The sequence below is a fragment of the Triplophysa rosa genome, linkage group LG21 (assembly GCF_024868665.1).
Source record: "Triplophysa rosa linkage group LG21, Trosa_1v2, whole genome shotgun sequence".
NCBI classification, from domain to species: Eukaryota; Metazoa; Chordata; class Actinopteri; order Cypriniformes; family Nemacheilidae; genus Triplophysa; species Triplophysa rosa.
The window spans coordinates 14,209,201-14,497,558 of NC_079910.1; the positions used below are offsets into that span (position 1 = coordinate 14,209,201).

The 288,358-nt window shown below is 38.9% G+C and overlaps 10 protein-coding genes, 1 long non-coding RNA gene and 1 other non-coding gene across 19 annotated transcripts; 7 read left to right on the forward strand and 5 right to left on the reverse strand.

Moving 5' to 3' along the window:
* Positions 1-14,891: 14,891 nt before the first annotated feature.
* On the forward strand, positions 14,892-127,418 carry nol4lb (nucleolar protein 4-like b). The gene is made up of 11 exons (XM_057363141.1): positions 14,892-16,113; positions 39,040-39,195; positions 41,705-41,816; positions 44,931-45,040; positions 76,182-76,329; positions 117,783-118,135; positions 119,373-119,552; positions 119,844-120,032; positions 120,380-120,499; positions 120,595-120,793; positions 120,978-127,418. The coding sequence occupies exons 1-11, from the start codon at positions 15,778-15,780 to the stop codon at positions 121,193-121,195; spliced, it is 2,121 nt and encodes a 706-aa protein (XP_057219124.1). The 5' UTR covers positions 14,892-15,777; the 3' UTR covers positions 121,196-127,418.
* A 926-nt stretch (positions 127,419-128,344) lies between these two features.
* Positions 128,345-139,888, forward strand: srms (src-related kinase lacking C-terminal regulatory tyrosine and N-terminal myristylation sites). The gene is made up of 8 exons (XM_057363150.1): positions 128,345-129,312; positions 130,776-130,897; positions 131,325-131,491; positions 133,148-133,295; positions 134,438-134,596; positions 135,945-136,126; positions 137,954-138,110; positions 138,545-139,888. Exons 1-8 carry the CDS (start codon positions 128,966-128,968, stop codon positions 138,742-138,744), a joined length of 1,482 nt encoding a protein of 493 aa, XP_057219133.1. The 5' UTR covers positions 128,345-128,965; the 3' UTR covers positions 138,745-139,888.
* Positions 139,889-140,285: 397 nt separating this feature from the next.
* ptk6b (PTK6 protein tyrosine kinase 6b) lies at positions 140,286-148,844 on the forward strand. Its single transcript, XM_057319786.1, has 8 exons — positions 140,286-140,818; positions 141,427-141,548; positions 141,707-141,894; positions 142,292-142,460; positions 144,512-144,670; positions 145,204-145,385; positions 146,380-146,533; positions 146,651-148,844. The coding sequence occupies exons 1-8, from the start codon at positions 140,286-140,288 to the stop codon at positions 146,839-146,841; spliced, it is 1,698 nt and encodes a 565-aa protein (XP_057175769.1). The 3' UTR covers positions 146,842-148,844.
* Positions 148,845-150,322: 1,478 nt separating this feature from the next.
* Positions 150,323-157,138, forward strand: LOC130571895 (uncharacterized). Its single transcript, XR_008965133.1, has 4 exons — positions 150,323-150,466; positions 154,065-154,179; positions 155,071-155,178; positions 155,690-157,138. It is a non-coding gene; the product is annotated as an uncharacterized LOC130571895 (long non-coding RNA).
* A 75-nt stretch (positions 157,139-157,213) lies between these two features.
* ppdpfb (pancreatic progenitor cell differentiation and proliferation factor b) lies at positions 157,214-158,902 on the reverse strand. Its single transcript, XM_057363196.1, has 5 exons — positions 158,763-158,902; positions 158,331-158,415; positions 158,143-158,220; positions 157,699-157,798; positions 157,214-157,603 (listed from the first exon to the last, which is right to left on the reverse strand). Exons 2-5 carry the CDS (start codon positions 158,383-158,385, stop codon positions 157,480-157,482), a joined length of 357 nt encoding a protein of 118 aa, XP_057219179.1. The 5' UTR covers positions 158,386-158,415; positions 158,763-158,902; the 3' UTR covers positions 157,214-157,479.
* Positions 158,903-159,180: 278 nt separating this feature from the next.
* On the forward strand, positions 159,181-159,252 carry trnae-cuc (transfer RNA glutamic acid (anticodon CUC)). The gene has a single exon. It is a non-coding gene; the product is annotated as a tRNA-Glu (tRNA).
* Positions 159,253-159,633: 381 nt separating this feature from the next.
* tpd52l2b (tpd52 like 2b) lies at positions 159,634-169,392 on the reverse strand. 6 transcript variants are annotated; one of them, XM_057363188.1, is made up of 9 exons: positions 169,148-169,392; positions 166,751-166,902; positions 166,461-166,609; positions 164,029-164,076; positions 163,090-163,191; positions 161,989-162,015; positions 161,563-161,604; positions 161,269-161,317; positions 159,634-161,179 (listed from the first exon to the last, which is right to left on the reverse strand). In XM_057363188.1, the coding sequence occupies exons 1-9, from the start codon at positions 169,164-169,166 to the stop codon at positions 161,093-161,095; spliced, it is 675 nt and encodes a 224-aa protein (XP_057219171.1). In that variant the 5' UTR covers positions 169,167-169,392; the 3' UTR covers positions 159,634-161,092. The 6 variants fall into 6 exon arrangements, with proteins under 6 accessions (XP_057219171.1, XP_057219169.1, XP_057219173.1 ...); XM_057363186.1 differs by having other exon boundaries at positions 161,563-161,607; XM_057363190.1 differs by lacking the exon at positions 164,029-164,076 and having other exon boundaries at positions 169,148-169,391.
* A 1,164-nt stretch (positions 169,393-170,556) lies between these two features.
* Positions 170,557-177,036, reverse strand: trim101 (tripartite motif containing 101). The gene is made up of 10 exons (XM_057363161.1): positions 176,487-177,036; positions 174,809-174,954; positions 174,400-174,574; positions 173,641-173,736; positions 172,929-173,162; positions 172,808-172,830; positions 172,500-172,624; positions 172,168-172,397; positions 171,765-171,877; positions 170,557-171,371 (listed from the first exon to the last, which is right to left on the reverse strand). Exons 1-9 carry the CDS (start codon positions 176,646-176,648, stop codon positions 171,791-171,793), a joined length of 1,278 nt encoding a protein of 425 aa, XP_057219144.1. The 5' UTR covers positions 176,649-177,036; the 3' UTR covers positions 170,557-171,371; positions 171,765-171,790.
* Positions 177,037-178,247: 1,211 nt separating this feature from the next.
* dnajc5ab (DnaJ (Hsp40) homolog, subfamily C, member 5ab) lies at positions 178,248-195,633 on the reverse strand. The gene is made up of 5 exons (XM_057363194.1): positions 195,488-195,633; positions 183,073-183,254; positions 182,310-182,523; positions 182,052-182,223; positions 178,248-181,927 (listed from the first exon to the last, which is right to left on the reverse strand). Exons 2-5 carry the CDS (start codon positions 183,180-183,182, stop codon positions 181,824-181,826), a joined length of 600 nt encoding a protein of 199 aa, XP_057219177.1. The 5' UTR covers positions 183,183-183,254; positions 195,488-195,633; the 3' UTR covers positions 178,248-181,823.
* Positions 195,634-195,711: 78 nt separating this feature from the next.
* On the forward strand, positions 195,712-198,154 carry gid8b (GID complex subunit 8 homolog b (S. cerevisiae)). Of its 2 annotated transcripts, none has more exons than XM_057363184.1 (5): positions 195,712-195,792; positions 196,646-196,774; positions 196,853-197,049; positions 197,356-197,553; positions 197,867-198,154. In XM_057363184.1, exons 2-5 carry the CDS (start codon positions 196,654-196,656, stop codon positions 198,038-198,040), a joined length of 690 nt encoding a protein of 229 aa, XP_057219167.1. In that variant the 5' UTR covers positions 195,712-195,792; positions 196,646-196,653; the 3' UTR covers positions 198,041-198,154. The 2 variants fall into 2 exon arrangements, with proteins under 2 accessions (XP_057219167.1, XP_057219166.1); XM_057363183.1 differs by lacking the exon at positions 195,712-195,792 and adding an exon at positions 195,999-196,077.
* Positions 198,155-199,475: 1,321 nt separating this feature from the next.
* On the forward strand, positions 199,476-210,060 carry slc17a9b (solute carrier family 17 member 9b). 2 transcript variants are annotated; one of them, XM_057363157.1, is made up of 13 exons: positions 199,477-199,927; positions 200,370-200,567; positions 201,876-202,015; positions 203,701-203,800; positions 203,880-204,010; positions 204,514-204,610; positions 205,039-205,135; positions 205,695-205,782; positions 206,074-206,108; positions 206,397-206,512; positions 206,606-206,661; positions 206,866-206,895; positions 207,882-210,060. In XM_057363157.1, exons 1-13 carry the CDS (start codon positions 199,797-199,799, stop codon positions 208,058-208,060), a joined length of 1,398 nt encoding a protein of 465 aa, XP_057219140.1. In that variant the 5' UTR covers positions 199,477-199,796; the 3' UTR covers positions 208,061-210,060. The 2 variants fall into 2 exon arrangements, with proteins under 2 accessions (XP_057219141.1, XP_057219140.1); XM_057363158.1 differs by lacking the exon at positions 206,866-206,895 and having other exon boundaries at positions 199,476-199,927.
* Positions 210,061-241,449: 31,389 nt separating this feature from the next.
* On the reverse strand, positions 241,450-243,837 carry bhlhe23 (basic helix-loop-helix family, member e23). The gene has a single exon (XM_057363185.1). It carries the CDS (start codon positions 243,517-243,519, stop codon positions 242,836-242,838), a length of 684 nt encoding a protein of 227 aa, XP_057219168.1. The 5' UTR covers positions 243,520-243,837; the 3' UTR covers positions 241,450-242,835.
* Between the last annotated feature and the right edge of the window lie 44,521 nt (positions 243,838-288,358).

A 288,358-nucleotide genomic window follows, 5' to 3' on the forward strand; every position in this document is an offset into this window, starting at 1 on the left:
TGGTATGCAAGTCTTTGACCTGTTGGAAGATAAGTTGTAAAACACTGAAATCTTCCGACTAAAAACACATGATGTAGAGATCAGGAGGGGTTTTCATGTGTGAATCTGGGGATTTTTTAACATTTCTGACTACACTGCAACATACTGTGTTATTTTTAGAATCAGATGCTATTCACGTTATGGTGAGATAAATACGCTCCGTATGGCTTTGGAGAAATGAATTTAAACTGTATTATTATGCATTAAATAATATACATTAAAACAAGATCTGTATTTACATTAAGACTATATATTAACATTTTGGACTACTCTTATTTTACTACTATTATTCTGTGACCCATATGAAAAAAATGTGACCTTATATCTCATCACCATTTGGACTACAACACATTCCTGGTATATTGGTTTTGATAAGGATATCAATTTTTACTTGGCATCCTGCAATAAAAGTAACCACATCTCATTAATCTTCGTTCCATGTCTAGTGTGGATTATATTTTGCACACACAAAAGCCTATTATTGCCCAAGGGCCGTGAAAAATGTTTTGGAATATTCCACACATTTCCACTGGTTTAATATTTAAACGTAATACTCCTGGGAAGCCCAAAAATATAGAGAAAGACATACTGTAAGGGATTTTCCTTATCATGGAGATCAGCAGTAAAAATGAAAGGTTCAGTGTGTAGCATTGTGGGATACAGTTGGGTTTACAATAACGCACATAAAGTGCACAACACACTACACAGAAACAGTAGTAGCCTATTCTGGGAGCTGTGAATTGAATTTCTTTCCTCCCCCCTTTTACTGTGTAACATAGTTTTGACAGATGCTAAAGAAGACAGATGTTCTTGGCTGTGTTGTGACATCATAGCTCTGTTGAGCTCAGGTTCAACAAGTTGGTGCTTGCTGTGTGTCTGTGGAGTCTTTAATCATGAATGTTGAGAACGATTCCTGCTCCCACACCCCAATTACCACTGAAAATAAAAATCTGAGTTGAAAATGAATAGATGGTTTTTATCAGACGCACGTGCCTGGACCGAAGTTAACTTCCGGTCTGTGTTTGTTTATCGGTCTGGCTAGTGTTGACATGGAATCACCCGCACCTGCAGCTCATCATCAGCCTCATCAACCACAGCATAAAACACTCCTCATTTTCGATGTCTGGTCTCGAAAGTGAATGGACTCTCATATAGTACTCACCTGAGTTAAGTCGACACGTCACTCCACGTCACAACCCGGAAGTTCAGTCAGTCATCCACGATCTCCTTCAACAGAAGGACTTTATTAGTAACAGTTTCCTTCCATGTATTCATGTATACTTACCTGTTTACCTGCCTGTTAATAAACCTTGTTTCTCACTTTACATTTCGTCTGCCTTGTGGTTCTGTGACAGAAGACCAGACCACCATCATGAGTGCACCGGACCTGTTTCAAGAGTTTGTGGATTGCACTCAAGAGGGCTTTGTCTACTCCCCATGAAACCACATCACAGTCTTCCCTCCACACCATCAACATCCGTGCTTCACCTACAGTGTCCGCCAGTCCCATGGTCGCACCAGCTCCCTTCTCTGGCCTGGCGGAGGAATGCAATGGCTTCATTCTCCAGTGTACCCTCTATCTCCAGCATAATTCCCATTGCTACCCCTTCGAAGCAGCAAAGATGTCCTTCATCATCTCTCTTCCCACTGCTAAAGCTCTGCAGTGGGCATAGTCTCTGTATACTCAAGCCGGACCTCCGGTACAGTCACTATACGGGTTTCTGCAACATCTACATGAGGTTTTTGGGCAGTACATTGGTGACCAATCAGTAAGGGCTCAACTGTATTCACTTCGTCAAGGAACTCAATCTGCCTGTGATTATGCCATCAGGTTTTGCATGTTTGCCGCTACGAGTGGGTGGCATGAGCCAGCACTGATAACCGCTGATTGCCATGGATTAAATCACCAGTTGCAAGTACATCTAGCCAGCTGCGATGATTCCATTGTCCTGTAGAAGTTCATCCGGATATCCATCCAACTCACTGAACAGCTACAGATGTGTGCTCAGTATCGTCCCAATGTACTCCGCCAGCCAGAGACTCCCCCATGGTCTGCTCTCCATACTCTGGACGAACCCATGGAACTCTGAGGTTCCCGTTTACCATTCGCTGAGCGGCAGAGGAGGCTGACCCAGGGTCTGTGCCTGTACTGCAGTGCGTCTGGGCACTTTCGATCAACATGCCCCATTCGTGCAGCACGCACTGTGGTGAGTAACATCAAGTATGCATCTGTTTCACAAGATCCCTTACATATTGAAGTATACCTGTCTCGTCTGATTCTGTTCTCACCCTTACAGCCCTCATCGACTCTGGGTCGGCCGGTAACTTCATCTCCGGCGCCCTCTGTCGCCAGCTCAACCTCCTTAAAGAGGACATCCTAGTCCATTACCAAGTCCAGTCCATTTTAGGACATCCCCTTAGCAAACGGAGTGTTTAATTACAAACCGGCCCAGTGAAACTCCAAGTTGGTAAATGTTGCTAAATGACTAAATGTAAATGTAAGTTGGGGTATGCCCCGAGGAGGAGATCCATCTTCTTGTCCTGAAGCAGCAGGGCCGGATTAACTCATGGGCCTACTTGGCACGCCGCTGTCATGATCCTGTTTTTCTTGTCAGGAGTTTTCCAGTTCTTTGGACAGGGTTGTGTAACATTTGTTTATGTTGTTGCTTTGAAACCGTCTATACAAACACCTGAAAATGTCTCCCTTTTTAAGACTTGAGAAGAATTGCCAGAATACAAAAGAAAGAATTATGTTAATATAAAATGATTAAGGGAGAAATTTTGTGTGAAATTAATAAATTGATATAACTGTTACACATATTAGTGCGTTAAAGTCATTAAATTAAAGTGGTAAAGTGGTAAACACTACCCTCTTGCTGACAACTGATTAAATGACAAGAAACGCTTATTAACAAGCCAACCGGTGTAAGGCCTTAATGCATGTAATGCACTTTGAATACGTTTACATAAGAGCAAAATGTATAAATGTGTGCGTAAAAATATATGAATATAAGAGAAAAACGTTAGAATGTGCGCGTTAAAATATTTGAGCACAAGAGGAAAAATGTATGTGTGTGGAAGGAGAATGTGAGTGTGTGTGAAAGGAGAATGTGAGTGTGAAAGGAGAAAAATGTATGTGTGTCAGAGGAAAAATGTACGTGTGCGAAAGGAGAATGTGAGTGTGTGTGAAAGGAGAATGTGAGTGTGAAAGGAGTAAAATGTATGTGTGTGAGAGGAAAAATGTACGTGTGCGAGAGGAAAAATGTATGTGTGTGAGAGGAAAAATGTACGTGTGCGAGAGGGAAAATGTATGTGTGTGAAAGGAGAATGTGAGTGTGTGAGAGGGAAAATGTGAGTGTGTGGAAGGAGAATGTGAGTGTGTGAGAGGAGAATGTGAGTGTGTGAGAGTGCTAGAATGAATTTCGGCTTGTACGGCCCCTCATAAAAACACCTTTCTTGTCCTTTTCCATGTGTGGCCTCGAGCACACATGGGATATTTTTCAAAGGGACACGCCACCCAAAAGTGAAAATTTTGCTATGAATTACTCACCCTTTAGGTCAGGGTAAGTTTGGCATCGGGCCAAAAAAAACAAATTCGCCGCTAGATGGCGGGCCAGAACATTGTCAAAGGATAATTTAAGAAATTAATTGATGAAAAATGCAACTACAGTAGCCTACTTTTAAAAATATAGTTATTATATAGTTACATAATAGTTACATAATTATTTAACGTAGCCTATTTTTTACACTCCTCACGTACTAAACTGCATTTTTTTTGCCTGCTGGGGGTACGCTATTACATTGTGTGCAGAGTGATGTTAACATTTAAGATAGCTAGATGGTGAGAGAAAATGGCACAATCAAAGAGTCTAAAGAGGAAAGTTGACAGCAAAAATAGGGCATAGAAAGAGGAATGGAAAGACAACTATGCATTCATCCTACCTAGTTTTGTGAATGCAAAGCAGGTGTGTCTTATCTGCAACGAAGTTGTCGCTGTTTGCAAAGAATATAATATTAGGGTCTGATCAGACAGAACGCGTCTTTTGCGGTGAGATGCGGCTCTTTTGAATTGTTTTCAGTTGGCAGGGAGCGTTTTGCTCGTGTTTTAGGCGGAGCGCTTTGAGCGCCCGAAGTTGAAAAACACTCAACTCTGAGCAGAAAAGCGCCTGACGTCATGTGTACTTTTTTCCATTGTCCAATCGGATGAGTGGAGAGGCGGGGCTTCCCTTGTCGCAACGCTTCGAACGCCTGGAGACATGGAGGAGAAACTTGTTGTGGCTGTTTCGGGTTACCTAGCAACATACAAAAAAAAAAACCGCTGCGCGCTGCTCTTTTCAAAGAGTCACCAAAAGAGCAGCGCGGCGCGCCTCGCGTTTTCGAACATGAAAAGCGCGTTCTGTGTGATCGTACCCTTAGGGTACGATCACACAGCTACAGCTTTCCTGTAGTTCAGTGGTAAGAGCATTGCGTTGTCGGTTCGATCCCAGGGGATCCACATGCCTATGTATAAATGTATAGGATAAAGCAATGTAAGTCGCTTTGGATAAAAGCGTCTGCCAAATGCATAAATGTAAATGTGTGAAAAAAAACCAGTCTACCAAATTTAAATACACAGAACGCGCGTTTCATGTTCGAAAACGCGAGGCGCGCTGCGCTGCTCTTTTGATTGGCTCTTTGAAAAGAGAAGCGCGCAGCGGTTTTTTTATGTTGCTTGGTAACCCTCAAAACAGCTGTCCTGTCAGTCAAGGATTATAGCGCGATCGCTCTAGCTGCTGTTAACTGTCATGTTACCAGAAACTTTAAAAAGGTACAAGCAGAGGGCGTTTGCTCGGACCTTTCTCGGTTAACCCGTGCCAGCCAGCACAAGTTTCTCCTTCATCATTGAAGTCTCCGGACGTTTCAATCAACTGTAACGCTCACCGGTAAACCAAATCCTGCTCAGATGCCGCTCTGACATAAAATGTGTCTAGTCAGCCTAATTGTTTTCAGTTTATAATAAACTTCTTGAATAAATGTCTCAGTAGGCTGAAAAAGAGCAGTTATGTTTCAGTCCGACATTCTATGACATTACAGCCAATAGTTTTAGTCATTTTTTATTTAAAGAGTGCGTAAAATAACTGTATAATAACTGATAAAGTAAATTTGATTTTCGTTACTTTATTTCCGTGAACATATAGCCTAACTGCCATAGTGCAACATTCAAAATAAACGCGCAAAAGATCGACAGACTCCTTAGAATATCTTTCAGAACTTTTCAAATTAAAAGCTCTCAATTCATTTCAAAATAAAACATTGCTGCAAAAACGTTCTCATACTTTTATTTTGAAGACAACTTCACCAAAGACGTGATTGTGACAGATCTATTTCAGAACCATCTGCAGGCAAAATAATCAAAATAATGCTGCTGGCGCGGGCCAGATATTATTGATGTCAGATATTATCGCCTGTTGCCGACCCCTGCTCTAGTTGTTCCAAACCTGTATTAATTTCTTTGTTCGGTTGAACACAAAGATATTTGGTAGAATGTTAGCAACAAAATTATTTGGCATCATTGACTACCATAGCAGAAAAAATTATAATGGTAGTCAAAGGTGACCCAGAATTGTTTGCTTTCCTAAATCCCCCAAAACATCTTTTGAGTTCAACAGAACTAAAAATCTATACAATACCTAGGAAACCATTCAGATAAGTAAATATAGCAATAGAAACGTCTTTTGGCAGTTGTTAACTTTGATTTGACACCGGAAAATAATTGGGCTATACTTTTCATTCCTTTTGGGCGGGTTTTGAGGTGTCATTGGGCTGGAAATATTTCTTGGACCTGGCAACCCTGCTCAGTGCAGTTTTCTTTGGCTTGCCTCATGGGTTACTGCATCATTACAGATAGGCCTATCCTGTCAAGACAACTTCTATACAGTGCCGACACAAGATCATTTTGTAATGATCTGAAAGAAAGCTTGTGTCAAATCACGACAACTTAATTCATTCGAAATTGAAAAACGTGTTAATGTTTGAGGCGTAAGACAGATGTTTTAAGTGCCAATTAACAAAGCAGCTTTGTGTGGATCTGAAACCCCATCAGGCATTACGTTTACCTGGCCCGAGCATGTATGTGGGTCAAAAAGTGCGTTGATGGTTGAAACAGTAGTTCAGACAGGCACTTCATCAGCACCGTACAGGGACTCACCAGGTATAACACCGGGAGCTACTGATAGTCATCCCACTTACACGCACACAAGAACAAGAACAAATTTTCCCCCTCTTGAACCTCTCAAAGGTGTGGTTTCAAACAGGAAACAAACCCGGTGTCTTCCTACAGGCTTCCTCTTTATAATATACGTCCCTTTTGCTTGAAAACTAAATCTAGAAAAACAATCCTGGTTCGACAAACCAAGCCCAAACCAAGCCTCATCAAATACACCACACCAGTTTTGTGTGTGTTTAATCTTTTTTTTAATTGTTGAAATTTATTGAAAGATAGTTATTGAACTTATATCGAATTTCTAAGTGTTGCTTAAAAATCATTTAAAATCAATGGGGCCAATGTTGTTTGGTTATGCTCTTCAAAGTATCTTCTTTTGTGCAGAAGAAAGAACTTCATAAGGTTTAAAATAACATGAGGGTGAATAAATGATGGAAGAATTTTCATTTATGAGTGAACTATTATCACTATGATATGTGATGTAATGCACAGCTCGAACAGTAGGTAGAGGTATTGCACAGCTGTCAGTGAAAATTGTGTTACGGTCAAAATTGTGAGTTCATAAAAAATAAGCCCTAAAATGCGTAAGATAAGTGGACAATTTGTGTATGTTAATATTCTAACTATCTCTACTTGGCCTTTAGATGCTTCAACCCCCTATACACTGTACACATACACACAAACTTGGTCAGCCTCATGGAAGAAAATGGCTACAATGTTATTTATGTTAGACTGCATACCACAGACATAACTGTGCCGTGTAGATTGGGCTGTGGTGTACAGGGGGACTTCCTGTAATATTTCACCCCAGGCACGGGGACCCTAATCTGGGCAGGACAGACGGTGGTGCGGGCCGATCTGAAGGAAGAAGGGCCTCAATTTATGTGCCTTGAGGAAGCACAATGCAGGAGGTTTCCTGAATATTAACCTGGGGGCTGTATGGTAATATTCTGGTGCAAAGAGTTTACATGCATGTGTGTTTAATAGATAAAGAAGAGCACAATTGCCATTTTTTCTTGATTCATTCATTCAGGGTTTGCCCAATAATCAATATTATGTTCCATTCGTATACCTATAATATATTTATATTTACAGTCGCTGTTATGCTTTTTACATCACTATATCTTTAATATCTTCTTAAAATCACGGCATTATACAATACAGTATACAATGTGCAAAAATGTAATGTAAAAAGTAAAGTATAAATGGGCATCAATAAAAAAGAAACATTCTTTCGCTCTAATAATAGTGCAACTACGGCATTCACAAGGTGAAGGTAACACCATGCTAACCATCCAAACCCTGACCTCCTGAACAAACCACACTAATCACATGTAAGTGTAAAACACCAACCAACTGTACTGTAAATGTTCTATCGTACGTATTTTTGCGTTATTCGAACTCTCGTCTGTTGTTTGTTCTTGTTACTTAGTTACCACACATCTCTGCAGTTCTCTCATCACCCTGGCAACCAAGCCATCCCATTGCTTCCCCTCTCAAGCACACCGGGCCTGTCCCAAGGCTGACCCCTCCCCCTCGCTCCCCTCATTTCTCCATCCCCTCCACCTCTCCTCCCCCTCCCCACAGCCTCCTGCAGCAGTTTTGTGGGGGTTGTGGGGCAGAGAATTATGGCAAAACTGACATACATGCACACGCACGCACGCACACACACACTTTCTATAGCACCTCTCTTTTGTTCTGATCTCCTCTGGGAGAAAAAAATGATTCCCTTCTATTGTGAATTCTTTCACTCAAGACATGAATAAAACCATAAACATTTATGCTTTAGTAAACGTTGCTCACCTTTAGGCATTTGTCAGACACCTTTATCCAAAGTGACTTTCAGGTATACATTTTATCAGTATATGGGCTGTCACAAGATCTAATTTTCATTATGATTATTCTAACGAAAAAATTCACAGTAACAATCACATATTAGTTCTCTATGAACGAAACATTCAAGTTAAAAATATTTACTTTGCTTAATTTATTGAAAACAAAATAATGTGGAAATGGTCAGTGAAAGACAAAATCATCAACACAGTCATTTTAACTAGAAGTTTTTGTTCGTAGAGATCTAATATGTGATTTAAGTGTTTTTTCAGCAGTATAGCCTATATATTAATAGACCTCTTCGGATGAGGCTGGCCCAGAAGAACTTCCTCTTTCAATTACATAAACGTTTGCACAAAATACAACCAACAGAACATTTTAACCGATGTAAAATGTTAAACAAATATCTTTAAGTTTTAATCATATATGTAAGATAAAAAAAATAACAACAAATAAATAAAATCTGAAACCGGAAGTGCTTCGGGACCAGTGTTTACATTTTGCAAACTGATCTATGTTATATATTGAATAAGAAGAAATAAAATAAAAATTATAAAATCATATCACATCTTTTACTTTCTTTTTGTTCTTTTTTCCCAAAATATGAGTATCAGCAGGAGGAAGAGAGAATAATGTTAACAGTTGTGGCTCTTGACAAAATGTTAAATGAGTGCAATATCACGTTTTCTATTTCGGAGTGTCAGCCAGATACTGACATTGAATTGTGTACAATATTACAGTATATGTGTAGTGTTAACGCAATGTGCACACAATATGGCACACATCTCTAATCAGTGAGTTCTCTGGGAATCGAACCTATGACCTTTGTGTTGCTAACACAATTACCAATTGAGCTACAAGACATTCTGCCTGTCTAGTGAAGAGATATTCGGTTTTTGAGCACAGCTGCAGGTCATAGAATAGATCATTAAAAGTGTGATATGTCGTATACTACATGTACCACACAGTATGGCAGTGTGGGAAATAGCATGGGTGGTATAGTGTGGTATGGTACAGTTCAGTACATAATAATAGATAATATATTATAATATGATGACTGTAAACATGTGTAATTCCACACCTTCTCTCAATAACTAAACCAATTTCATTATGTTCCTCATGTTGGAATTGTAGATGTGATTCCTCATGATGGTGCAGTTAGATGTGTTAGACACTAGAGGACAGCATTGGTTATATTGTTTCTTTAGAGCAATAGGTCTCATTAGGACAGTGACTGGCTGAAACAAAGAATCAGGATGAGGAACTTGAAGAGCAGAACACAAAAGACGAAGCTGGAGAAAAGGAGGCGATCACAGTGAGAGGAGCGGATGGTAAGAGAGACGTATTTAAGTTGTGAGAAAAGGATCAAAAAGGTGAAGCCAAGGGCATAGCTGCTGCCTTATTTTTCTCCCATGACCTGTGGAGACTAACACACGTCTGCACAGAAAACAAGAAATACGAAGAGAGAGAAAGAGAGAGAGAGAGAGAGAGAGAGAAAACATGTTCGGTTAAAATTGTACCTCAACACATTTAGGAGAATAACAGAGCATAGAAGGAGAAAAAGAAAGTAAAGGGAAGAATAACAGAGGGGAGGAGAACTGAGACAAAGACCAAACAAAAGGAATGGCCTTTGAGCGAATGACTGATTCTTGCATGTCTGATCCTGGTACATGGTCTGTAAACACCTTCACACAGGCAGCTATTAAGGATGCTACATGCTTGGCTGACCTCTGGACACAAACTGAAGGCAGTTAGGGGTCAAAGGTCGGACGAATGAAGAAAGAAACCTGATTCAGATATATTTAAAGGGACAGTTCGTCAGAAATTAAAACTGAAAAGCTTTACTCACCCTCGTGCCGTTCCAAACCCAAATCATTTTCTTTCCTCTGTGAAACACTAACAGAGCCTGACAACCTCAGTCACATCATTTTCACTGTGTCTTTGCCAATACAAGTGACTGAGGTTGACATTGCCATTCTGCCTTATACAGAGAAATATTTTATACTGAATGTTTAAAAGAGAGAGAGACTTGTGTTCATTAGTGTGGATATTTGTGGATGCTTCTGAGTGGGTGTCTCCATAAATGGACTGTACATGTTCTGACCCGCTATATTGAAACGGCAAAAAATGTGTTAACAAGTTAGCTTCTGCTAATGCTGACCCTGATATGCAAAACAAGCACACCAGCTATGTCTGTTCTCTGCTACTGTTTAAAGTTGTATGTCTGTTTCATTAGACTGGACTGGCATGGTTGTACTAATGAAGTTTGATGATAATGTACCAGCTTACAGTGTTTTCAGTATCGAGGGGCCATAACAGGCAGGTTGCACTTTGGGCTGAGAGCTTTGGGGTCAGCTGCATTTGGCAGTGTTGTGTGATGCAGAAAGAGGGTCTGGAGGCCCCTGACATGCGAAGACCTGTGGTACCTACCCAGTTCATAGTTCAATCCTGTCCATTAATTCAAGCAGCCTCTGTATTTTCTCATTCTAAAAATGTCTTAATATGCATCTTGAAGGGATAGTTCACCCCAAAATGGAAATTCTTTCATCAGTTACTCACTCTGATGTCATTCCAAACCTGTATGACTTTCTTTCTTCTGCAGAACGCAAAAGAAGATATTTTGAAGAATGTTAGTAACCGAATAACATTACACCCCATTGACCTCCGTTGTATGGACACGAAACCACCGAGACATTTCTCAAAATATCTTCTTTTGTGTTTCACAGAAGAAAGAGACATACACATGTTTTGAACCACACGAGGCTGAATAAATGGCGAAAAACCCTTTGAGGTCCTTCAGTTTTATTCTCTTCCCGTATACTTTCTTGTTGTTTTTAAGAGTAACATTTTCTCTCCATGAACACCCCCAGAAGGTTTGTACTTCAACAGGTTTCTATGGACATGCAGTTTCTAAGTGACAAAGAGGCTAAATTAAGGATAAATCAAAGTTTTTGAGAACTCTGAGAAAAAAAGAGTCATTGGAAAGGATCAAATGTGAGTTTATTGTAGTTCTCTTAAACGGTGTGCCATGTTTAGCATCTTTGTTTGTTAGTTTCTCAGAGATCTCAGAAACAACCTGACACAGACATTTCAACTGCTTCCCAGGTCTTTGGTTTATGCAGGCACCGTTTTGATTATGGAAGATGGATAGAGGATCATTAAACAGCTATTATGGTCGTGTACAGTCTTAGGACAGCCCGGTAATGAGGTGCAGCAAAAGGGATTGATGGCTGTTTGGCTCCACAGTGCTTCAAAAGACCAATGCTGCCCTAGATTCAAGTACTGGGACACTACAAAACAGATAAACAATAGATCGACACGGACTTAAAATCATCAATTAGTTTTTCTTAAAGAAAAAAAAGTATATCAAGAAATTTACATTTGGCAGACACTTTTATTCCTAAATCACATAATGTACAGTACAATGCATTATCGTTATCAGTATGTGCTTTTCCTGGGAATCAAACCCACAACATTGGTATTGCTCTGTTAAAGGGATATTTCACCCAAAAATGAAAATTCTGTCATCATTTACTGACCCTCTCATAATTTCAAACCTGTTTGACTTACTTTCTTCCGCAGAACACAAACGAAGATATTTTGAAGAACGTTGGTAACCGAACAGTGCCGGCACCCAGTCACTTCTATTGTATGGACACAATAAAGCAATGCAAGTCAATGGGTGCCGGCTACCAACAGTCTTCAAAATATCTTCTTTTGTGTTCTTCGAAAGAAAGTCATACAGGTTTGAAATGGCAAGAAGATGAGTAAATGATAACAGAATTTTCACTTTTAGGTGAACTACCACTTTAAGCTACAAGAGCAATACAGGAACAAGCAACAAATATGGAAGCAAAACGATTGATTTTCCTTCAAGTCCAGCCATGTTTCCTTGTTCTTGCACCATATCCGTCATCCTCAGCATCATATCACTCCAAATCAATTTCAATACTTTTATTTTCAACAGTCTGACACACAACTGGTAGTCGGCCATGCTAAGCTCATGTGATGACAACGTGAGATATCGATCAAGACAGAAACAGTTGTTGTTACTGTACTGCACATCATTCAGCTTGCTGACCAAGAAAGCAAGAGATCGGCAGTTGGCGCATAACCAAACGGTGGACGTTTCCTTTCTTAAACCTCAAAGATAAAGAACAATGAGACTTGTGCAAAATCAGCACTTTCTACTTTGTGAGGAACTTACATACCACTGAATCACGTTTTTCTTAGTTACATTTAATGACACGCTTACATCTAACTTACTTGTATTGTTAAAAATGTTTATGTTTTCTTTCTCATTCTGTCATCATTTACTCACCCTAATGCTGTTCCAAACCTATACTGCTTTTAGTGTTATTTATAACAATATTGAAGCTGTTTTTTTCTATAATGGAAGGGAAGGGTGACCATTGCTATCAAGCAAGGTTTTTGGACAAATAACACATTTCTGAAATTGTGTCCTTTAAATTCAACCTGATCTCATAGGAATTTGTAACTACAGTATTTTAAGATGTGGCTAATTTGTATACATTTGTAAAAAAAAGCAATTCTAAAGCCCCCCCGACCCCACCCCTAACCTAAACCACCACTGGTGCGAAAGCAAATCCTACTCAAACGTTTGAATGAGAGCATACAAATTGACCACCACATATTTACACGTTTCTGTGAGATTATGTTGCTATATTATAATGTGCTATGTTTTGTACATTAGTCAGTTTGACCACCACCAAAGCAAGGTCAGAGTATCTGTCAATATACCACACGTACTGAACTCTGAATGAATTCTGTCATCATTTACTCCCCCTCTTGTAATTTCAAACCTGTATGACTTTCTATCTTCTACAGAACACAAAAGAAGATGTTTTGAAGAATGTTGGTAATCGAACAATGGCGGTACCCATTGACTTGCATTGCTTTTGTGTCTATACACTAGAAGTGAATGGGTACCACCATTTACCGACATGCTTCAAAATATCTTCTTTTGTGTTTTGCAGAAGAAAGTCATACAGGTTTTAAATGACAAGAGGGTGAAAAAAGAGGGTGAAAATTTCATTTTTGGGTGAACTATCCCTTTGCATTGAATGAATGGAATGAAACAAAAATTTGTCCTCTTTAAATTTTCGAACTCAACTCTACAATCAGCATATTTTGAATTTGCCGGAACTGGAAGCAGAGTCCAAATTACACAACCCATGCACACAAGTAAGTCAAGCGAGAATAAGCAGCACACTGTACACTACACCCACTCACAGCCTCTGCTGATGACTGCCGTCATAGCAACAGATAGACATAACTACCCACCGCGCACGCACACACACACACACATCTAGACAGTCCCACCAAGAGCTAGACGCATATTGAACAAGGACAAATAGATAATACGAACTCTATCTAGCGGCCCAAACCAGCGGTTGTGATTTCGACACATGGAGTGAAACACATTTCAGGGAAGAGACATCAGTGGGCTAACCACAGAGGACTGACCACTTTTCTCCTCCAGCAGATGTTCACTTCTCTCTTGGGCCAAAGCTGAAAAGGGGAAAGGGAGGCAGGGAGGGAGACAGCAGGGTTTTGAAACCCACTTTCACTTCCTAAAGTGAAGGGCTATTTCAAAAAAGCTCCTTCCACCAAGTGCATTGTTTGTTCACGTTTCTTTCATACATTTTAGATACAGCTTTAGTTACTCCTTATTAATCAGAATTAAAATCAAATCGGGGGGCAGGGTTTTGCCTTTTGAAAATGTGGGTGCAGGTGACAAAATAAATGAATAGAATATGGCAGCAGATATCCTCTGTTCTCACTGGAACAGGAAAAACAGTTAAAAGTTTTTGCAGAACATAAATGAAAAGTGTATTTCTATAAAAGAAGCTCTTTTAAAATCTTTCTTGTATTTTCACTGTAGACTGCATGTGTGTGTGTCAGTGTGTGTGTTGTGTCTGATTCAGACACACAGCAGCACTTGCCGTTAAAAACGCACTCAGCCCGGCACAGAATGTCCATGTGCAGTGTTTACTCAAGGTCTCCTGGATCGCCCACACTATTTCATGATCTGAAATACTATGTCTAATCAGTCAATGAGTACTAAGGAATCTGTGTTGACGGAGCTCCCATCAGTTCAGGATTCTGATTTAAAGCGTATATTTTTTTATTTAAATTGTAATATTAATTGAATCGTTTTCTTTTATATATTTATATGCTAAACGTTGGAATGGAACTTTTTTATCTGGGAGATGTTGTGATGCTTGTTGCTTGTTTTTTTATGTGGAAGAAAGGGGTATGTTTTGCAAAGTGTGTTAAAACTCAGATATTACAATACCTATGGACATTTAAAAACATTCCAAATATTAACAATAGTAAGTCAACAGATGTCTGCTTTGTTTCTATTTCTCATTTTAATTCATAAGGCGTGTTAGGAGACACACCTGAAATAAAGGTTGACACTTAAAAGATACATAACTGAAATCTTTATTTACCCAAAAAAACCTAAAAATTCTGTCATTGTTTATTAACCCTCGTGTCATTTAAAATTTGTATGTGACCCTTTCTTTTGTGGAACATAAAATTAGATATTTTGAGAAAGTGGTTCGGGATGACATTTTCATTTTTGGGTGAATTACGCTTGTAAATCTATTAATGGCAAATTAACCCCTGATATATATTTTCTTTTGTCCCCACCTGAATGTTTCCAAAAATATAAATATAGCTGCATCAAAATAGGAGACAAAGAGTTAACAATTTGTTAATTATCGTTTTGATTATCTATATTAATGAGGGACTTGATGCACAATTTACTTTTGCCCGTCCTTCATATTCGTTTTAATGGAAAAAAACTTTCTTTTTTTCATAAATTCTGTTTAACCAGACAGCTTTAGAAATGACATAGCCTACGCTACTATTTGAAAAATAAACGTAAAAGCAACGCTTGGTTGACCAGCTCGTTCGACAACGTGGGACAGTTCCCTGCTTTGTGTTCGTTTGGGTTATCTGAAAGGGTGCACTTCCTGGATCTGATGCGCACCCGGTTCCACCGCGCAAGGGACGCCGCTCCAATCTATCCAGCCTCGTGGGTCAGGTAGCCAGCTTCTTATCTCAAATTACAGCGAACGCGCACGGTTCAGTTCTCCTCGTGGACAGGCGTCGGGCTCGGGACAGCGCACGGAGCGTCGAGCTCATTCTAACAGGTGGTAAGCGGTTTCAGGTGGAGCTCAAAGGGAGGTGTGCAGTTCATCTCACCGAGCCTCCGTAGCTGCATCTGCCCGACCAGTGCATGAGCTCCAACGAACTACTTGCTCGGATATCCTATATTTACTAGCAGCCTGATTGATGTTTGATTTAAGCTGTACGTTTTGCAGTATAGGGACAGTTACTCCCAATTAGCCTGCAGCTCCAGCATACAGGTGGGCGAAAGCCGTTTCTAGGACTGCCTCCTCTTTCAGTTCCTCAATAGGAGAGACGCGGGACTGTCATTTATTTGTCATCCTTTGGGACAGAGGAAACGGCTCGGGCTCAGTTAACAGGTGCGAGAATAGGGAAATACGCTGGCGTTAAGGCGCGTGCGGCACGCTGTTTGGGCATTTGACTAACATTTATATTTACAGTCGTGGCACATTAGGACCTGTATTCATATATATCTCGCTCACAAATAGCATTTTCGAAGCCTCTTTCGTTTCGGAAGGAGTTTTTTTGAAAGAGACAACGCCATGACGACCAAAAAACGAACGGATTTAACGAAAAGGAGCCGAAGCCCCGCGGTGTCCGAAGGCGAAATGTTTGGGGATTTTCAAGAGTGGTGCCTCCGCACTTACGGCGACTCCGGCAAGACAAAGACGGTCACCCGGCGAAAATACAACAAAATTCTCCAGACCCTTTTGCAGAACGACGACCCGGAGGGCGTCTATGTCGAAAGCAGCCACATCAACGCCAAATTCAAGTTCTGGGTGAAATCCAAAGGTTTCCAGGTGGGAAGCACTGACCGCGAGCAGAACGAGAACGGGGCAGCTGACAGACCGGTCCTGTACGTCCCCATCAAAGCAACGGTTAGTAGGGGCGCTTTCTTCCTCGATCTGCGCTTCCAGCACCAAGACGCGCGTAAGAGCGCGCAGTATTTGCCTATGCAAATCATATGAAAGCCACGCGCAAAATAGCGCACATGTTCGCAGGTGAATCACAATATGCTTTGTTTTTCTAGTTCTTCACTTACAGGTCTCTGGTAACCACTTGTTCGTGTGTCACTTTAATAGGTAAAGGTGCACCCGAATGTGGGGCACGGCTTTTGGAAAACCAAGATGTCTCAGTTACTTGCAATCGTTAGATCCACCGTCAGCCTGGTTAAAAGTATCGTTTTCATCCATTTTTAAACGAATATAATTGTAAGCACTTGTTCTCTTCCATGTCTGCATTGGTTTGACCCTCAGTCGTGTATGGAATACATCATTTTGTCAGTTTTGTATTGTGAGGAGTTTAGTTAATACATTTAGACATTGGAAAAAGTGTAAAACGAGCAAACATAGTACCCAAACCACAGCCTTGGACACAATATGATAATAGTTGTCTGATGCGTACAACACATCCTGGGACAAAAAAAACCTCTCAGGCAATAGTAGCAAATGATGCTGTCCCATATGGCATTTCCCATTTCACCATATCACAATTTACTCGATATTTGTAACTGTGCATTTTAATTGTATTCTAAACCAATGACTTAACCTCATGCCATTCCTTTTCTTAGCCGAAGAGTTCAGGTTTCCAAGCCGTTGACTTTATTTGAATAACTGACTTAACCCAAACATACCTGCTGATTTGGTTCACCTGTGTAGCTTAGTCAGACAATATGGTGGTGTGTGGTATTATTGGTGAGAAGCAGGCTAGAAACGTATGTACGAGAATATAAAAGCAATGGAGGGAGAGAGAGCGGTAGACGGGGTGAGCGGGTCAGCTCTCACCAGCACAAGTGAAATAATGAGGATCCCAGATAAAGATTCATAACCATCATACTGATAAAGGAATCAGAAGTTGAGGTGGATATGCCCTCTGTTCTCCGTGTACCCTGATAATGAAGAGGCTGCCCCAGATTTGTACTATTCAAATATAATTCTCTCTCTCTCTTGCTCGCAAGGTCTCGGAGTATGTGTGTGTTCTTATTTTGGGTTGTAACGCTTTGGGTCAAACCTAATGGGTTTGAGGTTTTTCTTTAACACAATATGCAGCCTATATAAAAAAATCTGTTTTCAATGTGAATGAATCCAATTCAATGTAAATGTAAATGTAAAGTCATTTCTGTGGCACTCTTGAATTGTTTTTTTTGTATTTGCAATTTTGACGTCAGACATAATTTCAGTTAGGCCTATGTTTGAGGTCTGCACTTTTATAATAGATTATCCCAAAGGTCTCTATCATGCTGCGGAAAATCTATCGGTAATGTGGTCTATTATTTATTTCTCATTTGTGTGTGTAAAGTAGTAGTTTGATGTCAAGAGTTAATTGATCAGCCACGCAGTCATAAGATAATCGCTGTACTCTTACATGACTGACATACTGTATTCTCTCAGACGCCTGGCGTATTACTCATCAAAACTCACAGCTCGAAATATTGTGAATACAGGAGCCATCATTCACAAATGTGTAGATCATCCTCATCTGATTCATTTGACCTTAAGTGACCTTTATCTGTACTTCATAACGCATAAAGAGCGTACGACAGTAACGTGAGAATGAAGGGATCGGATCGTTTAGGGAAAGAGGGGGAGAGATAAAAGATAATAATAATAAAATATTTTTTTTCATAATGTGGCAGGAGGAGGGGGAAGCACAACGATCAGATGGAGCGGGATAAAGTGAAGGGGATTTCAGGAGAGAGAGAGAGAGAGAGAGAGAGAGAGAGAGAGAGAGAGAGAGAGAGAGAGAGAGAGAGAGAGAGAGAGAGAGAGAGAGAGAAATGATATTGGGAGTGAGAGAAGGGCTGAGGAAACAGTCACAGGCATCACATGCAGTTGACACCAGCGTCTGTAGACACTATTAATAGCTTCCAACGTTCCTCTCTTTCCTCTCACTCTCTCTCTCTCTCTCTCTCTCTCTGAGCAACTGTTGCAGAAAAGACTGGTTCTCTCTTTGCATGTTGTGTCTTGAAACTAGGAGATTAGGGTTTTGTGGCATGAGGGGCAAGAAAGTCAGAATTTTGAGAGAGGATAAACAAACCAACTTTGTTGTATAGTGATAGGAGGCTGTGGGGAGTAGGCGGGGCTTGTATTGAAGTACTGACGGTTTTCTCCTCACAGTACTGAAAGGAACAGTTTACTCAAAAATGTTTCAGTGAGCACTGGCAGTGCAATGTCCGATCTGTGCGTGTGCATCTGTGTAATATGATTACATTATAGGCAGCGCATTAATTTTGAACATTGATCAAACTGACTGGAACTAGATGTGCATCAAATAGTTTTAATGCACACCCTCCAGCCAATCAGAATCAAGTATTCAAACAGCCGTTGATATAGACGGTTTCATCGGATACACGCGCCTGGACTGCAGTTAACATCCGGTCTGTGTTTTGCAAGTGTCTAATAATAACTATTTATATTTAATTTAATTTATTTAAATATTAGTTTATATTATTATTTTATTGTATAATAATTGTATTAAATAAATGATTTGTTGAATTTTGTTGTATGTTAATTTTATTACATAAAAACAATTTGTTGAATGGTCCTGTAGTTTTGTCGCATTTAAAGAAACCGTATGGGACAACTAGTGGTTGAGCTTGGTATCACAGTCTAAATTCAAAGTATTAAAGGGGTCATTTTACGCAGCAAAAACAAATATTATTGTTTGCTTTAGATGAATTACAATGTATATACACGATTTAAGGTTAAAAAACGTCTTGGTTACGGATGTAACCTCAGTTCCCTGATGGAGGGAACGAGACGTTGTGTCGAGCCAACAGATGGGGTTCGCTCTTGAGAACCTATCAACTTCTGACTAGTTTAGAAAAGGCCAATGAAATTGGCGATTGAAATTTGCATGCCGGACTCTGCCCCCGGATATCCGGGTATAAAAGGGAGACGGCGTGCTGCATTCATTCACCTCTTGGTCTGAGGAGCCTGAGCATCCCTTGACTGCTGCGGTGGGTGGCCATCAGGGAACTGAGGTTACATCCATAACCAAGACGTTCCCTTTCTGTCAGTCTCTCGACGTTGTGTCGAGCCGACAGATGGGGTTCCTATGAAAAATGCCACAGCGCTGTGCCGCTTCACAATCGAGTCAGGCGTGAGCGTGAAATTGTAACCATCCAGTGGAGAGGTAGGGGCTCCCAGAGCTTTTTAGAAAAAAGTGGGAAGCCCCTGCCACCGGCCGTCACGGGCGGATGCCTTGATTCTCTAACAGCAAGAAGCCGCCCGGCACCATAAGGGCCACTGGGTAAGCATTATTCCCCCCTGGGGGAAAAATGCTACAGAGACCACTACCTACCATAGGGAGGAATTAGTGGAGACACCACATGGTCTCACCATCAGGGGAGAACTCATGGGAAAACGTGCGGACTGAAGGAGTTAACCGCAAGGTGGAGGTCCACCTAGGGAGGTCATGGGTTGCCGAGGTGGGAACCATTCATGAGGATACATCAGATGGAACCGCCCACGGGGGGGGGGGGGGGTTACCACGTCTGGAGCACTAGGTCCGGTTAGAGCTATGTGGTAGATAACTCAACTGTTTCCCGGCCTAAGGGGGCAGGGCTGCTCTGCCCAGCCTGCCCCCAGGAAGGTGCTACTGATGGATGGAATGCCTGTTCTTTACCCAGTGGGGAAAGAAGGGAGGCGTAAATAGCCGTTGATCCCCCTAGAGGAAGGGGGAAGGGCTTTCGCAGGCGTACGCCCTACCGGCTGCCAGTCCTACACGTTGCCCTGCAGGACGCGGGCTGACACCGGTTCCACGCATAGCTATTAGAACCTCGCGAAGGTGTTGGGCGTAGCTCAACCCGCAGCTCTGCAGATGTCTGCCAGAGAGGCGCCCTGAGCCAGTGCCCATGAGGAGTGTGCCTCACTCCTAACGAGCAGGGGTGATCTTGAGATTGGTATGCCGTAGCGACGGCATCCACGATCCAGTGCGCCAGCCTCTGTTTGGAGACAGCCCTCCCCTTCTGCTGACCTCACGTGACGTGACAAAGAGCTGCTCAGAGCATCTGAAGCTCTGCGTGCGGTCCAAGTAGAGGCGCAGTGCGCATACAGGACACAACACGGATGGGGTGGGGTCTTCCTCCCCGGTGGGGAGTGCCTCCCCGGTGGGGAGTGCCTGCAGGTTCACCACCTGGTCTCTAGGGGGAGTGGTGGGAACTTTGGGCACGTAGCCGGGCCGGGGTCTCAGGATAACATGAGAATCACCGGGCCTGAGTTCTAGGCAATCTGTGGACACAGAGAGTGCTTGTAGGTCCCCTGCCCTCTTGGAGGTGAGCGCCATCAGGAGAGCCGTCTTTATCGTGAGGTGAGAAAGAGCGGCAGCTCCGAGAGGCTCGAAGGGGGGGGGGGCTCTTGAGGCCCACCACCTAGGTCGCAAGAGGGTACGGAGCGCGAATGAGGCGGTCGCCTTCTCACGCCCCTTAGGAACCTACTGACCAGGTTGTGCTGTCCCAGAGGCTTCCCAGCAACTGGGTTGTGATGAGCGGCCGTAGCGGCTACATACACTCCCAGTGTGGAGGGGGGAGAGGTTACTCTCCAATCTCTCTTGAGGAAGGGACAGCACGTTCCCGATCGAGCAACTCCACAGGTCTTCTCTTCGAGAAGAGCACCAGGACAAGAAGAGGCGCCACTTATGGGCGTATAGCCGCCTAGTGGCCGAGGCCCTAGCCTGAGTGATGTCCTAACACCAGGGGTGGGCCACTCAGGATCTCCTCGTCCTGTCCAGACATGGAAGTTCCAGGGGTCTGCCTGGGATGCCGTAACGTGCCCCTTCCCCTGGGAAAGCAGGTCCTTCGCCAGGGGGATCGGCCAGGGGCGAGTTGTTGTCAAGAGGCTTTGCTCCGAGAACCAAGTCCGGTTGGGCCAATAGGGCGCAACTAGTACCACTTGATGCTCCTCTTCCCTGGCCTTGCACAAGACCTGTGCCCTCGCCTGGGATGTGTGTGGCTCGCAGGGAGCTGATCACCTGCTTACTCCAGAGGAGGAGGCGTCGGGCGAGTCGTGTTAGCTGCCGTGAGCGAATGCCACCCTGACGATTGATATACGCTACGGCAGCTGTGCTGTCCTGACCGGACCAGCACGTGCTTGCCCTGCACGAGAGGTTGCAACCTCTTCAGTGCAAGTAGCGCAGCCAACAACTCTAGGCAGTTGATATGCCAACACAGGCGGGGGCCCGTCCACCGCCCCGACACTGCGTGCCCGTTGCACACAGCACCCCAACCCTGCAGGGAGACATCCATCGTCACCACGACTTGCCTTGTACCTGCCCTAGGGGGACCCTGTCTGCAAGAAGGTCATTGAAGACCAGGGGGTCAGGGTGCGTTGGCAGAAAGGCATGATGACCATACGCCTGCTGCCGGTGTGCCACGCTTTCCAGGGAACCCGACTCTGTAGCCAGTGTTGGAGCGGTCGCATGTGCATTGACCTGAGGGGGACCACCCCCACCGAGGACGCCATGTGCCCAGGAGCCTCTGAAAGTTTCAGGGGGACCGCTGACTGCCTGAAGTGTTTTAGGCAGTTCAACACTGACTGAGCGTGCTCTGAGTCAGTCACGCTGTCATGGAGACAGAGTCGAGTTCCATACCGAGAAAGAGGATGCTCTGCACAGGGGAGAGCTTGCTCTTTTCTTGGTTGACCTGTGGTCCCAACCGATCTAGGTGCCGGAGCACTATGTCCCTGTGTACACAACAGATCTCGCGAGTGTGCCCAGACGAGCCAGTCGTCGAGATAGTTAGTACCCGCACACCTCTGTCCCCGAGGGGAGTGAGGGCGGCTTCCACGATCTTCGTGAAGACTCGTGGGGACAGGGACAGACTGAAAGGGAGGACTCTGTACTGATATGCCCGCCCTCGAAAGCGAGACATGAAAGTAAGCGTCCTTCAGGTCGATTGCCATGAACCAATCTTGACATCTGGTAGACGCCAGGATGTGCTTCTGCGTGAGCATCCTGAATGGCAGCTTGAGTAGGTGCCTGTTCAGGGTACGCAGATCTAGCAACCCCCCTTTTTGGGGACGATGAAGTACGGGCTGCAGAACCCGTTGAACATCTCGGCCAGAGGGATGAGCACGATTGCTTGCTAGAGGGGTGGTGACCCTGGCCCGATGCACGGGAGCATCCTCGCCTCTGACTGAGGTAAGAGGATGTCCCGAACTTGAGCGGGCGTCTGGTAAGTTGTATCGCGTAGCCGAGACGAATCGTATCCCGTAGCCCCGTGACGGTTTGCGGGCTCTAGTCAGGCTCCCAGGGACCGAGACAGGGGCTAGGGGTATGATCTGCTTCATCGACCTCCCAGGGGGTGGTTCAATGGCGAGCAGTGCGGATCCCTTGCCATGGGGAGCCCCTGGGGAGGAGATCGGCTCTGCTGCTTACCTGCCTGGCGATGATGTAGCACAACGCACTGTCGATTGAGAGTGCTGAGGGCTACTGATTATCCTCGACATTGGGTCTCGCCTTGACGCAACGTCGAGTTGCCGAACACCATCGTGTAGAGGGTGAGAGCGGCTGTGATACACACCCAGAGAGAGAGGACTCTTAAGAGAGTGGGCCGTTGGGACGGGGCAGGAACCATCCCGGATCGACCACGCAGCATGGAATGGCTGGGGTCGGGCCCGATGGTATTCTCGATCTCCCCGGGGTCTTCCCATGAGGGCCGCTGCTTTTGCCGTGGCTGCTGACAGGGCGATGGTGCCTGCTTCTTTACTGTCGAGAACTGCGGGTTGACAGAATCACCAAACAGCCCCCCCTTTGCGAGATGTGTGCGTCGAAAAAGCGGACCTTCTCTGCGTTACTCATCTGTGCAAGGTTCGGCCAGAGGTGTCTCTCATGGTCCACAAGTGTGGACATCGCCCGACCCAGGGCCCGCGCGGTCACCTTGGCCGCCCATAGAGCGAGGTCGGTGGCGGCGCGGAGTTCCTGCATAAGCGCTGGGTCGGTCTTACCCTCGTGGAGCTCTCTCAATGCCTTAGCTTGGCAGGAGCCATAGCGTGGAGAGAGGAGGCAGCTTGGCCCGCAGCAATGTAAGCTCTTGACTCGAGAGATGCCAAGACCCTACATGCTTTGGACAGGAGTCTAGGTCGAGTCCCCCAGGTGGCTGCCGCCTGCGGGCATGAGTGCACCACGGCGGCACACTCCACCTGGGGGACATCGACGTATCCTCTAGATGCCTCACCCTCGAGGGAAGAAAGGGTGACAGAACTTGTTAGACGTGACCGTGCCGGAGAGGGGGCGTTCCAGGTCTTACTAAATTCCTCATGCACTTCCGGAAAACACGGCACTGGGGGCGGGCGCGGCTTGGAGCCGCGCTCAAGCCCGAGGCACCATGTAACCAGCCGCGAGCGCTGGGAGAGGCAGTGCGGGCGCTGCAACCCAACGCTCACGGCGGCCCGGGAAAGCATGGCTGACATTTTGATGTCCGCTTCTTCCTTGGCTCGACCCCCCGAGGGAGGGAGCTCCGAGGAATCGCCGGATTAGGATGGCAGTACGTCACCCCCCGATGCTGCAAGGGACATCTCATCATTATCACACACCATTTCCGAATACGTGGTTGAGGAACAAGATGGTGGGACCGTCTCCTGGGGAACAGTCAGACAAGCGAGACGAGGTGCGAACGGTCCGTGAGCCAGTGGCTGGCGGATAAACGCTCACAGTGATCCTCATATCACCCTCGCTGCTTGCCGTAGCGGATGGCAGGGCCGTAGGGAGCAAACGAGGTGGTGGCTGAGTCCCGTGGGAACACAGCCACCCGTGACGCAACGTCTGAATCGTCAACCGCCCGTAGTGCGGGCAGGACGTATCCACAACGTCTGCCCCAGCGTACTGGAAGCAGACATCGTGTCCGTCCCCCCCCCTCGATGAGTGTGTTGCACCCATGAGAACAGTGGGACATGCCACGCTGGAGAAATTTGCTCTTTTAGAGAAAAAACTCGAACACTTCTGGCACTGCCGAGACGCCCAGGGGAAGTTACTGCAGGAAGGGACAGTCCGCTGCATCATGTCATAAGGTTCCATCAGTAATTCGGCGTAGAGATTGAAGTCTCGAAGTCGTTCAGTGTGAAGGCTCCGAAGAACAAAAGGTGAATGAATGCAGCACGCCGTCTCCCTTTTATACCCGGATATCCGGGGGCGGAGTCAGGCATGCAAATTTCATTCGCCAATTTCATTGGCCTTTTCTAAACTAGTCAGAAGTTGATAGGTTCTCAAGAGCGAACCCCATCTGTCGGCTCGACACAACGTTGAGAGACCGACAGAAAGGGAACGCTGTATTTTCCACATACCGTGCATGTTTGTATCTCCTCTTAGCCACGCCTCTCTGAAACGCGAGGATATTTTACAAAGCTCATCGCTCTGAAAAGCGAGGTGTGCTATGATTGGCCAGTTCACTACTGCATAGTGATTGGTGGAATACTGCAATTGTGTGATGGAAATGTAACGCCTCTTACCATATTCGGAACATCAGGTTTCAAAGCTAATGACAGGTGATAAAATGGCATCGATACTTCCCTATCAATTCGAGCCCGAATCTGATCCGGAGAATGAAGATCATGCCGATACATTAACTTTGCCAGCGCGACTCGAGCAGGATGTGAAGGATTGTTAAGTTTTTATTAAAAAACTACTTTAAATAGTTTAATATTTAATATTATATTATAGCTAACTGTTTTACCTTTTATATACGACGTTATAAAGATTTGGCGTCAGTGTAACGAAATCATAACGAATTATAACAAAATTTAAAAACATACTTTTATTATTTAAATCGTCGTTAAAATGCTCTGCACAAACTAGCACTTTTTCATTGTACTTCTCTGGAACAGTGTTGAAAATAAAATGTAACCATTCGTTTTTTGTTGCCTCATCTTTTGGCAGAGAAAACAAAGAGGCTTTCTTTTGGCAACGGAACACACAGCGTCTCCACGACATGGCTGCTCCGGCGGCTGTACAATGAGATTTACAAGACCGCCCACATTACTTGCGTGTAGATTTGGGCGGGTTTAGTCAAATCACTCCACGAGCTGACGTCAAGTTGTGGGGTGTGTGGTTACACGAGGCGTTTCAGGCAGGTCTGGGTGAGCATTCGCTTCTAGATAAAATACATCTTTTGTTCCGACACTTAAATTTTTGCAATTTCATGTGTCTAATACATGCATGGGCAACTTATAACACACAAAAGACAAAGAAAAACACGTACTTCCGGCGAATGACTCCTTTAAAGCGTTTAGCCAAGTAACGGTTCTCGGTTTCTTTTGCTTGTTATCAGAAATAATCTACAGGCACTCGAATGGAACCACCGGAAGTTGCGAATGTGTACCGGAAGTTAAGGGCAGTCCACGAATGAGCGCATGCGCAGTAACGTTTGTCTATGTTGTTGCTTAGAAACCTTGAAATCTTTAAGTAATATTAACACAGTATTATTAATAGTGGTTTTTAATATCACGGTTAGTGTCAATATCGATATGTTGTGACACCCCTACTGTAGTGTTATCCTAATGGTAATAATCAATATTTTACATTTATATTTTTTGGGAAAAGAAACTGATGACTACTACTTACATAGCATGTGTGTGAAAACGTCAAATGTTTTGTGGCATAGACCAACCAACACTTTAATAGTTTACTTTTTATGTAACCAAAATGCAAAGTAAGAATATTAAACCATAGAATGTAGAATGCATTTTTGTGACATCACAAACACTAGAAACAAGAGCATGCGCTCTCTGCTATTTGGTTCTGTGAGGTAAAGCAAGATGTTTAGCACAATTGGAAACACAAATGAAACAACATGGCAATACAGTTTGAATCCACAACATTATTGAGATTTTTTATTCTGCCCATTCCTCATACAGACATTTTCTTTCATTGACCACCAACTCTGTCTTTTCTCAGTTGGCCACCTAGGGGCCTGTTTATCAGTCCATTCATCTCGGAGCCCTAAAGAAGCCTCAGATGCAGAAGTGAATTAATCTGTATCGCTCTTTCTTCAGCACACAATGGGTGGAAGTGTTTGTGGTCAACAGTGTGCAGGTGTAGACAAGAGATCATGGGTGTGCTTGTGTCGGTTGTCAACACTGTTGACATCATCGAGTGGCACACTCTTGCAGTTGCAGTTGAGGGTGTTTTCAGCGTGTCTGGACAGTCACTCAGCCGTGACATGTTTACATGTCTTGTGTCATATTGTGTCATTTAGTTACCCATATGAGAGGATGATGTGATAGTTTGAGTTTCTTTTGTAAAAAGGGATAATTTACTCCAAAATAAAGATAATTCACCTTCATGACATTTTCTTCATGATATTTTGAGAAATGTCTCTGTGGTTTTGTGTCCATATAATGGAAGTCAATGGGGACCTGTGTTGTTTGGTTATCAACATTCTTCAAATATCTTCTTTTGTGTTTTGCAGAAGATAAAAAGTCATACAGGTTTGGAATGACCTGAAGTTGAGTAAATGATGACAGAATTTTCATTTTTGGGTGAACTATCTAAGATAAGCCAAGATACATTTCTCATGTTGTGGACACTAAAGGTGAACTACGTATTCCCAACACCCCCTTCCCCTCAAGTCGCTGTTTCCCAGGGCTCTAATATCTCTTACACACACACAAAGCAGGTGTAGGTAAGCAGCTGGTAAGATTAGTGTCTGTTTGTTGTATCAGGACACTGATTGGTTAATCATTCAGAGTAAGTAAAGAGTGGATTGGAAGAACATCTAAAAATGTAGTTTGTCACATCCACTATGTTGTGTGAGTCGACAGGGAAACCATCTCTTTTTCGCTGTCCTCTCCACTTTCCCTCGGATTACCTCTCTCACATACACACACAGTGGTAGTGGTCCTCCTGACCCCCTCTGCTAGTTGAGCAGCGGTATGTTACTCCTGCAGTAATTGTGGTCGTGAGTGTTCAGACTAACAGGAGTACATGCGCGGCGGGTGGCGGGCACAGAAGATGATAAAACGAGGAATGCTTTGGGACAGAGATGTTCGTCTGGAGAGGGGCATATAGGGATGTTTGTAGGTCAGTTAGTGGTCAGTGTTCTCTCTAGTACAGTACGCACACACTGTGTTCTCTTCTCTACGGTGCTTCACTTTAAGTCGCTATGGGTGACTATGGTGAAAAATAGAGCAAATTGGATTTTTACGTTTTCTGAGGAAAGTGTTTGAGTGGTGCTCGTCTGTGCTGCCAAATTATTGGATGTCGTGGTGGTTGCAAAAAGGTTAGAGTGTTTTTTAGCACTTTGCTATATGGTTGCAAGAGCGTTCCTTGCTGGCAAAAGTGATCGTTATCAAACCTACATTTTTTCTCGATATATGGGAACTTTTTTCATGTTTAACTTTATTTTAAGTATAAGTTTATTTATAATGTTTATAATCAACATTTACCTTGCGTTTTCAGAGTTGTTATAGTTTTATCATTATTATTAATTTTTAATGTTCATTTTTGTTTAATTTTAGTTCTATTATTTGCCAATTTTGTTATTTATTAATTTATTATGATAAATATTTTATTTATTTATTATAACACATTTTATTCTTTATTTGTTATTTATTCGTTTTTATTATTTGTTAGTTTTCATTTCTAATTGTTTATATAGGCAACGTTTCTTTTATTTTTATATCAGTTTTTGTTTCTAACATTTGAACAAAATGTATCATTGGGAGGTTGTCATACAATGCCCTTAAAACACTATCAACTTGTGTGTTTTAGGACAGAGTATGTGCTCTGAAAGAAAGGGAGATACAGAAATAAGCCTAACGTCACACTCTGCATAGTGGAACTAATTGATTTTAATAAAGTTGGTGTGAAGCCACTTTTGATATCTGCAAATAGATTGACTCATCCTGAATATTCATTGGATATTCATGAGGTTCACATGTAAGGCGCTTTCACAAAAAACAAGCTTTTGGTTAAGTGAACGGTCTATAATTTGTCCTCCCCAGGAGACCGGTCGGTATCAGCATTTTATAGATTCAACAGAGAAGACAGATGCAGGACTAAGCGAGTGATTATTTATGAATTAGAGAGAAGAGGAACTGTCGGTCCACTGCCCTGGAAGTCTAACAATACACACACACACAGCTGGAGGCAGTTAATGACAGGCCAACATGATTAGTTTCATTTATCACCCGTGAACAGAGAAATGAAATAAGTCTCATTTTCCTGTTAACTAGGAAGAGATTAATGTTACTAGACAGTACAGAAACTTTGTCTGCTGAGGCGCAGAGCGTTTAGAAATGACTGAAATAACCATGCAGTGATGGCGTAAGCAGAGACGGTTCTTGAGTTAGTGAATATTCAGATGTTAGCCCAGACCTTATGAAGAACACTGGAATCCTGTAAGGAAGAAAAGTCACAGATGAGATGTCTTTAAAATCATCTCGGATATATCTCCTCACAGCAAAATCGCCAGTGTTAAAAAAGGTCAAATTAACTCACAGTGTATAGAAAAAGACCCAGAGAAGAAGACCCAGACATCTAAAAAATGTCTCCATTGGAGTTTCAGAAGAGATCACTACAATAGCACAGACTGAGCTCAGATTGGACAAGTCTGAAATTTAAAGTCGACATTATTGAAGCGTTCTATATGAAACCCTACATTTCTCTTCAAATTTACCCAAATCCAAAATATTATGCCAATAGAATCTAAATTCCTTTTACACCTCTTACACATACTCTTCATATCTATGTTTATTATAAGACTAAGCTGATGCTTAAATGAAACAAAACTGAGAACTTTAAATCTCCTGCTTTATGAAAGAGCAACCTCTAAACAATAAAATGTTATACTTTATTTCTTTAATAGGTTTTAAGGATTTAATAATGGCAAAAATAGCTTTACAATATATTGCATCATAATTTCACTTATAGACTGTGTCAAAGCAGCACCATAAACAAACTTTTGTGGCCCCATTCAGCAAATTGTTTATTTAATAAAATGAATATACAATAGAATTCAACAAATTGTTTATTTAATACAATTATTATACAATTAAATTGTAATATAAATTGATATTAATTTAAATTAAATAGACTATAAATAGTTATATTATTAGCCACTACGCCAGGGCTGCGTTTCCCAAAAGCATTGTAAGGCTAAGTGCATCGTAAAATCAATCGTACCGTTTCCCAAAAGCTTCGTAATTTTTAGCACTTGAAAATCGCTGTACGTGTGCTCTGGAGCAATCATAAATCCCTAAGTACATCGTAAGAAGACATATTTATGAAGTCACCTGCAGGACAACTGGAGAATTGCGCCTAAATTTAAACACTCCCATGTGACTTATCGTGTTTTTATTTATTTTGTTTTTTTGTTTGTTTAAATTTTTTAAATTGCTAAACTAAATTAATAAAATATACAGTACAATAAAAATTAAATGACTGAACATGCATTAATAAAGTAAAGAATAAAAATATATAGTATGGCCACGTTATTGTTATTAAGTTATTGGTTCTAACAAAGGATGCATATTTGTTGCTGGATTGCTGTATTAAAGTTACTCCACATTTTATGCAGAGTAAAAATGTTTTGTTTGTCTTTCTCCTGCTGCTGTAGTGCAGCCATGATTTCCTCTTTGAGACTATTGTGAACGAGGAACTATGTGATTCAAGGTTTTCAGGGCAGGCTGTTACAAACCTTATATATCACACACTGCCTTTCATATGTTCCAACAACTGCAGAAGGCAATACTTAAAGAAACTGACTGCCTGATTTGTTGAGAAATTGGATTGATTAGCTCTTCCCTTCATTGTTCTCTAATTGAAAGGTTCATATTCATAATGACCAAACTTTATGCTTATTATTAATAAAGTGCTGGTAATGTATGTATGTGTACAATAAACATTTTGTTTGGACCTAGAAGTGTAAGCTAGATAATACATAGGCCCTAATAAAAACTTAACTTGAAATTGCCACCTCCACACCACCCAAAAGTGTAATAAAATGTGGTTCAACAAACATAGAAAGCATTTTTTACTTTTGATTTTTAACTTTTGATTTTCCCTGGAACATGCTAAATATCACAGTAGATAAGTCTACACATAGAAAACGTATTACATGATGCACAAAAAAATATGTTGAACAACATTAAACAATATTCACATGTACATCGGGTGAAAATAATTAGTCTAAACATTTAGAAAACAAACGCGTGCTACAAAAAACGAGCCATTGTATAAGGTGACATTTCAGCACCTGCCAAAGGATAGCGACTCGAAAGGAGCACTTAAAGCACTGCTACGTGCAGTCGTGTTAAGTGCATTTTTGGGAAACGCACGTGAAACGATGACGAACATTCGCAAAGTGGCTCGTAGAAAAGGCTCTTAAGCGCTAAGATCCATCGTTAACACAGCCCAGAACGATTAACAAACACAGACCGGAAGTTAACTTTAGGCCAGGTGCGTGCATGCGTCCCATGAAACCGTCTATATATTATGTATAGATATTTTACGCACTGACATAGCTATTGGTGAACAAAATTAAAAGGTAACACTTCAGTGAATCTTCTCTTTTTAAAATATATTTTTGGGGGCATTTTTGCCTTTTATTGGACAGAACAGTATATTAAGAAAGGACAGGAAAGTATTGAGTGGAGAGAGGAGAACGGCATCGCAAAATGACCACAAGCCGGGATTCGAACTTGGGTCTCTGTATGCGCATTGGCACCACATGTCGGAGCACTGGGATATTGGCTCCGATGCTAACGCTTCTTTAATTGTCCAAGCAAACACTATCACTGGCTAATGCAGTTAGTCTAAAACATCCTGATATCTCTTCTACGCAGCTGCATCCCTAGTTCGGATGCTAACACACACAGTCACTCATCTTCATTTCCACACACACACACACGCACGCACGCACGCACGCACGCACGCACGCACGCACGCACGCACGCACGCACACACACATGTCTGGTTTCTTATCTCCGTGGGGACAGTCCATAGGCGTAATGTTTTTTATACTGTACAAACTGTATATTTTATCCCCTACCCCTAAACCTAAGTCCGAGTCCCCATGTGTTAGTGTGCATTCAGGTTTAGGTCCCCACCGGGATATAAAAACATGAACACACACACGCACGCACGCACACACACACACACACACACGCAACAAACAATTTATTAGCTTTTTTGCCCCTGGGGACCTCAATTTTGGTCCCCACGGTGACACGAGTCCCCATGTGTTGGTGTGTATTCAGGTTTAGGTCCCCACCGGGATATACAAACATGAACGCACACACACACAGTACAGCAGCTGTAGGAACTGGCTGTGAGGTGAATGAGTGGCTGGCGTGTTCTGGTTTCCATGCATTCCCGCGGTTGCCATGGTGAAAAGTCTCTATGCTCTACAGCAGGATAAATTAACAATGTTTTAATTGGCTCTGAGCTCCGACTTAAAGTGTGCGTTATCTTTTTCGCTGTCATTTGCACCCTATTACCTTACACTCTGCATATCTATTCATTCAGGTGGGGGTGTGTTGGGGTTCCTATAAATCCTGATAGAGCGACGTAACCCCAACTGTGTGTCCAATCCTTTTTCCACTCTTCAAATCAAACCGGACTGATTAGCTGTGCTTTTTCCAGCACACACACATACACAGCTCGGCCCTCAAATGTAATATGGCCAAAACATATCACGCTTGGGAACTCGGAGTACCTCACCAATAGAATACCCGGCACTCTGTCGAGCAAACTAATCACACGCTTTATCTGGAAAAAAACAAGCGAAGGACAGGGATAAATGAAGAGGAGAGAGCAGACAAAAACGAATGAGGGAAAGAAGGAAAGGTACTGAAAAGTTGAGGGTGGGTGAACAACCTTAAGGGATTGAGAGAGGGCAGATCAAGAGGCAGTAGCTTTGTTCTTAAACCTTTTTTCATTTTTTTTCTCTGAGGTTGCTCTTTTAAACCTCTGGAGACTTAATGGAAATCCCAGTTATGTTTCTTTTATGTGTTAAGTTTGTGATGTGCTTTTTAAAATTATCCATAGAAATCGAGACAAATAAAGTGATTTTCAGCATACAAAAGTTCATTAGAAAGGGTCATTATAGTGGAAAAAGTTTGTACTAGTAGACGACCACAGCATTATTCGTTTTTTTAAATCAATACAGCAATGACGAATGCTCTAAAATTACTTTACAGATGTTTATTCCAATTTCAAGCCATATAAGCAGCACATATGGTTGATATTTACAAAAATGTATGTATGCATGACAAAAAATATATGATTTAAGTGAAAAGTAGAGTCGGATAACATTTTAAACAAACTTGAATTTGACTGTCTGAGGATGAATTAATCTTATTTAATCACAATGATTGATTTTTTAAATATTATTGTATTGAATACGTTTTATATATTATATCTTTTTTAGTAAACATGAAAAAGAGGTCCCACAGACTCAAACACCACACAAAGGTTATGAAACGACAAAGTTTTTTCTGTGGCATCGCTGCAAAGAACCAATCTCGCGGGATCCATGGGAATTCGTAACTATTTTACGAGGTGACTGACTAATTCATATGAATTCGTACGATGTGAATCACACAAAAATGTACAATTATTCAAAAAAAGCAGTACCGAAGCCCCTTCCCTAAACATAACCGTCCCTAGCGTGTCGCAAATCACACTAAAACATACAAATTCATATAAATTCGTATTCATATGAATTAGACTCTTCATAAAATAGTTACGAGTTCCTGTGAAATTGTGTTGAAAGAACCCCTTCAGAAGCTTTATTTTGAAGAGTGTGTTGTAAGGCACAACACACAATTCCAACAGAGTTTGGTGATGATGTTGTAATGCCATAATGCTCTTAAGCATAAAATGGATTTTTACAAATATTGGGAAAAGTCTATAAGCTAAACATTTGCGTACATTCCTTAAAGGTCCAGTGTATAAAATGTAGCGGCCTCTAGCGGTGAGGTTGTGAATTGCAACCAACGCCTCACCCCACCCCTCCCTTTTGAAGCACTACGGCGGCTGACACAGAACTAAGATGTCGTCACGTTTTTGCATCTTTGCTAAAAGAGATGACGTATTTGCGAAACACCTTCTGTAGAGCAGTTTGTCCGTTTAGGGCTACTGTAGAAACAACATGGAGAATTCCATGTAAGGGGACCCGCGGTGTATGTAGATAGAAATAGCTCATTCTAATATAATAAAAACCGGTCTTAATACATCTCTGAAGACATAGTTCTGTATATTATGTTGCATTTCTATCAATAGATGTAAAAATGTACACACTGGACCTTGAATATTGCATAAATATTTCAAATCTCTCACTGTCTTGCCATCTTGTTTTTTTTCCACATTTTGTTTTAGCTCTCACCATAAAGGACACTGCAATGCTGCTTTAGAATTTGTCTAAAATTGAATTTTTGCAAGATGTATAATTAAGTTGCCCACCTTTTAGAACAACCTTCGCGTCAAGAGCTTGGCTATGATGCCTAGAAATGCTGGATCCTCAGGCAGCTCATTAGGTTTTCGAACAGAGCAAGTGTGCATGTGTGTGTTCACCCCCTCAGGCTCTCTTGTTAGCCTGCACAAGTCAGTACGAACACACACAGGCTCCATCATTTAGCCATCAGTTTGTTTATCCACGCGGCCATTTGCCAAGATTAGCCCATAAACTGCGACCGCCTGTCACAATTAGCACTAACCCAGTCAACCTCTTTCCACTCCCACTCGATCCTGTTCATCTCTCTGTTGTACTGTCAGAATGCAGTCCCTGCGTTGCTTGTTTCCTCTGTGTTTGTCTGGCCTCTGGATGTGTGCCAAAAAGGCAGTACTTGTCCCGGAGAGGGTACAGACCCTTTGTTGAGAATTAAGACAGACAGGTTATCCGGGCCCCCCATGTGCTACTCGGTTTGGGGTTTATTTCAGTACTGTAAATGTTTGTGTCGGAATCAGCAGGCTTTCTGCCCTCCTCACAGGCACTTTTGAAGTGGACGTGTTGATCTTGACATGTGAGGCAGGTGATGAAATTTTGTAGATATTTGTGATTTTGCCAAACAAATACGTTTTTACCAACTAGCCGGTGAACCAGCTCAGGACCATCTTAGGATCAGCTCAGGACTAGCTCATGACCAGCTTGAACCAGCACAAACCAGCTACCAAAACCTACCTAACCAGCATATGCTGTTTTTTTTCGACAGGGTTGCCTGAACAGATCAAATCAAATACCAAAAAATGATGATATGCACAGAAAAATAATTACAGTATTAAAAATGTAGTCGATTAGACTAGTTGACCATAAAGAAAGACACATTCCTATCGATATTGTTTGTTGTGAAGTTTGTAAAACGTTTGTCAGGATGAGATGAGGAGTGGAGGTCTGTCTTTCCTTTCGGCTGAGCACACACGCCTGAAGGACTTCTGCCCTCCGCCGCACTCTTTCCTTCATTTCCAGAGAGGCGGAGAAGTGGGGGAGCCGCTGCCATCGTTGCCGCTCCCGCTCCGACCCAGCTTGTCTCCTAGCAACAGGGCTGTTTGGTCCGGGACCAGGCAGTGGAAGCAGGAGAAACAGAGTTGCAAAAGGAGCGAGTGTTGAGCGAGAGATTAAAAGGGGAAGTGGGAAAGCTGTAATTATCTGTTGCTACTGCAGGAGCGAGTGCCTGGGAGTGCAGAGAAGATGGAGAGAGTGATGTGCTGGGTTAGAGGTGCAGAGGGAGGGATGGAGAGAAAGTGCGAGAAATGATTCTGGTTATTTCTTTCCTCTTTTTTTTTTGTTCATGTTGGGCAGTCTAGGGCTGTGGATTAAACCGAAGGCAGCTGTCACGGTGTCCGGACAGCATTTTACTGTAAAGGTGTTGTTTAGGCGTTTGATGGTTGCGACGCATACTTTTCAGTTAAAATGTTCGAAAAGATTTAAAGTGCTGCTTTTAATTGTTTCAACTGCAAAAATCTGCCAGATGGAGGACTCTTAAGTAGACAGGATGTTATGTAAACATTGAATTTGGATATGCTGCAATTTCAGTGTTATGGATGTCACATTTGCAGGCAAAACTTGAAATATAAACTCTCAGAGACTGCATTTATTATCAATATATTGAACCATCTGTTTATATATTATTAGTACACGGCTCGTTGGAATGCTTGATTCTGATTGGCCAGTCACGACATTTGCAGGTACGTTATTCCCAGATAACAACCTCTCAAAACTAATAACACACGGTAATCCGGATGCAGCAAATCATTTTGGCAGTTACATTTTTGTTACCTTCAAAATTCGAAATACCTTCGCTCTTCCTCGTGGAAGGTCGGCATTCGGTAAAAATGAGCTAATAAAATATTTCAAATTCACATTTCATGTCCAGTTTTTTCTAATATGGCAAGTAGCCGTGTAACAAGCGGGATAATGTACTCCGCTTCGTGTCTGGCCCTGATCACACTGTCGGGGCTTATTTCTGCAATAACAACCAGCTGCCTGTACTTTATCCCTCACATAAACCTCTGTTCACAGAGTCCGGACATCAGGAAAATATCAGTCTACTGTATGGATGAGTTTTCTGTTTAAAGAAAGAGAAATATACGTGCGTTGTAGATGTTTTTGAGAGACAACATACTTTGTAGGATTTCTGTGAATTAAAATACACAAACTAGAGGCAATAACACCCAACGAATGCAGACTCTATAACTCTTTATAGAACATAAAATAGGTACTTTGTTTAAATTTTCATGTGTTCATTTATGAGGTATATGGACAGTTACGGATGTGACGATTTTGAAAGCTGCACCTACATGACTATAAAAAAATATGCTTTAAAAGTCCTTCAAAAACTTTAAGAGAGACCTCACATGGGTATTTAAACCACCAAATATTGAAATCTGAGCTATCAGTAAAAACTGTTGCATAAATTTCCCGCATACAATTTTTTTTAGGTTTAATTCATTTTTGTTCCGATAAAATTATGCTCAAAATTATATCAAATATCTATATTTGCAGTGAAGTTGAGCTCTATAATCTCTCCAGAACACCAACACAATATGCCATGTTGCAGTGGCACAAAGAAAATGCTAATGCCTGACTGTGTGTGTGTGTGTGTGTGTGTGTGTGTGCACATAACAGGACAGCCCTGGTTTCACCCTCAAAGGGTTCGGTGACTTTGACCCTGTGCAGGCACTGGGGGAAGGGGATCTTTCTCTATCCTGTCCGTTCTGCCTTGAGGTGCACCCTGTGTGTGTATGTACGGGCACACTCGCGTGTGTGCGTGCACGCGTGAGTGTCCTGTCTGCTTCGCCTGAAGGTGCTGTGCTGACCCCCTCCCTCCCGTGTCCCACATTGGCGCGTGTGGTTGGGCTGCTGCTGTCACACACGCTATCGTCCCAGGCCTCTGATGTGCCCTGCAACTCTGGGAAAGCGGGGGCGGGGAGGGCCGGGCAGCATCATGCTACAGCAGCACGAATCTCTAATAAACGCACACATGTTGGCGAAGCCTGGCACACGTGTCCTATCTCCTGAAGTTAATGGTGTCTAGCATTATACTGTATATGCACTATGATTCGTTTTTCTGTGTGCTGTATATGTGCTCGATTGCTGTCTTTGAAGCCATTAATGTCTGTTTGTGAAACATCTCCTGCTGCGTTTTTAAGACGCCAAGTCAAAAAAAGCGAAAGCTTCTAAAATGCCACTTGACACTTGCATTAGGTTCCATTCCGATGTGCTGCATACGGCTGCCAATGTGGCAATTTGCAGGTGGATTTGTAGTCAAGTTATCATTAAACCAGAGAGTTAGTGAGACACAGCTTTGCCTGTGCACCATGTCCCTTGCTGCCATGGTAACCTCCGTGGCCCCGTACCGGGTGGTGGAGGGATCTGAGTGGGGGATGTGATGGAGCCGAAGACCCGGGGATGGAGGCTGCGAGCTCAAACTGGCATGAAAGGAAGGTGGTGGACGATGATTCCAGTTAGCTTGCTCGCCGGACACTTCCGCTGTAACTTTGACTGGGAGGCTCTGTGTGTGTCACACGAGCCCTCTGCCCAGCACACCTACCCAAGAGGCCAGCTGCGGTTACCATAGTAACCAGGTTGGCCCTCCGGAGGGAGTGGGAAGCTGACTCCCCAAACTGCGGTTACACCTGACGCTCGGTGCAAAAAATGGAAAGCATGAAACGCTCTATAGTACTTTTGTAAAAGCACGTCTATGAAGATTCCAAATTATATTCCTTATATGAATGTAGTGTTTAATCTTAAAGATATTTGGTTTTTTTTTGGTTATGGCAATACCATGGTACTCTTTGAGGTATCATCTGATGACAGAACTTAATTTTGTACCATGATGACAATAAGGGTATAAAGTATATCACATCTTCCCAGATGTGTGTGTTTTGTCATTATTGGAGTGTTTTGTGTTAGCCATCTGCTGTGGTCCCGCTTCATGTCTCTCCTCCAGTGCTCCTCATGAGGGAGAACTGAGAATCTCTCCAGAATTCTACATTCAGTGCTCTTAAAAGTCCCTCTGAGACTGAGCTTTTCTCATTTCTCCATAATTAACAGCTGTACTGCCGTTCACAGCACTGAGAAGTTTATCCTCCATTTCAGGTATACAAGGTTTAATTATATTATAGAATACTTCTTTAGACACACAGTCTGATCATTCATTCATAGATAGTCTAAGAGTATTGCAGTTAATCGTTTTAATGACCAAATATTCTTTTAAGTTTGATTTTGCTGAAGTAGTCTTATATTATTTTCTATTTAAAACATACTGCATTTCATTTGAATGGATTTAATGAGTGTGTTTGCATTGAACCGTCTTCTGTGTTGATGCTTTTATTCTGACCTGTCTTTAGAAATCGCACAGAACAGAATCAGCTTTGATGGTTGGATTGGGTTCATATATTAAAATATTGTTAACACGTAGTTAACGTCCAAGACAATGTGGTCACTTTGGCAAGCGTGGTTATTTTACATTGCCAAAGCACTGTTTATTAAAGCGATACTCCACCCAAAAGTGAAAATGTACTCACTCTCAAGTTGTTCCAAACCTGTATAAATTTCTTTGTTCTGTTGAACACAAAGAAAGATATTTGGAAATTTTTTTAGCAAATGACATTTCTGGCACATCATTGACTACCATAGTAGGAAAAGTAAAACTTTTGTTGAACACAAAATGAGATATTTTGAAGACTTCAGGACAGCAAACAGTTCTAGAGTATGGAAGCCCGTTTCCGCCAGGGTTGGGAATTTTTTTAGATTTTATAAGTCATTATGACTTAGTATCTCAAAATAATGAGAAACTAAGTCGAAATTTCGACTTAGTAACTCATAATTATGAGAAACTTTCTCATAATAATGACTTAGTAACTCATAATAATGAGAAACTAACTCATAATAATGACTTAGCATCTCATAATAATGAGAAACTAAGTTGAAATTTCAACTTAGTTTCTCATTATTTTGAGATACTAAGTCATAATAATGATTTATAAAATCTAAAAAAATTCCCAACCCTGGCAGAAACGGGCTTCCATACTAGAGCACTTCTGACTACCATTTAATTTTTTCCTACTATGATAGTATGGTGATGTCTCAGATACAGTATGTCAGTTGCTAACATTTTTCTAAATATCTTTCTTTGTGTTCAACAGAACAAAGAAATTTATACAGGTTTGGAACAATTTGGGAGTGGGGGGAGTAATTCATGACAGAATTTTCATTTTTGGGTGGAGTATCCCTTTTAAACGAGGAGTATGTTTGTGTGTACCAGTCTTAAACTGTAGGTGATACTATGCAGGTGATCTAGGTATGTGGGTGTATATTACTATTTAAGGCAAATCTAAATCAAGTCCTCTTTTAATGTGTTTGATTGCAGTGTGTGGATGGAGGGTCAGGACAAGAGAGCTCATCTCTGAAGAGAGTCGCAGTGGTGGAGGATTTCTATGACATCATCTATGCCATGCACGTGGAGATCAGCGCCGACCCGGCCAAAGCACCCAAACACGCCGGGCAGAAGAAAACATATAAAGCTGTGAGTTAAGAGGAAAACTTCATGTTTCTGTGTCTTCTCAGACAAGTATGACTATTGTGAGTTCCTGTAGCTCACTTGGTAGAGGTGCCAGCAATGCAGAGGTCGGGGATTCGATCCCAAGGAACACACATACTGATTAAAGATATCTATACACTATGCAATATAAGTCGCTTTGGATAAAAGAGTCTGCCAAATGCATGAATGTAAATGTCTCCTCCAAATTCCTGTAAAAAAAATCCTGTAAAAACGGTAATATTTGGGCAGCTGGGGTGGTAAAAAAACCCCCAGAAAAAAACTCAAAATAACATGAAAACATGTCATTTTACGTTACAAGTTGGGTGCAACACACTAAAATGTGTAATTTTGCAGTTTTTTGTGTTATTTAATATTTTTACAGAATTTCAAAGATATGTAAAATTCTGTAAAATAAAACGGTAAAATTCTGTAAATTTACATTTTTTTTTGCAGCGAGGAGTATTATATTGTTATATTGTGGCCCTTTCTTTCTTTCTTTCTTTCTTTCTTTCTTTCTTTCTTTCTTTCTTTCTTTCTTTCTTCATCCTTTTGTTTTTTATAAACCTTTGTTCTTTGAAACATTTGTTTTCTTGTGTTTGATCTTTCTTTTTTCTCTCTTTCTTTGTCACGATCACAAATGAGATTAAATTCATATTTAGCTGGTTTAATTAGTTCTGTACAATGCATTTTTAGAAGTCTGTATCACTCATGGCTGTCATGGAAACATGGGATGTGAGAGTGATACAGGCTGCTCTCACCTGCGGCATGTTTTTGTGCACCAGTCCAGAGCTGCTGCCCTCTTTTGGACAGTTATGGGAATGTCCCTTTTCTCTCACAAATGAGATCTTTCCCATAAGTCCATAAATGAGCTCGATCCACCTTTTAGTTCTGTTACATGAATAATTTGTAATGTGTGTTTTAGTTATCGACACGCATACATTGTCTCCTGCGTGTTGTTCCTTGTTCTTCACCCGCTTGACAGCTGTTGGTCTATTAGGGAAGGGCACAGCTTTTTTCTGGGCATCAGGATTTGCGTGTGTGCTACTGTCAGGATCTCTTGTAGGCTCTTGAAAGGTGTAAGCTCAGTTTTTTTTGGCAGTTATACAGGTTCAGCAGTGGGATTTGTGTGTTTAGTTCCGCTCCTGCCTCTGTAGCGCACACACGCAATTGTGCTGCACCCTCCAGCTGTGGTGCCAAGACCGCCCATGCCTGTTTGTTTGAGCCTCATGGGAGAATGGAAAGGCATAAGGGAGTTAGAATGTGGGGGTTTGCTGTCTCTCTTTCTCTCTCTTTGTCCGGTTTAGTGGCAGGAGGGTGGATGAGAGACAAAACAGGGAGATATAGAGAAAGAATAAATTACAGATAGAAAGAATATAAAATATCAACCAGGAGAACAAATAAAAGCTTGTTGAATAAAGAGATCAGAATTGGTAATTGTGTTGATAGCAGCAGTGAGAAGGATTTGTTTGTTTATAATGATGTGCTAATTACAAATAAACACTCTATTAACTGGTAAATAACATTGTGATGTTGTGAGTGTTAGTGTATTTGAATAACACTGTTAAGAGTGTATGGACTCTTAATGTGTGCACTGGCAAAAATGGAATTTTACTGAATTTTATATTTTACTTTCAAAATGTTCACGTATTTTTGAAATGCAGTAAAAAAATAGAGTTCTTAAATTACAGAAATGAACTGCAAATGTACAAGTTTGGTGTAAAATAACGTGAAAAACAAGCAATTTTACTTTCCACAAATGTTATTGTTTTTTTCTGGCGCCCCTGCTGCCAGATTATTAGTTTTTTTTACTGGATTTTTTAACAGTGTGTATGTTTGTTCAACTATTTTTGATTGAGTGAAGTGGTGTCTTCATTAATGTATTTTATTAATGTTATCAAAGCCTGCAAACAGGCTTGGAAAAAAATAATGAACAGTGATTTGCTGCGTTGATACAATGTTTATTAATAAGAAACAACAGAGGAGAATTTGTCCTACAAAAGGGTATAAATAAATGATTTCCTGCAACTATATGTACAGGGTTTATGCAAAATAGGTCCAAATTGGACAAAAAAAAATCTTCAAAAAGGGAAAAACAAAATTTACTCACCCTCTTGTCATTTCAAACTTGTATGACTTTCTTTCTTCTGCAGAACACAAAAGAAGATCCTGTAACAAGGTCTGCTAAATGACTAAATGTAAATGTAAGATATTTTGACAAAAAAAACGGACAATGGTGGTAACCATTCACTTGCAAGAGGCACTTTTATGTGAATGGGAAATTAAATGTACCGCCGTTGTTAGGTTACCAACATTCTTCAAAATATCTTCTTTTGTGTTCTGCAGAAGGAATAAAGTCATGAAGGTTTGGAATGACGAGGGTTGGTAAATGATGAGAGAATTTTCATTTTCGGGTGAATTATCCCTTTAAGTTTGTGGATTTGATAAACCCTGGGAGGTTTAATACTGTGTGTGTGTGTGTGTGTTTGTGTGTCAGATAGCAGAGACATACGCGTTCCTGCCTAGAGAGGCGGTGACCCGTTTCCTGATGAGCTGTGGAGAATGTCAGAAGAGGATGCACATCAGCCCCAGCGGTGCAGAGTTCAAAGGTATCACACGCGCACTATGACCAGGTCTAGATGTGATATATAGCGGTGACTGATTTTGCCAAGCAGGACGTGTTCCTGGATCAGCATCCCTGTAACATGCTTATCAACTGGATTTCATGGTTAGGGATGGGCTTTGAGCTTCTTCTGGTTTTAGAGGGAATTGATGGTTGGGCTAGGACTCGTTTGAGGGTTGTCTTTATATAGAGATTTTCAGACATAAAGTCATGATTTTAAAGAAATTCACAGAGCCATCTAGCCAAAATGCATTCATCTTCATACATATTCATACTTATAATGCATCATTAGACAACTCATTGTCTTTGTAAGGAGAAGCCCCTCTCGTCCCCTTTGTCCCCTGCCTACCCTGTAACAAGGCACTACCCCCCCAACTGCGTGCCAGCCTGGAGCTAATGAAACCCCCTCTAGCCACACCTCCCACACACACACACGCGCGCACACACACGCATTCGAACAGCGTCTGATTAGGCTGTACTCACCAGAGTGTCCCGCTAGCCTCCATACACACTGCAATTAGCCCAATTACAGGCCCTTTAACAAAGAAAATGCCTCTGAAACCAGATTATTTCTACAGAGAGAGAAAGAAAGGGATTCTGGGTGGAATCCATTGGGGGAGGAATTTGATTGGGAGATTTTCACTGGGATGGGGAAATGGGTAGGAAAAATGTGTTCTTTGTTGTCATTCCGGCAAGGCTGAGATCACAGGTGGTCCACAAAAACCAAAACCAATGGTTCGAAGGATCCTAGGTATTTACAGGATTCATGTCTCACCGAAAGTGTCTTGAATGCACCATAAGCTGCTTTGCATAAAAGTGCTTACCAAATGCATAAATGTAAAGCGCATTAGAGTCAGAGTATTAACCCAGGGGAAAATGGGAATGGACGTTACACAAATTTCAGAAATGTTTCGAAAAAAAGCCACCATAATAAAGAAGTCCTCAGTTTGATTTATGTTGTCGCAAATTTTTTTTCATGATTTTAGGCCAATGTAGAAATTAAAGGGGTGTCGCAGTATACTGATATTGACAATAATTGAGCAGATGCTTTTATCCAAAGCGATTTTACAGTGCGTTCTAGTTATACATTTCTTATTAGTATTTTAATTGTGATTTTGTTGGCCAGAACAGGAGGAAAAACAAAATAAACAAAATGAAAGATGAATTTGATTGGTAACATTATTTGTCCATAAAAATATATAGATATCATGACAACAACAGAAATTCTTTTTGGCCACAATAACAGTGAAGTGATAATCTGATATCGTGACGTCCTAAGTAGAAATGGTATTCGTGCCTCTCACCCATAGCAGCTGTATTCAGTTTCTCACATGCAGGTTTTGTTGAAAGTTTAGTGTAGTAGCTACTGTAATATCAAATGGTTTTGATCAGAAATAAATGGATGAATAATATTGTGCTATACACTTTCAGTCTTGGCAGAAGCTCCAACTGTACAGTAACATTGGAAAGCTTTATAATCTCACACAGAGACTAGAGAAATCTTCAAATAAAATGTTCATTGTGTTATGAATTATCATCTGTGCATTAAGTGCTATTACTGTATATTAAATTTGATTGCATATTATAGACTGTGAGATCATTTACATTAATTGATTCATATTAAGTGTTCATCCCCAATGAATGACACGCTGTGTTTTATATAGCCTATGGCTAGATAAGAAAGGCCTCCAGATAGGTAAAAACACTCAAAAATAAACTCGTGTTAATAAAAAAGTTCATTTCTGACACACAAAATACTGCCCTCAAACATCCTACTTACTGCAAGATAAACAGAAAAAGAGAGAGAGAGAACGTCTCGCAGGTCTGAACTGTCAAAGCGTTGTGTCAACGTTGGGCTTAGGTTGGGTGTCGTTCATAAAGAGTGCAGCTAATTGGCTTCTTGCCCATGGGGGTGCTGGGATCTCCCCCTCCTCCCGCTCCTCTCAGCTCCAGCAGCCCGTACAAAAGTTCAGAGCTGAATTATTAAAAGTAATTAATTACTGTACACTCACTCGATATTTAATTGACACTGCGCTTGACATGAGCTTTTTATCCACGTATCTGCTATTCCTACTATGGAGCTTAACGCATGTTTATATATAGAAAAGGATTATTAGTCACACACGTTGAGGATGCGTCAAAATCCCTTATTATTATCGTTCTGTAATTGATGCTTTGTAAACTTTTGTCTATCCTTTCTCACTTTCTGCCTTATTGCCTTGCCGTGAACCATAAAATGCAGCTGTAGCTATGTTGACTTGATAAGAGACCAAAGAATGTGCCCAGCCTAAATGTTGTAGGTTTTGTCTTCTGTTCTGTTAATTTAAGTGAGGAGCTCCTGAAGGAATATCACAGTTTGTTGAGGTAAATCCATGTGAAATGAGAAAATGAGGCTGATCAATAAACAGCAAACAGCTCATCCATCACTGAGTTTGTGTGTGTGTGTATCAGCGGGTAATGGGCTGCTTCGTGGCTCTTTTAACTCAAAGCTAATAACATCCATAACTTGCCAAAAATGCCTTCACACTTCTGATGTCTAAAATTGAATTTTGTGGAAAATTCTTCGCAATGTGTGCGCAAGTGTATCTGCGTGTGTTTGGGATGCTGAAATTTCTAAGCTTTTCAGGATACGTAGGTAGACAAAGAACACAAGTCTTGGTGTGTGTACTTTAAGGTGTGTATGTGTGCATCCATTACACACAGATACACTTTCACACACTGACAAATTAAGCAGCAAATCTATCATCATTATTTTCACCGTCAATTGTTTTTCACGTGACTCACAAAAACACTACAGAAGCTTCCAATGTCAAAATAACAATGCGGTGGGTTTAACACGGTATAGATTTTTCTGTGAATGATTTGTAATTCCCACATTATAGCATTCTAATTAGGCCTTTGTTTGCCAATCTTAATTGGATAAAGAGTCAACAGAGCGTTCGCAGAAAACACTGGGGCAGACACTGCCCTCTAGTGACGTTTCGGAGAAATCATATAGAAATCATATCTCTACAGGTTTATTTTGTTTATCTATCACCATTACACAGTGTCTACTGTATATAAACTATCTGTAATCTCATATTTGTAAATCTTTTCTCAGAGAACAATCAACCAACCCATCTGTCCGCCGACCTCATCGACTACAACATGCCCCTCACGACAACCTACCTGAAACAAAAGAAACTGCAATGCATGAACAGCAACAAGCAGGTACACAAACATTCTTATCAGACAACATCCCCTATACATTCATACCACATACATCACGTCTGCAGAAAGCCGTCTCATTTCATTCCATCCAGATGGCGCAGACATCACTGTGGGCGTCCTGCATAACTGCCAGGAGGTGCTGTACTTTGGTTTGCATGAGAATCACCGAGACGTTTTTAAATGGAGAGTTAGTCAGTATTGTGGAAGACTAAGGTATATTAGTGAGTTTAAGCGTAAACTCGTCGTAACAAGTGGTATGAACGGTGCCACACTGGTCACTCGTGAGTGGGTGGGGTGGGTGGATGTGACTTTGTGTGGTATGATATTTGGAGGGATGTCGCTATAATTCTCTTCTCATTAAGACGTGTTCTGTGCAGCTGGCTAATTAACGGAGGTGTGAGAAAACCAGTGAAGTGCCAATCTCACGTAGAAAAGCGAACCATTCTTAAAGTCACACACACCACGGTATACAGTATATACACATACATTACCCTGTCACTTGAAATTGGAGCTCAGTTTTAAAGTTCGCTCGGTGGACAAATGTGATAGTTGTGGGCGTAAGTCTGACATTAATGCACGGAGTGCGGTGAGCAAAAGAGCGATTTGCTTGTTCTGCTTGTGTTCTGTGCTTCTGTTCCTTTTCCCCAAATCTCTTATTTAATATATATGGTGCGTAAAAGACGGGACGTGCCGGATTACGAGAACATGCTGAGACTTGGAGAGTGCTCCCCAGAATGCAATGCCTGATATGCTGGTGTTCCATCGGGCATCTCAATTATCTTACCCTAAAATGACCAGCTTTATCAGGCAGGTCGACCGCTAGCCCACCGCATAATCTGCACATAGTCTCCCATAAATTAGTATAGAGGGCATTGTCCTAAAAGGGATAGTTCACTCAAAAATGAACCCTCAGATTGCTCCAAATTTCTGTAAATTTCTTGTTCTGCAAAACACAAAGGAAGATATTTGGAAGAATGTCAGTAACCAAACAGATCTCATCCCCCGTCGCCTCCAATAGTATTTATTCTCCCTACTATAGCAGTAAATGGGGGATGAGATTTTCCCCGTTTTCTGTTGTTGTGTTTCGAATGCAAGTCACGATTTGTGTTACTACAATTTGCTTTCTATTTATTATTGAGTCTGCCTGTGCACTGCAGTTGTTTGCTTTCAATTTTCTGTGCAGTTCTTCCAAGAGTTACCTTATATAACATTTTCTAATGCAAAACCATATGGTTTATAGGAATCTGTGCTTTGAATTCATAATTCAAAGCACAAATTCAATTTTTTATATAACTGTTCGGGGAGCAGACAGGAAGTGAGCATGAGGCACTTTCCACAATACGGTACAAATTGGTGTCCCATTACTTTTAAGCATTAGAAGCTCAAATCACATCACATGTCTGGATCCCCTGAAACAGTTATTTTGTACAGTACCATCTCTTAGGTTTTGGATTTTTCAGCGACATTCAATTCAATGAACACAATGTCAAAATTTGGTATTTGTTAAATCAATAGTTCATTCTATGCAGTAAAAACTAATGTGAAATTTCCAGATGATGTAATATTTATATTTTTAATATATATTTTTTTACTCTTTTAGTGCATAATGAAATATAACATTTCTTAAGAAAAGTCAATAATCTTCTTTTAGTGGACTGCATTAATCAAACTTGACTATTCAGCCCTGTTATTAAATCAAAAAGAATGTAATTACAATTTTTAAACATTTACCAATAACTCCAATCGGTGTTTCAACCGAAACTAATGCAGTTCTGTTAATTTAGCAGAAAAAAGCCCGACACTCTAAGAAGAAAAGGTTAAAAAAATTAACCTTTTGAGGTTCCTGGAGATTGCAACTGTGGGGGAACCCTCTCTTAAAGGTGCATTAGAGAACCAGCAGAGTTCCTTTTGGAACCCCTTTGTAGTCACCATTTCAGTAGTATTATTATTACTATTGTTATTATTATTATTATATTACACATTATACTATAACAACATTTCATAACACATGACACACCATGATTCTCCATTAAAATGTATTGCGTACATGCAAAAATTTCAGACAAAACACAAAATGACAATACATTTTATTTAACATCTGATTGTGATATGTATAACATTAACATTAACAAAGTAAAATAATTATGAAATAAAGCAAGCCCACCTCACTGCATACATTTATTTAAACAAATCTGTAATATGTGATCATATTTGATCATGATTACTCACCATCATATTCCAAACCCTCCTGACTGTCTTTCCTTAGCTTTTTGACTAGTGTTTTTGTATGTAAGTATACGGTGAATTTGTCAGTCAGTAACATTCTTCCTAACATCAGCCATAAACAGAGAGAAAGTCCATTAACTGATGTATGCAGTGCAGAGCTGTGTAAATCCCAGTTGTATGATCCTTCCGTACTGCAGGGTGACAGTTTCAGGACCACAGTATGTTTTTTGAAAAAGTGCAATAATAAGTAATACAAATACAACACTAAAAACACACACACAAAAAAAACATTTAGAAATTACCTTTTGCCCATCAGCTGCCACATTGCATGTAGGCTTCACTGACACCTGAGAGAAATAAAAACAGACAAATTAATCAACTAACAATTAACTTTAACATCTTCAACTCTGTAGTTTTAGATGTAGAGTTTAATGACATCTCACACTGTCAGGGTTCTGGTAGACGGAGAGCACACCACGGAGGTAGATAAGAAAAAGGAGTTTATTTCAAAAACAGGAATATCCAAAAACAGGTAAGTATTTCAAAAACGGGAATATCCAAAAACAGGTAAGTATTTCAAAAACAGGAAAGTATTTCAAAAACAGGAATATCCAAAAACAGGTAAGTATTTCAAAAACGGGAATATCCAAAAACAGGTAAGTATTTCAAAAAACAGGAATATCCAAAAACAGGTAAGTATTTCAAAAACAGGAATATCCAAAAACAGGTAAGTATTTCAAAAACAGGAATATCCAAAAACAGGTAAGTATTTCAAAAAACGGGAATATCCAAAAACAGGTAAGTATTTCAAAAACAGGAATATCCAAAAACAGGTAAGTATTTCAAAAACAGGAATATCCAAAAACAGGTAAGTATTTCAAAAACAGGAATATCCAAAAACAGGTAAGTATTTCAAAAACAGGAATATCCAAAAACAGGTAAGTATTTCAAAAACAGGAATATCCAAAAACAGGTAAGTATTTCAAAAACAGGAATATCCAAAAACAGGTAAGTATTTCAAAAACAGGAATATCCAAAAACAGGTAAGTATTTCAAAAACAGGAATATCCAAAAACAGGTAAGTATTTCAAAAACAGGAATATCCAAAAACAGGTAAGTATTTCAAAAACAGGAATATCCAAAAACAGGTAAGTATTTCAAAAACAGGAATATCCAAAAACAGGTAAGTATTTCAAAAACAGGAATATCCAAAAACAGGTAAGTATTTCAAAAACAGGAATATCCAAAAACAGGTAAGTATTTCAAAAACAGGAATATCCAAAAACAGGTAAGTATTTCAAAAACAGGAATATCCAAAAACAGGTAAGTATTTCAAAAACAGGAATATCCAAAAACAGGTAAGTATTTCAAAAACAGGAATATCCAAAAACAGGTAAGTATTTCAAAAACAGGAATATCCAAAAACAGGTAAGTATTTCAAAAACAGGAATATCCAAAAACAGGTAAGTATTTCAAAAACAGGAATATCCAAAAACAGGTAAGTATTTCAAAAACAGGAATATCCAAAAACAGGTAAGTATTTCAAAAACAGGAATATCCAAAAACAGGTAAGTATTTCAAAAACAGGAATATCCAAAAACAGGTAAGTATTTCAAAAACAGGAATATCCAAAAACAGGTAAGTATTTCAAAAACAGGAATATCCAAAAACAGGTAAGTATTTCAAAAACAGGAATATCCAAAAACAGGTAAGTATTTCAAAAACAGGAATATCCAAAAACAGGTAAGTATTTCAAAAACAGGAATATCCAAAAACAGGTAAGTATTTCAAAAACAGGAATATCCAAAAACAGGTAAGTATTTCAAAAACAGGAATATCCAAAAACAGGTAAGTATTTCAAAAACAGGAATATCCAAAAACAGGTAAGTATTTCAAAAACAGGAATATCCAAAAACAGGTAAGTATTTCAAAAACAGGAATATCCAAAAACAGGTAAGTATTTCAAAAACAGGAATATCCAAAAACAGGTAAGTATTTCAAAAACAGGAATATCCAAAAACAGGTAAGTATTTCAAAAACAGGAATATCCAAAAACAGGTAAGTATTTCAAAAACAGGAATATCCAAAAACAGGTAAGTATTTCAAAAACAGGAATATCCAAAAACAGGTAAGTATTTCAAAAACAGGAATATCCAAAAACAGGTAAGTATTTCAAAAACAGGAATATCCAAAAACAGGTAAGTATTTCAAAAACAGGAATATCCAAAAACAGGTAAGTATTTCAAAAACAGGAATATCCAAAAACAGGTAAGTATTTCAAAAACAGGAATATCCAAAAACAGGTAAGTATTTCAAAAACAGGAATATCCAAAAACAGGTAAGTATTTCAAAAACAGGAATATCCAAAAACAGGTAAGTATTTCAAAAACAGGAATATCCAAAAACAGGTAAGTATTTCAAAAACAGGAATATCCAAAAACAGGTAAGTATTTCAAAAACAGGAATATCCAAAAACAGGTAAGTATTTCAAAAACAGGAATATCCAAAAACAGGTAAGTATTTCAAAAACAGGAATATCCAAAAACAGGTAAGTATTTCAAAAACAGGAATATCCAAAAACAGGTAAGTATTTCAAAAACAGGAATATCCAAAAACAGGTAAGTATTTCAAAAACAGGAATATCCAAAAACAGGTAAGTATTTCAAAAACAGGAATATCCAAAAACAGGTAAGTATTTCAAAAACAGGAATATCCAAAAACAGGTAAGTATTTCAAAAACAGGAATATCCAAAAACAGGTAAGTATTTCAAAAACAGGAATATCCAAAAACAGGTAAGTATTTCAAAAACAGGAATATCCAAAAACAGGTAAGTATTTCAAAAACAGGAATATCCAAAAACAGGTAAGTATTTCAAAAACAGGAATATCCAAAAACAGGTAAGTATTTCAAAAACAGGAATATCCAAAAACAGGTAAGTATTTCAAAAACAGGAATATCCAAAAACAGGTAAGTATTTCAAAAACAGGAATATCCAAAAACAGGTAAGTATTTCAAAAACAGGAATATCCAAAAACAGGTAAGTATTTCAAAAACAGGAATATCCAAAAACAGGTAAGTATTTCAAAAACAGGAATATCCAAAAACAGGTAAGTATTTCAAAAACAGGAATATCCAAAAACAGGTAAGTATTTCAAAAACAGGAATATCCAAAAACAGGTAAGTATTTCAAAAACAGGAATATCCAAAAACAGGTAAGTATTTCAAAAACAGGAATATCCAAAAACAGGTAAGTATTTCAAAAACAGGAATATCCAAAAACAGGTAAGTATTTCAAAAACAGGAATATCCAAAAACAGGTAAGTATTTCAAAAACAGGAATATCCAAAAACAGGTAAGTATTTCAAAAACAGGTAAGTATACTTATCGGGGTAAAGAATTGCAGTGAAGACAACAAGACTGAACAGGGAAGAACAAAAAGGTGCAAACTTAAATAGAATCCTGATGATGTGATGCAGGTGTGGACTAATCAAAAATGGTGGATGTGCGGTGCATGCTGGGAAACTGAGTTCAGAACTCCGGGGAGAGGGAACGGGTGAAGCGAGCTGGCGGTGACGACATGGGGGGCGTGGCCGGTGGTGCTGAAACCGTTACACACACAGTATCACAGTAGAGGGATATGTATCATCAGTAAACATCAAGATGCCAGAGCCTGAGGTAATGATAAGGATCATTCATTCATGTTCATATTGCTGTTATTGTGTATTGCCCAAAGATTTGGACAAATTTAATTTTGATGTTTTAGCATCATTGTTTCAAGAAACTATAATAAATACATCCCCTTAAAACTGACCAAAAATACTGAATAGAGAGAGAGGCAAGAAACCTGAATATACTAAATAATATGTTGTTTACCAGTGATGGTAATCCAGATCATTGAGGAAAACTTTCTCAGCGTCTTGCACAGACAAATTCTGCAGCACAGCCAAACCAGTGTATGGTGGCCTACTAAATACAAAATGTTCATTTAAATATACCTTTATACTAATAGAGAATAACCAACCACTTTACTCAGATCTCTACATAAGTTCACCATCGTAGACATGATGTTTACATACCGTACAGTGGGCTTTAAAAGTGTAGAGCAGGAGAAGGCACAAATGCATAACACAGGTGGACACAGATCAGTGAAACTCATTTGTGTTATGTTGTGTCCTCTGCAGCACTCCTTCAGGCCACAAGGCTTTCTCAATAAAATGTAGTATTCACAGATTATACATTTATCAATTTAGATCAAACATTACCTGAAGCATGTTCCTTGTGGTTAGGCATAAATGGAGATCAAGGATTATCCGCTCATTAAAATTATGTAGGCTTTTGACTCTTTGTACAGGTTGTGGGTTCCACATTAATGACAACATGACAGTAGAGAGACATATCTGGAAAACCACAAATTCAACAGAAAACACATTGAATGATTAAAAGCTATACAGTAATATACCACAGTAAACTTGATCCAGAAATCATTGGTTTCAGTTAAATATTCAGTCTTGTCATGTAAATAATCATAATTAAGATTAAACAAACGTTCACACTTAAAGGGATACAGTACTTCACCCAAAAATGAAAATTCTCTCATCAATTACTCAATTACTCCCCCTCTGATTGTTCCAAACCTGTATACATTTCTTTGTTCTGCTGGAAGATATTTGGAAGAATGTCAGATCTCATCCCCTACTGACTCCCATAGTATTTATTTTCCCTACTATGGCAGTAAATGGGGGATGAGATCTGACATTCTTCCAAATATCTTGCTGTGTGTTCAACAAAACAAAGAAATGTATACATGTTTGGAACAATCCGAGGGTGAGTAAATGATGACAGAATTTTAATTTTTTGGGTTAAGTATCCCTTTAAGACAGACTACTGCTGACTTGATGCAGCTGACCAACACAGGATGCATTAACATATTAATATGTTATGAAGTTTAGTTCATTACTTTGTTTACCTAAATAAACAGACTGTTTATTTCGGCTTGTTGTGCCTTGCAGACATACAGTTACCAACTTTGGCTGTTCAATAAGAAAGCACAATTTTTTTAACGTTAAACACATAAATCTTAATTTACATTCAGTACTTACGCTCTGATTCAGATGCGGTTCATCCATTTTGCAGGTGCGTTGTCACCTGCGTCTTAGCATCTTTCCCCCTTTCAGTGATATATGTTTATCTTTTTCTCTACTTAAAAGAAAGTGAAGGGGTGAAATAATTAACACAAATGTTGCCTTTGTAGCACTATACATCTCTCTTAAGAACTTTTTCACTGTCCTAAATAGAAAAAAGGTCACTTTGAAATCGGTGAACTAACAGAGCTTCAGTCTGTATTTTAATGTACAGTAACCACGTCTTTACTTTAATGTTACATTTCATTTGTTTTATTTTCATGTTTTCATAAAGGTCATAGTAATTTTGTTAAGTCTTACCTCAGATACTCGAGCATTTCATCTCAGTTCCTGCGCTCGCGCAGCAGAGTTTGTTTTGAGCTGGGCCACGCGCGCCAGAGACATTTGAACGCAAGACTTCGATCGAGACGAAGTCGAGTTGAAATATCCCACTTCCGACCTCGCAGCGTTCCAGTCAAATACTTTACAGTTTCGCATAAGTTAGCTCCGTGCTAATGTCAAGCATTTTGGATCATGTAACGCGTGGCCCTGCGCTCGTGCTTGATTGATCTGCCCTGAGTTCATAGGTCGTATGTCCGACTATGAGCGCAGTTTCCGATATTATTTCCAAGTAGTATTTGGGAAGATTCCGAGTTAGCTTGAACGTAGCACTGGTTCTTGAACTCATAAGTCTATGTCATTTTTGATGTTTGAAATAAATGAAAAAGATTGGAGATGTTTTTCTCTGTGTTTTTCATGGGGAAATGACGTGTATTGTTTGAACTGGTGGTGTCCTACTCTCAAATTGTTTGTGTATTTTAATTTTTTATATATTAATCTTTAAATATGACTAATGTAAATGTAAACTAAAGTAGGCTAAAATTATGATAATAAAATGACATTAATAAGAATAATAATAACATCAACAACTAAACAGCAGAAAATCTAGTCCATCTCAGAAAAGGTTCAAAAAGGAACCTTGGTAACAGGCCAGGTTCTAATTTGAACCCTTTTGCCACAATAGAGGTTCTAAAAATAACTTTATACCAAAGAACAGTATACCAAACAACAAAAGGTTACTTATAGAATTTATAAGTTCAACTTTGAACCTTTCTGATTATTAGAAGTTAAAACAGAAGTTCATAACTGCACAAATAACCAGAAGAATTAGGAAAGAGGTCTGCATGAATACAGGAGCGGTGGTACAGCAGCAAAGGATGTTGCGGGGAAGCTGACAGGCCCTGCAGGACGTGTGTGTCCAGCTCAATTCAATAAAGAAGGAAATTAGCAGCATCCTTCCTGTTGGCTGCAGACTCTGGTCTCTCAGAGGGTGGTGGAGGAGATTAAAGAGAGGGGGAATGTTCATTATCATTTATGGGCTTTTTCACCCATTCCCTTTTCAGGAAACTCATTTCATTCTCTCACTCTCTGTTTCTCTTAGTTTCTCTCTCTCTCTTAATATTCTTGAGAATTATATAGTGTAGAAATAGATTTTAGATTTGTGTATTTTGTCTGCGCATTTGGATACAGAAATGCAGTTTTGTTATATATTTCTAACAAACATTTAATACTTATCACTACAATAACTATATTTTGTTTGTCAAACATTAGCAGTGTCACTAATAATCGACAGGGGTGAAATATTTTGTAGTGTAAGTCTCTGGAACGTGTTGTTTGTTCTCGTGAAAGCTGTATTGTGCCATTTTGTCTGTAGGTGGCAGTTTTACCAAACAATTCATGTTGCTAACTGCATAACTGCTAATAAAGTTGGTTTGTAACGATTATTGTTGGCAGCTTTTCTCAAATCAGCGGGAACAGGTAAAGACCTAATTTAAAATGTATTTTTATAAAGGCAATTATTATATTGTATAACTTGTGATTATATATGGTTTAAATGTATTGCCATTTTACATATATACACTTTTTTGCATGATTTAAGACCTTACATTATCATCCATTACTATAAATTACATTTAATCCTCATTTTTAAATGTTAAATGAAATAAATAATTGACGATTCACATTATTATCATGCATTGCTTTTAATAAATCTATTCAATGGTGTCTAAATAGTCAATGGGCTTTTGCTTCTAAATGCGTTGTATTGTGACCTAGAATTGAATTGCATTTTCTATTTCTTCGAATTCACGTACTTCTCTTGAGGACTCTATCAGTGAATCATAAAGCAAAGTCTGTGTGCGTGTGTGTGTGTGTGCGTGTGCGCGTGCACTTACAGTAGATGTTTACTGGATAATTGAGACAGTATAAGGGTGGAGAGTTGTCTGTATTGATCTATAGGAATAGAAGAACTCTGATGAAGCTTTAGAAGCAACACACCCATTCATCATAAATGTCATGAATAATTGCACAATCAAATATTGTATAAGTGTAATCACTGCATATATACAAGTATTCTTTCTTTTTTATTCAACTATATCACCTTTATTATGCAGACACTGAAGGGGCACTAAGCAGACAGAATTAATTTGCAATTCTACTTTTTCAACTTGCCATCTTCCTCTAGGAAAACTCACAGCAAATGCATATTTTTTCTAAATACATATTTCTAGCGTTAATTTACAACAGGAGAAGATTAAGGCAGAAAGAAGCAAGCAAAAAAGAGGGAGGGTAACGTTAGTGGTTTTGTACTTAAAGCAGGGGCGTGACGTCAGCGGCGGCGACCCCGCCCCTTCTGTAAGGCTGGCTGATGGAGTGAGTCGCACGCACGGGGCTCGCGGGCGCAGCAATATTGTTGCAATATTAAACGAATAGAGACCGGAGAGGCAGGGGCTGAAACGAGGGGGATCTTACAAGAATATTAAAACCACATTGCGTCCACCAGCGTAGGTAAGAATTCAATTTACCAGCCGTTACTTCATTATATTAAAGATCTGCTTATTATTTTCCCCTCAGCAGCGCAATATCAATTTGTTTACAAGCGCTACCAAAGGCTATAGGAAGGTCGTAATGTATGTTTATTCTTTCAATTAGGCTTTTATTACTGAGTTATGGCATCTGTAAATTGGACAGTTAAAATGATATACGATGTTTGTATCATCGCTCCAACCTCTTCAAGACAAACGCAATTGCCGTTCAAGTTGAACATACAGTTTATATGACTGAATAAGCCAAGTCATGTCATTTTAACATGTTTGTTATCGCGATACAATCGTGATGTTTTTGCGCCAGTATAGCTTGACAGTGCATGTCCGAAACTGTATATCAGCATTTCTTTTTCAAGTTACACTTTATTGTTCAATTCTTTTGCTTTATTCGGCCGTTTTTGACCGTTTGTTTTGCTGAATGCCTATAAACACGCACGCGGGGACATGGTAACTTCGAGTTAACACAATTTCACAGATTTTTTCATTAATTTATTTACTTTTTTAATTTACTTATACATTTATATTTAAGTGTATGTGATTGGAACTGTTCTGATAGGCTAACTGTATTTTGTATATTGATAACTAATGTGCCCAAGTGCCTTTTGTTGTAACCTGGCAATGGCAATGCTGGTCTGACAGGCTATCATTACATTTAACATGTACATACAAAGGTTTGAAACCCTAAAATAGCTCTTTAACTCACAATATCTCAGAAAGTGCATTCATATCATTTACTGAATAATTTCTACAGATTATTTAACAGATTTGGCCATAATTTAAAGTGCATGTAGAATTACGTCTTGTGTAGGCTACCATACGGTTCAGAAAGGATTCACTTCATACAGTCTCCCTGTTTTTCTGTGAATGTCAGCAGGTGGTTTTGTAGACTGCTGTGTGATTATATCCAGCTAAGGAAATATGACACTGAGTCAGACTGCAAACTTTACATTTATTTCTCCGTCTTCTCAACCATCTTCCTTCCACTGCCTCTCTTGTTCTTGTTCCGCTCCTTATGTGACTTTTCACTCCATTTTTAGCATGACACACTACCCCACTTCATTTTCTATATTGTGTCATTCATTTCACAGAGGCTGTTTTAACATCAGGTTCTGGTTTCCAGGCTTAATTTCCATACAAAGAGGAGAGAAAAAGCACACGGCCCATCTCAGCCGAAGAAGGGTTAAAGGCTTTAAAACTGCCTTTATTATGCTCTGCCTTCTGCCAGAGCTTCACAAGGATAAAGCTATACCAAAATAAAATCACTTTTTCTGACCTCCGCATCTGCAGCCTGTCCAGCAGGAGGGAGGCCCCCCCCCGAGCCATAATCCCTCCCATAAAGCCGAGCTGCACGCAATGAGGATCTCCATGCTCCTCCTCAACCTCCTCCACTCCCACACAATCCCTCTGTTGCACCAAGCCTCCCTATTCCGCTTTCTCTCGCTCCGTCCCTAGGCCTATTGTTCTTTGTATTATCCCAATGGTATTCCAATGACTGTCTTTTTGCTCCCTTGCTGGCTAAGAGGGTCTGTACCATCCTCTGCTTTTCTCCGGTCATTACAAGACACAACAAATTTCCCATCTGGGGTCCTGAGATGTGCCTTTTTCTTAGCGTTAACTGTTTTCATGTCGCTTGGGTCTGTATGGCCACTTGTTCCTGCATCTCCACAGATGGCACATGTCATGGCTCAAAGTCGACGTGAGATCAGAATTGATATATTAATCAAAATGATATTTATTTTCATAATCTTTCATCATATTGTAATGAATTGCTCCGCCTTGTCTTTTTGGCAGAAGTCACCAATGAAAATCACCAGTTCAACCCCTCCTCTTCAACGACCAATCACATACAGACAACATTTGTGATTTATTTTGAATAAATCATATCCTGGTCACTTTTTTGCAGAAAATCCTGTTTAAACCTGTATGTCACAATGCAGAATATTGTTACTGAAATATTACTTTTATTTCATGTCGACCTGAGCATATTTATAGATTTTTGTTAATTTTCATATCATTACTGCGACTGGTTTTAGTTGAATTATTTCTGACCGCCTTTGTGCATCTTTATCACCGAGCAGTCTATTGTCCTCACATCCAAGTGTTCAAACTCAGCTTACTCATGTGAGCGTCCAGCTAAGCAATAAGGCGCTTTACTGATGATGGGTCCCCCCACCGTGTAATTTCCTGTCTTTTCACGGCTCGTTTCCTCTCGAGCAGCGCGTGCTTACACCCGAGGGGGGAATCTAGGATGTGACATGCTCTGCTCCTGGTGCCCTCGCTGATGTTCTGCACTTGGTCACTGCTGCCTGGGGTTTCACTGTGTGTATGGCTCAGCCAGCATATCGCCAGACTGTCTGTGCTTAAGCAAATGGGCTTTCTGGAGAATTCTTTTTGAAAGACTAGAATTCCTCATTTCATTGTTGGTCCTGGCTAGTTAATGCTGGTTAGGCCATCTGGTTAACCAGTAAAATGTAGCTTGTGAAGTGTTGACCATGGATGGTCTGGATAAGCTAGTGTAATTATCTAGAAAATGACACTAGAAAATTGTAAAAATGATGCTCTGCAGAACAGCTTCTTACATTTGTTCATTATTGGTAAAAGCCAGCACGCTATGTATAAAACCCTGGTCTTTTTAACAGGGTTGCCTGGTTATTTTAATCTGTGCTTTATTTGTGAGATCATTTGTGGAGGAGAGAAAGGAGGTTAATGGTTGACATAGCTTTAGGGCCGAATGGATTAGAGACGAAAAACAGTATAGGGGCTGCTTGGGTCTGATCACATAAGGCGTTGTATGTCATCTGCTTCTCAATTCTGTCGGGTTGCTGCTTGCTTCCAACAATATAAGAAATCAGCCTGTCAGGGGAAACCCTTTTTCCATTTTCTCCTTTGCTTTTCAGCTAAAGATATACACATTTTTTACAGCAGCTGATCAGTGTGCACACTTGAAATTCAGATTCACTTCAGATTCAGCAGTGCAGAGTGCTGTCAGAAATAGTGTGCTTGTATTTTATCATACTTGATCTTCCTGCTTAAGTCTCCATGCGGAGCCGTGTCTTATGCCACAGGGGCTGAATTGATCAGCCTCTTTGTCATGCTTACAGAAAGTCTGGGACACTGCGGGCAGGGATGACCGGATCAGTAGCAGAGGTCATTTGGACACAATAGTGCAGAAGATACATTGAGAGGACATTCTTTGGTACAGAAAGGGAGAGCTGCGATTGGTTGCAGAGTCGCACACCGCACGGCTATGCCACTCCTCTCTGTTGACTTGGATAAAGCTATTGTGTCAAAGTATATCTTAAAGGAAGTGAGGTCATCAAAATTCTTGAAACAGCATTTTATCTGGTAAACATATTATATTTACTTACCATTTTACCATCATGATGGTCACTCTGTGCATGATGTCTGAAATTTACTATATGTGTGTATATTCTTTAGGTCTGGGTTTTGAGACCATTTTTGACTATTCGAGTCGATTCTTATTTATATGGTTTCAATTCGATTCAATTAAAATTTTGATTCAATTTAGATTTTGATTAGATTCGATTCAATATCGATTAGTTATCAGTATTTCATTTAAAATATTAAATTTGCAGACATGGAATCCATATTTCAATATATAGGCTGGTGACTGAAACCCCCCTACTCAGCTAAATTAATGAAATACACATTCACGTTAATAGTATAGCCCACACAATTGTTTTGAATCACTTTTACTTTGAGTAACCAAACGTTACTGAAATTTTTTTTTGTACATGTGCAACAGTGAAATCATGAACAACTTGAAACATGTTAAGAAAAATAACAGTTAAGAAATGAAGCAGATTTCAAAATTCAACATGAAGAATGGCGCCATTCTCTTTTTTTTAAATAAAAAATTCTATTTTTTATTTTTGGCATTTTGCCTTTATTTGTACAGCTTAGTGATAGAGAGGACAGGAAACAAAGTGGGAGAGAGAAGGGGGTGGGTTCTGGAAAGGACCACGAGATGGGAATCAAACACGGGTCGCCAGATGCGCAACTGTGTCTGAGCACTCCGACAATTGCGCCATTCTCTGGACAAGAGGCGAAATATAGATAATATTCTCGGAGGCACGTGCATTAAGAATCGGGGATTTTCCGAATTGATATTGTTTCTTTGAATTGAATATCGATTAAAATTGAAGAATCTATATTTTTTTGCCCAGCCTAATATTCTTATTTTGTATTATAGACAAACGGCTGTGTGTTTCTTGTTCGCAGTATTTATTTTTCATCAGGGTAAAATGATCAAATTACTCTATATTTGTCAACAATTGTCATGAAATGGCTCAGTTTGAATATCCAGCAGTGCTCTGAGAGAAATAAAAAAGTTTTTTATTTTTTGTTTCATCTCAGCAGTAGATACGACGTATGCAATACTACTGTATAGGTAGGTACTCAAGATTAATATGAGATTGGCAGAAACTGCAGGTGTTATCCCATCTTTAAATATTCTGTCTCCTAAAATTCAATCTAAAGTATGCATGAACTGACATTAATGCTATCAAACAGGACAGCAGCCGAAACAATTGCGTCACATGACAAAAAACGCGTCATCGTTTTTAAAGAGTTAAGGTCTTTGCACATACAGTCCGAAATTTTCGTATGCGTTTTTTCGTATTTGGCTCTCGTTTGTACGGTGTCTCTGAATTGTTAAAAAAGGCCACTCAAAATGCTTGATACAGATGCGAAAACGCAGAAAATCGAACCCGGTCCAAATTTTTTTATGACGGATGAAAATATCGGGAGGCAGTGTGTAAATGTGATTGACACAACGTGAGGTCGTATTTATTTTTTAACGTGCGGAAATTTCGGACGCAAATTTCGGACTCAATGTGCAATGGGCTTAAGTAGCATATGATTTTAAGGTCCTACTTTGGTTTATGGAGTGTCCAACAACAAGTTTATGTACATACAAGGTGTAAAAACACTGTTATGTCGTAATAATAGGCAGTTATTCTTACCATACTTCTTGTCTGACTCTCAAATGATTCGTTCCGCGATTCATCCGTCCCCTACTCCCCTCCTATCCGCTAGCCTAGTGTCATGTGATTGGTCAGATGGTGTAGTCTGTTGTGATTGGTCAAACGCGTTCATCATGTGTCGCAAATGGAATGCCTACCATCATTACTGGATTACAGTTTACAGGTGGTTGGATGTCATATGTATATTATATGTGTAGATAGAGATGGCGGGGATTTTACCTTACCAGTTTGAGCCCGAGTCTGACGAAGAAGCATCCGAAGACGCTAATCCACAAGAAACTCCACCACGACTGGAGCAGGATGTTTCTCAGTGGCAAGTGACAACACTTTGTCATCAAAACTTCCAGTGTGACAACATGCATGTTGTGCTTTTGCTCATCAATGAAATAAAATATTATTTTTACTTAAAATACTGTTAATACGTTAGTAATAATATTATTTCGTCTTAACTGTGCGTTGTCATGGTACATAGAGCATTTCAGAAAGTTTCACATGTCCTGCAGTGAACGCGCCAAGATTATTGAAGCAATCTTCGGTGAAATGACGCGCGCACAGTAAAACCCTGGGGTTATACTCCTTTGGTATCGTTTGAAAAATGAATTGTAACCGTTGTTCCCTCAGAAGTTCTTCCTTTGGTAGTTGAAATAAGACGGACTTAGTTTCACAACGTAGAACACAGGTTCTAGACATGATACACACGCATCACGAACGAGCGACAGTGTTTTGGGAGAGGAGACTAGTGAAGTTTTCGTGGCAGTCCCAGCAAAACGTAGGCGGGGACTATGTGTAGTGACGTAGATACGCGACGGTTAGAGACTCGGACTAGCTCATGTCTTGTTTGCATGATTCAGAGTCGACTCCCATTTTTACAAGCCAATAACTTTGTTATTTATTCACCTTCGGACTTACAACTTGGCAGACAGCTTACTTTCAAACACGGCAACATAACACAATGCATGAAATCTAATTTTCGTGATCTCATGCTACTTACTCTTTAAACCCCTCTGTTTTCCTCATCCACACTACAACCGAAAACAGCGTTTTCAAATGCATCCACTTTCGAGTGCGTTTTCGTTGACAAAACGCCATCTCAGTGTGGACGAAAGGCCAAAACAGAGAGGAAAAGATATGTTTTCAAACGAAAACGCATTAGTGTGGACAGGGTCTCAGTGTATTTAAATTTGTTGGAGGTTATTGCTGCCTATGCAGAAATGAATTGTGGGTAATTTATCTAGTCAGAGAAGCACATACATGCAATGTCATGACGTTTTTGATGAGTATATGTAATAAATTGGCAGTTGTCGGTTTGTTTTAGTCAACATGTCAGATTTCATGTAGAGTGTGGAATTGAGCACAGAGTACTCTCGAACTGTGTACTTACAGTAATTGGCTGCCTGGAAATCTGCTTATGCGTACAAAGTCCACTACCTGGGCTGCTAAAACCATAATCTGAATATTTTATCACAAGACACAATCACATTCTATTGATAGAAATATCCTTTTTTATTGTAAATTGTGTATTGAAGGCTTAACGGTTGAGGATACAGGATATGTGATTGACAGGTGCTGTTATCCCATAGTTCTGTTTACATCAGCTGTTTCTCAGTTACTGACTTTGAAAATCATTATTTTCTGTGATTCACTTTTTATGATTCTTCTCGTAACGTGTAGTTCATGAATATTCTTGTTCTGCCAGTGACTATTACATTGATTCTTTAACATATGTAATACTTTTGGATAAAAGGTTCTAGTTAAAAGCTTTGTTTGCAGAAGCACTGGACCTAGACGGTCCTTTTATCTTGTTGTAACTTCAAAGATTGTATTCGGCAAGCTGTCTTTGTTGCTGTGCTTTTTATTTTATACCCTTTCTAACAAACCTTCGATAGGTTATTTTGACAAATATGCATGACGTAAATAAGTAACACTGGTCCAGAAGTACTTCCTGTTTTTTATATATTTTTTAATTTCACATATTATTTAGGTCTTACAAATGTATGTTTTTGATTAAGTTGTAAATATTATGTTGGTTTTATTTGGTTTTTGTAATTTTGTGGTGTCAAAAAATTGAAACAGGAAGTGCTTCTGGACAAATGTTGTTGTTTACTTCTTAAAAATATTCTATTGACAGTTTAGTATTGGTTGTTATTTTTGATATTTGTCATACTGATTATCCTGGAACAGCTCAAACACCCCTTTTGTCTACCATTTATCATCAAACAGTTTGTCCAGCCCCAAATCTTGTCATTTGTTGATGCGGCATCTTTGGGCCAGTCAGAATGTTAAAAGAAACTGTAGAGAAAAACTCTTACACTATATAGCCAAGACAAACTATGAATAGCTTACTTATACATTCTCTGCAAATTATAAGAGAGGGAATTAAGACAAAAAACACACACTTCACCTTTAAAGCTCAAGCACACCTGATAGAGACGGATAGAGAAGGGATGACCCTTTGACTCACTCTCATGTCTGCTTCCTCTTTTTAGCTTTTGTTCTGAGCCGCGTATAGAATAATGGGGCAGGGCTGGTAACCGAGCGTACAGATTTGGTTTCGCCGCTCCTCACAAAGATGCAGAGGGGCATCAGCAGGCAGGAATATCTCCCCCCCCACCCCCCGTCTCCTCTGGATCAATGAATGTCCAGTCAGAATCATTGATCACAGCCCATCTTTATGTAACAGAATGCTTCATATTTTTTGCCTGTGGCTGACACTGGGGTGTAATATCACAAACAGACACAGATATCAATCTGTCTGTTTGTCCTTCCAGTTATCTGCACAGATACTGTAGCATTAACTTTATAGTGAGCTTTCAGTGACAGTGTTTTGGCACGATTATGTATGTTGAGCATGTTAGTGGCGGTATTCTCTCTTCATGGTCGGTTTTCCTGCACGATCAATATTCTGCAGTGGAAGCTCACGGTGTGGAAGACGTTAATCCTCGTTGGACCTCACCGCATGTGTGCTTGAGGGTGCGTTGGGATATGAATGCTCGGGCTTATGTATCGAGGTACAGACACGGCTCTCTTATCAATTCGTTCACCTTTCTGGCTGAAATGATACAGTGCGTTTCCTTAGGTAGCTATTGATCGCACCACCCCACTTGAAGGAAGTCGACAGCAGAAGGAGAGAGAGCTCGTGTAACGCGTTCAGACATCTGTTGGACGTGAGAAACATAGGCTTTGACATGACTGGCAGCTGTCAGTGGCTCACGGGCGAACTTGGAAGGATCTTATGACCTTGTGTGCGGTGGATGTGTTGAGTATTTGTTCGTCTGTACCTGTCATGACTTGAGTACTGCTGCTCACCACATGCTGCTGCAAAGTCACGAAACACGTCATCAACATGAAATAACATAACACGTGTTAGATTGGATCGTAATCAGTATTCTGTATATGACAGGTGGTGGAGAGAAGGGGTTGACATTGACAAATAAGAGGACTTGTCTGGTAAAACATTGATTTCAGAGGCTTTTTTGATGGAAGAGAAAAAACAGTTATTTTTTAATAACTTAAGCAACGATTCGTGCATAACCAGGAATGTGTTGGTCACTTTTAATTCTGTGTTGGCTGGGAGTCTCATGTCATACTGTACTACAGTATAATATCTTTTTTCCAGACTGAAAATGTATAGGAGCTTTTTCTTTATTATTCTCTCTGAATCAGTTACATCAGTTCTTGATCAGTTTCCATGGCAGCACATATATATTTTTCACTTTCCTCCTTTTATTTAATTATATAAAGTCTCAAAATGTATTTCTATATGCATGTGGAGCCACGTCGACGTAGTTGCCTTGATAAGTATTAGGCGTAAGAGAGAAAATGTAGGAGGAAACTAATTGTACAGGGCTCCAGACTAACTTTTTTTAGTGCAAGCAAAACATTAGGAGCACACCTTAAATCAGCCTGCAATGCAATTATTCACATTTTCCCCAAAATAACTGTATTACTGATACAGACAAATAAGTTACTTGATGACATCAGATTTGGTTCTCCTTATTTAAAAAGAGGCAGAGTCTAGAGAAGCATTGTTATTGATTGGTGCTAAATAGAGAGACTGTAATCTGAATTCATTTGAACCAACAGAAATTGCGCTTGTCAAAAAGTATGAATTGTTTACAGTGTTAAAGCAAAATGACAGCCCTCGTGTTATGTTCTTACAACGATTTTATTGTGTATTAAGGACACTTTTCCTCATGTTCACAACACATGTAAATATAACGTCAAATAAAACTTAACAGGAGCATTCGCCTGTCGTTCTTGCTGTGAACGGATTTGAAATGATCCAGCGTAGGGTTGCAACTATCGATTATTTTAGTAATCGAGTATTCTACTGATTTTCCATCGATTAATCGGGTATTCGGATAATAAATACTTTTTCTTTATTAAGGAGCAATACTAAATATACAAGAGAAAATAAGACAGGTCTCTTAAAATGAACAACTAATTTGTTTCCTTTTTAGAAGAAAAATATTATTTTTTTGCTGAAATTGCATACATTAATATCTGTGAAAAGTTAACCCATTTAATACAATACATTGCCATATTACATTCAAAATGCAATATAATACAAATGTATAAATAAGAAACATTAATAAAATAGAAAGAATAATTTCAAAGGTAAACAACTAACTTCAGCTTATGCATGATGCATTTAGTTTATATTAATTAGTTTTAGTTTCTTTCTTTTTTTACTATTAAATAGTAATATATTTGTCCACATAAAATACCGAGTTAACCAGACTTTTATTTTGGCAGGTTGTTGGAAGACGCTTATTTTTTAGTATGTCTGTTTCTTCACTCAAACAGTAGAGCCCTGTAACATGTATAGAGTTTAGCGGGCTGTGCGTTAGTAATAACGGTCTGTGGGGAAACGCAGTGCTCCGTGTGTACTATAGTTAAATGGATTAAACAAAGCTTCGAGGCAACAGAAATTGCCTCAATGATTTTTTGTATTCAAATTACTCGAGTAACTCGAGGAATCGTTTCAGCCCTAATCCAGCGCTGTCTCAAGTCATCCACAGTTAAATGATGTTTCCTGAACTCCTTCGCGGTTAGTTTCGTTTTAAACGTCTCATATATCAAATCGTTTGTCCTCCGGCTCAAGAAATCCATCGCAGCAAACAGCGACTCATAGTAATGCGCTCACGTTGTGTGTGTGTAAACTTGTCAATGACGACCTGGATTGTGCGCGTCCTCAGCAGCGAGAAACATCAGTGACGTGAGTGACCCGTGCAGTTGACAATCACACACAGCCTGCACTGTTGGTGGGTCGCGTTCTACTCGTCTTTCCACATGAAATAACAACTAGAAGAAATTCCAAATTTGCAGGTCGCACATGCGTAAGTACTTTTAAAAAAATGCTTGTGCTGTCTCGAAAACTAGTTGCAAAATGCGACCATTTAGTCGCAGTCTGGAGCCCTGTTGTAGATTGATTAAATGGAGAGAGGTATCGCACGTTTCAGCCATAAATGCAAAACAGTCACACAGTCCTTATAGCTTTAAAACTATTTATAATATATAAATAGTTCTATATGCCTTTTTTACGATGCACGTTTTTGCATAGCGCCTTTACAGGGCTCCAGAATGCGACTAAATGGCAGTGGTGTAAAGTATTGGAGTAAATGTACTTAGTTACTTTACTTAAGTATCTTTTTGGCTACTTTGCAGTTGTACTGAGTATTAAAGATATTAGCAACTTTTACTCTCTACTTAACTACATTTTTGAACAAGTATATGTACTCTTTACTCCACTACATTTGTAATGACTAATGCAATTACACATTACATTTTGCATGCCACCTATCTTATAATTAATATTGCCATTCACAGGGCATTGAAGGTACTACAATCTTGTGGATTTTGCCATAACTTACAAAAACTTGTCAACATGGCTTCTTTATATGAATATGAGTGCAGTATCAGGTAGATGTCAATCGTTGGCTGTTTATACATGGTTAGCCCTTACCCGCTATTTCTACAGTAATATATTGGCAACACTGTTGCCAGCTAGTTACTGTAGGTCACACATCTACAAAAGCTCTTGTTTTTAAAACTAACTCTTCCTAAATGTGCTCTAAACATGTTTGCTCAAAATTTGACCATATGGTGGGACTATTGCCATGAAGTGATGTAAACCAGTAAAAAGAATGTATAGTATTTCAATTTTCAAAAGTGCTCTCACACTATATAGACAAAATATTAACCTATAGAATGAGTCGGACACAGAGAAATGAACAATTCACATATGAATCTCAACAATGGTGACAATCAACTGAACAGCTTCATGCTGCAATGCATGCTGGGTACATAGTACAAAACTCATTCATGATTGTTTGTCACCATTGATGAGGTTTGTATGTCAAGTGTCTAACTGTGTCTCAATTGCAAAGAAAGATTTTCTGACAGAGATCTTTCCATTATAACATGTAATCACTTTACCAAACATATCTTAATAAATCTTAAATGCTATATTATTATTATTTAATGATTGAATTCTTTCAGATGTATCTTCAGTTACTAAGCAAACATAAAGTTGCGGTTCCTGTAAAGTCCCTTTCAGTGTTATTGTATAAGTGTACATTTTAAAGCTACAAGAAAGTCAAAGAGTCCAACCAAAGCAAACACTGATCGCCATAATGGTGACTTAAAACATAATTGAACCACTATGAACTAGAGTTCAATCTCAATAAGATCTTACACAGATGACAGAAATAAAGTGAAAGTGGTGTCTGTAATATGTGAAGATGTTATTGATGTTTGTGTTTAATTCTCCTCTGGTGAAATCTTGACAGATTTATTGTGTTCATCTGTTATTTACACTTGTTCATCTAAGACTGTGTGACTTAAGTGCGTTAATAGATTCTTTATAATGTATCTTCAAACAGCCATTGCAGTAGTTTACTGTAAAACACCTACAGTAACTAGCAGGCAACAGTGTTGCCAATACAGTATATTACTGTAGAAATGGCAGGTAAGGGCTAACAGTGTATGTGAAATGAGGACATGACTGCAGCTGGCCATGAGGCCCAAACCAGCATGTCCAGTGCAAAAAGGCTTTGACTTTTTGATTTTACTTAACATTACTTTATTTATCCGTTATATTGAAGAGACCTTTTTGAAGGACTTTGGTTTACTTATGAGCACTTGAGCTTAAATGAGACTTAGGGTGTTTGTAATGACGTAGGTTATGGTGTCGGCCATGATTTGTTGCAATTTTGAGGTGTTCAGTCTTATTATGATTTAAGAAAATAAATGCGATTGCTCTCCTCACAAATCAACTGTTTTTCACTGATGTGTCTCTTAAGTGTTGAGGACTAGTGCTGCTTTGAGCCTACATTCAGTATGAGTAAAATACTCAAGTACTGTTAAAATCAGATACTCAAAGACTTTTACTCAAGTCGTTTTGGAATTGGTGACTTGTAACTTGTAATGGAGTAATTTTCACTGCAAGGTATCTGTACTTTTACTTAAGTATGGTTTTCAGGTACTCTTTACACCTCTGCTAAATGGTTGCATTTTGTGTCCAGTTTTAGAAACAGCGCAATAATTTTTAGTACTCGCGCATGTGCGACCTGCAAATTTGGAATTTCGTCTAGTTGTTATTTCATGTTGAAAGACGAGTAGAACACGACCCGCCACCAGTGCAGGCTGTCTGTGATAGTCAACTGCACACGTCACTGATTTTTCCTGCTGCTGCGGACGTGCACAATCCAGGTCGTCATTGACAAGTTTACACACGCACGACGTGAGCGCATTACTACAAGTCGCTGTTTGCTGTGACGGATTTCTTGAGCTCGACGACAAATTATTTGATACATGAGACGTTTAAAATGAAACTAACTGCGGAGGAGTTCAGGAAACGTCATTTATCTGTTGATCATTTCAAATCCGTTCACATCAAGAACGAATGACAGGCGAATGCTTTTTTTTAAGTTTTATTTGACGTTATATTTACAAAGTGTCCTTAATACACAATTAAATCATCGTAAGAACGTAACAACACGAGAAATTGTTTTTGCTTTAATAAAATTTAATATATACTTTTTGACAAACACAATTTCTGTTGGTTCAAATGAATTCAGATTACAGTCTCTTTATGTAGCACCAATCAATAACAATGCTTTTTAAATAAGCAGAACCAAATCTGCGGTCATCAAGTAGCCTAATTTATTTGTCAGTATCAGTAATACAGTTATTTTTGGAAAAATAATTGAATAATTGCAATGCAGGCCCCTAAATTTTTTGCTTGCGTTCCTAAAAATTTCAGTCAGGGGCTACAGTGCTCCTAGTAAAAAAGTTAGTCTGTAGCCCTGCTTTACAGAAAACAGACTTAATATAGACACTCAATATAGAAAACTAAAAAAGTATCAAAATAATGATATAGAAATGGGAAAATTACAGTAGACCTATATAACAAACTGGTAGAAATGAGCAAAAAACATATAATCAATCTGTATTTAATCATTTTTCATAATTTATCTCTGTAAAAACTAAATTTTCAATGTAAAATTAATCAATTTGACCCTAAATATTACATTAATGCACATTCTTGACTGTATCGTTAACAAATGTCAATGTTATCCAAATAAAAAATGTTGATTGCATTTTTTTATATGAGACATAAAAATACTTGATGCTAATTGATTTGAATCATTGCATTTTGTTGAGCAAGGACAAGCAGGCAAGATGATATGTAAAGAGAATGTTGAAGAGACAGACAGGATGGGTTAGCTTGCTAAATGGATTAGCTTTAAATGGCCCGGGAACACTCAGGCTTCGGCTCCAAAAAGCCTCCTTTAGTAACCCAGCCTAGAAGATCCTCATCTCTGAGCGCAGGCGGAAGTGGCCAATCTCCTTATGAAAGCTTTTTCACAAGCCGAGGAAGGCAAATGTTGTTTTAGTGTTCCTATGCATGGTTTGAGCTGTCTCAGAGACATTCATTTGTATTCATATTTTAATGCATCTGTGCTTGACAAAACAAGCATAGCGGGCCTCTGATAGGTAGACATCAATCGTTAAAGGTACATTATGCTTGTGTGCCCCATATATCAAAAGGAATAACTCATAAAGGAACAAAAAGTTTAATAAAAATAGTCTGTTATAACCCTTTGCTCTAAAGGAAGTTGTTTGAGAGTAATGCCGGAGGGGAACGATTAATGGTTGAATAATGGCTCAAAATTTGTTATGTTTTACACACAAAACTGAGTAAATGATGACAAAATTTGCACATTTTATCTCTTTTAAGATAGAATAAAAGGCAATTGTCTCGTTTCTGTCAATAAGTTGGCATTAGCTCGACCTAATGTCAGGAGAACGCTCAGTTTCTCCGCCTCTCCTCGGCACGCTGTTTAAAAAACACTGGCTCCTGAAGTTAATGATTTTTTAAAGACTTTACTCTCTTCTTGCTCTTCATTTGTGCCGCTTTAGAGAATTTACTGCTCCGTATACGGCTGGGAGGCTAACAAGCTAACCCTGCTAATAAAGTCACTCTACAAACGTCTGAACTGAACCCACTCGTGGCTGTAAGGTTCCAGCCGTGCTGACATAAATCAGCTAAAGAGATAAAAGACACCTTGCGTTTGAATCCACCCAAACTTAAAATCAGTTAAATTAAGAATCTGGTTTACGAAAGTCAGACAGGGGACAGAGGTAACACCCAGATGAGATGAGGCCGTCTACCCAAGGATGTCTGCTCTTTGTGCTGCGTTTATCTGTACAAACAAAAGAGACCCTGAAACACACATGCACAACCAACAGAGATTCTCACCACAATTAAACTCATAGCAAAGAAAAAACTCCAAGACCCAGAGTGAGCTTTTATTCTTATTTAAGGCGTAGATGAGTCTGAATGTGAAGTGGGAAATCGCACGCATATTCCTGCTCTCTCCATCTGCATAGGCAGCAATTTGTCAGAGTGAGAGACGGGGAGAGAGAGCGACAGGAGTGTTACCTGCATGCAGATAAGAGGAACGCAAAGCAGGATCATTAATAAACAATAAAATCGAATGAAATGTCATCAGAATTGTGCCGCAGGGGGTCTGAATAGATAGACTTGAAGAGATTCGGCCACTGATGACCTGTATTGTTCTAAATTGGATTAGCCAGGCCGTGCCGATCGCGGTTTCGAAGCGGTTATATGTGGTTTATATGATTGTAATTGAAAAGGAGTTAAATGTCAGATTAATAGAAGTCCCGTGTGACGTTCTGTTGGAAGATGATTGAGGAGGTGCTGGAATGTTCGTTCTGTGCCTGTGCTGAGGGAATGAAAATGCCGCAGAATACATCACGCTGGATTTGGGGGGTGGGACGCACAATGGATGGGTGTGTGGCCCAGTGACTGAAGAGGGTGATCCTCTTTGTTATCTAACTGATGCTTAAGACACGTACAGAAACGGCTCTCACGTTGCCTCTTGGCCTTTAACGGTTGTCCCTGACCCCACCCTTTGCTGTCTGATCCTATGAGCTGACCCGAGTCACTGTCATGACTTCTGTTGACCCCTGGGCATCATCCCTGATTTCAGAATATTTTAGAATAACGATTGCTGTAATTCTGTGATTCATTGACCTTAAATGATGAAGTCTTCGGACTTTATTATTTGTATTATTTATCATTTTTTAATATTGTTTTTGTATTATTGTTGTTATTATTATTTTTAGTGTTATGTATTATGTAGTGTTATTATTATTAATTATTACTATTAATAATAACAATATTATTATTAATAATAATGATTATTATATTATTGTTGTTAAATGATGAAGTCTTCGGACTTTATTATTTGTATTATTTATCATTTTTTAATATTGTTTTTGTATTATTGTTGTTATTATTCTTTTTAGTGTTATGTATTATGTAGTGTTATTGTTATTATTAATTATTGCTATTAATAATAATAATAATAATATTGTTGTTGATTACTACAATTATTGTTTAGTGTTAATAATAATAATTAATAATATCGTACAATATTACTGTTGTTATTATTATATTATTTATTTATTAGTAGTAGTAATTACCATTATTATTATTGTTGACACAAATTGAAACCTGGCTCTGATTGAAATATAGTTTGTTTAATAGAATGTGCTATTGCGTACAAAATAAAAATGTAATATGGTGTCCACCCTGACAGATTTACATTGTTATGAGTCAGGACAAACAGTTACTCCCCGCTCCAAACTTATGCAATTGGTTAAGCCAGAAGTTGACATGTCGCTCAAACAATGACATAACACTGGAATAGAAGAAAGTATTTTGACAAGAAAATCCACACAAGAAAGGAGAGAGTTTTCCTCGCAGTGCTGCATCAATAATGCACTGTCCAATTTGCTTGTCAAATGGATTAACCAATCAGAGCTGGCCGCTGGGCTGGCGGCGGGAGGTATCGGGTGATTTGCAGCTCTAGGGCGAAAAAACTGCTTGTTTAATCGTAAATCTTGTGGTAAAGTGGGGTTGCGGGGTTCCTCTTCAACAACAGGCATGAGCAGATGGGCCCTCATCCACTGTCCCTCGGGCAGCTTTTACTTTCGCATGTCTCATAAATCATCCTCATTCATCCAGCACATTATGCTCAGGTATTTCATTGCTTTTAAGCTCTGGACAGCATGTAAAGCCAGTGTCTGCCTTGAAGTTAAAGATGCTCATGTAGATAATGAACACGTTTCAGACTGGCTACTGAGGAGTAATGTCTCTGTCTCTTCAGATTTTTTGAAGTAATTCAGTTGACCCCCTGTGGAGCACAAGGTTTTTTTGTGTAACACAAAAGAAGATATTTTGATATTTCTGAGACAGCGTGTCTTCTCATGTTGACGCAGGGAAGAGATCGTGCGGGCATTAGAAAGACTGTAGAAAGGGCGATGTCTTATTTATTACATAAAATAAAAGGTCTGTGGATTCTAAGTATAAAAAGAAGGATAAAAGTCAGGCAGTAGCTAGGACCTGTGTTAATATTATAAAGACTTTCCAGCAGAGATGAGTTAGGACCCGCGGTACTAAGGCTTTTAGCAGAGATACTCACAGATATCTATGGAGATACTTTCCAGCAGAGAGACGTTGGAGAGAAAGATCGTCTTAAAATCACCCCCGAGGAGGATGCTTTGATTCGGATCAGTATGTGAGTAACATTGTTTTTTCTGTTTGTTATTAATATAATATTAGCTGTGTGACGGACCAGTTTTGAGCATCATTATTTATCTGGAACCGCTTTAATATTGTACTCGTCCAGATACTGGAGAGAGAGAGCGAGAGCGCGTTGGCGCTAAAACTGGAGAGAGAGCGAGAGCGCGTTTTACTCTTTTACTCAACGATCCGCAGGTCACATGCATTCCGAACCGTAGAGCACGATCCGCGGATGATCCGTGATCTGTTTCACCACGATACCGCAGGGGAGAGGAAGAGGAAACTCACGTTGTAGAGTTGTTTGTCCGTTTAGGGCTGCTGTACAAAACATGGCGGCGAATTCAATGTATGTAGGCCCGCTCTGTATGTAGATATAAACGGCTTATTCTAAGGTATTACAAACATAATGGTTCATACGTAAGGTCTTTATACACCTCTGAAGAAATAGTTTTGTATATTATATTGCATTTCTGTCAATAGATCCTCCTAAAACCCCGTATTGTTCCCTTAAGGTTGTTGGAAGTTTTAATGCTTCGAACAACCTTTCCAAATGTATATTGTAATATGAAGGTTTTCTGCTGTAAAGTCTGAAGAAATGTTTTAAATGTGCTTTTAGAATACCAGGTGTAAGATAAATTTCTTAGCAAACACAGTTTTTTTACATTAGACATTCCTTAGAAATCAATGCATGTTTATTAGCAGATAAATGCTTTATCTCTGTAGCCTTCTATATCGCATCACAAAACGTTATTTACACATCCAAATAAAATATATCTCGTAAACATTCTTTTAATTGCAATGTATTCACTCTTGTATTCACTCTTTCTCTGCAAAGTGTGATTTTTTTTCTTGACCTGTATGTTTTATGGAATAATTTTTAAAGCTGTGAGGCAAAAAATGCATGCGCATGTGTTCAGACAGTACAAGACATTTGTGCCATTCAAGTGCCATGAAAACACTTTGGTAGAATAGAACACATACTTGAGATTGAAATTTGATTGGAAAGAAACGAGGTACAAAGGTCTTTCCCACCCTGTGCAAGCACAATATTGAAGCAGTACATTATTTTCTCTGTGTCTACGCTAGCTAGTTTTGAATTTTAAATAGCATTTCTATTTGTAAAGCCACTGTGGCTTTTTTGTTCGATATAATACATAATTTGTGATTTATTTCTCGAGCAACACAGACACAACCACTATGTTTGTTTGCCATTGTTAGCATATGTCTTATATCTAAGAACAAATAAGTTTTAGGCTAGGGATGCACCGATACCGCTTTTCCCTTTGCCGTTACGATTCCAATACCTGAATTCTGAGTATCGGCCGATACCGATCCTGATCTGATACTAGCACTGTTTTCTTGATCAACAGAGAATTGCATATATTTTATCTTTTATTGCCAGCAGTGGATAGTACTTAAGCATTTTTACTTACAAGTACATTTTAAAATATCTGTACTTTATCAGAGTGTTTTGACTTTGGACAAAAATGACTTCAAATCATACTTTTTACTCCACTACATTTCATAAATAAATGTTGTTTTAACCTTTTAATCCTTGAGTACATTAAAATCTACCACTTTCTTTTTAAGTACTGTATTAAAGGTAAAAAACATATAAAAATGTTTTTTATAAATTGTACTATTGTATATAATGCTTTACAATGTAATCTTATAAAGTACAGATACTTAAAAAATAGGGGTGCAGGGAAAATTTGATTCTTAGATGCATCGCGATGCAGACGTGGACGATTCTGAATCGATTCACAAAAGTCCAAAAATCGATTTTTAAATGTATTAATAACGTGATGTTAGTGGAACAAAAAAGGCAGAAGTCATTCAAGGGTGCGGACAGTTTTGAGTGCGCACACCTCACACACAGCAGTAAAGACACACAAGCAGTAAAGATAGAGAAAATGATCCAGCCCCCTTGGACTAAACTGCAAGATAAACAAAATACATTTTAGAAAGGTCTTTCTCGGTCTGTTCTCTGCAGTGAGCGGAAGGTAAAAGCAGCGCATTTAATTCACTGTGCCGCAGCATACTTGTCACTAAGTGAGTGCAAATTGCGTTTTCCCAAAACCTGTCACTAACTGTTAAGACATAAGAACATGAACATACTTCTGTAAATATGCACAGTTTGTTACCAGAGGTGCTAGGTGCGCTGCATTAGATGAATCCACTGCTCCATAGGCGTATGATGATTTTGTAAGACAATCAGGCAATTCCTGAACTTACTGCCGGCGTCATGAAAAATTCTGACACTGGTTAACATGTAGTATTAATTAGTCACGTTAATTACTACAGAAAATATGTAAATGAGAACGGCTTCACTGGGCAGTTTTGCATTATAATACAGAATGTGACAGTTTAGAGACTAGAAGCAAAAGTGCTAACACTAGTCTGACTCTGAGCGTAAATGCGACGTAATGACGTCACACATAAGCAAATTAGCACGTAGAGAATCGATTCTGAATCGAATCGTGAGGGACCAAAGGATTCCCACCCCTATTAAAAATGTACTTGAGTAAAATACTACTATCTCTGTATATAATATATACCGCATAATGATGCGTCCTGAAGATGATCCTTCTGATGTCGCGGGGATGTTTGCTCCCCAAGTTCAAAACAGTTATAACACAAAGAGAAGAGATATGTTATGTGTTTACACATAATGCATTGCATCCATCCAACAGTTAAAAAAATAGTTATTGTGTATGAATAACGCACAACATAGACAGCTTCCATTGCTTTAATCTAATACACTCAGCGAGTACCGTCTCTGGCAAAATGCATTTTAAACAAAACCATAGACTATTATCTAGTGATTATGAAGAATAATGAAAACATTTGAACGAGTGGCGTCCTGACTGTTACCGGTGTTGTACCGAATTTCGACTCCCTGTCAGATTTTGACTCCCCGGCAGATTTTGACTCCCCTAATTCTGATTGGTTTATACACTTAGGATGCTGCTATGTGATTGGTCCCTATCTCTAAAGCCCACCCCCACACTTAACCCTAACCTTTTTAGGAGAAAACAGTCATAATCTCACGAGGAGTCAGATTTTGATACAACACCGGACATATGCATGCTGGATGGAGATTGACAGATGACAGGACCAGCGGAGGTCAGAGTTTCTTAATTATGCTACATTGGTTTATTCCTAGCATAAAGCTATCGAAATACATGACGTGGAATACAGTACATGAAAACTTTTACAATGGTTTCCTGATAGTTAGTCCTTTTTAAAGCGTAAGAGTAACATCCGCGGGTAACGCAATGGATCGGATTTGAATGGAACCCGTCAGTCCGATACCCGATCCAGCAAAATAGACCCGTATCGGCGCCAATTCCGATCCAGAATATCGGATCGGTGCATCCCTATTTTAGGCACCCACCCACATGCTTTTATGTGCATTTTGGGTTTTGATTTGCATCTTTCCATCTGCATCTTGTATTTGCATCTGCATGATTCCATCCTCCATTTAAATAGGACACTCCAAAAATCACATAAAAATGTATACATGAAAACCCAGTTTATTTTATACACAGTACTTTTGTGCCCATAATCTGGTAGGCCTCAGTATTTGTGTGTGTGTGAGTGAAGCTGTCACTCAGCGGGAGGTGACTGCTCTTTCTGACAGGCCTCCTCATGGGCCTGCTTGCCTGCCAACATCACGGTCCAATTTGACATGCGTGTCTATTCTAGAGTTGCGCACAGACAGACATTGCACTGATATGAGCAATCCTTCCTCAGCTGTTGAACTGGCACGTCTCTGTTTGCAGGATGAGTGTTCAGTGAGTAGCGAGGAGTTTGATATGAGTGACCCCACATGGATATCAGCTGAACGTCACGCCGCACTGTCAGACCTGAACAACCCGTCCAGCACTGAGAGGATGCACAGCCCGCAAAACGCTCACAAGGACGAGGACGGTAAGAGATCTGCTCGTTTTTGTCTTATTGGAGAGTTTAAACCCTTTAGCATTAGCAGGAGACAAATGATACTGTCTTGGATAAAATGCATGTCTGAAATACCTTTAAGAAGCAAACTTTGTGTTGGGTACAGTAATAATCTTTGTTTTTCAGAGAATAAAATGCAAAGTATAGTATATAATATTTATATAATAGAATTTTTTTTAGGGTGAACTATCATCATTTTTTGGATAAACTATTCTACATAAATCTAATGAAGTTTAGTGAGCTAAAAACAGAAAATATAAGTTAACTTATCTAACACAATTTTGCCTCTCAAATCAATTTATCTTAAGGGTGTTTCAGTAAGAAAATGGTGTCATGCCGTGTGTGTGTGTGCATTCGTTCGCGTGAAGCATGAAGCATATTCTCTTGTGCTGTATGAGGGGAATAGAAAGTCCAGCATGAGTTGAGAGAAGCTACAGTATAGGAATCGATTATGATGTAGTAACCCACTTCCTGCTGCTGTCAAGGAAGGAGAAAGATTCTATACAAAGAGATGAATTTAGAGACGCAGAGAGATAAGGTGAAAAAAGAGAGATGGAAAGCGAGAGAGTGATGAAGATAAACATTTATGGATGTGTTTGTGGATAGGTAAAAAGTTTTCAAGATCCATCTGGGAGGGTCATTCATTTTTTGTTTCATTCTCTATTAGAGACGGTGTGTCTGTGAAGTGATATTAGTAACCCAAAAATCTGTTTTACTTTGATAATGCTGAAAAAGCTAAAAGCTTTTTTCTCTGTCTCTCTACCTTCTTTTCTCTTTGTTTCCTCACTCTCTCTTTCTCTCTCTCTCTTTCTCTCTCTCAACTCAACTCAACTCAACTTTATTTATATAGCGCTTTTACAATTTTCATTGTTACAAAGCAGCTGTACATGAGACACATTGACTACAAGCAAAACAATCAAAGTTGTACCTGCAAAAACAAGAAAAGGTTGAAAACACAGAAGACAGACACACCCACACACAAAACACTCCACACACACAACACGCACCAACACACACACACTCTCTCTCTGTTGAAAGTATAACTGTAATCTCTCTTCATTGAAATCAGTCTGAAACCTTCAGTACAGAAAGCTGTATGTACATGTAGAGGGGATCACGAACACCCACACAGATACAAACATTCACAAATGAAAATTAGCTACAGTATCACAAACTAAACTCCGACTGTACCCATCTGACCCCCATTCACTCGATTGAACTGCTTTAGAATTAAGCATTTCATTGTTGATAATCAGTGAATTCTTATCGAGCTTGAATTGTAACAAGATTGGTTATGAAATATGATTTATAGGGATGTAACGATTCACCCTGAGCCGGTTGAAAATCGGTTATAATGAGTGACGATTCAAATCGGTTGAGGTGTGAACTGAATCGCAATACATTTTTTGAACAGCAGGGGCCGCTATTTTCACCTCAAATCTAAACGTGGACATGCTGATATTTCTTAAATGCAAAAAAATCCAAGAAAAGCTCAGACAGTATTAGTTTGTTTATATTAAAGAGACTTTTTCTATTATTAATTTGTTATAAAATTGCAGTTTAGTTTTGTTATTTGAAATAAAACATTATTTTATTATACAAAGAAATGTGAAGCATTTAAGAAATAATGCAAGGGAAGTTGTTCATTTCTCATTTGTTTCAACTCATTTTTTAAAAATAAATCGTGAGTAAATCGTGAATAAATCGCATCGTGAGATCAGAATCGTGACTCGCATCGCATCGTGAGCTGAGTGAATCGTTACATCCCTAATGATTTAATGTCATGCTTTAGTGTATTTGGTATCAGAATAATGTTATCCTTCTTAAAGGGGCCATATTGTGAAAGGCAGATTATTCCACCTCTTTTGAAAGTCTGTATGAAATCAAAATTGTCCCTGTTGATTTTGTTAGTACATTACTAGTCTAGTGGTGAACATTTCATCCGTGCAAGTCACACAAATTGTCTTTGTAATCTTTAATAAAAATCTAAAAATGTACTGCTGCTCTGAAGTTGTGACCCTTCTCTGAGGACGTCAGTTTGACATTGTGAAGATGTTGGGCAGATGTTTTTCTAAACTAAACACCTACAGTTCTAGATCCAATGAATTCACATTGGAAAAACAACCAATTTTACTGCTCAATATTCCGTTTCATTTGGAAATACGTCACAATACTGACGTTGAATGCGACTTCAATTTCATGGGTAATTCAGAGAGAAGGCCGTCAAAACCCTAAATGGCACACTTACAGGTCAACCACAGTCGTGTTTACTGACCATCTAATGCATATTACACAAAATTCTGAATTTTGAATTTGAAACAGTTTAGTATTGCGGTATCCAATTATTTTAGACTTAACTGTCTTAATATGGCGTGGATGAACAAAACTAAGCATGGTTGGCCTCTTATTATGAGGAAGTTCTTGGCCAGAGCAAGCTGCACAGTACAAAGACTAAATGCCTGTTGCTAAATTGCGACTATTTTCAGTGTTACTAACTGTTTGAGTAGACTTCAAGTAAAAAACTCCCCTTCCCTAACCTGACCAGTTTCATCTTTTGCTTGAATGGTGAGTTTTGACACTGGAAGATAGGCACGGCTCTCTACACACTGAGGTGATTATATGAAGGTAACAGTGGGATCACGGGCAGTGCTGCTGACCTCTGAAACTTCTCTCGCGGGAGCCAGATGTGGGCAGGCCCTTTTAGAGCGCTCTCTGTAGCCGATGCTCAGGGCCATCAGCAAGACCTGGCATCCTGAACCCTTCTATCAGCAGGACTGTGACAAGAATATAGACAGAGGATGATGAAAGAGGAACAGAGACAGTGATGAAGGTAGCGGCAAGCAGAAATAGACAGGAAAGTTCATGGAGTTAGAGAGAAAAAGGGAGGTCAGGTGATCACAACTGCTCTCTCAGGCTGATTGGAGTTGCTTTTGAAATTGCAATGTTTTGCCAAAAAGAACCACCTTCCTTAAGTCAGGCATGGCTGCTGATTTTCTGAGTAAGAGGTGACACATGCTGTTTCAAAACCAACGGTGGACCTCTGACGTTCCAAATGATGGACATCCTGTTTTTGTGGCTTTTTAAGACACCTAATTTTAGACGGGTTATAAGATACTGTACGTCATGTGTCTTTTATAGAAAAAGCAATCCCAGAAGGCATTGCGGTGTGCTTAAAAATTAGATTGAGTATGCTGTGCAAGACGGAAATGTTGATTCTAACTAAATTTGTTTCATTTTTTTGTGTCAGGGTGTTGATCACCCTGTCTGGTTTGATTTTGTGATGATAACTGTCTGGATTAACATTGTCCAGCTTTTTACAGTACACAGCTACTTGCCACATAAGTAAATCAATGGACATGAAATATTGAGTTTATCATCTCATATGTAAACCTGGCATAAAAACAGACAGCAGAGTAATACATGAAAACATATAAATTGTGCTGGTCAAGATTAGCAGTGTATTATCGTGGATGTTGACCAATCAGAATCGAGGAGACTTTAGCTCACCAATCAGAATCAAGTATCCCAAAGAGCAATGTACAGTAATAAGTATAGCTATACTTAGTAGTTTTGTAAACAAAAAGATTCTTTAATGTTTAAATTTAAAATAATATTAAATTGCTACAGTATACTGTGTCACGAACGGGGAGGGAGGGGGGGGGGGATGGGGGGGGGTGAGCAAGGTCAGAGGACCCAGGTGCAGACAGCTGGTAAGGGGTTAACAAGAGACTTTAATAATAATAACAAAACAAAAACCCACGAGGGGGTAATATAACAAAGATATAAACATGACAGATAAACAGGAACACAGACTAACTAAACTAGACAGAACTAAAGATGACATTTACCATAGTTTACAAATAACTAGACTACACTGCCAAGACACAAGAACTCACCAAACAAATCACACGAATCGAAATGAACCAGCACAAGACAGAAAACACAAGGGCATTATAAAGGGGATAAATCAAGAGGGGAACAGGTGCAGGGCATGAACTAATTAATGATCAATAATGAGGAAACGAAGGGGCGGGGACAAAGACAAGACCGGAGAGAGTGTATGGCAAGCCATAAGGGCCAAAAATGCCTCTCTCCACATTAAACATGAGGTTCTGTCATGATTCTGCCTCCTCACGTCATGTCTTTCTTGGTCTGGTGGCAGAACCATGACAATACTGTACACTGTAGGCAGTATCTCTCTAGGTTTTAGGAACAGAGCCACAGTCAAATATGTTGACTTAGTTGATCTTATAACACACATCTTTTTGAAAACATTTAATCTGTGCAGCCATGCGGAACACTGGCTGGCTAGGCATATTTAGTGTAGTCATCTGGCTTCTTTTCTTTTACCTATTTGGCCTCTTGTAAAAGTTAATGTGTGTCTAAATGCTCAATTACTCATGCTGTTTAATCTCAACCCAGTTTAACTGTCTAACCTGTGAACTGAAAACAGACTGTGTTTCGTTGTATTCTCTTGGACTGATGGTTTTGCCCCGTGCCCATTCGTCCCCGATGTCCATTATACATTGGAAGCTACAGTATACCCATGGGGTTTTAAGACCTGAGACATTAAAATTAAATGCAACTTAAAAAGTTGTTAATTTATGCTTGGCGCCTCAAAAAATGGAGCCGCTCAGCTGGTTCGCGAGAGCTGAACAGATGCTGTCAAGGTGATGTTCTGCCCCGCAGCACTGAACTACCCCTGTACATTACTTCAGACTGCCAGGAGAGCTCCATCAGACCCCTGCTGTGGTGCATAATAAACCCCAGTTACTGCATTATATCAGCTTTGTACTAATGTATTCAAACCCTGTAGCCGTGAATTGTAATTGTACTTTCATAAACATGTGAACAAGTGACTCTAGTGTTATTAATATTGTCCACATTAATGTGCATTGTGTGTTTTATTGTAGATGCATTTTAAATATAAGATTATTCTGTAGTTCTTTGATGGCTTTCCCACCGGAGGCCGGGGATGGAGGTCGAGTGTAAAAGTAAATACTCGGATTATAGTAGTAGCTTCACAAGCTTTATTTAATGCTCAAAAGGTGTGATTGTCTTGGGGGCTATTAGACATTGATAAAAAACGAAGCCACATTGATTCTAAGCACGACTACACATCCAAAGATGTACATCAGACGCACACTGTAAAAGATGTCTTCTCACACAGCACAAAAAACAGACGCACAGTAGTAGATCTGTCAGTGTTAAAGGTTGCATCTCACCTTTACTTACCTTGTCCCTCCACTAACCTAATCATCATCTCCTCTCCTGTCACCTCCTCATCTCTCCTGCGCTCTCCGTTTTCATGCTGTCTCTTTCTTCTCATCCTTCAGACAGCACACATTTATGATCTGCTCTTTAGTCTCTCAGTGTGTGAGGGCAGATAGCTCAGAGATGCCCGACAACATCGACGCCAGTAGGCGCGGCCATCAAAAAGCAAAGCAAGTGTGCCCCGATCCTCGTTTTCTAATAGAAAAACATACATTACAGATGCTTGGCTACTCCTGTCAGAGCTGTCAGTGCTGTCACTCTGAGCTTTCTGCATGTGACTCAGTCAAAAGCAGGCTGAATCATGATGTTGGAAGAGGTCTATGTTTGCTGTTTGGGATAAGGTGTGAACGTGGAGTCTCTGTGTCGGTTGTCTCTGTATTCCGTTATCTGCGAATTCCTTTCTGTTTAACTTCTGTAGAGCAAAGCTGTGATCGGTCACTTTTTCTGAGACGTTGGTACTGGATTGTTTTTACTAGTTCATTTCTTCTATAGGGATTTGAAAACGTTCTATAGTAAAGAGTTAAACTGGCATTGAGATGAATTGCAACAGTACAAACTGTAATAGAAAACAGAAAAGTATGGAAAGTATGCTAATGGATAAATTGATAAAGGTTCGAGATGGTAAACATGTCCTTTTATGATGGTATGAGCTACTACATACCTGAAAAACTTGTTCTGCTATTTCCACAAGTTATCTTCCACTTACTTATTTCCGTAGAATCTCACCGCCTACAGTATTCATTCTCTGTGAAGTTGCAGCCGTGTTACATTAAGATGCCAGAAAAGAACTGGCCCTCCAGGTTGAGTCTGGTCTCTCCCAAGGTTTTTTTCTCAACATTTATACATTTTTAGTGGAGTTTTGGTTCCTTGTCCGTCACCACTGGCTTACTCACTAGGAGATTGCTGATTTTTATTCTTGGGGTTTATACTCCATAAACAAACATCTTAAATTTAACTTGTGCATTTAACTTTATACATTCTATTTGCATGTTATGGTATTATTGCTAATTGTTGTGTTTCCAGTAGTGATGATACTTAAAATAATATACTTCAATTAAATGATATACTTCAATTGAACAACTTACAGTTTCTAACAATCCAGCATAGTATTTATATTAGTTACATTTCATTAATGCACCTTGCATAGGGAAAATCTTGCAATAATACCAGGTATCTTAGTACCTCATAGTCTCTTTATTTTATTTTATTTATTAATCTATTAATTAATTATAATGTGTGTAGAGCTGCTTTGCAACAATGTAATTGTGAAAAGTGCTATTTAAATAAACTTGACTTGACAGATAGATACATGCAAACATAATCATATGAAGAGTTTGGTTCCAAAAAGCAATAAACGCCATTTAAAAAAAAGTGTTTTAGTGCATTTAAACAGAGAGATGAATAACCTATGCTTTGTTATTTGTCACACTTTTTTTCTATACATGATTATCACATAGCAGCATGCACACAACCATGACCCCCTGACACTCTTTAAAACAGCAGCGTTGTGTCTATCAGTTGACCTGACGGCCGTATGCGGTTGTATTTGAATGACAGGCAGGCAGAGGTTCATTAATACTGTCAGGTCATTCTCTCTGGTTTCAGCAGGTTGCTGATTCTTATCTGATTTAACCGTCCAACAGGCAGCTACAGACACATATCCCAGCCCATACCGAAGAACGCAGCTATTTCCATTAAACCAGCCCGTCAGTCTTAAGACGTACCATATGTATACATAACTCCTGACTGCATAGATGTAAGGTCATTTGAAATAGACGACCGTCTCCATCTGTGTCTGATGTTTGAGGAAAAAATGTCTCGCCCCCAATTATGAGCCTACCGGCAATAAAGAGCCTGTGTGGGAGAATCGGGAAAAGAGAGAGACCAAGGGCGATAATCACATGATCATCTAATGGAAATGTTATTAAAAATGCAAGGCCATTAACATATGACATTTCCCAGTGTGTGTTCTATTTGATTAGGAGTGTGTTTGCCGAGTTAATCTGGAGGACCCGGAGCGAGATAGCGAGGAGGAATAGGGAAGAAGCCAGATGATAAAATCTGAAGGCCTCTTCAGATGAATCATACAAAAGAGAGAGAACTCGAAGAACGGACCACTGTTCTCCTCCCCCCTCATTTATGCACATGACCAGGCAGCCCCCTCTCTCATAATGACTGCATGTGGGGGCTGACACTGATAAAGATGCATATTAAAGATGTAAAAGAAAGAAGGAATGTTAAAATGTCCTTAATGGGATAGTTCACCCAAGAATGAAAATTCTGTCGTTATTTATTCGCCCTCATGTTGTTTAGAAACTGTATATGACTTTTTGTTTCTGTGGAACAGAAAAAAGATATTTTGAGGAATGTCTCAGACTCAGTGGTTATGTGTCCATACAATGGAAGTCAATGGGGGTCAATGTTGTTTGGTTATCAACATTCTTCAAAATATCTTTTTTTGTGTTCTGCAAAAGAACGAAAGTCATACAGGTTTGGATTACAAAACACAGCCTAAAGCTGCGTTCCCACCAAACGCGAATGAAGCGATAAGCGCGAGTGATTTACATGTTAAGTCAATGCAAAGACGCGATAGGACATCCTGCGGCGCGAATTGAGCGTTTCGGCGAGTTGAAAAATCTGAACTTTGGTGAAAATTCGCGCCGCGTTAACCAATCAGGAGCTTGCTCTAGTAGTGACGTTATTATGACGTAGCGAGCGGAGGCAGAAATCCGAAACAACAATGGAGGACAAATTCATCTTTGCTGTATGTGGATACCCGGAGCTGTACGATACATCTTACTTTTATTGAAACAGGAATAAAAAGGATCTTGCTTGGTAGAAAGTGAGTGAGGAGGTCGGACAATCTGGTAAATTGTAAAAAACGATCTTTACTCAATTTGAGCTATACATATACGAGACTGGAGCCGCCTGTCAGAAGCCCCTCCCATGACGCGAATTCGCGTCTGTTCTGAAGTGAATTTCATGCGCGAATGAAGCGAGTAAACTCAAAATGTTCAAGCGTCCAACTACGCGGGAATAGCGCGATTCATTTGCGCAAGTCGCGTTTGGTGGGAACACTCAGTTAGTGTGTTCTATAAAAATGTGTGTGTGTATTCGAATGGCTCATTTGCTGTATAACACAATGGTTTCAACTGAGCCAAAGCCAGAGGTCACTTAATTATTAACTGCCACCCTCAAATAACAAGGGTTTGGATTAATTATTCCACTTATTCGGTTGTGCACATGAGCAATGGCTAACAATGTGTTTTGTCTGAACAACAGCCTGCTGTGATTAGCACACGTGTTTGCAAGTGTGTTCGCTATCTCTATGCAGTTAGATCATAGACACCTGATCAAGGTTGGTTTACTTCTATTGAATGTGTAGCGTAGGCTTCAATCAGGGCTGATGAGTTGGCGCACTTCACCGCACACGAAACACACGTCCTATCTGCTATTTCGACAGGCTCAGCGTTTCTCAGAATTCGACCCTCAATGTGAAGGCTGTATAAAAGAGTGTTTGTGTAAGCACCCTTTGACAGAGGTCCCGCACCTCCTCCTGATTGTTTTATGGGGAGTGGAGAGGGTACATTTCAGGGAAGTCGTGTAAAGGTTGCTCCATAAATCTCCAAAATGCCCCTGAAATTTGGACCTGGTGCTATCAGATCCTCTGACTTTTACTGGAGGGCGGATAAAACACTGTGTTGGTAGAAGGAGATAAGATAAACTATTATATAAGGGGCGCTCCGCTGTGCCGGTTTGCTCTTCTAAATTTGAAGCAGGTGTGTTCGCAGCACCCAGTGACCTTGGTTCGATTGGCAATCTGCGGAGAAACAGTGACAAGCATGGGTGTTACTTTAGGAGAGATTGAGTAATGTAATCCTTTCCTTAAAGGGACAGTTCACCCAAAACAGTACAGTGTGTGTTAAAAAATAATGCACATATTCAAATGAGGCATTTATGGCAAAATTCTGTCATCATTTATTCACCCTCGTGTCATTCAAACCCTGTATGATCTTTCTCTTTCTTCTGAACACAAAAGGAGATATTGTGAAGAATGTTAGTAACCAAACAACCCTGACCCCCATTGACTTCCATTGTATGGACACAAAACCACAGAGACATTTCTCAAAATATCTTCTGTGTAACACAGAACCACATAATGGTAAATAAATAATGGCAGAATATTATTTTGTGAACTATCCCTGTAATTTACGTTAAACTTATTGTGAATAATGACATACGGTAGTTTTCATTTTTGGGGTGAACTGTTCCTTTAAACAGCAAGAGCTTTTGGGAAAATAGTGGGTTGCGTTAAGAGCACCTTATGAGGCGGCACCAGTTGTCGACCTTTGACACATTTTCTGTGTTTACTATTGGTGTGATGCTGCTCTGGAGAGAACAATACATTAGAACGAGTTCTTAAAGGCACAGATGTGAGACTGTGCATGGATAACATAGGATCTCCCAGCTGTTGGCCAGAGATTGTCCAACAAACAGAGGTCAGGTAAATTCTGTCATAATTTGCTAGATTTACCGTCTGTATAAATGCCTTTGTTCTGATGAACACAGAGAAATGTATTTGGAAGAATTCTTGTAACCAAACAGATCTTGGCCTCCATTGACTACCATAGTAGAAAAAATAACAAGTAGCAGTCAAAAGTGCCCCAGAACTGTTTGCTTTCCTACATTCATCAAAATATCTTCTTTCTCTGTTTATTATATCTGCTAATATCTTCTTTTCTGTAGTTTATTAGCTCTGACATTACTGGAGGTGTTGGGTCTGTGTTGACTAGTCATGGATGCATTTACATTATTTGGCACATTTAATATACAGTAAATGTTTTATTAATATCTTTTTGTGTTTGAACCCATGATCTTCACATTGCTCGAGCCTTGTTCTACCTGTGGAGCTACAGCAACGCAGCGATTTTAAAGACTAATGCCTGATGAAATCCTCTTTCAAAGCTTCTGATGTAATGCTTTGTCATGAATCTGTTGTAACAGAAGACCTATTAGTCATACAGGATTAAACTCTGTAGTCTGTAGGTAAACTTACACCGTGCACGCTGGGCGTTGAGACGGTTCAGTCGATAGCGGTCATCAAAATCTCTTCCTCCTTCAAAGAACTTCCTGTTTTTCCTCAAGGCTTGCTGCATAATAGTGATATCTTAGACTTGTCTCTCCTTCGCCCTCGGTGCATTAGTGCAAGTGGGTTTGTGGCTAATTCTGCCCCCTACCCACTGAGATGATTGGAAGTTGTTTTGTGCTAAAGGGAAATTGGATCAGATAACGCTTTCCCACAACACGTTTGCAGTGACTAAAGTCACAGTGGATTGCAGTCTTCATCCAATTTGCTTGATGCAGGAAGACAGATGCAATAAACCATCACAGTGTAAAATCATAAGGTTTTCCTCCTGTGGTCAACGGTGTTGATTTGTGATGTTTACCGCCCCAAATGTGGAAGAAAAATGACTCTTGGCTACTCTGATCGTCTCTGATTCTGTATGATCATAGCTAGCATTGAGGAAAATGTAATTGGCTGTATTAAAGCCACTGAACTAGCGTAATTGACTACATTAGGGCTACATCATGGAAATCATTAATGATCTAATAGGGTATGCCAAAATGGCAACTGCAAGAGCAGTCTTGGATGTCTCGTAGAAAGAGTCGCGCAGGGATTGTCCTCTTAAACCGACTGTGGGGGCTTAGCCTCAGAAACGGGATTGACTAATGATATTAGCGCTAATTATAAAACTGCTACTAGATTTACACTACCTGCGGCTGAATAGAATGGGGTTGCACTTTCTAAATTCTCTCATTTCAATGAAGTCCTGAAACAGACAAGAGAGCGGAACTCAAAAGAAACAAACTAAAAGTCCAAACTACCGGGGAAGACAGACAGGATCGTGACACCATGTGTAAATCCAAATTTCTAATTTTGCTATGAGATATGTCTGTACACTGAAAAAAAAAGATTTTTTGCCTTAGTAGATTTTATGAAAAGAAATGATTAAAATATACTTAATATAATTATGTTCCTGTTTTAACCGAAAAAAATTGTTAAAATAACTTAAAAATCTTGAGAATAAAATATACTAATATTGGTCGTTTAGATTTTAATTATTTTGTTTGAGTAATTTTAATTGAACAAATTATTAAGTAAATCCAACTCAATTTTAATATGTTTAACCCATTTAGATTGGTCAAATTAAGTTTACTTATTTATTATGTGTTGAGACTGCTTTGTGTCTGACTGCATTAGGAGATTCATTTTACATTTGGAATGGTCAGTTAATTTTTTCCACGGCTGTATAGCTATAATTTACTGTATATACTGTATATATTCAGATGTTTTTAATTGTTAAAGTGTTAACCGGTTAAACTGCGAAGAGTGTAGACAGAAGGCCGCGTTGTTAAAAACACAAGGTCTCTGTAAACATCATCTCTCTGTTTTTATTGCCCTGTACACTGTTCTGTCCCTGAAAATGTGAGTTCAATTTTATTTTCACCGTTCCCTCCCTCATTCCCCTCTGTCCTGAATCCTCCAGTTTATCTGCTGTGCAGCCTTGAGGAGGAGGCCACCTGGTGTGTATGTGTGTAGCCATGAACTGAGGTTTACGGTTATGACTTGGTCTCAATCCTTCTTGTCAGCACCCACAGATATCATTACAAATTACCCGCCGTGTAGTCGGCTAAGCATAACCCTTTATTTACTGTTATACTTACAACATAAAGCTAATTAAGATGTTCCTATAGGCTGGGCCGTAACCACCATGAGCACATCCACTGGTGCATGGAGCACCCCTGTGGTGAAGAGACCACTTATGCCGTTATACGAGCCAATTACATTGTTGTTCATTTTCTATTTAAAGTGGTTTATACACTGCAAAAAACATATATGCACACTCACACAAACTTTTCAAAGTACATGAATATGCATTCAATTAGCCCACAACATAAGAAACCATATTTGAACTCATTGTACATATTGCTTGATGCAGTTGCACAGTAAAATCCCAATAAAGGGCTTCTGTTTGGCTGTCCAGCACCCTTCCTCCTCTCCTCTTGATTTTGTCTCCTCCCCCATCAACCAGCCCCATGATGCTGCACTGCCTCGTCAGCACGCCCACTCCGATGATGGTGCCAATACCACTTGCACAAAGCGCAGCATCCTCTCTCAAATCCGAGAGTCTGGGGTGGCCTGCCTTATTTTTCTATTGTCTCCACATCAAACATATGCAGCTCTCCACTACACATCGGGTCAGTGTGTGTGTGTGTGTGCATATATGTATGGCTGTCCATGCACGTTAGAACATAGAAAGATTTCTTTCTGTTCTCGTTTCGTTCCCCTTTACACTTAATTCAAATCTAAATTCTCAATACAGCACTTGTTTCAGTCGGCCCACTATATAAATCAACAGCGTGATAATTTCTTGATGCCTCTGAATCAGCCGTGTCTGGACTCAAATTAAAGATGCATATGCAACGGCCTTTAGAAACACGTCTGGGGACGCAGCCGCCTGCATTATTCTGCCCACTCGCAGCAGCGAGTCAGACTGGGGCATTCTCAGCCGACAAGCAGTCGAGAGGGAGGGAGGCACAGCATATGGAGGTGTGAAGGACTGTTTATACGGCAAACAAAGACAATAAGAAACTGTTGACCACATTGGTGCACAGGCTCCAACCTGACCAGAAGACAAAAGATTTGTGAGCGCAAATCTTAACACTCCTTGGTTTGAGGGACACGATGTCTTCTAGTGGCGCCTCGGATTTAAGTGAGATTACGAACTGTTACAGAGAACGAAGGTCATAAACACAAACTCTCTACAAACACAACGCTGTGTTATTTTGTTCTCCTGGCTGTTGGTAGATTGTCGATAATGTGCAGTAGTTGTGCGAATAAAAATGAGACTAATAAAATCCAGAGTCTTGATTGGCTGTCACAGGTCATAAAGACTTTATAATGATGGCTGGACTGTGGTGAGTTAAAGGTGCTAACAGAGCTGATGCTAATGGGCCATACAGACCCGAAATTTCTTTCTTTCTTTCTTTCTTTCTTTCTTTCTTTCTTTCTTTCTTTCTTTCTTTCTTTCTTTCTTTCTTTCTTTCTTTCTTTCTTTCTATCTTTCTTTATTTCTTGCTTTATTGCTTGTTTCCTTCTTTGCTTGCTTTCTTTCTTTCTTGCTTTCAATTCATTCTTTTTTTTTCTGTTGCTCTATAACCGAGTGGAAAAATCCCATACCGATTTACAACAAAGGAGTGACCCATATCAAGGGACTAAAATAAAGATTTAGGGCTGGGCTTATTTGACTTGGCCCCATAGCAGTGGCAAAGAAATAATCTGGAAACCAACACCTTTGCATGATAGCAGCGACTTTTGCAAAGGCAAGTGTTTCTCACATTTTCTTTAGGAAGTGTAAACACTAGTCTATTTTTCTTTCTTTTAACAAACACATGCTTGCTTTGAGACAGTTTTGATTGTTATAAAAAAAGAATGCACAGCAGAGGCTTTTGTGCGGTGGGGATTTGGGGCACAATCTTTTTCACCTTCATGTGTCTAGAGAGAGTGTTTCTGCACACACACACAGCAAACCGTACCCATCCTCCTTCAATTCAATCCATTAAAATGAAAGAGGCTGTTAGCCATTAAGAAAAAGGGAGAGCAGAAGCAGCAAGGAGAGCAGGCTTTCTGTCATATGGGTCCAAATAAAAGGCTACTGCCTCTTTCTCACCGCTCCTCCTCCATTTCATCTCCTCCCCCATCACCAGCCCTGGGATGCGGCACTACCCCTTCAGCATCCGGCACATACTCGATTCAGGGACTCCGGACAGCTTGCTTCATTGTTCTGGACTCTACTTTAACAGTAAGCGACTCGTTCTACCACTTGAATAGATGTTACACACGTTTGCGAGTGTTTGAATGTTATAATGTAACCAATTTAGTGTGTAAAATTGAGAATTTGAAATTATTCGTCAAGCACATGATTGCCATGATTAAGGCTCCACAGGGAGCTTGTTGAAGTTGCGCTCGGGTCCTCCGCAGGCACGCAATGTTCGGTCCCTGTGCCATGGGCTACAATGAGAAGGGGGGTGGATGGTTGGGGGGGGCCTTGGTGTGGGTGAGGGAAAAGGTAAAACGTGCCACTCCCACTCTTACAGATCCGACTGCACAGTCGCTCATGAGACTCACGGAGACGCATGGAGCCACAGGCTGTGTCTGCACTCTCATGTGACCTCAAAGTTATGTGGGCAGGTCTGACTGCATGCAGCTAACTCATCAACACCTACCAGAAAACACACGCACACATTTGTGTGAAGTTTAACAGGTTAGGCTGGTGAGTGTGTGGGGATAGATTTTTAATCTGACATCTGAAAGGGATAGCACAGACCAAAAACTTTTGCAGAAACACTGCAGCTCAAAAGGACAAGGAAAGCTCTGTTTTCATGCAGCGACAGTTCAAAGTGTCTGTCAAGCTCCAGAAAGGCTAAACAAGACACTACGTAGTGTCATTGCACATAAGAAGAGCGTTGTCAGTACTCTTCAGAGATATTATCTGGATTTTCTTCTGTTTTCCTGTAGAACAAAATAAGCTGCATAAGTAAAAGACAACATTTTTATTTCTAAGTAATGGGCGATTTATCGTCGTTCGTAGGACCTAAGCCGTAGCTACACCGTAGTCTGTGCGTAGCTCTGCGTAGCCTGATGTGCACCTCTCCAACAATGTAATAACGCGTCAACTCAACGCAGACCTCAAGCACTGTGATTGGTCTGTTTGGACCCCTCCCTAAGGTCAAAAACTCTGCGATAGCATCATGTTTACTCAAGCGCATTTCCGGATGAATTATCAAAGTAAATTATTTGTTCTTCTATATTTAACATCTCAAGCTGCAACAAAAGTGACTGTTTACTTGCCGCTATCACTGCTAATTCAGACAGCGTACACAACGAGCTGCTTCTTCTTCGGCTCTTGTCTTGGTTACACAAGCAACACGCTCGTAGACACTGACGCCTAGTGGTCATTGCCTGTGGACGTGGACACTGACGCACAAGTATAAATTAAAACCGGCATAGAGGCTACGGCGTAGGTCCTACGCACGGCCCTTAATTGTTTATTTGATTTTATTTGGAATTGGGCTACATTTGAACCATTGCCAAGTGGAAGGATTTTGTGCAAATTGTCTATGTTTATGAAATACATTATGCTGTTTGTACTGTATATATACTACTATGCAGTGATTTGAATAAAGAAAGTGTATGTGATGCATAGCAGTGTCTGTAAAATGTGTATTTTAGGTATAGGAGTGGCATACTTTGAGTTTTGTTATTTTTGGTGGGAGGGGCTTGGTACACAGATCTGGCAACCTTGTGTTTGATGTTCATAGGGGTCAGTGAGATACATTTAAAGCGGAGGTAACACATGCAGTTTCTGCCAATCTCATATTAATCTTGAGTACCTATAGAGTATTACTGCATACTTCATGTCTTCGAAGAGTATTTAGTTTGATCACATTTATAAAAGACAGATACAGCACACAATACATCATCACCCTGCATAACTGTTGATTCACTATAAGTTTGTGTTGTTTACATAATGTACGTACGCTCTGATTGCCAACAAAACTCAGACATTTGACTCAGGTTCACTTACTGTGTGCGTTTCAAACGATCTACAAATCGTGCTCTTTCTCTCGCTGGTTGACGCGTGGGCATGCTTTTCCGGGAGAATTGCCCAATAAGGGACTAAGAAAAGTTGTTACGTAACACAATTTCATGTTCGAAAAAAACTTTTCCGAAATGTGTACAAACCTTGGGGGAGTGTATCGAACACAGAAATACTACGTCCTATGCCCAACTCGTCTTTTCCTCTGCTTTGGTGATTTTTATAGAAAAGATGGGGTGGAGAGCAGTGTTGGGTAAATTACTCTGAAAAAGTAAGTAATTACTAGTTACTAATTACATATTCAATAGTGTAATTAGATTACTGTACAAATGACTCTCTCCAACAAGTATTTAGTTACTTATTACTAATTACTTTCTATATCCTATATCAACCTTGATTAGTTAAGGGATTGAAGGATACACATGAAAGGGCTCTTTTAATTCATTCAAATAAATAATATTAAACTACATAAAGTACTCTTATTAACTGACCAAAGTATTACAAATGTGAGAATAATACATTAAAGCACGGATTTTAAAGTTAGACTTTGAATTTTGATGTCAATTCAACTATTGCACACACACATATTACACAAAGTATTTAGTTTAATTACATCAAAAGTAACTGTAATTAAATTACAGAAAAAATAAGAGTAATCCCTTACTTTACTTTTTCAAGGGAAAGTAATTAAATTACAGTAACTAATTACTTAGTAACTAGTTACACCCAACACTGGTGGAGAGGAGGAGCGGGTTGCTTTGTGGCTCTCAGTGTGTCGTCTGCTGGCATGTGGGAGGCAGTTCAGCTCTCACCATCTCAAGGCTACAGAGACAGACAGAGTGAGATGGAGGGAGGTGGATTTAGAGTACTATAACACACTCCACATGCCTGCTCTACCTGAGGAGAGGATGCGGAAAGGACAGCCGGGGCAGGAAACACATACTGTAGGAAGAAAAGAGGGTTGTAGGCCACATGAAGAAGAGTGAGATAATGAGAGATGATTCAGAAGATGAGTGTAACTACAAAGAGAATGTATTTAGCTCTGATAGGTGTGGTGATTTGCGTTTATGTGTGTGTGAGCTTTGTTCTGTTTTTAATGAGGTTTACACACTAAAATGTTCTTACATTCATACAAAAACACAGGCACATTGGACACTTACCCTACTTGTGCAGTGGTGCAGAATAAATCCACTCAGCACCAAAACTGCTGGGGGAGAGGTCTTTCAATATATGGTCAAAAAATGTACTATACTGTACTATTTTTGAGAAAATGTTAAAAGGATAAATAGTTCACCCAAAAATGAAAATTATTTTATAATTTATTAACCCTTGTGTCATTCTGAACCTGTGTGACTTTCTTTCTTCTGCAGAACACATAAGAAGATATTTTGAAAAATGTTAGTAACCAAACAACATTGACTTCCATTGTATGGACACAAAACCACAGAGACATTTCTCAAAATATAATCCTTTGGGTTCCACAGAAGAAAGAGTCATATACAGGTTTTGAATGACATGGAGGTGAAAAAATGATGATTGATTTTTTATTTTTGGGCAAACTATCTCTTTAGTTAACCCAGCAACAGCCTAGTGACAATGAAAGTGTATGTAATGATGTGATTTAACCACTAAACCAACTAGAAATGTCTGCAGTACAAGTAGACTTTGAATAGCTCGTTTCATCTCTATGTTTATTCTTTTCTCACTTGTTTTCCTCTTTCAGTCCCATAATCCTTTGCACTCAGCTCCTGTATGAATTGAAATGAATTGAGAAGGCCAGATCATCTCTGCTCACCAGTAAATGTATAAAGTAACACATTTTGTTTGCTCTGTAATGGCCATAGAAGTGATATCAAACAGTCAGCTACTGTCTGTAATTGTGATTGGACAAAAGCACATCGCTCACAAGTAGGCACGTAATAGCCTCTGTACTGTATGCATGTGAGCGCAGAAATCGTGCTGGTGGAATCTCAAACATGATGAAAATTCTAATGACGCTCGTGGAAATAGACAACAGTCATAATTAGATGCGGGTCATAATTAAAAAATGTTTTCCATTTTTATATTGAAAATAATTGACAACTTCATTATAAAAGTTATGAAACACATGTGCAGCTTAGCATTCACTACAATTGATTCCGGATCCAACTTGTTTTGTGGCAGTGGTACAAGTCTCTTGGCACGATTGATGGATGGTGTGAGGATTTAAGCACGTTATCTTCATGCTGTTGGATTAACACGCTCCGTGTAATCCAGGGATTATGCAGTAGAGTAAGATATCGCCATAATACCTTTCGATTCTTTAACCCACTGATGGAATAGGACAGATTTGCTACTGGTTCATAACTCCTCACAACTAGATCTGTCTTTGCAATGCAGTCATGTCTAACAACAGCTATAGACTCTTCATCACACCTGTGTCAGAATTTGTGATAATTACAAACCTCACTAGCCGCGGTCATCTGTACTGAAGGGGTAGTTCAGTGTAACATGGAGTTCATCTTGAATGGTCTTGTGCGCATCCGGAGCGCTGATCCTGGAGGGCAGCTTTAGCTTTAGCTCCTCCATCTGTCCAGGCTTTGTGGTGTGGTACTGTATGTGGGTTACGTTTTGTAGAACCCTGCTAAAAACAGCATGAGCACTATCACTCTTATTACAAACCTCACACAGCTCGAACATACAGTGAAATGTGAGGGAAAGAATTAGATTGTCTCTGAAACCAAACTCCTGAGGTCTGAGGCGACATTTAAAATCTGTTCCAAATCTAATTTGAAACTGGAGGTGGAGAATTTATTAGATTTGGAGCTTTTTGAAACAAGCAGAATTGTTAAATGAGTAAAATTTATGACATTGACCATGTTCACTTCTTGAAGAAGTCTTTGATTTTATTTATTTTTTAGCATTTATTAAATCATGCACTAAAAAAGTCCATGCCCATGCTGTCATTTTTTAATTCAATTATAATTCCTTGCACCAGTTGTCTTTCACCTTTATTCTGTGTCGAGGTCCAAGTCTGGCACCTGTTTGATTGAGATTGGTTTGTACCAGACTCCCCAGCTTCCTCAGACACAGCGTTGGTGGGTGAGATGGGTTTAGTCAAGCTTACAGACAGAAGAGTGATTGGCTCTCGCAGAGTCTAACCACTCAAAGCTAGAATACTGTCCAGGTACTGACAGATCAAGACAATTATTACAGCACAGAAAATGTCAGACTTCTGCCCACATATGAGCTAAAGCCGCTCGCTAAAATCACTGCGTTTTACTGCTACCACAGTCTCAGTCTGAAATAAACTGTTCACAGACCGTCTGATGTAGAAATGACAGAATCTGATTGGCCAGATGCCATGGACTTATTTTTGTACCTTTTTTAGTCAATTATGTCTTGGTAATGCATGATTTGTTAAAAGATTCTTAAGTTGTTTATTTGTTTGTTTAAAGGTCCAGTGTAGGAAATTTAGCGTCATCTAGCGGTAAGGTTACGAATTACATACATTACATACATTTATTCTATGGCAGATGCTTTTATCCAAAGCGACTTACAAGTAGGAGAGCATGTAAACATTTTGTCAACACGCTAAACAGTACCATTAGTTTACAAGGCCATGCTACTAGGAGGATTAAAGCTGGAGTAAGCAAAGGAGAGAACGAGCAACAATAAAAACATTTTTTTTGGACAGACAGACAGTCAGACAGTTATTGGTTAGTAAAATAAATACGGAACAGGTATGTTTTGAGCTGAATTGCAACCAACGGCTCACTCCTCCGCTAACCCCTCTCTTTCGAAGCACTACGGTGGCTGAAACGGCAATAAGATGTTGTTACGTTTTCACTTCTTTGCAGAAGGGGATAACGTATAATACAAAACATGTTGACTGTAGAAACAACATGCCGATTTCCATGTAAGGGGAGCCGTGATGTATGTAGGTAGAAATAGCTCATTCACATGCTGTGTTCACACCAAACGCGAGCAATCGTGTTCCACGCTCTTTATTACTCGCGGGAAAAAACATCACACGACGGAAAGTGTCGGTGTCAATGAGATCTTCGCACAAATTTCTCGGTCGAGTTGAAGTTTTTCAACTTGCGTGGAAGACACGATTGATTGATTTGCATGGCCTGCCACGAGTTCGCATCTATTCGCGTCTTTGCATTGACTTTGTATGTAATTTACTAACGCAAATCGCTTCATTCGCTTTTGGTGTGAACCCAGCATAAGATAATAAAAACATAACACCTTATTATGTAAGGTCTTTATACACCTCTGAAGACCTAGTTACATATATTATATTGCATTTTTGAAAAAAATGACATGTTGGTCCTTTAATTTAAAGCATTTAGCAGCCAGTTAACACATTAAAATATGACCGTGATGCACACAACTACTGTATATATTTTTTGCTTGCATAGTCACGTGATGAAATTATCTGTACTTAATAAGAACAGACTGTGATTGGTCGCTTTACTCCTGTCGTTTTTAGCAGTATAAGTCACAAAGTGCATCAGGCTGCTAATAGTCATTTTATTTGATATAACACTAGCACTACCACAACACGCGTTACCATTTAGTTTGTTTGCTCATCTGTATGATAACAGCCATGTTACATGTAAACAGGAAGCATTAAATGCTTTGATATATGATGATGAAGACAGCTGTAATATGAAAGTGCTTCTTAAGATGCTAATGGGCCCTCCTGGTCCTTCAGGCTGTGATGAGAGGAAGAGCAGAGAGTGTGATGGAGAGACAGGGGCTTACATTTCTGAATACAGTGCTGAGTCACACTCTTAAGATGCACAAACCACAGGAAACCAGACGCAATCAGCCTTTATCACTAATGTGTGTGTGAACTGAGGATAAAGGCATCTCAGGTAATTTTGCATTGTTCGTTTTGAGGTAAAGAGATGATGACTGAATTCATCACGATCACAGGCTCATTCACAGCATACAGGATCCACCTCCTTATTGCAATCGTCTCTTTTCTATAGTCCTGTGGTGGAAAAATGAGAGGGTATGGGTTCATGATTTTATGGAAGCATGTGACTTCCCATCCTAAATAAACACTCAGTGCCCGTGGACATTCTCCTGGCTCATCCCACTGTATAATTTCATTTTTACATTTTGTGAGTTGCAAAACCGTATAGTGCTGTTCTAACAGAGACACAGCTTTGCAGTAGTGTTTGTTGACCACATTTGTTCCAGGAGGAATTGGATTCCAATAAACTGCTGATTTGCATTTCAAATTGTTATTTCAGAGAAATACAGCCAGACCTGAATAACACTGAATCGGATTCGAGCAATTTATGCTGGTAAACAAACTCATGATGGTCATTTAATTGTCTTTTTTACATTCATTAAATCTTCTCTTTGACTGGTCACAATAGGTGTATTTCACTTTATGCAGTGCTGTGCAGACCGTTCAGCATTTGACATTAAAGTACAGTGCAGGGCTCCAGATTGCGACCTAAAACGATCGTTTGCGACCAATATTAATTTGCGAGGGATATTTTTGAGGAGGTCGCCCCTGGCCACAATCTAAATTTACTCATTTTTAAATTGTTTCCAACAAAAGTACCACACTTTTTTTAAAAAGCCAGAAGATGAGCTGCCATTTTTCTCCACGCTCAGTGCCAGCGCTCTCAGTTTTTTCCACACTCAGCATAACCAGTGTGCTTCTAATGCAGTACACTAAATGTACATTACTTAGGGCCGCATGGAAAAAGCGCCCGTAGATCACCGCAGAAAACTCTGCGGAATTCTGTCACTGACAAGTAGAGATTTAACGGTGTGAAAACTTCAGATCTCCATAATAGTGAACAAAATTATCATGATTATCAATATTGTCACGATTTTATTAACTTCTGGAAATGTCAAAAAAAGTACTGATGTAAATCAAATTTAATATTGTGTTTACCTGTAAATGTACTTTTGTTTGATTTACATCAAATAAATAACATTAATATTTGTCATGGCACGTTGGGGCATGAGGTAAAAGTTTCCTAGTTCAGATTAAACAACCTTAAGTGAGTATATCAGATGTTCAAATAAACACAACACAATTCAGCAAATCATCTGTCTGCGTGTGTTGTAAGACATTAGGTGTACTTTAGGACCCAGGAGAAAGCGGCATGACATCTGTGCTCATAACAGAGATAGCACAAGAAATAAGCTGAACAGAGTTTCAAACTCATCATATCACATCATTTAATGGAAAATGATAAGAAATGATGGGTCTGTATAAAGAAATATGAAGTAAACGTCAGTATATCTACATTTCAACAAATGTGCACATTTTTGGATTTGAAGGAACAATACAGGGTTTTTATGAGGATCTATTGACAGAAGTGCAATGTAATATACAAAACTATTTCTTCAGAGGTGTATAAAGACCTTACGTAATGAACCATTAAGTTTGTAATACCTTACAATAAGCTGTAGAATAAGAATGTCAGTACTCCTGACTCCTGATTTACTCTCCTGGCATAAATGAACAAAACCCACGTTTCATTTTGCATCTACGTTATACTCTTGATAACTTTGTTTGATGCAGGACAGGGGTTTTCAAGCCGTACGGTTTAAAACGGTAATAAAAATATGACGTGGTAATACTAACCATTGGACGTTATTATCAAGGTAAACCATTAAACCGGTAATTGTTACATCCCTGCTGACAAGTATACACACACAACGTGAGCGCATTACTATATGCTGTTTGCTGCGACTAATTTTAATGAGCCGGCGGAAGAACAATGTGATATTTAATATGTTTAAAATGAAACTAACTGCAGAAGCAGGAAACGCCATTTTATCTGTCGATTTCTCGAGACAGCACTGGATCATTTCAAATCCATTCACAGCAAGAACGAACAAGTTTTTTTTTAAGTTATATTACTAATTTGGTCTGGTATGAGTTTAAACAGTCTCTACTTGGCATCAATAGGTAACAAAGATTCTCTGCCTCTTTTTAAACTGTGCTGTTCTGTTACCAACATTTTTCAAAATATCTTCTTTTGTGTTCTGCAGCAGAAAGAAAGTCTGCAGGTTTGAAAAGACAAGAGGGCGTGTAAATGATGACAGAATTTTCATTTTGAAGGTGAACTACTCCTTTAAATGCATAGACAGGTGGCATTTTAACACATTTACACACATTTACATTTGTGTACAAATTTAGTGAATGGCACTTTGTGTAATGTAAATGCATTTAAAACTATTCCACCGAATTCAGAAAATGTTCCACAATTTTAGCATGGATATAACAAAAATACAGACTTCATGTTAGCAAAACATATGAGAGGGAAGACGTACACATACCAGGATAACTAAAGTAGGTGATGAAAACATTTTTGTTCATGTTATGTGGCTCTTAAAAAACAATTTGGTGCCTATTTTTTTCCCCTATATGAGCCCATTAATAGATTTTTTTGTCTGGAGCCCCGCAGTGACATCGTGTCAACACCGGATGTGACGCGGTGCGAAGCGAGAAAAGACAATAGAACGCATTAGAGCCCATTATAACTTTGTCCACACTGGATGCGGCGCGACAATCCCTTTTGAACAAGCCGTGTGTCGCATCGCGCCACGCCACGTCCGGTGTAGACATGGTGTGAGAATAAATAGAAAACTACTTAACTTTCTTGCGGTACTTTGATATCATGCAATGTTCAGTCTACAAAGCTTCACATGAAGTCACACACACCTATTAAAGGGAGCAGAAAGTTAAAATAGCCTCTTGTCATTTCAATCCTGTATGACTTTCTTTCCTCTGCAGAGCACAAAAGATATTTTGAAGAATGTGGGCAACCAAACCACAACTCCATTGACTTCCATCGTATGGACACAAAACCACTGAGACATTTCTCAAAATATCTTCTATTGTGGTACACATAAAAGAGTCACATGAGGGTGAATAAATGATGACAGAATATTTTTATTTTTGAATGAAGTATCACTTTAACTTTCAGGCGAGTGAATAAAGTTGTTTACTGTACCTGAGAGTCAGACAGGCATACATGCGAGAAATTGTGCTGTTTATTATGTGAATAATATTAATACACATTTTGTTTGTCATGCTTTTAGGTTTCTTTATGTAATAAACTTCCTTATCTTTTAATCTGACACAATCAGTTTTATCTGTTTGTACTTTAAGCTGTGATTTTTTTTTAAACCTTCAGTTTGTCCCATTTCATGTATTTTTTTAGCAGTAGTATTCAGTGCTTCTGACACCTGCAAATATGCTACTTGCTGACAGGGACGATGTTACCAACCTTCTCTCGCTTCACTGAGTCATTGCTTTCCTGCATTCCTCTCTCTTTCCCGATATCAGCACTGCCCGTTACTGCTGGTCTTTGTCCCTATTTTTTCTCTCTTTCTCTCTCTTCGGCACACCCAATATTCAATCTGTCCCCTCAAGACCACCGCAGAAGGAAGATGGTCCCTTTAACACTGCAAATGTTCCTTGCACCCTTCCCCCACCCCTCCTTCAAGCACCCACCCAATCCATCCCTCGTTTCGCCATGCCGGAGTGGTGCATTGCTAAACACCATCACCTCTCATACCCTCCTGTCATTGTGCCTCTCTCTCTCTCTGCCTCTATCGGTGCCTCCCTTTGTTCTAGTCCAGTGCCAGGACCCGTGGCTGCATTGAGAGCCGAATCGAGGGTGCAGGATGGCGCACCGGTCTCTGACATCCAATGTCAGCATTCTTGCCCGCAGCGAGTGCTTAACTGGAGTTAGTGAACGCGTGTCTTTGTGCATGCGTGTGCGTGTGCGTTTGCAGGCTAAGAGTGTCAGTGTGTTGATAGGTTTGGGGCCTTCCACCAAAAGCGTTTCAGAGCAGATTGTCCCCACGATGAGTATTGGAAATCGTTGCGTGTTTGGAGTAGCACTACAAACCTGCAAATGAGTGCATGCTTGTGTTTGTGTGTGTGACGGAGAGAGAGAGAGAGAGACAGGCATCTTATTCTCACACTGAACTTCTCTCTGTGGTATGCAATATTCATTTATTTGCAACAGTGGTGAATGAGAGGCAAGGATGTCTGACTTTGTGCGTGTGTGTGCGCGCGCATGTGTGGGAGGCTGATATTACTCATTTACATCTTTATGAAGCAAAGAACAGACTGAGATCCACATGTAACTTTGGACAGCTGACAACAGAACAGACAAACAGTGGGTTGATTCTGGCATGAGACACTGTCTGTTGTTGAATGTGTGTGTGTGTGTGTGTGTGTGTGTGTGTGTGTGTGTGTGTGTGTGTGTGTGTGTGTGTGTGTGTGTGTGTGTGTGTGTGTGTGTGTGTGTGTGTGTGTGTGTGTGTGTGTGTGTGTGTGTGTGTGTGTGTGTGTGTGTGTGTGTCCTTGTGCACTTCGCGGTTACTACTAGTCGCTAAACTAAACAAGGGAGGGATGGTTCTGCTCTCCGTGTAATTTTGTCATCCCTTCATCATGAGGCTCGACACCACCATTTCTCCATCCCCCCTCTCTCCTCTTTCTCCCCTTGCTGTCGTCCGTACTCCGCTAAATGCTCTATTTGTTTCTGCCTTGGGCACAATCATAACTATTCAGAGCACTCACAGAAAGCATACAGTACACTGACACATCGCTGTGCACTTAACTCCTACAACTAGATTTTTCAGTTTCTCCTTCACACCTCCATACCTCCCTCTACTCCTGCCTCTCACAGTACCGAAAGGACACACCGTAAGATGTAAAGGGAGGAAGTCTCTGCCTCGGGCCATCCTCTAGGGTTATTTCTATTTTATTATAACACTCTTTCTTTTTACATGCCTCTTTCTCTCCCTTCCCCCATTAACTCGAAGTTACTCGCTTTTTTCTAGGGAATCGGGTGAAAGGGCAGATTCAGCATCTCTAAACATTGCTGTTCAATTTGGCAGTAGTTTTATGAAGCAAATGCATGTAGTCACTATAGGGCTCATTAGATTTAAACCATTTTTACTCAACTTAAAATAACACGGAAAGATGTTTTTCAAAGAGCCTCCATCCTGAGAGATGAGGAGGAGAGCAAGGGGAGGGAATGAGAGTGAGAAATGACTTTTCTTTATTCAATGGGGAAAGGGGGTTCGCAGCCCATCTCTAATTATCTCTGTTTTATAGAAAGTCATATGGGTGTGTGTGTGTGGTTCTGGAAAACCCTATCAAATGTCCCCGTCGAAGAGAAAAACAGTTTATAAATAAAACTTTGCAGAAAGTTTTCTGTGATAGTTAGGGGATAGAATATACAGTTTGTACAGTATAGAAATCATAATGTCTATGGAAAGTGCCTGTAAAACAAACATGTATGTGTATGTTTATGAGCACATGCCGCTGCTCTTCCCTGGTGTCTGGATTGAAGATTATCTGCTGTGCAGGGACACCAAGACAGTAAAGGACAAACTCAATAAGAGTAGCATCTCTCTCTCTCTCTCTCTCTCTCTCTCTCTCTCTCACACACACACACCTTCTGTCATTCATGCACAGACTTGTGCTTCAGCTCCATCTGTCAGTCCTTCTCTCCATTTACATTCTCTGTCTTTACACTTTCTCACTCTTCTTCTCTTACCTCACTGACCCATCTCCGTCTCTGTCTGTCTTTCATGCCGGGGACAGCTGTCACTGGTACAACAGTGGGTTGGGGTGCTGGGTTGCAATGGCAATGCCAGTCCTCCTCGTGCCGGCATGGGGAGCAGCTTGTGCCGCGTTTTAGCCGGATAATCCATTGTAATCCCGTAAAGGGGAGTCCGACACACACACTACAGGTCCACTGGGGAAGTAGAAGTGAAAGAATTAGCATCTGTTAGTGCTAGTGCTCAGGTCAGCCCTACTGAGGCCTGGGAATAAACCCTTGAGCTGACAGAAGCTACCAGGCCACACTAACACAAGCCCATCTCCTACATACAACTTAGAACTACAGTCACATAATGCTTATTGATTTGCTCGTGCCATATGACCAGACTGACTGCTGCCATCATGTCGTGTTAGAATGACAGTGTTTATAAGATGAATACCAACACAATGTCATAATTAAGCTAAGTTAGGGTTTCCACCTATTGGGTGGGCGTTGTCACATGTGTCAAATGTCATGCATGCAATAGATAATTGTACATTTTTATGGTCATAAATAAATTGTAATTATAAGAGTTAACTGTACAGTTTAGTTTGTAACATTCTGTAGACCGTTGATGAAGAGTAGCTATAAAGTTAGGTAGAAAATACTGCTAATTTAGCCTGTTTATGAGGCGAGAAATTATTCGCTGTAGTCTGTACGCATGTATCCAAGGCTTGAACTGGTTTAATAAATAGATGAAATACATAGTAGATGCATTAAAGCTAAAAACAAATGCAACATTAAGAATTTTTTACTTGCACATTGCTGTAGGAGCCTCCCAGCGCTTCAGTAACAGCCTTAACAATGTGCACTTCACTCCGCAGAAAGACTTCTAGTTCTGACTCTGTACATTCTTAATTGCACTTACTGTATGCAATACTTTATATATAGTACCTACAGTGTATTATACTGGTATGCATATATGCATGTGCATATTCTTTGGAGATACAGACATTCTTACAGTATGCATGAATACATGCATTAGTGTGTGCGGGTGTAAAGCATTTTGTTCTGTTCTCTGGCCTGCAACATCTGTGTGTGGTGTGTGTGGTGTGTGTTTGTGCGTGTGTGTGCGTGCGTGTGTGTGTGTGTGTTCATGAATCAGTGTATTCATTTTGTGCTGAATGGAATCCCAGTAATGCTGTGTGTACTGTGTAGTCTCATGGTCTCCCAAATTGGCTGTTCAGTAAGAGGTTTGTGGAGATATATATATTTTATATGTATTTTACCTAGTGTAATTCTGTGCTCATGAATTTCCATGTTTGGGTGTGTACATATTACTTTGTGTATGTTAACGCGTGTGTAAGCGTGTGCATGGGTTATTTTGGCATACGTGTATATGCGTGCATGTGTGTGAATACATGGTTATGTTGTATTTTTATCTCACTGATTCATGCTTTATATGATCTAATTCTGTAGAATTCAGCCGATTAAATGGCGAACTGGATTTTTCTTTAGTGCTATACACACAGCAGCTGCGGGCTATGCTGTATACAAGTCAAATGTAATTTATTGTCCCATTGCTGCATTAATAAAACAATTCCCTTAATTAATGCTGCGCTTTATCGTATAGCGTTTATTTAAATCAATGTTCTCCAACCAGACTACAATGAAAACATTGATTTATACTGGCTCCTGTAAAATCTAAAATCAGCGTTGTAGATTGAATCATATTGATTAAAATGTTCATGGTTAATCCTGAAGAGAATTTGTGTTTGGCGGAGTAAAGTTTGATTTATAGTTCATTTTTAATTGACATGTTGTTATTGCAAACAGTGTGAGTATTTTTTAAGAATAAGGCTTAAGGCCATCATTCTGTGCTTCTATTAGCTGACTGATTTATTAAAGGTGGAATAGATGATTTGGTAAAATGCTAACTTTAGCCTGCTAGCACTGAAATCATGATCCCACCCTCCATGCGAAACGCCGACCAAAGCCACACCTCCTCCAAAACACATGAACGCGCACAAACCAGAAGCTCTTGGATCAATTCCAATTAAATCATGTCTCATTCACCAGTGAGAACACATTACAGTACAAAGTAAATAACGTTACTACAATAGCGAAAACCGCTAACTTAACAACAGCTTTATAACGGGATTCGATGCAGCATAGTTGGGTAACGATGTAATACGTAAAGGTCCACAACCTACATAAGCAACATAATCAAAACCCATCAAAACCGATTCATAACATGTAACTTGTTACCTACCTGAATTTTATCTGTTTTTTAAAAATAATGATGTGCACGAATAAATAATTTACACAATTAGAATGATCATTTTTTATTTCATGCCGACTTTAAGCTCCTAACAATTGTCCGTTTTTTACTAACACATTCTTGAAAAGAAATTTATCCCGGCTTTGTCGCATTGCCAAAACAAGGTTTCTCAGAAGGCAGCATGCTCTATGCCTAAGTAGTTGCCTAAGTAGGCAACTCACTGGAGCTTTAGTGCACTTGTTTAAATCAACCCGAGAGTGCATGTTCAATGCCTCTGTGTGGTTTTGTGTACACGTGTGTTAAGGATGTATTTTATGATGTGTTTGTTGGCAGCTGGTGGCTGATGCAGCACTTTGCTCTTCCTGCCTGCCCTCTGTCCCCCCGCCCCTTGAGAATCATGGGTAAAGCATTGATTGACTGTCTATGGACCATCCTCGCAACCCGACAACAACTCATCGAGCCGGATTCGAGCGGCACGACAGCGTGCGTGTGCGCTCGTGCACCCTCGTGCCTCTTAGACCCTTGCCCTCTTAAACACACACACTCCAGTGTTGTTCTGTCCCCAGTGCGCTAAATGCCCCAATGAATCACTGTGACATTCAGAGCAGCTGGACCGCACCGTCAGCTCCCTCTCTCTCATTCCCCTCCAGTATCGGAACGCTGTCTCTTTTTTTAAGAAGCGCAGGGAGGAGAGGAGGGGTAGCGGATGAAGACAGGGTGGGTCTCTATTGTGCAGAAGTGAAGGAATATGGTTGAGATGGAAGGATGGGGGAGGACGAGGGGGGAAGGGGAGAATTTGCCTTCTTTGGGATGAGAGAATAGTATGAAGGATGGGTCATGATGGTTGACTTGTTATCCAACGACCAACTGGTTGGTTTGTAAGATTGATTACTTTTTTAATTAAATTTCAAAAATCACCTTTTAAAGGGATAGTTACCCCAAAAATGAAAATTCTGTCATTATTTATTCACTCTCATGTCATTCAAAACCTGTACATTACATTTACGCATTTGGCAGACGCTTTTATCCAAAGCGACTTACATTGCATTATAATATTTATGTATATTTCTAATTATGTGCAATCCCTGGGATCGAACCCATGACCTTGGCATTGTTAGCGCCATGCTCTAACCACTGAGCTACAGGAAAGCTGTATAATCTTCTTTGTGTTCTACGGAAGAAAGAAAGTCATACAGGTTTGACATAAGGGTGAGTAAATGATGAAAGAGTATTTTTTTGCAGGTGATGTCCCTTTAAGACCTCCGCATTGTGTTCCACTCTGTTGTGTTCATTCTAGCATACAAAAAAGCATACAACATGAAACATGCCTGATCGGGGGCTATACAGGGCTTATACACGGCTTCCTTAATAGCTATTAGTCGACAATTGTTCCACTGAATTATTGATTTTGAAAACGCGACGCACATCTCTTGCATGATGAAGTGAAGGTCGAGTAGAAGGAAGCTGAATGTTAAGCATGTGTAGGTGTGTGTGCGGTGAATGTGATTCTGCAGCAGAGGGGGTTGACTGACAGGTTCGGGCTTATCGGAGGAAGCCACTAATTGGAGGTCATCCGCATGAATTAAAAAAAATGTCAATTACTGCAGGAGAGAGCAGACCTTCTTCCCCCCTCCTGCCTGCTGCCATATACATGTGTGTGTGGGGGGGGTTCAAAATGTAACACCACCTGTCCTGTCTGCCAATCACAATGGAGACTGCACAGTGGACTTGATGAAATGTTTGTGTTATGGCGACTCCTCACAGGGCCTGCTGGGTAGACTGGATCATTACGCCTGATTGGTCATTACTGAGACTGTGAGACAGGAAGCACAGCGGTGATATCGACTGTTGTGCTTGCACCCCTCTGTGTGTCTGTGTCACACACACCTGCTAGAGCGGTTGCAGGAAAAAAATAGTGACAGTCTCTTAGCTCACTGTGTTTTTGCTCAGAGATGCAGATGTTAGGTTTTATAGCGCAGATATGGTACATTTCAAAGTAGATTACTTTAAAATGCAATGGAATTCATGACATAAGCTGAATTTATGTCAAAATGATTTCAAGGACCACACTTTTCTGTGTTTAAGTGCTATAATCTGGTCACCGGTGCATCTAGCAACCCAGAAAACGTGAAAAACAAGATCCCAGTAACTTTGTTTTGGTAAGCCTTTCTCTGCAAGCATGTGAAACATCGAGCTGTTCAGATTTCGCTCCTGTTGTGACGTAAAAGCGGGATCTTATTATAATATTACCGCCCCTTAATCTACACAATTCCACCCACGGTGCTGCTGCCATTGTTGTTTTCACAAGTGACAGCGGTGTACGTGACGCCATGGCTAAAGTTCATGGACAACATGCAATGTAGTCGCTGCACAGAGTCCAAACCTAGGAAGAGACAGGAGTGGATTTATTTTATTTTTAGTGGAAATCCATCAGAAACCATAAGTAAAAACCTGCTTGTTTGTGCGAATCACTTCAAGCCGGAGTGCTTTTTCAACCTGGGACAGTACAAGCAGGATTAGCTTCAAAGTTGTTCCTCAAGAGGGATCGAGACCAACTGAACGAGACAAAGCTGCCGATGTGAGTCATATTTATCAACAGTCTGAATTGACGTACATGTACCGTATATATAGGAGGATAACGTTAGCATATGATAGAGAAGGGAGCTAAGTCAGTCACGGGCTAAATAGAGCATTCAAAGCCAGTGTTAAACGTACTGTATATTTATATGTTATTTGGCAAATGGGCACTTGGAGTTTAGCTGTATGGATGTTAATACATTATGTGTGTTAATATGTTTAGCTGTGGCAAGCTGTTTGTTTTGCTAATGAACAGGGGCGAACACTGCGGTTAGTTTCATTTTAAACGTCTCAAATCATTCGTGCTTAGGCTGAAAAATCTGTCACAGCAAACTAGCTCTCACGTTGTGTGTGTAACATTATAACTTGTCAACGACAAGCGCTAAAATCCACGTAATTCCGTTGAGATCTGCAGGTGCGACATTCCGTGGATTTTAGGCAAGCATACACGCACAACGTGAGCGCTGTTTGCTGTGACAGATTTTTTTAGTCTCCGGACGAATCATTTGAGACGTTTAAGACGAAACTAACCGCAGAGGAGTTCAGGAAACATAATTTAGCTAAACCATTGCCATGGCAGTACTACACGTGTGTTTTGTTGACACGCCGGACAGAAGGGGGGTGGGGTTCACTGTAACTCATTATCCGTTAAAGAGACATGCACCAAAACGGGTTGCTGTGAGCATAGCTGTTTTTGACGAGGCAAGAAGGGTTTTGTTTACACAGCCATTGAGTGTTTTTAAGCAGAATATGTTCCAGACATTTCATGAAGACCCTAATAAATCATACCAATTTGTTGAAAGTGCTCATCTTATGAGTCCTTTAAGAATAATACTCTATAATAATAATAAAGCATCAAATGCAATAGTTTATGTAGTTCATTTTACTGGTGAGTTACACATCCTTTTATGCTCCTGTTCATGAATGAAGCCCAAAAAATTTAAAGGGATAGTTCACCCCAAAATAAAAATTCTGTCATCATTTATTCACCATTATGTCATTCAAACCCTGTATTTGACTCTTTCTTCTGTGGAAGACAAAAGAAGATATTTAGAGAAATGTCTCAGTGGTTTTGTTTCCATACAATGGAGTCAGTGGGCCCTAATATTGTTGGCGCACCAAGGTTTTTCAAAAATCTTCTTCTGTATTTTGCAGAAGAAAGAAAGTCACACAGGTTTGAAATGACATGAGGGTGAGTAAATGATGAAAGAATAGTATTAGTGTAGTTTTGGTGAACTATCCCTTTAAGTGAGTATACGTTGACATGCGAAATGCGTCATAGTCTAAAAGTATCTGAAATGACAGGATTTTAATATAGAATCATTTGTTTGTAGAGAACTGAGGGTAGGGCTGTCACGATTATTAAATAATCGTCTCATCGCGATTGTTTGACCTCATCGCGATGGTTTCAGATCATTGCAATTATTGCACATCTCTATAGAAGACACTAGGGGGAGCTGTAGTGCATCTGCATATTGCATATAGCGTATACTGTATATTGTTACTAAAGCATGGTAATACTTGTAAAATGTACCACCACAACACAATCACTTAAAAAAACACTAAAACATATACAAATTACCTGCAGTACAATTTAATATTATTTAAGCAAATCTCAGTGTGAAAACCAGTCTAGCAAAATCTCATTAACATAGAAGTAAACTTTTATTGTAGTCTTGCAAGTGAGAAAAAAACAGACTAGAAGCTTTTCTATGACTGATAGCATTTTAATGGTGGCTTCAATTCACTCCTGATCAATTTACTTCATTTACAAGTATTTGGCGGTTGTATTATTGACAGCTAAAAGCCTAAACCTTAAATATATGATGACCCATTTTTTTCCGATGTATTTCCAAGAAAAAAACATAGCTTGTATTCAGAACAATATGGTCGTTTCAATCGCTGAATCAAAAATGTATGAGAATTAAATGTCAAAGCTCAAAAACAGACAATTAATCGCCATAATCGTCAAAGCCCTAAAACAGACAATTAATCATCATAATCGCAATGATTTATTAGACAATTAATCGTCAATCAAATTTCATAATCGTGACAGCCCTAACTGAGGGTTAATTTCTCAAACTTTCATAGATTTGACCCCATATCAGCACAAAACATGTTCAACATCTTTTGTAGATCGGGATGTACACTGTATAGATTGTCTGTATGGCTTTTACTCTGGATGATTAATAGGGAAAGGGGAACTGGACCAGAGCCAGTTGAGTGGCATGAGCCACGGCTAATCATATTTCACGCTTGTCACACGCTAAAGAGATTTTATTGTCCATCATTATTCTCTCAGATAAGTAAGGAGAGCTTCAGGAGGATTCCACTTGCTTTAAAAGCATGAGTGAGGTAGCATTTTAACATGGGCAGCTCTCCATCTAGGACCTTTAGATACTTGTTGTCTATACAATTCAGATAGCACAAGTACGTCAGTAAGATGTCTGCTAAAGTTCTGGAAAACATCTGCTATGTAAAAACATCTGATAAACTAAATGTAATTTGATTGTAATTAAATGTATTTTAATCTAAATATGTATTTTAATAACATATATGACATTATATTTACAAGTGATTAAACCAAATTGCCTGTTCATGACATTTGAACGTAGTTTCTTACCTTAAAACCGAAAGTAAATGGCTTTTCCTCACGGAAGAGGTCGCTTCGCGTCAGGTCCTGATCACACTGTCGGGGCTTATTTCTGCGATAACAACCGGCTGCCTGTACATTATCCCTTACATACGGTTTCTTTAAATGCGACCAAACTACAGGACCCATTCAACAAATAGTTTATTTAATAAAATGTACATACAACAAAATTCAACAATTTGTTTATTTAATACAATTATTATACAGTAAAATAATAATAAAAATTTATATAACATAAATTAAATAAAATGTAAATAGTTATATTATTAGACACTAGCCAAACACAAATCGGAAGTTAACTGGGGGTCAGGTGCGCAGGCGTCCGATGAAACGGTCTAAAAAATACGTCTTAGAGATGTAAAATAGACCTCTCCAAGATGTATGTGTGCTATCAGGGAGGGGGGGGGTGTGCTTGTTCAAACAGGTTTAAATACTATAAAAACAGCTTTATTCTTTACTTTATTGATAAAGCAACCCATACTAGTTCAACAAAAATGTTATTTATAATATAAAATATTTATAGCTGGTAAATTTTCTAAACTTGTGCACCATTGGCAGGCGTGACAAAAACCTTGCAGTGATATAAAGTCAAAATATAACCGATAGAAACAGCAGCTCCGTCCGACATCTGCACTTCAAAAGCTTGACTGCTGGCTTTTACTGAGACGAGGAAGGCAAATTCAACACATCACAGAGGGAGACAGACACATCCACTGCAGCAGAAAGTGAGGTGCAGGAACACACTCACTCACACATTTTATGTGCATTACATTGGAACCTTTCACGTCTGTCATTCAAACATCTTTCCTGAAAGAACACAGAAAAAAAGTGAAGGAGGGATAAAGAGAGATTGAGCTTGTGACCGCCATAGAGCTTTTGAGCAGTGCTGGCAGGCATTAGTCCGGCCTTCCTCTCCCTGCATGAATACTCTTTATACTCCAATAAATATGCGTCTGTCTCTGCCACGCTCGTCCCCAACCCACACTCTCAACGTCTCTTTCTCTCTCTCTCGCTCTCTCCCCCTGTATCACCTAGCTTTAATTTATTTTGCTCCCTTATATCTCTCGTTCCTCTCACGCAGTGTGGAGGACAGATCATTTCACCACCCCCATCCTTCTGTCCCCTCCATCCACTCCAGGCTGATGTTCATTCTGCCCCTGACTCTGACCTGCTTCCCGCTGCCCCCTTCTACTTACTCACTCTCTTCTTCCCCTCCCTCTTTCCATCCAATCCCTATCCCGTGTTCTCCAACCAGCCTGTGTTTTCTTCTTCACATCCAATCCATCCTGCCCTCTCTCTCTTTTGCCTTCGATTTTGATGCCACTGTACGCTGACCCCAATTCTGCCCTTACTGTTCTTTCTCCATGTAGCTACGTGTAGGCATTATGTCTGTACACACACAGATTTTGTTATGTTTTGTTGTTGTGTTTCATTTTCTAAGTTGTCTCCCTCTGTTATTCTGTTAAGATGTTGTAGTTTGCAGGGAGGTCTCAGGTACGTGCAGTACATTTATAGACTATGGTAGTGGTGCACGATAGGTGTTGTTTAGAGAGTACGGTGGCTGATGTCAGATATAATTCTGATATACACATTACCAGTATTAACCGTAACTGTGATATTGATAATTAATAACCATGGTTGTTGATATCATGTTAATACCACACATATGATATTGCAAATCATCTGGTTTAACAATTTGCCCTTAAAGTGATAGATCACCCACAAATAAAAAGTTGTCATCATTTACTCACCCTCTTGTCATTTCAAACCTGTATGACTTTCTTTCTTCTGCAGAACTTAAAAGAAGATATTTTGAAAAATGTTGTTAACTGGACCCCATTCACTTGCATTGGTTTTGTGTCCATACAATAAAAGTGAATGGGGTCCAGTCCGTTCGGTTACCAACTTTCTTCAAAATTTCTGCTTTTGTGTTCTGGGCAAGAAAGAAAGTCATAAAGGTTTCTTTCTGTCTTCCTACACTCATATTTTAAGTGTGATTCATTCAAACCTGATCTTACGGGAATTCGTAACTATTTTACGAGGTGGCAAAAACGTACAATTATTACAAAAAACAAAACTGAAGCCCTTTCCTTAACCCCACCCCTAGACCTAACGTCACTGGCGCGAAAGCAAATCGCACTAAAACATACTATTAAGATCGTATGAATTATTACAGGGTGTCCGCGGATCCTTAAAATGTCTTAAAAAGTCTTAAATTCCATAATGTCAAAATAAGGCCTTAATTAGCATTAAAATGTCTTAAATCCGCGTTTCCAAGGTCTTAGAAATGCAGTCGAACCGACACTGTAAAGAAGATTTTATTTTCGTTTTAAAATCATGTACGTCTATTTGTCACGCAGAACAAAATAGGTGGAACCAACTAACAAATAACACGTTCGTGGGGGGTTCGTTAGGTGAGTGGACATTACCACATGGAGAAAAGTTGGAGCTTTATCCATGGGGAAGTGCAAATTTGTTGCTATGAAATTGGTCTTAAATTTCATTCTGCACGGTATTAAAAAGGTCTTAAAAAGTCTTAAATCTAACTCTCAGAAACCTGCAGATACCCTGTATTAAGAATTATACCATAGTCTGTCTGAATACTCGATTCTGATTGGCTGAAGGGTGTGCATTAAAATCATTTAATACACAGGTAGTTCCAGTCAGTTTGATCAATGTTTGAAAATAACCATCATTTTCACCTGTCTGATCAAAAATGACACTGTAAACATCAATAACAGCTTTAACTTGGCACATGACCATGGTATAAGCTTCGCGTCGGGTGGTTCTTGGCCTCTGCGTCATGCATTAAAATCCCTTAATGCACGGCTAGCCATAGATTATCCCCAATTTAGTCACCTCGTAAAATAGTTACAAATTCATTGGCCTAAAAGAATGGAGAAAACAAAATTAAAGGTGAATTCTACCGATAGCATCATTTATTTATTTAATTTTAATATATATCACAATATCACTTTCGGCCGCAATATTCTTGTTGTTAAAAATCTGGAATTTTGACAGGCCTAATACACATAATTCAATGACAACAAATGTGATGCCCAGTATTTCTGAGATGAAGTTAGAAATACATGTTTTAGTTTAGTTTCAGTCAGCTAGCCATTTTAAAAATATGACAAAAACATTTAATTAAGACTGGCCAATGTACAAGTCTACTAGTGATTTTGGTATTGTTTCTAAACCTATATACACTCACCTAAAGGATTATTAGGAACACCTGTTCAATTTCTCATTAATGCAATTATCTAATCAACCAATCACATGGCAGTTGCTTCAATGCATTTAGGGGTGTGGTCCTGGTCAAGACAATCTCCTGAACTCCAAACTGAATGTCAGAATGGGAAAGAAAGGTGATTTAAGCAATTTTGAGCGTGGCATGGTTGTTGGTGCCAGACGGGCCGGTCTGAGTATTTCACAATCTGCTCAGTTACTGGGATTTTCACGCACAACCATTTCTAGGGTTTACAAAGAATGGTGTGAAAAGGAAAAACATCCAGTATGCGGCAGTCCTGTGGGCGAAAATGCCTTGTTGATGCTAGAGGTCAGAGGAGAATGGGCCGACTGATTCAAGCTGATAGAAGAGCAACTTTGACTGAAATAACCACTCGTTACAACCGAGGTATGCAGCAAAGCATTTGTGAAGCCACAACACGCACAACCTTGAGGCAGATGGGCTACAACAGCAGAAGACCCCACCGGGTACCACTCATCTCCACTACAAATAGGAAAAAGAGGCTACAATTTGCAGAGCTCACCAAAATTGGACAGTTGAAGACTGGAAAAATGTTGCCTGGTCTGATGAGTCTCGATTTCTGTTGAGACATTCAAATGGTAGAGTCAGAATTTGGCGTAAACAGAATGAGAACATGGATCCATCATGCCTTGTTACCACTGTGCAGGCTGGTGGTGGTGGTGTAATGGTGTGGGGGATGTTTTCTTGGACACTTTAGGCCCCTTAGTGCCAATTGGGCATCGTTTAAATGCCACGGCCTACCTGAGCATTGTTTCTGACCATGTCCATCCCTTTATGACCACCATGTACCCATCCTCTAATGGCTACTTCCAGCAGGATAATGCACCATGTCACAAAGCTCGAATCATTTCAAATTGGTTTCTTGAACATGACAATGAGTTCACTGTACTAGAATGGCCCCCACAGTCACCAGATCTCAACCCGATAGAACATCTTTGGGATGTGGTGGAACGGGAGCTTCGTGCCCTGGATGTGCATCCCACAAATCTCCATCAACTGCAAGATGCTATCCTATCAATATGGGCCAACATTTCTAAAGAATGCTTTCAGCACCTTGTTGAATCAATGCCACGTAGAATTAAGGCAGTTCTGAAGGCGAAAGGGGGTCAAACACCGTATTAGTATGGTGTTCCTAATAATCCTTTAGGTGAGTGTATATATGAAGCTATTTCAGTATATGTTAATGAGTAATCGATAATTGATCGTTAAGTAAATGATCGTTATATTTTCTATGACATTCAAGCATTGTTTTTATTGTATTTTAATTATTTAAACAGACTATTTGGAAAAAATATGCTGTTAGATTCACATATCAAGGGCTCTGTGTTTCACCCTGAGAACTTCATCCAATTGGCTGATGTAATCTTGTAAACTGGCATACCAATATAATAAATCAGAATCAGAAGAGCTTTAGCCAAGTGTCTTGGCAAACACATCAAGCGAATTTTCTTTGGTTTGGAAGCTTCTAGTACAAGACATTCATACACAATGACCGAATACAATATAATACCAGATTTAAGTTAACGAAGATTCTAAAATATGATAATACTTAATTAACTGTTAGAAGACTAGTTTTACAGAAAATGGGGATAATAATATCATTACAGTATATATAGTAAATATCATATTAAAGTTATACCTTTCAAATATAATAGTAAGTAATAGTTAAACATCAACTCAACTTTATTTATATAGCGCTTTTTACCATTTTCATTGTTACAAAGCAGCTGTACATGAGACATATTGACTATAAGCAAAACAATTAAAGTTGTACCTGTAAAAACAAGAAAAAGGTGAAAACACAGAAGACAGACATACCCACATACAAAACACTCCACAAACACAATATGCGCACGTACTAACACACAAAGACAGAAGACACACACACACGTACACACACACACACACCACGACACACCACACACAGACACGCACGCACAGTGAAAGCACACATTTAAGATAAAGGAGAGAGAAACACAGGTCAAATATTAAACAGACTATAAATTCCTATATGCAATATTAATTAAGTAAAACTTTAAAATTCTAATTCTAAAGCAGCCCCCGGCCAGGCAAATAGTGCAAAACAGTATGCAAACGGTGGCGAGGAACCAAAACTCCAATCGAGAAAAAAACCCTCAGGAGAACCCAGGCCCAACCAGGGGATTCCAGTTCCCCTCTGGCAAAAGCTGCTGCCTCTGCACAAGCTCGACAGGCTTGCACAACAAGGCTAAATAAAAAAATAAACTTACTAATAAGTAGATTTAAGATTATCATTAATAATCTAATAGCATTTGAAATTTTGTGTGAAGACGTGTCAAGTCGCCGCGTCCTTCTTTATCCAGCTCTATCATCTCAGCTCTTGTCAGGTGCCGCTTCCCATTCTCCGCTCTACCATCAGGTCGGCCATGAACTGCATCCTGCTCGCTGTGGTAACCTTGGAACAATGAGACAAGACTGGCTGAGAGTAGAGTACTGTTCTGCACTCTTTGATGCAACAAGTACATCAGTTGTTGTTTTTTGGTTCCGGTTGATCTAACTAATGCAGCCTAAACCCTCAGAGGATTTATATTATGGAAGTGTAGTGTATGCAAGATTAAAAAGATGCGTCTTTAGTCTAGATTTAACTGACAGAGTGTGTCTGCCTCCCGGACAGTGCAGGGAAGACTATTCCAAAGTTTAGGCGCTAGATAGGAAAAGGATCTACCACCTGCACTTGATTTTGAAATTCTAGGTATTACCAACTGACAGGACGCCTGAGAGCGTAATGCACGTGAAGGCTGTAATACAAGAGGAGTTCACTCAAGTATTGAGGAGCTAAACCGTGTAGGGCTTTATAGGTAATAAGCAAGATTTTAAAGTTAACGCGATGCTTTATAGGTAACCAGTGCAAGGTTGACAGAACCGGGCTAATATGTTCATACTTTTTTGTACGTGTAAGAACTCGAGCTGCCGCGTTTTGGACCAATTGGAGTTTTTGTAATAAGCCTGCAGGGCAACCACCTAACAGTGCATTACAGTAGTCTAGTCTTGATGTCATGAATGCATGAATTAACTTCTCTGCATCTGACATTGACAGCATATGACGTAGTTTAGATATATTCTTAAGATGGAAAAACGCAATTTTACAGGTGTTGGCGACGTGGCTCTCAAATGACAGATTACTATCGAATAGAACGCCAAGATTCTTTGCTGACGACGAGGGTTTTATGGAACATCCGTCAATAGTTAAACAGTATTCTTGGTTGTTACTTATAGCAGTTTTCGGTCCAATAAGTAACACTTCCGTTTTGTCCGAGTTCAGTAATAAAAAGTTGTTACTCATCCAGTTTTTTATATCGACTATGCATTCCATTATTCGATGGAACTGCTGTGTTTCATGAGGCTTCGAGGAAATATAAAGTTGAGTATCATCAGCATAACAGTGAAAGCTAACTCCGTGTCGCTTTATTATATCTCCTAGAGGTAGCATGTATAATGCGAAGAGCAGAGGCCCTAAGACTGAGCCCTGTGGTACACCGTACTGGACTTGCGATTTGCGTGACACCTCATTGTTTATTGCTACAAATTGAAAACGGTCGGATAAATAAGATTTAAACCATTTCAAAGCTATTCCCTTAATGCCGACATAATTTTCGAGTCTATGTAGGAGTGTGCTGTGGTCAATGGTATCGAATGCAGCACTAAGGTCTAGCAGCACCAATAACGAGATACAACCTCGGTCAGACGCCAATAGCAGATCATTTGTAACTCTGATCAAAGCAGTCTCTGTACTGTGACATGCTCTAAATCCAGACTGGAATTCTTCATTGATGTCATTCCTTGGGAGGAAGGAGCATAATTGAGTTGAAACTACTTTTTCCAGAACTTTAGATATGAAAGGTAGATTCGATATAGGCCTGTAGTTCCCTAGTTCTCTAGGGTCGAGTTGGTTTTTTTTGCTTTATAACAGCCACCTTATATGCTTTAGGCACATGTCCTAATGTCAGAGATGAGTTAATAATACTAAGAAGACAATCTATGATTTCTGGGAGAATCTCTTTCAGTAGATTTATAGGTATAGGGTCTAGCATGCATACAGTACATAAAACTGTATGTTGTTGGCGTGACCCAGTATATAAGTATACTGTGTAGCGTTATGGCCACTGTTAATAAGTACATGTTTTGGCTTTATTAACAGATGATTCATCTTCTGAAAGTGGAAATGGATTGCACACATTGACTCCTCCCTCTGTGAGCGTGGCCGGCGCGAGTGACAGCGTGGGCACAGGACCTGGATCAGGCTCTTACGCCGAGGTAAACGGGAACGCAAACAGCACTGCTGCACCACTCGACTTTAGCACGACTTCCTCATCTTCATCCTCAGAGGACCAGCAACCAGTGAACCTCAGCGAGACACTGGAACAGGCGCTGCCCACCACTGCCGCCATGCTGGCGACCTTTAACCCCGAGCATGCAGAAGAGCTGCGCAGAAAATACCCCAAATCTTCAGAGCTGCACCTTGACCGAGATATCAGGGACTATAACAATAAGGTATACAAACAACAATCAAAAATTTCATTTTTTTAACATTGTGTTTATTTTAGCTAAAAAACACTTATATACTGATGTAATATTTAATGGTATACTTACATACACATCAAAACTACAGTATACTTTACCAGTATACTATGGCCCAATCCCAATTCTATTTTCTACCCCTTCGCCTACCCCTCGCCCCTTCCCCTTGCCTCTTGAAACAAAGTGGCAAGGGGAAGGGCTACAAATTTTCCGCTAAGAAATGGGACACCACTACTACACTGTTATACGTCATCATATACGTCGTTGCTAGCTCGTCACGTCAGAGGACATGTGCCGATGCACCGGGTATATGACATAAAAATATATTTTCTAGTATCGTGCAATCAGTGCTGTCCGCTAGCAAACTTTAACGATTTTTTTGCAAACGTTAAAAGAACATCACCGTAAATACTAACACAAGATTGAATGTAACATACATAAAAGGAAAAATTGTCATAAAAATCCTTATTAATGGCAAAAATTACTTACATTTATGGGTCTGCTTGCTCGAGTGAGCAGCCATGTTGGAAATTTCTCTTAGCCCTTCGTTTGAAGTGAGGTCCCGAAAAATCTTCGTTTGAAGGGCTATCTGGCCCTTCCCCTTACCCCTAGCCCTCCAACCAAAAGAGAATTGAGACACCACTACCCCTTCACGTGAACGCGCCAAACGGAGGGGTAGGGGAAAGTGTAGGGGTAAGGGGTAGAATTGGGATTGGGCCTTTACCCTCACCTGTATAGGAATGTATGAATATTGAACTAAAATAATGGAAGCAATGAAAGACACCCTATCATCCCAGTTATCACGTGAGTCCTCTTCATACAGAAAGAGAATGTTTGAAATGATCCTCTGAGCAAGGCTTCCATCTGAAAAGAAACTTTCGTCTCTGTTTTCCATGGCCGGCCTTAATTTCTTGTTTTTTATGTCTTTATAAAAAGATGTTTTTCAAACAAGCTTGCAGACAAATTCTCAGTCTAAAATGCAGCCTGAGACTATTTGTACCGAGTACATCTGAATAACGGAGTTAGACCTTGAAGACAAGGTTTTAATTTGTGAAGCACCGTCGTGGGCATGAATGGCCTCATTGGGCGACATCATCATCTTTTTTTATATTTCTTTCGGCCTGTTGTTTCCTTAAGAAAGACTTTTCTGATCATCTAAATGCTCATGCAGATTGAAGGTTTACCTTGGTTCTTTTGTGTGTTTGTGCAGTCTCCTCAATACAGTTCAGGGAGTTATGATTCAATAAAGATGGAGATATGCGCTGAAGATCTAACCGTTGGCCGGTCTCAGACCGCTGATGATGACGATGATGACCACGATGACCACGATGATAGTGATAAGATAAATGATGTGGAAGGAGTCGACCCAGAGAGGCTTAAAGCATTTAATGTGAGTAACACAAACAGATATACAGTATATGCATAATTTCAATGTATTGTTTTCTATTGTTTTCAAGTTAGTTTTAACATTTCAAACCGTTATTAAAACTGAAAAAAAACATACAACTATGTATTTTAACGCTATTGAATTGATCCCATTTTATAATATAGTGTTAAAAACAAAACTTTACTTTAGTTCATTTTGAAGTGAGGAAAATTTGATTTCGTTTATTTACTATATTGTGTATGTATAATAATCATAAAGAATCATTTGGCGAACTGACCCTTTTTTTCTGTTTAGATGTTTGTACGTCTGTTTGTGGATGAGAATCTGGACCGGATGGTGCCAATCTCCAAACAGCCTAAAGAAAAGATCCAAGCCATTATTGAATCGTGCAGCCGCCAGTTCCCGGAGTTCCAGGAGCGTGCACGCAAACGCATCCGCACCTACCTCAAATCTTGCCGTCGTATGAAGAAGAACGGCATGGAGGTACACTCGCTCTCCTTTACATGATCAGATGTCATCTACCGCCCCCTGTTGGCCAGTACTGTACATTTCAGTCAAAATAATAACGAATACAAGATTGGTCTGATTTAATACATTTTGTTTTTTGGGCTTATATTTTGGTTAAAGCACTAAATTGATACGCAAAGTTGTCCAAGCAGGCCTTTATGAGATGGGAATTTCTTATTACCTACAGTTATTTGTGAAGTATTAAACCTATCCATCTGTTGTATGTCCAATATATGAAAACATGAAAATAATTTGAAATACCACAGGTCCATTTTTGCTGCAACGTTGAATTGATTCAATTGATCTGTGTGTGTGTCCTGCAGACTCGACCCACGCCCCCCCACCTAACCTCAGCCATGGCGGAGAACATTCTAGCAGCCGCCTGCGAGAGCGAATCACGCAAAGCTGCCAAAAGACTGCGGTTGGACGTCTACCAGGCACACGTATGCAACTTTTTTACGTAACGTGTGACACGTGCGGGCGTCTGTTTGATTTCAGTGCATTAAGTGTGTGTCTGACGTGCCCTCTGTCCTCTCAGGAGGAAGCGCTCGATAAGCCCGTCTCCCGCGAGCCCATCTCTCTGGCCCACTCTGCGTACTCGCTGGCAGCCTCAGCCTACTCCCAGGACCAGCTATACATTAATGGAGGCCTCAACTACAGTTACCGTGGTTACGGCGGACTGTGTGGCAGCATTCAACACCCTGTATCCCTGACAACAGCTACTGCCCAGACCAATGGTGAGAGAGGAACTGGGTGCAATTTGTTTTCAGAATCGTCACACGGGGGAAAAAAAAGGATCAGTCTATTGTATAGTTTTTATGAAATATATTATAAACTGTATTCTGTGACTTCTGTGAAGTCTTGTCTTACACAGTTTTGTTTACAGTGCGTGTAATTCTCTCTCTCTCACACTATACTCAGGTCCTACTGATCTCAGTATGAAGTCTCTGGCCTCCAATTCATCCTCGTCAAGCTCCAGTAGTCTCGGGAGGAACGGCGGAGGGGGCGGGACTTCAGCTCAGCTCAGCCATACAGAGGTGGCTGCGGTGCGACAGCTGATCGCGGGATACCGTGAATCTGCTGCGTTCCTCCTCCGATCGGCAGACGAGCTGGAGAACCTCATACTACAACAGAACTGAACTTCTCACTCTCTTTCCTCAACGCCCACTCTCTCTCTTTCTAAACACATCTCACTGGACCACAGGCTGCGTCCTGCACATGGAGCTTTCATAACCATCATCATCATTATCAGATGTTTCTGATCACATCAGGCTCGATTGAGAGAGAGAACAACACAGCTCCATCAAGCTTTCACTTTCATTTCAGCTTGTTGGAGCTTCTCGTCGGGCGAGAGGAGATGAACGGGAGATGAGGCAGAGGTACGGATGAGTTACCGTGGCGATGGGAGAGGAGCTCCGAAGGACACTGCAGTGCTGCTTTAGCGAGGAGAAGCTTGTGATTGGACGGTTCCGTGTGTCTGTATGCACTTCATATTGATTCATGCCTTCTCCTTGCATTTACCCTCCGCTCACTGAAGCTCCGCCTCCCTGCCCCTGTAAGAGCCATTGATTTCAGATGCTCTTTTCCTTTAGCTGTTTCAAAGGAGGTCCTACGGCACACCAATCCTCCAGATGGCACTAACAAAATGAAGACGCTTTTCGAGGTGTAATGGAAAGAAGGTAAAAAAAAGAGAATGAAGAAAACTGAGAGACATTTGTATTTGCTGTAAATAAGCACTCGCTGTGTCCTGAAGCACTTTTCCATTTGTTCTGACCTCTGAACATGTAACTTATGCATTTAGATATGCAGGTGGAAGATCACCTGGAAATACCTCAGCCTGTCTGTTCTGCTCTCTCTCTCCCCCAGCGTTCTCCCTCTCTGTGTGGGGGAGAAGAAAACGATCACCCGTCCGTCCTCAGCTTTACGGTCCACCCTGAGATTTAGCCATTGAGAGCAGAGAGTAGGGTGGATTTGTTTCTGTGGTTCAAATGCAGATTGTTTCTATTCTCCAAACGCTGCAAAACATTTTCTTAAGCAGCAGTTTTGTTTTACAGCTAAAATATCCTAAAAACCATAAAAAAGACCTTTTTCCACAACGTATATGTTCAAATTTCTTTTTCTGTTCCTACTGGCGTTTTTGGAGCATTTTTGCCAGTGAAGAAAGTAAAGTCGATTAAAGATATATTCTCTGCTTTTACGTAAACAATCCTTGTTTTAAGGATATATGGATATTTTTACTGGAACGCAAAACGGAGATTTTGTTGCACTGCAAATCGATATCTTATTTAGTATTCTTTTCTTGTTATCCAGTACAAATATCTGAAGATTATTGAATCAAGATACAATTACTGGAGATAAGATAAGTCTCGTTTTCTACACGTTTATGCCTAAAACAAGCAAAATATCCGCCAGTGGAGTAAAAAAAATCGACTTAATTCAAGTTTCTTGATTTAACAAACTTCATTAAAACCCATTGACAGATATTAATTTCACGTTTTAAGCATAAGCGTATTTAATTTTGATATTTTCTTTCAGTAAACAAGAAGCCAATGTATCTTGATTTAAAAATTGTGAGATAATTGTATTGGAAACGCAACACAAAGTAAGACGTTTATTTTTGCAGTGTGCATTACGTTTTGTATATATTCCGGTCCATTTCAAGGTATCGATGTCATGAACACACTAAACTTAAACTTCAAATGGAAGGTTGGACTTTTTTGGACAGAATGAAGTGTTCTGATGAGGTTGACTGATATAATCGACCGGGTCTTTTTGGGACATGGGCCGTACCCTTTCCGAATGCATTTGAACCTGTCGAAAACAGTGTACAGGTGCCAGCTCGCTCTGTTCCCTCTCTACGGGTCACTCCTCGTTTCTATACTGTGCCCTTCTGTTTCTCATCTCCTCCTCCGCCTGACTGTATTCTGGGGGAAACAGAGATGGAAGGAGGTCGAAGGTGTTAGTCTTTTTATCTGTTGACTCTTCTTTATGGCCATTAATACACTCTGCTGCTATGGACTCGGTTATAACGCCACAGACCTGAAACCTCAAGCCTCCCAACACAACCAGAGCACCTCAACACGAAACGTACCCAGGCAAAAAATGAACGAACGATGGGCAAAAAACAGAAACGGGATGCCAAAATATTTGGAGGGAAGATTTAAAACTGCCATGTTTTGCATTCTGGTCGTTTAAGACAGAAGGCTGCTTTTGTTTGCTTTGCCAGCTTTTTTTTACATGTTTGTTTTAGCGTTCAAGTGCTTCAGCGTGTGCTTCTATGGGAAGATCAGTGGTGAGCAACTTGTCAGAAGAGCTTGGCGCACACACGCATACACACACATTCGGTCACGCTCTTTAGTGAATTGCATATATTGCAGGACAGGTAAAAAATGCTTATTTAGTGAGGTGGAACGGTTCAGGAACTGACGGAAATGTCACTGTAATTTGCTCCATACGCACACGGAGGCAGTGCTAATCTGAGGGGGTTTATTGCACTGCTGGTGGGGGATGGAGAAAGAATATCGCAATGCAGATGATAATCAAAAGCATTCCTGGCCCTAAAAGAGAAAGACTAATATATTAAAGCTGCCACGACCCCCACCGAGGAGCTTCCTGAATCATCGGACATGCATTTAACCCTGGTTACGTACACGACGGGTGTGATTGAAATCCATGATGGTGTGCTGTGTTTCTTGGAAACGCTTGTGCGTGTGGATTAAGCGACCGCGCGAGTGTGTGACCAGAGACAACACTGCCGCCTTAAACATATTTGTGTGCAATTTTGACACCCCGTCCAAAACACAGACACACATGCGGCATTGATTTCTTGGAGCGAATTGAAATGTATTGTATTATATTTGTAAGAGTTCTTGGTAGACCGAAGCGTCCAGCCCTCCTGATTTTTGATTAGAATGCCGCCGTTGATGTAAAAAAATATGCAAAATTGTCAGCGCCAGGCCTCTCATCACTGTGTTGAGCTTATAGCGTGTCTACGGTCTGATCTGTCTGTTTAATGTCGCTCTGGCCACGTCTTATTCGCTTTGTTTCATGTATTCATCTCAGGAGAGAATGTATGACGTAGATGATGTCGAAAAAATCCACTGTGGTTCTTCTTATGAATATTGGGTTGTCGCGAAAACACGTCTAGGTCACATTTCAGCTCAACACTTAAAAAAATTATAGATAAAAGCTTACGAAGCCTCAAGTTTATTTTGCATTTTGACATCGATATTTTCTTAACAATCAAGCACATTTTTACCCACCCACCCACACACGTTCTCAGTAATGCGAATTTAGAAATCTGAGACATTATTATTATTTTGTTATGTTAGAAAAAGTCTGTGATACATATTTTTTATTAAATGACCATAAATAGTACAACAGATACTGTCACATGAGTATAAATGCTGATTTTATGTGTTACACCAGTTGGGATGGGGAAAAAAAGCTTAATTGTCATAAAAAGAGACACAATTTAAAGGTTATAAAATACGCTTTATTGTCTATAAGAAAAACAACAAAATTGTTTTGGACATGCTGTTTTTCATATTTGAAGAGTTTCATTGAGGAAAAATCCTCTTTTCCAATTTTCTTGGCTATTTTTGTGTTTTCGCTCCAACGTTATTGTCCTGTCACAAGTAGAGCCATACAGATGTTGAGAGGTCAAGTTATGGAAAGAGATTCCAGCTGCTGTCCGTTCTTTTCCTGCCTCGGTCATCTCTGTCTCTCATTGAGATCTGATATGGGTATGAATCCCACTGCCTGTTAAACCGACTGTCAAACGCCGTCGAATATACGCCAACCTCACATGCCACTGAGCTCTTTTGTGGATTTATAAAAACATACGACGGTAAACGTTTGTGACTTGAACCTGGGACTGCTTAACGCATCTGAGGAGAAGCTGAAAAGCGAACCGTTCATCTGTTTGTTATGGGCTTCTTCTCTCCAGCTCACTCAAGGACAGCTACTGAACTACAAACTGTAAAACAAGGCAAACGACAATCTCGAAAAAGGTGTAACTAGTTGACAGTTTTGTTCTGGCGCTCTGTGTTGTGTGTGTACGGTACAGCGCGTCAGGAGGAGTGAGGGGTATTTTAGCCATAATCAGACCATCTCTCACTCTCAAACGCGACTTCTGTGGCCCACTGTCAAAACCTTTTTATCCTGTTTTTATTCTGGTTATCTTGATTATTTTGTAATTTTTTTGTATCGCAAGTGGTCTTTACAGAAATGTTTTGTAACAATACCAACATCACATATGAAGTTGTCCTGTATGCCTATACATTCCAAACAAGGATGTCAACATGCCAGGCAGCCAGCCAAACCAAGGTCACATCGGAGTGCAGATACACCAAGAGCGACCTGCTCGAGTGCTCTCACAATCTGCATCCGTGCATTAGATTAGCTAACAAAGTAGTTTAAGTTATAGATGTTAGCAACAGTATTATTCACACATGCCAAGAACTTTAATCTCGGTACTGTATTGGCTGAAAGTTTTGTTTTGGGATATTTGGGACAGTATCTATTTTTTTCATTTTGCTGAGCTGTGCCTTTAAAAGGGCTTAACTGAATTGATTGTTATGTATGTATGAAGGAGTAGTTCACCTTCAAAATGAAACTTCTGTCATCATTTACACGCCCTCTTGTCATTTCAAACCTGTATGCCTTTCTTCTGCAGAACACAAAAGAAGATATTTTGAAAAATGCCAGTAGCAGAACAGCACAGCCCCCCATTCACTTCTATTGTAGCCAATGCAAGTGAATGGGGGGCTGTTAACAACATTCTTCAAAATGTCTTTTTTGTGTTCTGCGGAATAAAGAAAGTCATACAGGTTTGAAATGACAAGAGGGTGAGTAAATGATGACAGAATTTTGAAGGTGAACTACTCCTTTAATTGTGTATTAGGAACCCCCTCAGCTCTTTTATGTCCTGTCATAGTACCTCTGTATTTTTTTGATGGGTTAAACCGCAATCTACTGTGATCTTACATACGAGTAAACAGCCCATCCGTCATGTGTTAAAGACGCATCCCCAGTCCCATTCGAACCCTTTACTCAAACACATCACATACACGGATGGTCATACGGGTTCTGGCTTTGCATTCAGGTGTGACGCTGGTTATGGTTGTTGCTAAACTACACAATTTTAAAAAAGTTGTCCGGTGTCAGATATGAAGCTCTGAAAAAAAATTAAAACAACTTTTTATTTTTCTACCACAGTGGTGTACAAGCTGCATTCAAATCAATGTGGTTCCCTGTTTGAGTTTTTTAGCATTTGTTGGTGCTTTGGATGTTTTCCAATTTCATTTTTCTTCTGATGTCTCCTACTGTATACAGAGCTGCGGATGTCAGCGCTGGTTTTGATATGTATCTAATACCAATGTGAAACTGTCTCTTTCCTCCTCATTTTGGACTCAGTGGAAGTGTGATGTTTACATGTACAGATTTTTGAGATTTTCTTTCTTTTTTGTTTGTTTGCTATGTTTACTTTAAATGCTTTCCCTTTCTCCTTTTCAGACATTGCTTGATTTCATCCGATTCCTTTATAAGTAAGGGAAATGGGACTTGCAGCGTCAAGTTTAGACAGGATATCTGTCTAGGAAATCCCATTAAATCAATGCCTTCAGGCGAACCTTATTCTTCTTCTCAAACTGCTGTCAACACAAAAGGAAGATTTTTCCTCTGTCCATTAAGGAGAACGTGGCCGTTCGTTGGTTAATGATTAAAAGCCATTATCGCACCCTTTAGCGGGGGCAGACATCAAGTATTAGAGTACAAGAACAGCAGAGTATAATCCTCAGGTAACTAATTACTGTTTTATAGTTGAGAAAGTCGTCTTATTGGCAACCCCATTTCCCTGTTTAATAACCATAATATATATCAAACTAATCTTTTTTTATATTTATTGTGTTATATATATATATATCGTGAATACTTTTTTCGGTACATGTGGCTAAATATTTTAATTCTTTAGAAGTGTTAATAAAAACATATGTGAAGCTACGAAGGGACTGAATGAAAAAAATCAGTTTTTGTTGTTAAATGCAAAACAGCATGGGTGGCTCCTAACATATCACTTTCATTAATGAAAACCAATGATTTGAGATTAAGCTTTCTCCAGTGGGACGTCACTGCGAAGATGTCACAGAATATGACATTGTGACCTTTTTTCCTCCCAAGCTGTACATCACAAAGCTAAATATACTAATAAAACAGTGTGCTATATATCAAACAACTAGTAGCTCTGTTTTTGTCCAAAGGAATCAGGCATACGTATGTGAGTGTATGTACAGGCTCCTACACAAAATTGCTCCACAATGATGGTAAAAGTCTTAACCACCGTTATTATTAAACTAACTCATACCCCATAAGGAACTAGGGACCCCCTATAAGGTAAAAATAGACTTAGTGGTCCCTCAGATAATTTTTTTAAATAATAATAATAATAATGAGAAATCTAGAACTTGTGCAGATCAGATATGGTAAATATTGTAAATAAATGATTTACTATATTTAAATAAGTTTTAAGATTTTTGGTCCCACCCAAGAATCAACAACCCATGGTGGGGACCCCCAAAGACGTGTGATTGTTAGGGTTAGGGAGTGGGATAGGGAATATGATATACAGTTTGTACAGTATAAAAACCATTCCGTCTATGGAATGTCCCATTAAAACATGGAAACCCAACGTGTGTGTGCGCGCGTGCGTGCGTGCGTATGTGTGTCAGGTTTTGCTGTCCAAGTAAAATCTGAATTTGCTTACATAGCCCCTATGACAGAACCAGCAAAAAATGACTTCTGACTTTAAAATTTTAAAATGTTTCAAAGTGGTTTAGGGTGTTGTAATAAAAGCGTAATTTAAAACACCCCCAGATAGCAATGATAACCGGTTTAATGTTTAATCGATGTTGAGAGTAACATTGATTCAATATTAAACCAATCTTTGCTACATGAATTGCAAGTGCATCAAAATGTATATCTATATGAAAATGTAGTAATACACAGGTTATTTGATTGATTGTTAATGCAAATAGATCAGTAGTCTATTTGCATTGACAAGTAATCGAATAAAAACTAAAAAAGAATGTGCTACTACAATGACCATAATTCAACTATGGCATTTGTGGTAAAACCACAAATTTTACATTTTCCCAAGTAGAGTTACCAGTTTTAACGATCCACTAAAAGCATGATTACTACACAAAATAAAACAACATGCTTGATTTTCCTTAAAGGGTGGTTTTCGTTTTTCCAGTACGCAAAACAGCTTTGCTGACGCATGTGAACGCAACCGAGGGTGCACAAATAATCCAGCCGTGTTCTGCTCAACGCTAACACGTTTTAATGATTTTAGTCCGATCTAGTAACAAACGGTGACGGTTTGCAGCTATTGAATAACGTTAGCCTAGTGAACAGATGGTCGCACTACAGGACACGAGGGTCGATCGCAGCCAAAGTTAGACACTGCGAAGCGATAAGGGCACAAATGCTGCGGCACACACTACTCCTGAGTACATCACACTACACGCAGCGATCAGCCGCAACGCTCGTTATGATGAGAGAGAGCAGCGACGCGGAGGAATGGAGATCAAGATGAAAAATCGTTTCTTCAAGGTATAAAATCTCATCGAACTCTTCTCCGGCATGTCTTTTCCGCATACCGACAGCGCGATTTGTTTGTGTGTGATCCATCCCGAAACGGAACCGGTTTCACCTGATCCACCGCTATGGTCGCGAACGCTGTGTTAGCTGAACAAAGGGCATCCCGGTGTTTATCGCGACGGACGTACGGTGAGGGACCCGCACACGTTTTTCTTTACAACGTGAACCTTTTTCGCTTTGCCTAGCCGTGCCGTGTATTCTGGCTGCCCTGGCGCCCGTCACCGGAGTCCTGGGAAGAGAGGGTCGGGATGGAGAACTGTTGTCGCAGCTGTATGCCATGTCTGAAGAGGTTGTGGGACTGGATATGGCCCGAATTGTTTTACCCGAACGTCGCTCACCCGGCCGAGATCCGCACCGTTTCAGGTGATATCCGGGTCCCGGCGCCTAAGAAGAAACAATCGCAGCTTTACGCGGCTCTGTTCGACTTTGTAGCCCGTAGCGAGGAAGAGCTTACTGTGAAGGAAGGGGACAAACTGTCCGTCATAGAAAAGAGGGGAGATTATGTACTTGCCAAGAAGCTGACCGGGTCCCTTGAGTCCGGTTTGGTCCCTGCTAATTATGTGGCCCTGGTACAGGACGAATTCGCAAACTATAAGTAAGTCCAGAGCTTGCTTTATGGGCTCCATTTTATATGTTTATATGAGTGTGAAACGTTTCACAGTTAAATATTTATGATCAAGCGATACGTGAGTAGCCATGTAGTGCACACTTTTAAACTAGAGTTGAATGAAGCTTGCTGCATGTGCGCGCGCACAGGTAACATTTTGCACGCAGGTAACGTGTTTTCAAACAAGTAGCCTACCGCATACACATAACTCAGTGTTCGTGCACTGTCGACTATTTCACGATGGGCTTGACTGTTGTTCACGAGGACAATGAGTCTGTTCAGTGCTGTCATGTAGCCTACTTGTGTTTTGTTGCTGTAACGGGGTCAGGCCATTAGAAACATGCCAATGAGCACCGGCGAGTACGGCTTGTTGTGGCTTGTGTACGGGCGGCAGGCCTCTCATGCACCTGTCACCTGGCGTAGTTTCACTGAAACTGACGCATCATGGGATTGTGCTAAACAAGCATGTGCGCCCTGCCGCACCCATGTTGTACATGGCAACATTTTGCATGACGCGACAGTGTGTACTGTGACGAACCGAACGCGGTTAGTGTGGGCAAAATATGAGCCTTGACCTGACCAATTTTATACATGCAAATAAAGTGTATTTCAGTTAAGGTTTTGAAATTTCACAGACGTAGAAATAAAAAATATGTTCCCCTATTAACTGTCAATATATTCAATCTTTAAGAGCCTATATGTTTGAAAAGATTTCAAATAATACACGGTTATATTACAATATAGGCCCTATTGAATAATACATAATAATACTTACTGCTTTTCATAGATTGAAAAATATAAGCACTTTAATTTAATGAATGTAGATGGTTATTTAATATATGGCATTATATTTTCCAGTATATTCCCCTATGTTTATTTTTTTCATAAAAGTGTAATAAAAACATTTATATGTACCGTATATAAACATCTACATAAATAAATAACAAAAATCATAATTTTATAATTTTGCTTAAATATATATATATACATATATTCATACATATGGCTTGCAAATATGTCAAGTTATAAATAATGTACCGTTAAGATTGCATTTTGACATTATTTTCGTAATGCACACTGCCCACATTAATGCATATGGACATTTTACTTTTGATCTTTTTATCATTTCCATTTTCAATGGTGATTCTCATTTTTACTACTGTTCATGCAGTAAATAAATACCTCAATACAAAGACAGTAAAATGATCTCATTAACATGTATACAAGTACTTATAATCATTGTTGTTCACTACAGTACAGAATACGATTTTCTGTGTTATTCAATTGTGAGATTAGGGAGCGCACAATTCACAACTGATATTCAATTCCTATCACAATGCAAAAATATAGTCTAAAAACGTTTCACACTCGTTGAGAAGCATATAATGTCCTATCAAGAAATTTGCTCATTGAGTGAGGTGTTCATTCATTCTCTGTGTGTCTGTTTACAGATGGTACTATGGGAATATAAACAGGCAAAAAGCTGAGAAGCTGCTTCTGGCTCCTCAGAATAAAACTGGTTCCTTTCTGGTGCGGATCAGTGAGAGCCACAGTGATGAATATACCATCTCCGGTTTGTTTTCTCTTTTCTTCTCCCTCTGTTTCACGCACTCTGAAATTTGAATGCCTGGAGGTCTCAGCGCTTGCCATGTTCTTATACATCATCTCCATCTTTATCTTCTCTTTGCACGTCTCCAGTTTTCTGTGTGATCTGACAGCACAGAGCCTCTCTCAAAACGGATCGTATGGTATTTTTTTGCATGAATAATGCGCTTGTTCTCCATCCTTTCAAACCACACAACTTCTCTCTGTTCCTTTCATTCTTTCTGTTCCTTAATGTCTCTCCCAGAGTTTGTAACATCATATTGCTCCTCCATGTTCAGCTGACTAAGCATTTTGGAAGATAGCTGTAGCGAGTAGTTTGTGTTTAAACCTGAGCTAGTAAACCATTTTCAGCGTTTGTATTTATAGAGAAAAACATGGTTTTCTTTTCTTTACAGCCAGAAGCGAAAATAGTGTCTTCCATTTCCGTATCCATCGTTCAGCCGTTGGTGCTTACTTTGTATCCGACAAGATCTCTTTTGCCACTCTGGATGAGCTTATCAAATATTACCAGAATAATTCGAGAAGTCTGGGATGTCCCTTAGACCAGCCATGTGTACAGCAAGTATGACTCTTTTATTTAATATACACACACACACACACACACACACACAGCAAAAACATCTGTATGATTCATTGACATTACTTACCAGCCTAATTTTAGACATCAGTTTTTGTCCTCAAGAGACAAACGTTCATAAATAGGCATTACATTATGGGTATCAGTTCTGCTTAAGAGATCCCATTAGCGATATGGAGCAGTCTGTTTCTAGTGTAGTGGCCAAGGGCAGTGTCTCTATTGAGCCTGCATCATATAGCCTACTGTGGTTTCTAAATCTTTTACTAATTTTAAAGGAATAGTTCCATTACAAATAAACATGTTAACATCATTTATTTACTCTCATGCTGTTCAAAACTGGTATATGATTCTTTTTTGTGTGGAACACAAAAAAGGTATTTTGAGAAATGTCTCGGTGATTTTGTGGTTTTCATGCAAGGCAAGTCAATGGGGAACAACATTCTTCAAAATATCTTCTTTTGTGTTCTGCCGAAGAAATAAAGTCATACAGATTTGGAATGAAATGAGATCATTTTCATTTTCGATGGAACTAGTTGATGAACTAAGGTGTGTAGATAAACACATTTAAACGTGGTTACTACAGATTCTTATTAAACAAAACATATGTACACCCTCTTTCTCATCCTTGAAGGAATTGATATTGTAATTTTATTCAATAACTAACCCTAAAGTCAAAGGTCAATAAGGTCTTTCCAGCCAAAAATCCAGCCCTAAGCCTAACACAATCTGATTCAAATGGTTGATTCAAATGTTTTTCCTCAACCAAAACTTGTACATGACAAAATCCAAGTCTAGCATTTTATGTTGTTTCAGTACTAAAAAATAGTCTGATTGACTGGTTTTAAACTACGCATAGGTCACATTTGTGAGAAAAGTTGTTGCATTGTGATATAGCGTTTATGAAAATGTAATTATCATTGTGTCATAATTTGTGACACTCACGATTTTTATTTAATCCTCTGGTAGTGTTCGGTCGCTTTTGACTAAACCTTTTTACGCTTCTATTGATCTTTTATTTTACTTTATGGAATGATACAAAACATAGAATCTGTCTAGAGTCTGTCTTGTTTGTAAAAAAATGATCATGAATGTGATTATTTAAGACTAAATGATCCTATAGTCCCACGTGTTGTCCTCACAACAAACAACCAAAATATGTTACATTTGTTGCATTTTAGGTGTTTAGTCACTTTTGACTGTGAGGAGCATCATTGTGACCCCTGAAGTAGCAGAGGGTTAAACAATAAATTTACATTTAATGCAAACTATTAAAACATTCTCTCTGTTTCCTTCTAAACACTTTAACATACCTTCATACTACTGTAGATACTAACTACAGAGTTTGGTTATATATGAAGCCACAGTAAAGTGGAACAGCTTGTTCAGCTAAAAATAAACCCTTCTTCACTCTAATGCCTTGATTTCAGTGTTCTTAGAAATACTTTTCCAACCCATTCTTATCTTTCTCTCATGTTTATGCAGTCAACACAATCTACTCACTAACTACACATTCACGTTGTATAGTGTAACGTACCCAGTGTTGTAGTCAATACTGTGCCCTGTGTTTAGAACAACATGTGATATCAAGTAGGAAAGATTCTTGGAACAGATCTCTTGTGACCTTTGTGTGTCCACGTGCAGAGGGAGCTGTTCGACATGGAACCGTGGGAGCGTCCGAGGGAGGAGTTTCAGCTTATCAAGAAACTCGGGGAAGGACACTTTGGAGAGGTTTGGGAGGCTGTCTGGACCACCAAGAAGCAGAAAGTGGCTGTCAAGATGCTCAAACAAGGTGTGATGCTGCTTCACTTTCAGCTTCTTATGCATTTACACTGGACAGTGGAGTGCACTGCACAACCGCGGAAAAATATAAGAGACCATTCCAAATTGTCGTTTAATCAGCATTTCTAGATGTATTGTGGCCAGTCCAGTGTCTGTTGAATTTCAACTAAATTAAACCTCAGGAGTGACATAAGGTCATCCAACAGCAATGTGAAAGACTGACAGCATGACAGAAAAATCTAGATTATCACTTTTGAATTTTTTTAAATACATGTATAAATATGACTGTTGTATTGCTTAAAAGTGAATCTGAACTTGTTTTCTTTGCAGTATTTGAGGTCTGAAAAAATACAGAGCATCTTTTCTGTTATTTTGACCTGTTTCTCCAGTTTTCTTTTTCTGCAAATAAAAGCAAATGGAAACAATATTTTTATTTCAAATTTCGCAAAAATATTGTTAGTAGTTCACAGAATGAAACAAAAATGATGGTTTTACCTAAACACAAAGTAAATTCAGTAAAACAGAAAAGGGTCTTTGAAATGGTCTCTTCATTTTTTTTCTATGCCCATATGTTTGAAAGCACTACGCTACATTATGCTGAAACATGAGAGCAGTAAAGAAAGAGGTGGTGAAATCTTGCATAAATGCAGTGTAATCTAAGCATATGGGTTTTGTAATTTTGCTGCGTGAGCAAAAATTCTGCTGCACCAACTGGTTGAAATTTTATGCGACTACACCAAAAGTTTTTTATGCTTCGGCATACTGTATGAAGCCTCTCTTTTAGGATTTGGAAATGTAAAGTAACCTCTGGACATAAAAAGTTAATGCCTTAATATCTGAGCATATTGGGTTTTCTTGCCCACAAAATCTTCTTTCAATAATTATTTTATAAATTTAGTTCAATTTGATTTGATTTTAGTGCTAAAGGAATTGCAGAACTACATACATATCAAAGTTATTTTTGTTTTTCACACTCCTAAAAATAAAGTTGCTCAAAAGGGGCTTTCACAGCACTGCCATAAAAGAATCGTTTTTACTTCCCCAAAATAGAGAAAGTAAAAAAAATGTCCGTACCAGTAGGACACCATAGACACAATCATAGACAAAATCAACAGAATTTTGAAGCTATGGCTCTCTCATTGTGCCCTGTAGAGGACACAAAGTTGGATGAATTTGTCAAGGAGGTTCACGCACTGAAGAATCTGCACCATCCTAAACTGATTCAGCTCCTGGCTCTGTGCACACGAGGAGAACCCGTCTATATCGTCACTGAGCTCATGATTAAAGGAAGCCTGAAATCATACTTGTCTGGTAAGTGCTTTCATTTTCACATACTCTCTTCCCTATTTCAATAATGGCTTGTACAGACACCTGCATGTTTATATAAAAGTATTCCTTTGTAGTGTCAAATAAAAGCACTGTATATACCATTATACTTAAATGCATGTACTTTTTTTACTTTGTTATACGGTCACGTCAGCGCTGATGACCTTGTTTTATTATTTGACTTCCTTTTTTATTTTTGCCTTGTTATCAAAAGTAAATGAAATAATTTAACAGAGCGTCATATCTTTGACAATGAAGTCACTTCCAACAGTCTTTAAAAATGTCTTTTAGTATCTTGTTTACTATTTTGATCAATTATTGAATCACTAACACTAGAGAACATTTGCATGCTTTTTTTGTATTTAGTTGTGTTTATATTTAGTTGGAATTGTAATAGTGAACTGTAACATATGGGAAGGGCCACAGGAAGACCGCAGAACTCACAACAGCACAAAAGCCACAGAATTGAAATGAATTTTAACCATTTGCAAAGTCCTAAACCGGCCCAACCTCCTGCATGTTTCTTTATTAAATATTTTGTTTCATTTTATGATGCCTTGTGCTACCAGAAAGGGTCAATTGAACACATTTAAACATGTTTTAAATCTATTCTGCACAATTACTATGAACAGAAAACTAAAAAAATCAAAATTCAGGTGGACGTTTTAATTTAACATCTTACTGATTTCATATTTAATTAATATTGATCATAATGTTATACTGGGGTCTAAGACTATTAATGAAACAGCTTGTTTTGCATTTTAACACTATTTTATGTGTATTTATTTACTTAATTAATTGCAAACCTTATTAGATAACATCAATATATTAACATAGATTTTAGAACAAAAATTGTGTTTCAAACCTGTAAAAATGTATTTTTTCCGATGAACACAGAGAACGATATTTGGAAAAATGTTAGCAATAATTTAGTTCTGGGTCATTATCCACTACCATTGTAGACCAAAATATGGTATATTTTTTGTTCCGTTGATCACACAATTAGATATTTTGAAGAACGGAACACCTTTGACTACCATTTACTTTTTCCTACTATAGTAGTCAACGATGTTCCAGAACTGAAAATTGCTAACATTCTTCCAAATATCTTCCTTTGTGTTCAGCAGAACAAAGTCATTTATACAGGTATGAAATGACACGAGGGTAAGTAAATGACGACAGATTTTTCCTTTTTGGGTGAACTATCCCTTTAAAGACTGCATGCACTCGGGCTGTCATGAACTCCTGTAAAACCTGATGATTCCGTATGATCTGACAATGTTCAATTGTTCTGTTAAAACATTTACTGGATGTCCCTTGTGTCTTCATGTAGCACCTGAGGGTCAGGTGTTGACCTCTGCTCACCTGATCTACATGGCTGGTCAGATAGCAGAAGGAATGGCCTATCTGGAGGACCGACACATCGTCCACAGAGACCTGGCTGCTCGAAACATCCTGGTTGGAGATGACCTGGTGTGTAAAGTGGCTGACTTTGGTCTGGCGCGCATCATAAAGGTAAAAACACCCAGCAAAGCAGCCTCTGAAGATCTGTATGTGGGAAGTGATGTATTGTCAACAGCACTTTGACCTTTATTTTACAACAATTCTGCTTTTCGCTTCTGCTCTAACTTGTGTAGTACTTTTGCTTATATTTCAAATAGCTCGTGATGTTCCTCATTTGTAAGTCATTTTGGATAAAAACCTTCTAAATTAATAAATGTAACTTAAGCACGCAGTAAATACAGAGACAATTATAACAATTTAAAGGGATAGTTCACCCAAAAATGGAAATTCTGTCATCATTTACTCTAGGGATGGGCGATATTATATCGTTTGCGATATACCGGTAGAAATTCCCCACACGATAGGAATTAGTCTTCCCGCGATATAAACGATAAATTCTAGTTGATGACGTATTTCTTTGTGAGACCCATTCACAGCTCATATGTGAAGCGAAAACGGGTATAGCGGAGGGCGGACGTGAAGCTGAGAAAGAGTTTGCACTAAAACACGAGCTCTAAATCTCGTTTAGGTTGGCACTGTAGATGCATCCGAGTTCATGTTTAGTTTCACTTTCGTTTAATTTAATTCATTTGTTAAGTATTCGTTGATAGTCATAATGCGTTACACCACAACATTTAGTTTGGCTAAAAGTATTTATTTAAACATTCGTTAGATGTTATGCGCGCGTGCACAAATTGTTTAATATGATTTCTTGCCTGTTACATACAGGATGAACGGAGCGTCCCGTGCGCAGTTCGCGCCCACATGTGCTTTCATAGCGACACAGTGCACACAGCACTGCTGCCTGTTTACATACAGTACAATGCGAGTTTGTATTACGTTATTTTAAATACGTTTATGAGCGTATAAAAGCTTGGATTATTTCATTAGATTTCTTTTATCCGCATTTTCTGTTCTCTTTCTGTAGCGCGAGTCATAGACAGATTCAGTTGCTGTGAGAAGAGAAGGTTCACACAGTTCAAGAGAGAGTGATTGACAGCGTGATGCGATCGATCGTTTCCGCCCAACAATAGAATATATACAGTTTTAGGTATGACATGTGTTTATTGAACTTTAGTTCATTTAACTTTTCTTTACCACAACCTTTTGAAGTCGAATCTCACTATTATATTTTATATTTACAAAAATACTGTAGGTATATTTTAGGAGCTGTTTGTTTTGGGGTGAGTTTTACTTTTTGATAATATTTGTTTTTCTGAGGGTCTAGACTAAATGCAGCTACTATCACTTGACGCAAAATACACGGGTGGATGGCATTATGGATATATCGTCATTTTTATCGTTATCGCAAAACAAATACCAGGAATTATCGTGATAGAGTTTTAGGGCCATATCGCCCATCCCTAATTTACTCCCCCTCAAGTTGTACCATCCCTGTATAAATGTCTTTGTTCTGCTCAACACAAAGGAAGATATTTGGAAGAATGTCAGTAAGCAAACAGATGTCACCCCCCATTTACTACCATAGTAGGGAAAATCAATACTATTGGAGTCAATGGGGGATGAGATCTGGTTGGTTACATTCTTCCAAATATCTTTCTTTGTGTTTAGCAGAACAAAGACATGTGTTTGGGGCAGTCTGAAGGTGAGTTAATTATGACAGAATTTCCATTTTTGGGTGAACTATCCCTTGAAGTGTATGAGAAATGAGAAATGAATGCAGATTTGTAACTTTACTCGTAACATGTGAAGACCGAATCAGTTCCTATATAAGTGTATGCCTACTATTAAACAAACAATGGATAAAAAACAACACGATGTCACAGCAATAATTCAACAGAAATGTATTATATTCTAAAGTATTTTGTTGGTGTGCAGGACAGTGTGTATACAGCTAGTAGAAACACTAAGATCCCCGTGCGCTGGACGGCTCCAGAAGCTGCACTTTATCAGCGCTTCTCAGTGAAATCTGACGTCTGGTCTTTCGGAGTGGTGCTCTATGAGATGATGTCACGTGGAAAAATGCCGTATGATGGTATGAGTCGCTCTATTAGCTACAGATATTTTAGCCTTTTTACAGTTTAATTTTGGGTTATGTTCTTTTTAAAGCCTACTTTTAACCCCGCATTCTGATGATGCAGCTGTACAAAATGGTTTGTACTTACAGTAACCCTGGCTAAATATTATCCTGGATTATCATGTTTCACAGTGTTCCTGGGGTTAATGTTTAATCCTCATCTTCATGTTTTATGATTTAATAAAAAACCCATTTATGCAAATTACGCCGTGAAGTCCATGTAGGCTGTTTACATTCAATTTGCAAGCACTGTATTTGGCACCACAATGCGGGGTTAACCTCGCAAAACCTCTGGCTAAACCTCTTTCAAACTATGCAACATTGCTTTGGGTTAAGCACAGCGTAAAAAGCCCTATAATATTATTTTTCATTCTTATTTCATATGCACGCAGGCAAGAATAATAAGGAAGTTTTGGAGATCCTGTCCTCAGGCTACAGGTTGCCATCTCCAAGCCGTTGCCCGCCAAACATCTACCGCATCATGATGGAATGCTGGCATGCGGAGCCTTCCAAACGGCCCTCGTTTCACGCACTTCATAGTCAGCTAGACAACATCTACTCCAGAATCTACTTCAAAACCATTGAAGTGTAGAATGCAGTGAGAAGAGAGAGACTTGAAGCATGTGATTGTGGAATGCTGAGACAAGAAAGAGAATGAAGAAAAGACTTGCATGGACAAAAGTGCACGAAGGACAAATGCACAAAGGTGTACTCCAGTGTCAATGAAAGAATGTTTATGACTGCTTAAATGATATGATTGAAGGGAGGTGCAAAAAATGTTTGTGTAGGACTTGGAAAAGCCACGAAAGAGGAAAATAGGAGCCGAGAACAAACTAAGTGCATCTCCTTAATCTGACGGGACCAGATTATCTATAGCTTGTCACAAAAGCTCTTGGTTGTCAAGAGTTGAAGTACTTCATTACGCACTAGTTATACGGTAATATAAACACACAGCACTTCCTTATTGTTTATGTGCTACACTGTAAAACTTTGCTGTAGTTTTTGCAACTTACTGTAGATTTAATTACTAATATACTTTACAATTAGTACTGTTTTCCATTACTTTAATCAAAGTTAAAACACTTAGACTTTTGAGATTCAAAATGAGCAAGAAGAGACCGGCATTAGCACAGCAACAAAGTAAAAAAATGGCATTCTTCCTAAGCATTATTCTCTTGTTTTCTGTAAAAATGTTTAAAACTTCTTAAATTACGATACATTTACATACCAAGAAAAGTGACCCAAGATATTTAGTCTTGTTTTATGAAAGAAAAATATATAAACTAGGCAATTTTATGCTTAAAACAAAATGGTACATTAAATCTACAGTAAGTTACTGGCAAACCTGCTGCGAAATTACAGCAAAATTTTACAGTGTGGAGTTGATCTGGCCCGTTCAGGTTCTGTAGGAACAGGAGATGATTTGGTCCGTTTTCAGGTGAGAGTTTATGTTTACAAATGATTCACCTGCCAAAATATGGACAGGTGTTAAGAACGCGATGGAAACTATGGCCATTTTAAGTTATAATTGTTGACTGCACAAATTGTTTTTATTACCAAGTGTATGATCTTTAAACGCTTTTAAGATCAAACACAGGAGCCATATGACAAAAACTACCTGAGTAGGCTTCCTCTGTGTCATAATTTAATTGTCTTCCAGTGCATTTTACTAAAGCACCGTTTCTCTTCATGTATTCTGTGGACAACTCTTGTAAATAAAATATTTTTTCAATAAACATGTTTGTGCAGTTCATCATTTGTTTGGGAAAAATTGATCTGAGCTGGATATTAGCTAACATAGCAGACCATAAGCTATTGTATTCCCCGCTAAAAGAAAAAACAATAGAAATATTTGCAAAAAAATTCTAATGGATTTAATAGTTATAATGGGAACTGTATTGGTTTTAATGGAAACTATATAATGGTCTCTGTGGGTCTCTACTTGGGTGGGATGTTATGAAAGCTGAAATAAGCCCAAAATGCACTTCATAAAGAAATTGTGTAATGGTTTTTTAATGGTAAACAGCTGATTTGGTCTTGTATTGTTTGTTCGGCAGGTGTTACCACCCTCAAATAAAAGGATTCAAGTTTAGCCCACTGAACTTTGTGTCATTGTGCACAGGCGTGGTAAAAATGCGGAAGATTACACACTTGCATCAGTTCCCTAAAGGCACGCTTCGCCTTCTTCACATCGCCGTCCAGCAGAGCAGGTGTCTCTCCAGAGCGCGCCTGCAGCGCGGGCACTGTTATCCCATGGGGGAATGTTTGAGGAAAACTTGCCCATGTCTTCAGACATTATGGGACAGAATATACGGACCCTCGAGTGACGCCGGTGAAAACAGCGTGAAAGCTGACGGTGGTTGGACGGGAGATGTTTCCAGCATCACGGTCAACAGTGGCTCGGAGTCTGTCGGTCGTTACGCGCGGCCGGTGAGCGCCATCCAGCCCAATCGAAAGACCGACAATGCTGTATATACAGCTCTGTGGGACTTTGAGGCTCGGGAAGTCGAGGAGTTGTCGTTTAAGGCTGGTGATATATTCCAGATCGTCAGCCGTTCCGGCGACTGGTGGAGCGCGAGGAAAACGGACATGAATGGTTGTATTCTCGTCACGGGGTTTGTTCCGCGTAATTACCTGGCGCGCGTGGAATCCGTGGACTCTCAACCGTGAGTGGGCTTCCGTTTACACTTTCATTTTTTTATAAATGCATTATTTAATAAGAGTTCCTAAGTCATTCATTGACTGCTTTTCCAAAATACCAGGACCAACTTATCCGTTTAAAATATAGTTTACACAAACATTACATTCATTCATGTAGCAAATGCTTTTCTCCAAAGAGACGAATTAACATTCTGTCAATTACCATTATAATAAAAACTGTTTTATTGATTTTTGATGATTTTTCTATACTATATTCATAATCGTTCTTATTTTTATAATGTTTTCTTTCCTCGTGTCTCTATTGTTTTGTCTTAAAATGCGTTTTCTTTAAAGCTGTTTGGAACAATGCAAAATGATAAAAAGCGCTATAGAATTAAATCTGAATGAAACTGTCCTTGGCCACAAAGCAGAAAAAGTTTCAGGATAATGCAAAGCATTTACATGACCTGATTTTCTCAGTAACCATTTTCTGATTCATTGTAGTAGTTGTAATAGAGAGAACGTCTTTTTCCTTACTGTATTAAACACCCATGTCGTAAGATCTTCAAGTTTTTGTGATTAACTGTGCAGTGAAGGAATGTTAATGACCCCCTTGATTTGAATGCTGCTTCAGATGGTTCTTTGGAAAGATGAGCCGCATTGAGGCCTCAAGTCACCTCATGTCACCTGGAAATCATGATGGATCCTTCCTGGTGCGAATCAGTGAGTCCGACAACATAGGCCACGTGATCTCAGGTCTGTATTGTTTTTACAGTCAGTGATTTGCTGATCTGGGATTTTCATTCGGAGTCCAGCTATAAAATTGTATTAATTGTCTTCTGATATCTAAAAGTCTGGTGTTTATGGTTGAAGAAAACAATCTCTGCTGTTCACTGTCCTGTATATCTGACATCTCTCTCCTCTTGAACCTTTTCTCATAGTAAAGGCACAGAAAAAAACAAAACACTTCAAGATCTATGAGTCCAATGGTCAAGTCTATTTGGATCCGGCTCTTAAATTCTCCAGCGTATTAGAGGTGGTGGAATACTATCAATCTCACCCTCTGGCCTCTCTGGACAGACTGAAATGTCCCTGCATACGGGTAAGACAAAGATACATTTCTCTTTTCTCATGAGTATCTCCATTTGTGCTCATTCTCCTCTTCTCTCCTGCTTGTAGTCATTTCTCTCTCAGTTTTCTTTCAGTTCTGTTATTTGAGGAAGTGGTTGTAACAGTTGCTTCAGTTTTACAAGAACGTCAGTTTCGTGTTAAATCTGCCATTTATTTGATGCTGTAAATATTTTAAATAATTTATCAATAATTTGTTTTCAAAAGTACTTCTCAATCCACCAGCAAACAAACAAATGTGCCTGATGTTAGGTGTATTATTGTTTAAAGAACTTCATTTTACACAGTAAATATATGAGTGGTTATAATGTGTGTAATGTCAAAAGACTTACATCACTTCCTGTCACTTCTGACTCACTTCCTGGCTGTAGAAAAGGCCTCAACCGCAGGATCTGTCACACTCAACAGTGGACGAATGGGAGTTGCCAAAAGAGGACTTTACCCTTGAAGAGCAGCTCGGCAGCGGCTACTTTGCTGATGTTTACAGGGGCAAATGGAAAAATCGCATTAACGTGGCCATCAAAATCCTCAAGAACAACGGTGAGCTTATAGTTTGAGGTATATAATAGATCTGATGTCATGGGAACGAAAAAATCCAAATGTTGCACATCATGTGACACAAATGTGTAACGTGTCAATGATGGAATCCACCAGTCAGATACCAACATACATAATGACAGAAGTGAACGTAATGTGGCATTTAAATAACCCAAAGAACAAGTACATCGCCGCTGTCCTTCCGAAGCCTCAGATGTCCAAATTGACTGTTTTTCAGGAAATAAAAAAATTGACAAGCACTTTTTAAAACTTTTTATTGGTTAGATATGTGCCAAACCCTGTGACAAACATAAAAGGTGCCTCATAATAATGATTAATTATTAAAGGGAGAGTTCACCCAAAAAGGAAAATTCTGCCATGAATTACTCTCTAGTTGTTCCAAATCTGTATAAATGTATTTGTAACCAAACAGTTCTTGGACCCCATTGACTACCATAGTAGGAAAAATGATAATGGTGGTCAAAAGTGACCCACAACTGTTTGCTTTCCTGCATTCTTCAAAATGTCTTCTTTAGTGTTCAACAGAACAAAAAAATTATAAAGTAATTTTTCCTACTATGGTAGTCAATGGCGTCCAAGAACTGTTTGGTTATAAGCATTCTTACAAATATCTTTATCTGTGTTCATCAGAACAAAGACATTTATACAGATTTTGGAACAACTCAAAGGTGAGTAAATAATGACAGAATTTTCATTTTTGGCTGGACTATCGCTTTAAATTTATAACGGTGTGCTTTAGTTTATTCAAAAATTTGTGCAATGTAGGATTTCAACCCTGCAGGGTTGAAAATCAAAGCCATGATTGCTTAAAAAGATTTTATTAATTGTTTTTTTTAACTTTTTTGTCTTAAAAATAAGGGATCCGATCTTTTGTAAAATTATATTTATGAACATTCTCCTAAAAATAGGATGACAGTCAGTGAGTTAAAATGCCTCTCTTTGTTGTAAAACTGATCTGCTGTTATCCTGGTGTACGTTTCGCACAACACAGCTTCAAAATGGTATTCTTCAATTATGTCTCCAGTTCCCTCATAAAAAAGTTATGAATATAAACAAAACCAAGGTTTAAAAACATGTGTAGAGATCTTGACTTTCAAAATCTAATGTCAGGAAATGGTATATGTGTAGGAAGTAGACGTTCAAGAAATGTAACACCATACTGTGTTATGTATGTAACCCATTTCAAAAGCCAGATAGACAATACTCCAGACAGAAACCTAATGTACGGAATTGTGCTTTTGCCAGTTTCAGTCTTCAAGTATTTACCCCAAGGACATCATTGAACAACAATGGCATGAGTACACATCTTTTAATAACAGAGAGTATTAAATCGAAAGCATTCTAACATTAAAGGCATCACCCGCACCGCCTGCAGCCTCAGGACATGAGTACTTTAGAAATAATACAACCAACAAGTCTGGGTTGTACACGGCACACACTACTGCATTTTACGTGTGAGCCGAAGCAGAACAAATGTGGGTCACACGGACTGGCAATGACCCTAAAAACATTACAATAGTAAATCTACAACTGAATGGCTAAAACGCCCTTAAAGCTTCAGTGTATGACATTTAGCGGTTGAGATTGCGAATTGCAACCAACGGCTCACTCCACCCCCCCTCCCTTTCGAAGCACCACGGAGGCTGAGAGAGGACTGAGATGTCATGTTTTCGCTTCTTTGGCGAAGGAGATGACGTATTTGCGAAATGCGCTCTGTAGAGCAGTTTGTCCGTTTACTGTAGAAATGGTGAATTCAATGTAAGGGGACCCGCGGTGTATGTAGATAGAAATAGCTCATTCTAAGATAATAAAAACATAACGCTTCATTATGTAAGGTCTTTATACACCTCTGAAGACATAGTTATATACTGTATATATTATATTGCATATATTTCATTTCTGTCAATAGATCTCCTTAATCTTACACCTTTAAATTTAAACTTTGAACTGGTACGTTACTTTGTATTAGCTATAATATTACAAATGACAATTATACACAACAAGAAGAAGGTTTCTGTCTCTCTCCACCACAGATTGTCTAAAGCAGAAAGAATTTCAGATGGAGGTGCAGATTATGAAGCGGTTGCGTCATAGACACCTCATCGCTCTCTTTGCCATCTGCACGTCCTCCGCCCCTTATTACATCATCACAGAGCTCATGGAGAAGGGCAACCTGTTAAACTTCCTCAGAGGTCAGTCACTGCCCCCAAGATCATATTTTTACCATTCAATTGTGTGTTAGTGAACATTTAACTATATGTATGTGGGTATTAAACGCTCCCTGTCTTTAAAGGCACAGTTGTTGTTCTGATGGACACTAAGAAAGAAAGAAAGAAAGAAAGAAAGAAAGAAAGAAAGAAAGAAAGAAAGAAAGAAAGAAAGAAAGAAAGAAAGAAAGAAAGAAAGAAAGAAAGAAAGAAAGAAAGAAAGAAAGAAAGAAAGAAAGAAAGAAAGAAAGAAAGAAAGAAAGAAAGATATTTGTAAAAAATGTTTGTAACCAAACAGATCTGTGGCACCCTAGACTTCCATAGTAGGATGAAAAACTACTATAGTCAATGGTGCCCCAGAACTGTTTAGTTTCCCACATTCTCCAAAATATCTCCTTTTGTGTTTTAAGATTTTAATAACAGTTTTGGAACAAGTAAATGATGACAGAATTTTCGAGTGCACTATCCCTTTAAGTTCATCAGTGCTCTTTCTGTATCTCTCTCATCACAACTTTCAGGTCCAGAAGGCGAGGCATTAGATCTGGTTTCTCTGATCGACATGGCAGCTCAGATAGCAGAAGGGATGGCATATTTAGAGGCCCATAACAGTATTCACAGAGACCTCGCTGCAAGAAATGTTCTAGTTGGAGATGGATATATCTGCAAAGTGGCCGATTTTGGCTTAGCCCGCATCATTAAGGTGCGTTGATATGATGCACTGTACTGTCATTTCATAACCCATTTTATTTGGAGTGTAGTAATTTATAATTCTATATCAAATTATACTGTGTTCTGTGGTGTAAGTTCCTTTGGATAAAAACATCTGCTACACGCATAAATGTAAATGATTAGGGGAATATAACGTTGTGGTTTCTTTTCAGTTCTGCTTTCCCAACATTGTTCTTATTCCGACAGTTTTACCAAACATATTAAAGTGACAAGTGCATTCCTAGTAAGTGCAGAGAGGAAATGACACTCACGTCTATTTTTTTTTAAGAGGAAGCTCAAATAATTTATGCATAAACATCAAAAAATATTCAGCCGTCTGTGGATCTTGGCATTCATTGAACATTTATCTGTCCGTGGGTTTTAGTCTAGCAGCATCCATCTGACAAACCTGAAGAAAATTTGCTCAGAAAGAGCAGAACACCCACAATATTAAAATAACACCCACAAAGATAAAAACAAATCTGCTCTCCCCCTACGCAACACGCTTGTAGCTACTACTTATTTCTATATTTGGAAGAAATGCTTTTGTCTTTGTTCTCTATTTTTTGAAGGCTAAAAAACAAATCCATCATATATATCCCTCATAATATGGACGAGTCATAATTATAGATAAATAAAGTCTCTTATTTCTTATGCAGAATAAACTGTGACTGTTTTTAGTGTTATCTTTGGTAGAGTCCTACACATGCCTTTTCTCACCTCTCCTCCTCCTGTTTCTGCTCTCATATTTTCCATTTCTGTGAGCTTATTCGTGCTTACCTTTAAACTAGTGCATGTATTTAGACTTGTGATATGATTATGATCTGTATGGATGGCTGCATATGCGGTATCTTCTCCAAACTTTCTGAAGTCTTTTTAAGCATCAGTCATAGAGGATCCTGACTTGAGGGGTTAAAGAGTCCGTAATGAATTGACATTCTTTGAGTATGAACCAGTTATTAATTTACATCTTTATTTGTGTCTAGGAGCCTTTTTATGTATCTGATGAGAAGAAAATCCCATACAGGTGGACGGCACCTGAGGCTATCAGTCACGGCCGTTTCTCCAATAAATCTGACATCTGGTCATTCGGGATTCTTCTTTTTGAGATTCTCACCTACGGCGGGATACCTTATCCAGGTCATTTCAATTATGTGTGTCATGTATTTTTAAAAAATGATTCAAGGCCTTGACTAAATATAGCTAACTATTTTATTGTATTCATATTTTTATTAAATCGATTTCTTCATTATGTAGGTTTAGCAACAAATGAGGTGTTTATTTATATTACGCAACGCAACTACAGATTGCCCGCTCCACCCAAATGTCCGCAGTTCATATATGACATCATGCTGTCCTGCTGGAGGGTGAAGCCAGAAGACCGGCCTGATTTTAAAGATCTGAGACACGACCTAGAAAACATCAGTCGCTACAGTGATTTGGACTGACTCAGTTGGAAGTTTTCTGTCTCTGTGTATGATCCCCTTCAGAGTTGCGAAAGCAAAACAAGACTGACCAAGACACGATTTTTAAAGACAATTGTACGCTATTGAATCATCTCTGGTACATTACCGGATGTGTAGATCTGTTTCATCACACCAGAACATGCACACATAAAGCCCTTTTGCTGCTCTCAGAGAATAATTTGTTTTTGTTTGGTGTGTTTGCTTAATGGTTAAAGTTGTATGTGTGAAATCAATGATTCATTTTCTCCAGAAACGAAACCCATGACTGAATTTGAGTGTAAAAAATGGAAATAAATATATTGCTAGACAGTCTTATTTTGATGCATGTTTAAAACGGGCAATGTCTGTGGACATGTCAGTGAACCAAAAATGTTGTAAAAGAGGATGCTAAACACTGCTGTCTGTTCCTTTGTATACTATGTGCTGTACTTTCTGTATTGTTAGTGGGTTTTAAGATTGTTTATTGTATTGTGTTAAGCAACTCGCCAAATTTGACACAAAAGAAAAGATTACCTGGCCAGAAAACTCACATGCCAGATTGTTCGTTCATTTTACAAAAAGGGACCTAGCCAGTTTGACCAGTTTATCTTTCTTGTTTTTTGTGATATCTTCAACTTCAGAGGTCTAGTGGTGAACAATGTTGATTTGATGTGGCAAATATTAAACGTTGTATTAATGCAGCTGTTACTGTATTGTTGCAGATCCATCCATATAGCCTAGAAACAATGGCTGGCGCAATATAAAACATATCCAGCAGATGGCACCGTATGCTACTATTTCAGTGACGATCTGTACAGCGTGGAATAAAAGCGAACAAGATGTGTACCTACGTATCACTAAAGATAAATTATTATTAACGTTATTAATTCACAGTGTGGGTGTTAGTTCTCTGATTATGTTTTGATGAAGGAAAATAATTAATTCATTAATAAATAACTACCAGTTCCAGCACTTAAATCCAACTTCTATCAGCTATTCTAAAGAGTCTTTCAGACTTTTTAAATGAGTAATACTTTTATTTAAAGGTTCAGTCTGAGGTTTATTTCTTGTGTCTTAATAATAACTTTGCTTCGGTCTCTCAGATTGTGGGTACTTTATGTTGACTTTCCAGTGAAATCCCGGTGGCTAGTTCTCAGTTTGTGGGTGATTTATGGGTGGGCACGCGGAGGGGCGCGGGTGAGCCCGGGTCACGCGACTGCTGCTCATGCGGTCACAGCGTGATCATCTGTGGAGACTCATCGATTGCCATCGATCTGCTCTTCCTGCCCACCGGTGTTTTCGGAGTTCTTGAGTACTAGTTGGCCAGTTTTACTTAGTTAAAAATTAGGGATAAAGGTTAAGGTTCTTAATCTGAAACAAACTAGCTCTGGGTAAAACCCTATAATCGAGAACCATACATTTTTTTTGCAGTGTGTTCTTGAGTTGATGTTTTTTTCTGGAGTTGCGAGTTGTTTTATTATTTTGTTTTTTATGACGGTGTGACTTTCTTTCTTCCGCAGGACACAAAAGAAGATATTTTGAAGAATGTTGGTAACTGAACAACACTGGTCACCCTTTAAGACACAAAACCTTTAAGACATTTCTTAAAATATAATTTCACAAAAATGTACAGGTTTTGACAAGAGGGTGAATAAATGATGACTGGGTTTTGTTAATGGGTGAACCGTTTAAGGCACTAGGTCTAAAAAATCTTTGTACAACATTTGCACAGTAAATTCATTTCTGGTCCTTACTGGAACATTTACTTTTAGGATGAAAATGATGGTCTGTTCCATCTATAGGCCTACTGTTGAGACATTGAGCTTCAAAGTTTTTGCATTCCATTTCACTGTAAATAGAATCATTTTGTTTTCTAAAAAAAGTACAAAAATATAAACAGCGTAAAGAAAAACACCAAATTATCGTAAATATAGTTAAAAAATGTGAATAATTTAATTTGGACAAATATGTCACATAGAACCTTATGATTCCAAGGCAACGAAATTACAATGGAAAAAATATTTCTTTACTAAATGAATCAGGTTTAACTATATTATAGTGTTTGTTTGTTTTAGTAAAACCATAGTAACCATAGTTTAACCATTTGTAATGAAACTTACCTGTATTAATACACTTTTACTATAAAAAAACATGCTTTTCACAAGTTTTGTGTTCAGCTTTTTTGCAGTTTTGGGTTCTGCATAAAGTGATATTCAGTGTGGTTTGAATTCTGCAGTGACCTAATGAAGATTACAGGTTATCACTTATTTATGGCTTCTGATCTTGCAAAACAGGTCAGCTGTCCCACCTGGCTTCTCAACTTTTCACGTGCCCTCACATAGCCCTACCATATTGCTGAGATTCAGGGAATGGAGAAAATAGACAGCAGGTACATGCCGAACGTATAGCAGCAAGTTTCATATATTGCTGTTTTGCAAATTGTCAAACGAGGTCAAACCACAAATAGACATTCACCCACTAACCTCTATGGGCACCCAACCAACGTTTTCACAGACCTACAGATGGAATGTGGGTTAATGTGAATTCAGTTGTAGTTACTGTATGGGCTTTTAAGAAATATGTGTACACACAATACACAACAGCCAGAACAAAAACTGTACTCTACATGTGATGTACATGGCCTACGTATAATTACTCTTACGTAAAAGTGTTTGGGAAAATATTGGTTTTATTTGAATAAATATATGCACTTCCTTTTTTAGCCAAGGTAAATGCCTAAACTGATAATGAACATTTTCTTGCATCTAAAGTGAAGTAGATATTTTAAAACTGATCTTAATCTTGTCACCAGAAGTCTGCGAATGTGAACAACAACAAGCATCATTAAACGTTCGAATCACGTATCCATAATATCGCCTCTCTAGGCAACTGTCCAGAAAACACCCATTTCTTCACTGTGTTCCTATTTCTTCCCTATCATGTTCTCCAGCCTCCATTCACCTTTATACAGAATGACCTTTAAATGCAGGTCAGAGCTGTGGACTCAAGAGGAGGTTTCACTCAACTGGCTCCTCCTGTTCAACACTGTCTGCCAGTGACTCCTGTTTTCTTACCATGCATGCAAATACGGGTCATTTTTATTTCTTTCTTTTTTTTGCACGGATTTCCAAATTTATAAGACGAAGCAGTATTTTCTGAGCAGCGTAAATTCTAGAAAGTCTTGAAACTGTAAAAGGCAACAAGAACAACAAATACATATAATTGATTTAAAAAGGGTAGTCAAACGGTTGAAAAATATAATAATCGAATTGTAAATACTGTATATTAGAATTATACAGATAATTGCATTCATGTACAAAAGTCTGAAAATAATCTCTTGTGAAAAAAGACATATTAGAGACTGTAATACTTTATTTCTCGTGTCTCTCTCTCCAATGGTCAAGAAAGCAGATGGGTGGGACCTTCAGCTCCTTAGCGAATAATTTGTCAGTCCAAGAGCCTGGAGACTGGGAGGGGTGTGATATAAAGCTACAGTTTACTTAGGCCTGTGTGTGTTTGGACATGCTCGATTCATACGGCTTAGTTTTGGTATATTTTCTGGAACATTTATACTGCTGTTGGGCTTTCAGGATTGTTACACATGACAGACAGCTTACTAAAAGGCAAGGTCATAGCTAAAGTTAGCATCAAAACAAACTAATGCATGGTCCTTTTTAATTAGATGGTTTATGACCTTGATATGACTGTTGGCACGCTACTAACCAAGTGGGGTTATGAGAATATTACATTTTCTGAAGATATCCGTAACAGTTGTTTTAATTGTGGTGTGTTGTTTCCTTGATTTGTGGCTATGTTTAGAAATGGACACAAGTGACTTGTTGCTGTGTTTTGTGTTACTATGGATGGATGAAGGTCAATATTTACATGTTCACATCTGCAGGCCGAATACCCTTTAAAGGGATAGTTCATCCAAAAATGTCAATTCTGTTATCAGTTACTTACACTTGTTTCAAACCTGTACAAATTTCTTTGTTCTGCTAAACACAAAGGAAGATATTTGTAAGAATGTCAGTACACTCTAAAATGGTGCTATATAGCAGTAAAAGTGGTTCTTTGCTTGTAGGGGAACCACTTTTAGTGCTATATAGCATCATATCTTGGTGCTTCAGTGGTTCTTCAGAGGTTCTTTGGGGTGACCGAGGTGCTATAAAGCACCATTTTCGTATAAAGAACCTGTAAAGCCCCTGTATGGTTATTCAGCGGTTCTATATAGCACCTCAGTCATCCCAAAGAACCGCTGAAGAACCACTGAAGCACCACTGAAGCACCAAAATATGGTTCTATACAGCACTTAAAGTGGTTCCCCTATGATTACGAGCCTAGAACCACTTTAAGTGCTATAGCACTATTTTTTCAAACAGATCTTATCCCCCATTGACCCATTGACTACCAGAGTATTTATTTTCCCTATAGTGGACTTTACTGTACAAATGTGTACAACTTTAAGGGAATTTCACACTTTATGTATATTAAATATTAAATTCAAAATAAGATCAATCGAGGTCAAGAATTCCTTTATCCTCCCACTGTTTCATACTTTTTAATCACCAGTCAACTGAAGTGTTTCTCAATGTTGTGTGTTGTGTCATTGTGGATTACTGCACATCTCTTTCTGCAGTGGACTTTTGTGTTCAAGACCAATTTCATTTTGATTTGGCAAAGGATTAGTGATCAAGACTACTGCCTGAAATCTTGTGCTTAGTTAAGACTAAAAATCCCTTTATACATCAGAGCTGAGAGAACTATGCATGAGTGGCACAAGCTGGCTTAGATCATGTGTATTCTCTCTGACTATGTTAGTGTGGGGGTTGTAATTTATTTTCTGTTAAAGTGAAATGTTCATCAAGCACATATACTGTATTTGACAGCACATAACATCATCGTGACGAACACACATATTTTGCATGTGCATAACATCACAAAATGCTCTCCTGATTTCTTCTCCTGATTTCTTCAGAACTGGAACACCTGTTATTCATAAACTGCCCCCCTTTTGCTTATTATGAAATATTTTGATTAAGGATGCACCAATATGTAAATTTTGGCTGATAAAGGTAACCGATAATTCTTTAACATTGGAAGCCGATAACCGATATATTGGCTGATATACAGTATCTAAATATTAATATAAAATTCCCTAAGACTGAAACAAAAGGCAAAAAGTGGACAACTGCTTCTATTTGAAAACATTCACTGCGGAAAACAAGGTAACCATTTGTTCTATTTTTTCCCCTGAAAATCATGTACTAAGCCTAATTTACACTAGTTAACGATTATTTAACCTTCAAACTTTTCTGGTATATTTAATAAACAAATAGATGTTCTTCCAGAAAAATGTTTTCAATAGCCACATGTCAAACAGGTCTCAAGATGCATTCAGACAACAGTCTGATTCAAACAATATGCTTTTGTTCCTATAATTTACACATTGAAATTATAAATATACACATCATAAATACTGTATCTACATACTGTACCTACGTCAGCAATGTTTTGATGATAGCAGTAAGTGAATGATCACAACAGAAAGACAGTACTGTACTGTATTTTAACTGCGAGCAGTGTGCAGATGAAGTAGTTTAACCAGAGGAAATGATTTATGATTTATCGGCTTTAATATAGCGGCATACATTTTATTATCGGCCGATACCGATAACATTAAAAATGACTATTTATCGGCCGATACCGATATGGCCGATAATTTATCGTGCATCCCTAATTTTGATGAATGAGATCATGTTTTGGCAACTAGTAAGTGTGGGTGAATTTATTTGTATTTTATTTAAATTGTACACATTTTGTGACCCTGCCTGTGCAAATCCAGCCAAAGTAATTTTTTGATCAACTGTCTTCTAAAATGTAAAGAATGGTTGGTTTAAAAAAAAGTTACGTGGTTGTTTAAAATTTTAACTTAAAAATATTAGTCAACTCAACGAGTTTAGTCAATTTAACGAGAAATTAATTGAGTTTTTATATTATATTTTTAAGTTGAACCAACAAAAAACAACACATTTTTTAAAGAACATTATGTGATAATATACGTAACCTTCACATATTTAAAGGTGGAGTGGTTGATTTGGAAAGGTGCTAACTTTAGCCTGCTAGCACTGAAATTATAATCCCACCCTCTATGCGATTTGCCGTCCAAAGCCACGCCTCCTCCAAACACATGAATGTATTTCGTAAATCCACACGTAACGAATTACAAACCAAATCCATTAAATTCTTCTCAAAGCAAGTACATACAGTACCTGTCCAAAAGAAAGAGAGCAACCATGGTATCGTCTTTCAGCCCCTTTGCCTGCCGGAGCGGTCTCCATCGTGTAAAAGCTGAACCGATGTTAATTCGAGTTTTTCCTCTTTCATGATCCAGACGTTTTGTCGTCACTGCTTTTTCAAAAACTGACTTTCGTTTTGTAGATTTACTTGTTGTCGGTTCCGCAGGAAAGTTTGATTGTCCGCCATTCTCCCTACATTGACACAGCAGACGTGAGCGCGCTGATGACGTATGATGTCTGCGTGAACAGGGTGCACAGTGGTATGCAAAATACGTTGGCTGAAAATGTACACATGACCAGTCACAGCGTTCAGCCAGAACGTTTTGATTGGGCGAACGCTTTTTGATCCTACGCCTTTCACAGACGATATACAATTATTAGAATATTATTTGACCACTATACTTCTTGATTGCTATCAGGATGTAAAGAGATTTCCAACCAGCATGACAAAAAATGTTTCTGGACAGGATCACCTATTCTTCCTTTAAACCTAAGTAAGGCCATGTCAAAAAAACACTTTAAAAAAATGAGATTTTAGCCTGCTTGTCACATTTAATTTACACATTTCTCCACCTTACTGACTCACAGATTTTGAAACCGTTTTAAATCACAAAAAGTTAGCAGATTTTGTCAGATTTTGGCCTGGTTTCCATTCATCATATGCGTTTTTAGTTTACTGTTAAAAAATGATTGGGTCGAAAGTCCTTTTTGTGACCTGTGATACACCTATCTACAGTCAACAAGTTTGCTTTATGTGAAGTCCAAACACTTTGTCTTTTTTAAAAGCGTGTTTTCTGGTTTTCATCATTTCTCAGTTTTCCTTCCTGGAACTGCAAGCTGTTTACGTCCCTCATATCGTGATACTTATATAGCCCCCAAAACCCCATTTACATAAATTCAACCCTGTTTTTTCCTCTACTTTCCCAGGTTCCAAAGAACATCCAATTTCCCCACTGTTTGGTTTTATCATACAGATAAAAGCTGACCATGACCACAGTAAATGCCCCCTGCTCTCTGCTTGCCCGGAACGAGTTTTACCGGAGTAAGTACATCTCTATTTTTAGCTCTCCTTTGTGTTTGAGCAGACACGTGTTATGCTGACTGTTCTTTCTCAAAGCTGTGTGTTTAGGAAACTTCAACCTGTACACTCTGTTCCTATTTTAGCCTTATCAACCCAAGCAAACAATAACATGAATCATCCTCTTTTTTGTGAATTGCCAGAAATAGACCAATTGCTCAAATACTCAAACAGTACCTAGTAGGGAAAACATCAATGTGAATGCAATGTTAAGTTTAATAGCAGTCGAAAGTCTGAGCAATGCTCATACAGAGGGGATTTTCAGATCCTCTCTATATTTACCCAAATTCATTTCTGAGAGAATTTACACTGCGATCAGTTTAACCATCACATAACTTCACATTCTGCCAATGACATGACGTGCTCATTTTATTGTCTGGATCGATTTAGTCAATTAGCCAAATACAATTGTCCAGGTTATTGTTTCAAGATTGTAAATATAGACTCAATAAATGACAAGAAATCATTTAGAGACTCAAACATTCTTGAAAAAGGAATATTGGCAATATTTTAGAAAATGTTTTATTATTTATTTAATAATTAATTTAGTAATTTAATTTCATATAATTAAGACTATTTATCATCATACATTCACTAATTCATTCATTAAAAAATATTATTCAAATGATATGTGAAGCAGTTTTGTTTTAAACTATTAGTATTTTTAAAGTACATTTTTTAAGTCATTAAATCATTTTTAGAAAATATTATAAATGTTTTTCCCACAAGTGAATAAATACAAAATAAAACCAAAACATAGTTTGTGTCGTACATGAACATTTTTAGGATATCTCTTCATATTTTCTTATCAATCGACCTATTTGTCTTTATGTCTTTATGTCTTGATGTTTGCAGGCATAAATCCAACAGACCCAATAAAAGCAGTAAACAACTTCTCTGATACCCTCATAGAACCAAAGCAAAGACAGGTGACTGTCTGGGTGACCATATCTAAACATCAAGGTACAGAAGTTCAGCAAACAGATGTTTTGTCAACTGAATAACTTACAGCTTTCCAAGCTGGCTGAACTGAATATTCACAGTTTACTACTGTGTCTCATTGTGTTAACATCCTTTATCTCGTTTAACATTTTATGAAACTTTTATTGACAGCCCAAGCACAGATCATTTTCATTTATATTTTGTCGTTACAAATTTTCGTCATAACAATTTGAGTGAAAAGTTGAAAAGAAAGCTTAATTTTAGAATAGTACATACCTGTATTGCTTTAATAAATGACATGCATTTACGATGGCATGGTGGCATTGTGCCAGACCCGATGAGCATTTTGTCCCAGCGTGATTTGAGCAACTTCCAAAGAGCATTCTGTGTGCTGCAATAGCAAAAACTAAATTTAACCTTACAGTGTGTACAAGGTCAATGTCAGCCATTTACTCGTTTAATTAGTGGCATAGAAATGTGTGTATTTCTTAAATATGCATTATACATTTTTTTTATTTTTGTCTGAAAACAGATTACTCAGGACACATGACCAACGCTTGGACATTAGGCCTGATTTTAAGAAGCCCGGCATCATCCAGCAGAACCTCAGGCAGATGTCTAAGCCCTGCTGACCGTGTCGTCAAGTAGTCACCTGCACAGCAATGCTGGAGAAGATCATATTAAAGGGATAGTTCACCCAAAATAAAAAATATTTGACATAACACACCATCATGTCACTGCAAACCTGCATGTATTACTTTCTTCTGCAGAACACAAAAGAAGATATTTTGAAGAATGTTGGTAACCAAACAACATTGGCCCTTATTAAGACATTTCTCCAGAAATCTTATTTTTATGTTCCACAGACGAAAAAGTCATATAGAGCTTTTGAATGACGTGCGGTGACTAAATGATGACTGATTTTTTTGCTGTTGTTGAACTATCGCTTTAAGAGCTCACAGCAATTCCCTCCTTCTCTATATACTGCGTGTAGACACGAATGTTGCATCTGCTCCTCAAGATATCAATTTGAGATATTTTGCAGACGTTGTTTTTTATTTACCTTGACTTAGTGATGTTTGGAGCTAGACTAGAGGGCTTCCATGTTCCAAAAGGGCAACTGAGTTTATGTTTATATTGTCAAACATTCATATTGCCATTTGCACTATACCTGTATGTCCAATGCATATTTCGCTATCATGCACAAAGAACTAAAACATGCACATAAGTCACATCCCCAAAAAGCGCTGTGGAGCAGTTTTTTCTGAGCTGGGACTTATTGCGGAATCATAAAGAAAAAGAACATGTCAGCATGCCACAAAGAGGCCTTTTCCCATGTGTCCATGCAGTCGGCAAAACTTAGTGACCTGGAAAATCAGTGCACACAGAAATAAAGCCAGTCAACATCATCGTAGTGTGCAAAAACCAGTACGGTCAGGTCTTTTACTGTGCTTAACCATTTCTCATATTTACAGAGTAAGTTTGGTCTTGCACTCACCCTGCTTAAGTCTGTGGCTCTTTGCGCTGCTTTATTGGTTTACCTTCACCTTTTCTAAATATGAGAATAGGAGATATTTCTGTGACATGTAAAATATGTCTCTCTATTTAGCAAAATCTCTATGCCTTATTCCACCAAAAACTTCCAAAGTATACCATTCAATTCATTATCGCTCGAGATATTCTTTTCTATACTGGTCCCACATAAAGCATTGACCCCCAAAATTTGTTTGTATATAAAGTCCATATTAAAAACCGATGATTGTGCATTGTTGTTTGAGTGTGAACTGAACCGGTGTTATATAAGCTCTCTTTCATAGGCTGAACAAAAAAGCAGAAGGGAGAGGCTATGGCCCTTCCTAGGCCACCTTTTGAACAGAGACAAAATGACTGCATGAAAATACACAAAGAACGTTGTACCTAAATGGTTATGTGCCAAAACAACAGCAGTAGATATCTTCCCCAAGAACATCATGAGGTTAAATTTAGCATTGGTTTATTACAGAATTTTCTCCCAACATTTTGCATTATTAAAAAAAATGTCTTGAACTAGACAACGCGCTGTTTAAGACCATTTATTGTGCTAAAAACACAGGATAATACAATGGCAACAAGTAACAAAAACATTTAACTGCACCAGTGTTACAGATGTGTAAAAATGTACAAAAGCTTTTCCTTTTTGTCATATATAAAACGATGAATACAAAAACAAAACAAAGTACTAAAACAGCTCATTATATGGATGGGAAGCGTAAAAAAACAAAAATAAAAAACGGGGAGCCGTTTCCGTCCCCTAGCGTTGCGGGTCCTGAGCTGGTCTCAGATTTAGGAACGGGGAGAATTTCCTGCCTCCGACTTGCCTCCATCACTACTTTCACTCGCCTGTCTCATCACCATCTCCCGGGCAATACATGTCACCTGCCCATTGGTCACGCTAACCACACCTGACCTGAAGAGAGAATTTCAATTTTTAATTGTTAAATACACAGATCTTAAAACTCACATCGCCAACATGTTGCAAAGACCTCAAGATTTTTGACTCACTTCTGCTGAGCCTCTTCAGCAAGAGTTCCCATACCAGGCTGGTTCTGTTTCCCAAAGAAGAAACTGGACCACCAATGACCAGAATCCTGTTTGGGGAGACCTAAGGAACAATTAAAGGAGTCAGAACAAAGAAAGCAGCGGTCCTTGCTAAACTAACCTAATCTTCTAATGGATTTAGTGTACAATGATGTAAGCATTAACGCAATCACTAAAGTGATGTTGACGGGTAACAGTATCTCTAAAAAAGGCTGATGTGTACAGTATGTCTTGTGGTCAGGTAATGCAATCAAACAGGCCAATCTGAGTCCTGCCAGATGACTAACACTAGTTCTAATGCTATTCTGAATTCAATTAGGCAACTTCCTCAAGAGCGAATTACTCACTCCAATAGAGCTGCGCTGTGGGTGTAGATATCAAGAATGAATGAAGTAAAGCATTACTCACCCGGATGATGTGGAATAACCTCCCCACTATACTCTGAACTGCCACATGAGCTGCTACTTGATGTAGAGCCGATGCGCCCTGCGAAGGGACAGTCTTATAAGGCGCATGCTCAGCATTACATTAACTACCAATAGTGGGTATATCCATATGAAGTTAAGATGACAAGTACATGCTTGAAGGCTACTTACTTCGGTAGTAGTCGTGAGTGGCTACAAGAGAACCACTAGCTGGGATGGCTGCCATTTTACAAACTTCGGTAAACAGATGGAAACCCTGTATGACGACAGATGGTCAGATATGAAATACTGAATAAATCAACCAACTGTTCTAATAAACGGTTTGGGTTACATTACTGTAAACATAAACAACCGAGAGCTGCAAAGGGATGTTCATGCAATCACACAAGGAACGACTGGTACTACAGGCTACGCGACAACACGCACGCGCGCATGGCAAAGCACAACATCAAGAGAACGTTACTTGACATCTTGTGATAAACCACACGCAGTTTGCGGTAAACACTGACGGCTGCTAGAGCCCATGCAATAACAATCGCCCACCCGTAATGCTTGTCTATTGTTAAACACGACCACACGACTTTGGCGTTTGTTTCAACGAACCTTCTCCGCTCGTGCTGATGTACGTTAATAAGAGCGCCGTTATATCCAGTCGGAGGCGTTGGGAAGAAAACGCTAGGCGACGGGACCCATTTGTAAAGGTTTGGATGGAGAAGACCTTCCACGCCCAGAAGAATGTACCGCAATGCTGCTATCTTATAAAATCAAGCTGTTCGCTGTTATTTATAAAGAGAGGTGACGTCAACGGCAGGCGGAGGAGAAACGGGGCGTGGTCTCTGTTTTTCTATATAAAAGTGTGGAACCAGATGAAACCAGCGAGATCGAGGTAAGGGTGGGTATATATATTCATCTTTTTAGCCACATTACACCACAAAATGCCATTATTCCATATTAAAGTATAACCATTAATGCTTATAATGTATAATGATGTGTACGAAAGGACATGCAACACAATTACAGATCCCTGGTGGTCTAGTGGTTAGGATTCGGCGCTCTCACCGCCGCGGCCCGGGTTCGATTCCCGGTCAGGGAACGCGTGTTTTTCCCTTATTTTCACACCAAGTAGAAAAATAGTAGTTTATAAAAAAATCAACATATCTACTAAACTATATTTACATAAGATATTAACAAATTTCACATAGAGGGTTTAATAATTGAATAATTTTTTAAACATTACTAAAACAAAAACGTAAGAAAAATCTCGGATGAGGTAACTGTTTGCTTAAACTGTATCTACATTATTAGTCGTTAGTATAAGTCGTTATTCTTAATATTATAAGTTCATACTCTCAATGCATGTACGTTACAGGAGCGCGTGGCTCTTTCAACCTCACCCCCTCAGTTGTGTTTTACTGTCACCTACTGGCACATTTACGTCAGTGCCATTCAAAATTCAAGCAAACGAGAGACAACACACAATTTTAAGGAATGCTTTATTGATACAAACAACTGAAAAATAAAACAATAACGATCACACCACTGCTGTTTTAAAAGAACAAAATCAAAGCTTTCCATTAATAACAGCTAGGTAAGGTCCCTAACTTAAAGCTATATGGTGCTTATCCCCAAGACCACAACCTCCTCCATGATTTATGCATACACTCCTTTCTCTCATGTGTTACCTTATCTTTTCAATGTTGGCGGAACTACAGGCTTTACATTTTATGGCATAACAAATGAATTCCAATAGAAAGTCATAGCAGCCATAACATTGGCAGTCAAATGTAAATCAGTCAAATCTCTTACATCTCATCAAATCTAGCAAATAATCATTATTGTGTATGATACTGAACCAAGAGCAACCTTTGACACACAACTCAAGACAACGATAAAGGATATAAAAGGCAAAAACAAAAAATTGGACTACATACGCCAAGTGAAATCTTTTCCAATATCTTTCTAGGTAAAAAGTGACCGTGCTACCATACAAGACTACACTAATGTTTACCTCTGTCTGAAAAATAAACAAATGCTGCTAACAACAAGGAGTTGACACAGCAGGCCTTTCCTGGTGTTAAACATTTCGGGTTAGTGCACATGAGATTAAGATACATATATATATTTTTATTTTTTGTAATTGAAAAAGTGAAACTTGAGTTGTGTTAGTTTGTTTGAGAGAGACAGCAAAAGGTCTATGACACCTGCTAACTGGCATACTGTACACAACATGGCACAAAAGCAAACAAAACCAACTTCTGACTTAAATGTAGCATAAATAAAACAAAGCCATCAATGCAAATATTCAACTGAACAACAAGAAATACCAAAAAGAAACAAAGATAAAGCCAATCTAGAGTGAGAATACAGAGTGTATGGCCGACCGAGAGGTCAGACATTCACCAAGTGTACAGCAAAGCATCGCTTCATGTTGTGCGGAGAGTAAAAAATAACTCCATGGATGCTCAGCAGCATAGAAACCTGCAGCACGTTGCTTTTTATTTGTCAGATTTCCTCCCCCCACAGATTTGAATCTTTCATATTTCATGTTTTTAACCCCTCTGCCATCTGATGAATGCTGCTTGGCAGTACTGCTTAAATATAGTCATTTATATTCCTTTATATTCATATACAGATAAAAGTTATGTAAAAACATTATGCAAAGCAGTGTAAAATAGTTTCTAATACAAAATGATTGACCATTTTTCTTCTTTTTGTGCAACCTGTGATGATTTCGTGTCACAGAATCTGCTGCACGGTGTTTTAATGGCGAGATGACACAAGCACATGCTAGCATTAGATGGAGGGGTATCGAAGGAGTCAGAAAGAGGGGGATAACAGAATTCAGAGAGAAAGGGTGAGTTCTGGGATAACTGAAGCATGTGTGTATTCAGGATTCATAAAGTAATGAGATGAGTGTTTAAGAGGGTGGGCTCTCAGAACGGAGCGTTGTCCTGGACTGGGTTCGAGTCATTCGGAGAGTGGGCGCTTTCACCGTTGGCGTTCCCTCCAACCACTTTATACTGCGAATACAGACACGCAGAAAAAAATTCAAGGAACGATCAGCGATGAAATCTAGATACAGTTTGAGAACTCCGGAGTAAAACTTTACCTTGAGGTTTTCCACTCTATCCTCAAAAGACTTGAAAGTTGGCGAGTTCCTGTGAAACAAAACATTGCAGTTTATTAGACATAAACAAGTGCGCCCAAAATTTTACCTGACGGACAACAAAGTCCCTTTAACTCAGAAGGATGCAAGTATATTTAATGCAGCAGTTCACATAAATGATTTATTTAGATTTAGAGAAAAATGTTAATACCAACAACTGCCCAATATTTAAAGGATTAAGAAACAGTTTGAGAGTTGAGATGATATAAAGGGGAGTGGTCTACCCTAATACTGTACCTCATAGCCGGCATACTTATTGAATGGCGAATGGAGTAGTTGCTACTTCGAGAGCATTAAAAGGAAAGAGGTGCAAGTGTTAGCGGGCGAGCAGGACAGCACATCAAGCACAGATTAGGTTATACCGGACACAAACTAATGCGCCCGAGATATTTACAGCACATCATGTGGTTTAAAGTTGCTCCTTTTTTCATTTTAAAATCACAGATTTGACATTGTAAACACATGATCAGGTAAAAGCAAGTAGGAATCAAAATATGCAGAGGTTTTAGGGTAAAATAACTTGAAAATGAATAAATAACCAAACTGTAATTAAAAAACAACCTTCTAATGTATGTGGTCTAGGCATTAAAGCTCTACATATTAAGTACTCATGATAGCAGGATTCTTCATGCATTGATTATGTTCTTTTATAAATAGTCTTACCCAAAGGAGTTAGAGAAAGGAAGAGCTCTGTAGACCAAAAAGGCAGCAATTAAAAAGAAAAAGGGAAGACAAAACCAAAATCGGGTTGGGCGTTAGGCATCAAGCAGTATTGAGGCAAGCAGGAAAAATAAAATGTATTATTTACACCAATACAAAGGACTGCAGAGTGTAAAGTAAGGTCAATTTAATACGTGACGTTTTTACTTATGTTAGTGAATTTAGATTTGTTAAATGAATCGTTTAGTTTTTCTCTGTAATCATGGATCAGTTTTCTGATGGTGAATATAAGCCGCCGGCATACTGTATCAGAAAACTGAGGATGACCCAAATATGAAAAGATCAACTGCGAACACATTTATATCCTATTTACATTTAGTCACATCATGCATCTTGATGCTTGGCCACCAAAATTTGTCTTTTCAAAACAGATCATAATGTGAATTTCTTGACCTCTGCAAAAATGGCGTGTATGCATATGCTGTTCAATTTAGGAGTGGTAAAAATTTACATATGTGGCTTGAACAACCATATGCATCTACACTGGGCTGGGAATAAACCACTTCCTGGCTTTTTCATGACCACATTCGGTCAAAAAAAATGCAGCAAGTGACCAAGATAAAAGGCAAAACAGTCCTCCATAATAGTGATATTCACTTCTTCACTTCACGTCTGTCTTGTGTTTGTGTTAGAGGTGGGGAAGAAAGTTAAATAAACAAGAGCAAATAATGGTCGAGACAGTAACAGGAGTCACAAGTGAGAAGAACACGTAAATTCTGTTATCATATGGGAAGTACAACAGTCAAAGGTTGTCCCTGCACAGCATTAAGGTTACCCAGGTTAAGATTAATAGATGAACTGTGGACAACCATAAACAGACAGCCATGAAAATGGAGTGGATCAAGGTTAAAATAGGTTAAGATCAATCCTTATTCAAGCTAGCCAGAAAAAGAAAATAAAAACAGACAAGCTGGTTAATATAAGCAAGCTGGTTAAAACCTAAGAACGTATCGAAATCATCAATACTGTAATTTAGCGACAGGAATAAGAGTTTGTGAGAAAAACAGGAAGAACAGGGCTCTGGCATTATGACACGTGCGTTACCTCATGTCACCCAGTTTCCTGCTAATAGCTGTGCCCACGGTGGAGAAGGCGGCGGAGGTCTTCTGTCCAGCCTGTGACAATGTTTCCTGAGTCTTTTTATACCTGCAATAGGAAGAGAGCAGAGAGAAGAGAAAGTGGAAAAATAAAAAAACACATCAAGTGAACTTAATAATAACGTCTTTAAAGATCCTTTATGGCTGCTCTATAAGGGGTTAGTCAACCGAAGCTGAAACGCAAAAGCCTGGTGAGCCCAATTAATCGCTTAAAGTCCCTGTGAACCGGAAGTTGCGATCGTTTTTACTTCTGTATTTTGACACATTCAGAGTGAAATGGAATTTTGATGAGAAAAATAGTGGGCGTGGCTTTCGTCTTTCTCTGCGATTTGATTGGATGTATAAAACAGCCGTTGCATTTTGAAATGGAACTGGCAGCAGACTGACAGTTGAAGGGGAGGAGTTAATAGTTGCTCCTCCCAAGCCATCTAACATACGTTGTCTAAGATGTATAGTCATTACAGGACGGAAGTGCATTTTCAGATTTTAACTAAAGATTATGAGGGCACATGATTTTTAAAAAGAAAATGACCCACATTGATACACTATTTACAATAAACGCTGCAATATTCCATGAAAAAATAGGCAATGTAATTTTTTATTTCACTGGGACTTTAAGTTTTACTGCAATGAAATGGGCTGTTTTTTATACATCTACAATGAAGGTACTAATATCCATGAAACCATCTCCAGCAACAGCAATTCACACTTCTTACAAAGCAACATAAGACAGAAGCTGTAATATCCCTGTCGGCATGTCTAGAACTCTACCCATCTTCCACAAAGCCCAAAACATAGTAAGCCACCATAAAGAAACCCTTTACATTTCAAAATAAGGAGGCAAAGTAAATAAACAAGGAAAAACTTAAGGGATGGAGAAACTCACACTTCAGAGTTGGCAATGTCATCCAGAGTAGAGGAAGCTGAAAGATATCTATAAACGAACAAGGTGACACATTCAAATCTCCACTCACACATCAACACCATATACACGCATGATAAAAAAAAAAACGCTGTTATGGAACACAGCCTCACAAGCACTGCTTGATTGGACAGCGAGCAAAATGGTAAAACATTAGTTTTAACAGCATTCTCAGACACAAACTCAGGAATTTTGGTTGAGACGCCCTGTGATGTCAGTGCATTTATGCCTTCAAGCACAAAACATCACAGACAGCAAAAAAACATCTTGCTGCTGGGTAGATACTGTAAAGAGCAGGAAAGCACAGAGGATTCTGCAAAGTAAATTCTGATGTATTATTTATAACAACAGCAAGTGCACAAAACAACAATCTAGTGTCTCGACGAAATCACTGCATCATAGTCGACTGGTCACATCGCGTTCATTTATCTGAACATGACACGCGCAAATATGTGTGCTCTGTGGACACGTCTGTCTATCTGTTTGATTCTAACTCACCGAGTGTGTGTGTGCGACTCGTAAAGAGGGAAGTGAGATTTCTCACACCCGTGATACTACAGTCTGTATCTATAACAGGGCCATCACAAAAGTAAAGCTTTGTTAAATTGTATTAGCTGTTATAATGTAGTTCAGACATGACGTGAATGCAATATCAGTTTAAAAAGCAAAGAAGCTATATGCTTGACCCTGTGTGCTTCAGAAATTTGCAGAGGTGGACAAACAGACTGACCGTTCCAGAAAGAAAGAACAAACAAAACCGAGTCAAAAATATGCAAAACACGACTCGGCCTTTCAAATGCCCACTTCAACTGAAAAGAGAAACAAAACATTTGCTCTGGCTTGTGTGGCGATTTTACTGCCTCTTTCCTTTAATACGGTTCGATTTTAGTCAGTCGCAAAGTGGAGAATTAACTTCTGGCAAACCAGAAAGTCGATCCTATAGGTTAGAGTCAATCTTACAATATAGGAGAGCAGATCAATTCCCATTTATGGTGACCAGGGCTATTGTTCTCTTCTGAAACACATCATGTTGACAGCGAGCTAACACAGACTGGTTTCTGGATTCAGGTGTTTCAATGCTCCGCCCATTTGAGTCGAGTATAGTTGAGAAGAATTCAAGCGTTCACAGCAACGTTCCCGTGTGGTCATAAACTGGCACCCTGTAACCTTCTCATTCCACCGGCCCAGTTTCTCTGCCATCACTACATAGCTACAACACAGATGGTTGGTTATGTGCTGCCTGATATGAACTTCTTGAAGAGAAAGACTGATGTTTCTTCTATTCTATCTTCATAAGCCGTGTGTCCACCGAAGCGTTTACGGCTGCGGCCGGCGTGTGTTGGTTTCAGCGCTAACGCTGTGCTTTTAAAAAAAAGCCATCAGTTGACGTTTTTTTTCCGCTCAGCGCTGGTGCTATGCGTTTTTCCCACGATCAGCGCCGGCGTTCGACTGGGCGCCCAGAGTTGAAAAATGCTTAACTTTGGGCAGAACGCTGCACTTGCAGCGGGCGTTTTCAGCCGAGCTCCTGCCATCTTCAGCCGCGTAAATGCGCCTCGGTGGACACAGCCCCTTAATAATTATATTTGCTGAATGACAGATCAATAACTTCACGGTTTAAAGAAATGATAGAATACATTGTTGTATGCATGTTGACAACATATGATAAGCATTAGACATTTATCGGATTAACAAAAGTGGCCAATTCACACAGTGTCTGTCAGTTCCAAAATCAGAACTAATATCGATCGGTTTATTTATTTGGCAAACATGCTACATGTTAAACCACTACAGTTTGTCCACGTACACAAAAAACCCCAGCAGAGTTGTGTCTAAAACGCTTAAAAAGAAGTGGCTTTGAGCTCGACAGCTTGTAGCAAAACAATTATGTGAGCAAAATGTTATTATGATTGTGTCACCATAAAACTCTCACATAAAGGAGAACTGCAATTTTTCAACTGATAAAACAATTATACTGAAGGACCTTCAACCAAGAGCTTAGATGCCTGTCTATAATACACACAGAGAACAATAGAAACCTCCACGGCCTGAACAAGCACTTGCAAACTTTTTGTCTAAGTGTAAGCGTCATGTGGTAATGTACAGTTCTACAGGAGAATGCAAAATAAGCATCCAGCAAAATAAAGCGAGAGGAATGTGTGTGAGCCGGAGGAAAGCATGCTGAGGAATGGTGTAGATTAGTTAGGTTTCGGACAGAAATACTGTCCATGCTTTATTAATAACGTCTGTTTACAGCTCAGAGGTTAACAGGTCAAACCATACAGAGTTCAACCCGTTAGCCCATTTACTTCAATACACATTTTTATTCTAAATGATCAAAAATGTGTTATTCAGTCGTGTGTGAATAAGCGTGAGGGAAATGTAAAAAGGCATCTTACGCGTTTGAGGTCTGGACGTCCTGCCAGCTTTTCGTGATGTTCTGTTTGAGCTCGCTCAGAGGGCTGAGACCCAGTTTGCGCTTCAACTCAGCAGCGTGACGCTCTTTAGCTGACAGCACCTGACGCAAGGTGTACATCTCCTCCTCCACCTGATATCAGAACATCACGTTTTGTTTAAGAATTAAAGGTAAATGCAAAGGCAGCTAAATAAATACATGAAGTTCTGATGATTATATTTTGATATCGGAGAGGATAAAAGACGATACTGTGCAGTGGCTCTTGATGTTCACCTTGGTGAGCTCCAACCTCAGTTCCTCTGCCTCCTCCTCTGTTAATCCAGGAGGAAGAGTCACTGGACTCACAGCCACAGCTCCTCTCTCCTCCGGCACATCTGAGAGAGAGTCAGAGCCCAGGCCTTTATGTGGAGAGTTCAAATTGATATCTATACATTTGAAAGAGAGAGAGATGAGATAGTTAGAGGTACGTGTTATTTTTGACACCTGGGGCACCTAAATAAATAGCAAAAAATATATATTGTAGAGGCCACATTTTATTATTATTATTATTTTTTGGGAAAAATCTTGTTTTCTCAGATTATTATATTTACTGTAGATCATACTGTAGAAAATGTAGCTGAAGTTACATTTGAAGGTTACATAAAAGGTTATTTTCTCATCTTAAGAAAAGGATCAAAGATTCTTTTGAACACAGTATTATTAATGGTCTCATAATGATTACAATTTACATAATTGTATTGTAACCATCAACAAACAACCCACATGAAACTCATATAATTGATGTTCCTGATTTACATGTAGGTAACACCGGAAGGAATAGCAGGACTAATATCAGACTCTCTTGAACACTAGTTACATTAGAATACAAATCGTGTTTTTTTCACATATTGTTATTTCAATTCAATTCAATTTTATTTATGTAGCGCTTTTCACCATGTGGATTGTTCCAAAGCAGCTTTACAGGAGAAAATAAGAAAAACACAGAAAAGGTCAAACAAAGCACAGTGCATTGTGTTTATAGAACAAGCATGATCATTCTAGTAAATAATATCTAAATAAATGCAGTCTCCCGGTGAGCAAGCAAGCCAACAATGCCCTGTGGCGAGGTACCCAAACTCCAATGACAAATAAATGGAGAAAAAAAAACTTTGGGAGAAACCAGTCTCAGCCGGAAGGGCCAGGTCTCCTCTGAGGTGTCACAGCTGCACTCAGTGACTTTGATTAAAAGTTACTATGAGTAAAAGTTTATGAAGAATAGGGAGAGCTTATTAGTTGTGATTTAGAAAGTTTCATTTGTTGAAACTGTATAGGTCTAATTTGGTCTTATTTTTTGATCATATCAGACAACAGAGGAGTGTTATAAGCAGGGAAAATAGTAATGGCATAATGTAACTGAGTGCAGCTATAACTCCAAACTGCTGTCATGTGATGTAAGCATTGTAAATTTAGCATTATTGTGACAAGTATTTCTAAGAAGATTGTTTTGTATTTGTTGTTATTTGCGCTTAGTGCATTACACATGAATAACAGAACCATTTAATATTTATACGTGTAAACGAATGATCAAAGGTTTTAAAGTGTGCAGACTAATCGACGCGAACCCTTCCCCATAAAGGGCTCGGCATACTACATTCGAAATCGAAAAACGACCATCTGTGACCTGATTTCGAACAAAATCTGGTCCGAACGACAATTCGTTTCACTAGTTCGCCGCAGCAAACCAAACAACTTTCCGGGAAAGTTCGTGTTGGCCGGTAAACACCCTCGAGCCACCATTGGTCCATGGCCATTACGTAATAGGTGGGTGTGTTATGTAGCTCCGCCTGGTCTGTGGGAAATAACGCGTCATTTTATTTAGCTGAGCTGAGGTCAGATAAGGTCTACATAAAAAACCGATAACATTTGAGCAGCATGAATGCTTTTTAATGTGGCGTAGCAGAGGCTATTTGTTGGATTGTTCGAAAACACTATACCGTCTCTCAACGTTTTCGAGCTTCGTTTTACCTCCAAACGCAGAACGAAAGCGCAATTCGCCCGTACTATGCCGAGCCCTTAACCCTTCAATGACCCTCAACACAACCTGTGACAAAAAAACGGACATAAACACCCAGCGTCAGTTACTTTTAACGTAACATGCAATGTTAACGTTAAAGCCAGTCAACACCCAAAACATATGTGTTCTATGCAAACATTGCATATAATAAACAACCATCAAGTTTACGCCCCGTTTGTATTTGTGCACTCACATGCTGTTCATTTTACGGCCGTAATTATTGGAATATATTATATTATATTATTGGAGACCTGAAATTAAAGAAAATTATCAAAACAATGTACATGAGGTTTTAAATCGAATCACCAAAACTGAACCAAACACCAAGCAAGGGTGTCATCTATGGTGGGAAGATGTAAATTGAATTTATCCAACACAAACACCTGCACTCAGCCTGTTTTTCGCAGTACATTAGCGGTTCGGTTCAGTGCAGTAACCCGATCGCCTACGCTGCCCTGCGCTCCCATTCACCATCATCGGCCACGCGCCTGGAGAGCCACAAATAAAAGGCGTAACTACAATTACACTAACTTAAATTACACGGGGAAGCAATAAGCAATGAACGTGTGCCAATCCCAGCCACGCGACAATGTGTCCCGTTCACTTGTTTTGTTTACCTTGATTCGCGGAATCCATGTCGTCAAAAACGTGTGCTTTTAATCTTCAGAACGTCGTCTTGACAGTTTCGCGGTTTGATGTGCTGTGCACAAACGTAAGAGATGCTTAGATACGCGCCTTCGATCAAAACATCCACAAACGCAATACGTTGTGACAAGCCAACAGAAGAACCCGAGCGATCACTGCCCAGTTCAGCGGTTGTGGCAGCTCGGTGATGGGTTTTCTTCCGGCGCGCTGGGATGACGTGTAGTGTGCGCCTAACAGCGATCGGCTCGGTCTGTTTTTTTATTATTATTCATCAATAGGGTAAATTACAATATGTAATAGTACAAATTTGTATAATGCAAATAACCAAAACAAAATAAAACAAAAAAACACATCAGTCATACATCTAAAACATTAAGATTTTTTTCCAGTAGCCGAGATGTCTTAACAGCTTTGCTATCGTTTCGCAATAATATTAAAGAATCATAAAAAATCTTTATATTGGCTCTGTCTGTTTGTAAATCAGAAAGACAAACAAATTCACACGTATTTGATTAATTTTATTATTATTTTTGAATATTTTAATGTCCAATTTTACGTTCTATATCCATACATGTAAAATTTCTGACGGAAAACCATGCTTTAAATGATTCTTCACTTAGAAATGAAAATTCTTTCATCATTTATTCACCTTCGAGTTGTTCCAAATCTGAACACATTTCTTTGTTCTGATGAACACGGAGAAAGACATTTTGAAGAATGTAGGACAGCAAACAGTTCTGGGGCACTTTTGAGTACCATCGTAGTTTTTCCTTATATGGTAGTCAATGGAGGCAAAATATGTCTGGTTATAAGCATTCTTCCAAATATCTTTCTCTGTGTTCATCAGAACAAAGAAATTTATACAGATTTGGAACAACTCGAAGGTCAGTAAATGAAGACAGAATTTTAATTTTTAAGTGAAGAATCACTTTAAAGCTTGTCATTTTCTACAGGCAACTATTTCCATGTGTTTATAGTACTTCGCTTATTCGCCCTAGCAAACTTTTTATTTTTATTTACGTTTTTGTTATTTCTTTGTTTTCTTATACATATACTACGTGTATTGCTCATAATATTGTTATTCCATAAAAAAACTGGCAAAAGTAAAGAAATGAAAAAAAAAATGCTTATACATTTTACATTTATTTTACACGACAAAAGCATGCCATAATAGTACAAAAATGGACTCTTGCGTTCATAAATCATTTAACTGTTATAGGCCAAACTAAGCACAGCTTTTATTGTGCAGGCTTTGTTTTATTCTGGATGTGCAAACAAACTGGCAAAAATATACCAAGTAGTTTTAAGGCACATTTAAGGATTTGATTTATTTAAAAAATCAAATATATAACTTTGATATAAAGGAAACTGATGAATGTCGAATGAAACATTAATGACCATCTGTAAAATCTGTAAATGACAGTGAAGTAGAAAAACTAAGACAGAAAAGATAACGTTAGTTTGTATTTATTTATTTAGCCAAAAACTCTTCTCTTTCACAAAGCATAACTTACCAAGAATCAAACTGTTGGAGTCTTATAGATCACTTCGCAAAATGTAAACACTGGTCCAGAAGTGTCTCGTTTCATTTGTATTTATTTTTTATTTTAAACCTTAAAGATATTTGTTTAACATTTGATTCGGTTGTTAATGTTTTGTTGGTTGTGTTTTGTTCAAAATGTTGTGCAGTGTGAAAAAACTGAAACACAAAGTTCTTCTGGATCAGCATTACGTCTTCTGAAGTTGCCTATAATGTATCTAATACAACACTACTGTAAAACACTCGATTTTACATTAGCCATCCATCTCATGACAACCATATCTAAGAAGGGTCCAGTAAATGTAGATTTGGGATGGTTTACTAATCTAGAGGGGGTGGGGGGGGGGGGGTACTGATCTTATCTTGGACTTATATTATCTTATTATCTTGGAACAACCGATGGTTCTGTAGAATTGCCATTGACACTGCCAGTCAATAGAAGACAAACTAGACATAATTGAGATGCGCCTCATTAAAATGGATCACACAGGGTTTGCATCAGGAAACGGAGGAGATATCCCACTGCTTTGAGCCGAGCGGTCACTTCCTTTTGGCGAGAGCGTTGAGCCAGAGAAAGAGAAGCTGAGATGCATAGACTCACTGGTGACCGCCTGCGGCTGCTGTCCTTCTAGAGCAGAGCTCACAGGTGTGCCAGTCTGGAGAGATTTGGTAGAGATGACCACAAAGTAAGCAGAGATTTTATAAGAATGAATAAAAACAAACCTTGGAGCCACCAGAAGTCTGGCTGCTCGAAATCGTTTTTCTGTTGATGTGGGGAGACTAAGTTAAAATGGGTCAAAAAGCTCTACAGTAAATTTTTGCTAAGCTTAAGGTACCCAAGTATTCTAATTAAAGTTTGTCTTTTCACGTTAAACAAGCCGAGTGTAAAACAGCAGAGTGCCAGTTAGAACGATGTCATTGTTTAGTTATGATCTATGTTACTCCCAAACAATAAAAGAAATAAAGGATAAGCTGAGCAAAGAATCAGTTGAGAAACATGGCAGGATGTTCAAAACACTGGTTCAGCATTATTAGGATTGGGCTGGTACCTGGTGACTGTGCCTCCTCACCGCCACTATATACAAATGAGACACTGAATGCTTCCCCACACTCGCTGTAGGATGACCAGAAAGCCCAGGAAGTAAAGGATGAGGGTGACAGCCTGAGGAAAGGTGGAAATGAAGATACGCAAACACTGATATTTCAATAGAAATATTACAGGAGATGACCTAAGACCTAACCAAACTGTGATGCTGAATAAAAATGAAACTGAGTTCTCAACGAATGGAAAGTGATAGCAATGATGACCATGATGCTGGTGACTTGGCTAAGCAGTTCAGCAGATTGTGGCTGATGATGGTCATGGCCAGTTGAAAAATGTATACATAACATGTTTTTTTACCGTGAATGTTTTTAAACTTCAGATGCATATGTAAAGCGATATGAATGTACCTGCTGGGTGCTAAACCCATGCCTCTCACACACATGCTCCTTTCTGACATCTGAACAGATGTCTGCTTGTTCCCATGTATTCTCAGTTGTTTCTTGGTTATGGTTTCTCATGTCCGAGTCCTCTAATTTTAGATCCTGGTCTGGTTCAGGATCAGGTTCTGGGGTTGGCACTGGTGCAGGTTCACACTCGGGTTCTGGTTCATCAGGTGTCTCCTCCACTTCCTCTTCAACTGTAATGTTACCAGCATTAACTTGAAAGATTCTGGCTTAATAAGAATAACAGCATTTTTGATTGATCAGAAAAGCTAAGAAACTGGGTGTCTGATGCTCACACATTATGAAATCTAGCTGATGGAGCGCTCGCTCCTCTTCTTTAAAATCCACCTTGTAGTGGTCCATATTCTCATATCCAGGTTCCAGGGTCTCCAGAGTGAAGTAAGTAGAGGCTTTACAAACCCTTCAGATTAAATGAAAGATACTGTTGAATGTTAGTTCAATGTTTCTTCCACAATCATGCACATGCCAACAATTAACAGACTTAAGCAGCCATGAGTGTTTTACAAGCTTTACATTTAAATGCTGAACAATTTAGAAAGAAAAATATTAAAGAAACATTTCTTAAATATGTTGAGTCACTTACTTCTCAATTAGATCTTTTGAGGTCTAGAAGAAAGAAAAATGAATAAAAAAAGAGAAATATAAAAACTAAATATAAGAAAATAGACTTATAAATAAAAAAAATGTCACAGAGTTTGTGGTACCTGCACAAAAGATGCCATCTCTGGCTCTTCAATAGCATTAAGTGCTGCCTGTACCAGTTTTGAGTTTGTGTCTAGATGGCTACTGCATGTCTGCACTAAAGATTGGGTCCAGCCAGTCTTTTCCTCCTCCTCATAGGTTATTTGTTGAGTCATGATCTTACGACGTTCGTCCAGAATAGCGCTCATGCAATCAAACTTCTCACATAGAATCTGCTTTTGGATCCTGCTGTTCTCCTGTTAGAGGAACGTAGCCAACAATACTTCACATTTGAATGACAAACGCATATATGTTAGGGCTGTCAAACGACTAATCGCGATTAATCGCATCCAAAATAAAAGTTTGTGTTTACGTAATTTATGTCGGTATACTGTGCTAATTAATTTTGTATTTATGAACACATACACATAAATGCATTTATTTTAGAAAAATATAAAATATAACAATTAATAAACATTTATTTAGAATTTAAATTATTGGTAAATATAAATTAATACATTTAAATATTTCCTAAATATATAGACAAGTATGTGTATGTTTTGTGTTTATAAATACAAAATTAATATGCACTGTACACAGATATATATGATGTAAACACAAACTTTTATTCTGGATGCGATTAATCGCGATTAATCGTTTGACAGCCCTAATATACTGTATATACATGATATATATAAAAGTAATTTCTTTATTTCAACAAACGTCCACCCAAACCTCTATGTTCCTGCAGATTTCCTCCAGCTCATTAATAAAAGCTTGGACACGGTCATTTGTGGAAACCAAGGCGGCAACTCCATCATTGAGTTCAGTCTACAAAAATAAAAAATTGAAACTAATGTAAGATTACTCTAAATGGTAAAAGATGCGAAGATAAACTTGACCATGCAAATGTGAGCCTGGACCACAAAACCAGTCTTAAGTAGCACGTGTATATTTTTAGTAATAGCCAACAATACATTGTATGGGTCAAAATGATAGATTTTTCATTTATGCCAAAAATCATTAAGATATTGAGTAAAGATCATGTTCCATGAAGATATTTTGTAAATTTCCTAATGTAAATATATCAAAACGTTATATTTGTGCGTGGATGCAGCAAAATTGCTTAGAAAAATGGCCGTAAACACGCCTACAAACAACGCTCAAGCTTTGGTATCTATGTAAAGCTTAGAATTTCAGCTTTTGGGTTCGTCTACTCTCCACAACGTCAGTGGTAAGCCAATAGAGAGCGTTAAAACAAACCTGTTTCTTCTTCAGCCTGCTACAGTGGCTCTGATGAACAACGATTTTCTCAATATTTTGATATTCTTGCGCCCTCAGATTCCTGAGATTGAAATAGTTGTATCCAAATAGTTGTGGCCAAATATTGTCCTATCCTAACAAACCATACACCAATGAATCTCAATTTCGAGAAAAATTGACCCATAAGACTGGTTTTGTTGTCCAGGGTCACAAATATCTTCAGGATCTTACTTTCTGTTGCTCATAGACATCAGATAGAGGAGTGACTTGGCAGTTCTTGTGTGCTCCAAACACCTTGCAGAGAGAGCAGGTGGGCACCTGACACGTGATGCAATAAATATTAAGCTTCTCATCGTCATGTTCCTCACAAGTCAGCTGTGCAAGAGGCTTCGGTGGTGGCTTGGAGCTGCAGACACGTTTTACAACAAGACACTTTATTTAAACAGGACAAATCGACCAACAACCTCATTTAGATGTTGATAACTTCCAAGCAACATTAGACGTGCTTTTTCCAATTACAGACTCTCCAGTTTATTTGTTGTTCATAGGCTTATCCATAATCATATTCTTAAGGTAAAGGGATTCAACAATAGGCATTTCTATCATTTTTGGTTGACAAACAATGCTCTCCTGATCTCACCTTGCAGACTCCTGCTTGTAAACATCAATGATGTTCTCCACAAGTAAATTGCGCTGCAGTCCATAAACTCCGTGGCGGTCCAGGACGACCTCATGGCGACAGGAAGGGCAGCAGAAGCGTCCAACACCAACCTTTAAGAGAGACGGCTACAAATCTTACTCAGCATGCTGTTCAAACTGTATTTGTTATAATGTGTGTTCACTGTTTACTATTAAGAAGTCTAAAGGTTGGATAAAATGTACCCTGATAACCAGCATGACTGTTTGATCTGTCAACACCAACTCATTTGTACTTTTCTGTTTTCTCTAAAGAAATGCTTTGTCTTCCCCAGAATATGGTGCTTTTGGTTCTGAATCGGGTTAAAGGTTGATATGTTGCATACATCTGTTTCTTAGCCTGCGTGTTTGGAAACATGTTTACCCTCAGACCCTTCTGTAAACAAGTAAGGGTACTGTACATATTACACAGGGGCCACTAGATTGATTTAAAAATCACTTTCAATATGATTCACTGTAAAACAAAATCCTGTAAAAAAACCCAGAAATTTTCTGTTAGCTGGAGCGACAGAAATATACCTTAAAATAATCGTTTTTTTCCTGTAAATTTACAGGATATAAGGATATTTATTAAATTGTTTTCCCCCTTTTTCTTGTAAATTTGCTGTCTTTTTCTGTAATTTTACAGTTTTTGACTGTATTTCAAAATTAACTGTAAAAAATACAATCTTGTTAAAAAAACTGAAATTTTCTGGCAGCTGGGGCGCCAGAAATAAACTGTAAAATAAAGTGAAATAAAAAAATTCCCTGTAAAATGACATGGTTTTCCGGTTTTTGACCGTATTTCAATAATACGTAAAAATTCAGTTTTTCTGACATTTTACGTGGAAAATCTGTAAAAATTATTCTGTAAAATTAGGTTTTTTATACAGTGTTGACAAGGCACAGGCAACATTAAACAGAGATTGCAAAGAGAAGAGTCTGAGACAGGATCTCATGGGTGTCCTAAAATAGTCCTACACACTTATGTGTGAATTGAGAATCAGAGCTGGCTCGTTGAGAACAGTCCCCTAGCTAGCGAAGAGAATTATTTGTTTACTGAAATGCCATGTATACACCAATGGTGCACAGACCGTGTTCAGAATTAATGTGTTCCCAGCTTGAGCTGCAAAAGTCGAATCGCACTCACTCTGGAAGGTGAACTTCGTGTGGTCAAGTGTCCAGGGCATCTGGACTTGCGCATGTACTTCTTCCATGAAACCTTCCAATTTTTAGGTGCCTCTGGATATTCCCAATACGTTTTTGCCTTGCAAAAATTAGCCACTTGACATATACAGAGCTTATACATCAGTCCAAGAATTTCCTAAAATGCACGACACTCTATTTGCTTGCAAGTAAACTTGGGTTCATAAAAGTTACACTTTCCAGTGTGTTCCGGAAAGGACGGCATGTTATTAACGATGATGAGGTTTCAAAACTCCATTCAGATTTAGATTCCATTAGTTTAAGACTGACACCTCGAGGCATGTGCACACAAACACATGAATAGTGTTTTTATGAAGACCTAAAATGTCAATTGAGGTTTTGATTGAAAGACCTATACATGTGACGTTATTAAAACGTTTTTGCATCTGCACATAAGCAAACTTCATCTGAGAACAAAACAACTGCCACATACACACCTGGTACAACTCGTTGGCACATTTGCGACAAAGGTTGTGGAGGCAGGGCAGTATGACCACTGGTTTTGTGAACACTTCCAGACAGATAGGACAAATAAGTTGTTTCTCAAGAGTCCCCAATGAGTCCCTGTGGTAAGAGCGCATATCCAGCGGAAGAGACATGGCTGTGTGCCCTCACTGACCCAACACTTACTTCCAAACTGAGAGGGTAATATGTAAAGCCACTAGGATTTGTTGAACAGCTCTGACCGTCTTCATATCTCTGTGCCGTCTCTCCTTGCTCTTTTCTTATATGATTTTTGAATCTCTTGAGGCACAGGGCGGTGGATCTGCCCGTGCTTGATCTGGGCAATGGGGCCTCGGAAGCGTTGTTAGTTTGTGGCTGGAAATATATGTGCATGTGTGCGTGTGCCAGAAAGGGAAGGTGTCTGGTTTCTTGTTGGCTCTCAGTGACTCCCCCCTTTAATCAGCTGTGCCCATATCGGGCAGCCACTGGAATGCTGGGAAACAGAGATGATGCTATGGATCCTGTTACTCCAATAATCCATGTCTACAATCTCAGGACAGCCACAGTATTATTGGAAAGGAAAAAGTGTTTATGAAGCGTGCTTTAATATTTTTATTTATTTATGCCTGTGCAACAAAGTTTTTTGCATTTTAGTGTATTACTTGGGGCTCAAACAAATGACCTTTGTGTTATGTGATTCACTAACACTTAAGCCACAGTACTTTACTCGAGCACTTTTAAAAGTACTTCTACTTGTTCTATTTTTATTACAATAGCAAATGTTTTCAACATTTTTTAGTTTATATTTTATTTCACTATTTCTCTGTACTTTTACTTCCCTGTGTGCATATAAAAGTACTTATTTAGATTTCATCTTTTTGTTAACAAACACACAAACATCACAATATTCAGCTTTCTCCACATTTATTGTACAACTGTGATTCAGATCAACTATCCATGTTACTTTTCTCAGACAGTAAATTCATGCTACGACAACATCGGACTATTTACCCAGAATGTGCAAAAGACATTCTGCACAATAGCCATATTCACTTACATGTATTTTTAACTATGTCATTTATTAAAAACAGGAATATAATAAATGAAATATTGTTCTCATCACGGTTTTCACACTGATATTACGTTAATTTCAGAGAACATGTAGATCTGGCATGATTTTGTTTCAATGCGTTCACACACACTTCACATTCCAGCCAATATTTCTGGATTGGGATGAAGTCTGAGCAATGTTTCAACACTGATAATCATGAAAGAAGTGGAAACGAATGTCTGCCTGAAAGAACCAGTGTAGTAATTTAAACCAAAGACAGAAACGATTATGTTAATAATAATGTTGAGAAATAATATCTTGATGCGTTACATGTTATGAAGCAGTTCAAACAAGCAGCAACATGATCACTAACAAATCTGCCATATGTTTAGATCATAAATTAAATAAAAAAGTCTAAAAGAAATATTTAGATATCTATGAAATAGCCACATATACAAAATGTGAAACTAAATAAACATTTACGTTTTCTGCACATCCCCTTTCAAAAGCACATACATGCGGAAACATTTAGAGCTACACAACTATTAAAGCATGTATAACAAAGAGGTGACGGATACTTAAACACAAAACACAGATGACACAGACAGGAAGTTTAGAGCTCAATGTTCTTTCAGTGCAGTCACATAGTATACACGGTCTAAAATGTTTCAGTGTTCTGCAACGTTTCAGCAAAATGAGGCTGAATACACATTTAAAACAACATTTTCTACAAGAAAGCCATTGGATGTAATTGTTATGAAGAAAAAAAAATGGAGTTACACAGGCATGTAATTTGTGGAGTAGTGAAGGACACAGTCAAGATTATGTCCTCTGGCAGAAACAGTAATAATACAGGGGTAAAAATGAGTAAAATATCCTGTTCACCTGATTAAATCACTGGCACTAGGCAAAAAGGTCAAACTATGGGTACAGTCACAACCAAACCAAAATACAGCACAGTACACTGGGCAAGAATGTCCACTTCCAGGTTTAAAAAACAAAGATGTTTCAATACTAAAACATAAGTGTTTTCTCAGAAGGAACATTGTTTAAAAATGACTAACCAAATCTGAAGCTATAAAAATCTATTGATGGAAAGCCATTGTTTGTACATATGCATCACTTTACCCACAATCCTCCAAGGCTCATATTGAATATGGGCTTTTTAAAAGTGTGATAACCATGCACGGCCTGTGTGTGTATCACCATTTTAACCAAACTGTCACACACACTAAACACAGCTAGGCGGGGATCCAACTGAACTGTACATGCCTACCGGATGGCCTTCACTCAATGTTTCACAAAAAACATACAGCACATGACACTGCAAACCACAGGGAAAGTAATTCACAGGCTACATGAAATTAAATATATGAAATTATTCAAAACGTTTGTAGATGTTTGTTTTAACATGAAATCCACCAAACACTCTTCAGACATTAATGGAATGTTAAAACAGACAGCATGTTTATGATGAGTTTAGGAGGTTTGTGCCAAGATCCCATCAAAGGCATGAACGACATACAAGTTAGTATGTGACAACCCCTAGCGTTACGTTTTTAAAGGGACACTTGACCCCTAAATAAAAATCACTTACTCGCCCTCAAGTTGTTCCAAACCTGTATACATTTTTTTGTTCTGATGAACACAAAGATATTTGGAAGAATGCTTGCGACCAAACAGTTCTTGGCCACCATTGACTACCATAGTAGAAAAAATGACAACGGTAGTCAAAAGTGCCCCAGAACGGTTTGCTTTCATACATTCTTCAAAATATCTTCTTTTGTGTTCAACAGAACAAAGAAATTTGTAAAGCAATTTTTCCAACTATGGTAGTCAATGGCGGCCAAGAACTGTTTGGTTAGAAGAGTTCTTCTCTGTGTTCATCGGAACAAGGAAATTTATACAGATTTCTAACAACTTGAGAGTGAATCAATGATGACAGAATTTTCATTTTTGTGTGAACTGTTCCTTTAGTTCGGCTAGTAATGCCAGCTAAAGATAATCTAAACTAAAAGTTTAAAATATGAACACATATTTCTTCTAAACAATAGTTATCTGTTACGTCCATTGGGACGTATATATATAAAAAGTGTGTTAAAGTGTGTAAAAAGGTTTTTCTTGTTCTATTTTTGTGTCCATTGATAGAGACACAAGTTGTAAAGTGTGCAACCATCTTTAATACCAGTGAGATCTCAACCCAGAGCATGTGGCCGGGTGTAGTCTTTTGACTTATCTGTTTTCTTTATAACTTCACTGTCTGTTAATGTGCCTGAGGGCTAAGTTATGTTCTCATTTACTGCCTAAATTAAGTTTGTTAACTTTCTATGAATTGCAAGCGAGGGGATGCCATTATTTTGTTTTGCCACGGCTATTTTTTCTCCTGTTTATCTGGATAGCAAGGGAGTCAGGGGCAGTGTTTCTTCTTTTCTTTTCTCTTTTGTTGGCTGGGCAGAAAGACTCGAAAACCCCAAGAAAGACATATTTTTGGTTTGTTATTTTGAGGCCATCTCCCTGCACAAGTCTCGACTTATAGACTTGTAAAATAAACTTTGGTTATATTTAAATTTCAAACTTGTGTTGTGATACCATGGGACCTGGAGACCTCAGCACTTCTCTCTCTCTCCACGCTGCTTTGTTGCATTCCTTAACCCTAGACTAAGGGAAATCGTAACAATTGGGGGGCTCGTCCTTTCAACGCCAAAACGTTTATTCGAAGCGGTGAGTCATTCCCCCCCCCTTCATCTTAAATGTCTGCTAATGCTTTCGCACGTGTGCATGGGAGAAGTGCGTAAACTTACTGGCGTTAAAGATGGAGTTTGACTTGGTACAGTTTTCTATATCCCCAACTATTGAAGCTCTGCATAAGTGTAGGACGAAGGACTTGCTAATAATTGCAGATTTTTATAACTTAAAGGTACCCAGAGAAGCGAAAAAGCAAGTGATTAAGGATTCTCTTTGCGAACAGTTAACCCAAGCTGGTATTTTGTTGGGGGGACAGTTGAAGAGCAGTCGGCAGAGGCAGCGGAAGCAGTCTCTGAAATGGGCAAAGGCTCCTCAGTAGAAAGCGAACTTGATGTTCAATCTGACTCGATGTTAGCTATCCGTTTGAGGGAGCTAGACCTCCAGCTTAAACAGAAGGAGAATGAGAATCTGCATTTAAAACTTGGAGTTATTCAGGCGGAAGCAGAACGGGATATAAAGCCCTGAACTCCTGTCCCAGTTCCGCGAATAAAACCTCCTTCACCGACTTTTTCTTCGTCTTGCTCTGTACCTGTTACCACGGCTGTGAGTCGAGATGTTGACTTTGATGTTAGCAAGAATATCAAACTTGTGCCACCCTTTCGCAAATCAGAGGTGGACGTGTATTTTGTGGCTTTTGAGCGCATTGCTACCAAACTTAACTGGCCGATGGATATGTGGGCGTTACTGTTACAGTGCAGTTTTTCGGGAAAAGCTCAAGAGATTTGCGCATCATTGCCAATTGAACAAAGTCTAGATTGCGAGACGGTAAAGGTCGCGGTTCTCCGAGCTTATGAACTAGTCCCTGAGGCATATCGCCAAAAGTTTCAGAAGCATGCGAAAACATTGAAGCAGACATACGTAGAATTTGCCAGAGAGAAAAGGGTTATGTGAAAAGTGGTAAACAACAACATAGAGATGGCAAAAATAAGTGATTGTTCAAATTATTATTAAACATTTTGCAATTTTACCTCAAATCTAATGCAAGTCATTCGTATTACAGATACAGAGCCATTCCAACATATGCACAGTCCTTTTTGAAAGATCACACCAGGAAGACTGTAATGACACCCTTGTGTGTGCATGTGGGGATTATATTGTAACAGTGGGTTTGGGGTTGATCGAGGTAAAAGGCAAATAAAATAAAACTTGCGTCTTGCCCTGTAAAGTGAAGCATTTTCAATCATACAGCAGAAGATCTGCACAACAACCCTTCATTTCGGTTTTGGCTAGAAGGGATACATCTACCTCCACTGGGCATGTGCACTTCAATACCTCCTCATTTTTTTCATGCCGACAACAGTTAATGACTATTTTTGTATTATTGTAAGGGTAGGTTTAGGGTTGGGGTAGGCATTAGCTAATGTCATTTATTGGCGAGATTTTGAATCACTTCCGGCCGTAGCTGTATCCCTTCTAGCCACAACCTTTATTTCCCCTGTCCGTCTCTCCCTCAACACTCATTCTCCACAGTGCCCTCTTCTGGCATGGTGGTCCCGTGCGTGTGTGAGAGAGAGAATGACAGAGGGAGGTTACTTTAATAGCTGGCATCTGTCCGGTATGTGGTGTGGTGAGAGTCTGCGGTCAGCTGAGTGGTCTCGGTGGCCGAGGAGGGCTGCATCACAATGGGGCTGCTGCCATCTACAGGAAACAAACATTTGAATCAGGAACAAATGGGGTCTGACAAGTGAGCAGGGTATTTTTGTGATATTCATTACATGTATTATACAGTAACGTATGGACGGTTTGTGTTCAAGCGTCTCACCTCTCTCATCAGACTGCATCTGAGCCTCTAAATCTTCAGGTGACACGTAAAATTCGGGCTCGTCTGAGTGAGGAGGATGAGGTTTACATTTCCCACAGCAACAGTTACAGCAGCAGCACAGACAGCAGCAGAAGTAACAGCCAGTGGCCACACCACAGAATATAAACAAGGCCTGTCGAAAGACAAAAAAATCAATGAAATATCTGCATGTTACATACATACGTTTGGTGTTTAGAACTGTGTGTGTTAATATTATACCTTGGCCCACCAGCTGGACAATACAAAGTATGTGTTCACATTCTCCTCTCCGAACTGTTCTGCCACGTAGAGGCCGAGAGATCCATATTTGTCGTAGATGTTGCGCTTGGTAGGATCCGACAAAATGGTATGAGCGTTGTTTATTTCTTTAAACTTATCCGCCGCTTCTGGGTTGTCGGGATTCTTGTCTGGATGGAATTTTAGAGCTAGTTTTCTGCAAACCAAAAGAGAAGAAAATCTTCTTGTTAAATGAAAAGGTCCGTCACCCTCTTGTGGATTCAACTGGAAATTCACGATAGCCGAACACTTGCAGATTTCAAATTGTATATGTAGTTTATTTAGTTATACACAGTATGTAGGCTATAATGTTTCAATTGGTAATAAGGAATAAATAAAAACAACACTGAATAGATTCGGACAATTTTATCTATGATTAATGTTGGAACAAGATGAAAGTGAAAGTGACTTATTTGTCAGATATGGTGACCCATACCCGAAATGTGACCTCTGCATTTAACCCATCCAGAGAGTAGTGAACACACACACACAGCAAGTGGTGAACACACGTACACCCGGAGCAGTGGGCAGCTATCACTGCAGCTATCCCGGGGAGCAAGTGGGGGTAAGGTGCCTTGCTCAAGGGCACCTCAGTCGTTACCCGCCGGCCCTGAGAATCGAACCGGCAACCTTCTGGTCACGAGTCCGACTCTCTAACCATTAGGTTGACTGACAGATGATTCATCAACAACCAAAAGATTATTACCTGTAAGATTTTTTGATGTCTTCTTGCGCTGTGTTCTTCTCAACTCCCAAGACCTGGTATAATGACTCTCCTGACGTGGAAAGTGCACGCTGTCTCTGTTGTTCCGCCATTAGTCACACACACACACACACACACACACACACACTCGCACTCCCCTCACGCCTCTCAACCACCAACTCGGTCTAAAAGAAAAAATAAAGAGAAAGATATTATAAACACTTTCTGTACCCCTGTTCACACAGCAGAATATGATGTCACTCCTGTTTGGAGTGCTACATATGGTTACATTTACACCCAGTTGCTATCTGCTGTTATATATAGACTGATTTATAGACTGTTTCATCGGACGCGCGTGCAAACACTGCAGTTAACTTCCGGTCTGTGTTTGGCTATTGTCTAATAATATAACTATTTATACTTAATTTAAGTTAAATTAATATTATTATTTTATTGTATCATAATTGTATTAAATAACCTAATAATAATAATAATAATAATAATCTAATTGTATTAGATGTTGAATTTTGTTGCATGTTCATTTTATTAAATAAACAATTTGTTGAATGGGTCCTGTAGTCCGGTCGCATTTATAGAAACCGTATGGTACATTGACATCTAGCGGTTGAGCTTGGTATCGTAGTCTAAATTCTAAATTTTGGAGAGACTAGTTTAGCCAAGTAACTGTTCTTCTCGGTTTCTTTTGCTTGTTATCGGAAATAATCTACAGGCGCTCTATTGCTTGTGAATATGTACCGGAAGTTAAGGGCAGTCCACGAACACTCACATGTGCAGTAACGTTTGTTTATGTTGTCACTTTGAAACCGTTTATATTATGAGGATGGGAGAGATGCTGGGTTTGGGTGTGGCACTATTTGCTGTGTAGTGTCATCCTAGTTTCTGCATGTTTATCCTAGTATGCAAGCATACACTCTTAAAAATAAAGGTGCTTCATGATCATGATGTCATAGAAGAACCTTTTTTGTCTTAATGGTTCCATAAAGAACCTTTAACATCCGAAGAACCTTTCGGTCTCACTTTGTGGCGAAAAAAGGTTCTTCAGATTATAAAAAGGTAACGAAGAGATTTATTTTTGAGTTTGACTGAATGGTTCTTTGTGGAACCAAAAATGGTTTTTCTATGGCGTCGCTGTGAAGAACCTTTTAAGCAACTTTATTTTAAAGAGGGTATTAAAGGGATAGTTCACCCAAAAAGGAAATTCTGTCATCTACATTTACTCACCCTCAAGTTGTTCCAAACCTTTATTAATGTCTTTGTTCTGTAAACACAAAGAAAGATGTTTGGAAAAACGTTAGCAACTGACAGTTTTGGAACATCATTGACTACCTTGATAGGAACATTTGTTGTATTTTTTTGTTCTGTTGAACACAAAATATATTTTGAAGAATTTAGAAAAGCAAACAATTCAGTGGCGCCTTTGACTACCATTGTAATTGTTCCTACTATTGTAGTGAATGATGTCCCAGAACTGTCAGTTGCTAACATTCTTCCAAATATCTTTCTTTGCGTTTAACAGAACAAAGTAATTTATGCAGGTTTGGAACAACTTGAGGGGAAGTAATTCATGAGAGAATTTTCATTTTGAGGTGAACTATCCCTTTAATAGTATGTCAAAATGCCTGGTACTTTATTCTTCTTAGATCGCCTGAATGCAACAGTGCATAGCATGCATTGTGACTGCAACATACAATGTATACACATATTCTAAATTATTTAACTATCAACTACACAAAAAATACATCTGGACCTACAGCGTGAGAGTTTGTTGTTGTGTATAGGTTTGTGTACGTGGTGAGTATATAAGGAAAGAGGAGGGTGATACTGTCATACACACAGGGAGGATCAGAAGTAAAGACCTATTGTATGCAGCAAAGTAATTAACCCATTAACCCAAACTAATTCAGGTTAAGATACCTCCACACAAAATGGCTGCCAGGAGTCAGAAAAAGGCAAAAAAGTAATCAGTTTGTAGGACAAAATCCCTTTAAGTGTAGACTTCAATTTACTTTTTGAATGGGCAAATTCTCTTTTGTCCCTCTTCATCCCACGAGTTTTGCCTCCATTCCAGGCTAATCGTGCAGCTTGTCAGTGAGTATTAGCAGATTAGTATTAGCGGAGCGTCTGAATAAGTGTAGGGTTATTTTTGTCCCTTCTCAAACCCTGTGTGCTTCTTTAAACAGGAAGCTCAATCACACACACTCCCATAATTCTTTGAGGTTCGATTCACTAACAGGCATCGAGGTTTGATACACTGAATGGAGAAAGCGATTGTCTTCTTTTCTGTATGACATGTCCAAGTGAAACTGCTTTTGAAATGGGAAAAACAAGTATAGCAAGACTGGACTGCGTCCATCGAGAACTGATCGGATCGTTGGAAGCTAACAAAATTGAGGCAGATTTGAATGCCAGTTTGCAGTCATTTAGTCATTGGAGCCCCACCCTCGCGCCATTCCTCATGGACCAGAATTGAAAAGAGGTCATTTTGATGGGAAAAGAGATTTTTGATTAAAGATTATGAGAGTGCATGAATAAAGTAAGTCACTTATAAAAAATAACAATATTCCATAAAAAAATAAGATTTTTCAAATTTGATTTCATGCCGTCTTTAATAGCCTAAACTTTAGTTGCATTTCCACTGTCCTTCAAATTGCGCAAACTGAATTTCAAGTTGAAAATTAAGGAATATTTTTCGAGCGTGCAATGGAAACAGTTTTTGTCGCATTTACAGGTCACGTGGCATACGAAAAAGAGATGATGCTTTTTTACAGATGACACGGTATGTTTGGACAGAACTATGAGTAAGAGATGGTCTTCTGATCTTAAACTGCGAGAGGGGCTATAAGGGAGAAGTAGAGTTGACAAATAATTGGGAGCTTGGGGGTTTATGGATTTATACACAAATAAAAGGATTTTAAATTCAATTCTGCATTCAATAGGTAACCAATGAAGATCTCTTAGAAGAGGGGTCACATGAGAGGATTTTTTGCAACTTTTCAGAAATCGAGCTGCGGCGTTTTGAACCATTTGTAAACGGGAGAGTAGTGATTATGAGATACCATAATAAAGTGAGTTGCAATAATCTAGTCTCGTAGTTATGAAAGCATGGATTGTCATTTCTAGAGATTTTTCAGATAGGTATGGTTTGATTTGAGTTAATAATCGAAGTTGAAAGAAACTGGTACCAATTACAGAACTGATGTTTTCAAACTTTAGGGAGTTATCAAACACCACCCCTAAGTTTCGCACATGAGGAGAAACAAAAGGTTGAAGTTCACCATGGTGAGCAGCATTTTTTCCAAGATTTGCAATGGTATAAAAAATAATGACCTCTGTTTTTCTGTTTTGTAGGTGGCGGTATGCACCTCAAAAGTTGGTTCGCAACCCACCATAAAACCTAATGACTAGGGGTGGGTTAAAAAATCGATATGGCGATTTATCGCTACATTTCAGCCTGCGAGACGTTATCGATACTCTGGCACAAAGTATCGATTTTTTTTCAAATACAAAAGATCTAAATTCATACCTACACTGTGCTTAACAGAATGGCAGTACCCACATATTTCTTGTGGTGACGCTCACAGATTACGGATGGTCAGATGAACGGAAATTGTAATTCACAGCGGAGAAGACATACGAGCATAATGGCAGACCAACAACAAATTAGAGATGCGTCTTTTAAATCAAAAGTTTGGGCGCACTTTGGATTTCGTAGTGAACGTAAATAAGTAGGCGTGGTTAACTCGGCGCTCTGCAAGCTGGGAATACTCTTTTCACCTTCTTTTGGTCTGTAGTTTCGTGATTCGCTCCAGTCCGCTTTCTCTCTCACCCGCAGTGCTCGTGCAGGGGTGCAGGTATCTGCACATCATATTAAAAAAGCTCATTCTCACGTATTTCAGAAGTCAGATTGTTTTGTAAAGCTTTAATAGTTTTTATAAAGTTCAACTTTAGGCGAGCCGAGGCGAAACTTGAGTTGAAATGCGCGATGATCCTCATAACGTGAGCGCTTTGACGTGACGCGCCGCAAACCTCCGTTTTGGCAGACGCGTGTGGAGTCACCAGAGACTCACAGTCCAAAGACAAGCGCAAGAATAAACAAACCTAAAGACAGAGTCGCAACACACTAAAAATGCTCTTCTAACAGATCCTTTTTTCCCTTCATTTACAGATGTCGTGATGTATTGTTATAGAATTGCCAAGCGATATATCGATTATCGCAGAATCGGCGCATTGTGATATTATCGGTATCGTGAGCTCTGTATCGCGTATCGAATTGTATTGGGAGGTACCCTGCGATTCCCACCCCTACTAATGACTATGACTTATCGAGAGAAAAAATAACATTTCAGTCACATAAAGTCGTTTAATGGACATGCTGTCATTTTGCACATTTTTTATTGACATTTAGAAAAGTTTTGCGCAAATCTGTAAAAGAAGCACGCCTTAGGCAAAGCCATTGAGAGAGAGAGAGTTGCGCCAACAGAAGTTCAAATTTTCGCGTGTCGCATGATTCATGGAGCCTTCAGATCCAGGAAGTTATGTTTTCTCTTTAAATGCTTTATTTCTTTCATTTTTTTATTCATTAAATGACTTATGTCTTTAAATGGGTTAAAAGTTTACCTCAGTTTGTCTGTTTAGCTGCAGGTCCATGCATTAATAGTAACTTCCGGGAACTATTGTGAGCCTCCATGAACCGCCATTGCGGTGAAATTGCGGTTTCATTGGTGTCAACAGAGTTGACGCGTGACTCTTTCTCTCAATGGCTCTGGCCTTAGGGGCGATTCACATTTTGCGCAGAAAACGCGAGCTGTGCTGCTTTCTCTGGTCACATGACCCACGGTGCGTGTGCGGCACTCTGAAAAGTTGAAATATTTCCAACTCGATGCGGCACCGACGCAATTATGAAAAATGTGCGGGCTGCAACATATGCGCGTCGCGACCGCATCGCTCCCCATTTGCGCCCTCTAGTGTTAATTTCGTTAACGACTATTTTCCCATGATGAAGACGAGATGAAAAGTAAGGCCATTAAACGACAACTAAGACTATATCAGCATGCAATATCGTTGACAAAAAAATTATGAAACTAAAATGTAGTTATAAAATAAAATAACTTTTTTTAGTCTTTGTCGAAAAAAAATAGAAGATAAATATGACAGATTTTAGTGCGAGCCTCTGCTGTACGAGCATTCATGTTTGCGGTCACCAGATGACAGGAATTCCGATCATCCAAACAGGGATTAAAGGTTAAAAAAGTATGTTTTCTGCCAGTGGGTGACTTATTTTATGCAATCTGGCAACCATGCACAAATGCTCTCACTGTGGAAGCGTTGTTGAGGATCTTAAGTTAATAAACAAGAGTTTAGCGATCTCCAGCCGGTCTGTGTTCTCTCATGAGCTGCTCGAGCCGCGTTGATCTCAAATACATTGTTTGTTTGCGATTGTGGTTGCTGAATAAAGACATCCCACCCTTTTTTCATGGGAAGAACCCTAGGCAGTTTCTGGTTAGGGAGACTTAAAGCAGAGAGAAATGGGAAACTGAGAAAATAGTTAAATTTAGCAGATGCTGGCACACCGTAGTGATATATAGAAGTGCTGTTCTACCGTATCTGTGAAATGATACTTTCATAAGTTTACAACTTTACATTTCGTTATAACATTCAAATACGGTAGAACGCCACTTCTATATACTACGGTGTGCCGAAATGTACAGCATCTGCTTAATGTAACAATTTTCTCAATTTCCCTTTTCTCTCTGCTTTAAGTCTCCCCAACAGGAAACTGCCTAGGGTTCTTCCCGTGAAACGCGGAAGTCACGCGTGCATAGAGCCCATTGTCGTTCCCGAATTGCCACTAATTCATAACTGAAAGTAAAATGCGTCATGTGCACGGCCGCATCTTTGACCACCCCACAGTAAACCCCCCGTACTACCGGTGTTTTTACACATCTATTAACTGGTGGGAAAATCTCATCACCGCCACATCCCTAGTTTGCTTCTTATTACTATTTATCATATATGTTAGTTAGGGCTGTCACGATTATTAAATAATCGTCTCATCGCGATTGTTTGACCTCAACGCGATGGTTTCAGGTGATCGCAATTATTGCACATCTCTATAGAAGACACTAGGGGGAGCTGTAGTGCCTGCATATTGCATATTTTATTGTATATTATTGTAACTAAAGTATGGTAATACAGGTAAAATGTACCACCACAACACAATCACTTTAAAAAAAACTTTAAAGCATATACCATAAAAATAACCTGCAGTACAATTTAATATTATTTAAGCTCATCTCAGTGTGAAAACCAGTCTACCAAAATTTCATTAACATAGAAGTAAAATTTTATTGTAATCTTGCAAGTGAGAAAAACAGCATATAGAAGCTTTTCTATGACTGATAGCATTTGAATGGTGGCTTCAATTCACTCCTGATCAATTTAGTCAATTTACAAGTATTTGGTGGTTGTATTATTGACAGGTAAAAGCCTAAACCTTGAATCTACGATGAACCCATTTTTCCCAATGTATTTCCAAGAAAAAAACAGTCTTAAATCAAAAAACAAAAAAGCCAAATCAAAAATGTATGAGAATTAAATGTCAAAGCTCCAAAACAGACAATTAATCATCACAATTGCAATGATTTATTAGACAATTAATCGTCAACCAAATTTCATAATCGTGACAGCCCTAATGTAAGTAACGGAAGTGTGCGATTCAGCCCTATAAGCACATGGATCTACTGCTTCAATGTTTTGTCAGACTTGATTACTAGTGTGGTTTTCATAAGTAGGAGAGCTCTGCAATGCAGTCTTACCACAACACTACATCCATCTCCGACCCCCCCACCACCCCTCCTCCATGGTTCTACACCACCATATGGCCTGGCTAAATCTTTACCGGCCACATGCACTAAAGGCGGTGGTGAAAGTCTCCACAGATGACCAAATATCATTGAGTGCTAACAACAAGTGTTTCCTATACATGTTTGTGTTGTATAGAGCTCTCCTCTTGCTCTCTCTGTTTGTGTTCAAACAAACGTCACACGTTTTTCATCTTTTCTCCATCTGCTTCCAGCGATGCTGTTGTGGTCTGTTTGTGGAGGGATGAAATGGCATGAGCGAGAGGGGCATGTTTGGAGAGATTCTGTCGAGCATTAACAAATACATAAAGGTTGTGACACGCATGTAATGTAAACACACACGCACAATGGTTGCCACAGATACACATCAGATAAATGCATGTTTGTTCATTCGTTTGATCAAATGTATTATTAGCTATATGGCTGGGGAATACGTCAAACTTTTGGCTTTATTCAACAGTTTTAAGTTATTTAAGAAGATGAATGTGACTTAGGGATGTTAATGATTAATTGACGATCGATTAATTGTTGATTAGGGCTGTCACGATTATGAAATTTGGCTGGCGATTAATTGTCTAATAAATCATTGCGATTATGACGATTAATTGTCTGTTTTAGAGCTTTGACTTTTAATTCTCATACATTTTTTATTCAGCTTTGAAACGACCATATTGTTCTGAATATAAAGACTATGTTCTTTTTCTTGGAAATACATAGGAAAAAATTGGGTCATCATACTTAAGGTTTAGGCTTTTACCTGTCAATAATACAACCGACAAATACTTGTAAATTAAGTAAATTGATCAGGAGTGAATTGAAGCCATAGAAAAGCTTCTAGTCTGTTTTTTATCACTTGCAAGACTACAATAAAAGTTTACTTCTATGTTAATGAGATTTTGGTAGACTGGTTTTCACACTGAAATAATATTAAATCATACTGCAGGTTATTTTTATGGTATACGCTTTAGTTTTTTTAAAGTGATTGTGTTGTGGTGGTACATTTTACAAGTATTACCATGCTTTAGTTACAATATATACAATAAAATATGCAATATGCAGATGCACTACAGCTTCCCCTAGTGTCTTCTATAGAGATGTGCAAATATTGCGATGATCTGAAACCATCGCGATGAGGTCAAACTATCGTGATGAGACGATTATTTAATAATCGTGACAGCCCTAGTCGATAGTGTCCTATGCACATTTAGAAAGAAAATAACAAGCTTATAATAATAAATCAACCTATTCTCTCCAGCAGACGCGCGCAATGATATGAGTCTGCTTTATTACCAGAGTGCACATCTGAGGCGGCGACACGTTGTATATTGGTCCATATGTTAATTATCAAATACATAATTTAATTATATTATCAATCACACAGATTCATTTTAACAATTCTACTAGGCATTTTTTTAAACTTAGAAACCTTTTTATTCTGGTGAGGAAGATGGCGTTTTGCATGGCTTTTGCACGCTGTCATGCCTATATGCCACTGCAGAGGCATATTTCAGTATTAATGTTAACGAATAATCGATTAATTGATCGTTAATGTAAATGAAAATCGATTATGGGAATTTGTCTAAATTGACATCCCTAATGTGACTACTAAAGTTACTCCAATTACTGCCAACCAAATGACATGAATGAAATACCATTATGATCAACATGTTGATTAATTAAACACAATTTTTTGATAACAATTAACAATTAATTTGATAACACAATTGCTGATGCAATAGATGACAACTTATTTGAGAGGAACCTTTAATGTAGCATGGTAACAAAACACGTTCACCACCACCAGAGCATGGGCAAACTGAAAGCAAGGGATGCTGGGAAACATCATTCAACAGCAAATGATGCATTACTAAACTTGGGCGATGTCAGCAATCGTCGTAGAAACACTGAAGCTGTTGCCAAGACTTCAGACTAATTTTGTTGTAGAAGGTTGCCAGTCAAGTCACTTGGTCTTACAAAAATCTACCGTTAATATTTGCCTCTAACCAGACTTAGTCAGGACCAGAAAGGCACGTCAAGGGAAGAAACTAAAGACTGATGTTACCAATTGAAACGAAACTAGCAAGTCAACAGAAGGGAGTCGTCCAATGATACTAAACATTAAGTAATAACATTAATATAATATTAATAAAGACTTAAGACTTACAATTGTCTAAATGAAATGTATGTGCAGTGCATTGTAAGGTTTTTTTTACGGTAAGGAACACACACACACATGCACTAAACAAGTTCTTTCCTGCTGGTGTGCACCTGTCAGCTTCTGAGACCAAATGATTTCTGAGTGTTTTAAAAAATAATGTTTGCAAGGGCTCTTACAATACCACCATCAGATCCACTTCAATAAAGCAGTTTCTGAGAAATCAGCTCTGGTTACAAAGAGGACCATATTTTGGCACTTCAGACAGCACCAGCCTGCCCACATGCCATAAAGAATGCCTTCATAATGATCTAATACTACAAAAAATGAAGATGACCTAACAGTCTTAATTCCCAACATTTTAAAATGTTGCATATAAATGCATATAGAATATAAAAAAGCTCCATTATCATTAAGAGGCTGATAGCACTGCTCTGATGATTCAGAAAGTGTGTCATTGTTGATAAAGCTTCATTCTGGCAGTTAAAATGCATGGCAGTCAGATCAGACAGTGTGTTAAATATAGTGTGACACACCACACTGCCCCATATATCCTGTGAACTGAGCTCGTGTGGTGGTTTCCCAAATCAAAGTACTTCTTATAAAGAGCTTAGTAATTCATTGACGTCAACCAATACACAACCATAGAAACAAGAGCAAAAAGTTAATATATAAAAATCTAGCTTTATATAATCTATATAGGCAGGCTATTAGAAAAGCTCGTTTCAGAAAGGAGGTTTAATGAAAACTCTGAGTATATTAACCCTGAAATAAGGGAAACTCTGGGTTTTCCTTTTCAGAAAGTGAGGTATGTTAATCCCGAGATAGCGGGTTTCTAAAAGAGAGGTATCTAATACCCAGAGTCAGTAACCATAGTAACTTACTCTAACCTGGTCGGGAGCAGGTTTTCTTTGTGAACCCAGAGTTTCAATCTCCTATCATGGCAGTGATGGCACACATTTTGATCACACAGAGACCATCTCAGTGACTAAAATGTCATATGTGCTTTTATAGTGGATTCTGTATGTGAAGAGGCTGCATTAATTCATGCAGGGCCCGAGTGGAATTTTGTCATTTCCCTGTGCATTTTCATTAAAACGGTACCACTTTTCTTTACAGTGAATTATACATATATCAAGATATATCTCATCCATCCTTACATCAATAACACCAGCCATCATGGCCGTGTATTACATCAGAGCATATTCTTTCCCTTACATGTTCTCACAAATGCTAGTTTTCTATGGAGGATGAGAAATGACTTAATAAAGTGTATAAATGAAGTGCAAGTGTAAACAATTAATTTAGACATGTAGCCATTCCTACTCAAATCTGCTCCGAGCAGGGTTCGAACTGGTGATCAGTCTGACACCCTAACAAGTGTCCTATACACTTGAGCTAGAGCACTGATGTGGAGTGAGAACAGAATTTTGTATTATTTCTGTTGTTTCATTCATTTATTTACTGATTCATTTGTTTGTTTATTGGTACATTTATCTATTTATGAATTTAAACTCAAGTCATTTTCAGCACATTAGTAAATCCACTGTGTGCAGAGCGGAAAGTGTGCCTCGCTCTCAAGCGCTTTCTGCCACCATGTTGTTTTTTTTGGTGCCGTTGCCATGGTGAATCATAATATCGGAGCTCCATTGATCATGGATTGTCGTAGTCGTGGTGCAAGTGCTCAAGGTAAGTCAAGTACCAGAGTTGATGGAACGAACTCAAATCAGCTGTTCTGAAACAAAAAACTCAAAGTTTCGCATCTCGTGTAAATCAACTCAGAGTTCACATTTTAACTCGGTGTTGGCTGAACGTCCTTAATGAAACGGGCCCAAGGACAGGTTCTCTATGATATATTAAAATGAGTTTGAATTATTTATTGGGTCCGGATTTATATATCTAACATTTGGTTCTTGCAACTTTTAGCTTCAGTTGAGTCATTTTGAATACTGTATTTCTACATCTCATGGCTTAACTTTGATATTTAAAATTCAAATACAATGAATGCATCACACTGGATGGACTAACAAACTACAAACGTATAAAGCTGAATTTGTAGTGAGATTCTCACCGTATGGTGAAGCTTCTAATCCATGCCATAGACTAGTTTGTCTGACTGGAATACTGACATAACAAAACCTTTAAGAATCTCGGCAAAGCTGTGGGAGGGGAAAACTTCCAAGACTGTCGAGTTAATTAACTAATGGAGCTCATAGGTGCTTTCAGCATGCGTTTTTCTGAATGAGATGGACCGGAGTTCTATGAGCGAGTGAGAACCAGAGTTCTGCTGTATTGTGGAACAGTGGGTAGGAACAAATGAACCCAGCATTCAATCCTGAGATTTGATAAAGTAAAGTAAACAATTGCTAATAATAACAACAAAAGAAGGTGGTGGTATAAATGCAACGACACTAGCAGTGTCAAAAAAAAAAAACAGTTCATGGCAACTCATCTCTGGAGAACCTATACCAGCATATACTAAAACATACTTTCTTTCCTATGTTCTGGGTAACACAAAAAGAGATGCTTGGCACAATCCGACAGCCCCAGACCCCATTCGCATTCACGGTATTAGAAAACTTCCTGCTGTAGCTTCCTTGTTCTTTTCTTTTTGTGTTCATGGAAGAAAATAAGTCAGATGACATGCGGGTCAGTAAATGAAGAAGTCATTTTTGGCCAAACCTACACCCCTCAATAATGCAAAATTGTCCCACTATCAATGTCACAAAATAAGACACATTTCCTAGTATGTAGCCACTTTGCACATTGACCTCTAAGAAAGTAAAAGCGGAGAATGATGGTCATGTGACAACAGAAATTAAAGGATGAAGTGTAGGCCCCATGTCAATAAAGCATCTGACTGCAAAATTAATCATAAATCAATGTATTAAGTTGTCAAAAACCGCTGTTCATTTAAAAACTGACTGGTTTCCAGCCTATGCTTCCTTATCAAAAGACCGTTAAAACCTTCTAGTCTTCGTTGATGGTAATAAAGAGATTGCTAGTGTAGAGCACGTCAGTTGTTTTTCTGTCAAGATACAGGACAGCAGCAGCGTCTTTCTCATGAGTATCAGAGGATTAGAGGACACACCATTGTTTGTGATTCAGCAGCAGTACAAATGCAACAAATAACCGCAAGCGTTAGTGACAGCACGATGATAAGAGTTTCAAAACTGATAGAGGTCAAACCTCAGTGTTGACTGATCGCTTAGAGAAGTAGATCCTTTAATCTTATCGTTTAGCGCTCAGCATCCATATTGGTTCGCTAGATCGCCGGTCAGAAAAAACCTTACTACAACAGTAATCCCGCGTGCACATACAGCAGGATTGAGACGCCCAGATAGGATTTATCTCTCGCTACGTCGACTGAGATAGTTCTTACCTTATAAAAGAGAAACGCAGGTAGGGGGGCAGATCGTTAGCTCTTCGTGGATGATTTTCTATATCTATAGACGGCCTTCAAAGGGGAGTAAATCAAACTTCGGTGATCAGATACGTGTGCGCTGATCAAGAGGAGGACCGTCTCTGCTCAGTGCTCAATGAGTCGTGCGGTGACGTCACTACCGATCTCGAAAAGTAAAATGGGCGGATACTTAACGAGTGACGCCGTTTCCTTAATCAGAAAGTTGTCAGAAAACGACTCAAATAAACGGATACATTTTTGGACGTAAAGGGATTTCATCGATGGTATGCTGTGTTTTATTATCAAAAAATAGAATAACGCAAATATACTGAAAGGGCAAGCGACAACACAAGACATTATATATACTTGAGAATAATTTATAATAATTATAACGAACAATTTAGATACGCATCTATGATGATTGCTGTTTTATGTGTATCAAAACATTTTAATACACGCCAGCCAATCCAAACGAGCCGTGGTTGAAATCTCGAGTTTCTTTAAATATCGCGAGAGTTGGTTACGGCCTTTCTCCCCGAGCTGCTAGTAGGGAAAGTGTACACATTCAGGTAAAACGAATATTTTTCGTACGATCGAAAACGTTTTCTTGGGTCTGGATAATGAGTCATCCTGCATGAACGCTCAGAGACTATCGGTGTTTATTTATTTCTCATTTAAAATTGTTGTTACGTATGAAATCCGTTGTGGTCTTCTTTCCATCGGCACAGGCTTCAATGTTATGATACAGGCCTTTATAATTAGAGCTTCCGGTAATCGTAAACGCTAATGCAATGGTGTTAGGGCTTCCAATACGTTCTTGGTTTATATTTTCTCATAGGTGTCAGCGTATTTATTTTTGCCATTGCTTATTTTACCAATGTCCTTGTCATTGACAAGATAAAAAGAATTGACCTACAAACTGGTAAAGTTATTTTCATTAAGCGTGTCGTTTACATTTAACTTACTACTACTGTTTATTTTATTAAATTAAATAAATGGGAAGACAGACAAAAGAATTGACTAAACATTTAACTTTTAAGTTTATTTAGCTTGTAAGTTGGACTTTACCCATGGTTGAAAAAGTTGTATAATGTATATTGAATGACAGACATCTTTGTTTGTTCTTTGTCAATGCAGATCACTTCATGATGAGTTATGCTGAAAAGCCAGAGGACATAACACGGGAGGAGTGGATGGAAAAGCTCAATAATGTTCACATTCAGCGGGCAGACATGAATCGACTCATTATGAATTATTTGGTGACCGGTATGCAGTCAGCTAAACTTATTTCTGTTATTAATAACTGTCTGTAAATTAATTTTATACTTAATTTTATATATATAGAGGGGTTTAAAGAGGCAGCTGAGAAATTCAGGATGGAATCAGGCATTGAGCCAAGTGTTGATCTGGATTCTTTGGATGAGAGGATAAAGATTCGGGAGATGGTCTTGAAAGGGCAGATACAAGAGGCAATTGCACTGATCAACAGTCTTCACCCTGAGCTGCTGGACACTAACCGCTACCTGTACTTTCATCTTCAGGTAAAGGAGAACAAGAATTTTGAAGTTTTCTATGGAGACTAATTTGTGTCTTTTAAATATTATTTTCATAATCAATTGTATGATTAAAATATCTAAAGTTGTTCGTTTTTGGATTTTTATTTTGTACAGTCACCGTTTACCTTATATGCCGAATTAATACTGCTGCTGTTATTTTACAGTAGATTTTTCGTCTGTAAATTTAGACCATTTACACACTGTATTGACATTCTTCTGTGATTCAGCCATACAGACTAGAGGAAGGTATTACCAAGTTAAAAGTAAAGGTTGTCTGCTTTCCTCCCACAGCAACAACACCTGATCGAGCTGATACGCCTGCGGGAAACCGAGGCTGCGCTGGAGTTTGCACAGACCCAGCTAGCTGAACAGGGAGAGGAAAGCCGAGAGTGTCTGACAGAGATGGAGCGGACCCTCGCTCTCCTAGCGTTTGACAACCCAGAGGAGTCTCCCTTCGGTGACCTACTTAACATGATGCAGAGACAGAAGGTAACACGTTGCTTCAAATGGAAGAAAAAACTGATTGGTTCATTCTAGCCCAGGGGTTTTTAACTTTTTAGGACCACTGCATCTGTATGATTTTAATATTAACTCCTTTGTGCAGAATTTACACCGTGTACATCTAACTGAAAGGTGTGTAAATGTCATATGATTATAGAGACTAGGCAGATTGCCCCCTCTAGTGGAAAACCCCATTTCTAGCCTACAGTTTTTTTTAAAGAAATTTAACCACAGCCTGTCGTCAGTTTCACTGTAAAGATATCTTTTCAAATGTAAATGATTCTGTGGTCCTGCATAACAGGTGTGGAGTGAAGTAAACCAGGCGGTGCTGGACTACGAAAACAGGGAGTCAACACCTAAACTTGCCAAACTCCTCAAACTGCTGCTGTGGGCTCAGAACGAGTTGGATCAGAAGAAAGTAAAGTACCCCAAAATGACGGATCTCAGCAAAGGCACCATCGAGGATCCCAAGTGAACATGAAACGGCATCTCTATGCTTGCATACTGTGGGGAACAAAATGGACGCTTTCCCTTTCCTTAACTATTTATACTCAATGACTGACACTCAAACATCCTTTTTATCATCCTTTTGTTTGGTTTACCTATCAGAGACTTGGCATTAAATAGGCTGTGGTAATGAGGTTGTTGACATTTAAGGATGACTCCTTGCCAAAATGAAACACTTCGTTGGGCAGAGAGATTTCTGTGATTTGCGACTTGCTGAGCAGAATTTATTGTATTTTAGCAATTTCGTTTTTGCAGAGAATTATTATTAGCCCTCTATTTTGTCTGCGAATGTTTAGAAAGTATATAAAGAACCACACTTACATGCTGATTTACTAGACGTTTGTGTCCACTGATGTGCGGTACCAAAGGCAAAATATTGGAGTCATCAGGAACAGTGGATTGATTGTATCAAGGTGACACATGTGCTCTGTGTGCTTTCATGTTTTATTTTGCAGTGCACAGGTATACATTTTTTGTATGTGCGTTAAGGGGCCCGTTAAGGAATGTCAGCCCTTTTTGAGTACTAATATTATTGCATTATAATGTTATAAAGTCATGTGACATTGTTTTCTACTGTACATTGTCAAGTATTCCTGCTTACATTGACATTCAATTATGTGATTTATAGATATTGCAGAGATCAAATTGTAAGCTTCTGAATGTCAGATGCTTCACATTGTATTAAATAATATTTTTTATCCCCCAAAACTCTATACTTGATTATCAACAGGGATGTCATGCTAGCATTGCGAGACTTGGGTAAACAATCTCTGCACCAAACCATAGCTGATATACCGAAAAATGTGATATCTCGCTATCTTTCCAAACTTTGAGTCTGATCATTTAGCATATGCTGTAGAAGAGTTGTTTACAAAGCACATTCAGAATGTTTAGTGCAAAACACAGTTGACACCACGTAGATCTAGTGAACACTTTGTATTAGATTGAAACATTCCTGCTAGAGGTTATTCTTCAGGTAAGTACTTATTCAGGTACGATTTTTCGATTGCACTTGTCACGTTCGTTAAACATGTCACCTTTATGCATAAAATTGTTTATATAAATTTATCGACGTGTAAAAATCAGAATCGAGGGTCTTCAGCGAGTGTTCATGGGTTGAGGAAAGGCAGGGTTGCCAGGTTCAAGGAACTTTACGTCCCAATAACAACTCAAACCCAACCAAAGAGCGTAATGAAAACTACGCCAGTTTTCCTTCTATCCGTTCAACCGCTGGAAAACATCTTAAAGTTAACGTTCACCATTGGCTTTATAAATTGTTTAAAACATTATTTAATATAGGTTCTAAAATTTTAATTTCCCGCGTCTGCATTTTCAAAACATACCAATTGTGCTGAGAATTTGCGATCCTGGCAACACTTGTGAAAGGGGCTGAGTCACGTTACTTCCTGGTTTCAGGCTCCAGCGGTTGGAGGAACTGCGTGGCTGAAAAAAGAAACTGACACGTGGATCATTATCAACACTTGGGGCATCAGGAAAGGGCTGATTTTCCTCTCGCTGCGTTATAGCAGACGTGAAACAGACAGTCCGTTTGTTTTATGTCAGCCGCGGGAGCTCAACGGATGCTGCGTAGACTTCTTATGGACATGATTCTGCATAAAAACGTGTTTTGTTCATTTCCTTGCTGTTTTGCCAGTCACGCTCGCACGGACTGACCCGAGATCGTATACGAGGAGGTAGTTACAAACTAACATATTTGTCGTTGAATGGCAATTCTACAAAAACATGGAAAGAACTCTAGTCCAGATTTGGCCAGCGTTAAAGAAAGCCCCGCAGATAATTTCGCACAGGCTGGATCACAAAAGAAGTGGGCTGAGTCGAGTCATAACTGGACAAGGTAAGACCACCTTGAGCAAACTTGAACACGTCAGTGTTTTTCAGGTCTACATCATATATCTTGTATGATCAGAACGAGACAGTCTATTCGTTTTTTTAGGTGTGTTTTGTACTAAAGTGATGTTTAATATGTCATATGTGAGAACGTGAGCTACTTTGTATTAGGGCATTAAATACGTTAAGTGTGAAATAAATGTTTTCTCTGAAATATCTGTCAGTTGCTTACTATTTTAACCATTTCAACTTTGTGAAACTTTGTGTGTTTGGATCATCAGCTTGGAAGTCTCTTTTTAGTGAAAAGTTTGAACTAATGCATTACATCTGAAGCCAGTCAAGCTACATACAGAAGATTTCTGCCAATTTGAAATTGAGTTCATGCCTTCAGCTCTCACATGGACTTTTTACAAAACTGCTGGATTATGTGGCCATCTGTCTGTTTCCAGGCCAGTAGCAAGAATATGGACCGTGGTTCTGTTGCTGGGGACGTGCCTGCTGTACTGCGCCCGTGTGGCGATGCCTATCTGTGCAGTGAGCATGGCAGAGCGCTTCAGCTGGTCCAAGAGAGAGACCGGCATGGTGCTGGGCAGCTTCTTCTGGGGCTACTGCTTCACTCAGGTCCTTGGAGGCTACGTCAGTGACAGGTCAGAACCAAATGGCTCCGGCTCATCAAACTAACGTTGAAACCAGGATGTCATTTGTTACAATAAATACTTCGAATTCTTTGTCAGTAGAGTCAGTATGTCACAAATATGGGTCAGCATTGGTTGAATGAAAGTCAAATATTTCAGTTATTATTAAAAGTATGCCACAATAATGAATCATTCATTTGGAAAAAAAATGCATAAGGGTTGATACAGTAAAGAAGGCCAACCTACATTATTATTGGGGCGAGTGACTAGTGCATTCATTCATATTTAAATGATGTGTTTTTGTGGTGGGGGTGACTACATTAAGGGTGTGGCTGTGTTTGAAACTCTGCAGGTGCCACCCATCGAGACCAAAACATTTGTAGAACAATAGGGGGCGGTTTCCCGGACTGGGATTATTTTAAACCAGAACTAGGCCTTGGTTAAATTAGGACATTTAAGTTGTTTTTACAAACAAGCATTACAAAAAACATTACTGGTGTACAACAATGGCACTGATGTATTTCATGGTATGTGATACAGCTCTAATATTTATTTTAGTCTAAAACTAGTCTTTAAGAGTAAATATTCTTTTATTTTTAAGGTACTATTTTGGTTTATGTAGTGTCCAACAACAAGTTTACATACATACAAGGTGTAAAAAAATGCTATTATTTTGTTATAATAGGCAGTTATTCTTACCTTACTTCTTGACTGACTCACAAAGGATTAGTTCGGCAAATCATCCGTCTAATTCCCTCCTTTCCGCCAGCCTACTCTGATCTGATTGGTCAGATGGTCTAGTCTATAAGGCTCACGAGTCAGAAAGCTCCCAAACCTCATCAAAACTATCTTAATTTGCATTGCTAGGATGAACGGATGTCCTAGGCTTGTCAAACGACTAGAGGGTGAGTAATTGTAATTTTTCGGCAGAGTTCCCCTTTAAAGAACTTGCGGCAGTACATGATATTTTACATAATATGCAAATGCACAAAAAGATCAAATCTAGTAATTTCACAGAACATTTCAAGTCTGGTGGCCACCAGAGAGCCACAAACTGCTTGGAAATAGGACTCAACTTGATTAAGAATGTGATGCAAATTAAGTTTGCATACTTGCAGTGAACAGCTTGTCTGCACTTGCACCAGCGTGCTGCAAGTCTAACATCACTGCAAAGTTCTTAAAACATGCCAAAGTTTGGAAAAAAGCACTATTTCTAATGCTGGAGAAATATATAAACAAAAATTGAAATCATCCACACTAAATACATGTTATATCATCTAGCCTCACAAGCTTGTTTTTGTTGACTTGTTTTGTGTTCAGGGTGGGAGGAGAAAAAGTGTTGCTGTTGTCTGCAGCAGCGTGGGGAGCAATGACCGCGTTCACACCCATCCTGGCCCATTTCTGCTCCCAGCCTATCGTCTCCATGACGATTTCTCGCTTCCTTATGGGTCTACTGCAGGGTGGGTACCATCAAAGAAACCGCAGCATCACTCAGAAAGACCAGCGGCTTTATACTTTCATGCCATGCTGTGTTGTTTATTTTCTAAAATCTTATGATTTTAAAGGACATTAATGTTTCAGGCTACTTAGCAAGAAGTCTTTGCAAAACAACACAACGTTCTCAGTGTCTTCCTTAGTTAAAATGCACACTGCAGTAAAGCTATACTGTTATTAGAGAAAACTTTGCTTATTGAGCAGAAGATTGCTTCCAGATTGTTGCCAAATTGCAAAACATTCTTGTGAAAATATTGAGCCTTGTTTATGAGAAGATGTGATTTGCTGTACTGTAGCATCTACTCCTGCGGTGGTTAACAAAGCCTGTTTACTGCGGAAGTCCAACCACTGTGATGTTCTGGCTTAATGTTGTTCATAATGCTGTATGTCATTCACCTGCTTTTTTAAATTTCTAACCCTTCCAGGGCTGTTGAGGACTATTTTTGACATGACATATTTAGCCAGATTTATTGTCAGTTTATGTATTGTTTTTTGTGTATTTTTTATTGCAGAACTTAGATATACATACATACATACAGTATAATATCAGGGAAAGAAGTCTTAATATCATTACAGTTGTAAATAATTACAGACAGCGTTCCCACGGGTCATGGAATTTCTGGAATATCATGGAATTTTAAAAGGTCTATTCCAGACATTGAAAGTCATGGAATTTTATATATTTTTTGTCTAAGTCATGGAATATCAGGGATTTTTGTTTGTCACTTTATATTTTAGTTTCCATTTGTCAAAATGTAATTTTTCTATACTGTATTTTTTATTGTGTTGTTTTACACATTTTTGTGTATTGTTATGGTTATCTTCAGCACCATTTAATTCCCTTCCCGCTTGTCACCTGGCAATCACTTAAGTCAAATCCTGTAGCTCTTAACTAAGGCATAATGCCAGGAAAATGTACATTTCAAGAGCTTTGGCTAAAAAAACGACCACTTCAAAGCCTGGGTTCATTCATTATAGGTCATGGAAATTCAACTTTTTAGTCAGGGAAAAGTCAGGGAATTTGGCTTAGAGTGGGAACCCTGTACAGAAATAACAGAAAAACATCTACTATATCTAATGTTTACATGCACAGAGTATTAAACTATAATATAAAGGAAAAAAAAGAAAAGCACAGAACCAAATTTTTGTCATATCTGTAAATAAATCATCATAGTGACTCAAAAATGTTATACATTTTTTGTCGTAGACAAGTCTTAGGGATGAGATAATTGACTTTCAACAAGAAAAATGTGAAAATATAAAGGGGATTTAAGCCATTTTTGTTTATGAATAAAGAATTTGGCATATAAAATAACCGAGGAGCTGAGATGTCACGAAAGAGAAAAGAATTTTGATGTCATTTTCAAAGATCATTTCCTTAAAAAAAAAAGATTTTTCATTTTCTTTTCCCAGAATAGAAGGTGCTACAATCTGGCTTTTTGCAGCAAACGTCAACTTGTATAATACTTAGTAATAAATGACATAGTCACGTCCAGAGCCTGCGACCAATCAGAATAAACAGCTGAATGTGCTAGTCAGAAGTTATTCGTCATTTACGAGCGAGGGATCGTACCATCTGGGATCGTCTGTTCTCGAATGGCGATTCAATTAACGAGGCTGTTTATCATTTCTTGTTTTTGTTGCTCATCAGGCGTGCATTACCCGTCTCTGGCCAGCCTGTGTTCTCAGAAGGTGGTTGAGAGTGAGAGGGGCTTTCTCATGAGCACCGTAGGAAGCGGCTCGTACCTGGGGTCAGTGACTGATCTCTGAATGTATTTACAGTACTTGTGGAAATGTAACGGATGTTTCAGGATGACTGTATGTGTTCAGGACTCTGGTGATAGGAGGCATTGGCTCTCTCATGCTGGATCTGTATGGCTGGGAGAGTGTGTTCTACGTCTCCGGGCTTCTTTCTGTGTTGTGGGCCTACTTTATGTGGAAGTATCTCCTCAAAGGAGAAGGTAGGTAACCAAACATGGAAATAAACAGCTGGAAAAAAATTAAGAGACCATTCCAGATTTTCATTGAATCAGGATTTCTAGATATATCGTGGCCATTCAAGTCCAGTGTCTGTCAACCTTAAGGGGTGACATGAAGTCATCAAACAGCAATGTGAACGTCTGACAGCATGACAATACACATGAAAACTGTGATCATTTTTGAACTTTTCCTAAATACGTGTACAATAATACTGTTGTATTGCTTAAAAGTGAATCTGAAAAAATTGCCCCCCATTCACTTCCATTCTACCGCTTGTAAGAAAAATGATACGTGGTATTATAACTCCGACTGCATTATTCTTCAAGAAGAATGTCATATTCAGTCAGGATGCTTGAGGGAGAGTAAAACATGGGGACATTTTGTTTCGCCTTTGAAATATCCCTTTGTCGACTGTGGCAGTGCTGAGAGTTTATTCTGTTTATAAAGCAGGTGTAAGATGACTGGCTGTATTTGTGTTTGTCAGGTCCTATCATCACACTGGAGTCTCTGGGCAGCGCCGGGACACAGTCCAAACTGTCCAAGAGAAACTGGCTGCGACTTTTCAGACAACCAGCTGTGTGGTGAGATTAAAAACAGAACACTGTGTGTGAACGCTGAACAAAGGGTCTTTACTGAGCTCTCATAAAGGCCTGATTCACATCCGCTTCATGTCTGTCTATATATAGAGCATTCAGTAACGCAGTAACACGGGACTCTATCCAGTCAGCCAAATGAGTTTTTTAAGGTTCTGGTACAGTTAGTGTGCACACGATCCTTCCCCCCAACTCTTAGGATTAATTCAAGATTTTAGGTTTTGATTCATGTGAATGTATTGAGTGTTTTTTAGTTATTGTAACTGTCTTTTAGGGTTCTCGCATTTTTGTCAGCTTTTTGATTATTTATTATTTATTGTATATTTAGTTTAAAATTGTTCTTATTCATTCATAAATCAGCATGCATGGAAATCTATATTATTTACATGTGACGTGTGTTGTTTGTGTATTTTCAGTGCCGTGATTATTACTCACTTGTGCACTGCTAGCACCTTCTTCACACTGCTGTCATGGCTGCCAACATTTTTCAAGGACACCTTTCCTGACGCCAAGGTAAACTGCACTCTTTCAGACAAAGGTGATGATCCGTGTTGTAACCAAAGAACATCAATGTTTATTACATGGCTCTCTGAATATTCTGTTCCGGTCAAATATGGCATTCCACATTTAGACTGTATGTACATTTTAAGGTCTGTGACAGTGTTTCTGACAGCCGGTTTCTACACTGTGATTGTTCCATGTGTCTTATAGCAATCGCATTATGAAATCAGTATTTTATATTCATGCAAGTACCCATGTAATAGGCAGGATAATGTGTATTTAGGACGGACATTATTCTGAAATAAACTATTTATACAAAAAAACAACACCTGAGGTCAGCCTGAGTTTATGATTGTTCATTATTCCACAGATACACCGAGACTTGTTTTTATGTGATAATGATAAGGTTGTTGTTTTAGCTAAAGTCCAGCAGGGGGCGCCACACCACTGCACAATTCAGGACGATTCTGAAAGACAAAAATTGCTTGTCAAAATGCTTTGGTCACAAGATTTACGTGTTGTTTATTGTGTGTTTAATTCTGTGTCTGCATGTGATGTGTGTGTTTCCCAGGGTTGGGTGTTTAACGTAGTCCCATGGTTTGTGGCCATCCCTTCTTCCCTGTTTAGCGGCTGCCTCGCAGACCATCTAATCAGTCAGGGTATGAAAACACATTTACCTCACAAACCACCATCTCTCATTAACACATAGAACTGTTGCAGTTTCCCGACATTTTCATGTCCTTAAAGATAACAGAAAGACATTTGTTATTGTCTGCCGCTGTGCTCTGTAGTCGATGTTTTGTCATGACTTCTCTTCTGTTTACGTTAACCGTCTGTTTGAGTTTTAAGGTGTCGTAAATGTCAGGTTTGCACGACTGCAATTGTCTTGTAAAACTGTAAAATGTTGCTCAGCTGGTCCACTCAATCTCTCTTCTGTTGTTCTCTTAAAGGTTTTGATACAGCATCAGTGAGAAAACTGATGCAGGTAAGCTGAAATATCAACATTGTTCATGTATTTTTTGCTTGAAGAAAAGTCTGAGACTGGTTTCCTTTACACAGTTACAGTGTAGTTTAACCGTTCTTAGAGCAATTTGCATAAATTTGTTCTGAAGTAAATAACAATATTGCTATAAAAAGCTTTTCATTGTGGTCAGCATACATGTCCTTTGATATCTCCTCCCTTTTGAAACCTGTTTAGTTTTAACATTTGGGTGGGGGGTCCACTAAACTACATCTTGCAAAAATGTATATTAACGTTATCTCCTGTTTTTAGTTTTTCTCTATGGGTGTGTCTGGTGTGTTTACACTGTTTCTATGTGGGACCACTACATTCCCTGCAGCTGTGGCGTTTGTGTCAGTTACTATGGGCCTCACCACATTCAGCCACAGGTAATGTGTAAAATGTCCAGCTCATCCACCTGAAGGGTGTTTGGCATGCGTTTCATTTACAGTCATTCTCTTTTTATCTCTCTCACTCTATAGTGGCGTTTCAGTGAATGTTCAAGATCTTGCTCCATCCTGTGCTGGGGCTCTGTTTGGTTTGTATTGATCTCTCCGTTTTAACTAAAACTGACTGCATGCTTGGTGAACACAGATTTATTGTAACACCATACAATAATATATGGATTGTGTTGTAAGTGCTACACACTGTTGCTTGAATGTATATTATGTATACATTGTCTGTTTCATTTCAGTTTAGTGTCATTTAGTTTTTTTATTTAATTTTTTTGTTTTATTTATAGGAGTAATGAATACATGTGGGGCATTTACAGGTGAGATCTTACCAAATTTATTTAAAAATATAAAAATCACCTGCTTGTCTTAAAATAATAATAAGTGTGAGAGATTTTGGAATGGAGTAATTTGCCCAAAAATGAAAATTCTCTAAAAACTGAATGAACCTCATGCAGTTCTATATTTATTTGAGCAGAAACAAATGATTTTATATTAAAATGTCATTGTTGTCCTCTCATATGTTGAAGCTTCAAAAAGCACATCCAACCATCGTAAAAGCATAGACATTTGATGTTTGTGAAAGAAAACCGTTAAAGGTCCTGTGTTTGAAATTTAGCGGCATCTAGCGGTGAGGTTGCGAATTGCAACCAACGGCTCACTCCACCGCTTACCCCTCCCTTTTGAAGCACTACGGTGGCTGACACAGAACTAAGATGTCGTCATGTTGTCGCTTCTTTGCCGAAGGAGATAACATTTGCGAAACGCGCCCTGTAGAGCAGTTTGTCCTTTTAGGGCTACTGTAGAAACAACATGGTGAATTCCATGTAACACGCGATGCGACACGACAAGAGACAATAGAACGCATTAGAACCCATTAGAACCCATTATAATTTAAAATTTTGTAGATATGGGGTAAAGTGACCCGCGGTGTATGTAGATAGAAATAGCTCATTCTAAAGTAATAAAAACATAACGCTTCATTATGTAAGGTCTTTTTACACTTCTGAAGACAGTTATGTATATTATATTGCAATTCTGTCAATAGATCCTTCACAATATTACACACAACACCTATTTTGAGCTTATTTTGCAACATTAAAACAAATTCAATGTCTAATTTCAAATATGGCGACATGTCAGTCACTTCAATCACTGTTCTTGTGACTAGTTTTCTAGTTCATCACGAGACGCACAAGAACCACTAAGATTCTGAGTTATCGTCGTGTCTCCAAATTAGAGCTGGATGAACTATTTGCTGTTTGTTAACACTTTTGATAACAGACTGTGTTTTCTGTTGTTGTAGGGGTCATCATGGTATATTTCTCGGGGTATCTGATCGAGGCCACCGGTTCCTGGGCATCAGTTTTTGGCCTCATCACTGTTGTTAACCTCCTGGGTTTAGGAATGTTTTTAACCTTTGCGGAAGCTCGCAGAGTGGACATAGATATAGCAAAGGGCCGTCACCACAACATTCACATCTGACAGCCAAGAGGACAGAGGAAAAGCTTCAGACACCACAAAGTACCATTTTATGGATCTACTAGAGAGGAAAAATAGAAAGGCCGTAATAGTGACCAATTTACAGAGTGACAACTCAAACGTTACTGATTGATTCAGAAGATATGCCTTTGTTGTTCTTCGCTCGGTTTGTTAAGAGAGGGCAATATTTAGAGTTCAGAAGTTTCACTGGGGCCACAGTATGAAGAATAGTGTTAAATATAAATATCTGTTATGCTACTTTCCTTTGTGGATTTTGCCCTTTGTAGCACAAGTGCTTGGTAATGGTAGCAGTTGTTTTGTCATCACTGTGACCGAAGCAGTTAGCCATGTATCCATTTCTTTTGCTTAAAGGCGGGGTGTCCGATTTCTGTCTACTTTCTGTTAACGGGTACTGATTTTTTATGACCATGCATGGCATTTTTACCTCAATCATGGATTTTTAGCGGTGCCATACATCTCTGTTATTCCTTCTTTGGTCAGTGATTTCCTTTCACAGGGATCGTGTGAAGGTTTTGTGTTTCTGCTTTCCATTTGTTACAGCAGAGAGAGTCTGTCCCAGCCTTAAAGAACGTTACTGATATTAGAAGTCTAGAGAGACGAACATCTGAAAGTTGGAGATGTTAACTAAATGTGAACATGTTCTGTTTGTAAGAGCACTCTGCTGTTGGGATCCAGTTTTGATGGGTTGTTGTCCATCTTTTATTTAATTGTTAGGGACCTTTCCTCAGAGCATCAGTTGTGTGGACCAAGAAGTTGACAAGGAAAGTACAATGAATGTATTATGGTTCTAAGCTTTATTATGTAGAGACAGTTACTGACCGTTATATTTCATGCGATTGATTTGACTCCAAACTATACATTATATATGATGCACCTGTAGGCTAAATATTATATATCATAACCATAAATTAAAGCTGTTGTTGAGCTGTAGTAAACTGAAACAGCGACAACGTTATTTATGCAAAGGACTTCTTGCTGTAAGACTGTAGGATTTATATCAAATATTTGCTTTTAAGTCTTCAGAGAATGACTGGAATCTAATCTCTGCCCAATGTGTTTCAAATGTAAAATGTATGAGAAGTTATTTTATATCGAATTTTATTTTAATTTAAACTATACTAAGTGGGGTAGGTCACCCATTTTAAAATAGACGGCACAGTACAATCAGCCAGATCCTTAATACGTTGAGTAAATGAAAATGTTACTTGCATTACAGATTTGAAGGAAAAGCAAGGCCTGGCGATGTTTTTCTTCAGACTTAACTATGCTTCATCTCACAGTGTGCATTAAAACATGAATCCTGTGTTACTGCAGGTCTGTTGCGAGGAAAGATCATGGTGGATTTTGCAAAGAAACAGGCCAAACTTGAATGATTAATATTACACGGTTTTTCACAAAGGGACTCAATTTTCTCCAGTAGCCTACATAAAATGTTCACAAAGGCACTTTGTGACTAAACACGTATCTGGTTTTAAACTATGTAAAATATAATAACATACAGGTAAATGAGATTTCATATTTATTTATTGATTTATATTTGATTTAGTTACGTTGGAAATGCTTATATGATTGTTGCTTTTTTAAATTGATGTTTAAGCAGTTTTTCTTTAATGTATTTGTTTATCGTCTATCACTCTGTTGCTATTATGCGGGTAAGGTCATCACACCCATCATCACAGATAACAATAACTTGTATTAGTATAGCATTCAAAGCATTTTAAATATTACGCTGGCATCAATCATTGCACATCCTGCAACAAAAGACTAGGAAATAGATGACAGTCTAAAAGTTAATGTCACGTCATACCATTATGTGAAGGTTTTACACGAAACTGAAACAATCTGTATTGTAATCTTGTTTTAGGGACAAATGAAGTGTAAAACAATGAAATGAAAATGCAGTATTTCTCATGTATTTTTAAGCATATTTTTCTGAAATATAAATATATATTTTATCAAGTGAAATGTTTTCTACTTTTATTTTATGCTTCCAGCAAAGACACACCACACAGAGGCAGTAGAGTCCGGGTAATAGTACACCGGGGTTTACAGTCGCCTAATTGTGGTTGGCACAAACATTTTAATGCTGATAAAAGCTTGTGTGTAATGGAAAGTGCATGGGTGGACATATGTGTGCTTTTAACTGCACGCTAGACTTCATGTCTAGCACTTCCTCTCTGTGACATCAATGCTTTAGTTTCAATTCGAAGTTTGGATTACTATATATGACTCGGATCTCCAGATCCACATCCTCTGCAGGGTCACAGACGGGCTCAAGCCTATCCCAGCATCTCAAGCCTCACATTATAGACTCAATAATGCACTTTATACATATTGCCTCAACTAGTCATTGACACTGTTGTTGTAATTCCAGAGCTAGATGAGCATGGATGGCCATGCAGGCCTTTCTCTGCTCTGTTGCTGGGTGTATGGGGTGGCACCATATGGCAGGTCGCTGCGTGCCATGCTGGTGAGTTGGCAATATCTGCGTGTGCCAGGCATCCGTCACCCCTCTCACGGGACTCACCCAGGTTACCATAGAGACAGATGGCAATGTCGGTTTCCGTGGCGGTACGAATGGGGGTGAGATCAGGGGCCTGGGGCAAAGTGGCCGACATTATGTCACACTCGAAATTGAGGGGTACTCCGTGCAGTTCCGTGTAATGAAGACGACTTGCTGGTGTTATTTGTATTATGATCATTCCGATTGCTGAAGATCATTTGAGGATTGTCTCAGTGGTTTTGTGTCCATGCAATGGAAGTCAATGGGGTCCAATGTTGTTTGGTTATTAATGTTATTCAAAATATCTTTTTTTGTGTTCTGCAAAAGAAAAAGTCATACTGGTTTGGAATGACATGAATGTGAGTATGTAAATAAAGACAGAATTTTCATTTTTAGGTGAAGTGATCTACTTAAATTATGAAAATATATACTTTCATCAATGCTCTACCCATTAACATGATCTAATTAAACATAGACCGTGCAGTTTTTTCTGTGTGGATGTCACATTACAGTCACATCATGATACTAAAATAATGCAACGCGCATGAATAAAAAAGTAAATGGAAACATCCTGGTATAACATAACTGATACAAAAGAAGTAGAACTTTTTGAACAAAACAAACATATTGTGTCTTACTGTAAGTCTTGCAGTATTTTATAGTGCATGCACTTTTACTTTAAATTATACAATAATTCCTGCTTTTTATTTTTCTTAATTGAAATATTTGTTCTGTTAAATGTCATTTTACTATAAATGTAACGCATTTAATTTTTCACTGTAGCATTTTAACATTCTTTACAAGTACCATTTTTATTACAGTGAATTTACCAAAAAAACTGTTACTTTTACTAAATAGCCTGCAACACACAACACAATGAGTTAAAAAACATTTGGTTATTCTCATACAGTACACTTGGCTGCTGGAAACATAAGGTACACACTATTGTTTTTAGCACAGCATCCAAGGTGTTACTTTGTTTCTCAAAGGGTAAATGTGATCTATTCAGTATAAAACACATTAACTTGAGAGATATGAAAAATCACCCCCCCCAGGCTTCCTGAATCTGATGCTGTTAACATCCAGACTACTTGAGTGACAGATGACAATATCCAGATTTCAGGCCTGTACTGATATGTTTGTGTGTGTGTGTGTGTGTGTGTGTGTGTGAGTGCAAGCAGACAACAGTTCAGAGCAATCTATACCTTTGTGACCACAACAAATGCGGCGCACAAATTTTTACTGAATTAAACGCTCAAAATACGACCAAATTACAGTAAACAAAGCATTGAAGGAATTTAAAGAACGCACTTGCATTTTTATCCATAGCTTAAAAAGTAATTGCTATCCAATGTTTTAGATAAGATCCTATATCATTGACTTTTAAACACCCTTTTTTTTTTGCTTTGCAATGCATACTTTTTGGGTTCACATTTAAATAAAAGATATTGGCCCCTGAATGTTTTGGGGATGTTATTAAATTTAACACAGCTGGTTGTGACATGCCATAATATCACAGCTTTACATATCTTAAGGATTGTGGCAAAGCACTTAATTAACTCACACGGGATGTGACAGAGGAACAGCCCCCCGTGTGCATTATTGGTCTACGTCGCAACAGAGCAGTAAAGAGCCTGTCAGAGGACAGCGAGATGCGTCTGAGTGAAATAGTGCCGTTAATTACTAATTAACTTCAAGCTAATGACAATGTCACTGTGTCGTCGTCTTAACCAATGTCCTCTCCCAATATAATTCCCCCAAACACACACACACACGCACACACAGACCTGGACCTGATCTGCATGCTAATTAATCTAATACATGCATGATTTAATCTCTTTTCAAAGGCTATATATTTATATTATTCATATAAAATGATGCAGAAAAATGCATTTTATGGCATATTAATTCTGTGTGTGTGGCATGATGCGGGTCTGTTGATCTCAGTCCAACAGCAATACACTAGACAATTTGAATAGCAAATTAATAACTAGCAATTATTAAGTAAAATTAATTGAAAACAAAAAAATGTGATTCCATGAGAAAGTGTTCCCTACTCTCTCTCTCTCTCTCCTGTTAAAGGCTGAGCCCATGTGGCTATAAACTCTCTCTCCACTAACTAAATTACCACTCACTTTGTTTTGCACTCCCTGTGGAGCGGCTCTGGTCTTGCTGATCGCCAATCATTTCCTCTTCTGACACACACACACACACACATACAGATATGTTGATTTCTGTCAATTAAACTCAGTCAGCTGTTGGATTCCTGGTAAGCATATGGCCAGTTTTACACGCACTGTCCTGTAGCTCTGTGTAGCGAGGGACACTATTTTAATGGAGCCCTTCGGGACAGGGACCCACACCTGAGCTCATGTCAAGCTATGGTAGTGTTAGTGAAGCAACAATGTAAGATGATATTCAATTGCGAGAACTTACAACATTATCTCATCGTGAGCAATGACTAGCGCACTGTAATTTAATGAATGAGAACTGATCATTTCCTTAAGAATTAAACTTTTTTTGCTTTATGTTAAATGTGACCCAGTCTGTGAAATCCAGGCTAAAGTCTGAAAATCGTTATGAGATAATAAGCATCAAAGTAATAAGCATCAAAGCATCAAAACTCTATTTTACATTATTTATTCACCAAATTTGCACATATCAGACCTGTATATACATAATTGTCTATATTGTATATTGTGTTTTTGCTGTTTTGTACATTGCCTATTTCTATATTATTGTATATTATTATAATTTTTTTCATCTGTGTTCTGTCCTGTTGCTGTCTTTCTGTTGCACTGTGGAGCTTCTGTCACTATAACAAATTCTTCGTATGTGGAAACATACTTGGCCAATAAAGCACATTCTATTCTTCTATTCTATTCAAAGTTTGATTTTAAACCATTCATCTGATTCCAATCTTTGACATGACGCTATTCTGTCAGTATTAAAGATATCAAGGTTGTATTTTTACAGAATGTTTGTTACATTCTGTAGGATAGTTTTACCTGTATGCAAATACAGCGAATGAAAAAAAACTACTTTAGCTGGGTTTTCACAGGCTGGGTCACAAATTTATTGAATCTTTTCACTATTGTTTTTGCTTCTTCTAGTGAGCTCAAATAACATCATGTGCTGATATCACTGAACTGACACAGAGAGAAATATAAAATAAGATTAGAATTCTTTAAAACAGAATACGTTTACAGTAGATACAGTATGTACAAAAACACTCAAATTCAAGACAGCTAAATATTACAACTAAAGTAAGACACTTACAACACACGTACAAAATGTGAAATTAAATATGGAGTGAAAAACTAAAACTACCAAAGAAAATGCCCCAAGTAGACACCAAAGTGTTTTTTACTGGAAGAGATACCTCATCCTATGTGAGGGTTCCACAGATTTGATCTATGGTCACATTTTGTATGAAATGCGATCTAGAGCAGAGAAGTAAAATGTGTCACTTTTGAGTTCTGCTGTTTCATTCAGAAAATGTTTGATCTAAATGTTTGACCTCAGACACGTCTAAACTATAAGCAGTCAAATAAATTGCTAACATACTTTAAGTCAGATAAAATAAAGTACATGAAGGCAATAGGTACATTGTAATGGCGTTGTGTAATCGAAAACAGTAACAGTAAACAAGAAAGCTCTATTATGTGAAAAGTCGTTTTTTATTTATCTTCAGTTTTAATCAATACTATGTTTGTTAGTTAACACATAAGGCATATACCCTAATATATGAATGATGGGTTGGCTCTCTCCTCCACTAAATGTCTGTTTATGGATTAGTTTAAGGTATTACTTAAGCAGGATGTCACTGTATAATGCCTTTACAAAAAAACCCGAAATTCTTTCCTTCCTGATCACATAAAACAGTGTTTAATACTAACTCCCTTCTGTCTCATTTTGGTGATTTATAATTGTAGAGATGATAGCGCTATCTGTTCTTTAGACCCGGACAAGAAGCGTCTTCCTTACAAAGACCGTTTATTAGCTCAGAGCTTTTGGTGGACTGCTTGAATCCTCTGTGCTTTTGTTCTATGGCAGCTTCCTCTTTGTTGATTATCAGCTCTTCACTGAGGGGAATTTCCTCCTCTTGTTTCAAACTGAGCAGTCTCTGGAAGTCATTAGCTCAAAATGTGTCATCACTGATCAGCGAAGCTCCACGGCAGTTCTCTGTGGCACAGCTCAGAGTTGTAGAATTATTTAACCAGAAATGAAAACTGTGCCATCATTTACTCATCCTCATGTCATCTCATCAGTTGCTCCCACTCTCGCTTGTTTTGAAGTTGGGTAGCTTTCGTTTTGTTGCATGTGTGAACATGCAAATAAACATTTCATTTTACGTCCCACAGAAGAAAGGGGCTCAAAAGTGGTTTGGATTGAAACAAACGTGGGTAAATGAGGGCATATCTTAATTTTACCTTTAGTGTTTAACAGTGTGATGCATGCTGAAACATGTTTAAGTACCATATTTGTTTTGTATTATTTGTATTTAAAATAATATTTTGACTCTCTCTCTTTCTCTCTCTCTCTCTCTCTCTCAGTAAAGTTTGGCTGTCAATCAGATCTGCCCTCCGGCTATCTTCACTGATTAAAAACCCCAGAGATAAGGGACCTAAATTAGATTTCAATAAGGCCATTGAATATTCATAACAGGAAAACATCTAAAGGTAAATGCTTTTTGATCTCGGCATACAAATACCACTTGTGTGCATTCGCGGTCGTTTCACACCGGCTCCAAGTGTCGCTGTGCCGAGCGGGTCCGGTAGCGGCAGCGGCGCACCGGAATACTGATCAACTTCTCTGTGAAACCGCCAGCCATTAATGATCTTTATACTGGAGGGACTCACCAGAAAGGGCACCAGCACTAAACATTTATTTATTAGCACAGAAGAGTGCGTAAAAGAAGTTGACTAAGTGGAAAAAATATGAGAAAGAAACTCGCGCGCATGCATCAACAGTTACCTTTAAGGTGGAACTTCTGAGTTCAGCCGGTTAATCCTAAAGGTTTTCCAGCTAAATCATTTATCTAAATTCCACTGATTTAGGCTTTAATAAAAATGACATAAACGTGAATAAATTGAGTATTTTTGTATTCGTAGTCTTCAATGTTTTTAATGAATTCACGTTTAATTCTATATAACCTTTATGGGGTCTATAACAGCTGATTTTTTCAGCAATAACATCTTGATATTCACCAAATATCTGTGACTAAACTGAATAACATGGGTTATCCCCCATGAAACCTAACCATGGTTTGGCAAACAAAAAGAATATTACTATAAACAACCACTGTAGCAACAAATTAAAGTGAGATTTCACAAAATTGTGTCATCATTTACTCACCCTCTTGTCTTTTCAAACTTGTTTGACTTTCTTTCTGCAGCAGATTACAAAAGAAGATATTTTGAAGAATGTTGGTAACCGAACAACGGCAGTACCCATTCACTTCTATACTGGATAGACACAACATCAATGCAAGTGAATGGGTACCGCTGTTGTTCAGTGGTTTTGCTGCATTACTTTAAACCATGTCATTTAGTAAATCGGTATACTACATAGGCTACTGCAATAAAACCATGTAGATGTTGACCATAGCCTACTGCACACTTATATACTACTCTGCAGTAAGCAAATCACATTAAGCAGTGAACTGTTTCAAACAGTACCGTGCAACATTGTGGTCACGTTGCATGTTTAATTCAGCGTGTGCATCTAGATATCATCTGAGAAATTAAAATGGCCAATTTTGGAATTAATATTGTGTCAGACTGTCTAACTTTTGGCAGTGAGATACAATAATGAATCGAGGAAGGACTCTTAAAAATCAAGATAGCATTACTAGTTTCTTCATTACACCATGAATAGAAAGTCAAATGAAGTGCATTTCATTATTGAATTCAGCAGTTATAAATTGTACAATACAATATAGATCATATAAATAAGAAGTTAGGAACGAATAAATCTAAGAATAAAGATTTAAAATACAAACATTCATTTTGCAATAGAGACTAATGTCCCCTCCTCCACTGTTTAAAGAGAGCGTGAGTTGTGAGAGGAGCAGGGCACTGGTGTAGTTTTTGCCTGAGGCTGTACTGTGACAGTGAGCCCAGACCGTTTGGCTAAAAGTCTCATCCAGACATCAGGAAACCAAAATGTCATTCACTGATGGGGCCAGTGGGAATCTCTGTAATAATACCGCATCCTTAAATGAAGATTTGACACGTGCACTGCTTGTGGAGTCATAGTCACACAAAGTTTTTCAGTTTTGTAGTTTTATAATTCTGATCATAGTTATAACCATACAGGCTCTCACTTGAATGTAAAATACATCGACAATGAAATCTGTAAAAATGGTTTCTTTTGTTTTGGCATAGTGGACACTGAAACCGCCACCATATTTCTTCAATTTCATGTTCTCTCTCTCTCTCTCTCTCTCTCTCTCTCTCTTTCCTTTTCTCTCTCTCACTCTTTCTCTTGCACCAGATGATGGTCATTCTGTTGCCAGGCAATCTGGTCTGTCAGATTCACACTTGCTTTTACCCCCAGATCTTTTCTTTACTCGCCTTTTCTCTATCTCCAACTCTCTCTCTCCCTCTCTTTGTTTCTTTTTTTTCAGGAGCATAATCTCACATCTACCGTTAGATACGCACAAACACCTTGCGGTTGTGTTGTCTGTAATGTACGGTGGGCTGACAGGAAGTGAGCGTGTGTGCGTGTTCTGTTTGTTTGTGTTCCACCTGAAGGAAAGGGTGAACTCTGTGACGGGTCATTGGGGCCGTATGGGGTCATAGTCTCGCCTGCAGTATGCAAAGAGGGCCGCGGGCAACGATCATGTATGTAAGCACAGAGCAATCACACACATGTATATTTGGGCATGTACAGTATATGTACACGCATGAGCATACAATATGTAGGTATGTGAGTTTCAGTTTATGAGGAAAACACAAGAAATGAGACAATCTAAGGTTGATGTGTGTGTGTGTAGACAAGTGCATGGAGGCAGGTGGTGGTCTGGAGGGCTGGAGCACTGGTGTGTGTGTTTATCTTTATAGACCTCAGGCCGTGTGCAGAGATGTGAGGTGTCATGCTAGTTGGGCTCCTGCAGTCTGAGAGGCATCTGTGAAAGAGACAGGTATGTCTCTCACACACGCGCACACTCACGGGATGTTTATATTTACCTTCCATCTCATATGTTCAAAGAGCCAGAGGTGATTTTTTCCTATTCCTTAACAACAACAAAAAACAAAAACAAAGGGAGAGAACGATAGGTTTTGCTGTTTACGCACATTACATTGATACACAAAAATGTGTTTTTCATTTATGGTGGGGACTTTGACTTAAGGTTTATGTGAGGATTTTATTTTTAAACAAAGATTTTGTTGTTGTTTAAACAAATGTTTATGCTTTTTTTCTGACATTTATATTACTTGGCCTTCTTTTAGATCTTTGAAAGTTATTTTCTATGTTTACTAAACTGATTTGAGTTTTTTTTAAACATTTAGAAGTTTCAAGTGTCTTCGTGTTTTTGTCCCACATTTTAGAATAACACTAAACTCAGCGAAACAAAGGGAACTATGGGAATTTTGTTGTAACTATAAAAATAAATAAAAACATTTTGCCTAGAAATGTTTTCTTGTCATTTTATCAAGTTTTTTGAGATTTCACCAGATGCTTTTTAAACAATATTCCTACAGAGTTCCCATCCGCGCTCTTTTTGGCTGTTCTTTCTTCATTATTCAGTCAAAGTCATCCATTTTAAAGACATTTTTTATTAAATAAAATGTTAGTTTTATAATGGAAACAAAAACATTGCAAACATGTTTGTTTAAAGATAATGAGGGCAATTCTGTGAACTTTTTACCAGTGGTTTTTACTGTGGTAACAGATTTTAACATTTGGTGGTTCAAATACCCATGTGAGATCTCTCTTCAAATTTGTAAAGCATTTGTTTTATTTTTAGTGCATGATTTTTCATAGTCAGGTAAGTGCCATTTTTAGAATTGTCACATCCATAACGCTACATATTCCTCATAAATGGACACATGAAAATTAAAAAACTATTTTATGTTCTATAAAGAGGCATCCCTTCTCCATTCATTGGGTATTATTGCTTCAGGATTGTGCTTTTTATTTTACAGAAATACTACAATGTTTATCGTCTCCCAAAAACCGCGTCCTTTTTTTGTTACATCCATAACGCATGTTTATTTCCCTTTTTTTAAATATAATTTTTTTTCATAGACTGACATTTTTTGATGTTTAGACCCTATCAACAAGGGTCAGTAAAATATAAACAGATGGTTCAATATATTCGTAACGAATTCATTCTCTGAGCATTTTTATGTCACGTCCATAACGCAAAATGTCACGTCCATAACGTTGGAATTGCCCATGAGGAACATTTCACTCAAGTGTTCGAAAACTTTGGTAGTGTATATATACACATAACTATAAATGCACCGATACTAAATTTGTCCACCGATACCAATTATTCAGAGTGATATCTGCCCATGACCGATTCTGAAGATTAAATGAATATAACTTTCTGAATGTTATTAATTCATATGGACCTTACTTCAATGACTATTAATACTGAACATCAAACTGGTATTGTTTCTTAACATTTTCTACACACAGAGCACAAATTCATTGCATTTTTCTGTCCTCTTTTGATTGACAAGGTATATCAGCCCTGATCATTGACCTATCGGCTGATAGTCGGTAGTGTGAAGAATTGCTTTTATCGACCGATACCGATTCAATATTTAATTCCCGCGCTTAATTTACTCTAAACTGCACAATGAACAGCAGATACGTGATGGGAACTTCCAAGTTGACTAACATGTGCATGCTTATTTGAAAAAAAGCATCTATCAAACACTCTCCCGCCCAACAAACAGCTCCTTTACCGCTCGAACATCAGTCGTTTTAAGATCATCTGCGAGTTTATCGCTTCATCAGTTAGCGCGTGTTGTAACGTGGGAATGTGAAGTTTTCATGCACAGTTGGTTCTATGTTTTAATTGTGCAAGTAATTAAATAACGAGAGTCCATGCATGATGGCGGGTGGGCGCACACGTATGTGTCGCCCGACCCTGAGATGCCAGGTGTCTGGCTGTTCTCCACTTCATTTGTCACATTAGGAACCAATCAATCAATCACGACGGCCCCCAGCATCTAACGTTTTCTTTGAAAAGCAAAAGTAACTGGCAAGGAAAGAAAGTGGAAGAATCGAGAGAGAGAGAGATCAAGAGAGTAGCAGTGGAAAAATAAAAGAGAGATTGTCTCGGCAACATGTTTGCCTCCAAGGCAATCGTAAGCCTTTGGGGCCCAAATCTCCATCGAGGTGGAAGAGTGAAGTTGGAGGGCTTGAGAGCTTTTATTCGAAAGCTCAAATACAATCCCACACAGACCTGTACTTATCTCCCGGAGTTCACCAATATCCCAGACCCATTTCCAAATATTTCAGCTCAGCCTTCCTCTCTCTTGCACAAGCCTACAAATTTTCTCTCTCTCCCGATTTTTGCTCTGCTTTCGTGGTGGGGCCAGATGTCCAGGTTGACATAGCGCTTACGGCGTTTGACTTGATAAAAAACCAGGCTGGCTGTGGGTAAAGCGGGATTAAAACAGGGCCTGAGGCGCTGGTGTTAGATTGAAAACATCCTGGGCTGCTTTGTATGGAGATTTGCATACATCGAACCCGTGCGGGGCCCGTCCATCTGTTAGAGTGCATTGTCCCCAAACAACAAAGTGTGTTTAAATATTTCACATCTCCATTTACCACAAGGGAGAGAGAGAGAGGGTGAGAGCCACAGACACGGGCGCATAAAGAGATGGAGAGGAAAGAAGAAGAAAGAGAGAATGATTTGGCATGTCTTTGAATTTGAACAGTTCCCAAATGTGCTCCCATCACTGAGTAAACAGCTCTGGCCGGGTTTTGGCAGAGTGCAGACCATTCGAATGTCTCATTTTGCATTCCGCGGTGACACCAGGTGAGAGCCGGGCTGAAAACAGGTAGGAAAAATACAGAGACCTAAAACAGCCCTCTATAAAAAGTGCTCAGAAAAGAATTTGGATTCTGGACGATCAGCAAACTTAATGAAACTACCTGTGCCCAAACTCTGACACATTTTCACATTTGTTTTAATAGTATTTCTAAACATGTTTACCAAAGTGCTGTACAACTTAAAACAGAGATTTTATGCGCATATGTCGATGAGAAACGGTGATGATTGAGTTCTGTAAAAAATCCAACTTGCAAAATGTTCTCCCTACCAGTGTTGGGTAATTTACTCCGAAAAAGTAATTAATTACTAGTTACTAATTACACATTCGATAATGTAATTAGATTACTGTACAAGTTACTCTCTTCAAAAAGTATTTAATTACTTATTACTAATTACTTTCTATATCCTACATCAACCTTGATGAGTTAAGTGATTCAAGGATAGACATGAAACGGCTCTTTTAATTCATTCAAATAAATAATATAAAACTACATAAAATATTATTATTAATTACAAATGTGAGAATTATACATTAAAGCACGGATTTTGAAGTTAGACTTTGAATTTTGATGTAAATTCCTCTTCTGCACACACACATATTACACAAAGTATTTACTTTAATTACATCAGAAGTAACTGTAATTAAATTACAGAAAAACAAGAGTAATCCCTTACTTTACTTTTTCAAGGGTAAAGTAATTAAATTACAGTAACTAATTACTTAGTAACTAGTTACACCCAACACTGCTCCCTACAAAGATAATAAAGTAACTTGAACATGGAATGTTTAGTTAAAGGAGTCAAATGATTGTTTTGCATATACTAAACAAATTTAGCCTAAACATGTTTCTAACAAAGATTATTTTGTTGACTGGACTGTCTCAAGTTTTGGGCCAAAATATGTCAGAAAGTTTGCCCAACTTGCAAAACAGTGTAATCTGAACAAACAATATTGCAAGAGTTTGAAAGTTCCCAAGATGCACTGCAGCATGTTAAGTTTTTGTGTTTTTATTTATTTTTCTTTGAAAAATGTTTATGTTCTTTTTGTTCTTAATATGTGCTTTAAAGATGAGGTAACACGCAGTTTCTGCCCATCTCATATTAATCTTGAGCGCCTATACAGTAGTATTGCATACTTCGTATCTTCGAACAGTATTTAGTTTGTTCAAATTTATAAAAGAGAGATACAGCTGTACGATTATTTCTTGAAAAGGATGGGCTGTTGACCTTAAGCTTGAGAAGCCAGCACGTAACAGCGTAAAGAAGTTAGAATGCATGAAATAGCTTGTTACCCCACCTTTAATATTGTTGTTACTGTTAGTTATCCATTGTGTTTAGAGTTTTTTTTAAATAAATGATGGTTTTTGATAACCGTGGTTGTGGTTTGTGTGTTCAGTGTTGAGGTGTCACAACAGCACAACCGGTATAAATGCACTCAACACAAACTGTTTAAACAGGTATTTGATCAAAGTTTTGGTCTGTCTGAGGCATAAAACATGTACAATTGTAGTAAAAGACAAATACATTTGTTTATTTTTAAAAAATCAATCTATATTCTCTATTTATGTTCAGCCAACAAAAATATATTTTGTTCTGTTGTTCATTAGGTAAACTGGACTATGTTGTGACAAACGTAATATTTTAAATTGGGTGGACTTCAGTCTCTGTTTGTTGAGTTAACTCAAAAACGTGCGTGTGATTGGTTGCCATATTATTTTAGGTTGACTCAACTCTCTTTTTTCGGTGTGAATGAGTTGAACTTGGGAAGCAGATCAGTCTGATTCAAGAACAAATCTAGTTTTGTGAACTGCATACAATTCTGCATACAATACTCTGGGTTACACAATACAAAATATTAAGCGTCTGCATGCTAATAAACAATCCAGAGGTGGCGTTTGGAATGGCTCAAACACATTAGTCATAAATAACTGAACTGCAGGCAGTTGACATTTCTGGAGTTTGTGATTCATCCTCACAATCCCACTGACACTTATGATTACTTCCACCTGCATTCAACTCTTATTTTTAAAATCTCTGGATTGTAGCCAGTAGCCACTTTCTCACATAAGAGACACTAACAAATTATCTGAGATTTTATTACAGTTTGCAAACCACTGTATCTACAGTATAAGGTCTATGTAATTAGTAAATACATATACAGCCCTGGCAATAAGTCAGGTCCAACTTTGGACAACTGATGTTTTGCATTATAAATTCTGTATGCATGATGCATTGGTGCGCTTGAAGTGTAAACTGAAGCTCAGCTTTGAGAAGAATTCAATGAGGCTTGGCAAAAAATTGCACACAACACATGAGCAAAGATTATTGAGACAAGGCCCATGACTACAACATATTATTACAATAGCCGATTAACAAGTATTAATATCTTTGTAGTCAATGTATGCTTTATTTTCTGCAAGCTTTTTATTTTTATATGAATTTGTATATTTGTATAAAACCTATATTCCCTGATACGCTGTAAATAATTTTGTCCCAAAAATACCTTAGTGTTTTGTCCATTTTGTACCATACCTCATATTTTGAGAGGGCATTAAAAGCAAATATTATACAAATACGCCCCCCACCGGACATCACTTTTGGCCGCTACTGTAATTCAAAAGGTTAAATATATAGAAACATTGAAGATAAGTAAAAAATAAATGGAAATGGGCCACACTGAAATGATGATATTAAGTCATCCACATGCCTCAACCCTCTTTGTATTATTAGGTCCATAACTCTGACTAGATATGACATTTACAGCGCTGCAAAGTTAGGTAATTATAGTAATATATCTGTAATAACCAGGAGAGAGAGAGAAAGAGAGAGAGAGCGCATATACATTCAGAATGTATGACCTAAGAGGAGTCTAAGAAGGCTCTTTTCACTCTGAAAGACTGAAATGTTGACATATTCAGTTGTTAAAAAAGTAACAAAACTTCAAATAGCTGCAAAGCAAATGGACAAACTAGACTGAAAATCTAAGTTTAATAACTCTTGAGGTTTTGAATCTGCTAGAGAGCAGGACTGGATCAGAGAAACAGCAGTTAAGGTAAAAGTCAAGGCAGAACAAGTGGGCCGAGCCACCTGGCGGCACATCCACGCCGATCTCACACCTCTAACACCACCACGCCAAACACACACACGCAGCAGAGATGGACGCGAGGGAAGTGTGGACAGCACGGGGGAGGATTTTGGAACACGGTGCCTGGTCAAGCTGTCTTCTCACTCAGATGTCCAAGAACACTATAAAATGAGACATTCTTATCTCAAATATAGCAAAACGTTCAAGAATGTTTGGTGTGTGTTATGTCAAGAAACAACCAAACACAAAACAAAGTGTTAAACTGGGAGAACAACTGGATCGCTGTTATAGAGCAGTGGTTCTCAACCTTTTCATGGTCGCGCCCCCCTGTAAACCCATTTAAAGAACTGGCGCCCCCCACCCACCCCCCATACTGTACATTGAGGATAGATAAGATAATGTGTAAAATATGTTAGATATAGTTTATATATACTGTATATATAAAGAAGCAATAAATACCTGTATATGACAGATAGATCAGATTATAAACGTAACATAGCTGATAAAAACAAAAGAAACCCAAAAGAAACCATCACAGAAATTAATGGTTTCCATTAAAATACCATTGTGAACCATTATCTTTTTGCATTAAAACCATTACAAAATTGTTGCGTTTTGGACATTATTCCGTTTAATTGATTTTAACATCGCAATTTATAATACAGATGCGGTGTGGTGTCATTTGCCTGTCGAAAATAGCTCTTTACATCTTTAATAACTGTCAACAGCTTTAAACAGCCGTCCAAGTTCAGAAATATATGAAAAGGCCCTTTATTTACACGCCACTCCCTTCACGCACACTCTGAACTCATCGGGAGAGAGAGAGACTTGCGCTTATTCTGAAATGACAGTCTGAAAGACAAACATACCTATATGATCTACCTGTTTCTTAAGATGGTGTAGAGGTAATTGATGCTGCTTCCTGAGTGGACGTTGGCCTACTTTAGATATTGTGCTTTTGTGCGCAACCTAAAATTGCACTGCGCAGGACCTACAAAGAGTTTGCGCAGCCGCTTACGCACGCAGCTTCAGATGGAACATTGCCCTCTGTCAATTTGCAATCGCGTTCCTCCGTGCATTCGCGATCGAGTACCAAAGGTTGGGGTTTCGGGGAACCGTTGCGCAGTACCTCTGCGCCCCCCCTTGGTGGGCGCGCCCCCCCTGGTTGAGAACCAATGTAATATAGAGGATTTGGAAATTGGTGCCAAAAAGTCAGTAGAGAGATTCAGTTTCGAACATGAAACCAGACATACCATATCCTCTCATAATCTGGATTAACTGTAACAAAGAACCATTATTTAAAAGCCATTACACCCTAGAGAGAAAGAGAGAGAGAGGGCGTTGCGATGATGTACAAAGTGCTACATGGTTTGTATGAGAGAACAAGACAACATAATCAGACTAATGGTTCGCATTAGTTACGTGCCAAATGCTCGGCTTTTTACTTTAGATCCTACAAAATAAATACGGCGCACAGATCACAGTAATTAAATCAATCCCTTTAAATCACTGCAAATTCTCTCTTAGGCACCAACCTCAATGGTAAATGTCGCTTAACAGATTAAGTTGTGTGTGTGTCAGTGTGTGTGTGTGTGTGTGTGTGTGTGTGTGTGTAAGGAAGAAGCAATCGTAATTTTCCTCGGACAAGGACACCTTTTGAAAGTTTTCTGACCGTGACCCACATAAATCAATATGTTATAGACACACAACAAATGGATGCATCATTACGTGCACACACACATACTGTGTGAACGGACCACTGCAGTTCTGTCAGCAGGAGGCCGAAGCTGATGGACATTCTGGTTACGCAACTCAACAGATCACAGCCATTGGAGACAGGTGGCATCACCACGCAGTGTGTAGGTGTGTGAATGTGATAGAGAGTGAGTGGGGGGGGGCATGGACATGAAGCTGTTGCCATGCATTGATAATAAAATGAAAATTCTGTCATCATTTACTCACCCTCTTGTCATTTCAAACCTGTATGGCTTTCTTTCTTCTGCAAAACACAAAAGAAGACATTTGGAAGAATGTTGGTAACCTAACAATGGCGGTACCCATTCACTTCTAGTGTATGGACACAAAACCAATGCAAGTCAATGGGTACCGCCGTTGTTCTGCTACCAACATTCTTCAAAATATCTTCTTTTGTGGTGTACAGAAGATAGAAAGTCACACAGGCTGTAAATGACAATTGTATACAACTCCAATACAATAAATAAATTACTATTAATATAAAATAAAGTGTCATATTAAAACCAAACACAGACCGGTTGTTATCCGGGCCAGGTGCGTACGTCCCATAAAACCATCTATACATAAGCATCACAAAGAATAGGTCTGAATTTACTACATTTTCGAAGAAAATAAAAGCACAGATGCATGACCCCCTTATTCATATTCTATTGCACATTACACATTGTAACAGAGATGCTCACAAGACCTCAAAACGTGCTGTATCATGTTACAGTTAACAAAATATGAATAACACGACAGTAAAATAAATGCATGTAAAAAACTGATATTATCTGCTGATAATATAAGGTTTCTTATGGTTACTTACCACACATACTGTATGTGTGCATGCAATGCAAAACTGTTTCTGCAGCTACCATGAAATACAGTAGCCAATGTTTACAAAAGTCAAATGTAGTAACTTAAATGTATATTAAATGTTATATTAAGATCAATATGCCCTAATTAATGCATGAGCAAAATTGTGGTCAGCCAACATCCTCTGTTTTCTTAATCTGGCTTGCCAGATGGTGTCCTATTGCACAAATGATTCATGCAAAAATCGTCACTGATCTGGTCTAGCGCCTTTGAGACCTAGACATGAAATTTATGTACCTAATGCCGATATGTAAGTAATTGTATAGCCATAAACTCAATGACTATTTATAAAGGCTTCTGTTGAAAGTAATTGAATCACAGGGTAAGTGCAGCTTCAAATGTGATTTACATTAGTGTAAAATCTGTTTTTATCAGGAGATTATTTTCCTAAATTTGTAACACTTATCATCAACACCTATAAAAGCAATGCAAATGTGTGTAAGCATTGACCTCTGTGTCCTCATAAAATATATGACTAATTCATATATTAACTCCTAGAATTGCCAAACCATTACCACATCAGTTTTTTTTCTTGACACTTATTTCAATTGTACTCGATGACAGACATTGCATTTTGTTTCACTCTTAATTTTTCACGCATGCACAGTTGTATGGCAGTGAAGGGCAAGTATGAAATATAAGTGGTAAACATTTTGTATGGACAGATGTGGATTAGTGTTCATCTTTGCCTCATGCAGGAGATTAGATCTTATTCACCGCTAACAGGGTTTATCGTTCTCTAGAATTGTGATTACAGGAAAAAATCAGAGACAGAGGAAAAAAGAAAGCAAGAAAGAGAGCAAGCACAGGGGCGAGAGAGATATTATACAAGATCAGATGTGCATTCTGCACTTTTTATACTGTACAATCACTGGAGGATGTGACTTTAGATAACATTAGGGTTAAATAATATCAATTTTAATAAAAATAAATTAAAATCTTAAAAATAAAGGTTCCTGTTTGTCATTGTAGAACCAGTCTTTGGGGGTTTTACGTTTTTTAGCTCAAACTGATCTTATGTTTATATTCAGTTCACTTCTCACAAGATCTCTTTCAGATTTTGGGTCAAAGTCATTCAAATCTGTTAGAAGTCAACCATTTAAGCGAAGAAACAGATACAGACATGGAGAGGAAGAACAGCAACGTGAGAGTTTATTAAAAAAGTTTATTTTAGTTGCATTCTCAAAACTGCAACTTCAAATTCAAATCAATGTCATTACATCAGGCAAAGCAGTAAATGCTTCATTGTCCTGTGATATTATTAAAACCTTGAAATGGTGAAATTCTGTTACCTTTAACCAACATAACTTTTAAGATTAAGGCATAATATAAAATGAAAAGTTTTAAAGGGATAGTTCATCCAAAAATGAAAATTCTGTCATCATTTACTCACGCTCAGGTAATTTCATAACTGTATAAATTAATTTGTTCCGATGAACACAAAGAAAGATATTTTGAAGAATGTTAGCAATTTTCAGTTCCGGGACATCATTGACTACTATAGTAGGATGAATTAAAAGGTCAAAGGTGCCCGAGAACTCTTTGTTTTCCTAAATTCTTCAAAATACCTCATTATGTGTACACCACAGATGCACATCTTTCACATCTTACACATACGTACACACTCACACATACATACAAACTCACATGCACACACGCACGCACGCACAGCACACACACACACACACACACTGTTTTAAAGAAACTCCTTTGAGAGAGTTCCGTTTTATTCTTTAGTGATGTTACAGGAAATTTTGGGGATGAGTGTAAATTTCTAATGAAAAGTTGGTGCAAATAAAACATTTGACATTGAGTGCTTTGACCCGCTGCTGTGATTTCAATGAGTCCGCTAAATTGTGGAGGGCTAAACTGGCCTAAAACACATAGAAGTGAACTGGGGAGCTGTTTTTTTTTGGATTTAAAACAGTAACATTTCATTTCTCAAATGATTTCAGTGGTTTGCGATCTAGTGTGTGTGTTCTGGCTATAGTTCATTTTTAATAGATAGGTAGAAATTAATTTATTGACATTAGTAATTGTGAAAATTCACATAAGCAGTGAAATATGAACATTATTTAGTTTTTTTCCAGAAAAAACAACGCTTCCACATTTACTTGGGTGTTTATTGTCTTGGGCTCCCAAATATGGTGTCTATGTTGACATACAATTCAGTGGTCAATGAGGCTTCTATGTATGTCGATGGTAATGAACCTGAAAAAGGAACAACCTTTTGTAAACGATGAGAGTGTTCACTGAGAATGCTGTGAATGCAACATGTTTCTGCATTGTGCTATGAATTTCTTGCAAACACATTTTGGAACGCAACAATAATTGAGACTGAGTAGATAGAAGCATCTACTCGCAGACAATATGTTTTAGAAAACGATTTAACTGTATACATTAGTACATTAATAATGTACTATTAGTCAATTAACTATATGTACAATTACAGAGAGCAGAACTATATATGATTAAAGATTGTGAATAAATGAAGGATTTGAGAGATGGGTTGTGTGACATGACAAAGACAGAGAAAGTGTGTGTGGGGGGGGTTGGGGAGGTTAAGTTTATGGTGTTTGGGGGGTGGTGATGATGCTGGTGGTAGAAGAAGAGCTTGGCTGCATTTGCGGTCGATAACGAACGCTTAATGCAAGTCTGGAAAACTGAATACGGTCACCATCTGCTCTATACCCGACTGCGTTCTGAGAATGATCAAGAGCCAAGCACATTTACTGCTGAAGACAGACCAAGAAAGAAGACACTGTGTGTGCGTGTGCGCGCGAGAGATGGAGAAAACGAGAGAGAAAGAGTGAGAGCAAGCCAAGAGAGAAGAGAGAGATTTGCTCAGGGGTGGTCGATCCATCACCTGTGTTTAGGGAACGAGCAGACATAGATGAAGGTGAGCACAAATGGGACGGTCAGCCATGGGTCTCACGCTCAGAGGTGTCACAACAAACACGCACACATACAAAGCTCTAGGGTAGAAAACACAAAGCACATGCGATTCGCAAACATACGGTAACGGAAGGTAACTGTAGAGTTGCATTTCAAATAAAAAATGTGTATATTTGCCAAATATTTTGGAGAAAGTTTGGTTTACATTGCTATTGCTCACACACACACACACACACACACACACACACACACACACACACACACACACACACACACACACACACACACATGTCTGGTTTACTATCTCCGTGGGGACAGTCGATAGGCGTAATGCTTTTTATACTGTACAAACTGCATATTCTATCCCCTATGCCTAACCCTACCCCTAAACCTAAAGATCATAGAACACTTTTTGCATTTTTAGATTTGTAAAAAATATTGTTCTGTACAATTTATTAGCTTTTTTGCCCCTGGGGACCTCAATTTTGGTCCCACGGTGACACGAGATGTGTTGGTGTGCATTCAGGTTTAGGTCCCCACCGGGATATACAAACATGAACACACACGCAAACACACACACATGCACACACGCACACTTGACCATCGGCAGGTTGTGATTAAATTCACCTTTGCTCACGATCCCTTGTCACATCTTAGCAATTTTCATTTTAGAGAGATTTAATATGGATCATGGTTTGGTTGAACACACAGTATCACTCCCCCCCCAAAGCCACTCCCCTTTATAATCTAGAACAATTTCCAGGACAGGACAGAGTGCTTTACACCAGGGCAAGAGAGAGGCACTTCATCAAGAGACTAAACAGCTGGTCACCATTACAGTTATTGGTGTTAATCTGTGCCTCCATGACCTGATATCAGTCATAATCACTCACAAACACACATTAAATATGAACACACAAATCAGCAGCTATGATACACCGCGGGGAGGGGGAAGAGACCCACTCATGACCCACAGAAGAGGTCCCTTTCTTGGGCAGATGGGGGGTCTGGGTCTCCTGTCTGGAGGAGATTGTCTGATCCAAATGGTTCATGTGGTACACGATAAACAGATGTACTTTGAGAGCTGATATACCTTAACACAGTGGTTCTCAAACTGGGGGCCGTGGCCCCTTGGGGGGCCCCAAGATGGATCCAGGGGGGCCACAGATGTTGTGGCATTTTATGAAATATAGAAATTTATCATAGATTTTATGCAATCAAACATCAGAAAATGACACCACCAACCAAAAGAATTGAGGTTCCAGCATTGTATAACTGAATGTTTTAGGTTTTATTAAAATTTTAAGTTTAAGATTATACATCTTTATATGGGGGGCCGCAAAGCGATGCACTTAACACAAAGGGGGCCTTACAACGAAAAAGTTTGAGAACCACTGCCTTAACGTGTAGTAACATTACTTGACATCAGTTACATGCATTCAGTTGCATTTTCATGCTTTGTATTCTTGCAGAATGTTTCACATACCAATAAGTACTTTGAAGTTGTATGCGAGTACCATTTCAATTGTTCAACACCGGTGATATGATTTACTTCACCCTTTTTGAATTTTTGCAATTTTTCTGTGATCCTATAAATTGTAAATTTATACTTTTAAAATGAATTTGTCAAAAATTAAAAGGCGAATAAAAAGTGAAGATGCAAAAGAAAAGTAACAAAATCTAAACTAGTGAACTGCTAAAAAGCTTGTTAAAGTGATAGTTCACTTTCAAAAATCATGTATTCACCCCTCTTGTCATTTCAAACCCGTATGACTTTCTTTCTTCCGTAGAACACAACAAAATATATTTTCAATAATGTTGTTAACTGGTCCCCATTCACTTACATTGGTTTTGTGTCCATACAATAGAAGTGAATGGGTACTGGCGCTGTTCGGTTACTTCTTCTGTGTTCTGCGGAAAAAAGAAGTCTGATGTCACGCACCACCGTCTCTGGGTGCAACGCTCTATTAAATGCCTAGACAATTAACAAAAATGCTGATATACAATCATGGTGTGATGTAAAACTTCTGAAAACCCCCAATCCTAACCTTTATCTCCATAACGAAATCACAGATGGCCAGACAGCGATTCATTATTACGAATGATTAAAATATTAATGTTGGAGATTCCATGAGCTTGCATGGAGACTGTAGTGTACACCGTACGTTTTGCTTAAATGTGTAATATGAATGAACATAAACTGTTGTTCATAAACGGTTGTTTAAACAGCATCTTCACTATAAATTAATATCGACTTGGACCCATAAATAGTATTCCTTATACGTCACTTATAGCAAGCGGATAAGGTTGTATTTGTGTTCATAAGTTACCGCATTAATTAACATGAACTAACAATGAACAATACTTCTACAGCATTTATTAATCTTAGTTAATGTCCATTTTAGCTTTAACTAATACATTTTTTAAATCAAATTGGTATCTGGTAACATTTCTTAACGCACTATGAACTAACTAATATTAACAAGGATGTTGAAAAGCTATTATTGTTAGCTCATGTTAGCTAATTTACTAATATTATCAAATACAACTTTATAGATAGACTGTATAAACTGTATAAGGTATCCCTAACTCCTAAACCTAACCCTGACACAAATCTTTCTGCATTTTTTAGTTTTTTAAAGAATCATTTAGTTTGATTTATAAGCTGTTTCCCTACATAGCTGAGCAAACCAGTGAAACCAACACAGAGATGAATGTCTTTACATTAGTGCGTGTGAGTGGGTTTTGGGAGGGAAATTGGCCCCACACAGACTGAGCAAGACAAGAGCTCTCAACTGGATTACAGCAGAGCATTAGAACCGAGAGCAGAGAAAAACCCTTCAGCTCTAATGTAAATAACCACTGTCAGCACAGACCCACACACCAATACACGCTAACACATGCCAACAAACAGCAGTGCAGATTTTACACATGTAATCAGCATCAGATCTCTCAAACATGAGATTCACAAGTCACCGACACTGTCAGACGGTCATTTCTGACTTCAGATGATAATCGAGTGAGCAATGCACACACTCACCCAGACAAACACAAACAAAAACATTGTCTTTGGTAAACCAGGCACAGACAGTTCGTCAGTTTACAGAAATAGATAAATGCCATTGACACATGGTGAAATGTCATACACTTTTGCCTGTGTGTGTGAGCAGACTCTTTTTCCTGCTACTGGGGGGATTAATAGGGGGTGTGTATCTCCCCCTAATCCCCAAACACTCCATGCAGTCCTGTGTGTGTGGGTGTGTGTATGTCTTCTGTCTCGCACCGGCTTTCACTCTCTCAAGCATCAAATCAACTCTCACTGATGGAGATATAAGAGAAATATTTGGAAACATAAATATATACACACAAATATTGTACATGCATAACAACGTTCAACGAACTTTGAATAAAAATGTCTGTCATGTGTTATTGTACTTTAACTGCATAGATTTATGTTTATGTCCTCTTGCATTGAATTTAGTCAAAAACATCCCACGGAACCATTTTAACCAGCAGTCAGACCATGTACCAAAACCATTGACTCCTTGTGTTTTAGCCCCCTACAAGCATGTAAGTGCTGCTTTACTTTAGCAAACCTGATTAAATCAGACAATCTACTGTGTTAAATCCTCTTACGGCTTCATATTACATATCTGCCCAACAAAAGAGACTCAATCAGAACAATCAAAACCCGCTCTCCGGCCCGGATTATTTGATCCCATTGTCATGATTAAAATGAAAATCGAGCCAGGAACAAATCCCGAGTATAAGAGCTATCGGGATGGGCGGAGGAACGCAAACGTGCCCGCTGTAAGTCTTTGATATGGATCAGCCATTGTTTTCTGTTATCTTATAACAATACACAGGCCAGATGTGATTGGTTCACAGGGACAGAGAGGTAAAAGTCAATCGTCAATCATTGGCCTGTGGACTGCACAGTAAATATTATTGGACGTACATGTTGAAAGGACAGTTGCTCTGAAACATTTTAACACAAGGAAATCATTTGAAACCTTTTTACAGTAAAAACAACTGAACAGCCTGGAAAAGCATGACATAACTCATTTACTTAAAACCTCTTCAGCTCTGGTGCATCTTTTGGATTTTTTTTATTGAATTTAAAAGAGTGCCCCACCCACATGCATTGGAGTAAATAGATAAAATGGTCTTATTTTACAGAAAACCCTCTATATTTGAACAATTTGACTCTAAAGTGTTAGATCGGTGATATTCTTGACAGTTAGACCTTTCATTTCATATATGACTGATCTATGTTTTGTATGTTTGTGTGATATAAATATGAAATTGAATATTATTCAAATGATAAATATTTGATGAAAATTTGATGATGCAATATTGGACCCACCCGTGTGTCTGCGGGGGGTGGCAGAGTGGATATAGCAAAACGAAGTTTTAAGACTGTTCATCTTTTATGTAAAGTATGTTTTGCAAAGTACTTTTTGTATCCCATTGACATTGTATTTATGGAAAATTACTGAGAAATATGCTTCAAATAAGAAAGAAATATTAAAATGTATTAAAATATTTAATAAAAATCAAAATAAAATCACTAATCATAAATAACAATGTTTAGTGGTTCACCTGTTGAAAGTTATAGGAAAAAACACTTTTGCCTACCACTACACAAATAACCAGAAAAGCGAACAATATGCTTTGTTTATAATGGCTCTGTCATGCCCTATAGAGATGACATACTGACTGGAAGCGTTGTGTGTTCAGATCATGAGTGTTTGTGTGTGTGTTGTTGCCAGTTCTCCTGTAGTCACTGCAGGGTGTGAGGATTATCTGAGGAAGTGCAGAAGAGTGGCAGTAATGAAGAGACCTCCTCGACAGTACACACACACACATACACACACACACACACACACACACACACACACACACACACACGCACGCACACACACACACACACACACACACATTAGAACCAAACTGCTCCACCCATTTCTTGAGCTTCACTCATATGAAACATAAACTCATAAGGTTAATCATAACAAGACAACAACCAATTCAGAATGTGAGAGTGATTCTGGCCAGAAACGGTCTATCTGTTGTCATCTGTCCTCTTCAAAGTCATCTCAGCCATTATCCTTCCAGAGTAATTAAGAGGAAGAATATTACCTCAGATACACCCCCCTCTCTCTCATGGATCGGCCCCTCTCAGCATGATGGATGGGAGGCTGTCACATCAACCTGAACGACAGAGGGGTGCAGGATCGGCCATAACACACCTCCAATCACATAAAACCAAACACTTGTCATTCCACAGTCTAATTGTTAAAATGCAGATGGCAGGTGTGAGTAATAACACAATCTTGAATGAGGGGCTCAATATTATGATATAAGTATTGTTAAAATAGTCCAACTGAAATGATGAATCTGTTCCTTTTTAAAGGGATAGTTCATCCCCCCAAAAAAATCTATCATTATTTATGTACCCTCAAGTTGTTCCAAAACTATTAAAATCTTTCTACTGTTGAACACAAAAGAAGATATTTTGAAGAATGTGGAAAACTTAACAGTTCTAGGGAACCATTAACTATACCAGTTTTTTCCTTATGAAAGACTAGAGTGCCCCAGATTGTTCCAAATATCTTTCTTTGTGTTCAGCAGAACAACGAAATTTACACAGGTATGGAACAACTTGAGGGTGAGTAAATGATGACAGAATTTTCATTTTTGGGTGAACTATCCCTTTAAGCTTTAGGAATGCAAATGCATTTTAATAATTGGTACATACATTTGTACTGTGCATCTACTGTAAATGTGCTTATATGCTCAAGTTTAAAATTTTCCCTTTTGAAATTCAATCTAGATAGCATGTCTTCTAAATAATAAACATTCTCAAGAAAAAGGTTACGTGGTATTATAACTCCGACTGCATTATTCTTCAAGAAGAAAGTCATATTCAGTTAGGATGCCTTGAGGGCGAGTAAAACATGGGGAAATTTTGTTTCTTGGCTGAAGTATCCCTTTAAGTCTTGTCGAGTTATTTCTTATCCTAATGCTTCGGTGTCCTTTTGAAGCATGAGGCCCATTGTAAAATGAAAACTCTAAACCTAAAAAAAATCTGCTTTGATTTCTAAGAACAGGAGTTTTATGACATGACAATATTTTCATTTTGAATGAACTATCCCTTAAATAGAGGGTTTTGAAACAACAGAGTTGATAAAAATTCCAGTAAACATGTTTAAGCCACTAGCCTGAACATCCAAAACAGAGAGATGTTGTGTTATAAAGAGATGGAACAAACAAAACAATATAGATAAAAAGTAAAATCCTTTCACACTGAATAACAAGTTACTTTTCAGGGGGCTTATCTTGAGTATTAGTATTAGCTGAGGAAGCTTTAGTGAACATGTCTCGCTATCCAACTCAAAAGCTCTGGAACTCAAGAAGTGAAAAACAATGTGATTCCTTTAATGTCAAAGCATGTTAAGAACCCCTTCTGCAAGCCCCCATATCCTAGATAAACCTAAGTCCAAAAGAAATGACATAATCAAATCCATTTTCATTATTACAATATTTCAAAGGCATTATCCTCCAGACAAAACACCATTTATTCTATTTAATCCTTCAAAGAGTGGCTGATGTTACCTGATACTGATTGGGTGTTCATGGGGTAAGAGTGTGAATGACATCAACAAGTCTGAAAAGCTGGAATCATGTTGCTGGATCCCATTGAGATGATTAAATCCAGCCTCACATTCTCTGTGTGTGTGTGTGTGTGTGTGTGTGTGTGTGTGTCTGTGCGTGTGTGTGTGTGTGTGTGTGCGTGTGTGAAATGGAAGAAATTAAAATGGGAAAACACCACGTGGCCAAGTGTTTATGTGGTATTTGTATCAGTTAAATGTTAAAAGACAAATGATAAACATTTCACAACAATTTATAATAAATGTTTGAAACCAACCCTTAATACTTCCCTACATTCTCCCCTCTTTGTTTCCCGTCTCTCTTCCCCATTCTAAAAAAATAATAGAAAATATTCAAGATAACTAATCATATTTTGTGTGTATAGATGTTTTTCACTTATGTTGTCCATTTATCCGTCTAAAACTATTTCACTTTGAATCAAAACTTGAATAAAGACTAAGTGTCAACACAAGCTAAAAAAAAATCGTTTTCCAAAAACCAAAAGCAATTGAGGCACATAAGCGTTAGTGATTGACTGGCTTCTAAGTGGGATTCCCTTGAGTCAAGCACTTTCACATGATAAAGATCCCCAACTGTAGAATCAGCCATAAGCAGATTAGTACAATGGGATGAGGAGGCTTTGAGAGTCTTTAGCCCAATTCACTGCAGAAAGAAATCGACTGTGACTCGTTCAGATAAATCTCACCGCTCTATCCCTCCATCCCCACCCGCTCTCAATGCTTCAGGCCAAACATCCCTCTCGAACCCGTTCTCATCTGGGCCCGGTTGCAGCGTCGCTGCCGTGTCCAGAAACCCGTGACATCCTGAGCACGAATACACGACTTACATGATAGTGTGCACACAGCCTGCTCCGCTAAAGACAACACCAGTGCTAATCGCAAATAAATGCCTTTCAGTATTTGCTCTACCAATGCTCCATCCCTTCAATCAGTGATGTGGATAACGGGGGTGTGTGGTGAATTGTAAAGCTCTGAACGGGACATTAAAGGGGGGGGGCGGAGGGTCATTAGGACATGTTACTCCGTACAGCTCTTCAATGATGTCAGGACTTGTCGAGTGACAGTACATCACCTCCCAGTGCGCACTGTATAACACGGAGGCCAGGAACTCAAATGACACAAAGAGTTATTCAGTTCGTAATGAAGCTGCTTAATGAAACCATTGCCCTTGAAAGTTCTTCATCAATTTCAGCCCTCCCTCTCTCTCTCTCTCTCTCTCTTTCTCTTGTCAGCACAGCCACGTGGCAGCTCTATATTAATTAAAGCTAGCGTTTCCTGAAGTACTTAAGTGAGGTGCCCACATTGATAATGAGCAGGTTCAAAAGAGTGCCATCCTTCCAAAATGACTTTTAAAACCAGCCTTATTAAGCAGAAAATTATGCCCAAATCAGCCTACAAGCTCCTCATTAAAAGCCACTGATCCTTGGCCGCGCGCTTGTTCGTCCGATTTTAATTAGGAACGCACGAGTCTCACTGCCGTGCTAAACGCCATTAATCTTCCCTTTCATTCCTTCTCAGACGCCCAGGAATGTGGAGAGCCAGCCCAGCTCCTCCTCGCTGCCTCTGCCTCTTGTCCGCCTGCCAGCCCGAGGGAACGAGTGCCGGCTTGAGCCGGGGGCGGCATATGAGTTAGTCCAAGTTAGGAGGAGTTTCTTTCAAGCGTGTGAAACTGCAACACATTTTACAACATATAATGAATTCAATAATCGCGATTGCCATAAAACTTCATATGGTTTGAAAAGAGAAGTCATAAAAACACAGAAAGCTTCGTTGAAAACACAGGTTTTGAAACACTTGCTCATTTTTTCATTGTAAAAAAAGGTAACTTAAAAAAACAGTAATGTTCCGGCAGCTGGGGCGGCAGCAAAATATGGTAAAATAAAAAAATTTTATAAAGTAAAATTATATGTTTGTCATGTTCTTTTGCACCAGACTTGTACCTTTTGCTGTCAATTTATGTAATTTGACATTATTTACCGCATTTCAAAAATAAATGTAAAATAAAACCGTAAAATTACAGTTATTTACAGTGATATGTTTTCCCACGTTTTTGAATATTAGAACTCATCAAAACTTTGGATTAACACAATTGTAATTCTAGAAATGATGATGTGACTAAACGCATCTAAAAGAAATAAAAAAATCTGTTATACTGTACACTCTTAAAAGAGGTGCTTCAAAAGGTTCTTCGTTGCCATAGAAGAACCTTCTTGTTCCATAAAGAACCTTTAACATCTGAAGAATCTTTCTATTTAACAAAAGGCTCTTTGTGGTAAAAAAAGCTTCTTCAGATTATAAAAAAGTAAGAAAGAGATGGTTCTTCTATGGCATCGCTGAAGAAACGTTTAACTTTAAGCAACTTTATTTTTAAGAGTGTAGTGTACCTTTTTGAGGTCTTTTGAAACTTTTTCACAATATTGAAGGAATTTTCATCTATTATGGGCTATCATAAATTTAGAAAAATAAAACTTTGGATTTCTAATGAAAGAAAATACAATGTTAGCACAATTATATTTTTCCACTACAAACATATAATTGTTTTAAATTTCAAACATTTAAACATTAAACATTAAACAACAATCATGACAAACATTTTAATCAAATGTTTTAAAACTTTTGAATGGTATTATTTAACATAATTATACGCACAAATTAAAGCATTAGAGAAAAGAATGTCTTACTATTGAATTTGAAGTTTTAAAAGGTAAGAATAGAGTTTTTAGTATAAACACACATATTGTTTTTGCTCAAAGCACATAAATACGCAGATGTGTATGTACAGTTGTGTGATGCATTATGATTTAATCTGGTGTGTTTATCAGGCATTGCAGTGGAGCACCCCTCCGCCTGTCTGCCTGTCAGAATTCTGCGTGCATGGAAGATTATGGATGGCCAATTACATAGTTTCTGGCATTAATTAATGACGTTAACCGTCTCCCCTTCTCCTTACAAAACAGAATCTCTCCCAAGCCGCTTCCAAGGGGCACACTGGGTGACTGTGATTGCGTGTGTAGGCGTATCATCTTTAGAGTTGCATCCAAGTAAATTAATGTACAACCAAATGTCCGTATGTTTGTTATTGTACTGAATTTTCAAAAGAACATCTACGAACATGCATTTGTGTGTTTCAAGGAGACCGAGTATGTTTCTGTTGTACCACAAAAGCTCTGATCGTGTGTTAGGTGAATGTAATGGCCCTGACAGGAAGGGGACATGTGCTTGAACTGGTGCATGTCTCTTTTCTCAGTGTCTGTATTTTCCTGTCGTTGCTCTTAATTCCCCCTGCCAGTTTGGCGTGTGAGGGCCATTACAGAGATTACACTGAGGGAGTGGACTGGCTGCTCTACGTGTCAACTTATATAAAATGACAAACAGTGAGACAACCACTTATTCTCTCTATATTTGTCTCTCTATTACATAGTTTTATAGATTCTGTGTTCCTCTGCAAGACTACAGAGCCTGAAGGCCTAAAGTTTCATTGGGTTTATAATGTGAATGTTTGAGAGCTTTACCTGTTTGTAACTGAGTAAAAAGACTCCAAATAAAGATGTTATTTCTGACTGGTTATGCTTGCTTTTAGCAAAAGACGCCATGACAAATACAGTAACTTTCTTCCTCTTCCTTCTCAATGGGAGCTCCTCTCCCTGGTCTCATCCAGAAACAATACTGCAGTTTAAATGCATGGTGTCAGGTGCCGTGCCTTGTGGCGATGGATGAGGGCTCTGGTCTGTAAGCCATGTTAAGAGTGTTAGCGGGCATAGAGACGGGCAGTGCCGCCCTCCCTCATCCATGTCTGATTACGGTAATGAACAGAGGGCTGGTCCGTCATGCTGCATTGTCCCTCACGTCGGCCTGAATCACATGGCTCCTCGAAACCAAATGAATTAGTTGGTCATTGCATACGACAAACTGGGCCGCGAGCAGGGGGGGTTGCAATGATGTCAAAGACCTACCGATGGGTTTCCCCTCTTTATTTTGTACGCACCCATGTTTAACCATGCACGTGCCTTCAGCTAAACGAACCGAGTTGAAAAAAAAGAAATACATAAGCACATAAGACATAAAACTAACAATCGACCTCACCCAATCTGTAACCTGTGAATACGCATTTTAGATGGGCAGCACTTTCAGACTGCTTTTATACTTCTGCCCAAACTAGTAAAACCTTGATTCAGGAGGCCTCAGACATTATTTCCATGCCTGAGTGCCCTACAGTGTCTGCGCCTCTGTTTTGCATAAATACGCACCAACCTGAGTGCCGTTTTAAGCAATCCGCCCCCATCTTCTCGCCGTTGCTCTCGGCCTGTTCGCACAGCAAAGTCTGAGATGCTCAACATGCATGCGCAGCTATACACGTATATACATGAGCTATGATGTGCTTCTCAAGAGATGAAGGACTCTCAGCAGAGCTGTCAGAAACACTCGGCAGAGCTCGGAACTTAAGGGCATACGTTTTCTCCTATTCTCAGCAGCCTGCAAAGAGCGACAAGCGCAAACAAACCGGGGCTCCCAGCTACTGTAATGAAATCGTTCTGCAGTGATCTCATGGAAGAGAAGGCCAAATGTGTTAGAAACAACTAATCAAATAATTGACATCAGTGAACACTTGTGTGAATACACCACAGCCATTACAAGGGAAGTTTACTCATTATGAAAACGGGTATTTGCAATTGATGGGTGTGCAGGTTGATTACAATGTTCTGTTTCACATTCTGAAAGGAAGCAAGGTCATCTGAAATTACTGTGATCTTATGGCACTAAGTAAATATGTAAAATAAATATGATTTTATCCACTAAAATGTATAGTATCCCTGCCAAAAAAACAATACAACCCATCACAGAAATATTATGGTCTCTGTGGGTCTGTACCGTGTTTGGCTTCTTGCGGTGGGATGTTATCTGATAAAGGATATCCAACAAAACAGCATTAAATGCAATACTGAAGTAAGGCCCAAAAAGACTTAATAAAAAAAATGGGTTTTAATTATAAACAGCTGGTTGATAATGTTGTTTGTAATAAAAACCTTTTTCACCAGCAGGTGAAAGAAAACCGAAATTACAGCAGTCACATTTCAATTGGCATCATCTGCAGCAATTAGATCAAACTAAAAGTGATTATGAAAAGTGAACGAGCAGCGCGCCCGTTTTCCCCTTGTCAAAAGCGTTTAAAGACGTCATATGTCGAGATTGCGTCGTCCGACATGCCAAGGGTAGCCTATAATACCGGTACAACAGGCACCCACTGGGAGAGATGAGTGTTCATTTAACACAGCGTGAATTCAAGATCACTTTCTCTCAAGTGCACACTTGGTGGACAAGTACACAGAACGAGACGTGAGATGTTAAGAAGTGTAAACTCGCTTGAGCGAAATGCGTCTTTAACGTATACTTTTCATTATTACAAAACTATGTTGATGATGAAAATACGAAATGTAAATAGCCAATACACGTTAAAATAATACAAATAAAAAATATCCTTGCCTAAATATCCACGTATAGAGTTACGCTCTCGTGCTGCGTAAAAATAGGCTACTCCATCGAGTTTTGTTTTCAAATCATTAAAATAATAGTGTAGGACTTCACCTAATCCAAAAAAAATTATTAGGCCTATGTTTAAAAAGTAAACCAAGACTCTAGAAACAGTCTTACTGCGGTCATGCGTTATCAGGCTGAGGAAGACAGGCACAGAAATCGTGTTAATAAGTGGAACGGGTAAGTTACAGAACGCCCATTCACGATCACACAAATACCCACAGACAGGTCCTTTTGGCCCCGAGGCGCTTCCGGCGCCCTGCTGAACAGCACTAGGCCATGTAGTTTACCAGCAAAAAGCAGAGACCAGTCTAATTTAATAGATTACGAGCATACAAATTCAATAGAGATTACAATGTACGACACAACCCTTAATGCGTAAATGTGTTTATGGAGCTGAAGTGTGTGACAGACAATAGTGTTCACGTGGTAGGCACTAATCAAGCAGCAAGCTTTTATTTTGGAAATGTAGCTTTTCAAAAGCTATTAAATGTTATTAAACGCTTTTTAAAAAACATCCTATTTGCTATAACATGGGAACTGAAATAAGGTGTAAGTTTTAAAAAAGTGTCTATTAGGCCAGATTCCCGAACAGTTTGAACTTCTGTGCACAACACGATTTTATTACATTCTCACTGGCATTTGCTCCCCAAAATACTGGTTTTCAATGGAAAATAAAATAAAAATAAATTCATTTATAAAGATGAAATAATAATTGCACAATTAAACAGCTTGAAATTTAATTAAAATCGTATGAAAACAAAACAAAAGAGAGATGCTCATATATATGTTTTAATTATAAAGACATATAAACAATATACAGTATGAAACTTATGTCGCAACAAGATCAAATGATTGTAGACTTGATCAAGTAGTTCTTCACAGTTGTACATACAATCAAGTGAATTGTGCAATAACAAAAACAAAATATTTTAGGCCAATGATTTTTAAACGTTACACCGATTTTCCTAATAAACAGCGCTGTTTATTCATTTCAGACAAACTTGTTTTGCAACCATTCTTTCACAAAACTAATTTTAATAAGTTATTTTAGGGGGTCATGTCGTTTTCATTGCAGTAAATTGCATAGTTCACCAATAAGGAAAAGGGGAAACTTGAGGTTTGTATTAACAAACAGATTCTCCGCAAGCTGTGGTCAAGTAACAAAAACTTCGTTAAAACTTTATTTCCACAAATATATTTGAATCCTTAGCTTGAAAAGGGTAAAAGCAGAGGAAACTGAGAGATTTAGAAGCTTATTCCAATAATACGGTGGCCCTCAGTTGATACTGATTTTATTTAACATTATTATCTAAATCTGGATGAAACATCGTAGTTATTTAGACATTTAGCAGGGATTTAATTAAACCTAAACCCACTCCCAACAACGCGCATTTAGACCGACACAAGGATAAAGCAGGTAGAAGTTTAGGCTCAAGGCTTGTCGTTGCAGTGTTTGAAGAGATTGGATGGGGTCCCGGAGAACGAGCTGCATTTCTCCGCGCAGGTGGCCAGTGCCGTGCCGGAAAACGGGTATACAGCCGCCTGTCCGAAAGGCGCCAGCGCGGTGGGCATCGGTGAAGTTATTGTCTGTCCTTGGTTTAGATAAGCGACCAACCGGCGCATTTCCTCCAGCGCTTGTGCCTGCATTAGGATGTAGTTTTTTGCAAGAAGCAAAGTTGCGATTTTCGACAGTTTTCTCACAGACGGACTGTGTGCGTAAGGAATCACAGACCTCAGGCCGTCCAGTGCGTCGTTGAGGTCGTGCATTCGTCTCCGCTCACGTGCGTTGATGCTCAACCGGAGAGATCTCTGCTCTTTCGGCTTTTTGGCGAGTGTACCTGAATGCGTGTCCTCGTCGAACCCAGCAGGTCTCTTACGGCTCTCGATGTGGTCGAAGCCGTCGTCGTCGTCGCTGGTCTGCTCCCCGCCACTTTCGTTCGACTTTCCTGTTTGACCGGAGAGGAATTCCGCGGCAGGTGTGAGGGAGAAACGGCCAGGACCTCCAGCACCATGGCCAGCGCCGAAACCAAAAGCGGACTGTCCGTACCGCTGCGTCAGGTCCAGCAGGGTGTCGTTACTGATCGATTTCAGCAAGTTTTCTTCCCCGGCATTCATCTTGGAGAAAACAAATAAAACTAAAACAAAAAAACAGAGAGCAGGTCGGAAACTTTCTAACCCTCTTCTACACGGGTTCTCGCGCTGTCTTTGGTTGATGTCCTCAGAAGTGGTGTTGAAAGTGAAATCACTCTTCCAGTAGCGATCTTTCCCTGTCACGTTGAACGCTTGTGTAACGCGTTTGTGCGCAGAGAGCGATGTTGCGTGCACTTTAGACGCCTCGTCTGAACTTGCGCGTTCTTGCAGTGCGTCTTGCCCTCGCCCTGGGCAGATTGAGACTCGCGCTCAGTCCTACGAGCGAGTGAGTAAAACCGCGAGGCCCCGCGGGATTATCACTCTGTCCAATCAGGAGGGCGTTTTAATTAAGAAGATTAGACACCGGCAAGATCCTAAATTCAGTGATACGTGCTGAACAAATGATGCCATAATGTGATACATGGCCTGTATCAGCCACTGTTTTATTTCGTGTTATTTATATGTCAAACACTATTGACACAAATTATTCAATGTTTTTATATTATGGAATATGATCACGTGTGTTATTTTGATACAAATATATTTCAGACCTTTATAACAGGTTTTGCGCCGCGATGGACTATAGATCAATTCCTTGAAAAACTAAGACAGTACCGGTTATTTAAATGACCAAACTTGAATTTTGTCACATTAAGATTACATTTATTCATTTATCTGACGTTTTAATTCAAAGCCACTTACAAATGATGATTCAACATTTTGCATTAGGAGCCACATCCACAAGCGGGCCAAGCCTACTGTACAACAACAGTTTATGGTGAAATAGTGCTCTCTAAGGCACGCTTTAAACAAAATGTCCCATTGTATTAGGCTACTCATTGAACCAAGCACGTTAACTACTATTTAACAATCATGATGTCATGTTACTACAGCTGTCTTGGGGGTTACACATGGAGAAAGTGAATGGTGGGGAGGGCGTGCTGTGAAGGATTAATCGCATTGCCTGGACGAGTCCCAACACTGAGCTTCAAACACACAAAGTCCAAGGCCGCTTCCCCTAGGACAAATGTACAGATGGGGACATATTGTCTAAGGTTTTCACAAGCTAAAAAACTTTAAGATATTATTTTGACTAAGTAAAAGCCAAGTATTTTATTCATGTACATGTGTAAACAGGACACACACATCAAACCATGGCCCTGATAAGCTGCTCTCCTATTTGAGAGTTTAGTTTGCAGTGTTACAGAAAAAAATGCATTTAAAAAGCTGATATGAACATTCAAGGAATGTTAAAAACTATTCGTTACTTATGATTAAGGTCAACGCATAAAATAGCAAATACATTTAAGCAAGTCAAAAAGCAAACGAAGAAATTGTCGTCGTACGCAACAATGATGCACTGCCATCTTGTGTTAATTTAGGAATAATACAACACGACAGATGTTTAACAAAGCCTATGCAACGCTGGACTTTTTTGAGTATTGTAGCTAATATTTACGAAAATACTCGGCAATACTCGATTTTGTGTATATTGTAATAATGACCACTAATTAAAGAGTTTACAACGTGGAAAATAAACTTAAAGGCTATAACTTTACATCTCAAAATATTTTCACTTGGGGAATTATGTCATCTGACATTTGCGTTTTAAAATTAAAAATATATTTTTAAATGTTCAAGATAAATGTTTGTTGCTGTTCTAAATCTAAAATGTTGAAATTAAACGGAAAGTTTAGTCTTTGAGCACAGCTCATCATATACAAATTCTCGGCATGAAACACAAGCTACAGCTGTTTATAGTCTCTGCAGATTTTGTACATGTATATAGTCTGTGACTGCTGATCCATTTAGTTTTCCCATTTCTAGTAAAAGTGCAAGGCCATGCAGTAACTGAAACCCAAAGAAAATGTGTGAGAGTTGCTTACACTCATTTCTGCATTTGTGCTTTCTCATATAATACAGAAGAGGGCGCTGTTGTAAAACAATCGTGTAAAACAACATTGACACGGCAAACACTGCAGCATTGCACTACAAAGAACAGTGTCACTAAAACAGAATTCATTAAAATGTACAAACATTGTAATAAAAACAACAATCCCCACATACACAGACTGTCTGCATGTGCACCCTGGCTTATGCAAAATGTGCTGGAGTATGTTTAGCTTTGGGGAAAATGTGTGTAAATAAATGCATATGATAAGATATAAATAAGACTGTTTGATGTTTATGCATGGCATCAAGCACAACTGCAAAACAACTGTGTGTGCTTTAAAAGCACAGATAAACAGACGTCGGGATGGCTAGACAAACAAAGAGACTGACCTCTTTTATCTCTCTTGTTCCAGGCTATTCCCCTTTGCTGGGGCGGCAGCAGGGTGCGATTTCTTTTCAGAGTGGAGGCGAGTGCTTCTCAGAGTTATCATTCAGTGTGTGATATCAGACTGCGAGGCCCTCCGGCCACAGCCGCCAGAGACGAGACTGCTTCTGTCCTAACACGCCATGAAATTATAGGCCTCCTTGGCTATTGTGAGAGAGGTCGCACATTTCATCGTCTTCAAACCATTTTCCACATCAGAAAGTAGTCATCCTGTGCAGTTAGTTTGTGTATGATGTTATAGCTGTGTGTGTCAGGCAGGCGAGATAACAATACCTGTATCCTCTTACTTTGAACATCTTGACAACAGACCACTGTAAAATGTGCAGTAATGGTCTGAGCGTCAAGTGCAAATGGGCTTAATCTCTCTCATACATACAACTCAATAGTAGGCCTGAACCTCTGGCTACATTTCCATAGTGATGATGGCAAACACACGGTCGTGTGTGAGAGAGCATCTCGGATTAGCGGTGCAGCATTCTTCAAGAAAGCGCGCGCGGCGAATGCACCAGAATGCTCGCGCTTTTATTTTGTTGTTGCTAGGTGACTGCTAGTGCGCCGAGGAACGAATGTGACAAAAGATTTTACTTCGAAATATATTTTTAGAGCACTAATTCAAAGCGACAAAAGACGTTCAATGTTCTTACGCGACATGCATGATATCATGGGTTGCGTAACAACAAAATACAATACAGGAGAAATTCAGATCCAAGTTGGCTTTATGAGACAAAACATGATTTATCTGACTAGCAGATGCTGGGTCACATACAGTAGGTGCACTAGTAAAGAATGACCAACAATAATTGTCTGTACCTACGAACATAAAAACGGCCATTCGTCTTAAGAACGAAACAGAGGCGAGAGCTAAAGTGAACCAGATTTTACGGGCACACTGCGGTAGTAAAGCTAACATTAAACCTCCAACCTCTTTTAAGGTAAATATATTTAAGCACACAAAACAAAGCGTGACTCGGTGGTGTATTGACACGCATGCAGTGCGGTTGATCTGCGGCTCCCTGTTGCCACAGCAACCGCAGGCTAGACTACTCCAAGGTGACATGCCGTTTGAGGACTATCGGATCCCACTGAGGATACCGCAGTGGTGACAAATGACCTCAAGGGGGCAGCAGCTGCCAAGACCTGTATTAACAAGCGATTGTTGACTATGGCACAGGAAATGAGTCCGTGTACAGGGATTGATGCTTCTCAAATTATCTTTGTGACACTAAACAGGGACCGTTTAATTCCCTCAATGGTTGCGATTTAAAAAGAGCTAAAATATCTGAAACAGTGAGGGATTTGCGTTGATTTTGGAGATATGTATGTGGGCTCTTAAAGGGGCAGTTCAACAACAAAAAAGAATGTTTTAACATTTACTCACCATGATGTCATTTCAAACCTGTGTGATTTATATCTTCTGCGGAACACAAAATATGATGTTTTGAAGAATGTTGGTAACCAAACAACATTGGCTCCCATTGACTTCCATTGTATAGACACAAAACCCCAGAGACATTTCTCGGAATATCTTCTGTTGTGTTTCACAGATGAAAGTCAAATACAGGTTCTGAACAACATGAAGGTAAATAAATGATGACATGTTTTCATGGCTAAACTATCCCTTTAAAGGACCCATCGACAAACCTACGGACCGCCTATCATCTCACTGCAAAAAGGGTTTCATTCAACCAATTAAAAAAAATAAGGATAAGGATTCACATCTATATTTTATAACTTGAGCCAATGAAAAATAATAAAGAAAAGTTATTTATTTTTCATTGACTCAAGTAATAAAATATAGATGTGAATCCTTACCCTAAAATATTTTAATTGGTTGAATGAAACCCTTTTCAGTGATTCTCACACATAACCTTGAGACTTTTGGTATCTAGTAAATTCCATACATGTTCCACTATTGACATTGTGTTTTCCATACACATCACCACCATAGTGACAATAAAATGTCCATGCGAGATTAATTGACCAGAGGACAGGTGAAGAGAGTCCTCATTTTAGCCAAACTTCTGTTCCCCAGCGCCTCCTCATCACTCCTAAATCATCACACAGATAATCTCCATCTGTTGAACACACACACGGGCACAGAAACAGAGCGAGAGACATGCGAGAAGACAGGTGTAGACTGAATCAGACGAGATGCACGGGAAAGTGAGGGAATGATTCACACAAAACATAAAATCAGATAAGACGATAGTGTCATGCATCTCTCTTCGAACCTCGCAGATCATTACATGTTTTTTTATTAGCAGTAATCTCTCTCATCTGAATTCTCATTGGAATTATGATTTTGGTCATTAGAGCGAAGCTTCTCCCTACAGTGGACGATTTCACATCAACACAAAAAACCAATAAGCTGCATAATGTTATTTCTCTAATGTGGATGTGCAACAGTGACACAGAGTAAGAAAACCACGTAATAACTCAATGTTTGATATTTCTCTTTTACAAACACTTTTATATTTGTGTGTATATATTTAGCAGACTTGAATGAGGTGCATTAAAAGTAATGGGAAAAATACTCTTTGTACATATTGCATTTGGGGCGAACATTGAACTGTTTTAATTCTGACAGTATAACAAGTTAAAATACTGAATGACCTAAAATTACAACAAATTGAACCAAAGACTAAAACATTTGCAAGGAATAAAATGATTGCATGTCTGTGCATTTCAAGCGAAAGCAAAGCAGGAATTAATATGAACACACACACATAGGGAAAGAGAGAGAGATAACACATAGCCTACACGTGATCAAAAAGAAGCTCTCTCACCTCTCTCAAACACACTCATGAGATTTCACTCATTTCCATACCAGAACACCATCCTATCTCTCGCTCTCTCACGTACACACATACATACACTGGAGAGGGAGGAGGTAGTTCAAAGCCTTGCTCTCAATGAGGATGGTGAGGGTTGCTTTGATCTCTCTCTGACTAATTTGAAGATGTTCAGTTTAAACCTACAGGGAGCGGAGAGACGGGCTCCCATATGCTGCAGCGCTGTACCATTCACTCCCGCACTAATCACATGCTTAGCCGCCCTCTAACGCACAGCCCTGCACCGACTGAGCATGCTCGCCATCATCCACCTAAATGTTGAAGGTTCTCTGTTGGCCGAGGGACACGTCAATCACGGCATCTTGACGGCGCATCCAACACAGTATTACTGTCTCAGCATCAAATCACTCGATAATAAAAACAACAACTGCTAGTGCAGAAGGCAGGACGGGGACAAGATGGTAATCACTGGCTGAGTGGGGACGTTTACTGGGAAAGAAACAGTTTGTTACACCAACATTTCATCAGATGTGCATTTGACAAAATAACCATCTCTTCTCTGCTCTCGAGCACTGCGGCAGCATGCAGATTTTGGAGAGAAGAAGAGGAGATATAGAAAGGGGGTGGGGGGGCTGCATGAATAATTGTTGAAGATATTTTTACTGTGACCCACTTTAAAGTCAAATTCAAACCTCTTAAAGGAGCAGCACTTTGTTCTTCGCCAAGCCAGAAACTGCGGAAAACTGAGATTCCAAATAAATACATGTACACAGAAATCAAGAGGCTTTGTAAAGTAATAGCCTATTAATGAATCGTATCTTTGTTTTTTTAATAAAAAAGAATTTCACAACATTGATGTGTTATTCGACTCAACATCTTTTCTTGAATTTTGACAATTACAAACTGTACATTAACTATGAAGTGCATTATAGTTAAACATCCTTTTTTACATAGCAAAATTATAATGTATTTGTGAGGTGATGTTTTTTTTGTGTGATTTTTTGTATTTCATGTGTATATAATTGAGGGATTCGTTTTAAAACCATAATAAAAAAAGCAAAGCATAGATTATGCATACAATAAATCAACTTTACTTTCTTTTCACATCAAACTATCAACTATCAATATAAATAGATTTTAACATTCCTTTTCATCTTACTGTCACATGTACAATCTTTAAACGCCATCATGACTATGTCAGAGTTCCTTTTATTTTTAACCTTAACACACATACACACAAGCTCCATCGATCGGAGAAGCCATTATTTTGTCCCGTCACACAAACATCTGGCTGGAGGGCCTGGTATGTGCGATGCAGGGGACAGATGGGCTGTCACCCTGTCTGATTGATGACTCTGGTCGCTAGAGCACGGTCAACATGGTGGAGCACGGTCACCATGGTGATAACAGGTCAAAGAGGCCAGAGAGGTCACATTGAATTTATTCCCAAATTTACTGAAGCACAAACAAACAAACAAAGTGCATATTCAGAGAGAGAACAGCACTTCATTTCATGATGAGATAAGGGTGACATGGGGACATTTTGTAGCGTACTCTACAGGCGTGCATTATTTAACATATTTAACACATTATTCAGAGTGTAAAAATAGATATGTATGTACAATACATAATATAGATGTCAGGTGTAAATATTATGTGTAAATCTATACTGTATACTTTATCATAAATATAGATTTTAGAAGAAATTATTATGATTATATAGCTAAAATATTTCATAAAACATTCTTAAAAGTATTTCTTGGATTGTCTTTCATCTTTTTTTAAGAGTAAAGTGTAAAGCCATATTAAATATATTATGTCCATTTGTGTCTGTAATATAAACCATATGTTGTTTATATTACATTAACAACATTAATAGTTGCAGTTATAATATATTTTATTAATACTATTACTCAAACTTTATATTTTAATACAAATGTTTTGTCATGATTAGTAATTGAACCGTGCAGTTAATTTTTTTTAGTTTATGTTAAGCTAAATTTAATGATACCTTAGGATAAAAAGACAAATCTACATGTATATGGTATGGGACACATGCTGTTTTGTAGTGTTTGAGGATGTTGTTTTATCATGAGTATACGACTAATTTCTCCAGTAATCTGTACATATTCTTTACAGACACCTGCAATACTTCCCCACCCCCCAAACACACACACACACACACACACACACACACACACACACACTCAATTTTGGTCCCCACAGTGACACGAGTCCCCATGTGTTGGTGTGTATTCAGGTTTAGGTCCCCACCGGGATATACAAACATGAACACACACACACACACACCACACACACAATTTACATATTTTAACATATTAGGACAGACATGAAATGGACCTCCATTATATACTTAAACTGTTTCGTTTTTCCTAACCCTCCTCTCACCAATCTGTGGACATGATTGAAATGATTAATTCTTTTACTAGTTGGGACAACCTAAAATGTCCTCACTAGTCAGATTTTTAGACATGTTTAAGTACTTTTTATATGGACATTTTATAAAACCGCCATACAACACCGTATTCACACACTCACCATGTATGATTAGGACTGCACCTAGCTTACATCCTTCTGTTTTTAGCTTTAGCTTCTGTCACATCACAGTGTTCTTATGGAGAGGTTTCAGACAGGTGGTCAATATTTAATGAAGTGACCCTCTTGGTAAAATGTTTTAAGTGCTGCTGTCCGGCATTAGCTTTTAGGGTTATGGTTTTTATTTATTCATTTCGGACCCCCGCTCTCTCCCTCTCTCGCTTGCACTTTCAGCTTTGGTAGGAAGGGCTGTGGTCCTTTTACCCTAAGGAATGACACTGCATCATTCCACATCACAGTCTCCATCACACACCACACACACACGCACACACGTACACACACACACACTCAATAAAATAACCTTTAACAATGTTCTACCTTGCTATCTCATTGCATACAGTTAATTTTGCCTAAATCATTATTAAATTATTATAAAAGTTTATTAACTAGTTTCAAAGCCTGTTTAATTGTAGTTAAATTAAAGTTCTTTCTTGAAATATTTGCCTTTTCAAGAAGTTTTGATTCTTCAATTTATATCATCTGAATTTGTATATTAGTTCAGTCTATATCAGACATTGTGTTTTTTGACTGGATATAAATTTGATGCTTCATTAAGCATTTTTCTAATAAATGTTTTCTTTAAAAAAAAGCAAGAATATTAATGCAACTCTTTTTCGATTTATTCCACTATAACCCACACTAAACTTGGAAGTAAAAGGCCCCTTTTGCTGTTTATATATTTGCATGATTTTAAACTGAATACAATACAATTCAATTTCTTTAACTCAAATAACATTACTGCTTCAATATCAATAAAACAAAACAATACAAGCAAAATACATCTATTTCAAAATATATTTACTATAAGTGTAGGCTATAATTGTGGTTGGGTGAGTGTGTAAAGACCGAGCAATTGAGATGGGACAGCATAATTAAAGACGTCACGCTCATCAGAAGAGTCTCCATCCCACTCAGCACATCAATAATATCAGAAGCTAAAAAGCTAAGTCAACCTCAGATTTTCAAAAATCCTTTATTTTGCCAACAACTATTAAATAAACATTACCACATAGATCTAAAGATTTACCATCAAATATTTATGTTGGGAATTTTGAAATATGTAAAAAAGAATGTGTTAAATGTGGCACAAACCCATGAGAAAAAGTGTCTGTGTGTGCAGACTCACACAAGAGCATAATTTGAAAGGACAGTTTCTCTCCTGTGTGTGCTGGTGTGTCAATGTGCATGTATGTGATCTGAATATGTAGGTCAAATAACCATATATGGAAAGCCTGAAATTTGGCAACTTGTGTAGGCTTGAGTAGACACACACACACGCACGCACGCACACACACACACACACACACACACACACAAAACAAAAATAACTAGCAGAGTAGATCTGTATGAGAAGAAGTCTGTCATTCAATTAGTTTTACCCTGCATTAAAACTTTGCTGTTGAAACTCCACAATGTTAAGCTTTGAAACCATCTTTGAATCTTCTAGACAATACGAGTTAGGGCTGATGTTGACGACGGCTTTTTTCTTGAGGAAAAATCCTCCCTTGTACTTTTCTCCACGAGTTATCACTGAAAGATTTAAATGAAACATTTTTTCGTCCTGGTTTCGGAACGTTAAATTAAGTTTTAATTGGATTTTTCAGCAATGGTTCGTGTTTGGAGATTTTATTCATCAGTTTCTTTTCATCTGTTAAATCGCAACCCGGCTGATGAACTGCACACATTTGTCCTCACAAGTCAGCTTTCTCTGGCAGACACAGAGAAAGACAGAGAGAGTGAGACAGAAACAGATTTAGTCAAATACAGTCAAAGAGAACATTTCAGAAAAGTGTATCAAGAAGACTAAATGTGATTAGGCTGTTTGACACACGCACACACACATGTCTGGTTTACTATCTCCGTGGGGACAGCACAGCAAAATCGCCGGTGTTAAAAAGGATCAAAATAACTCTCACAGTGTATATATAATCCACGCGTCGATAGTGTTAATTTGACCTTTTTTAACACTGGCGATTTTGCTGTGTAGGCATAATGTTTTTATACTGTACAAACTGTATATTTTATCCCTTAACCCTACCCCTAACCCTAAAGATCATAGAAAACTTTTTGCATTTTTAGATTTTTAAAAAATATTGTTTTGTACAATTTATAAGCTTTTTTGACCTCAATTTTGGTCCCCACGGTGACACGAGTCCCCATGTGTTGGTGTGCATTCTGGCTTAGGTCCCCACTGGGTTATAAAAACATGTCCACACACACACACACACACACACATGTCTGGTTTATTATCTCTGTGGGGACAGTCCATAGGCGTAATGATTTTTATACTGTACAGACTATATATTTTATCCCCTAAACCTAAAGATCATAGAAAACGTTTTGCATTTTTAGATTTAAAAAAGATTTAGATTTATTTTTTGCCCCTGGAGACCTCAACTTTGGTCCCCATGGTGACACGAGTCCCCATGAGTTGGTGTGCATTCAGGTTTAGGTCCCCACCAGGATATAAAAACATGTCCACACACACACACACACATAGACAACCCAGGCACGCAGTAAACAGTAAACACACTCATTAGCATAGAGACAGGTTTAATCAAATCATCTGTGGGTACAAATTAGCCGGTGAGAGCATAATGAGTTAGGAATTAATTAGGAACAAAACGAGAAGATGAAAATATGGGAATCCTGGCATCTGCACATTATCTTCTGGTCACTGGACTCCCCAAACAGCCTCCGAATCATCCATCCATCTATGAATCTCTCTCTATCAGTAAGAGTTCAGCTCAGAGGTGGATTGAAATCTGAAAATCCAGTTTACTATTGATGGAATGTGTACTGTATATGATCTGCTACATCCTACACTACAGTACTTCAGCATAATACATTGCAATGTTCCCATTAAACTTTGCAATAAGTGAAAGAGTCATTAACGTGACATAATACTCTGCATGTGTTGTAAGATCATGATACAGCTTTTTGCATTTTATGCTATGTGACAGTTTATTGTTCCCAGAAGCTCCACTACCTCTCCTGTGCATCACCAGAAACTTCTGAATGTGTCGAGACACCTTTTTCTCTCACCTAATCACAACATGCCTCATTTGAGGTGTAACCTGGTTCTCATCTGTCCTGACAATTTTTTGCCAGACTCTGCAGAAATGAGTAGAAAGGAGTAAATGGACTAAAAGGAGTAAAAACAATGTCTGTAGCTATCCTTGTCTGTGTGTATGTATATACTGTACTTACTGCACACACGCGCACACACATTTACCTTTAGGCATTTAGCAGACGCTTTTCTCCAAAGCGACTTACAAGAGATTTACACATGCGCGCGCACACACATATAACAACACTTCCTGTTTTACCGAATCAAAATGTTAAACGAATATCTTTAAGATTGAATTATGTGTCTAAAATAAAACAAATAAAATAAAAAATGAAGCCAGGCATGCTTCTGGATCAGTGCTTACATGTTGGGAAGTGGTCGATACAGTTTGTACAGTATAAAAACCCTTGTCTATGGAAAGTTCCCATAAAACAGAAACCCAACTGTGTGTGTCCATGTGCATGTATGTCTATTTTTTCTATCCCTTACACTCTTGCATATAATTACAATAATTAACAATACATTTATACCTAATCACTGTCCTTCTCATGGCTTATATCACAATATTTTACACTACAATTACAATACCCTTCACAACTCATAACGCTTACATCTTTCTGCAATACTTTTAGGCCCGGTTTCACAGACAAGGCTCATCTTAAACCAGGATTATGCCTTAGATAATTTAGGATATTTAAGTCACTTTTTAAAAAAGCATTACTGGTGTGCATCTCGAGACAATGGCACTGATATGTTTTAAGATATTTTAGGGCACTTTATTTTCAGTTAAGACAGCTCAAACATTTATTTTAGTCTGGGACTAGCCTTAAAGGTGTCATGAATTAAGATATCAATTTTAACCCAAGATTTTGTTATATAAGAGGGAATCGTATTCAAGCGAACACCAGGCCGAGCGAACTTCAGGTCCTGGAATGCATCTATCTATAACAGATTGAACACCGCGTCCACAGAAGAATATCAATGACTACTTCTCTAGCCATGTCCACTGGTTCGCACATGACAGTACTGAAGTAACACAAGTGGCGCGGAACCAGATAGAGCGAACAAGCAATAAACATGCCGTTAAAGATCGCAAAATGTTGCGCAGTGCCTGGTTGTGGAAGAAGACAGTCGCTGCATAACCTTCCTTCGGATTCCGACATTAGTAACGCGTGGTTGAAGTTTATTTTTAAAGACGATCCAGCTCATGTGGGTAAAACATTGAGCATTTGCTCGCTTCAATTCACCGCGGATTTCTTTGTGAACAAGGCCCAGGTCGACACTGGATTGGCGGAGAGACTAAAATTAAAAAGCAGCGCTGTTCCATCAATATTGGATCTGACAGGAATGGCGCAGCAATCTTATGGGAGTAAAACATATTTGTACTATGCGTCACTATTGCTTTGTTAGAGATCGCTTGATATGCCCTGATAATGTGTAACCTAACGTTACGTTTCTAACCCAAAATTCACAGAAGGCTCCAACTAAGTTTACTACGCAAATTGCTATCGATACGTTTGTCGAGATGGCCTCAATACCCAGGTAGAAAATAGCCTATTACTTATTGATTTGGATGTTTTCGAATGTAAAAACCACGCGAACGTCATAAGTAGACCTCAGACAACAGTATAAAACAATAAAAAAGGCCAGTTCATGACACCTTTAAACCTTGTCTGTGAAACCAGCCCATAATCAAAATACTTTTACTGCAGTGCTTGGAACGTTTTATCAATCATTCTCATATCTTACCACAATACTGTTTACATTATTACAATATATAGAAGTATATACTTTGTTCTATCACAATGCTTACGTTTAATAACAACACTCTTTACATCACATCGCTCTTCCAAATCATCACAATACCTATAGATATTCTTTACATTTAATCACAGTCCTTTTCACATCTTATAACAATACCCTTGACAACTCGTCAAGCTCTTCACATCCCAATACTTTTCACATCTTATATTAAAGGAGTATACAAATGAGACAACAGATTAATTACTTGAATCAACCAACGATTAATTAAGCTTCAATTGAAGCTAACGGGCTGTTCTGAAGAATAGACTGTGATTGGTCCTGAGCTTTGCTCTCTCAAACAGGAGCGAGTGATCAGGCAGGTGGCTCAGCTGTGGCACTAACGAGCCGCTAGTGTTTTAACGAGGCTGCTGCCCTCATTCGTTTATGCTAATGATATTAAATCATATTTGTTCTTTTCTCAGTATAACTTCCTCTCCTTCACCCTTGTCTTCGGAATCAGGGTAAAACAAAGGACCGAGAGTTCAGAGAGGGGCTTTTTTAACGGAGTTAATTAGTTTAAGGTCAACTGGTTTGATATCAAGTTCTAGAGGAATCTGCAGCCTTTTGATGCACTGAGATTGACGGCTGGCGTAGCGTCCTCAAAGGAAACAGACCACACCAGCTTCACACATGATGTGTCTTCAATACTTTCAAATGAAATTGCAGTCCGTTATAACAAATAACTACCCTTCTGTGTTTAAGGTAATGTGTGTGTGTGCGCGCGTGAGACTGCACCCTCGTGCGGGAGGTTACTTCTTTATTCAGACAGAGTGGTCCTGGCTATGGTGTATGTTCACCATTGAGTGAGCATTCAGCCATGTGAAACCAGCTCCGCATCTGCTCCGCGCTGATAACTTCCCAGCAAATAGACGCCAGCCGACTCAGACTTCTTTTCAACACTGCTATTATTAATAAAGAAAAGGGGGGCGGCCTTTAATTGGACCCACTGTCCCTCAAAGAAAAATCCCTCACACTAATTTCCTGCAATATTCCACTGCAGGCAGAATTAATAATACAATTATGCATAGAGACGCAAACCAGATTCACGTCTGTGCCGCTCATACACACTTGGCGGTGTGCTGCATTGACTGTAAACACTGTGTGAAGCAGTTTAACATGCCTCATTTCTTTGAAGCAGTGAAAATGTGTTTTAAGACAGAGCTGTGATTCAGTTCTGAAGTGGGCTGCGTAAGGACTACTAAAAGGAATTTTAAAAAACGACCTACTTTTACATTTACTATCACTGGCGATGTCCAAGACCTGCACATGCTGCACTGTAGACAGTTTCATCGGACACGCGCTGGCCCAAGTTAACTTTTGGTTTGTGTTCGGTTATAATATAGCAATTAATTTACTTAATTTGTATTTCATTTATATTGATTGTATATTAATTGTATTAAATTAAATTAAAACTACTCAACACTACTTATTGATTCTTTGCGGAGGTCTACCGGAAGGTACGTTTGGGCCACATAACGTTTGTTTATGTTGTTGTTGCTAAAACCGTCCATAAAACAATCTGAATCTCTAAAATGAAGAACTTGCTTTCAAAGTTTAAAGGAGTGATTAAACGCTGTTTCATGCATTCTGACTTCTTTACAATGTTAAACTTGCATGCTTAACATGGTCAACTTGTCAAAAAACGAGTTGGACGTATTACGTAGTATTTCTGTGCTCGATACACTCCCCCAAGGTTCGTATAGGTTTCGGAAAGTTTTTTTCAAACATGAAAATCTGTTACCTAACAACATTTCTTAATCCCTTATTGGGCAATCCTCCCGGAAAAGCAAGCCCACGGAGAAACAGCCTGCCAACGTGTCAACCGACGAGCGATAGGAAGACCCACTTACCATCAAGATTGGCTGCGCTGCATCAAGATTGGCTGTGCTGTGGGCCTGCAGCTGCAGCTCGTTACTCTTGCGATAGTGAGAGAAGTTGAGGTGTGTTTGTTTGTTCACGGCATGTCAGTGATGGATGTTATAAACGGTGGATATAATGCTGGATTTGCAGATCGTTTGCAACTGATAGATGGAGCGATCCCAGAGCTAAAAGATGCCAGACATGAACCACATGCAGTAAGTGAAACTAAGTCATATGTCTGTGTGTTGTTGGCAATAATGTAATGTAATGTAATGCGTAATGCGTACGTGCATAATGTAAACAACACAAACTTTTCACGAGTTCGCCTCACAGATAATAAGTACAGATGATAAGGGACTGATAGTATGTATATTTGGCGTGCTGTCCCAGGGAGAGGGCCCCGAACTTGGTAGTTCCTCCGAACTTGGAGCGCCCGCCCCTTGTCCGGGGAGAGGGGCCTGGTATGTGCCCGGACTCGGGTCGTTCCCCCCGTTATACATCGGTAAAAACCTGCTGATGGTGAGGAGTTGGGGCAGAGGAGGGATGCTGCGAAAATGTAGAGAGAATGAGGGTAAGGCGTCTTGTCTATTTGTAGGTTTTTTTTCCTGAGCTAAAAGGATGATTGGTGAGATTGGTTATAGGAAACCAGCCGGGTTACTTATCTGATTGGTGAGATTGATCAAAGCAAGCCAGCTGGGTTAGTTATTTGCACGTGCTCCTCCCGAACTTTGTTAATAAAATATCATATAGTTACTCAAAACAGTTATGCAGGGATAATGCAATGATGTATTGTGTGCTCTTGATTTAGTTCCTCTCCCCGCACACCCCCAGGAGGTCGACTGTTTTCAGAAATAATCGTACAGCTGTATCTATCTTTTATAAATGTGATCAAACTAAATACTCTTCCAAGACACGAAGAATGCAATACTACTCTATAGGTCCTCACGATTAATATGAGATTGGCAGAAACTGCACGTTCAACTAGACCTCAAATCAAGCTGGTGGGAAAGTTTAGCTTGCACTGAAAAAAAAGTTGCACTGTCTCAATCCATTTAAATGGGTGAATTACAGAAATACAGTGTGTTAGTAGCCATGACTGAAATTTCTGTTTATTACACTAATGCCATTTTACTTCGGTTATCTGGCAGAATAAAGGCATAAGAATACTAGAGGTCTTTTATAGTTATGACTCTGTGTCTCAACGCAATAGCCGATATTACTTCATCTTAATCTTATTTAGTTCAATTTTACAATATAATTGCCAAAGCTAGTAAACAACAAGGTACACAAAATATATTTATTAAAAGTTAATAGATTTTTAAAGTTTCATGCAAATGTCAACCCTACCATGACAAAAATACCAGTTTTTACCATAATGATATAGCTCAGATGTCATTTGGTGGTTTGGTCGCATGTGAGGTCTCAAATATTTTAAAGCATGATTTACCATAGTTGGGTAAGTGTTGCTTTCAGAATGTCACATCCATATTCCTCATAAATTGACACATGAAAATATTATTTTACGTTCTATAAAGAGTTGACATCATGAAATAGTGGGATTATAACATCTAGTCCTATTAAGCGAATCTGAATGACATCACCTTGATATATAAAACCATATTTAAAAAAAAAAATCTTTTTTGTATTAGATTCATGCATTTATTTGACATCTTGTTTGCTTCTCTGTTAACTGTCAGGTGAGCTCATCACATGTCTCAACCATACAAGCAAAACCTTGTACATTAAAACCATGACGGACTCACCTCACCTGCAGGTTTCGTGTGAGATGTTTTGGGGAGAATGTTAATATATTGATGTGTGTGTGAGAGTTGTGGGTAATCTGCTGGGTTGGAGGGGTGGGTTGTTGTTGTCACACAGCACTGTAGCGATAGGCCGAGCTCATTAAAATACAGACAGTAAGAAACAAAAGCGTGCATAGACTCACTGTGGCGTGTTTCTGTCTGATAACCGCCACGCTCCCTCATCTGAATTAGCCAGGCTTTGTAGTCACACACGCACGCACGCACACACACACACACACACACACACACACATGCACAAACATATACAGTACATACACACACACTCAGACAGAAGTACACACTCACATACATGCACTTTAGAAACACATAGATAGTAATACAACCAATAAAATATACCAAATGCTAACTCACTTTTTACTCTTTAAATAAGACCATAGATCCGGGTTTTCCAGATGGGGGTTTGCAAACCTCTAGGGGTTTGTCAGGGAACTGCAGGGCATATCATGTCAAAGCAGAATTAAATTAAAATATCTGGGTTTTGATTTAAAACGATAAAAACAGAATACTTACACAATCTTAAAAATATAAGATTATTTTTTAATCAAACAATTAACAAAATGTTAATTTCACAAACTTTAAATGTAAAATCTCAGGGGGACCTGTGAGTAAGTAACCCTGTAGTTCACAACAGTTCAACTGATGAAATATTGTGAACCCCAAGCACAGCCCATCACATGCTAAACATACAATGGGTCCATTACCTTACAGCCTCATGCCTTCCAGTCATATACAAGCCTTTCAACATAAACGCATCAACAAGCTTTCCAGTGTGTTGTACGTTAAAGTGGGGCGGCGGCGGGGGGAATATGTCATGAACAATTTCATGCCATGCTGTCTAACTTATGCTCAGATATAGAGTTGATGTCGATTTTCTTGAGCTTGCAACTTGTGTTACTGTTTGTAATATTTAACAGAATATACAAGGGAAATTTCATGCAAATGACAACCTTAAGTTGAAAAAAGTTGAACGTTTTTACCAAAGGTTTTCACCATACTGACAGGTCGGATGTCAATATTTGTTGGTTTAAACACCCATGTGAAGTCTCTCCTAAAATTTTCAAAGCACTTTTTAAAGCATCATTTTTCATAATCAGGTAAGTGAATTGTCAAATCCATAACGGTCCATATTCCACATGGGCACATGAAAAGTAAAATAAAATAACTATTTTGTGGTCTGTTAAGAGTCATCCCTCCTCCATTTGTTGGGTATTATTGCTCCTGGTTTGCACATTTTAATTCACAGAAATCCTACAAAGTATGTTAAAAACGTGCGTCCTTTTTGTCACATCCATAATGCTGGAATTTTTCTCTTTTAAAATACTTGTGCATAGACTAATATTTTTCTGACGTCTGGACTTTAGTAAAATATAAGATGATTTAATTTAATTGATAATACATACATTCTCTGAGAATTTATATCTTAAGTTTTGACTGAAATCCTTAGTCATCCTTAACACTGAACACACTGACATCCTTAACACTGAAATTGCCCAGAAAGCACCTTTGAATGGACCACATCTGATTCACACATTCAATAAATGTACAAATGTAAAATACAATATTTTACAAGCATGTAACCAGACAAACCCGTAGTTTAATCTGCAAATACACTACTGTAACTAAAAAAGCCTTTTTGCGTCTTCGCTCCATGCTGCCGCGCGGCCAATATGTCTCATGTGATTCCTGAGAGAGGCAAGGAGAGAAAAGGTTTTCTTCAGCACAATAAATATAAGAGGGTGAGCCAAGGCTGGCCCCCAAGGACACCGCTGTGTGATTGGCCACCGTTGGGACAGGAAATCGAAGAAGAGCGGAGAGAAAGAAAAGGTGTGATTTCACTAGCTAAATTACCCACGGGACTGATGAGAGAAACAAATCAGCTGGTGAGAGGACCGCATCAAGAAGCCAATATCACAGAACATCTCTTAGACTGAAATATGAGGCCATCATCCAGCAAAATTAAATAGAGTTTCTGCACGTTGTCATAATTTATATAACCAAAAAACAAAACCATTGAAGAGACATGAATTACTATTTTCTTCCTATTATTTTGAACAACTTGTGCTCAAGCATAAACGCAAAAGTGAACACAAACATGATTTGCTCGTGATGTGTCGACCAACCAACCGGAATTTGATTCGAGGTCACTTCAGATAAAAATGTGTTTCTAAAGGATAGATCTGAAGGAAATGAAAGGAATTAGACAATAATATGATTTAGATTAAATATACCACAGGACCTTATTCAGTAATAGTTGACAATAGGCAACAAAATATTTAATGAAAATCTTTAAGTATTTTATCAAACGCAAAAACACGATTTCATGGCAATTTATATCTATTTTACAAGGTGGCTAACTTGAATGAATTCGTAATATTTTGGACATCTGCTTTCGCCCAAATTATATTTAAATTAGGGGTGTAGCTTCATGTATTTTAATAATAATTCTACTTTTCACATCAGATTTATACGAAATCGCCACCTCTTAAAAAAATGTTGATGACGTTAGACGGAAATCTTGGTGCACCCTGCAATATGCCACAATGTCAAACAACCAACCAGCACTTAATACAAGGTCAATTCAGCTCCTTGCTTCTTTTTGCATCATTACCCATCTCTCCGTCGCACACGTTTCTTGCTCTTCCATCCAAATGTTTTGTTCTAATTTCACCGTCCATCTTTTTGTAAACCCATACATGATTTAGCCCATTTGACTCTATTTAGAATAAGCCTTCTCTTTACATCTCACTCTCCTTGTGTTGCTTCAACTCGCCCACTCTGCTTCTTTTTGACAGATTCAAACCTGTGAAAACACAAGAGCAGATTCACAAATACATATAATAACAAAATTGCACTACGAAAACAACTACGCTTTTGTATTTTAGCACTGCTATTTTCTCAGATGTCAGCTGGAACGACACATATCTGTAGCACACAACTCACAGTTCACATCTGACGCATCAAACGGTTTGCATCAAGGAGACAATGTGGCATGCATCCCCGCCGACCGAACGTTCCCCAATCCCTCCGTTCCTCTCTATTGTTCTTTCCAAATGCTCTCCAACTGGATCTCTTGTGTTTCTATGTTCAACCTCTCTCTCCTATCGCGGGCACATACAAACACACTAGCGCACATGCTTTTCATATGTAAATTGCCTTGTGAAGAATCCAGCCTGAGAGCTGGTGCTAGCGTGCTAAATCATTAGCTCGGCGGTGACGGAGAGTGCCTCGTATCATTACATCTAATTAGAGCCTTTCTGTTTTCTATCAATTGAGAGAGCAATTAAAACCACTGTGGCGTGATTATTAACTGAGTGCTGACTCAGGGGTAGATATGGAAAACAAAGCATTCCGAGGATACATGTGCAAACAAACAAACATGTGAATCAAAGTGAAAGAATAAGTGTGAATATTAGCCGTTAACGTTTGCATAATTAACAACCGAAACCGTCGCAGCTCTAATGCAGCAACACAGTAAAATAGTCATTTATATGTTCACTTATTAAGAAAGTTTAAGTGAATCATGTGTGGTACGAGTGTGACTGCGGGGGAAATAAGGATGGAAAAGTTCACTTAACACATTTGAAGAGAATCCTTTTCACTCGTTCACACCAATAACAAGCAACAAGAACAAATGTGTATGTTGGCAGGAACTGAGGTGGTTTGTGTAATTTGGTGAGGTGGGTCTAGTAATAGTTCAATAAAGATGTGTTTGACATTTTTGACAGCCAAAGGGGTCGTGGTTAAAAATATTACATAAATATATACCTACAATATATATTTATATTTCAAAATATATGTATTTGCCAATAAAGATATATATATATATACACACAGTTGCATAAAAAGTTAAAGACCATTTCAAAATTATTTGCCGTTTTTCTCAATTTACTACAGTAGGTATGTGTTTAAGTAAAATTATCATTTTTGTTTCATTCAGTGAACTACTAACAACATTTCTCCTAAATTTCAAGTTTCTATTTGCATTTATTTGCAGAAAAAGAAAACTGGAGAAACAGGTCAAAATAACAGTAAAGATATTTTTTCAGACCTCAAATACTGCAAAGTAAACAAGTTCATATACACTTTTAAGCAATACAACTATAATATAATTATAATGAACGCAATATAAGAAATACTACATCTTTTTGTTTCCATGGATACTGGCTATATTGATGATGCCATGATTCACACTTTATTGACAGGGTTGTGTTTTTTTTTTTTTTACCGTGTTTCTGTACATCTACAAATGTAAATGCAAACACAATCCCACTTTCGCATTAACATACATTTGTGAGCACCTCAGTGGCAATAATTGGAAGCGCTATAAATCAGCATTGTGTGTGTGTGCTCTTAAGTGAGATGATAAGCATGTTTGTGTGTCTGTGTTGTGTGCAAATTCAGTGTGGCCTTGGGTGGAGGGGGGTGTATGATTCAGCACCAGACATTTGGCACGTGCCTCTCTCCCTCTCTCTCTCTCTCTCTCTCTCTCCCTCCCTCCCTCACACACACACACACACACACACACACACGCACACACACGCACACACACACACACACACACACACACGCAAACTAACTAACGCATGCACCATAATTCCTTGTTCTCCGAGGGGGTGATGTGGAGGAGGGTGGAGTCAGGTGGGGACAAACATCCCATCCCCACCTCTACCCTCCATCACCGCAGAATAAGCCAAACAGAGCCGCTTCATTCTCTCCAATTATGTTGAGGAGGTTAAAGTTCACTGTTGAGGGGGTACAATCTGAATTTTCGGGGTGAGATTTGGGGTGGCATTACATTTGGTATGCAGATCAGCATAAGTGTGGCGGTTTTTGTGCTCACGCATCTGCGTGTGCTTTACGCGGGGGTCAAGGGGGGGCAACGTCTGCTTGCGCCAGCCGGCCTGGGGAGGGAGTGAAGGTTAAAGAGGTCGAGATTCTCAAGGGAGCGAGACGGCACATCATCATGCAAACATTTATTCATACATGAACTGATAAGGACAAATGTGTTGCTGCCATTGACCTTTCCACCTTAACCAACCTTGACCTCAACAGAAGGAAGACAATTCTTCTAAAAACAGTGTTTGGGACGGTTTGCAGATTTGGGAATAAGCGTCAGGAGGTGGCTTAGATCCTGTGAGTCCACCGTTACCAGATTTATTCTCAGTGGTGTTGCGGTAGATCTTCACAGGTTTATGTGCTCGTGACACACTTCCACAGAGGCACCACACAGAGGAGGAGCTGCCGAGCCATTTTCAGGACTGATCCAGAGTCAGATCATCTCAAGTCATTGGTGACATATCTGCTTATTGTAATCAGCCTATGCTCAGGGTTAGGGGGTATGTTAAGACCAAGCACCTGTGTTTTGATTTGTTTCTTACGCCATCAGTTGTGCTAACATAACCGTGAGATTTCTGAGCGGCACCAGAGCTGGAACGGATCCAAGGAGTCAGCAAAAACATAACTGATGACATCCATCACATCTCTTTCAAAGCCGGCTGCGGAAGTAAAACGTGGATATCCTTGAGTTGCTGTTTAAAGGAGTGTGTTACACGCACAGTAAGAGTAGATGAATGTGTGACAGATGGCCACAGATTTTGGCGCTGTGGATAAATGTTTGTGAGAGTGCGTTTCTCAGTATGTAACCAGTACACCGACCACCAAATTGCTGAAGGTGCCCTTATCCGCTCCTGATCAAAATGTTCATGGCCCCTTGTCGGGTGCTCAACTAATAATGTTGAGCATGTTCTTTTCACCTCATATATGCTTAAAGCTGCTCCTTCATGTAAACTAAACCTCCATTTCTATTCACTTGTTTTAAATATTAATGTTACAATCTTTATTAATGAAACAGTCCAGACACATGCCGCTCAGATGTGTGAGCTAAGTAGATTTTTGGTTCAGCTTCCAAACATTACATTTAAAATGCAACTATATGATGGAAATATAGAATTTCACACATGAAAGTTATACATAAAAATTTCTCACCAAATCAATCCTTTCTTTTTTCAAAGTTTTTTTTTTTGCCGCGCAGGCTATGACCTTGCTCTCTCTTTCTCTCTCTGCACGAATTTGCCTCTGTTTATCACTGTTCTTATCTTAAGATATTCTAATTTATTTATATTGGTTTACCTTTAACATCTCCCGGTCCTGCCTAGCTCTCTCTTGTGCACTTTCTTCTTCCTTATTCCTCCGTTTCATTTCAACTGCGTCACTGAATTGGTGATAAAGAACTAACAGACAACATGCATATCTTAACTCTCTTGCGCTCTTTGTAATTGTCTCTTTCTGTAATCTAGTGCAGTTTTATTGCAAACAGAGGGCAGTAAGTGTTCTGCAGTATTAGATAATATTTGGAATTCATGAGATTTATTTGCTACACAGATATTGTGCACCGTGAAAAGAAAACACATGAATCCAGCCCAGAACTTTAAAGTCACCATGAAATCAAACAGTAAAATTCGAAGTGTTTTACACAGTGTTGCAGTGATTATTATAAATGTTTTATCCGTGCACACCATTATATATTTTTTTAATTCATTTGCACTTGCAATGTTTAATCAAAAACATATGGCTCCCTTTCCCCTCTCAACAACAACGCTTCACCACATGACATAAACAGCAAAAAAGGGGTAGGACTATACTGACTGTCCAATGGCCAGGCATTTTTAGCCCTCCCATCCAGGCCCCGAGTCAGTCACTGAAATAAAATGCGGCAAACGACAACATGGTGGTACGCTGTGCACTGTATTTGGTTGCGCTCTTCCCCAAGTTCTCTTTTCTATCCTCAAACTACCGACTTTGCTTTCCCACAGGCTCGAACTCCTACATTTAGAAGAAGGAGGAATAAATGAGTCTTCGCGTGTGTGTGCAAGGCATTTTACAAAAGACTTCTTCACGAATCTGAGGCTATATGATGAAATGGGCAGCGCCAGGTTTCTGCATTTGACAGACACGGCTGTGCCATCTCTGTACACGGTTGGAGTGACAATGAATGTGAAGGTCATTAAAGCTAATAGCTCGAAATAATCGCATTTCGCAACATTTCAACTCGCCGTTTTGTTACACAAGATATGGCATTGCCAGTGTCCCGCCAAATCTGTGAGGAGCACTGGATCTCAAGTCGAAAGCCAAAACGACTGAGTAAAGGTAACGTTACAGTATAATCTATTACTTGTAAAGCTTTGTTATTGGTAGTAAATAGTATGTGTCATTGGTTTGATCATTTTCTTTGTATTGAAATTTCAGCGATTCAGGTAAAACCTTTTGGCTGCTCTGTGTCCTGCTCTACGGTGGATTTTGGCTCCATCTTCGATGCTCCATTTCTAACATCTACACCAATCAAAAGGCCACGTTTGGAAGATAACGCGGATGAGATCAACAACACCTCGTTGAGTACACTAAGGGAATCAACAATGTGTGACTCTACATAATGTTCAGCACGCTAGAGAACTCTCAGCGCAATCCACTGGCAGAATTACATCAAGATAACCCTGAAAAGATGAGCACATGGTGAAAAACTGTGGCGTTTTACTCCAGTGTCTCTAGACGAGCTAAATGTCTGCACATTTCCACAGCTCTGCCGTGACCATTCCTCTTCCTTCACACCATTTCTGGGTTATTTTACAAACCCTGCTGATATTCTGTATGGATTGTGTTTATACTTGTATCATAGTGTGTATTTTGAGGAGCTGGCTTTAATTCAGCACATCTAACAATATGATGATTTATACATTCAGAATTTCCACATCAGTCACATGAAGCAATGCCACTAACATCAGCCTTGAACTACACTGCCAGACAAATGAAACAGAATACTTTTACAACAAAGGTTGTTCCTGATATCTTACCAATGTTCTTCTGCTTATTCACCTTCAATACAGCCTTGAATTTCAAAGGATGTTTTTTTTTTGAGAAACTGAAGTCTGGCAGGGCAAGTTACTATTAGTGTGGGCAGGGAAGACCAGGAGCTTTTGCGTCACATTTTCCTTCAACTCAAAGACTACTCTGACTTTACCATTTTTTTTTTGCTACAAACAATATATACAGTCTGTGTGTCAACAACAACACAATTATAATGATTCAATTTAGAAACCAAATATGATTGTAACACTGGATGTGGAAATTCAGATTTACTGTCTCTTACATGAGAGCACATTTCAAATACCATGAATTAATACTTGATACCACTGGAGTTTTTTGTACTTTTTCCCATTAAATCATGTCATATGTGTTTAAATCAGAAGTTTAAGTTAGGGTTGGGAATCGAAAATCAATTCCAATTCTGGAATCAGAATCGAAAGGTTAGGAATCAAATAATTGATATAAAAAAATATTCCTCTTATTAATTTCTGTGTGCACATTCTCAGAAATGTTAACTTGTGATCTGCTGATATCTCAATAAAATCCTGTATGAAAATGTATATATAAATGTATATAAATATATAAAAAAGAAGACAATAAGCAGGCTATATTAACATACAACTTTGGAATCGAAACTGAGGATCAGTAAGAATCGGAATCAATAAGCAGAATCACAATCGGAATTGATAAAAGTCAAACGTTACCCAACCCTTGTCTAAGCTAACACTTGAATTTTTATTTTTATTTTTTTAATTCAGTGATTCAGTTCAAGTTTACTTCCAACTAAACTTGGGTACAGTAGTTGACAGACTATGCAAATTTGTCCTATGATGTGATGGCAAAAACTTCTATATGAAGATGCTAACAATGAAGTTAAAACTAAAAACTGAAGTATGAAGTTAAAACTAAAACTAACAATGAAGATGAATATCTCTTATGCTATTTTATATGATAAATATTAATATTAATAATACAATTTTTTGTTAATATTAATAGTTTGTTTTCTCAATTTTGCCGTCACACCATAGGACAACGTACAGTTTATTCGTCAACTACCCACTTGCATTAACTCCAATGGAAGCTCAGCAATAGCAGCAAAGCATTAGCTCTAAAGAGAAAAACAACCAAATAAATAAAATTAAAACACACCAAAAGAGCAGTAAAATACATTACATCCAAAACTAATGATTTTTTTACTTTAAAATAATATTTTTTTAGTGAAAATGTAACATGATGTGTGTTTTTGTCCTCAGGCAGACTGTCTTCCAAGCATGTGCTGTATACCAGAAGTCACTCTTGTTAGTGCTTCAAAAAATGTGCTTTACAAACTTACGTTTACCCCAAAATCTTTTTTTCTTTCTTGTTCTTATACTAATCAACAGATAAATCTGGCCTATCACCATCCACTGAAAAGATGCCCTTTGTGTAGATGTAGATCTCGAAGCAAATGTTCGGGCAAATTGGAAGCGTTTCAAGTCGCCCTGGCAGTGGTATATTAGGAGGGGAACAGGGGGCGGGGTGTGCGGCCCTGGGTTCTCCCTAACAACATTACAATGAAAAGAACAGGCGGTGAGGAATGACATTGTCATTAACCTCTGCCGCGAATGTAAATCAACGCCCGTTCACGCAAATTACCCCAATTCCACACAACCCTCCTCTAAAGCCCCTACCAGAAATCTGCCAGATAAATGACGCATGGGGAATGCACGCAGGAGCTCAATGGCCTTAATGTCTCTGTCTCTAATATCTGTTTATGATTCTCTTGTTCTCCTCAAGCTTTTGTTTTGCTTTTAATGTTATTGCTTTGTTAGCAATTGATATGTACCACTAATGCATAAATCACAAAAATTCGACCAAAACAGTTGCACAAATGTGATTTTACATCATCGCCATCACAAACACAAATGTGATATCACCGTCACATTCATTATGCTCGACGCAACAAGAGATGCGTTTATCCCGAGCTGACAGCGGGTGATAGATGGACAGCTGCCGCGTCTGCACGCTCGGTCAGGACGTCGACATATTGCACGTCATACAGAAAGGTAACAAATTCATCAGGAAGGCTCGAACCATCTGTCTGCGTGTCCTCACTCTAACAAAAGAGGTCACCATGAGTCAGGACACTCTGCACCCGTCTATTGTTCTATCCTTAACATTTATGCAGCAGTTGCAGATGTGAAAAAACAGCATAGAAAATATAAAAGCTACTTATTAAACTTGGGTGTGATAAAACAAGAAGATACTAAACAAGGAATGAGTTTGCAAACATGCTTCAATTCAATTGTATGAAATGCATTCATTTGATGTGCTAGGAAGAACAGAGGAACTTTGAAACACTGTGAGCTTTATAATTGGACAACACGCCTACAAAATAGAGGCAGTTGTGTGGGCCTGCACGCACAAAACAAATCAAAATTTCCAGCGAGCACCATAATCCCTGCACTGTCCTGAGGGAAAATGTGTGTCTCTCTCCCTCTCTGTCTTTTGAATTCATGTGAGACTTATAACCATCTGGCTGCCGAACAGATTCTTTTTTGTTTGAATTAAATATGATCGTTTTTTTAATCATTTTGTAGCACAAAAAGGCAACCTCGTGAGAATGAAATACCAATACAAAATGATGACCGGTTTTAATTCTGTATTCCCTTTTACTAGTTAAATGTGTCACAGAATTGGCACATTGTATATGTAGCCTATATCGACTCATCACCAACAGGCTAAATCTAAACTAAAATGCTTTGTTTGAACTATTCCGGTTTTGGAAATCATTTTTACAACTTTTTTCTAAAGCTGCTATGAAACTATATGCATAGCGATTAGGGCCATATAAATAAATGTGAATTGATTGAATACTAATCCAATGCGTATTTTTCCAGAATTTCACATTTTTATTAAACATACACAAATGGATCAACCAATAGATGCATCTCAAATAAACCTGATACATAAGTATACTTAGACAGACAGTACGTATGGCGTGAAAGAAATTAAAAAGAAAAGCTCAAGATGTCTCTGTTATTGACCCTCAATATTTTGCAAACACACGTTTATTGTTACAAATCCAAAATACCAGAGCCATGGGTCGATTTTCAATTATGGTTTTTGATAATAAAGATAAAGCAGCAGTCAAAGCTCGCAGTAACGCTGCCAAACTTGCCCCCACTGTTAAAACCGACTCCCAAAACACAACCTCCAAACACCTCTCCTGCAGTTAAGCTTTCCATCTCTCTATTCATTTCTTCTGCAGTAAATGAAAAACCAAAGAAAAGAGAAGGAAGGTCAAATACCTGTCAGAGAGAAATTGAGAGAGAGAGAGAGAGAGAGAGAGAGAGAGAGAGAGAGAGAGACGATCAATACTGAATTTTGTGATGCTTTTTTCCAGTAATAACAGCTAACCGTTTGCTGCAAGAAAGCCATATTTCTGTTAGCTTGTGTGTGGGCTTGCGTGTGATAAATCGCACGTATACGCACACGTAAAACGGTCATATTTTGAATACAGATATTGTGAAATAAGAGAATATGCAATGAATGTTTTTGCATTTGCTGTCATTTCCTCTATTCGTCTCTCCCCTCTTCCTCCATTTTAGATGTGAGCTGCTGTCTGCACACAGTATCACTGCATCCTTACTCAGGACCAATCAGAATGTGTGTCAGATTAGGACGTTTAATCCGGGTGTAATCCCTCTTCTGGTCCACTGGGTGCAGATAGCAGCAACTGTACAGATACACAGACGGTCACAATATACAGAGGAAAAAATTAACTGAACCACTCAGTCCACTTAAATCAACATGCAAATTATTTTGTATTTTATGGATTTGTAGCGATATTTGAAGGTTTTTTAATGGAAACTGTAAATGTAGATTAACTGAAATAAAAAAGACCACATTGCAGCATATAGGTAGGTTATCGACACTAGAAATTTTGCACTGTGTTGCAATGGCAATGAAAAGATTCTGTTTCCGACTTCTAATCGGCTCCCTTAAAGTGACAGTAACCATATAAAATGATAGCTAGAGGTGAGCAAGCTATCAAAAATACAAAGCGCAGGACAGACCATTTGGCCCTCATTGTCTAAGGGAAACTATAACTGCAGGTTTCTCAAAGTCACACAGCAGAAACGATTTCAGTTTAAGTTTTAATATGCAGCAAATGTATTAAAAAGTAAGCAAAAAAATAATTTGAATTTAAAAAATGCTTAGTGACCTAGCCTAGCTCTGAGCACAAGTTTAAATTTTCAGTCACAACATTTCCCTCATAACTTCTTAAAAACATTTAAAAGACTAAATTTAAAAAAGACTTTTTCAGAACATGTTAAATATATTGATTTCTAACATATAGAATAATCATTTAAACAAAGACTGAATCGCCAGCAGCACAGAAAAGGACCTCCACAGGGGAGGGCAGGTGTCTCTTCACTGGGCTAAAATGTGACATTTGGAAACGTGTGGGGGGGGGGATGGGGGCGGTGAGAACAGAGAAATGCAGATGGCAGTTGTGACCTGACCTTTAACCTCTTCGTCCAGCCGAAGCTTCTACAAGCGTGTGTGCAAGATAATTAAGGTCTGTGTTTCCCTAACAGCAAGATTATGCATCAGTGTTGGAGATGGTGTCACCTCAGTGGCTTCAGCCCTCAACCCACCAAACACACATTTATTTACAATGAAGGATGTCAGTTACATTATAAAAAACATTGTAAATAATTTAAATGTTGATCTGTTTTCAACACAAAGCTTGTATGACTTATACATGAAAGAATACATGGCAAATGAACCACCTTTATAATGACTTAAGTGTGTCTTGTGCCTTAAATTAATACACTATTTACAGATAATATTTTTTTAACAAGCAAATCTTTTTGCTTGTTATGTGATGAAAAGTGTTTTAACCCTATTGAGACCTAATACTTTAGTGTTTAAACACACGATCCAATCAATGAGTAACTGCTCTGTGTCCTGCTCCATCACTCAGATATCATAAAACCTGAACCAGACATGAAGGGAGGATGGAAGGCAAACCAGTGGGATCTAAAACTAGAAACGAACGAAAGGATGAAGAAACGAGAACATAAGCAAGATGTGGGAGAGAGTGAGAGGAGAACCCGTGCTCACGAAAATGAGCAAGCAAAAACTAAAACTGCAAACAAAACAACACTCACTGCTGTTTTATAATGCTCAGTGCTCATTTACATTTATCTATACAAAGCATCTTACAAAGGTTAAAGATTTGAACAAATCTGAGTATGACACTACAAAGGATAACTTGTGCCATATTTTGTGTGCTACCTTAAACTGTACATTTTGTTAAGAGACAAAGTTACTTTTCAAAGAGATCAGATTGGACAAACTAATTATCTGCTAAGTATGTTACAGTTTAACTTATCTAATTACCTAGCAACTGCTAAGAACACCCTAACAACTAGCTAGCAACTACTCAGAAGACCCTAACAACTAGCCAGCATTTACTCAAAACACCCTAACAACTTGCTAGCATCTACACACACCCTTACATCTAGCTAGCAATTAATCAGAACACCCTAACAACTAGCTAGCATCTACTCAGAAGACCCTAACAACTAGCCAGCATTTACTCAAAACAACATAACAACTTGCTAGCATCTACATACACCCTTACATCTAGTTAGCAATTACTCAGAACACCCTAACAACTAAATACCATCTACTCAGAATACCCAAACAACTAGCTACCATCTCAGAACACCCTAACAACTAGCCAGCATTTACTCAAAACACCCTAACAACTTGCTAGCATCAACTCAGAACACCCTAACATCTTGCTAGCATAAACTAAAAACACCCTAACAAATAGCATGCATCTCCTCAGAACACCCTAACAACTAACTAGCAACTACTCAGAACACCCTAACAACTAGCCAGCATTTACTCAAAACACCTTAAAGCGGCCATTCCCTGTGATGCCAATTTCCAAACTTTAGTTAGTGTGTAATGTTGCCGTTAGAGCATAAACAATACCTGCAAAATGATAAATCTCAAAGTTCAATGCCAAGCAATTTATTGACTTTAACAGAATTCGCTTTTCAAGGACTACAGAGAATGGCTGGAATCGGACTACAGCCCTTTACTTCACGGGTAAATGATGTCACTATTCCCAGTTTTTGAAAAACCTCTGCACAAAGGAATACGCCAAAAAAGGGGGGCGAGGCCTTCCTTAGAGAAGAGGAAGAGCCCCTGGTGTAGTGTTTGGTTATCAGAGATTGTAAACATTTGACTGAGCTGCGCAATTAATTACTTTCACTTTCATCACAGTCCTACAGCTGGTAATAAGAATTCTGCTACACACATTCTAAGATAACCAACGGTCAAATAACAGCTTCCATGACTTTAACATCCGCTGTGAAAGCTGTTCTGTGTAATACACTGATATTGTGCGTGTGTGTGTGTGCGTGCGTGCGTGCGTGCGTGTGTGTGTGTGTGTGTGTGTGTGTGTGTGTGCTCGCGCATACCTCTAAAACACTTCTATGAAACCTCCTTTGAAGTCCTGCTTGCAAATGTCTCCTAGTCAATCTGCTTGTTTTATTATCCAATTTAGGTCCAATATAAAAAGGCAAAACTAACGATTCTGTTATTAGTGTTAATTAATATAACCGGTCTGACCCAATCGGTCCGGTGTCATTTCCCTCGCCAAAGTAGGGAAAAATTGCAATCTCTAACAAAGATTGACGTTTGTACATGCATTAGCAGACCTCCGTTACACTTCGATCGGTCCGCATGTGTTTAACTGATAAAGTGAAGTTGACGCCATTGTTACTGTTTATTGCTAAAAGCCAAAGATTATGAATACACGTGCACTGAGAGGGGGACCGACCAATCACAACAGCCTGAGAAGCGGAAGCTCGCTGACATGGTATGGGTATGACATCTTCAGACACGCTCTCTAAGCGGGGAACCAATCACGACAGACCTGGTCAGCTTTACCAATCAGAGCGTTTCGGAAGTAGGGACTTTATATAGACCAAAAGAAATCCAGTCGTTTTGTTAGAAGAGGGATAGCGGTGAACAATAGACTTGAAATATGTGAAATATAAAGCGTTTTTTGAAACTAGAAACATAAACATCTATTGTTAAACACCCCAAAAAACATAATCAAAGCTTCAAAAACATCAAAAGAATGGCTCCTTTAACAACTAGCTAGCATCTACTCAGAAGGCCCTAACAACTAGCCAGCATTTACTCAAAACAACATAACTTGCTAGCATCTACATACACCCTTACATCTAGCTAGCAGTAACTCAGAACACCCTAACAACTAGCTAGCATCCACTCATAACACTCTAAAAACTAGCAATAATCTATTCAGAACACCCTAGCAACTAGCTATCATCTACTCAGAACACCCTAGCAACTAGCTAGCAGCTACTCAGAACACGATAACAAGGTATATCTGGGAGTTGTTCTGGTAAGTTTTTCACTTGATGTTAAACTCTAGTACTCTATATTGGGCAGCCACGTTCAGGAGGAACATCTGACTCACTCCCTCACTCCCCCACAGGTGGATTTATTTATAACAACACAGAGAGCACAAAACGTGTTAGAATGCAAATAGACAGAACTGATGCCCTGCTTTGCACCGTGCAGGCCAAACCCTGCACCGTCATCATGCCATGACAACCTGCCAGGAGTGTGTTTTACCTTACTTTACATAAGCCTCTACAATGAGAGTCAAAGGAGGCCAGATGAAGAGAGGATAAAAGGGTAAGCGACCTTGAGCTAGAAATGAGAGAGAAAGATCTTTTAAATGACCCTAGAACTGACCTGAACACAAACGTTCAAACCTACCCGCACACAAAAACCTGCATAAAAAAACAAATAAATAAATTCACACATACACGCATTTACGCCTCTTTCGTTCTCCAGCAAGAGGCTTTGGCAGGTTGGCTTCATCACTTCCTCCCTGCACAATACGCAGAGAAAATAAGCAATAGAATCGACGGGAGAAAGGAGGATTATGGCTGACTAGCAATAAAATAAGCACAGAGAGTTTTCCAGGCAGACTGACCTCTATGGTTAAAGAGACACACATACTGAACAGGTAAGTAGGCGGTCATTTCCATATGATTGTGTTTCTAAAGCACAGAAGGAAGAAAAAACAGGAAAACTGGCCTGTTCAGCTAAATCAAACAGGAGTGCTCTTAAATACATTAATAAACATGAGCTCTTCAGCCAACAGAAAGTCGAACGCACATCTCACCTTTAAGTGAAAAGCTGCCTGCATTAGGACTTGACATAGAAAAGTGAGTGGGATAGAAATACAGTGATACACAGAAACTCACACTCACATCCCGACGCGCTGTCACATACCAACACAGGCTAGCAAACTCACACACTCGCACAAGCACCCACTGAATGGCCACAGGCACAGTACCCACACTAATAATATTGAGATGTTAAAGCAGATATCTGCTAATAACAGGTCTTCAGCAGCGCTTGTGATTTAGTTTCTAGGGCAGGTCTTCTAAAACTAACATGATCCCTCTATTTATTGTTTGACACTTCAAGTGAAACATCTTTCCATTTACCACATATATCATAGGCCATTCAATTAAAAGATCAGATGCTTAATTAGGCCATTACATGTATATTATATTTAGCTACGTATATATGGAACATACGACCTTGTAACTCAAGAGTTATTCTCTTAAAGGGATAGTAGGAAAATTCTGTCATCATTTACTCACTCTCTTGTCATTTCAAACCTGTATGACTTTCTTTCTTCTGCAGAACACAAAAGAAGATATTTTGAAGAATGCTGGTAACCAAACAATGGCGGTACCCATTCACTTAAATTGTACAGACACAAAACCAATGCAAGTTAATGGGTACCGCCATTGTTCGGTTACCAACACTCTTCAAAATAACAAAAGGGTGAGTAAATGATAACTGAATTTTCATTTTTTGGTGAACTATCCCTTTAAGAGCAGTCAAAGTGTAACTACAAATATTTAGAAATATTTGAAAAGGGTTTAAGATGGAGTATCACATTTCACGACTTTTGGAAAGCATTTCATGTACGTACACTCACGTGCCCATACAAGTCGAATAGCATTGAATTGTACATGAGTTATTCGCACAATACCCAAACAAATTCCTTTCTCAGCCTCTCAAAATGATTCAAATTAGGCCTTCAGTGTACACTTACACATTACATTGAATGTGCTGCAAATGATGGAGATGAACTCTCAGCACATCCGAATCGGTGCTTAAACACCTGTCAGAATGTCCTGGACTATAGGATCAGGTGAGAGTGTGTGAGATGAAAATGAGATTAAGGTGAGATCTGAGGGCCACCGGGCAGCAGGAAAGACCTCTAAGTAACGTGTAAGCCGCTCCACTTTAACATGTTAGATGATACAGAGCTCAAGAGGATTCTCTGCTCAGAATAACTGTGAGAGAACAAGAGAGACAGCGCCACATTCGCCACAAACACAATCTGCCCTGCAAAGTCATAATGTTACACAAAAGGCCACTTTGTAAGGGTACATCGTTTTTGACTTTTACACAGAACTGTTCTGATTATGGTTTAATGGGTTTATAGTGTAATTCACAGTAACGTACACAAACTTGCAGAGCAAAGAATGTGTCAAAGAAATGAGCAAGCAATTTTCACATATTAAAGGGATAATTCCTTTACTTTAAAATGGCAAACAGCCTTTTCCTCACAGCCATGAACCATTATCTTCTATTTGCGACTTTGTGGCAGGGGATGTTATGGAAACATATTTCAGAGCAATTCTCGAAAGGAAGCATTGTATCTTTTTTGGTCTATTTAACCATAAGAGACTTTGTAAATTAAAAATGCATTTATCTGCTAAAGGTTAATTTTGTCAGTAGTTACAGTAGCATATCAAAGTTCAAAGTTAATAGACAATTTATGTGACTTAGAGCCACAAAAAAAAGATGTATGGGGTCTCCTACTGAGAGTGGACAGACCATTAAAACAAACCCAAAACAGAATAAAAAAAACATAGAAAATAAATCCAAAGGAATTTTCACAACTACTGCCATCATCCTACTAGCCCCCAACCCCTTTTCTATCTCACCCTCCCTCCTCTGCCTGTGGAGAGCTCGGAGAGATGGGCATGGTTGCTAGGTGACCGGTTGTGGTTGCCATGGCAACTTTAAGTGGAACAGCTGGTCCAATCAGCATAAATTGCAGGCAAGCAAAGGCAGAGCCAGAGCCAGAGAGAGAGAGAGAGAGAGAGAGAGAGGGGAGAGAGAAAGCAGAGGAAGGGGAAGAGGAGGGAGAGGAGGGAAAGCAGGAGGGAAGGGAGAGGAGGAGCAGAGGGGAGAGGACGAATGGAGGGAGGAGAGGAGAGCGAGAGGGAGAAGGAGACGGAAAGAGGAGGAGGAGGAGTCAGGGGAGGGGGAGGGGGAGGGGGAGGGGTTCGGCTGAAGCATGCGGGATAGTGAGAGGGATGAGAGCGGAGTAGAAAAGGAGAGGACGGAAGAAGAGGATGCAAGATAGAGAAAACAAACCAGAAGACGAATGAAAATCCAACTTGGAAAAACGGATAAGTGAATGGAGAGGTAGAAAAGGATGTTGGGAGAACAGCCTAAAATTTACTTTAAGACAGAGAGGAAGTCAAACTCCTCGTCCTTATCTCTGTATCAAGAGTCCACTGCAAACACATTAATGTACAACAACTGAAAATTAAATAAATAATATTAGAAGACATTTTGTGTCTGTATATAACTGTATATTCAGACACTTAATTCTGACAGTAAAGATGTGGCTTTTTAAAAGACTTTCAATATTTCCATGCATTCCGAGGACACTACATTAGAAATACATAATATTTGGGTGAGAGCATGTTGATGCGCAATGGAACTCCACAGAGAGTCGCTGGAGTGTGTTCTCTCCCTCTCTTTATAGCTGCTTGTGAATCTAAGAAGTTACGTATGGTTAATATTTTTAAAAAGCAACATTTTTATAAGTATATAAGAAAACACAGCGTCAGTTCTTATATTTTTAACCTGATCATTCGTGTAACTGTGTGCAAATTGACTTGTTTAAAGGTACAGTGTGTAATTTTTTGAAGACTGAGCGTGTCAGACAAGATATTACTCCTCCTGATATCAGCACATCTCGGCCAATCAAGGTTTCCACGGACACAAACGAGCGGCTCTCCATGACAACAGAGTTGGATAATGGGTACAGCCATTAGATTGGCATAAAATGACAGGGAGTTGGAGGCTATATGAACTGTTTTAAGTTTACATGACTTTTCAGCCAGGACTTTAATAGGCCTGAAGTGGAAGAATGGCCCCTTAACACTACAACTTGGATTCACTCAAAAACTAACAAAGCCACCGTGCCACGGTGGCAGAGTAATGCCACCGTGCCACAGCCAAAACAACCCCCTAACATCTTCCTCTGTTCTAACTCCTCTGGGCTCGAACCCCCCAACCTTCTGACTGAGCTCCTGCCAGTGCATGGCCTTCAACGGAGCTCATTGTGTTTGGTTACTGAAGCACATGCAGGAGCAGTTAATAGCACAATAAAACAGCACAACAGCACTCACAGGCTTTAATTGGATATAATAGCCATAAATAATTCTGATCATTTCACACCTTCTCGCAAATACAGAGGGAAAGAGTGGAAATTAGGCTATTTATCGGCCTGTTTTGCCAATTACCAGGAGTCCCATCCGCACGCTTGCAAACACATACGCTAACATACACACACAGAGTAACCCGAAAATATTTCTATCCGCTGTTGGCAGTAAACGTGCCTTATTCCTTGCAAGAACATAGCGAGTGCGAAATACAAGAACGAGAACATTTGAGTTTGGGGAATAAAAAACAGAGGAAGAGAACAGAGGTGCGCAGCATCGGAGACTCATTGAGAGCCGTGCTTCATCGGAGCCGCACTTGCCCTGGTGTCACCGCGACAGCATTTCACGCAGAGTCCTGCGGTGCGGACCAAAGAGCACTATCAAACACAGAATTTTGCTCTAAAAGCCCGTTTAATACCAGGTCACCTGACACTACACGCTGTATATAACATGTGGATTTATTTCAGACCCACTGTATTTTATTAATCATAAACCAATTTTAACCAAGACATTTTACAGTAAACATTATGTCGAAAAGAACATGAATTGAACACACAGTTTTACATAAACAATATGTTTTGATGTATATGGGCATTTTTGCTTTCAGGTATTTCAGTTAACAGAGCATTGCATCAGCCAGGTCATGGGTTTGATTTAAAGCAACACACATAAAAGGTATATCTTCAATGCACTGTATTGGCAGTGTAAAAAATGCATAATTGTAAATGTCTGGTAAATGCAAGATTGCAAGTGGGAAAAGATTTTGTTGTGTTCAAAAATACAATCTTTATTAGATATCTGCATCTCGTGGTATGAATGTTTTGCCAGAACCCGTGGTGGAACGAGTACTGGAAATTTGTACGTAAGTACAAGTACTGTTACATTGCTGAAATTGTACTCAATTACAAGTAAAAGCACTGGTGTTAAAAAAGTAATTGAGTAAAAGTAAAAATTACTCTTCTCAAAAACTACTCAGAGTACTAGTTACTCGTTACTTTTTAGGCGGTGTTATTTAATGAATTAAGAGTAATTATTAATAATCAAATTTGGAGATTTATATAGAAAATAGCTACTTTTAACAAAACACATCTTTACTTTACTGATAAAGCATATACTGTAACTGGATTCAACTCAGACAAAATAACCATTCAATGTGTTGTTCTGTCTGTCTGTCTGTCTGTCTGTCTGTCTATCATGAGCTCAGTTTTCCAGTTAAAACCATTTATGCACTTCCAACACTGTTCAATCATGTGTACTAGGCCCCACAACGCAGAAATTAATAAATAAGAGCCCCAAATACTGCATGCAAAAAATGCAAAACATTTGTAATAAATTGCATTGGATTAGAATTACAGTCATATCTGTAGAGGAGCTGGCTGATCAGTTACTCAACCTCAAGCCATCCAAGATGTATGTGACATTATTTCTTAGGTAGAGCAATAAAGATTTTTACCTGGAGTTGTGGTCCATGGTTTTTTCATAAAATGCAAGTCCACAGGTTCATGTCTTTAAAAGTTCAAAATACAGATAGAGGCAACATAAAAGTATTCCCTTTCGATGTATTAATGACGTCTTATTTAAGCGAATCGATCGAACTGTACAAGAAACTGAACGTTATATACAACATTATAACTGGTAATGCTCAGTTTGCGAAACTGCTTCGCATGGGTTCCAATCGCATATGTTCCCTACTCACTTATAAGGGCAGAGCACTTGATGTAAAGACTTTGGAGAGAGAGATGGACAATTTTATCTCATGATCAGGGCTGGATTGGCCATCGGGCATATCGGGCATTTTCTCGGTGGGGCGATGTACAATTTGCACCGAAACGGACGCATGGGCCAGTTAGACGGACGGATTAGAAGCGTGACGAACGTGAATGCAAACATACCACTCGCACCACCAGCCCCCCCCCCCCATGTTTTGAAATCTGTGTGACGCAAGTTTTCTATGCGCGATTTGAGTGGACGGGGTCACGTGACGGGACTGATTATTCTCCTTAGCCAATCACTTGAAAATTAAACATATAAAGTAGCGACGACAATGTGAGGAAAAATAGCCTCGCTAAAAATGTACTCAAGTAAAAGTGAAAGTACACTGTTTTTAAACTACTTAAAAAGTACATTTCCTGAAAAAAACTACAAAATTACAGTAATTTGAGTATTTGTAATTCGTTACTTTACACCACTCCAGAACATTTTCTTTTCATGATTCACACCTGTGTTTGGGCCAATCAGAGTACACACAATCACTTTCGGATTAAAGAGACCAAAAAAAATTCTGCCATCATTTATTCAAGCTTGCGACATTCAAAACATGTATATGACTCTTTCTTCTGTGAAACTCAAAAGAAGATATTTTGAGAAATGTCTCAGTGGTTTTGTGTTCACACAATGGAAGACAACGGGGGTCAATGTTGCTTGGTTACCAACGTTTTTCAAAATATCTTTTCTTGTGTTCTTCAGAAGAAAGAAAGTCATACAGGTTTGTAATAAATGTATGATGAAAAATGAAAGAATTTTAATTTTGGGGTAAATTATCGCCTTAACACTTATTGTTATTTTTTTTACTTTTTGGTGAAAAGTTAAGAGTGGTAATGAGACACACAGAAACTTTAATGCATGTAAAACGGTATCTTAAATGAGTAAAACAATAACGCCTCTTAATTCCTCAGTAAATAACAGCAGCGGGGGACGCCGGCTGAACCAGTTTACAAACTCAGCGCTGTCAGGTGACTTCCCATCCGCGCACATGTTAAAGATACATTCATCAGTCATTCATATACATCACAAAGAGGACACTGTATTTACATATTCGTCCATTGTGTATTGAGAACACCATGTTTAACAATGACGGAGCTCTGAATGGGAAGAAAATCATTCTCTTTATCTCACCCTTGCCTTTTTCCTCTCTCAGGTGAAAGGAAACAGAGCAGAGCTCTGTTACTCGCTGTACATAATTGCCCTTTTATTGTCACATCAGATTCATATCTGCCCTCCGTTACATCGTTCTGTGACACGGCGCTTGGAGAGGTCCGATAAATACTGGAGAGACAGTCAATGAAGCCAATAAAATCACTAAAACCAATCACGTCCAATAAAGACAACCCCTCCTAATGTGCTTAGAGTGTCCGACTTTACCCCAGACCCCCCTCCTCGTGCCCTGAGCTATAATAGTGGCACAGTCCAGTAATGTGCTACCACATTCAAATCACATTGTTATTTTACTTATTACTTAAAGGACTTTCAGTATACTTTGGATTAAGTTGCTTAATGCGGGGATTAAAAATAGGGTTACATTTTTAAAGCAATATTGGCATTTATCCTGTCACTGCAATAAAAATAATTTTTAAAGACTTTTATCTTTTTCTATAATGATGAACAATTCTACTTAAATATTTAAGTATATTAAATATATTATTTAAACCCTATTGGATGGTTTCCCGGACCGGGTTTAAGTCTATTCGCAGACTAATTTAAATGTTACAGGTGTCTTGATCAAAACCAACTTGCACTAACATATCCTAAAATATATCAATGTAATTGTTTTGTTTCAAGATGCACATTATAATGTTTTTTTGTAAAGTATGTTTTTTAGAGTGATTTAAATATTCTAATTTAACTAAAGCATAGTCCTGTTTTAAAATAATCCCTGTCCGGGCAACCACCTCTAGGGTTTATAATATTAAGGATTATACAGCACACCATACACTATCCTCGCCATTATATGTCACAAAATTTTGCAATAACATTCTGTCGTTTTTCACTATTTATATACAGTATATATTTTCTATATTCTTTTTATGTGTTTGTATGTCCTTCTGTACACTTTGTTTATCATCCAACCGTTTTATGTTTTTTAATCTGTGTGTTACTAATGAAGAGACCTTTCGTATTATAGCTATTGAATGACAGTAAATATATTCTATTCTATTCTATTCATACATTTGGTCTTTGGTGTGCATAAATCAAGTGCTCAGTGTTCATGTGGAAAAATACAAATAAACACCAAAATGTCTGTGACGTATATACACAATGTAGGTTATGCAAACACTGTGCTGCTGTCTCAGCAGAAACACAAACGCTATACGTCAATCTGAATGTATTATGCCTTATTGCCTTTAGTCAGTAATTGTATTTTATGTAATAGGTCTACCTGATCAAAAACATGTTGTCATCAGTCAGTCATTTCTGTGATGTGTTCTAATATGTCTGTCAAACCGTGCAGTCCTAAAGGACCTGACCTGGGAAAACATAACATGGCAAAACCTGACCTTTCTGAAGATGTCTGTTTTCATCCCCTCAGTCTTCCCCTCCCCCTTTAGCTCTTCATCCTCCCTCGCCGAGACCTTGGAAATGAGAGAAAGAGAGGAGATATTGCTAACAGAAATCTTGCAATGTTTTAACGTATAAGAAGCTTTGGCTGGGCTTTCTATCTGTCAGATAATATGTGTGAGGTGATCATTAGATCATTTATGATGTATGTGGGACTAGCAGCAGAGATTACAACAGCACACATAATAATACAAAAGTATTTTCTGGAGATAGAGTACATGAACCCTCAATCTCTTTTTTCTCCATGGCTTTCCCTTTTAGAGTCCATCATATTCATAGCTCCTCCTTAAACAGGTGACCTTTGCATCATTCCAGTAATTTAGGATGGACTCCAGAGACTATAAATTCATGTCAGACTGCATAGGTTGTGCAAACTACAACCTATTCTGACCAGACAGTTAAAGGTGCTTCAACGACCCCTTTCTTCATTAAAGACTATTAATTCTTATCAGTTTAAAAAATGCCTTACTAACATATTAAATAATGGCAAATAAAATGTATACAATGAACAACCCTAATCTATAAATAAATGGTAATTTTTTTTGTAATTTTTTTTGTTCTAGATGAGAGTTCATTGCATAAACAAATGTGGCCAAATTTGAAACTTGTGTTGTGCAAAGCAATATAAAAATAAAAACATAACATTTAAAACAAATAAAAACATTTCCCCTTTTCACACATAAAAACACATTAACATTTAAATAATTAGTTTTGGATTTTTTGAATATATATATTTCCTCATTATTTTGCTGTTTATTTCATAAACCGTTCCGTTCAAAACAATCATTATGGGATTCTTTTTTTTTTAATTCTAAAGTTTTTTTCAGACTGTTAGTTTACAATTTGGTTACTTATAAGACCTTGAACCCAGCAATCCAGTTTTTATTTTCACTCTGCTGCAGGCTTTACAAGTGGAGTCAAGAAAGAAGGGGAGAAAAAGGGAGCACGAGAGAAAAGTTGAGAGCATTGGGGAATTATTTCAACTGGCTTTTCTGGACACCGCTGTCCATGGCCTAATGGCTGTATCAGGCAACTGCAAGGAGGATACAATCCTGTTTGTGTAAAAATAAGCAAGCAAAACACAGTGCCTTCCTACACTGTCATCGATTTCTTCAGTAAATGTAACTTCCTGAAGGGCACGAGGGGTTTAAATGAGCATAGTTGCTATCAATTCATCGTGGCAATGGCAGGGTGGGATGTGCAGACAGAAGCCTCAAATAGCAGAAAGTACAGTGAACAGACATGACTTCACATCCATTTCAGAAAACTATTTCCTGTAAAGATATAAATAATTAGACACTATGAGGATTCATCCTAACACCCTCAGCCGCAACACAAACACCAGCATGCTTGTTAATGCATCATCCTGGAAGACATACCAAAGATTTGGACGGGAGAGTTTGGTACGCTTCAGGTGCAGTGGATAACAGCTAGATCAGGCAAAGACTGACATACCATCCCAACCATGGTGCAAACAGATCAATTGCTGCTGATGTTGACATTTATTAGCTGTACTGAAGTTCCTGCATTGATATCGACACTCAGATGCGTCATTCGAGTACCTCGAGAGGCAAGGTGTCGATAATTCTGAAGAGTATTATAAGTGAATGCATACAGCACACTGAATCACACGTTTCACGTCTATTTTTCTGTTTATATTCAGAACACACTTAGTCGATGGAATTTTCTGTTTTTTTTTAAACAACATGTTTTTGGGTCTTACATCCATATCGTTAGCTGTGAAACGAGACCTTGATTTCCTTTGAGAGATGCAGCCACGGATAGGCTTCTTGATTCATATTCTATGTCATGGAGTCTGCTCTGGTCAGAGGCACATTGCAACAAAAGAGCCAGAGGGGAGGTATAGGGAGGGGCACTGTCCTGGAGTGCGTTTTGTGTTTTTACAGTGATGAGAAAACAGGGATTGCTGTCGGACAATGCAGTTGTGTTGTACAGTTTTGTGACTGCTTGTGGTGTTTTGGCTGGAAGGTGACACAAAGAATATGTAATGTAGTAAAAACATTTGTTTTATTATGATATTTGTGCAGTTCAGCACCTGTGTATGATTTGAAGCTCAGTAATGGTCTATTAATACAGGGGAGTGTGTGTGTGTGTGTGTGTGTGTGTGTGTGTGTGTGTGCGTGTGTGTGTGTGTGTGTGTGTGTGTGTGTGTGTGTGTGTGTGTACAGATCAGGTGTATATTTTGAAAAACTGCAATGAACTAAAACATAAATATCACAAATAATGAAGAAATAAATAAGGCAGAATTGTGCAAGTGCACGTGCACATCAAAAGCAAGATTTTTATAGTGCTTAAACTAGTAAAAGGGACAAAACAATGGAACAAAAAAATCCCCAAATATTCCTTAGAACTTTCGATTTAAGCTATTTTGTTGTATTTTTTTGTTACTTTTTCTTTGAAAAAAACAAAACGTTTTATTTTTGTTTAAAAGGTCACATTTTAGTGACTCAGAATTTTACCGTTGCTGATTTTTAATGATGATACCTGACCATCACTGACCAACAACGGACAACAACTAAATTGTGACACATTAGTCTAAACCTTTTTTCGGGGGGAATCTAATTCTGTGCAAACGAATTTTGTTACGTCCACCCTAAATCCGCTATTTTTGCTTCTGATAATCTGACAGTCTGTGCAGGTGCATGCTGCTATAGGCTATACCGAACCATATAGCCCAAACGAAAGTTTGCTCGTCGATTCATAATGCATAGATATTTAAGTAGGCTAATGTATACAAATAGCATAACATGCAAACTCTTCGTATTTTTTGTTTGCACCAGAAGAAATCATTTGCCCTTAGATTTCTTATTCTTATTATCTTCTCATGATAAAACTTGCACAGTGACATTATCTCAAATTGATTACAGTATACGCGTGTATACATTTGTGCGGTATATGACTGGTGGTTATTCGCTGATTGATTAGGATTTGGTGGACAGGAAAGCGCAGGCCCCTCTCGCATTCAAATCATTGCCCACCATTTTGATTGTGGAGGACAGCTTATGAGGCCCCACAGATTGTTCAGGCTTGACAATGGATTCTTTTGTGAGGGTGTTTCTCTTTATTTCTTCTGACAATACTTGAGGGTCCTTCTGGTTCTGCTCTCAGGAAATGTTTGCAGTTACACCTTACTATACCTCTCTAAACAAGTAGGCAGTATTCAACTTTTTTTCCCACTCGCAAAGTGACCAAGAGAGAGGATTTATGACTTTGCCATGATGCCAGCAGTGCAGTGAGAATTTAAAATCGAACCTTTACGTCCTCCTTCTATAGGCTATGTCATTTTTAAACGAGCGAGAATAGTGGATATGCATTGCGTTTATTTTTCCTTACAGCACAAAGTTCAACCCACAAACAAACCAGAAAAGCAAAGTGCGGAGATCAATTATGTGTTTGCGTTAGAATTCAGCGGGCATGCAGGCGTCGTGTTTAGCGAGTTTCCCAGGCGCACCGGGCCGAAGAAATGACCTTTCCGTCCTCTGCTTGAATAGCCGCATAAGTAAAGCGCCCAGCTGGGCCTGTCTAAGCCTTCAACGTCAATTCGAAAATCGGTATGATTTCCCTGGGAAAAACGCACAAAAATCTGAAAACGCATTATATACACAACAACAACAACAACGATAGCCAAACGGTATAGCCTAATAATAACAATAATGACGACGATGATAATAACAATAATGATGATGATAATAACAATGGAGAATACAAAGCAAAAAATGCGATGAAAGGAAATGAAAAGGCAGAAAGATGATGGGTGATGATCACCATCAGTTAAGCGTCTAATTTTTTTAATGCGAGGCAACATAAATTGTATATAAAATGGTACGGTGGTATGGTTTCACACTTATCAAATATCTTACTACCTGAACCATTATTACCATTTTTTCCTACTTCAAAATAAATATAATTATAGTAATAAAAAACAACTAAAATCTTGTTTATGGAACATTCCGTTTATATTTATTATGATTTTTATGCGATACCAATAACTGGAGTAACTGCATTTTTTGTAATCCATATGCTTCTACCATCAGTTTCGTCCTGAAGTGGCTCATAACATAACACATAATTAAATATATGGACTATATAATAAGGTTTTTAAGGAAAGGGGGAAAAAACATGGCAGCGCACCTCTGAAAAAAATCTTACATTATTTTGTGCTCAGTTTACACGCATTTTCTTTTGTGGTGCAAGGTGCATTTGTCATCTTGCTAGCGTTGAATACAGTGAAGAAATTGTTGATATGACTGATTTGGTCGCGTAGTTTTTGACTGTACTATGGTGGAGTAGTGAAAAACGATGAGTCCAAATCAGTCATATCAACCATTCCTCCACTGATCCTCCAGATGACGAATACTTTAATCACGTGCACAAAATAGGCAAGTAGCAACCACATCTTGCCTGCAGTATTATTATAGCCTACAGACACAACGCGCCGGCACCCATGCATATGTTTACCGTTATCGTCCTTAATAAAACGAACATTTGAGGGGGGAAAAGACGTCACACGCGTCCGAGTATGGGCCCTTCTAAATAACAAAACACTTTAACACGTTGTTCGTTACACCAACACTGAAGAGCATTTTTTTCTCTCGCTGGAGCCCGGAGTTCAGTGCCCGGGCCGCACAGCGCTGAGGCCCACTCCCCTCGCCCTTTGTTGGGTCTATTGTATTGAGTGTGTGTAGGGATTGAGGGCGTAATGAGAGGCTGCT

Bases quoted from the DNA above. Each gene is read 5' to 3' on its own strand.
- nol4lb (XM_057363141.1), top strand. From the start codon at position 15,778: ATGACGACCAAAAAACGAACGGATTTAACGAAAAGGAGCCGAAGCCCC. The intron at 76,330-117,782 runs GTAAGAGATCTG...CTTTATTAACAG, and splicing joins CGCTCACAAGGACGAGGACG to ATGATTCATCTTCTGAAAGT. The intron at 119,553-119,843 runs GTGAGTAACACA...TTTTCTGTTTAG, and splicing joins AGAGGCTTAAAGCATTTAAT to ATGTTTGTACGTCTGTTTGT.
- srms (XM_057363150.1), top strand. From the start codon at position 128,966: ATGGAGAACTGTTGTCGCAGCTGTATGCCATGTCTGAAGAGGTTGTGG. The intron at 130,898-131,324 runs GTTTGTTTTCTC...TTTTCTTTACAG, and splicing joins TGATGAATATACCATCTCCG to CCAGAAGCGAAAATAGTGTC. The intron at 136,127-137,953 runs GTAAAAACACCC...GTTGGTGTGCAG, and splicing joins GTCTGGCGCGCATCATAAAG to GACAGTGTGTATACAGCTAG.
- ptk6b (XM_057319786.1), top strand. From the start codon at position 140,286: ATGCGGAAGATTACACACTTGCATCAGTTCCCTAAAGGCACGCTTCGC. The intron at 140,819-141,426 runs GTGAGTGGGCTT...ATGCTGCTTCAG, and splicing joins GAATCCGTGGACTCTCAACC to ATGGTTCTTTGGAAAGATGA. The intron at 145,386-146,379 runs GTGCGTTGATAT...ATTTGTGTCTAG, and splicing joins GCTTAGCCCGCATCATTAAG to GAGCCTTTTTATGTATCTGA.
- ppdpfb (XM_057363196.1), bottom strand. From the start codon at position 158,385: ATGGCAGCCATCCCAGCTAGTGGTTCTCTTGTAGCCACTCACGACTAC. The intron at 158,221-158,330 runs GTAAGTAGCCTT...GTCCCTTCGCAG, and splicing joins CACTCACGACTACTACCGAA to GGCGCATCGGCTCTACATCA. The intron at 157,799-158,142 runs GTGAGTAATGCT...ATTGTTCCTTAG, and splicing joins GGTTATTCCACATCATCCGG to GTCTCCCCAAACAGGATTCT.
- tpd52l2b (XM_057363186.1), bottom strand. The intron at 164,077-166,460 runs GTAAGATGCCTT...GTTCGTTTATAG, and splicing joins GACGTCCAGACCTCAAACGC to ATATCTTTCAGCTTCCTCTA. The intron at 162,016-163,089 runs GTAACGCACGTG...TTTGGTCTACAG, and splicing joins AGGAAACTGGGTGACATGAG to AGCTCTTCCTTTCTCTAACT.
- trim101 (XM_057363161.1), bottom strand. From the start codon at position 176,648: ATGTCTCTTCCGCTGGATATGCGCTCTTACCACAGGGACTCATTGGGG. The intron at 174,575-174,808 runs GTGAGATCAGGA...ACGTGTCTGCAG, and splicing joins TACAAGCAGGAGTCTGCAAG to CTCCAAGCCACCACCGAAGC. The intron at 172,398-172,499 runs GTGAGCATCAGA...GTAACATTACAG, and splicing joins TCAGCTAGATTTCATAATGT to TTGAAGAGGAAGTGGAGGAG.
- dnajc5ab (XM_057363194.1), bottom strand. From the start codon at position 183,182: ATGGCGGAACAACAGAGACAGCGTGCACTTTCCACGTCAGGAGAGTCA. The intron at 182,524-183,072 runs GTAATAATCTTT...TTTGGTTTGCAG, and splicing joins GACATCAAAAAATCTTACAG to AAAACTAGCTCTAAAATTCC. The intron at 182,224-182,309 runs GTATAATATTAA...GTCTTTCGACAG, and splicing joins TGTCCAGCTGGTGGGCCAAG to GCCTTGTTTATATTCTGTGG.
- gid8b (XM_057363184.1), top strand. From the start codon at position 196,654: ATGATGAGTTATGCTGAAAAGCCAGAGGACATAACACGGGAGGAGTGG. The intron at 196,775-196,852 runs GTATGCAGTCAG...TTATATATATAG, and splicing joins TATGAATTATTTGGTGACCG to AGGGGTTTAAAGAGGCAGCT. The intron at 197,050-197,355 runs GTAAAGGAGAAC...TTCCTCCCACAG, and splicing joins ACCTGTACTTTCATCTTCAG to CAACAACACCTGATCGAGCT.
- slc17a9b (XM_057363157.1), top strand. From the start codon at position 199,797: ATGGCAATTCTACAAAAACATGGAAAGAACTCTAGTCCAGATTTGGCC. The intron at 206,662-206,865 runs GTTTGTATTGAT...TTTTATTTATAG, and splicing joins CTGTGCTGGGGCTCTGTTTG to GAGTAATGAATACATGTGGG. The intron at 206,896-207,881 runs GTGAGATCTTAC...CTGTTGTTGTAG, and splicing joins TACATGTGGGGCATTTACAG to GGGTCATCATGGTATATTTC.
- bhlhe23 (XM_057363185.1), bottom strand. From the start codon at position 243,519: ATGAATGCCGGGGAAGAAAACTTGCTGAAATCGATCAGTAACGACACC.